This window comes from Heterodontus francisci, chromosome 1 (genome assembly GCF_036365525.1).
Source record: "Heterodontus francisci isolate sHetFra1 chromosome 1, sHetFra1.hap1, whole genome shotgun sequence".
Taxonomy (NCBI): domain Eukaryota; kingdom Metazoa; phylum Chordata; class Chondrichthyes; order Heterodontiformes; family Heterodontidae; genus Heterodontus; species Heterodontus francisci.
Window position 1 is genome coordinate 225192964 of NC_090371.1, and position 288358 is coordinate 225481321.

Consider the following 288358-nt stretch of genomic DNA (forward strand, 5'->3'; position numbering starts at 1 on the left):
TAAAGGTAAGTAATTTCTAACCAGCCTTTTTTGAGAAGGTTACTTATCATGAGGCTATGGATATTATTTATATGGTCTTCAAGAAGGCATTTGATACGGTTCCACACACGAGACTGTTAGCAAAAAATAAAAGTGCACTGAATTGGAGGCAACACTTTGACATTGGTGGGGAATTGGTTAAAAGGTAGGAGACAGAGAATGGGGTTAAGGCTATATACTCCAATTGACAGGATGTGACTGGTGGTGACCCTGAAGGATCTGTACTGGAGTCTCAGCTTTTCTCTATATTTTAACTATATTTATCAAAGACCTAGATGAAGGAATAGAGAGCTGTATATCCAAGTTTGTTGATGACACTAAGTTAGATGGCACAGGAAATAATGTAGATAGGAGCAGAAAAGGGACATTGATAGATTAAGTGACTGGGCAGAATTGTGGCAGATAGAGTTCAATGCGAGGACGTATGAGGTCATTCCTTAACACTAAATGTAAACAAACCGCTGATCATTTAACTTCCCTTCCTGGCCCTCACATTAGTTGATATTGTTAACAGTTCCTTCTTCTCGGGTACCATAGTCCTCCCCTTCAAATTTGATGCCATCACCCCTTTCCTGAAAAAACACATCCTTCACCCTTCTGTCCTTGCATAGAACTACCACATCTCCAATAAAAAACAAAAAAAATACTGGAAATCATCAGCAGCATCTGTGGAGAGAGAAACAGAGTTAATATTTCAGGTCGATGATCTTTCATCAGAACTGGAAAAAGTTCAAAATGTAATAGGGTTTAAGCAAGTGAAAGGGGGGGAGGGTGGGAAAAAGAACAAAAGGGAAGATCTGTGATGGGGTGGAAGACAGAAGAGATTAAATTATAAAAGATTTGGTGGTGCAAGGCCAAAAGGGGTGGTAATGGAACAAGAAAAGACACAAAAAGTGTGTCAAGAGGGCATGGGAATAGCAGAATGATGAATAGCTGCCATCTGAAAGCAGAAACAAGGGGAAAACAAGACTAATACTGAAACCTGCAAAGTAAAGGAAACAAAATAGTCTGAGATTATGGTCTGAAATTGTTTAACTCAATGTTGAGTCCAGAAGGCTGTAAAGTGCCCAGTTGAAAGATGTGGTGCTGTTGCTCGAGCTTATGTTGAGCTTCATTGGAACATTGCAGGAGACTGAGGACTGAGAGGTCAGCATGAGAGCAAAGTAGAGAATTAAAATGGCAGGGAACAGACTGAAAGCAGATATTCCACAAAGAAGTCAACCAATCTTTCTTTGGCCTCCCCAGTATAGACCAGACCACACTGTGAGCAGTGAATACAGTACACTAAATTGACAGAAGTACATGTCAATTGCTGTTTCACCTGGAAAGAGTGTTTGGGGCCTTGGATGGTGAGCAGAAAGGAGGTAAAAGGGCAGTTGCGTCTCCTGTGCTGGCATGGAAAGGTGCCGTGGTAAGGGGATGGTGTGTTGGAGGTAATTGAGGAGTGGACCAGGGTGTCGCAGAGGGAATGGTCCCTTTGGAAGGCTGAAAGGGGAGAGGAGGGGAAGATGAGATTGGTGGCAACATCACATTGGAGGTGATAGAAATGGCGGAGGATGAACAGCAAATTGGAGTAGGGCAAATAAGATTAGAGAAATGAATGGGTGGCTCAACGACTGGTGTGGTAAAAATGGGTTCCGGTTTGTGAGGCACTGGCACCTGTACTACTGGGGAAAAGTGGGGATTGTACCATTGGGACGGTCTACAACTGAACCATGCTGGGACTGGTGTTCTAGCGAGTCACGTAACAAGGGAAGTAAAGAGGGTTTTAAACTAAATAGTGGAGACAAGGGATCAAATTTGGGAAGATGTGGTAAATCAAAGAGTAGAGACAAGGCAAGAGAGAAAGGTATTAATATGGAAAAAGATAAACAGACCATGACAGGAAGGGACAGTGATTACAAATCTAAGAGTAAATCAGCAGACAAGGCTAGAGGTTACAAAAATAATAAAAGGACAAAACTAAAGGCTCTATATCTGAATGCACGTAGCATTCGAAACAAAACAGATGAACAGATAGTGCAAATAGAAATAAATGAGTACGATCTGATAGCCATCACAGAGACATGGCTGCAGGGTGGCAGAGATTGGGACCTGAATATTGAAGGGTACATGACATTTAGGAAGGACAGGAAACTAGGAAAAGGTGGAGGGGTTGCTCTGTTAATTAATGATGGTATTAGCACAAGAAAGAGGGATGACCTAAGTTCAGGAAACCAGGATGTAAAAGCAGTTTCAGTCAAGATGAGAAATGATAAAGGCAAGAAGTCACTTGTGGGAGTGGTGTACAGGCCCCCTAACAGTAACCACATGGTAGGATGGGGTAGAAAGGAAGAAATAATGGGTGCTTATCAGAAAGGTACAATGATAATCATGGGGGATTTTAATCTATATAGAGATTGGAAAAATCAGATGTGCAAAGGTAGCCTAGATGAGGAGTTCACAGAATGTTTCAGGATAGTTTCTGAGAACAGCACTTTCTGAAGCCAACCAGAGAGCAGGCTATACTAGACCTGGTATTGCGCAACGAGATAGGATTAATTAATGACCTCATCATGAAGGTGCCCCGAGGCAGCAGTGATCATAATATGATTGAATTTTACATTCAATATGAGGGAGAGAAGAGTGGGTCTAAAACTAGTATTTTAAACTTAAGTAAGGGCATGAAAGCAGAGCTAACTAAAGTGAACTGGCAAAATAGGTTAAGGGATAGGTCAATAGAGATGCAGTGGCAGACATTTAAGGGGAAATTTCAGAATACACAGAATAGATACATTCCAATGAGAAAGAAAAATTCCAATGGGAGGACCCACTGTGGTTAACTAAAAAAGTTAAAGATAGTATCAAACTTAAAGAAAAAGCACATAATTGCACAAAGATGGATGGCAGGTCAGAAGATTGGACAGAATATAAAAAGCAGCAAAGAGCAACTAAATGATTAATAAGGAAGGAAAAATTAGAGTACAAGCAAAAGCTGGCGAGAAATATAAAAACAGATAGTAAGAGTTTCTATAGATATTTTAAAAAGAAAAGAGTTAACAAAATCAGCGTTGGTCCTATAGAAAGTGAGTCTGGGGAATTAATAAGCGAAAGTAAGGAGTTGGCAGATGAACTGAACAGGTATTTTGCAGCGGTCTTCACTATAGAGGTTACAAGTGACATCCCAGAAATAGCTGTAAGTCAGGAAATAGAAGGGAGGGAGGAACTCAAGAAAATTACAATCACTAGGGAAGTGGTACTGAGCAAATTGTTGGAGCTGCAGGCTGACAAGTCCCCAGGTCTTAAAAGAAGTGGCTAGTGAGATAGTTTATGCATTGGTTTTGATTTTCCAAAATTCCCTAGATTCGGGGAAGGTTCCATTAGATTGGAAAATAGCCAATGTAAGTCCTTTATTCAAAAAGGGAGAGAGATAGAAAACAGGAAACTACAGGCCAATTAGCTTAACATCTGTCATAGGGAAAATGTTAGAAGCTATTATTAAGGATATTTTGGCAGGGCACTTAAAAAAATTCAAGGTAATCAGGCAGAGTCAACATAGTTTTGGGAAAGGGAAATCATGTTTCACCAATTTATTGGAGTTCTTTGAGGAAGTAACAGGTGCTGTGGATAAAGGGAAACCAGTGTATGCACTATACTTAGATTTCCAGGAGGCATTTGATAAGGTGCCACATCAAAGGTTATTGAGGAAAATAAAAGTTCATGGTGTAGGGGGTAACATTTTGGCATGGATAGAAGATTGGCTAGCTAACAGGAAACAGAGAGTAGGCATAAATGGGTCACTTTCTGTTTGGCAAGATGTAGCAGTGCTGGGCCTCAACTTTTTACAATTTATATAAATGACTTGGATGAAGGGACCAAAGGTATGGTAGCTAAATTTACTGATGACACAAAGATAGGTAGGAAAGTAAGTTGTGAAGAGGACATAAGGAGGCTACGAACTGATATAGATAGGTTAATTGAGTGGGCAAAAATCTGGCAAATGGAGTACAATGTGGGAAAACGTGAAAATGTCCATTTTGGCTGGAAGAATAAAAAAGAAGCATATTATCTAAATGGTGAGAGATTGCAAAGCTCTGAGATGCAGAGGGATATCCGTGTCCTAGTGCATGAATTGCAAAAGTTTAGTCTGCAGGTACAGCAAGTCATTAGGAAAGCTAATAGAATGTTATCATTTATTGGGAGGGGAATTGAAAACATAGGAGCAGGAGCAGGCCATTCAGCCCATCGAGCCTACTCCGCCATTCAATACGATCATGGCTGATCATCCACTTCAATGCCTTTTTCCCACACTATCCCCATATCCCTTTATGTCATTGGTATTTAGAAATCTGTCAATCTCTACTTTAAACATACTCAATGACTCAGCTTCCACAACCCTCTGGGGTAGACAATTCCAAAGATTCACAACCCTCTGAGTAAAGAAATTTCTCCTCATCTTTGTCCTAAGTGGCTTCCTCCTTATTTTGAAAATGTGTCCCCTGGTTCTCGAGTCCCCAACCAGGGGAAACATCTTAGCTGCATCTACCCTGTCTATCCCTTTCTGTATTTTGTAGGTTTCAATGAGATCACATCTCATTGTTCGAAACTCTAGAGAATAAAGGCCCAGTTTCCGCAATCTGTGTACATAGGACAGTCTCACCATCCTAGGAACAAGTCTGGTGAACCTTTGTTGCACTCTCTCTATAGCAATAATATCATTCCTAAGGTAAGGGGACCAAAACTGCACACAGTACTCCAGGTGCGGTCTAACCAAGGTTCTATACAATTGAAGCAAGACTTCACGACTCCTGTACTCAAATCCTCTTGCGATAAAGGCTAACATACCATTAGCCTTCTGAATTGCTTGCTGAAACTGCATGTTAGCTCTCAGTGACTTATTGACGAGGACACCCAGGTCCCTTTGTACATCTACACTTTCTAATCTCTTACTATTTAAGAATTACTGTGCACATCTATTCTTCCTACCAAAATGGATAACCTCACATTTTTCCACATTATACTCCATCTAGCGCATTCTTGCCCACTCATTAAGTCTGTCCTAATCCCCTTGAAGCCACTTTGCATCTTCCTCACAACACACATTCCACCTAGTTTTGTGTCATCTGCAGACTTGGAAATTTACATTTGGTCCCCACATCGAAATCATTGATATATATTGTGAACAGCTGGTGCCCAAGTACTGAACCTTGCGGCACCCCACTAGACACAGCCCGGCAACGCAAGAATGACACGTTTATTCCTACTCTCTGTTTTCTGCCTGTTAACCAATCCTTAATCCACATAGGTATATTACCTCCTATCGCATGTGCTTTAATTTTGCTAACCAACCTCTTGTGGGGGACTTCATCAAAAGCCATCTGAAAATCCAAGTATACTACGTCCACTGACTCCCCTTTATCAATTCTGTTAGTAACATCCTCAAAAAACAAATACAAAAGTAGGGATGTTATGCTTCAGCTATACAGGGCGTTGATGAGATCACATCTGGAGTACTGTGTACTAGACTAATACCTGGAATGGGCGGGTTGTCTTATGAGGAAAGGTTGGATAGGCTAGGCTTATATCCACTGGAGTTTAGAAGAGTAAGAGGTGACTTGATTGAAACATATAAGATTCTGAGGGGTCTTGACAGGGTCGATGTGGAAAGGATGCTTCCTGTTGTGGGAGAATCTAGAACTAGATGTCAATCTTTAAAAATAACGGGTCGCGCACTTAAGACAGAGATGAGGAGACTTTTTTTTCTCAGAGGGTCGTGAGTCTTTGGAAGTCTCTTCCTCAAAAGGCAGTGGAAACAGAGTCTTTGAATATTTTTAAGGCAGAGGTAGATAGATTCTTGATGAGCAAGAGGGTGAAAGGTTATTGGGGTAAGCGGGAATGTGGAGTTGAGGTTACAGTCAGATCAGCCATGATCTTATTGAATGGCGGAGCAGGCTCGAGGAGCCAAGTGGCCCTCTTCTGCTCCTAATTCATATATTCGTATGGTCCATTGAAAATGGAAGCTGGTGGGATGGAAGGTGAGGACAAAGGGAACCCTATCATTCTGGGAGGGAGTCAAAAAGGTGAGAGCAGAAGTGCGGGAAATAGAATGAACATGGCTGAGGGTCCTGTCATCCACAGTGTGGGGGGGGGGGGGGCCTCGGTTGAGGAAAAAGGAAGACATATCAGAAGCCCTGGTATGGAAGGTTGTATCATCAGAACAGAGGGAGACAGAGAGACTCGGAGAATAAAATGAAGTCCTTACAGGAAGCAAGGTGTGAAAGTTAATGGGTTTCTAATGAATATTCATTCATAGCCTATCCCCAGAAATGGAGACAGAGAAGCCTAGGAAGGGAAGAGTTGGAGATGAACCATGTGAAGGTGAGAGATGAATCAAAATTGGAAGCAAAGTTGATGAAGTTTTCCACTTCAGGGCGAGAGCAGGAAATGGCACTGATACAATCGTCAATGTGCCAGTAAAAAGAGGTGTGGGAGGGGACCTGAGTAGGACTGGAACAAGGAATGTTGCACATTTCCTACAAAAAGGCAGGCATGGCTAGGACCCATGCGGGTACCCATAGCAACACCTTTTATTTGGAGGAAGTGAGTGAAGGTCAAGGAGAAGTTGTTCAATGCAACAACAAGTTCGGCCAGATGGAGGAGGGTGGTGGTGGACGGGGACTGGTTGGGCCTCCGTCCAACCTTGATTTCCTCTCTAAAGTCCTTGAACGTATTGGAGCCTCTGAAGTTTGAGTCCACCATTCCTGCAACTCCATGTTTAAATCCCTCCAATCAGGTTTCCGCCCCTGCCACAGCACTGGAATGGCCCTTATCAAAGTCACAAATGACATCCTTTGTGACTGTGACCATGGTAAACCTTCCCTCCTCATCCTTCTTGACCTGTTTGCAGTGTTTGACACAGCTGATCACACAATCCTCCTCCAATGCCTCTCTTGCATTGTCCAACTGGGTGTGACTGCCCTTGTCTCGTTCCATTCTTATCTATCCAGTTACAGCCAGAGAATCAACTGCAATGCCTTCTCTTTCCTTGCTCCTGCACTGTTACCTCTGCAGTTCCCCAAAGATCTATCCTTGGTCCCCTCCTATTTCTCATCTACATGTTGCCCCTCTGCAACATCATCCAAAAGCACCATGTCAGATTCCACTCATATGCTGAAAACATCCAGCTCTATCTGGCCACTGCCTTTCTCGATCCCTCTGCTGCCTCTGATATAGAAACGATCATAGCTGATTATCCAAACTCAGTACCCTGTTCCCGCTTTCTCCCCGTATCACTTGATCCTTTTAGCTCTAAGAACTATATCTAACTCTTTCTTGAATATATTTAATGATTTGTCCTCAACTGCTTTCCGTGGTAGAGAATATGTCAAGCTGCTTGTCCAACATCCAGTATTGGATGAGAAGAAATTTCCTCACATTAAATATTGGGAAGACTGAAACTATTGTCTTCGTTCCCCGCCACAAACTGTGTTCCCTAGTCACCGACTCCATCCCCCTCTCTGACCACTCACAACTTTGCCATCCTATTTGACCCGAGATGAGCTTCTAACCACATATCTGCTCCATCACCAGGGCCACCTACTACTGCATGCGTGACATCACCCATCTCTGCCCCTGCCTTAATTCATCTGCTGTTGAAACCTTCATCCATGCCTCTAGACTTGACTGTTCCAATGTTCTCTTGGTCAGCCTTTCATTTTCCACCCTCCATACACTTGAGGTCTTCCAAAACTCTGCTGTCCATGTCCTAACTTGCACCAAGTCCCGTTAGCCCTGATTTTAGAATTCTCATTCTTGTTTTCAAATCACTCCATGGCCTCACCCCCCCCCCTTTCTCTGTAATATCCTGCTGCTCCACAACTCTCCAACATGTCCATGCCCTTCAATACTGTTCTCTACCCCAACCCCGATTTTAATCACTCCACCATTGGCGGTTGTGCTTTCAGCTACCTCGGTTCTGGGCTCTGGAATTCCCTCCCTCAGCTTCTCTATCTCCCACTCCTCCTTTAAGATGCTTGTTAAAATCTATCTCTTTCCCTAAGCTTTTAATCACCTGTCCCAATACTTCTTTATATGGCTTTAATTCTGTTTGATAATGCTCCTGTGAAAAGCCTTGGGACGTTTTACTATGTTAGAGACAATATATAAATGCAAGTTGATGTTGTCGTTTGTCATCCATTTTGGATCTAAGAAAAAGATAGGTCAGAATATTTTCTAAATGGTGAAAAGCTAGAAACTGTGGATCCACAGAGTGATTTAAAGGTACATGCACAGAAGTCATTAAAAACTAGTAGACAGGTGCAATAAATAAATTAGAAGGCTAATTTATTTTTCCAAAAATATATTACATAACAGTTCAAATTTGACAATGCATAAAGATCAGTTTATTTCAATACAGTATGAGATGCCTCACTACACTTGCCATTAAAGATACATTTACAATGTACATTTACAATTCATGTCAAACATTCTCTGGCGCGTACAGTATACTATGGCCTTTATCTCAAGGATGCTACAATACAAAGGGGTGGAGGTTATGCTATACTTGACTAGAGATTTGGCTAGACTTCATCTGGAGTAGGGTTGTCCAATATATGGTCCATGGGCCAGAATCCGGCCCGTCAAAGGTTTCCATCCGGCCCGCCAAAGATGAGACATTTCCGTTGGAAATTTGCCATTGGCTTCTTTCGGCCTGCCAAAGCTTTCTGTGACTGACAACAATTACAGCTCCTGGTGGAGATGGTGACATGGTGGAGATGCCTCACTGTGCATGTCCTCCTTTACCAAGATGGTGAGCACACTTCAGTACCATATGTTCTGGCTCCTTTAGTAAGATGGCAGCGCCCAGGCTGAGCTGCATGTCTGCAGGTGCTTCCCCCCCGCACCCCCCCCCAACTCCATTTCCAGTGTGGCCTTCCTGGCTTGATCTCTGGCCCCAGGTCCAGCACTGGCTCTGTCTGCATACGGAGCCAGTCTGGCCTCGGGCCCCGAGCTCTTCATCTCTGCCATCATCACAGAGGAGGATCCGCCTGAGGATGTGGCAGGGCCCAGGCCCGGGCCCTGGGGGCAGGGTGCTGGGTTAACCGGTGGGGGGGGGGGGTGGGGGGGGGGGTGTGACACAGAGGGGAGGGATGGTCACAGATGAAGAGGGGGAGAGAGAGAGAGAGAGAGAAGCACACAGAGAGCGAAACACACACAGAGACAGTGAGAGACAGAGAGAGACAAAAACTCACAGAAACAGAGAAAAAAAGACAGGGACAGAGAGAGAGACAGCGACACAGACAGAGAGAGAGAGAGACAGCAACACAGACAGAGATACATAGGGAGGCACAGAGACAGAGAGATGCAGAGATAGAGAGACAGAGAGATAGAGACACGCAGAGACCGACAGAGACAGAGACACAGAGAGAGAGAGAGAGAGACAGAGAGAGAGAGCAAGAGAGGGGGAGGAGGAAGAGAGAGCGATCAAGATCATTCCTAACAGATCGACATCTATCTGGAATATTCCACATTGCTACATCAAGCGTGGGGTAGACATTGTCTACTTCTGCAAGCAAAAATAATGCCAGGTATCTCAATAAATCAGTGTACAACATAGTGATGAGAAAGTAAGTTAATAAATTAGTCTTCTCATTTAACGCTTGTTTACAAAAATGCACATTTTTGTGGTTTTGATTAAGTAAATTTGCTCACCGGCCCCCTATTTAGGACAAAAATTATAATGCGGCCCTTCACGCAAAAAGTTTGAACGCCCCTGATCTAGAGTGACACTGGCACTAATTTAAATTATAAACAAAGATTGCATAGACTAAGCTTGCATTCACTCAAGCCTAGAAGATTAAGGGTGGTTGAATTGAGGTGTTTGAGATGATCTAAGCATTTGATAAGGTAAATCATGAGAAACTGTTTCCTCTGGTGGGGGAGTCCAAAACAAAACCATAAATTAGAGCTAGGCCATTCAGGATGATGCCGTACTGAGGGAGTACTGCACAGTCGGAGTTGCCATCTTTCAGGTGAGATGTTAAACCAGGGCCCCATCTGCCTACTTGGGTGGATGTAAAAGATGCATTCAATGGCACTATTAGAAGAAGGGCAGGGGTGTTATCCCTTGTGTCCTGGCCAATATTTAGCCCTTAATCAACATTACAAAAACAGATTATCTGGTCATTAACACATTGCTGTTTGTGGGAGCTTGCTGTGCGCAAATTGGCTGCTGCATTTCCTACATTACAACAGTGACTGCACTTCAAAAGTACTTCATTGGCTCTAAAATGCTTTGAAACATCTGGTGGTTATGAAAAGTGCTATATAAATGCAAGTCTTTTTTAATGTCAGGAAGCACTTCTTCACACAAAGCATAGTGGAATTCTGGAAAACTCTTCCCCCGAATAGCTATGGAGGCTAGGTCAATTGAAAATTCAAAAAACTCAGCTTGATAGATTTGGTTAGGCAAGGGCATTACGGAACCAAGGTGGGTAAATGGAGTTAAGATACATGGTCTAATTGAAAGACAGAACAGGCTCAGGGTCTACTCCTGGTCTGATGATACTACGTCAGAGAAATGTAGAAAACAGTAGCTGAAATTTCCTGTTTTTAATGGAGAAAACAGAACTTTATTTCACATCTAACTTTTTCCTAAATTAGTGAAGTCATGAATTTTAACACAAAAGGTGAAAGTAACAGAGAAAACCACAAAAGAAGTGATAGCAGAGACATGTGTAGCGCGTAACACTTTTAGAACATTAAATTAAAAACTACATCAGGTTATAATTTTCCATGGTTATGTGCTGCCTAAACATTTCTGAATTTTACAAAGTAATGCATTTTCTGAATGTCCCCTAGAAAAACAATTCACTGCGAGTGAAGGATGATGGGGTGGTGTGGTGAGGAGTGGGAGAATCAAGAGCTGCCCATGAAGGTATCCCCAACTGCACTGAAACCACCTCTGCTGCTGATCATCCAGAGTATTTTCCACTGGATTCTCCTATTCTTTCCCTGCCCCAACAGTCTCTGATCCTCATTTCTCCCAGTCCCTGCACTCTCTGCACCTGTTCTCTCTCTGTCCCTGTACTCTTTGCTCCTGTTCCCTCCCTGCCTCTGCACTCTCTGCCTCTGCACTCTCTGGTCATGCTCCCCATGTCTCTGCGCACACTGGCCATGCTCTCCCCTTGTCTCTGCACTCTCTCCTTCAGCTCTCTCCCTGTCCCTGCACTCTCTGCTCCTGCTCTCTCTCTGTTTCTGCACTCTCTGGCCATGCCCCCTCCCTGTCTCTGCGCACACTGAGCATGCCCCCTCCCTGTCTCTGCGCACACTGGCCATGCTCCCTCCCTGTCTCTGCACTTTCTGTCTCTGCACTCTCTGGTCGCTCTCTCCCTGTGTCTGCGCACACTGGCCATGGCCCCTCCCAGTCTCTGCACTCTTTGGTCACTCTCTCCCTGTCTCTGTACTCTCTGTCTCTGCACTCTCTGGTCACTCTCTCCCTGTGTCTGCGCACACTGGCCATGGCCCCTCCCAGTCTCTGCACTCTCTGGTCACTCTCTCCCTGTCTCTGTACTCTCTGTCTCTGCACTCTCTGGTCACTCTCTCCCTGTGTCTGCGCACACTGGCCATGGCCCCTCCATGTCTCTGCACTTTCTGGTGTCTCTCTCCCTGTCTCTGCACACAATGGGCATGCTCTCCCCTTGTCTCTGCACTCTCTGCTCCTGCTCTCTCCCTGACCATGTGCTCTCTGGTCATGCTCTGTCCCAGTCACTGTGCTCTCTGTTCCTGTTCTCTCCCTCGGCGGGAATTTAATTTGTTGCTGAGGGTGGCAAAGGGGGTGGGCAGATTCATAAGAATGGCTCCAGGGATGAGGAACTTTATTTGTGAAGATAGATTGGAGAAGTTAGGACTGTTTTTCTTGAAGAGAAGGCTGAGAGGTGACTTGATAAAGGTATTCAAAATCATGAGGGGTCTGGACAGAGTAGATAGGGAGAAATTGTTCTCACTCGTGAAAGGATCGAGAATGAGAGGGCACAGATTTAAAGTATTTGGTAAGAGAAGCAAAAGTGACATGAGGAAAAACTTTTTTATGGTGCGAGTGGTTAAGGTCTGGAATGTGCTGCCTGAGAGTGTGGTGGAGGCAGGTTCAATTGAAGCATTCAAAAGGGAATTAGACTGTTATATGAAAAGGAAGAACGTGCAGGGTTATGGGGAGATGGTGGGGGAGTGGCACCAAGTGAATTGTTCTTTCGGAGAGCCGGTGCAGACACGATGGGCCGAATGGCCTCCTATGGTGCTGTAACAATTCTGTGATTCTGGGTGGTTGCTTAAACCTGTCCTTTGGTTTGGCATGCCAGTTTCCCGAAGCAAAACTGGCATGCTAAATGTTTGAAAGGTAGCGTCAGGAGCGGAAAGAGGTAACCCACCCACTACATTCAAATGGCCACTTAAGCCCATTAATGAGCTTGTTCTCAGCACTCTTGACAAGGGCATTTGGGGGGATGGGTGAGATTGGGGGATGAGGGGAGGGGGCTGGGACAGACCTCATGCTAATGGGTCTCACAGGTTCACAATGGTGGGGGGTGGTGGTGTTCAGGAAGACTCCACATTCCATTGCCAAAGAAGAAAGGGCATTAGAGGAAATGGGATCAAGCTTTTCTGAGCTTGCTCTGACCAGAGCAGAGGCAGACCCCTAGGCAATGGGGATGAAGAGGTGAGGAAGGAGGAACAGCAGGGCGCCAGACTCTCCAGCTTACACAATCTTCACAAGCACACTCCATTGCTCTGCCAACCCTTGCTTCCCATTGCTCTGCATTTTGCCATCATGAAATGGAAACACACGTCAGCTTTAGTGCAGCAACTTTCCCAGTGCTTTATGGCTTAACAGTTCACTATTATTTACAACAGGAACACCCGAGTGACCCACAAAGTGACATTACTGACGTAGTGGCCAGCGCTCATGGCCACTCCGACAAGGCGCTTCCCCTGTGGCTGAGGATGAGGTGGAGGCAGGCTGCTCCCCCGTGCCTGCCTGGGGCTGAGACGCCCGTGGCAGTCAGCCTTGACCTGAAGGTACTGAGGGGGGGGGAGGGGGGGAGGCATCTCCATAGGTTGCTGCACTAGCAGCACTGCCCAGGCAGCCTCTGTCACAGGGCATGACTCCACAAATGTTTCACACGTCAGAGGGGCAATGGAGGCAGATGATGATGATAGTGCCCCATGAGGGGTGGCCCCCTCATCACCATCTGCCGCCACCTCAATCCTTTCATGGCACCCTTGATTGCTGGAGGGACCAGCTGGGGCGCAGCTGACATCCATTTCATGCCTCGTTGCTCCATTTGTGCCAGTGACTTTGTCAATGCTGCTGAGTCTGACATGCATCCTTGTGCATGTCTGTATGCTGTTCCTGCATCCACTCTGAGTGATGGTGCACACGGATCGTCATGTGGTTGGCCACTTTCTCAATGGAGGAGCTGATGTGCTCAAAGCACTAAGACATTGTGGAGCACATGAGATGAATGGACTCCTCCATTCTTATCCCATGAGTCTGCAGTGCCTCATGTAACTCTGACATGAACATGCATCTCACGCTGGTTCTCCAGGTACGGCCGCCTGTTTCGTGACACTCTAGGCTCTGCATTTCCATCCTGCAGAGCAGGGCTGCACCAGTCCTCCATCCTCCGAGGCGGATCTGGCCACAGCTGACTCTACCTCCCCCGAATCCTCCAGCTCCAATGTGATGTATGCATCACCCTGTGCTGCCATTTCTAATACTGCATGAGGACCCACCGAGGCGCGAGTATCTGTGCTGATGGAAGGTGCGCAGAATAGATGTGACAGTGCAGGCTCCAAGATATCTTCATTCTCTGACTCCTCGGGAACTTGTTGTCTTTGTGTAGCTTCCTGCCCCTCTGTAGCTGGCCCTGTGGGAGACATAAGAGAAGATGGTGATGAGAGATTGGGACAGGCAACAGATACTCTGTTAAAGGCCTGCTACCCAACCCGAACCTGATGGACCCGATGACATGTGTCCGGTTCAGGTCAGGTCGGGTCGCACTTCCTGGTCCGGCATTCAGGCTCGGGACGGGTCAGGCCGGGGCGAACACGCTTTATCACCACCTCCAGTAAGTGGCTCCAATCTGAATTTATTTTTGGACTTTAAAGGTGGTTTTGCTACAGTTATTTTAAGCGTGTGCAGGTAAGGAACAAAGTAAAAAATGGAAAGTAAGTTAACTAATGGTCGGGTCGGGTGGGGCGCAGGAAAAATTGGAAGGACTCGGGCTGGGTTGGGCTCGGGGTCAGATGATGTTCTGTCAGGTTCAGGTCGGGTCTCATTTGCAGGCCCGAGCAGGCCTTTAACTCACGCTGCTAAAAGCAATGAAATAACAGCTTAGGTATTACAGCCCATGGCACGGGAGCATTGCCCTGCATCCCCTGAGCATGGAGATGTTGATATTCTTTTTTATTCTTACTGATGCGGGTGTCACGGGCTAGGCCAGCATTTATTGCCCATCCCTAATTTCTCTTGAGAAGGTGGTGGTGAGCCACCTTCTTGAACCACTGCAGCCCACCTGGTGTGGGTACACCCACAGTGCTGTTAGGGAGAGAGTTCCAGGATTTTGACCCAGCGACAATGAAGAAACGGCGATATAGTTCCAAGTCAGGATGGTGTGTGACTTGGAGGGGAACTTGCAGGTGATGGTGTTCCATGGATCTGCTGCCCTTGCCCTTCTAGGTGGAAGAGATTGCGGATTTGGAAGGTACTGTAGAAGTAGCCTTGGCGAGTGTCTGCAATGCATCTTGTAGATGGTACACACTGCTGCAACTGTGCATCAGTGGTGGAGGGAATGAATGTTTAAGGTGGAGGATGGGGTGCCAATAAAGCAGCTGCTTTGTACTCAATGGTGTTCAGCTTCTTTATTTATTTATTTTATTTAGAGATACAGCACTGAAACAGGCCCTTCGGCCCACCGAGTCTGTGCCGACCAACAACCACCCATTTATACTAACCCTACAGTAATCCCATATGCCCTACCACCTACCTACACTAGGGGCAATTTATAAGAGCCAATTTACCTATCACCTGCAAGTTTTTTTTTTGGTGGGTGTTGATGGAGCTGCACTCATCCAGGCAAGTGGAGGGTATTTGGTGGACAGGCTTTGGTGAGTCAGGAGATGAGTTACTGCAGAATTCCCAGCCTCTGACATGCTCTTGTAGCCACAGTACTTACATGCCTGGTCCTGTTCCGTTTCTGGTCAATGGTAATCCCCAGGATGTTGATTGTGGGGGATTCAGTGATCGTAATGCCATTGAATATCAAGGGGAGATGGTTAGATTCTCTCTTGTTTGAGATCATCATTGTCTGGCACTTGTTGGCGCCTGCACAAGCCTGAATGTTGTCCAGGTCTTGCTGCATATGGACACAGACTGCCTCAGTATCTGAGGAGTTTATTTTTTTATTTTTATTTAGAGATACAGCACTGAAACAGGCCCTTCGGCCGACCAAGTCTGTGCCGACCAACAACCCCCCATTTATACTAACCCTACAGTAATCCCATATTCCCTACCACCTACCTACACTAGGGGCAATTTACAATGGCCAATTTACCTATCAACCTGCAAGTCTTTGGCTGTGGGAGGAAACCGGAGCACCCGGCGAAAACCCACGCTTGCGAATGGTGCTGAACATTGTGCAATCATCAGCGAACATCCCCATCTCTGACCTTATGATGGAGGGAAGATCATTGATGAAGCAGCTGCAGATGGTTGGGCCTAGGACACTACCCAGAGGAACCCCTGCAGTGATGTCCTGGAGCTGAGATGATTGACCCCTGACAACCACAACCATCTTCCTTTGTGCTAGGTATGTTCCCTTCCTGTGTCTGCATTCTCTGATACTCTCTCAGTGCTCTCTCCTTCTGCTGTATCCGTGTCTCTGGGTTGTCTGCTCCTGCTCGCTCACTATCATTGTATTGTCTGTTCCTACTCTGTCGCTGTCTCTGGGCTCTTGCTCTCACTTTGCGCCCTCTGATCCTGCTACCTCCCTGTCTCTGCCCTCTGCTCCTCCTCTCTCACTGTATCTGGCCTTCGTCACTGAACTGTCATTGTAACCAAAGCGGCATCCATAGCAACGCTGGTGTCAATGTCACTTGTTGGAGTGTCAGCACTCACAGTCATTGGCAATGTAACGCAACACGATTCGAGTTTTTCGGGAGCAGAAGTCATATTCAATGCATGCATAAATATAACTAGAAACAAATGTCTCTCCGCAACCTTCGGCGATCTGCTGAGCCAGGCAAAGGATCGGTTGTATTTACAGGTATTTAATAGCTGGATACGGCAGCATTTTGAATTTCACCTAGTCCAGTTCACACGGAAAGCTAAAACCAGTTTCCGTTCTTTTCCCTCATTTCCCTAACGTTTGGACTTAAAACATATTTGAATAAATGTAGATAATTTTTGAAAAGTAGATGTTTATGAATCAAATATTGCTTATAACAGGTTTTATTTCAGAACACATTGATAAATAAAGTGGCTTATTGTATTTCTCAGCAATTTTTAAATTGATGCTCAGCTCGAATTGCTGTTAGATCCCTGGGGGGTTGGATTGATAAATTTATTGGCAAGCGCATCCGCTGCTGCTTCATTTCACAACCACCTACAGTGTTTTTAACATAGGGGGTTCAGAGTAAACATGTTCCCACAAAGAAAAAGGGCGCGACGGCCAAATCTAGAACCCCATGGATGTCAAGGAGCCTACAGGTAAGATAAGGCAGAAAAGGAAAGCTTATGTTTGACACCGAGAACTCAATACTACAGAAAGCCGAGAGGAGTATAGAAAGTGGAGGGGTGAAATCAAAAAGGAAATTAGGAAAGTTAAGAGAGCATGAAAGAATATTGGCAAGCAAAATCAACTTGAACCCAAAAATGTTTTATCAATACATTAAGAGTAAGAGGATAACTAAGGAGAGAGTAGGGCGCATAAGAGACCAAAATGGTAACCGATATGTAGAAGCGGAAGATGTTGATATTGTTCTTGATGACTACTTAGCGTCTGTCTTCACAAAAGAGGGGGGACGATGCAGATATTGTAGTTAAGGAAGAGGGGTGTGAAATATTGGATGTGATAAACATAGGGAAAGAGGAAGTGTTAATGGGATTAGCATCCTTGAAAGTTGATAAATCACCAGGGCCGGATGAAATGTACCCCAGGCTGTTAAAAGAAGCGAGAGAGGAAATAGCGGAAGGTCTGACCATCATTTTCCAGTCCTCACTGGATACAGGTGTGGTGCCGTTTAAACTCTGTTTAAAAAGAGATAGACTGAATAATTACAGGCCAGTCAGTCTAACCTCAGTATTGGGCAAATTATTGGAATCCAATCTGAGAGACAGATAAACTTTCACTTAGATAGATATGGATTAATGAAGGATAGTCAGCATGGATTTGTTAAGAGAAGATATTGTTTGACCAACTTGATCAATTTTTTTGAAGAAGTAACAAGGAAGATAGATGAGGGTAATGCAGTTGATGTGGTTTGCATGAATTTTAGCAAAGCTTTTGACAAGGTTCCACATGGCAGACTGTTTAAAAAAATAAAAGCCTGTGGGATTCATGGAAATGTAGCAAGGTGGATACAAAATTGGCTCAGTGGCAGGAAACAACGGGTAATTGTTGACGGGTATTTTTGTGACTGGAGGGCTGTTTCCAGTGGTGTTCCACAGAGCTCAGTACTGGGTCCCCTGTTATTTGTAGCACATATTAACGATTCGGATGTAAATGTAGGGAACATGATCAAGAAGTTTACAGATGATACAAAGATTGGCTGTGTGGTAGATAGTGAGGAGGACAGCTGGAGGCTGCAGGAAGATATCAATGGACTAGTCAGATGGGCAGAAAAATGACAAATAGTATTTAACCTGGAGAAATGTGAGGTGATGCATTTGGGGAGGTCAAACAAGGGAAAGGAATACACAATTAATTGGAAAATACTGAGAAGTGTAGAAGAAGTGAGGGACCTTGGAGTGAATGTCCACAGATCCCTGAAGGTAGCAGGGCAGGTCGATAAGGTGGTAAAGAAGGCATATGGAATCCTTTCCTTTATTAGCCAAGGTATAGAATATAACAGCAGGGAGGTTATGCTGGAACTGTATAAATCATTAGTTAGGCCACAACTTGAGTACTGTGTACAGTTCTGGTCACCTCATTACAGAAAGGATGTAGTTGCACTGGAGAGGGTACAGAGGAGATTTACGAAGATGTTGCCGGGACTGGAAAAATGCAGCTATGAGGAAAGATTGGATAGGCTGGGGTTGTTCTCCTTGGAACTGAGGAGGCTGAGGGGAGATCTGATTGAAATATACAAAATTTTGAGGGGCCTGGATAGAGTGGAGGTGAAGGGCCTATTCACCTTAGCAGAGAGGTCAGTGATAATAGGAGGCATAAATTTAAAGTGATTGGTAGAAAGATTAGTGGGGAGATGAGCAAATTTTTTTTCACCCAGGGGTCTGGAACTCACTCCCTGAAAGGGTAGTTGAGGCAGAAATCCTCAACTCATTCAAAAGAAGTCGGGATATGCACCTCAAGTGCTGTAATCTGCAAGGCTATGGACCAAATGCTGGAAGGTGGGATTAGACAGGATGGATTGTTTTTCGGTCGGCACAGACACGATGGGTCAAGTGGCCTCTTTCTGTGCTGTAAACGTTCATGATTCTATGACGATTATCCTTTGTACCACTCCACAGTACCATCCTATAGATCAATACTACTGCATGCCTGCAAGAAATTGTAGCCAACTATCAGACCACAGTAGACCATCGCTGTCTCTACATGTGCAAGTTCTTTGCTGCATCCTTGCACCACCACCCCACCTCCCAACCAGGTGTCCTTAAAACAGATGGCAGAAGTTCGCATCTGTTTCTCTGCTGACCCAGATCTTGAAAAGACAGGTCGCCGTGAACATTTCCAAGTGGGTTTGTCAGAGTCTGTAGACATGGTTAATGGGAGCTAAGCCTAGGAATGTTCTCCTTGGCCTGTACACTCTTGGAGGTTGGAAGGGGTTGGGATGAAAGCTGTGCAAGTAAGCCTCTTCCTCTGTGCAGGTACTCCATCTTCTTGCTTGCCACTGACTTCCTCCTCCCTGTAAAGCAAATACAATGGCAGTCAAAGATTCAGCTGGACTAAAATAACAGATTGCCTAACTGAGGAGATTCAACCGAAGGTACCTTCTGCATTAGGCATCTTTCACTGATGTAGCATAGCCAATTAAGAATCAGGCTTAAAGCCAGAAAATGCCTGGCATGAGGTAATGTGACTTCAAGAATAAGTTATGGGGTTTTTAAAAAAAGTTTTCGGGCTTCCCAATGGCTCAATTGGAAAATTCTGGATCATTATGAAACTGAAACTATTAGAGAGGATTCTTCGGGACAGGATTTACTCCCATTTGGAAACAAACAAACTTATTAGCGAGAGACAGCATGGTTTTGTGAAGGGGAGGTTGTGTCTTACTAATTTGATTGAGTTTTTTGAGGCAGTGACGTAGATGATTGATGAGGGAAGGGCGGTGGATGTTGTCTATATGGACTTTAGTAAAGCCTTTGACAAGGTCCCGCATGGCAGACTGGTGCAAAAGGTGAAGTCACACGGGATCAGAGGTGAGCTGGCAAGATGGATACAGAACTGGCTCAGTCACAGAATACAGAGGGTATCAGTGGATGGGTGTTTTTCTGAATGGAGGGATGTGACTAGTGGTGTTCCGCAGGGATCAGTGCTGGACCTTTGCTGTTTGTAGTATATATAAATGATTTGGAGGAAAATGTAGCTGGTCTGATTAGTAAGTTTGTGGACGATACAAAGGTTGGTGGAGTTGCGGATAATGATGAGGATTGTCAGAGGATACAGCAGGATATAGATCGGTTGGAGACTTGGGTGGAGAAATGGCAGATGGAGTTTAATCCGGACAAATGTGAGTAATGCATTTTGGAAGGTCTAATGCAGGTGGGAGGTATACAGTAAATGGCAGAATCCTTAGGAGTATTGACAGGCAGAAAGATCTGGGCGTACAGGTCCACAGGTCACTGAAAGTGGCAACGCAGGTGAATAAGGTAGTCAAGAAGGCATACGGCATGCTTGCCTTCATCGGTCGGGGCATAGAGTATAAAAATTGGCAAGTCATGTTGCAGCTGTACAGAACCTTAGTTAGGCCACGCTTAGAATATTGCGTGCAATTCTGGTCGCCAGAAGGACGTGGAGGCTTTGGAGAGGGTACAGAGGAGGTTTACAGGATGTTGCCTGGTCTGGAGGGCATTAGCTATGAGGAGAGATTGGAAAAACTCGGATTGTTTTCACTGGAACGACGGAGGTGGAAGGGCGACATGATAGAGGTTTACAAAGTTATGAGCGGCATGGACAGAGTGGATAGTCAGAAGCTTTTTCCCAGGGTGGAAGAGTCTGTTACTAGGGGACATAGGTTTAAGGTGCGAGGGGCAAAGTTTAGAGGGGATGTGCGAGGCAAGGTTTTTACACAGAGGTGGTGAGTGCCTGGAACTTGCTGCCAGGGGAGGTGGTGGAAGCAGATACGATAGCGACGTTTAAGAGACATCTTGACAAATATATGAATAGGAAGGGAATAGAGGGATATGGGCCCCGGAAGTGCAGAAGGTGTTAGTTTCGGCAGGCATCAAGATCGGCGCAGGCTTGGAGGGCCGAATGGCCTATTCCTGTGCTGTACTGTTCTTTGTTCTTTGTTCTTTTTTGAATCATACAGTTCAGAAGACTCCAGGTTCAATCTTCAACCTACATTGAGCGATGGTAAGGGTGATACATTTGGGGAGGCTAAGCCCAGACTGGGAGACTCAAAACAAGGGAGGCTGCTTTCATTTTGTGGTTCTTACATTTGATTGGCCTTTGCTAACCATCTAGTTTCCATGACCAATCAGATGCTAAAATGACATACAAAGTGACAATCAACCATTTTAATAATATGGACAAGTTGCAGCATCATAGCATATATGTGGTAATTAAGATTAAAGCTGTACCAGCACTTGCTGAATATACTGCCTATAGCAGGAAAGAGAGTCAGAAAATGCTGGAAAATACTCCGCAGGTCTGGCAGCATCTGTGGAGAGAGAAACCGAATTAACGTTTCAGGTCAATGACCCTTTATCAGAACTAGGAAAAGTTAGAAATGTAGTAGGTTTTAAGCAGGTGAAACGGGGGAAGTGTGGGAAAAAGAACAAAAGTGAACATCTGTGATAGGGTGGAAAGTAGGAGAGATTAAATGACGAAAAAGTAAGTCATGCATTGCCAAAAGGGCAAGAAAAGAAACAAGGAAACAAAAGATGTGTCTAGAGGAGGTGTGAATGCAGAATGATGAGGCCATCCGAAAGCAGAAAACAGAGAAAAACAAGGGTGAGCTGGAAACATGCAAAGAAAAGGAAACTAAATGGGGGCAGAGATTACAGTCTGAAATTGTTAAACTGAATTAAAAGCAAAATACTGCGGATGCTGGAAATCTGAAATAAAAACAAGAAATGCTGGAATCACTCAGCAGGTCTGGCAGCATCTGTGGAAAGAGAAGCAGAGTTAACGTTTCGGGTCAGTTCCAGAAGGAAAAAGAGGAAAGAGAGTTTCAGAAGGAAAAGGAAAAAAGAGAGTTTCCATTACAAAAGGAAAAAGAGAAGAGAGTTTCAGTTACAAAAGGAAAGAGAATTTCAGCTGGAAATAAAGGAAGTGTGATGATACAACAATCATGAACAAGTCTGAAGAGTTGTGAAAAAACAGACTTTGCCTTTTAAAAATGAACCTTTATTTTAAAAAGTGAACAATGTGTCCAAAATGGCCACTGAAAAAGAAAGCTTGGCCTTTGTGTATTCAAACTGTCTGACAAGGACAAAGGACAAATCTTCAAAGCTAAGAGGTGTCAATTGAACCCATCCCACACCCATCCTAAAACAATCCAGAATTGAATGTCTTCTTCTGAAACAAAGAAGGTCCTTGGCCATTGTGCAATCACCATGGGGAAGAGACCAGAGCGTCTCCTACCAGGAGGTGAGAAGTAACACAGCTTTACCTTAAAAAAGACAGCCTAGAGAAACTCCAGAGAGAAAGAGAGAAGACAAAGCAACATCTAGCAGCTTGTATTCCAGTAAATTAGAAGGCATGTGCCCTGCTGTAGAATCCTACATCTACATTAGACTGCAGTGAACGAGAAGTGATCCACTGTCTTTCACTGAACTTTCAATCAAGAGAGAAATCTACAATCATCTCAGGCCTTCACCCAATTTCCAAGAGAATTCAACAGGTTTATCATGCCCTCCCCCAAACTGAAAATGCACTTTCCTTTTTTTCCCTTTCTATCTGTCTCTTGTGTGTGTATGTATGAGCGAATGCATGAGTGGATGCGGTTGCAACAATTTCGGGATAAGGCATATTGGTCAATAGACAATTGATTTTTCTGTTTTTAAACCTACAAGAAAACCTGTCTCTGTCTGTTTATTGGAAAAATAAAATACCAAGGGGTTAAACCCTAATAACAAAACACTTGCTGCAGTCAGGTGGAGAGTTGAAGAATGAGAACCACCCACATTGCACCACATGGCTGTAACAAATGTTAGACTTTATAATTAGAGCACTCGAATATAAAGGGGAGGAAGTTTTGCTATAGCTGTAAAAACTCTGATTACACCACATTTGAAGTACTGTGTACAGTTCTAGGCATCACACCTTAGAAGACTTACATTAATCTTAAAAGAATTGCAGCGTAGATTCACCAGAATGTTACCATGTCTCTAATGGTGAGAGTATAAAGAGGGATTACATAATTTGGATTGTATTCTCTGGAATATAGAAAGTTTGGAGTGATTTGATTGAGGGTTTTAGGATTTTGAAAGGAATTGATATAGTAGATAGACAGAAACTTTTTCCCTGGTGGGGTGTCGAGAACAAGGAGACATAATAATCAATGGTAGGATTCTGAAAAGTGTAGAGGAACAGAGAGACCTTGGTCTGTATGTCTGCAGATCCCTGAACGTAATAGGACAAGTTGATAAGGTGGACAAGAAGGCATACAAGATGCTTTCCTTTATTGGCTGAGGCCTAGATTAGAAGATCAGGGAGGTTATGCTAGAATTGTATAAAACACTAGTTAGACTGCAGCTAGAGTGTTGCATACAGTTCTGGTCACCGCATTACAGCAAGGATGTGATCACACTAGAGAGGGTACATAAGTGATTTCTGAGGATATTGCCAGGAATGGAGAATATTAGCTATGAGGAATGATTGGATAGGCTGGATTTGTTTTCTTTGGAACAGAGTAGGCTAAGGGGAGATTTAATTGAGGTGTATAAAGTTATAAGGGGCCTAGATGGAGTGGACCTATTTCCATTAGCAGAGAGGTCAATACCAGAGGTATAGATTTAAAGTAATTGGTAGAAGGATTAGAAGGGAGTTGAGGAGTATTTTTTTTCACCCAGTGGGTAGTGGAGGTCTGGAACTCACTGCCTGAAAGAGTGGTGGAAATCTAAAAGATTCAGAGCAGGCTTGACATGGTAGATGAGAGGATGTTTCCCCACATGGGGGGAATCTAAAACTAGAGGGCACAGTTTAAAATAAGGAGTCTCCCATTTAAGTCAGAGATGAAGAGGAATTTCTTCTCTCAGAGGGTCATTAATCTTTGGAATTCTCTACATCAGAGAGCGCAGAGGCTGGGTCTTTGAATATATTGAAGGCTGAGTTAGACAGATTTTGATCTACAAGGGAGTCAAGCAAGGATTATGGACAGCAGGCAGGAAAGTGGAGTTAAGGCCACAATCAGATCAGCCATGATCTTATTGAATGGCAGAGCAGGCTTGAGGAGCTGTAACCTACAGGGCTATGGACCAAGAGCCGGAAAGTGGGATTAGACTGGATAGCTCTTTTTCAGCCGGCATGGAAATGATGGGGTAAATGGCCTCCTTCTGTGCCGCAAATCTTTCTATATTTCTATTTATCAGAGCCAGGCCATTCAGGAGAGAAGTTAGGAAACATTTCTTCATGCAAAGAATGGTAGAAGTTTGGAAATTCTTCCACAAAAAGCAGTAGATGCTAGTTCAAGTAATAATTTTAAATTTGAGATTGATACATTTTTGCTAGCCAAGAATATGAAAGGATTATGGAGCCATGGCAGGTGGATGGAGTTAAGACACAGATCAGCCAAGATTTCACTGAACGTTGAAACAGGCTCGATGGGCTGAATGGCCTAATTTTGATCCTATGTTCCTATGAGACTGGAGTAACATATCAAACATGATAAAAGTAGGAGTAATTGTTGTCACATTGCAATTTTGTTTCCAGGACCAGATGCTTCAAGAGATTACAGATCAAAATTGCCTGACTTTCCTTACTACATTGGTGAGAGTCAACATGTATCTGCTGAAAGTACTGGAAATCTAAACTACTTATATCGTGCTGCACCTTGCGCTTCATATCAGCTACCCAAGCAACACTATGTGGGAGAGATTGGCTGGGGATGGTGTTTAGGCCATAAACTGAACAAATCCAATCTCCTAAGTGGCATGCAATTCAAGGTACTAAATTTATAATTATTTAAAACATAAGTGTTAATTCTTATTCATATTTATATTTGTTGGTCAATTTTTGTGTCCATCAAACTTGGGTATGTTAATGCTGAGGAGTGGAACACTTTTCCATGTTTGGTACCTAGCATAAGTATCAAGAATGTACAGATAAACCACAGACAAGAAGCAGAGTAGAACAGCATGTGCACTACCCCAATCTAAATCTCAAAGCAGGATTCCCATCTGCACCAGTTACTTTTTTCATTTCCCAAACCAGCCATTATTTTGTCTTGAAACTGAGATTGCCACCTTGTCCTGAATTATGATGTATACATTGTTTTGTGAACCTGCATCCATTCAGAATTTAGTGGAGATTCAACTCAATTCATGTAGTACTGTTACAACTGACAGAAAGAGGAGGCTTTAATTCTGCCAGTCCGGATTGGATCAAACTTGGGTCCAAAAGATGATAAGCCACTGCAAGTGAATTTCCTTCTGTAACATTAGTGAAAGTGTGGTGGAAATCACATTTACATACTTAAACAAAGTTACAATAGGGTGCAGGGGAAGCTCATAGGAATTTCATAACATTGTGCTAACTCATTGTGGTATCCAGATCTCTCAAAATTTCTAGTATCTTTCATGGATATCAGGAATGAACTGTATGAACAGAAGGTTAAACTGCACTTACAGAAGTATATGTGGAAGATTTTGCTGAGGGTGATTACCAGGCAGTAATCAAATCCAGATGAAGTTATTCTGATAATTGATCATTACCATCCAACCACACAATTACAGCCACTATCCTATGTGCCTCTAAATAGTGCGAGTTTGATTGCCTTTGATGTTGTTCATGGAGAAAACATAAATAAAGCAAACATTTGTGGACCTCTAGTTCCTTTGGCTATTGTCTCCCACAACCTAAATCTTAGATTCACTTTTTTCTTTCTGTTTGCCTTTCTCTATAACTCTCACATATCCTCCTCATTGTAATCTCTGTAGTTTTCTGATTTTTTTCACACTCTGTCCTTCTCTCCAAATCTCTCCTGCACTCTCTCTTCTATAAATCTGCCACTCCCCTTTTTCATACAGTGGGGCTATGTAGGTAATAATCTGCTGGAACAAATGAATGGAATAAAAATCTACTCTAGTAAAGCAGGGGAATGGGACTGACTGGATTGCCCTACAGAGAGCGGGCATGGACTCAATGGGCCTAATGGCCTCCTTCTGTGCCTTAGTGACTCTATGACTCTAGTGTCTCTATCTTTCACTGTATATGCATCTCTCACTATCTCTGCATATATTGCTTTTTTCCTTAATGTTTCCCAGTCTTTTCTTGCCCTCACCTTTTGTGGCGAACTGGAGGATTTTTCTCACCTCGGAGATACAGAAAGTATGTTGTCTCACCAATGGGCACCATGCTACAGGCTGACCTTTCAAGCATCAGATTAATTTTCAAACTTATTTGTTAAAGTATATCTGTAATTCCAAAATGTACTGAAACAAACCTTAGTGATATTGTTTCAATACTTTGTAAATGCACAGTTGTACTATATATTTTGACATAGGTAGAGCAAGACTTATCCTGTGGTAGCATTAGGTGGTGCGGATCTCCATTTCTATTGCTGACAGGCAAGAATGTCCGATGACAGTATTTGTAAAATGTGGAAACCTTGTTCACTGTTATCCTGTAGTCGTGTGCTTTTTCCCTAAGATGTGATGCACATTATATCCACAGTTGAAGAATGAAAGGCTCAGTAAACCTTGCTGTTTCAAACCCAGGTCCTGTAGACCCAATACAACACAGAAATAACTGAGCTCACCCCCTCCTTTCTCCTCTCCTTCCCTATTACTCATCCCATTCTCCTCCCGAATCCCATCATCTCTCAATCCCCTCTTTCTCCCCTCCACATTCTTTTCCCCTCTTTCACCCCTCCCCATCCTTTTTCCCTCCTGCTCTCTTCCCATCCCCATCATAATTCTCTCCCCTTCTCCATTATAGTTCACTCCCTCTGCCCTAACGTCATCCTCTGCTCCCCATCCACCCAGGTTCCCATCCTCTCTCTCCCCCGTGGTCCAGATAGCATACAGGAAGCATAGTATTACAAACCACAGTATAATCAAGTTTTTGCATGATCTGTGATTTAAAAGTAGCTAGGAAACAGCTAAAACATTTAAAAGGGCTAATTTTAAAGAAGTGGGGAACAACTTAAGCAAGTTCTGTACAGTGGCAGGGAGTGGTCAATCATCAAAAAAGAATGAAGGAAGATCACTTGGCCCATGGAGTTTGGGTCTATTGCTATTTTGTTTACTATTTCTTTACTAATACTAATATCTTGAAGTTCCTCATTTTTACTAGACCCTTGGTTTCCTGTTATTTCCAGAAAGTTTTTTGTGTCTTTGACCGTGAAGACAGATACTAAGTATTTGTTTAATGTCTTGGCCATTCCCTTATTCCCCATTATAATTTCTCTTGCCTCTACCTTTAAGAGATCCATATATATTAGTATATATCCATATACTAATCTCTTCCTTTTTATATACCTATGAAAACTTTTACAATCTGTTTTTATGTCCCTGGTGATTTGATCCCCATGGAGACCATCAACAAACCAAAAGAATCAAATCCACCGACTGACCTTAATTTAGGAAACAAAAAAACAAATGGACAAGATTTCACTTTTATAAATTTTGCTTTGACACTCAAACAAAAACCAACATAAATTAAACATGAAGTAACAGTTAAATCATGGTTGAAATATATATATCTTAAAGGTTATGCGTTAATCATCAGATGCACCAAAGATAGTTCTCACAAGTCCTCTGAGCAGTCAGTAAGATAGCAACAAACCGTCACAAAGTTCTGCAAAATCAGGAACATCCTCAGATATTTTTCCAAGTCCTTTACTCCAGGATGCAGATAGGGAAAAATGATGTCCCATTGATAACGAGCGATGCAATCTTCCCTTTAACGGTTCGGTCTTGTCGCCTCTTGAACAAATTCGGCCTCACCCACAACAGTCTTGATGGTGTGGTTTCACTGATAACTCTTTAAGTCACTGAAAACAACTGCCATAAGTCGTATTCACCAATGGTCAGCTCTCAGAGTCCAATCTCCTCAGTCTGCAGCCTGTCTTTTTAAAAACAACTGCCTGCTGTTTCTTTCACACACACAAAGCAGTCCATTTGAGTTCTGCTGAACTGTAATCTGAGCCTTGAATAGCCCTGGTCACACCTCTCTCACATGACTCTGTGACCTGTGCTTTAAACTGAATAGGACCTGTTTGGTTTCCCAGAACTCTGAAGCTTTTAGTTTCATTTTCCAGTAAATGGCTGCCTCAGAAAAAACACAAGTTTTGAATCAAAAGTCGTAACACCTTACAGTTCATTTAGCAAGTCATCGCTTCAGATAATGGCCTGAAGACGTTCCTTCATCGGTCTCGCACTGTGGACTCCATCACACTAGCTAGTTTACTTTTATATCCTATTTTCTATTTATCGATTTCTTGGTCCTCCTTTCCTGAATTCTAAAATCGTCACAGTCCTCAGGCCTACTACACTTTTTGACAACATTATAAGCCTCTTCCTTTAATCTAATACTATCTTTAACTTCTCTTGTTAGCCATGTTTGGATCACTTTTCCCGTGGGGTTTTATTCCTTAAGGGAATGTATAATTGTTGTGAATTAGGTTTTTAAATGTTTGGAATTGACGCTGTACCATCATATTTTTAATCTAGTTCCCCAATTCCAGTTCCCCAATCTACCTTACCTGCATCGTTTGCTTTGTTCACATTTTAGACCCTAGTTTTGGACTTAACTAAATCACTCTCAAATGCAATATAAAATTTTATTATATTATGATCACTCTTCCCCAGAGTTTATTAGTTTATTACAAGTTAATTAATTCACCCTTTCTCATTTCACAATACTAGATCAAAAATAGCTTGTTCCCCAGTTGGCTCAAAGACATACTGATCTAAAAAACTATCTTGTATGCAGTCCATGAACTCATCCTCCAAACTATTACTGCAAATTTGTTTTGCCCAGTCAATATGAAAATTAAAATCCCCCATGATTACTGTATTACCCTTATTACATGTGCATTTAATTTCCTGGATTATACTCTGCCCTACACTATAATTAAGGGGCCTATAAACAACTCCCACCAATCATTTCTACCCCTTACTGTTTCTTAGCTCCACCCAAACCAATTCTACTTGTTGATTTTCCAAATTAAGACCCTTTCTCTCTTCTGTCTTTATCTTATCCTTTGTTATCAAGACTACCTAACACGCCCCCACCTCTCCTTTTCCATTTTGCCTATCTGTACAAGTCAAGTACCTTGAAATATTTAATTCCCAACCTTAATCACTCTGCAACCACGTCTCCATCGTGATTATTAGACATTAATATATCTGATCTATCTATTAATTCATCTATTTTGTTGTAAATGTTTCATGCATTCAAATATTTATTTATTTTTCTATTTTTCCCTGATGTCACTGTGTGTATAGTTGCCTCAAGTGGACAAAATGCAAAATGCAATTTTCAAAACACTACACCACATTTCTGTTCAAGCTCTTGGGGCTGCTCCTGTGGTGCTCCTCACTCTCACAAATCTCACCTGCTGCTCTGCAGTGCTTCTATTTAAATTCTTGGGGCTGCTTCCTTGGTGCTCCTCAGTCTCCTTAGTCTCTCTAGAGTCTAGTTTATTTCTGCCTAGATTTCTCATGTTTGACTGTACTGATGTTACTGAGAAAAGAATTCAACACAGAATCACTGTTACAAGACTGCATTTGACAGTTTATAACATACAGCTCAGGAACAATGGAAGACTGACTCTGAAAACAATGAAAACTGACTTTGAATGAACCTTCCTCTATATCATTCAGGATTATGTGGCATTGTTCATTCAAGTAATAATGCTTTTTATCCCATATAGTTAATGTGTATCTCTGCAAAGATACTTGTTAAATAATACCATTGGAATTCAAATATGAATTCCATCATATATTACAAATGTCTCTTTTGTTTCTGACCTAATGGAAATATTCTCAGGTTCACCAAGCTGTCTCATCTTTGAGAGGTAGATATAACTCCAATAAGTTTGAAATATAGCAAGTATTAGCTCATCCTTCACCAATTTTCTTCATGTTTTTCATTTTTAGCAAGGAGAATTCCGACAGCGTTCTGACGACAAAGTGACTCATCGGTATCAAAATCCATGGTATGTATGTTTGGACACAACATAAACATATCTTATAACTTGCATAAGGCAATCTTAAAACCACATTCCATAGATTTTACCATAATAATTTGAGTTTCACTATTCTCAAGATTACAGGGGCTGAGTTCTATCCACAAGCACATGCGTCTTCTTGGGGAGAGTATCATTTTATTAATGTGTGTGAATCTCTGCATCAACAGGGCCAAATATATTTATCAGTTGTAGCCATATGTTAAGGAATCTACACACTTCTATAAATTTATCTGGTTTTGATATAACACTTCAGAATTGAGAGTTTCACCTTTGTTTCTGAATACATACGAGGAATTCATAGATTATCCACTTTTGGTATTTGCTCCCATTCTGACACTACACCTCTCACATCACACCCACTTTTTGGTGAAATGTTAGAGGGATAAAATTGGTTTACACACATAACGTGAAACAGGCTTGTAGCGATTGGCAGCCGCTTTTTCACTGCGTCCGATTTTCTTTCCATTAAATTTTGCAGAATGATAGTTCAAACTCTTCTTGGAGACTCATTTCCTGGTCTCACTGTCATTTTTATTTGCCTTGAAATTAAAAATCTTAGCAATATTTTTCAAGTCAATGGAAAATAAAAACTGGTGCAGTGTATAACAGGGCACCGATTTGCTATGAGCCTCTGTATCGCTGATACCATAGAGCAGTTTTACCCCAGAGTTCCATGCACGATCTCTTGTGCCTGAATGTGGTAGTTGCTAAATTGAACTTTGTCTGATGTCTTCAGAAGTGCTCTCCATACCTCACTTTGTGCAGGTTTCCAATTTCTCTCCCGTTGAGGTCATTCATCCACAGGGGTTCTGCTGTTCTTACATTATGGGTGCAGCCCTAATTAGTTGTGAGAACCAGGCTTAAATGTGAGTTTTCCTAGTTACATCCATAACACATTGAACTCAAAATTCCAGTCTTTCTAATGGAGGGAACGCCAGAGTTAGAGTATGGCTACCCGACGGGACCCGACGACCTGTGTCGGGTTCGGGTCAGGTTCAGGTTGCTCTTCCAGGTCCGGCATTCGGGCTCGGGTCGGGTCGGGCCAGGTTGGACACACTATCACCACCTCCGGTAAATGGCTGCAATGTTAATGTACTTTTTGGACTAGAAAGGTTGTTTAGTTACAGTTTTTAAAGCTTTTGTAGATAAATAACAAAGTGAAAAATGGAAGCTAGGTTAACTGATGGTCGGGTCAGGTCGGGTCAGGCGTGGGAAAAAATGAAAGGACTCAGGCCGGGTCGGGCTCGGGTCGGATGTGGTTCTGTCGGGCTCGGATTGGATTTCATTTGCAGACCCGAGCCAGCCTTTAGTCAGCGGCACAGCCGCTTACCGACTGGAGACAGAGGACCAATTAAACCAATCAAGTGGTCAATTTACAGCCATTTCCTTCCCCCGACATTTTACATGTGTCAGGACCGGCGGGTAAACCATGGTGGCCTCCCTTCAGATTCCCAGGTGGGGGGAGGGAGGGGGGCACCTTCCTTAATGGCCACTCCATAGCTCATGGAGGAGACCCTGGCAGCAATGGCTGCTGCTAGAGGATTCACCCCTCCGAATCCATTCCTCCGATCACTGGGGCCTGCCTGCCTGGACCCGGCACAGTAAATAAAAAAACTTACCTGGCCTTTGAGGGTGCCTTAACATAAAGGTGCCTCTTCTTCTTCCTGTAGCCTCAGCAGCCTCTATCAATGAGGCTGCCAAGCTACCAACCCTCTGAATGGGCCAGCAGCTCTGAGAGGTGGGCCGGGTCCTCAAATGATGGTCCCAGCGACAGCTTCTTAATTGGCCAGGGTTCTGTCATCCGTATGTGTGGACTAGGCAATTGCTTTCAGACCCAGCAGAGGGGAGAACCTAAGATTTGGGAAAATTCAGGCCTGTATGTCCACATACTCGTCTGCGAAATTTGTTCAATGTATGCCCCCATTTTATAAAAAAAAGCCATATTTTTATTTTGAAAAGCATAATGGATAGAAATCCTATCCTTTCCTCCTTGCAGATATGTTGTTAGTCAGAAAATAAATTGACTGGTTTCCTAGGAGTTTAATGATCACCTTTCCAATGCGTAGCACATCTGAAAACTTAACACTTTTGTTCAACTATTGGTCATTGCTCACATATGAAAAAATAATAAATAATTAAAATTTACATATATCAGATGGGGCTCTGGATATGTGGAAAGAATAAAATGGACACCTTCAGAACCTTAGCGTGCAATCTGACTAATCTATTCTGTCCCTCTAGTTATCCTCTGAAGACATAGTTTAATCTATCTATCTGTCTGTCTAGCTATCTATTCTCACATTTATATATCTGTGTACATAAAATCAGTATTAGAAAAATTACTGTCACGTTTCAAATGTGTTTAATCAAAACCCCACTGTTCAATGTGAATTGTGGATAATATCCCATAGAATAAAGTGGAAACTGCTAATTATCTAACATGCAATGTGATAGTCATGCTACAATTTTGGTGAATATTCTCTAGTTTGAGACTAGATGATCTAATTTTTTTTAATTCAGCTGCTGAAAAAAATACTAACTTGCTCTCTAAATTGTTAGGCAACCACCTCCAGCTGTCCTTGATTGGCAAAGATGTGGCAGAGCTTTTCTGGCATGGCCCCTTAAAAGAATTAGAGATCCCAGAGACTGTCCATGGCATCAAAGGACTGCAGTAATCCCAATATGTGAGACTGAATCGACTACACTTTCTGAAATTCAGGTACATTTTGATTATTACTGCTATGTCAATTTCTTTGCTTGTGCGTATGCTGCTTATAAGCAAATTCTCTGATTTATGGCTTTAATGGAAAAATGAATTGCAGAACTTGATCCCAAAAACTGTGGCAAAAATCCCAGAACATTTTTCAAATAAAAATGGAATTTGGCTTATTTAGTCACCATAAATCAATGGTGCTCCTTATGATTGATGCAGTAAAAGAATTTGCCTGTTATTTGCTGACCAAGTCAATGGTATTGGAACAGCTAAACTGAGGGACAGAGAGAAGTAAAGTGGAGGAGGGGGAGTAGAACAGTGAGACAACTGGTACATTTTTTCTGCTTCTAGTATTGATATTTTAATTGCATACAGATACAACTGGAAACAGATTGCCCACTCGATTCCTTAGTCAAGGAATGCTGCATGATCTAAGGACATAGAATCTAAGGACATTTGTGCCTGAATTCCCAATATTCACTCCTGGTGAATGAGACCTCCTGACAAGAAAATAATTTTGTAAAATTGCTCCCAGTTTGTATACATAGTATATATGGACAATATGCTGATGAGGATTCAGCATTATACTGCAAGTTTAACCTCGTTCTATCAGCAAAGTGGGTGTTCCCAGTATACTTTATATATATACTGTCACGCAGCCATAAAGACGGGGCTAAAATGTGGCGAGTCGAAGAGACTTAGTAGTTGGCAGGAAAAAAGACAGAGGCGCAAGGGGAGAGCCAACTGTGCAACAGCCCCGACAGACAAATCTCTCTGCAGCACCTGTGGAAGAGCCTGTCACTCCAGAATTGGCCTTTATAGCCACTCCAGGCGCTGCTTCACAAACCACTGACCACCTCCAGGCGCGTATCCATTGTCTCTCGAGATAAGGAGGCCCAAAAGAAAAGAAAAGAAAGAATACTGTCACGCCAACGTGCTATGTTGAATGATAATTTTTTAATCCACCAGCTGGAAACTTGAATTTTTTTTTTTGACTGGGACAAGGGGTTGGGATTTCTTTTGTTTGCTACCAGGGACTCACCCAATGAGTCCACTGGCTTTAGCCCCTTTGAATTATTTTATGGACACAAGGTGACAGACTCTGTAAAACTAATCAAGGAGAGGTTTTTATGACACAGGGACAAACCTTCCCTGTTAGACTACATCTCCTTGTTCCGAGAATGGCTCACGAGAGCCTGAGTGGTGGCTCAGGAACACCTAAAAAAACTCCCAGACAGCTATTAAAAGACAGGTGGATAAACATGCCAAGGCCAGAACATTTCAGCCCAGAGACCATGTGTTATTGCCAGTACCAAACAGGGTGAACCATTGAAAGCCCAGTTCAGTGGCCCATACAGAGTAGTAAAGAGAATTAGCAAAATGAATCATATAATGGACACCCTAGACTTCAGGAAAAAGCAAAGGCTGTGCCACATCAATATGTTAAAGCGCTATCATAGCTGGAAAGGGGACAAACAAGCACAGGTCTGTCAGGCAGTCAGGAAAGAAGAGGGTGATCGGGACAGTGATGACGAGTTAGAGGGAGGCTTGGAGAATTCCCAAATCGAACCTCCTACCATGTGGTTAGTTAACACTGTTGTTAGGGCAATTACACACTGTACTCTCCTATTTAAACGCAGAACAGAGAGGAGACCTAACAAGGCTGTTCACAGCATTTAAAGGGATCTGCAGGGACAAACCAGGGTGCACAATCCTAACCCTACACAGTGTGGATGGAGGCAAGACCCCTCCCATAAAACAAAATCCCTATCGCCTATGTCTCAGGAAACAGACCCAGGTTCTGGAGCAAATTCAGTATATGCTGGAGCACAAGCTACTTGAGCCCAGTCCGAGCAGTTGAAGATCTCTAGTTGTGCTTATGCCCAAACCCAATGGCTCAACAAGGCTCTGCATTGATTACAAGAAGGTTAATGTAATGGCCAAGGCTGACTCCTACCCGATTCCACGCCTGGAAGATTGTATTGATAGAGGAGGAAACGCAACCTACATAACCAAGATAGACTTGTTGAAAGGATGCTGACAAGTTCCCTTAACCACCCAAGCTAAAGAGAGCTCGACTTTTGTCACCCCAGGCGGCTTATTCCAATGGCGGATGATGCCTTTTGGATTAAGAAATGCCCCAGCCACCTTCCAAAGGCTGATGAACCAGGCAGTGGCTGGCCTACCCAACTGTGCAATGTACCTGGATAATTTGTTAGAGTACAATGACACTGGGGTGACCACCGAGACCAGTTAGATGCCCTCTTCCGAAGGTTAAAGTCAGCTGACCTCATGGTAAATCTTGCAAAGAGCAAGTTCGCTAAAGCTCAAGTAACCTACCTCGGGCATGTTGTGGGTCGGGGCAAGTGCTGCCCAGAGCAGCAAAGATATAGGTGCTGATAGATTTTCCCGTCTCCGCGACCAAACGGGAAACAATGCAATTTTTGGAGATGTCTGGATTTTACTGCAAGTTCATCTCAAACATCAGCACTATAGCCACCCCACTGACAGACTTGTTACAGAAAAAGCAAAGGTGGTATGGTCAGGGAGGTGTCAAACAGCTTTCGAGAGGCTGAAAGCCATCTTAACCAACGAACCAGTGCTGGCAGTTCCAAACTTTAACAAATCATTTAAAGTGGCAGTGGATGCTCGTGACCTAGGGGTAGGTGTCGTCCTGCTCCAAGATGATGAATTAGGCATTGAGAAACCAGTTGGGCATTTCTCCAAAAAATTAAACAAACATCAAAGGAGATAGTCTACTGTGGAGAAGGAAGCCCTGGGACTGTTGCTGGCTGTCAAGCACTTTGAGGAATATGTTCAAAATGGATATAGAGAGACTGTAGCTTATACCGACCACAATCCTTTGACATTTGTGGAGAAATTCAAAACCTAGAATGCAAGGTTTTTTTTAATGGAACCTGCATCCTTAACACCTAAACATTATCACATTGTAGAGAAAAACAATGTGATAGCTGACGCTTTATCCAGAGTCCGCACAGAATCATCCCAGATGAAAATAAAACTAAACCAGAGCATGGCTGTGATAGTGTGAAACTGATAAGTGAGTGTTTAAGGATGAATGTGTGCGTACAGTTTTTTAAATTTACGATCTTATAGTGAAATGCTCCTGTCCTCACATTTCATTTCACATGGTGTGGAGGTGTCACGCCAACATGCTATGTTGAATGATAATTTTTTAATCCACCGGCTGGAAACATGAATTTATTTCTTTTTAAAGAAATTAAAAAGGAACAGATAAAAGGTGACTTTGCTACCAGCTTAAGATGAGCATCCAATTTGCAACACATTCCTATGTTCCGAGGCCTGTGCGGTAGAGACAAAGTGTCTTTCCCGTCCTAGCAAGAACCAAGTCCTGGGAAATTTAAGGGAACTGCCTGTTCTCATTAGCAAAGCTTCAAGACTATCACTTGAACAATGGGATCCTGGTTGTGTGAAAGGAATCCCCAGACATTGGCTGTTTTAGTTACAAGAAGAAATACACTACCATGCTTGAATCAGTGGGTGACTGTCATGTGACAAGCCCCTCTCATCTGTGTGTTTTAAGCTGGTGTTTCTCTGCAGCAGGCTGACAAGTATCTGGACTCTGACAAGTGCAGACTTAAGTGGGGGTCCCTCCATTCTCCATCTCTCCGTTCCAGCTTGTGAGCTTCGAACTGTGCCTGCTGACTGACCACCTCTGCATACTCTGGCTGCAACCAGAGACCCCTTGGAGGAAATCATCCGCATCACTGTTTCCAAGTAACCCACTGAATCAGCCATCTAGCTCTTTAAACCGGAAGCCTGAGGGCCACTGAATTCAGCTAGAAGCCAGCTGAGTTACCAAACTCCAGACTTTTGTTTTCTATGGACTCTAACTTGACCAATCTACCCTTCCCCATTCTGAAAACCTATTTGTGTGTGTGTAAACATCGTGTGTGTGTGTGTGTATGTGTGAAAGTTGGTGCATAGTTTATTATTTTATTTAGATTGTTTTAAGTATAATAGAGCTAACTTTATTTTTGTTAAACTCAAGATAACCTGTCCGATTGGTTCTTTTTATGATCATAGCAAGTAAATAATCACTCACTGAATTGGCAAGTACATCCACTTTAAAAAAGAATTAAACCTGTTGTGGTCAAACAAGGAGAGAGAAAAGAGGGAAGCCTTTCGACCCCTCCTCACCTGACCATAACGATACTATATATTTAGCATTTATTTGTGATAACAAGGATGTGCGGAGTTCTATCTTGAAAATCGTCCGATTCCTCCCACCATTTCCAAAATTAGTAATACATTATTGAGAAAGCACTAATCTTGAAATGTATTTAGAAAAATATCACACAATAATTGTTTGGTTTTAGTTTCGTGCAGTGGTACTAAGATTTAGGCGATGAAGAAATCACTAAGTGTGAGGTACAAATCAGAGGGGGAATTCTTTTTGGTAACTCCTGTTTTAGTGAAGCTGATCAGTAGTGTAAAATGGGACAGCTCTCCTGAAACAGAAATCTTCAATGGGGAGCCCACTCTAATACTCAGTCTTCTACCAATAAGGCTCTTCAAAGACCCATTTTTCAAGACCTGGGTTCTTTTTTTTAAATAAAAACAGAATGTGCTGGAAATACTCAGCAGTTCAGGCAGCATCTGTGGAGAGAGAAACAGAGTTAACGGTTCAGGTCTGTGACCTTTCATCCGAACTGGCAAAGGTTAGAAAAGAATTAGGTTTTAAGCAAGTGAAGTGGGGTGGGAGGGGGGGGGTGGCGGGGGGAGAGAACAAAGGGAAAGGTGTTTTATAGGGCAAAGGTTAGGAGAAATTAAATGTCCTGGGACAAAGGAAAAGAGTGTGTTAATGCTTGTGGTGAAAAACAAAGCATTAGTCCAGAGAGAGTATGAAGAGCAGAATAATGAGCAGCTCTGACTACATGAAAAAAGGTATATGGTTAAAAAATAAAATAAAATATAAAAAAGGGTGGTCATGCTCTGAAATTATTGAACTCAATGTTCAGTCCGCAAGGCTGTAGAGTGCCTAATCGAAAGATCAGCTAATGCTCCTCAAGCGGGTGTAAGTCCTGCCTCGGGACAATTAAAGCCCGGGGACCTGTAAAATGCAGGACGGATCCCCAGGCTAGGTGGAAGCGGGTGAATTCCCGTCCACCTAAGGTAAATTCCAGCCCCTTAACATGTTTCTTTCTCCACAGATGCTGCCTGATCTGCTGAGTATTTCCAGCACTTTCTGTTTTTATTTCAGATTTCCAGCATCTGCAGTATTTGGCTTTTATTCTTTTTTTTAACCCTTCTAATAACTATGGGATCATCACAACTTGTTTTGAACCAGAGTTCAATTATTTTAAATGATATAAATACAAGTAGTCTTCTATTTAACTCTTCTGGCATTTGTAGGCCAAAGTCTAGGAAAATATAAGAGTCTGGTGACACAAAAGGGACTTGAATGAGGTACCAGAAGGTACCCATGGAACTAAACCCCAGTATGATTCAGCACCTTGAGAAGAGAAAGCTGCATGCATGTGCTGTGTGAAAAAGAAATAGTTTAAAAATAACAACATGTAGATGCAACAAACTTATATACCTGGATCAGTGCAAAAACAATTCCTGTTGAGGCAAAGAATGAAAATGGCAGCCAGTAGTTATTGTGTCTTCTAATGCCTTATTGGAAATACTCATTAATTGCTTGTTAAATGTTAGAATCTATTTCTGAACATCAATATGCAATGACTAAAATTTGTTAATGCTTGAGGGTAATGCAAACCCAAAATCTAAAGTTAGCATAAAAAAGAAAGAAATTTACTTAGAACCTGGATGGAAAGTTCCAACCCTCCTCCTGTTAACTTTATTCATCCGTTGTATGCTATAGTGTGCATTTCTTCGATTAACTTTGCAACTCCAAGTTATTCTACATCATTGCCCTTCATGTTGCCCTTCAACAAACCATTTTTTAAAAAGTATGTACGAAAGTGTCTGTGATTGATTGTAGCATTATTTTGCTCTTTTAATTTTGTAGTTTCACTATTTTTAGGAATAAAATGCATCTTAAAATATTCTTCTTTTTTCCCAGGATGATACTTGTGAAAAAGAAGCTGGCATTCCACTTGACCTTGAAGAGCAACAACCAGTCTCCAATAATCCTTAGTTCAGATAGTCTGGGATTTCCTGTTCATTACTCAACTCATTACTTTGTCCACAACTAGAACTGAAAACCCAGGCGAGTGCCAGGTTCCACAAGCTTAATGACTCAATTGGACATGAGCTTATTGACATATTTTCAATTTCATTCCCTTGAAATCATTGGGATTTAGATATATTGATAGAAGTGGATGGACAATACCTGTTCAGTGATTTACTTGTGTATCATTTTCTACTTAAAATGATCAGAAATTGAATTCCAACAGTGTACATATTTTTCAAACATATTTCTGGCATTGAACAGAAACAATAAAGTTAGGTTTTACCATGAAGTCTTGAGTTCCAGAATCTTCTTTCTTTCTCTCTTTCGTTAAGTTTAACAAATTTATATTAATCGTCATTTGGCAGTACAGAACTTGAGTATTGCTGGAAATAGAGACATGGGACAATTTGCAAGAATACCAATGTAAGGGAAAGCAACAACTGTAAGAGAAGAGAGTACTGATTGGTTGGCAAGACTCTGGATTGGTAGAGACGTTGCCACGGAGAATGCAGTGTGGCGCATTTGCACATACTGGAAGTTACATATATTAATACACAGGGCCCTGTTCTTTGCAGATAGAAAGAATGTGTACACTGTCATGCAGGCCCACACCTGCCAAGAATAAGGCACATTAGTTTTGCCAAATGGACATTAAATTTCAAATTGTTGCTGGGAAGAATAGAAGGCCTGTTACACGGGGTTGCCAGGCCTCTGGTTGGAAAGACATTTTTGCATATTAACAGACAGGGCTTGTAGATAAAGGAGCTACTCCCTGCTCCAATTCAATCCACAAACAGACGTGGTCTGACCAGTTAGTCACATGATTAACTGGCTGTTGCAGAGTTTGAACTGAGAGTTTTAAATTGGAGAGACAGTGTTTGAACTGGCAGAAAGCAGAATGTTCCTGGACTGACGAAGACCTCCTGTCTCTCCTGTCTGCTCCCACCTCTTTCTCATGGAACTCCAAAACCCATTGAAGACACATGAACCCAAAGAGAGAACAGTCTCCGACAGTGAACAAGGTTTAAGAATATTGGGCACCAGTGAAAAGCAAGATCTATCTACAATCAAAAAGTCTACAGTGAGCTTGAAGAACCGTAATAACAACTCTTCAGATATTGCCTCAAACCTTTCCACTTCGTTTTTCTTCTGCTCTTTTCTGTCTCTATTTACATGTGTGTATCGCATATGCATGCTAGCGTGGGGTGTGGCATTTATCCGTAGGCGTTAACCGAATTAGAGTTTAAGTTTAAGTTTCATAAATTTCAACTTTTCTTCTTCAAATCCAAGAAAACCTCTTTCTGTTTGTTTCTTTGCCTTATAATTGGAAAGCGGTGAACAAGGATTCACCAAGGGGGAGCTAAAAAACACGGTGTGTTTAAAAATAAAACCCTGTTACAGTAAGACCAAGTGAAGGCTGAAAGGGAACCCTAGACCTATTTCTCTCCTGGTCGTAACAGAAAGTTAAGTGCTAGCGTCCGGAATTGACCCTAAGACAAACGAGAGAAATTGGAAGTGGGAAGCCAAATTGTTCCCAATCGAAAAAAAAAGCAAGATTTTAATACAGGTTTTCTTGTGGTTGTTTATGATTGAATACTAACATGTCTGCAACTGAAGCTAGTAGCTGTCCAAGCCAGGGTGAAGTAACTTGGGATAAGTTAAAAGAACTGTCTACGGAGGAGTCGAGGAAAATGTCTGAGCAGTGTGGGATCACTGTACATGGCAAGGCTAGGCAGTCTGAACTTCTAAGACCAGTGGCCAACCATTTTTCCCTTGAATCTGAAGAAGCAGAAACAGGGTTAGAAGCAGACACTGACAGGGTACTGCCAGCAAAGATACAATTGGAACAAAGGAAACTTAATTAGAGGAGAGGGAGAAAGAGAAAGACTTCCAGAAGGAACGTGAAGAAAATAAAAGACAGGACAAGGAAAGAGAAAGGCAGGAGAGAGAGAGAGAAGGTAGCTTCCAGAAAGAATGCGAAGAAAGAGAGCTAAGGCAGCTTGAGTTAACTAGGGGGCGACAGAGTAACCCCAGTGAAAGCATGGCCAATGTGGAGGAACATAATTCAGGGCTGGGTACAGAATTGTTAAAACTAGCTCAATTAATTTCAAAATTCAATGAGGAAGATGGGGAAGTGTTTGTTGTGTCCTTCGAGAAACTGGCAAGGCAGCTAAAATGTCCAGCTAAGACTTGGTCTCTTTTACTGCAAAGCAAGCTAAACGGAAAAGCCCATGGGGTTTATTCCCTGTTGCCAGATGAGAGTTCAGCAAATTATGAACTGACCAAAAATGCTATCCTCGGGGCATATGAATTAGTACCCGAAGCCTATCGTCAAAAGTTTAGAACCCTCAAGAAGCAAGCTCATCAAACTTATCTGGAGTTGAAAGAAGTAAGCAGCTGGCTTTTGACCAGTGGCTGAGGGCACTTAAAGTACAGCTCAGCTATGAGAATCTCAGGGAAGTAATTCTGTTAGAGGAATTTAAACACTCTCTCCCACTCTCCATAAAGACCCATGTAGAGAAGCAGTGGGTCCAGGGAGCCCGGCAAGTGGCCATTTTAGTTGATGAGTTTGCTTTAATTTATGTCAGTTTCCCAGGGAAAAGAACCTTTCCTAATCAGCAGCACAAATCCGAAAAGGACAAAGGGTGGGAAGGTGATAGAAGCCCAGACAGTCCTGGGAGAGAAAGGAAAGCAGGAGACACAGGAGGCCCACCTCTAGCCAAAAAGGAAGGTGCTGTGAGCAAGAGTGAGACCCGGAGACCTGTGTGCTTCGATTGTAATAAGGCAGGGCATTTAAAAGCTGACTGCTGGAAACTAAAGGGAAAACCTGTAGGGTTAATCAGGGCACACCCACTCAGTGAAGAAGAGAACCTGATGGAAAGCACAGCAGAACAAGCTGTGGCTTTAACTGCGGTAAGAGTGAGACCCAGGAAGCTTACAGCTGCAAATGCATGAAAATTTAATAGGATTCCTGAAGGTTATCAGGAATTTGTGTTTGAAGGGAAAGCAACCCCATACTCTTTATGTGGGGCAAGCAAGCCCATAGTAATTCTCAGGGACATAGGGGCCACTAGATCCCTTTTACTGGGAAAAGGTCTGACCGTCCCCCCAAAAAGTGCAGTGAACACCAGAATGGTGGTGAATGGTATTGGAGGACAAGGTATGCCTGTACCGGTACACCAGGTGCACCTGAAGTACAACCTAGATTTGGGTCTGGTGACCATAGGGATTGTCTCTAGTTTGCCAGTGGACGGGGTTGACCTGCTCCAAGGTAATGATCTGGCGGGGGTGAAGGTGGTAGCACCCCCCCAGTAGTGAAAGAAAAATCACAGGAGGGCAGAGAGATAGGGCAGTGGCGGGAGATGGACCCCGGCAGTTTCCCTGAATGTGTAGTGGATCAGGCCATGATCAAACCAGCTCCTCAGAGGAGACTGCATTGGCACTGCAGGCAGACGACAATGAGGTCTGCCTGTCCAAGACTTTCTTTGGAAAGTTAGGAGGCCCAGGGAATGAATTAAATGGATTTTCCCCAGCTGAGGCTCAGCAAGCCGACCCAGTATTGCAAGAGTTAGCACAGGCTGCCCAGTCTGAAAGTGAAGCAGCGGGAATCCCTGATTGCTACTATTTAAAGAATGAGCTACTGATGAGGAAATGAAGTTCTCCTCGCAGACCTGAGAGCAAGCAGTGGACAGTAGTTCACCAGTTAGTGGTGCCACAGAGGTACCGGAGAGAAATATTAAGAAGGACCCATGTGACTACAATGGCTGTACATGCTGGTATACGAAAGGCCAAAGCCCGCATAAGACAGCAGTTTGACTGACCATAACTCCACAAAGATGTGGTGGAGTACTGCAAGAGTTGCCACATGTGCGAGGTTGAGGGGAAACCCCAGCCTACAATGAAACCTGCAATCCTAACTCCTATAATAAAAGCAAAATACTGCGGATGCTGGAAATCTGAAACAAAAACAAGAAATGCTGGAATCACTCAGCAGGTCTGGCAGCATCTGTGAAAAATCCTAACTCCTATACTGGTGTTAGGAGGACCCTCCAGCAGAGGGCTGGTGAACTGTAAAGGTCCCCTGCCGAGAACAAAAGAGGACAGGCAGGCAAAAGGTTAGACAGGGAAGGGGAAGAAGTGACCAAGAGGACAGGTTAAAGGAAGTCCGGGAGGAATCCCAGATGAAATCCCCTACTGTCCAGTCAGCCAACCCAAGCACTCCACCAGAGTTGCTAACAGCATTTACAGGAACCTGCAGAGACACAGAAAGACCTCTAGGGGGCACAGAAGCCATGAGGCTGATGCCTCACCGAGTCGAAATGCCACAGGGAATGCAGTAGAGTCTGCACAAATACCTGCTGGCAGGAGTGTCTCAGAGAACAATGGGTAGATTAACAAAGAATCCTCCCCACAGTCAGAGAAAAAGGGAACCACCCATTCAACAAAGAACAGTACAGCACAGGAACAGGCCATTCGGCCCTCCAAGCCTGTGCCAATCTTGATGCCTGCCTAAACTAAAACCTTCTGCACTTCCAGGTACCGTATCCCTCTATTCCCATCCTATTTATGTATTTGTCAAGATGCCTCTTAAACGTTGCTATTGTACCTGCTTCCACCACCTCGCTCGACAGAAAGTTCCAGGCACTCACCACCCTCTGTGTAAAGAACTTGCCTCGCACATCCCCTCTAAACTTTGCCCCTCTCACCTTAAACCTATGTCCCCTAGTAACTGACTCTTCCACCCTGGGAAAAAGCTTCTGACTATCCACTCTGTCCATGCCACTCATAACTTTGTAAACCTCTATCATGTCGCCCCTCCACCTCCGTTGTTCCAGTGAAAACAATCCGAGTTTATCCAACCTCTCCTCATAGCTAATGCCCTCCAGACCAGGCAACATCCTGGTAAACCTCTTCTATACCCTCTCCAAAGCCTCCACGTCCTTCTGGAAGTGTGGCGACCAGAATTGCATGCAATATTCTAAGTGTGGCCTAACTAAAGTTCTGTGCAGCTGCAGCATGACTTGCCAATTTTTATACTCTATGCCCCGACCGATGAAGGCAAGCATGCCATATGCCTTCTTCACTACCTTATTCACCCGTGTTGCCACTTTCAGTGACCTGTGGACCTGTACGCCCAGATCTCTCTGCCTGTCAATACTCTGAAGGGTTCTGCCATTTACTGTATACTTCTCACCTGCATTAGACCTTCCAAAATGCATTTGTCTGGATTAAACTCCATCTGCCATTTCTCCGCCCAAGTCTCCAACCGATCTATATCCTGCTGTATCCTCTGACAATCCTCATCACTATCCGCAACTCCACCAACCTTTGTGTCGTCCGCAAAGTTACTAATCAGACCAGCTACATTTTCCTCCAAATCATTTATATATACTACAAACAGCAAAGGTCCCAGCACTGATCCCTGCGGAACACCATGAGTCACATCCCTCCATTCAGAAAAGCACCCTTCCACTGCTACCCTCTGTCTTCTATGACTGAGCCAGTTCTGTATCTATCTTGCCAGCTCACCTCTGATCCCGTGTGACTTCACCTTTTGTACCAGTCTGCCATGATGGACCTTGTCAAAGGCTTTACTGAAGTCCATATAGATAACATCCACTGCCCTTCCTTCATCTTCATCACTTCCTCAAAAAACTCAATCAAATTAGTGAGACACGACCTCCCCTTCACAAAACCATGCTGCCTCTCGCTAATAAGTTCGTTTGTTTCCAAATGGGTGAGTAAATCCTGTCCCGAAGAATCCTCTCTAATAATTTCCCTACCACTGATGTAAGGCTCACCGGCCTATAAATTCCTGGATTATCCTTGCTACCCTTCTTAAACAAAGGAACAACATTGGCTATTCTCCAGTTATCTGGGACCTCACCAGTAGCCAATGAGGATGCAAAGATTTCTGTCAAGGACCCAGCAATTTCTTCCCTTGCCTCCCTTAGTATTCTGGGGTAGATCCCATCAGGCCCTGGGGACTTATCTACCTTAATGCTTTGCAAGACACCCAACACCTCCTCCTTTTTGATAATGAGATGACTGACGATCTACACTCCCTTCCCTCGGCTCATCATCCACCAATTCCTTCTCTTTGGTGAATACTGATGCAAAGTACTCATTTAGTACCTCGCCCATTTCCTCTGGCTCCACACATAGATTCCCTTCTCTGTCCTTGAGTGGGCCAACCCTTTCCCTAGTTACCCTCTTGCTCTTTATATACGTATAAAAAGCCTTGGGATTATCCTTAATCCTGTTTGCCAATGACTTATCGTGACCCCTTTTAGTCCTCCTGACTCCTTGCTTAAGTTCCTTCCTACTGTCTTTATATTCCTCAAGTGCGTTGTCTGTTCCTAGCCTTCCAACCCTTATGAATGCTTCCTTTTTCTTTATGACTAGGCTCACAATATCCCTCGTTATCCAAGGTTCCCGAAACTTGCCAAATGTATCCTTCTTCCTCGCAGGAACATGCTGGTCCTGGATTCTAATCAACTGACATTTGAAAGACTCCCACATGTCAGATGTTGATTTACCCTCAAACAGCCGCCCCCAATCTAAATTCTTCAGTTCCTGCCTAATATTGTTATAATTAGCCTTCCCCCAATTTAGCACCTTCTCCCGAGGACTACTCTTATCCTTATCCACAAGTACCTTAAAACTTATGGAATTATGGTCACTGTTCCCGAAATGCTCCCCTACTGAAACTTCGACCACTTGGCCGGGCTCATTCCCCAATACCAGGTCCAATATGGCCCCATCCCTAGTTGGACTATCTACATATTGGTTCAAGAAGCCCTCCTGGATGCTCCTTACAAATTCTGCCCCATCCAAGCCCCTAGCACTAAGTGAGTCCCAGTCAATATAGGGGAAGTTAAAATCACCCACCACTACAACCCTGTTACCTTTACATCTTTCCAAAATCTGTCTACATATCTGCTCCTCTACCTCCCGCTGGCTGTTGGGAGGCCTGTAGAAAACCCCCAACATCGTGACTGCACCCTTCCTATTCCTGAGCTCCACCCATATTGCCTCGCTGCATGACCCCACCGAGGTGTCCTCCCGCAGTACAGCTGTGATATTCTCCTTAACAAGTAATTCAACTCCCCCACCCCTTTTACATCCCCCTCTATCCCGCCTGAAGCTTCTAAATCCTGGAACATTTAGCTGCCAATCCTGTCCTTCCCTCAACCAAGTCTCTGTAGTCAAAAGCCTTTACATGACTCAGCAAAGCACTGAATGAGAGTTCAGGATAGACCCGCCCATGACCGACTCTCTTGGAAAAACTCCAAATTGAGGCTAATTAAATCTAATTCCTCCCCCTTGGCAGACCTCAACAGGAACAAAGACCCTAGGCAGTCATGGCAATGGGCAAACTGAAGAAAAACTTTCCCAAAGAACCACATGGTTACTGGGATGCCAAAAAAGGGCAATTGAAGCAGCACTGGCACCAAGAAAAGACAGTTTTAGTAAGTTTTAAGATTCATGAATGAATGGGAATGAATGAGAGAAACGCATGGTTTTCTGTATCTTATATATTTTCTCTCAACCCTTTTCATGAAATGTGCCTTTCCTCAAATAGCATTTCATTCCCCTGGGTGTGGAGGTCTCATGCAGGCTGACACCTGCCAAGAATGAGGCACATTACTTTTGCCACATGGACATTAAATTTCAAATTGTTGCTGGGAAGAAGAGAAGGCCTGTTACAAGGAGTTGCCAGGCCCCTGGTTGGAAAGAAATTTTTGCTTATTAACGGACAGGGCTTGTAGATAAAGGAGCTACTCCCTGCTCCAATTCAATCTACAAACAGACGTGGTCAGACCAGTGAGTCACATGACTAACTGGCTGTTGCAGAGTTTGAACTGAGAGTTTTAAATTGGAGAGACAGTGTTTGAACTGGCAGAAAGCAGAATGCTCCTGGACTGAAGAACTCCTCCTGTCTGTCTGCCTGCTCCCATCTCTTTCGCATGGAACTCCAAAACCCACTGAAGACATATGAGCCCCAAGAGAGAAAAGCCTCCTACAGTGAACAAGGTTTAAGAAGAATACTGGGCCCCAATGAAGAGCAAGATCTACCTGCAATCAAGGACTCTACTGTGAGCTTGAAGAACTGTAACAATAACTCTTCAGATGTTGCCTCAAACCTTTCCACTTCATTTTTCTTCTGCTCTTTTCTGCCTCTATTTGCATGTGTGTACCGCATATGCATGCTAGCATAGGGTATAGCCTGTATCCGTAGGCATTAATTGAATTAGAGTTTAAGTTTAATAAATTTCAACTTTTCTTCTTTAAACCTATGAAAGCCTGTTTGTGCTGGTTTCTTTGCCTTATAATTGGAAAGCGGTGAACAAGGATTCACCAAGGAGGAGCTAAAAAAACAGTGTATTTAAAAATAAAACTCTGTTGCAGTAAGGCCAGGTGAAGGCTGAAAGGGAACACTAGACCTCTTTCTCTCCTGGTCATAACAACACACACTGTGCCTGTTTCAGCTAAACAAAATAAGTGTCAGCAATTTCTTGGTTCATTCCTCAGGGCAATGCCTTGACCAATCAAAGTCAAGCTGCCTGGTTTAAATTTCAAACAAAGCTCGGCAGTTAACTGTCAGTCACCATAAATGGGTGCATTCTCCATGGCAATGTCTCATCCAATCAGAGTTCACATGCCAACCAATCAGCACTCTCCTCTCATACAGTATAAAGTTCTTGCTTTCCCTTACTTTGGTATTCTTGCAGATTGTCATGATGAGTGCAAGACAAAAAATTTTGACAACATGTCTCTATTTTCAGCAATACTCAAATTTATATACTTCAATAGACCCAAAGTCTTCAAGTTTTTTTTTCCATTTGTGGCCTGCTTAAGCGCTTGCAGACCATAAACAAAGTTTAAATCAATTTGTAAGTATCTCAAGCTACAGATATTAACAAATCTTTGCCTTATCATTTAAGATCCATCCATCAATGAGATAACAGCCCTTTACAACCTCCCGGGCCACAATTTAAAACAAAACTAACATAAATAGAAACAAGTTGTCTGAAACTCATGGGTTAGAATGGCCAGTAGTTTGCAGACTCATTGTAGAATATGTTTATATTGTATTGATAATTCAGTATGAAACTGCCACTGAGAAACCATAAATAAGAGGTATCAGAGCATTGTATGTAAAAAGGTCATCAGCTCACTCCCCCACAGACCATGAGCAACGAGCTTGTAGGTATTTAATTTACTGAAGAGTAGTCATTCTACCTAATTGCAAAAGAAATCACTGTGTATAAACTTAAAGAAAAAATATTTTACTAAACCGTCATTATGAACCGATAGTTCAGTAAAATAGTTTTGTTTTTTGATTTCATACATAGGAGGTCTTGCCTCCAAATATTTATCCACCCCTTCACTAAAAAAGCATTTGAGACAGTATCAAATTAATTTTGCTAGGAGTTTGTTTCACACATTCAGTTATGTTGAAGGGGCCTCTTCTAATCTTCTAGTCTTCAGTCTTGCCTACAGTTTATTCATTTCCAACTAGTTTGTAGTACATCATCTATACCTCTTAGCACTTTGAAAACCTGGATTATGCCCACATTGGCTAATTTGCAGAAAAATTCTTGAAACATCTCAAGAAATACTTTCCTGCAAATATGGCATGTTTTGCCAATTTATAATGATATGAATTACTACTTTGCAAGTAGCTAAGGAGTTGACCTCAAAATTCTTTTTGAAGTTGTAGCACACCAGCTGTATAAACACTAATCAGTTTTGATCGCTGTATCAGATTCCCAGACCCCCTGCTTTTTTAACACTGTGCTGAGAAAGCCAGTGTATGATGCAATATTGTAATCATTTGTAGCTATTTTTAAAATTATCTGTCCCTATATTTCTCCCCCATAAGATTACACATGTATTCAGACTATGACTTTGAATAAATTGAGGCAGAGGATCATTTTTATGTCGCATTCTGATTTGTGCAATACAATTCCTGGCATCATTAATAACTCACAAATACAATTATAATAATTGACATTTATAGGATGACCCTCTGAACCTTTGTAACAATTTGTAATTCAGAATATGTTCCTGCTGCAGTTATAATACGCTGCGGCATTGAAAAGTGATTTTTTGGAGTGAATATTAGTTGCAGCAAAGAGCTATAGTATACTTGTATATTTAGTGCAGGGTGATGGACCCATGATGAAAATGTGTAAACAAGCATGCCAGCAAAAAGTATGACAGTTGAACTAAAATCAAATAACTGTGTGCATTACATACTTCAGCTTTTCTCAATCCCTTAATCTGCAACAGACACATTGCTTTCAATAGATTTATAATAAAAAGACTTGCATTAATGTCTCATCTTTATGGTGTTTCTGGTTCCCAGATGTTGGAAAGAATCACACTTTAATTTGGAAAAGGCTGGAGTCAGTCTGGTTTATTACAGTACCATGCTTTGTGCTGTAGAGCCTGATTCTTGTATTACATTTAACCTGACTCACCAGTGCAGCCGTGAATGAGGCCCCCCACTGGAACACTTAAACATAACAACTAGTTTTTAGCTAATTAGTTCCTAACACTTTACAGATAGTGTAACAATATATACATATATAACATCCCTCTTTCTTTAAAACATAATGCCCCGATATCAATAAAACTGTCAATATAAATAAAGAAGATTATCATCTGACTTGTGGAAATAATCTGAAACCCTTTTTAGAGTCTTTTATAGCGTGTATTTATTTTTTTAAAATATTATTCACGGTATCACTTGGGTGGTAAGATGTTGTGCCTCCATCTTATAGATTTGGCATTTGTTGCTCTCAGTGGTGAGTTGGCACGCTGTACAGGCGATGTTGTGTCACTTTCTGGTGATGTTGTTAATGTTGTCTCACTGGATAATGATGTTTCCGGTGTTGTTGATGGTCTTTTCTGTTGTTCCAGCTCAGGTGTAGGTCAAATATGGATTCTGTTCCTTTTCATTTGGTTACCGATTTCGGTCTCAATGATAGATGACCTTGGAGTCTCAACTTCACCAACAGCTTTTGCTGGGCTCCAGGTTTTCATGATTGGATCCTGTACATGTACAGTTTGTTCTTTCAATGGCTCGGGTACGGATTTAGCATACTTGTTGAAGTGTTGCTCTCCTCTTACCTGTGTTTTAGTGAGTTGTTGTCTCACTTCCTCCTGGTCACTTGAAGGATATATTTTGCTTGGCAGAGTTGTCTTATATTTTCTTCCATTTAACAGCTCTGCAGGTGATTTCATGTCAGCCTTGAGAGGTGTGGATTGGAGTGACAATAAGGCCAGGTTTGGGTCTTCCTTCGTCTCTTGGCATTTCACAAGTGTTCTTTTGACCGTCTGGATGTGTCTTTCTATAAATCTGTGTCCCCGTGGGTAGTGTGGTTATGAGGTGATGGTGTTGAACCCATACTGGTCAGTGAATTCCTTAATTTCCCTGGATGTAAATTGGGTGCCATTGTCACATATTAACCTTTCAGGAATCCCTTGCTCAGCGAACAGAACTCGTACTGCTGAGATTATTGTTGTGGCTCTCAAGTCTTTCATCTTCCAGATAAAAGGGAATTTTGAGTAGTAGTCTGCGGCTGTGAGATACCATTCTTGAATATGTGTGAATAAACCGACTCTTATAGTATGCCATAGTCTGGGTGGTACTTCAGTAGCTATCATCTCCTCTTTCTGTTGGGATTTTCTGTACTTCTGGCATACATTGCATGTAGACACCATATTTTCAATATCTTTGTATATGCCTATCCAGTACACAGCTGATTTGGCTCTGAGCTTACACTTCTCCATTCCCATATGGCCTTCATGTATCTTTTGGAGCAGTTCTTCCTGCATTGGGTACAGAGGAGGTTTACCAGGATGTTGCCTGGTCTGGAGGGCATTAGCTATGAGGAGAGGTTGGAAAAGCTCAGATTGTTTTCACTGGAACGACGGAGGTGGAGGGGCGACATGATAGAGGTTTACAAAGTTATGAGCGGCAGGGACAGAGTGGATAGTCAGAAGCTTTTTCCCAGGGTGGAAGAGTCAGTTACTAGGGGACAAAGGTTTAAGATGCGAGGGGCAAAGTTTAGAGGGGATGTGCGAGGCACGTTTTTTACACAGAGGGTGGTGAGTGCCTGGAACTTGCTGCCAGGGGAGGTGGTGGAAGCAGATACTATAGGGACATTTAAGAGACATCATGACAAATATATGAATAGGAAGGAAATAGAAGGATATGGTCCCCAGAAGTGCAGAAGGTGTTAATTTAGGCAGGCATCAAGATCGGCGCAGGCTTGGAGGGCCGAATGGCCTGTTCCTGTGCTGTACTGTTCTTTGTTCTTTTTTTCTTTGTTCTATTGTTTTGGGTATGATTATTCTGGATCCGGCCAGCAGAACACCATCTTCTAGTTTTTTTAAATTCATTTATGGGATTTGGGCGTCGCTGGCCAGGCCAGCATTTATTGCCCATCCCTAATTGCCCTTGAGAAGGTGGTGGTGAGCTGCCTTCTTGAACTGCTGTAGTCCATTTGGGGTAGGTATACCCACAGTGCTGTTAGGAAGGGAGTTCCAGGATTTTGACCTAGCGACAGTAAAGGAACGGCGATATAGTTCCAAGTCAGGATGGTGTGTGACTTGGAGGGGAACTTGCAGGTGGTGGTGTTCCCATGCATTTGCTGCCCTTGTCCTTCTAGTTGGTAGAGGTCGTGGGTTTGGAAGGTGCTGTCTAAGGAGCCTTGATGCGTTGCTGCAGTGCATCCTGTTGATGGTACACACTGCTGCCACTGTGCGTCAGTAGTGGAGGGAGTGAATGTTTGTAGATGGGGTGCCAATCAAGCGGGCTGCTTTGTCCTGGATGGCGTCGAGCTTCTTGAGTGTTGTTGGAGCTGCACCCATCCAGGCAAGTGGAGAGTATTCCATCACACTCCTGACTTGTGCCTTGTAGATGGTGGCTAGGCTTTGGGGAGTCAGGAGGTGAGTTACTCGCCTCAGGATTCCTAGCCTCTGACCTGCTCTTGTAGCCACGGTGTTTATAGGGCTACTCCAGTTCAGGTTCCAGTCAATGGTAGCCCCTAGGATGTTGATCGTGGGGGATTCAATGATGGTAATGCCATTGAATGTCAAGGGGAGATGGTTAGATTCTCTCTTGTTGGAAATGGTCATTGCCTGGCATGTGTGGCGCGAATGTTACTTGCCACTTAGCAGCCCAAGCCTGGATATGGTCCAAGTCTTGCTGCATTTCTACATGGACTGCTTCAGTATTTGAGGAGTCAGAGAGATGTCATCTCTGATAGACCAGTACTGCCATATTACTGGATGTATGTGCTGTATCCTATCAGGCTATCCCTGGATCACTTGCTGAGATAGCATCTGTAACTCCTCGTCTTTGCTGGTCTCATCTCTAATTTGACTCCGTTTCAGTGGTGTTATGTTCACTAGGTTCTCCTGTGGTGACAACTGAGATAGAGTGTCTGCCAGCACCATTTCGCTTCCTGGCTTATATTTCAGAGTGAAATCATAACTCTGAAGCCTCAAGTAACCTCTGCTGTCTTGCTGGTGCTTTACATAGATTTTTCTTGAAGATCTGCTCCACTGTGAACTTCCTCCCACAGAGATATGTGTGGAACTTCTCACATCCATACACGACTGCCAAAAACTCTCTCTCTATGTTGGCATATCTTGTCTCAGCTGATGTCAGAGCTTTGCATGCTGCTGGTGTTGTTGATGGTATTTTCTGTTGTTCCAGCTCAGGTGTAGGTCGAATATGGATTCTGTTCCTTCTCATTTGGTTACCGGTTTCGGTCTCAATGATATATGACCTTGGAATCTCAGCTTCACTAATAGCTTTTGCTGGGCTCCAGGTTTTCATGAGTGGATCCTGTACGTGTACAGTTTGTCCTTTCAATGGCTTGGGTATGGATTTAGCATACTTGTTGAAGTGTTGACATGAAATCACTTGCAGAGCTGTTAATTGGAAGAAAATATAAGACAACTCCACCAAGCAAAACACATCTTTCAAGTGACCATGGCTGCTGGCTTTCCCTCTTGTACCAGGGCTGCTCCCAGTCCTTTTGTGGAAGCATCTACTTGCAGAGTGACAGGTTTCTTTCTGTCATAGGACGACAGACTTGTCTCCTTGAATACTACCTTTTTGAGTTTGTTGAAATTCCTGTCATGTGACTCTGACTGTTGGTACTCTACATCTTCTTTCATCAGCTCACGCAGGTTTTCTGTGTGTTCCAACATGTGCAGAATAAAGGAGCTCGTGTATTGTATCAAACCAAGGAAAATTCTCAACTCTCTCTTATCTCACTCCGTCAGATGTGTACACCATTGCGAAGAACTGGCATTCTGTCACTTTCACAATACATTTGTCTGCATTTATTGTAATCCCAGCTTTCCTGGTTCTCTCTATGGCTTCATGTAGATGGTTGTCATGATCTTTTCCATCTACACCATATATCTGGACATCATCAGCTATGCCAATTTCTCCTTTGCATCCCCTGTATGTCTCCTCTACTTTCTGTTGGAACACATCCTGGCTCACTTTGAAGCCAAAGGGTAGACGCAGGAATTTGTACCATCCAAAGGGTGTGTTGAATGTTGTCAACAGTGAAGATTCTGTGTCTAGCTTCACATTCCGGTAGCCATTTCTGGCATCAAGCTTGCTGAAAACTTTTGCCCCTGCCAGTGCTGGTGTGATTCCTTCCAATGTTGGAATAGGGTAGTGATCCCTCTTTATTGCTTGGTTAAAATCTTTGGGATCTAGGCAAATTCTTAGATGTCCATTTGGCTTCTCTTTCACCATGATGGAATTTACCCAATCTGTAGGCTCTGTGACTCTGGCGATCTCCTTCCTTTCTTCCATTTCTCGGAGCTCCCTTTAAAGCTTTCCTTTTAGTTCGACTGGTTCTTTACGTGGGGAATGAATCACTGGTTTCATCGCTGGGTCAATAGTGATGTGATACTCAAAATCTTCAAAGCATCCAAACATCTCATCAAAACATTCTGGGTACATTTGTACCAGATCCTCTTTGCTTCTGATTGGACGGTGCTTTTCAATGGGTGTACTGTCTTCAACCCTCAGTGTTGCCTCCTTCACCTTATGGTTTACTGAGATAATCTGCAGCTCTTCACAACTGCTCAACCCCAGGATAGCAGGACCATCTGTTTCTGTGACGTAGAACATACAGTTAACATATTTTCCTTTGTGTGTCCCTCTGATTTGGGTTGTTCCTAGCTGTTGAATCTCAGTTCCCCCATATGCTGTTAGCACGACGTTGTTTGGTTTCAGAGCACCTTCCCTTGGATAACCATTTTTCTCCAACTTTTCAGGAAAGATCTTCTGGTATAGTCTGAGTGGGATGATGTTACTTTGTGCTCCAGTATCAATCTTCACCTTCAGATTTATCGTTGTGGGCTTATTTCTCAGCCTCTTTCTGATCTGAATGGTTGAGTGAATTTCTTTTCTCTGGGAACTGTCACATCCAGACATATTGTGCAATTCTATATGGTTCCTATGTCTATCCTGTTCTCAAACCCATTGCCATCTTCCAGGGTATGGATATTTTGGTTTCTTTCACTATTCCTTCATCCTGTTACTCTGCCTGTAATGACTCATCTACCACCTTCTTGCCTTGTTCTGCACATCTTTTCCCAGTGATTGGTCTTTCTGCAAGCTCTGCAGATTGATCCATATGCAGGACATTTGCTTTTATCTGTCAACTCATGTGGTTGTCCACAGTTCCTGCACGTTTTTCTTTCTGTTTGGTGTACAATCTTTAGTTGTTGTTTCACTGCATCGACCCTGATGCCTGTCTCTTGGCTTAGCTGAAGGCTAGTCATTTGGGAGGTCAGAGTCTTCATCTGTCTGCTCGTGGTTTCATGTGCTCTGGCAGTGTCTACAGCCTGCAATATAGTGAGTGTGTCCTGTCCGATTATAGATTTTTGTACTTCAGAATGTGCAGAACCCCAAATGAGCTGATCCATCCGACGTTCATCTGTGTCCTTAAATTTACATTTTTCAATCTTGCTACGACATTGTCAGTAGGCTCACTTAGTTCCTGTCTGAGGCCTTGAAATTCATATCGTTATAACCGATGATTTGATTTTGGCTGGAGATGGGTGCTGAATCTTTCAAAAATTTGGTCTGGGTTTCTGCTGTCCTCTTCACTTCGGTCCCAGATGTTAAATAAATGTAATTCTTTATCTCCAGCCCACAGAAGGATATAGCTGACCCTCTCCTCTTCACTAGTGCCTTTTAGGAATCTATTGAATGCCAAATTGCACTTTTGTTTAAACTTCTCAAATGCTTCTATGACATCATCAGCTCCCCACTTCATGATGGTCTGTAACAGTGCATTCATTCCTGTCCCGGCTGATATTTCGAACTTTTTTTTTAGCATTTTCGCACGAGTCACTCAGTTTTTCTGTCTCTCTCTCTGGCACTAATTTTGGTCACTTTTCTCAATCTGATGTTTTTAAAAATGTTGCAGGTTTACTCACAGACACTTGTTGCCATCATGTTTTGTCTTTATGTTGTTTCTGGTTGCCAGATGTTGGAAAGAATCACACTTTAATTTGGAAAAGGCTGGAGTCAGTCTGGTTTATTACAGTACCATGCTTTGTGCTGCAGAGCCTGATTCTTGTGTTACATTTAACATGACTCACCAGTGCAGCTGTAAATGAGGCCCCCCACTGGAACACTTAAACATAACAACTAGTTCCTAACACTTTACAGATAGTAGAACTATATATATATATATAACAATTAATATAATGCTTCACACAATCTCAGGACATCCCAAAGCACTTTACAGCCAATGAAGTACTTTTTAAAGTGTAGTCACTGTTGTAATGCAGGAAATGCAACAGCCAATTTGCACATAGCAAGTTCCTACAAACAGCAACATGATAATGTCCAGATAATCTGTTTAATGATATTGGTTGAGGTATACATATTGGCCAGAATACCTGGGATAACTCCCCAGCTCTTCTTCAAAATAGTGTCTTTTAAATCCACCTTAGAAAGCTGTTATGGGCAGGTTGTAAGAGGTCCACTTTTCACCTCCCAACTGACCGAAGATAGCAGGAGTAGGAAATGGCACCGATACAGTCATCAGTGTAGAGGAAAAACAGTTGGAGGAGGGGGCCTGAGTAGGACTGGAACAGGGATGTTCGACATATCCCACAAAAAAAAGGCATAACTACGACCCATAAGGGTACCCATGGCAACACCTTTTATTTCAAGGAAGTGAGTGGAATTGAAGGAGAAATTGTTCAATGTGAGAACAAGTTCAGCCAGGCAGAGAGGGTGGTGGTGGATGTGGACTGGTTGGGCCTCTGTTCAAGGAAGAAGTGGAGAGCCCTCAAACTGTCCTGGTGGGGGATGGAGATGTAGAGAGATTGGATGTCCATAGTGAAGAGGAGGCAGTTAGAGCCAGGAAACTGGAAATTGTCAAAGTGACGTAGAGCGTCAGAAGAGTCATGGATGTAGATGGGAAGAGATTGGACTAGGGGAGAAAAGATAGAGTCAAGATAGGAAAGATAAGCTCAGTGGGGCAAGAACAGGCTGAAACAATGGGTCTGCCAGGGCAGTCTTGTTTGTGGATTTTAGGAAGGAGATAGAAGCGGGCTGTCTGGGGTTGGGGGACTATAAGGTTGGAAGCTGTAGAGGGAAGATCTCCGGAGGAGATGAGGTCAGTGACTGTCCTGTGGACAGTAGCTTGGTGGTGGGGTCACGGTTCAACGGGAGGTAGGAAGAAGTGTCTGAGAGTGGGCGCTCAGCCTCTGCAAGGTAGAGGTCGGTACGCCGGACAACAACAGCACCACTCTTGTCAGCAGGTTTGATCACAATGTTGGGGTTAGACCTGAGAGAACGGAGTGCAGCAAGTTCAGAGGGAGACAGGTTAGAGTGAGTGAGGGGAACAGAGAAATTGAGATGGCTGATGTCTCGCGTACAGTTCTCAATGAAAAGATCAAAAGTGGGTAAGAGGCCAGAGGAAGGGGTCCGGGTAGAGGACAATGCTGGAGGCGGGTGAATAGGTCTGCTGGTTGGGGTGAGGACTCCTGGTCAAAGAAGTGAGCCCGGAGGTGAAGGCAACAGAAGAAGAGCTCACCATCATGCCGAGCGTGAAATTCATTGAGGTGGGGGCGTAAGGGGATAAAACTGAGTCCTTTGCTGAGTACAGATCATTCAGCTTCAGAGAGGGGAAGGTCAGAGTGTATAGTGAATACACGGCAAGAGGTCAGATCAGAAGGGATGGGGTCCGAGGGAAGTGAAGGGAAAGAAGACTCTGGAGGGGCATTAGTCACATCAGCTTACGTTCCTTAACACCTGAAAGGAAGAAAACAAGTTTTTGTTAAGGCATCAGATAAGACGAAGGATGAAATGAAACTGCGGAGAAGAACAGCTTTGAGATAAACTGAAGTGGTGCTTCTGGAGGGAGAGGTCCAGTGTGTACATATGGCAGCGCATGGCACTGAGTGTGGATCTCAGGATGTAGCGAGAACAGCAGTCCGAGGAACGTTGTATTTCTCGGAGATACCTGTTGTCCTGGGTTAATTCAAAACGTGAAGGATGAAACTTCAGTTGCAGTCCACGTGGAATAAGTCTGAGCTGGAGACAGTCACTGAGGAAGGAGTTGTGGCTGTGAAAACGAGTTTTGGCAGACACTTTATCAAACACCAGGAGGGAAATAGAAAGCAATGAAGGTGAACAAGGTAAAAGAGACAAATGAAAATTCCTTTGGTGAGAAGAGCAGAACATTTCAAAGTGAACTGCTTATCCTCATTAAGAATTTCTTATGTATGTATGTGTATATATATATATATATATATTATATGTAATATATTGGCCGGCAGCTCTCAGAGGGCGGGACCTCTGCCGCCGGGGTCCTTGATCCCATGGACGGCCTGCCACTGTCCAATTAAGCGTCTAATTGGCATTTGATTCAACGGGCCTCCCATAGAAGAGGCGACGTGGGGTTCTCACCCCCAACACCTAACACGCCCCCCCCCCCATCCCCCCAATCGAGCACCCTTGCCTCACCGGGCCCTGCCTGATCACCCCTGGCGAGGCAACCAAAACTTACCTTTGTTCCGGGCTCTCCGACATCTTCTTCTTCAAGCTGAGCTGTAGTCCCAGCAGTGGCCACCTCTAACTCAAGTGGGTGGAAGTCCCGCCTCACACCAATTAAAGCCTGGTGACCGGCAAAATACGGGTCGGATCCCCAGGTGAGGTGGAAGCGGGTTCGCCACCGACTTTTAAGTTGGTGGCCAGCTCCCTTCTGCCCAGGTTTAAATCCCTGCCATTATGAAACTTAAAGAGAAAACATATAATTGAGCAAAGATGAGTGGCAGGTCAGAAGATTGGACAGAATATAAAAAACAGCAAAGAATGACTAAAAGATTGATCAGGAGGGGAAAAAAATAGAGTACAAGAGAAAGCTAGCGAGAAATATAAAAACAGATAGTAAGAGTTTCTATAGATATTTAAAAAAGAAAAGAGTTAACAAAGTGAGCATTGGTCCTATAGAAATTGAATCTGGGGAATTAATAAGGGAAAATACGGAGATGGCAAATGAATTGAACAGGTATGGTGCATCGGTCTTTACTATAGAGGATACAAGTAACATCCCAGAAATAGCTGTAAATCAGGAAATAGAAGGGAGAGAGGAACTCAAGAAAATTACAATCAAGAGAGAAGCGATACTGAGAAAATTGTTGGAGCTGCAGGCTGACAAGTCCTCGGGTTCTGATAGACTTTATCCTAGGGTCCTAAAAGAAGTAGCTAATGAAATAATTGCTACGTTGGTTTTAATTTTCCATAATTCCCTAGATTCGTGGAAGGTTCCATTGCATTGGAAAATAACAAATGTTTCTCCTTTATTCAAAAAGGGAGGGAGACAGAAAGCAGGAAATACAAGCCAGTTAGCCTAACATCTGTTGTAGGGAAAATGTTAGAAGCTATTATTTTTCATGTTATAGCAGGGCACTTAGAAAAATTCAAGATAATCGGGCAGAGTCAATATGGTTTTGTGAAAGGGAAATCATGCTTAACCAATTTATTGGAGTTCTTTGAAGAAGTAACATGTGCTGTGGATAAAGGGAAACTGGTGGATGTACTGTACTTAGATTTCCAGAAGGCATTTGATAAAGTACCACATCAAAGGCTATTGAGGAAAATAAAAGCTCATGATGTAGGGGGTAACATATTGGCATGGATAGAAGATTGGCCAGCTAACAGGAAACAGAGAGTAGGCGTAAATGGGTCATTTTCTGGTTGGCAAGATGTAATGAGTGGTGTGCAGTCACTGTCAGTGCTGGGGCCTCAACTTTTTACAAGTTATATCAATGACTTGGATGATGGGACTGAAGGTGTGGTTGCTAAATTTGCTGATGACACAAAGATAAATAGGAAAGTAAGTTATTAAGAGGATATAAGGAGGCTACAAAGGGATATAGATACGTTAAGTGAATGGGCAAAGATCTGGCAATGGAGTATAATGTGGGAAAATGTGAAGTTGTTCATTTTGGCAGGAAGAATAAAAAAGAAGCATATTATCTAAATGGTGAGAGATTGCAGAACTCTGAGATGCAGAGGGATCTGGCTGTTCTAGTGCATGAATCGCCAAAGGTTAGTATGCAGGTTCAGCAAGTAATTAAGAAAGCTAATAGAATGTTACTTTTTTTATTGCAAGAGGAATTGAATACAAAAGTAGGGAGGTTATGCTTCAGCTATACAAGGCATTGGTGAGACCACATCTGGAGTACTGTGTACAGTATTGGTCTCCTATTTAGGGATGTAAATGTGTTGGAAGCAGTTCAGAGAAGGTTTACTAGACTAATACCTGGAATGGGCAGGTTGTCTGATGAGGAAAGGTTGGACAGGCTAGGCTTGTATCCGCTGGAGTTTAGAAGGGTAAGAGGTGACTTGATTGAAATTTATAAGATTCTGAGAGGGTCTTGACAGGGTGGATGTGGAAAGGATGTTTCACCTTGTGAGGGAATCTAGAACTAGAGATCTCTATTTAAAAATAAAGGGTTGCCCATTTAAGAGATGAGGAGAAATTTTCTCTGAGAGGGTCGCAAGTCTTTGGAACGCTCTTCCTCAACAGGCAGTGGAAGAGTCTTTAAATAGTTTTAAGGCAGAGGTAAATTGATTTTTGCTAAGCAAGAAGGTGAAAGGTTATCGGGGATTGGCGGGAATGTGGAGTCAAGGTTACAAACAGATCAGCCGTGATCTTACTGAATGGCGGAGCAGGCTTGAGGGGTCGAGTGGTCTACTCCTGCTCCTAATTCGTATGTTTGCATGTCCTCGTCCCTGGAGCCATTCTCATGAATATTTTCTGCACCCTCTCTAATGCCTTCACATCCTTCCTAAAGTGTGATGCCCAGAATTGGACACAATACAACCAGTTGAGGGTGAACCAGGGTTTTATAAAAATTCACCATAACTTCTTTGCTTTTGTACTCTATGCCCATATTTATAAAGCCCAGGATTCCATATGCTTTATTAACCGCTCTCTCAACCTGCCCTGCCACCTTCAATGATTTGTGAACATATATCCCCAGGTGCCTCCACTCCTGCAGCCCATTTAAAATTGTACCCTTTATTTTATATTGCCTCTCTTCATTCTTCCTACCAAAGTGAATCACTTCACAAGTCTCTGCATTAAATCTCATCTGTCACCTGTCTGCCCACTCCGCTAGTCTGTCTAAGTCCTCTTGAAGTTTGTCACGATCCTCCTCACAGTTCAATATATTTGAAAGTTTTGTGTCATCTGCAAATTTTAAAATTGTGTCCTTTACACCAAAGTCTAGCCGACAGCTAAGATGTTGTCAGGGCCCAGAGCCTCTGCTGTATCCAATGTGCTGAGCTGTTTCTTGATATCATGTGGAGTGAATTGAATTGGGTGAAGACTTGCATCTGTGTTGCTGGGGACCTCAAGAAGAGCTCGAGATGAATCATCCACTCGGCACTTCTGGCTGAAGTTGATTGCAAATGCCTCAGCCTTGTCTTTTGCACTGATGTGCTGGGCTCCTCCATCGTTGAGGATGGAGATGTTCATGCAGCCTCTTCCTCCCATTAGTTTTCTCATTTCCACCACCAGTTACAACTGGATGTGGTCGGACTGCAGAGCTTTTATTTGATTCATTGGTTGTGGGATTGCTCAGCTTTATCACATGCTGCTTCCTTTGTTTCGCATGTTTGTAGGCTTGTGTTGTAGCTTCTCCAGGTTAGCACCTCATTTTTAGGTATGCCTGGTGCAGCTCCTGCATGCTCTGCTGCGCTCCTCTTGAACCTGGGTCAGTCCCCCAGCTTCATGGTAATGGTAGAGTGAGCAACATGCTGGGACATGAGGTCATAGATTGTAGTTGAATACAATTCTGCTGCTGTTGATGACGCACAGCACTTCGTGGATGCCCAGTTTTGAGCTGCTAGATCTGTTCTGAATCTATCCCATTTAGCACAGTGGTAATGCCGCACAGCGCTTTGGAAGGTATCCTCATTGTGAAAACAAGACTTCGTCTCCACAAGGATTGTACGGTGATCACTCCTACCAGTTCTGTCATTGACAGTTACACTTGTGACAGGCAGATTGGTGAGGACGAGGTCAGGTGGATTTTTCCTTCGTGTTGGTTCTTTCACCACCTGCCGCAGGCCCAATCTAGCAACTATGTCCTTCAGGGCTCTGTCAGTAGTCGTGCTACCGAGCCACTCTTGGTGATGGACATTGAAGTCCCGCCCCACCCCAAAGTGCATTTTTTGCCCTGCCACCCTCAGTGCCTCTTGCAATTGGTGTTCAGCATGGAGGAGTACTGATTCACCAGTTGAGGGATGGTGTTAAGTGGTAATCAGCAAGAGATTTCCTTGCCCATGTTTGATCTGATGCCATTAGAAATCATAAGATCTGGAGTCAATGTTGAAGGCCCCTAGGGTAGCTCCCTCCTAACTGTATGCCACTGTGCTGCCACCTCTGGTTGATCTGTGCTGACAGTGGAACAGGACATACCCAGGGTTGGTGATGGAGACGTCTGGGATGTTGGCTGTAAGGTATGATTCGATGTGTATGACTATGTCAGGCTGTTACTTGACTGGTCTATGGCTTAATGTTAGTGAGGAGGATTTTGCAGTGTCAAATGGCTGGAAGTGCCTTTGTCACACTGATGCCTAGAACAATGCCAGATGGTCTGTCCTGTTTTATTGTTATTTGACTTTTCCATAGCAGTTTGACATAGCTCATTTCAGAGGGCAGTTCAGAGTCAACCATATTGCTGTGGGTCTGGAGTCACACGCAGGCCAGACAGGGCAAGGATGGCAGATTTCCTTTCCTGGACGGCAGTAGTGATCCAAATGGGTTTTTACAACAATCTAGTAGTTTCATGGGTGCACTATTGACACTAGTTTTTTATTCCAGATTTAATCAATTAATTGAATTTAAATTCCCCCAGCTGCCATGGTGGGATTTGAACTCATGCCTTCAGAGCATTAGTCCAGACCTCTGGATTACCAGCCAAGTAGCATCACCACGATGCTGCTGTTACTGATAATGTGCTGTGTGATGCATAAATTTTTTATTGATGCACATAAAATCTTCATTGAAGCTGATGGCTTAATTCACACCATTATAAATTGCTTTAAAAATTATTGTGATAGTCTAATGACTACTTCTTTGCATTTGTTGTAAAGATATAACATTGTATATAAATGTTTGTGTTTTTATTCTGTTAGACTTGGTTTATATTCAGTATGTTGTAATTTTTTGTTTTAATGGTTTTTGTTGACTACTTATGCAGCATAACACATAACGTAATTGAAAAGCATGGATAGCATTGCAAACATCTCAATTATCACAAGTCAGCACTTCTCAGAAATAATAATCCTCATAAACTGTTAAAGAGTTAAAGAACAATACTTATAAATATTTGCATTTACCTCAGAGATTCCAATTTTTCAATTTAATTGCTTTTGACTGAAACGTTATTGGTAAGGCGCCCACATGCTGTTGTGGAATGTTTCTGGTGTCAATTTCCCTGTAACTCAAATTTACGAAACCAGCTCTTTGACCTTAGCTGTTCAGTCATTCTTCATGGCACATGTATGTCGCATATTTTGAATTCCTACATGCAGTACTTTACATATGTCACTATCAAATTTCACCTGCTATTGTGCTACTCACTTACATATTTTGTATTTCCTGCTCTGCTTCCTCACAACTGCCCCTCCTCGTTTGATATCATTTGTATATGTGACCAATTTGCAATGAGCTTCCGAAAGAAAGACTTGCATTTATGTAACACATTTCACAACCACTGGACGTTCCAATGAGCTTTACAGCCAATTAAGTATTGTTGTAACTGTGTGATGTAGGAAACATAGCAGCTAATTTGCACGCAGCAAGCACCCACAAACAGCAACGTGATAATGGCCAGATTTTTTTTTTTGGTGAGGTAGATTGAAGCATAAATATGGTCCAGGACACTAGGGCTAACTCCCATGCTCTTCTTCAAAATAGCACCATGGGTTTTTTTTACATTCAGCTGAGACAACACACTAGACCTCAGTTTAACATTGCTTCTGAAAGACAGCACCTCCAACAATACATATTCCCTCAGTACTGCACTGGAGTGTTACCCTAGTTTGGTGTACTCAGGGCCTAGAGCAGGACTTGAACCCACAACTTTCTAACTCAGAGATAGGACTGCTCCTAACTGAGCCACAGCTGACAAACTGATGCATTTGAATCTGAACAGTTGATGGAAATTAGTATTAGTAGAATTCCCATTATCAGCCCTGGGGCATTCCATTCAGTACACCTCCCCATTCTGACATAAGTCCTCTAATTGGTGTCTGCTATTTCCTATCTTCCAGTTTCTTATCCATTCTTAAGATTTACCCTGAATATCAACAACTTTGAGTTTAACCAGTAGCCTTTTCTATGGAACTTTTTTGAATGCTTTTGGAAGTCTAGGAATGCAACCTCCTATTTGACCTTCCACAGTCCGCTTGGGCTGTCACTTCCTCAAACAAGCAGAGGAAGTTGGTCATACTTGATCTTCCCTTTGAGAATCCATGTTTATTCCTAGGTTATTATTCCACAGATTATCCTCAACTTAATCCTGATAATCAATGTTACATTTGTCATGCAGACCCACCACCTGCCAAGAATGAGGCATATTAATTTTGTCATATGACCATTGATTTGAAAACTGTTGCTGAATACTAAAATGTCTGCAACTGAAGCCAGTAGCTCCCCAAACCTGGGTGAAGTAACCTGGGATAAGTTAAAAGCACTGTTTATGGAGGAGCTGAGAAAAATGGCTGAGCATTGTGGGATCACTGTACGTGGCAAGGCTAGGAAGTCTGAACTCCTAAGCCTAGTGGCGAACCATTTTTCCCTTGAATCTGAAGAAGCTGAAACAGGGTTAGAAGTAGACCCCGACAGGGTATTGCTAGCAAAGATACAATTGGAAAAAGGAAACTTGAATTGGAAGACAGGGAAAGAGAAAGGGAGAGACAGGAAAAAGAGAGAGAGAGGTAGGAGAGGGAGAAAGAGGGAACCTTCCAGAACAACATGAAGAAAAAGAAAGACAGGAGAAGGAACGAGAGAGAGAGAACATTCTGGAAGGAATGCGAAGAGAGAGAGCTGAAGTGGCTTGGGTTAATTAGGGGGTGACAGAGTAACCCCAGTGGAAGCATGGCCAATATGGAGGAGCGTAACTCAGGGTTGGGTACAGAATTGTTACAACTAGCTCAACTAATCACAAAATTCAATGAGAAAGATGTAGAAGGATTTTTTGTGTCCTTTGAGAAACTGGCAAGGCATCTAAAATGGCCAGCTGAGAACTGGCCTCTTTTATTGCAAAGCAAGCTAACCGGAAAAACCAATGAGGTTTATTCCCTGTTGCCAGATGGCAATTCATCAAATTATGAACTGACAAACAGTGCTATCCTTGGGGCATATGAATTAGTACCCGAAGTCTATCGCCAAAAATTTAGAACCCTCAAGAAGCAAGATAATCAAACTTATCTGGAGTTTGCAAGAAATAAGCAGCTGGCTTTTGACCAGTGGCTGAGGGCTCTTAAAGTCCAGCTCAGCTATGAGAATCTCAGGGAAGTAATTCTGTAGAGGAATTTAAACACTCTCTCCCACTCTCCATAAAGACCCATGTAGAGGAGCAGCGGGTTCAGAGAGCCCGGCAGCGAGGGGGCCGCCACGGAGCCTTGCCACTGGCGGGCGAATCAGGCCCGGCCCTCCTGGCGTCCAGCTCCGTGGTGGGCTGCTGCCGGAACGATCTTCCAGCCCCCTCCCACCACGGATCCTGACATCGGGAGCCCTGTAAAATCCAGCCCAATGTTTCAGATTGATGACCTTTCATCAGAACTTTCATCAGATTGGATCAATTACGGTCCAAAGACAGGAAGTTCTCACAACAAAAAGCAAGTTCAGGCATGAAGGAAAATTACTGAAGGAGAAGAACCATATGAGGTCATGTGGCAAAAGGGATCCAATAGGGGAGAACAAAGGAACTGCTCTTCATGCCAAGCTTAATAACGGTGAAACAAAAAAATTCTGGTGTCTAAAGACTCACACTTAATTCAACAATCAGCAGTCCACAATCATCATTAAGGACAAAATAATACAGAAACCTTCTATTAGCTTTTCCCCATTTGTGAGCAACACAAAGGTCAAGTTAATACTTAAGTGATGTTACTTCCTCAAGGATCAGCTTCATTAAATGCCTTCAAGGAGAGAATGAGATTCTGCAGGAAATCCTTTCAACCCTGTACAATTCATGTTGGCCATTGACTTGATGGTCTTTTTGGATTCATCCATTGTGCCTTGATTTTCTAGTACATCTCATTGGGGACACTAGAGTGTGGGCAATAATAAATTCTCAAAAGTGATTAGCTTCTCCTAGACTGATTTGCTGACTGTAATGAATATCGATTTAAATGAAAAAATTTATGACTATGTAATGAATGCCCAGGTCACGCTTTAATTCATCCAACTTCCAGAGCAGCCATGTTTGACATTTAGTTGCCTTTTTCCAATGCTTGTGACAACTTTTGTTTCATTTCAAGCAATTGTACCACAATTGATCCAATCTGATGAAGATTCTGATAAAAGATCATCAGCCTGAAACATTAACTCTGTTCTCTTTCCACAGATGCTGCCAGACTGCTGAGTATTTCCAGCATTTTCTGTTTGTGTTTCAAATTTCCATCATCTGCAGTATTTTGCTGTTGTATTGATCCAATCAACAGTTGTGAGAATTCCTGTCTTTGTACTGCAGATAATCAGAGGTTGGGAATTGTGCGGTGAGTAACTCACCGCCTGACTCCCCAATGCCTGTTCACCATCTACAAAGCACAAGTCAGGAGTGTGATGGAATACTCTCCACTTGCCTGGATGGGTGCAGCTCCAACAACACTTAAGAAGCTCAACACCATCCAGGACAAAGCAACCTGCTTGATTGACACCTCATCCACCACCTTAAACATTCACTCCCTCCACCACCGGCGCACAGTGGCAGCAGTGTGTACCATTTACAAGATGCACCGCAGCAACTCACCACACCTCCTTCCAAATCCACGACCTCTTCCACCGAGAAGGACAAGGGCAGCAGATGCATGGGAATATCACCATCTGCAAGTTCCCCTCCAAGCCACACACCATCCTAATTTGTAAACGTTTTGCCGTTCCTTCACTGTCGCTGGATCAAAATCCTGGAACTCACTCCTGAACAGCACTGTGGGAGTATCCGCACCAGATGGACTGCAGCGATTCAAGAAGGAGACTCATCACCACCTTCTCAAGGGCAATTAAAGATGGGCAATAAATGCTGGCCTGGCCGTTGACGCCCACATCACATGGAACAAATTTTTAAAAATCCAATCAATTTTTGTTGTGTCGGGTACATATATTTTTCACACTTTACATATATTTTGATTTTATTGTTGCTGGGCTAACTGTCACAAACCTTCTGGCCAGAATTTGGTCTAACTCAGATCTGCTCATTCTGGATCTCTATCTGAACTGCTAGCTTGTTTCCATTGATTAACTTTGTTTTCTAAAGAAACCTCTGTGATCCATCTATCTCTTTGCCTTATGAAGGCATAATGGACAATTTAGTCTTTGAATACCATACCAAGGCTGATAATACTTTCAGAGATTTATTATGAAAGAGTAATGTCAATGCTTTTCTAGTGCAAAAATAAAATTTGAAGTGTCAGTCTCGGCACAGTATTAATACCTGCATCCAGCTCGCCAGCTGGACATGTTGGCCATGTGTATGGATTAGTCCCCGTCCGTGTAGCGGAGCCCAGTCTCCAATCGTCTCGGCCATCCCTGCCATTGGACAAAGACCTTGCTTCACTTGGACTATGCGGTAGTCTGTATGCAAAGGCCACCCCACGTTAAAAGAACCCAAGCACAGGCATCTTCCACTGCCTCAAAATGAACTTCGGGACTCTTATGGACAACTCCAGTAGTGACAGACCTGAATGTCACATAGCCCGAGAACTCTGCCACTACAACATTGATATCGTTGCCCTGAGTGAGACACGGCGGGCAGGAGAAGGCCAGCTCAAGGAACAAGGTGGTGGATTCACCTTCATCTGGAAAGGTAAACCAGAAGAAGAGCTCTGACTCCATGGGGTTGGCTTCGCTATAAAAAATGAACTAGCCGACTGCCTCAGAGAGCCCCCTTGTGGATTAAACGATCGTCTCATGACCCTCCGGCTCACCCTAACCCAGAAGCATGCCACAGTCATCAGCACGTATACCCCGACCCGAGAAGCAACAGGTGAGGCCAAAGAGAAAGTCTAATCCAGCCTTGATCACTTGCTGTCCTGTGTTCCCAAGGAAGACAAGCTGATCCTCCTCGGAAACTTCAATCCTAGGGTTGGGAAGGACACAAACCTTTGGAAAGGTATGATTGGCAAGGAAGGTGTTGGAAGGGCAAACACCAATGGAGTCCTTCTTCTGATGAAATTCCTTGAACACGGCCTGATCATAACAAACACCCTATTTCATCAGAGAGACAAATACAAGACCTCTTGGCAGCATCCTCGCTCCAGGCATTTGCTTCATTATATCATCGTCTGAGCGACGGACTGCAAGGATGTTCGCATCACCCTTGACATTATAGGAGCCGATGACTGCTGGACTGACTATCGCCTAATCTGAGCTGCTATCTCCATAAACCCAATAGTAATACTCTAACCTCTGAATCAGAAGGTCGTGCCTTCAAGTTCCACCACAGAGACTTGAGCACATAATCTAGTCTGACGCTTCAGTGCAGTACTGAGCAAATGCTTCACTGTTTGAGGTGCTGCCTTTCAGATAAGATTTCAGATCAAGGCCTCTTCTGCCTTCTCAGGTGGATGTAAAAGATCCCATGGTACTATTTGAAGAAGAGCAGGGAAGCCTGGCCAATATTTATCCCTCAACCTACATCAGTAAAACACAAAGAAAACACAGATTATCAGGACATTATTACATTGCAGATTATGGGACTCACTGTGTGCAAATTGCCTGCTGCCTTTCCCTACATTACAACAGTACGTCATTAACTATAAAGTGCTTTGCGACATCTGAGATCACAAAAAAGCACTATATAAATGCAAGTATTCTATTCTAACTCCCAAATTCCGAATAGCCCCAACAAGTTGAAAGTCCCAGGTCTGATCACCAGTGTTGGCCGTATTAACTGATTTCAGCTGGGGTCAAAGAAGGGAAAATTGGCCTGGGTTCCCACTCCTGCAGGACATTGTGCAAGAACTGGATTGGGCTGAGCTGTGATGTTTTCACCACCCACCTCCCAACTTTATACAAGTGCACATGCTTACTTCCAAGGCTCATATGAATAGTGGCCAGCTAGCTGACATGTTGGAGGGTGCACAGCCTCAAAAGTGATTTTCACATGGTAAATTTCAGAAACTTATATGAAAGCATCTGATGAGGAACAGGAATCATGTAGAAGAGAGAGAGAGGAATAATCAGTCTCTTTATTAAGGAGCATCCAGAGATCAAACAGTTTAAATTACTAATATCTTTGTCACTTCAAGTCAGAACACAACATTGCCTGCATAATTTTCCTGCCTTCTTACCGAAGGACCTCCATTTTACACCTCAGGAGTGCCACCGAGTGGCTAAATCATTTTAATCTAATTTCCATGTAAACCTGTTTTTTGTTTCCCTCTCCATACTTGCTGCAATTTTTTTCACATCAATCTTAAAATGACTTGAGGTATTAACCATCATCATTATCTTCTGTTATATAATCATTTAGTATAGTACATATAGTTGGCCAGGAATCACATTGAACTGCATCAGTTGGGAAAGGCAGTCTGTGGTTCTTGCCTTAATTATTTTTCTTAAGAAGTTTTAAAATTAGGTTTAACATGCTGATTAAATTTACTAACTTAGGAGTGAAATAGGATGACTCAAACAACAACATTCATCCAAATTCAGTATCCACAAACATCAGTATTTTGATTGCATAGATAATCCTTGTTTCACTAGGTTTTCAACATTTACATCTCCATCATTGAAAATACATTGAGAAAGTTGATATTGTAAGTAGTTGACTCCTTCAGATCCATGCAGATCACATCAATCTCAGTACAAGGTATGATTGTATTATGCAGTGACCTTTACAATTTTTCAGGGGGTAAATTTCACTTGGCTGTTAGGTGCACAATCTCCAGTGAAGAGGGTGAGCAATAACCTCTGTTGCCTTATATCTGCAAGGGAAACAATAAAACTATTAACGTGCTATGACATAGGCTGTCCACTGCATTATGGGTGATGGGCCATGGATACCGGTGACAGCAGATCTTGCACAAAGGAGGTCTGTGAATTGATCATTAATTTAAAAAAATAGGTGCGATCAAGGCTGTTCTCTTCATACCTTTCTCACACAGACAGCCCTTTGATTAGATATCTGATCCAGCAAAATAAAAATGTCTCACCAGCTGCCACAGTATGCCAGATCCCCAATGCTATTAAACAGCTAAGTCCACACTTTTAAAGTACAGTGATCTTACTTTTAAAATTCTTTATCCCCTGCTGTGTTGCACTGTCTGGCTTGGAATGAAAATACAATAAACATTACAATTGCATTCCTAACCCCAGATTACCCATGGGAGATTTGCTGTTATCTGCTAACTTAGGTTTAAACAAAAAATTCAACTCTATTTACTATTTTGGGTTATCCATTTAATTGGTTTGTTAATGAATATTCAGTGCCCTCAATAAGAAGTTATAAGCATCTGGAATGTCCATGAGCCTCGAGCTTCCTTCTCCATATATCCAATTGAACATTGGCCAGTAAGTGCTGCTTGATAGCACTGTCAACAACACCTTCCCTCATTTTGCTGATGATTGAGAGTAGGGCTGATGTAGTGGTAATTGACCAGATTGGATTTGTCCTGCTTTTTGGTGGACAGGACATTTGTGATATCACTTTAACAGTGGTTAAAGGGGCGGCACAGTGACACAGTGGTTAGCACCGCAGCCTCACAGCTCCAGCGACCCGGGTTCAATTCTGGGTACTGCCTGTGTGGAGTTTGCAAGTTCTCCCTGTGTCTGCGTGGGTTTCCTCCGGGTGCTCTGGTTTCCTCCCACATGCCAAAGAGTTGCAGGTTGATAGGTTAATTGGCCATTATAAATTGCCCCTAGTATAGGTAGGTGGTAGGGAAGTACAGGGACAGGTGGGGATGTGGTAAGAATATGGAATTAGTGTAGGGTTAGTGTAAGTGGTGGTTGATGGTCGGCACAGACTCGGTGGGCTGAAGGGCCTGTTTCAGTGCTGTATCTCTAAACTAAAGTACTTCACACATCATCACAGGAAGTGACAACAACCAACAGTTGGAGTCGTGTTAGTCACCTAGTCACATTTGTATGATAGAGCTCTCTTGTAAACTTGTTACTTCACAATAAAGAACCCACTCTTTAACTACCATCAGCTCAAGATTGTTTGGTACCTTGTTGCTGAAGAAAGCAATAACACAATATTGTGGCTGGGGTGGCAGCGATGTGTAGTTGGAGACAACAGAGTGGAGGCAGCAGAACAATTGAAGTAGCAGTACTACAGAGAGGCACAGCAATGGTATTCAACTTGGTCAGCGATCTCGAGCGAGATATCAGTATCTGCGATCTCTCCCGTTGGAGTCCACTGAAGACAGGACAACGTGATACATTGTTGAGGGTCGTGGCAGCGGCACAACACTGTCAGGTTCGACGACCATCCACTGAATTTGGTGATCAGGAGTGTGTGAGTAAATGAAGGGGGTTGTATTTTTCAATAGTGGCCAGCAAGAAAAGGCAGGAATCGGGTGGAATCAGGCTTGGGAAAAGTGAGCAAAGTTGGTTCATGTCAGGGCTGCAGAATGGCACCATCATTGCACGCTTTGTGTTTTCCTGCCATAATCGATTTGTGGGTGGAGTCTCCCTGATCGCAGGCTGCAGGAGCTGCAGGCACTGAGCACAGGGTGTGGCTGAAGTGCAACACTGTAGACGTTGCAGACCTGCAATTTTTTCCCCTTCAGGGAAAGTCTTAAATAAAAGACAAAAGAAAAGGAAGAGTGATTGAGAAGGGAAAGGTCCAGCCAAGGATTCTGGCAGACAAGAAATTTGGTACCATGACTACCAAATACCCGTAAATAAATTCAAAAGCTCCAGATATCCTCCATGAATTCCAACTCTTCAAACAACGCATGGAGTTGTGCTTTTTGGATCTTGCTGTCACAGAGCTTGACAGGCAAGCTTTTAAAATAAAAATCACAATTGGCAATGAAGGGCTCCATCGCATCAACACCTCAGGACTATCTAAAGTAGACCAGAAGAACCCAGCGAGATTCTGGACTACATTAGAGGACCAGCTGAAGGTGAGGATTAATTTTAGAATCCATTTTCTGGAACTGATGGCATACAGACAGCAGCCCAAGGAGACCATCGATCGATCTGTGAGCAGATGCGTGAGAAAGGAAAAGTCTGTGATTTCTTGGAAGTGGAGCTATCCAAAAGGATAATGGAATTGGCCATTGTGTCAACCCAGATAGAAGCATTTCAGAAAGAGCTATTAGACAAAGAAAAAGGGTATGACATCGAAAGTCTCCTGAAAGAAGGCAGGAAGTTCAAGGACATAGCCCCAAGCAATCAACTGCATGGGAACACTAACGTTGGAGTGCAAGTATGTGGTCACCACAAATCTTCTACATTGTCGATACAAACAGTCCAGCAGTTGCAGGGCTACCAGCATGTAACAAGCTTCGAATTGTGACAATCCATGAGATCAGCAGTGTACCAAGGACACACAATCAAAATTTATTACAACTGATGGATCATATCACTGAGAATGTTGCAGGGTGTGTCTGTATTACAGACAATATAGCAGTTATGGGCAGCACAAAAGACGAGCATGACAGGAATCTGCACATCCTAATGCAAACAGCCAGAAAGGAAGGCCTTGTATTCAACAGCAAGAAGTGTGCCATTAAGGTGAGCCACATCTACTTTTTCAGCTCAGTCTACTCTGATGCAAGCATAAGACTGGATCCCAGCAAGGTAGAGGATATTCAGTCAATGCCTATCCACAAAACAAGGAAGACTTACAGAGATGTCTACACAGGAACAGCCTGCTCCACCATTCAATACGATCATGGCTGATCATCCACTTCAATGCCTTTTCCCCACACTATCCCCATATCCCTTTATGTCATTGGTATTTAGAAATCTGTCAATCTCTGCTTTAAACATGCTCAATGACTGAGCTTCCACAGCCCTCTGGGGTAGAGAATTCCAAAGATTCACAACCCTCTGAGTAAAGAAATTTCTCTTCATCCCAGTCCTAAGTGGCTTCCCCCTTATTTTGAAATTATGTCCCCTGGTTCTAGACTCCCCAACTAGGGGAAAAATCTTAGTTGCATCTACCCTGTCTGTCCCTTTAAGTGTTTTGTAGGTTTCAATGAGATCACCTCTCATTCTTCAAAACTCATGAGAATACAGGTCCAGTTTCCGCAAGCTCTCGTCATAGGACAGTCTCGCCGTCCCGGGAACAAGCCTGGTGAACCTTCGTTGCACTCCCTCTATGGCAATAATATCCTTCCTAAGGTAAGGGGACCAAAACTATAGACAGTACTCCAGAAGCGGTCTAACCAAGGTTCTATACAATTGAAGCAAGTCTTTGCTACTCCTGTATTCAAATGCTCTTGCGATATAGGCAAAATTACCATTAGCCTTTCGAATTGCTTGCTGCACCTGCATGTTAGCTTTCAGTGACTTATTGACGAGGACACCCAGGTCTCTTTGTACATCTATGCTTTCTAATTTCTTACCATTTATGAAATACTCTGCACATCTATTCCTCCTACCAAAGTGGACAACTTCACATTTATCCACATTATATTTCATCTGCCATGTTCTTGCCCAATCACCAAGTCTGTCCAAATCCCCTTGAAACAGCTTTGCATCTTCCTCACAACACACATTCCCACCTAGTTTTGTGTCAGCTGCGAACTTGGAAATATTACATTTGGTCCCCACATTCAAATCATTGATATATATTGTGAGCTGGGGCCCAAGTACTGATGCTTATGCTATACCAATAGTCACAGCCTGCAAATGAGAGAATGATCCGTTTATTCCTACTCCGTGTTTTCTGCCTGTTAGCCCGTCCTTAATCCATGCCAGTATATTACCTCCTATCCCATGTGCTTTAATTTTGTTAACCAACCTCCTGTGGGGGACTTTATCAAAAGCCTTCTGAATATCCAAGTATACTAATTCCTCCAGCTCCCCTTTATCAATTCTGTTAGTAGCATTCTCAAAAAACTCCAATAGGTTTGTCAAACATGATTTCCCATTCATAAATCCATGTCGACTATGCGCAATCAGATCATTCTGTGCTGTGTAACTCTATGACGATTATTATCCAAATGGCCATCTATCACATCCTTTAGAATAGATTCTAGCATTTTCCCTACTACTGATGTAAGGCTAACAGGCCTGTAGTTCCCTGTTTTCTCTCTCTCTCCCTTCTTAAATAGTGGGGTGACATTTGCTACCTTCCAATCTGCAGGAATCATTCCAGAATCTATAGAAATTCGGAAGATGATCACCAATGCATCCACTATCTCCATAGCTACCTCTTTCAACACTCTGGGATGTAGAATATCAGGTCCTGAGAACTTATCAACTTTCAGCCCCATTAATTTCTCCAATCCAGCCTTCTTACAAATACTAATTTCCTTCAATTCCTCATTCTCCCTAGTCCCTTGGATCTCTAATTCTGGGAAATTGCTTGTATCTTCATCAGTGAAGACAGACACAAAGTAATCATTTGGCTTCTCTGCCATTTCTCTATTCCCCATTATAAATTCTCCTGACTCTGCCTGTAATGGACCCACATTTGCTTTAGCCAAATATTTCCTTTTTACATAATTTTAGTCTGTTTTTATGTTTTTTGCTGGTTTACATTCATATTCTATTCTCCCTTTCTTTCTCAGTTTCTTGGTCCTCCTTTGCTGTATTCTAAGATCCTTCCAATCCTCAGGTTTACCACTATTTTATTTTTTGAATTTATTTTTATTGAGAGATACAGCACTGAAACAGGCCCTTCGGCCCACCAAGTCTGTGCCGACCAACAACCACCCATTTATACTAACCCTACAGTAATCCCATATTCCCTATCACCTCCCTACACTAGGGGCAATTTACAACGGCCAATTTACCTATCACCTGCAAGTCTTTTGGATGTGGGAGGAAACCGGAGCACCCGGTGAAAACCCACGCAGACACAGGGAGAACTTGCAAACTCCGCACAGGCAGTACCCAGAATCGAACCCGGGTCCCTGGAGCTGTGAGGCTGCGGTGCTAACCACTGCGTCACTGTGCCGCCCTTCTGGCAACTTTATTGGCCTTTTCTTTTAATCTTGTACAGTCCTTAACTTGCTTTGTTACCCACTGTTGACTGCCTTTTCTTTTCGGGCTTTTGTGCTTTGAAGGAATGTATAGTTGCTGTAAACTATGGAATAATTCTTTAAAGACTATCCGTTGCCTATGTACTGTCATACCTTTTAATGTATTTTCCCAATATACCTCAGCCAATTTCCCGTCATATCTTCATAATTTCCTTTGTTCAAACTTAACACCCTGGCTTCAGACTGAATTACCTCACTTTCAAACATAATGTAAAATTCTATCATATCATGGTCACTCATCCCTAAAGGTTCTTTTACAACAAGAGTATTAATTAACCCTTTCTCATTACATAATACAATATCTAAAATAGCCTGTTCTCTAGTCGGTACCTCAACATACTGCTCTAGAAAACCATCCTTAACACACTCCAGAAACTCATCCTCCACAGCATGAGTGCTCATTTGGTTTACCTAGTATATATGCTGATTGAAGGCACCCATGATTACTGTATTATCCATGCTTCTCTAATCTCCTGATTAATACCATGTCCCACACTACCACTATTTTTTGGTGACCTATAAACAACTCCTACTAATGTTTGCTGCCCCTTGCTGTTTCTTAGCTCCACCCAAACAGATTCCACATTTTGTTCTTCCGATCTGAGATCCTCACTTACGAATGTACTGAACCCATCCCTTGTTATCAGTGCAGCACCACCTCCTTTTCCTTTTTGCCTGTCCTTCCTAAATGTCGAATATCCTTGAATATTCAGTTCCTAGTCTTGGCCATCCTGTAGCCACGTTTCCATAATGGCATTTAGATCATACCCATTTACCTCTATGTGTGCCTTTAAATCATCTACCTTGTTGCAAATGCAGTGAGGGGATGCAGTTGAGAAGTGACAGTTGCCTGAGTGAGACAGTGAAGTTGGAAATTTGGTGCACGTGGGAATTCAGTGTAGAGGGGGAAAGAGGGGCTCTTTTCCTATTGTTTTCAGCCTCCAGCAGTTGGTGAGTCTTCTTCCTTTGACTCCAAGGTAGGTGAGTGCAACTTTCCATTACTTCAGCTTGAATTATTAACTACTTGACTAATTAAATAAAAGGTTGCACAGAGATGGCAGGGCCAGTGATGTGCTGTGACTGCAGCATGTGGGAATCTGTGGAATGCACTGCAATCCCAGACAACCATGTCTGGAGTAAGTGTTTGCAGCTTGCATGACTTCGGCTCAGAATTGCTGAGCTGGAGATTGAGGCAGTCACACCCCTTAGAGCAGGGAGGCCATTAGAGATGGCCAATGGTCAGGGACAGGAGGGTGTGACTGTGCGTGAGGCAGGATGAGGGAATCAGCATGTAGTGATGCAGCCTCAAGAGAAGGACTGCAAGGTGGATGAGTGGACTGACCATGGCACCATGGTGAAAGATGCCATTCCAGTGGGGGGAGTGAAGAGGGATGTGGTAGTGATAGGAGACAGAATAGTCTGGGGGATAGATACTGTTCTCTGTAGCCACGAGTGGGAACTCCGACGACTGTGTTGCCTGCCCTGTGCAGGGTTAAGGACATCCCCTCATGGCTGGAGAGGAACCTGGAGTGTGAGGGGGAGGATCCAGTTGTCATGGTCCATGTGTGAACCAATGACATAGGTAGAATCAAAAATGATGTTCTGCTCAGAGAATTTGAGAAGTTAGGGTCCAAACTAAAATGCAGAACATCAAAGGTAATCATCTCCGGATTGTTACCTGAGCCATGTGCAAATTGGCACAGGGTCAAGCAGATTAGAGAACTAAACGTGTGGCTCAGAGTGGTGTGGGAAGAAGGGGTTTTGATTCTTGGGGCACTGGCATCAGTACTCAGGGAAGAGGGAGCTATTCCGTTGGGATGGGCTTCACTTCAACCAGGCTTGAACCTGTGTCCTAGCCAATCGCATAACTAGGGTTGTGGACAGGGCTTTAAACTAACGAGGGTGATGGGGTCGGGTGGAGGGGGGAAGGGTTTGGGTAAGGGGAAATTTAGAAATCCAAAGAGAGAGGTCAGGTCTTCGGAGCAGGATAGTGATGTGGGTAACTCCCAACAGAATGAGACAGGAAGGGACAGAGTGTTTAATAAAAATTGTACATTGGCATGTGCAGGGAATAGAGGTAAAAAATGAAATTAAGTTCCTTTATCTGACTGCATGAAGCATCTGTAATAAGATAGATGAACTAGTGGCATGAATAGAGGTAAATGATCTAGATCTAATTGCCATTATCGAGACATGGGTACAAGGAGATCAAGGTTGGGAAATGAATATTGCAGGGTACACAATATGTCAGAAAGACAGACAGAATAGCAAAGGAGGAGGGGTAGCCCTGATAGTGAAGGATGGCATAAGGACATTAATAAGAAGGGATCTGGCCTCAGAAGATCATGAAGTAGAATCAGTTTGGGTGGAAATTAGGAATAGCAGGAGCCAGAAAACACTGGTGGGTGTAGTTTACAGGCCCCCTAACAGTAGTTATATTATTGGACAGAACATTAAATGGGAAATTATTGGAGCATGTGAAAAAGGTAATGTATTAATTGTGGGGGACTTTAATATAGACTGGAACAATCAAATTGGCAACAGTGATCCAGAAGATGAATTTGTAGAATGCTTTCATGACAGTTTCTTGGAGCAATGCATTGTAGAACTGACGAGGGATAAAGCTATCTTAGATCTCGTATTGTGTAATGAAGCAGGGTTAATAAGCAATGTCATAGTAAAAGATCCACTGGGAAATAGTGATCACAATACCATTGAAATAAGTTTGAAAGTGCCACATTTCGATCACAAACAAGAATCTTAAACTTAAACAAAGCCAATTATGAAGGTATGAAGGGAGAAATGGCTAAGGTTAATTGGGTAAATAGACTGGAAGGTATGGTGGTAAATGAACAGTGGGAAACATTAAAAAAAATTCAAAGGGTTCAACTAAAGTACATTCCTTTCAAAAAGAAAAACTCGTCAAGAAAAACCCATCCATGGTTCACTCAGGAAGTTAAGGAGAGTATTAGATTAAAGAAGAGGCTTACAATATTGCAAAAAATAGTAGCAAGTCTGAGGATTGGGAGTGTTTTAGAAAGCAGCAAACGGCCACCAAGAATTTGATAAAAAGGGAAAAAATAGAATGAGTGTAAACTAGCCAGCAATATAAAAACAGATTGTAAGAGCTTTTATAAGTACATAAAAAGGAGGAGAGTAGCTAAAGTAGACATTGGTCCCTTAAAGGCAGAGGCAGAGACAGGAGAAATCATCATGGGGAATGAGGAAATGGCAGAGACATTGAACAAATATTTTGTGTCTGTCTTCACAGTAGAAGACACAAGTTCCATACCAGAAATAGAGAGTAACCTCGGGGCTAAAAAGAGTGAGGAAATTAAGGATATTGATCTCAGCCAAGAAAAAGTATTGGAGAAACTTGAGGGACTAAAATCTGACAAGTCCCCAGGAACCAGATGGCCTACATCCTAGGGTTCTAAAAGAGATAACTGCAGAAATAGTGGATGCACTGGCTATGATTTTTCAGAATTCCTTAGATTCAGGAACAGTCCCATCAGATTGGGAGTTGGCAAATGTTATGCCGCTTTTCAAGAAAGGAGGTAGAAAGAAAACAGGAAACTACAGGCCAGTTATTGGGAAGATGTTGGAAACTATTATTAAAGAAGTCTTAACATTGCACTTGGAAAAGCATAGTATGATTAGAACAAGTCAGCATAGTTTTACTAAAGGAACATCTGTTTGATAAATTTATTAGAGTTTTTTGAGGATGTAACTAGTAGCGTAGACAAAAGGGAACCAGTAGATGTTGTATACCTGGATTTTCAAAAGGCATTTGATAAGGTACCACATAAAAGATTAATAGGCAAGATAAGTGCTCTTGGTTTTGGGGGTAATATATTTAGCGTGGATAGAGGATTGGTTAACAAACAGGAAGCAGAGAGTGGGCATAAATGGGGTATTTTCAAGTTGGCAGGCAGTGAATAGTGGGGTGCTGCAAAGATCAGCAATTTACACTCTATATTAACGACTTGGATGAAGAGGCAGAGAGTAATGTATCTAAGTTTGCTGATGATACAAAGCTCGGTGGAAAGGTAGGCTGCGGGGAGGATGTAGAGAGGCTGCAAAGATATAGACAGGTTAGGTGAATGGGCAACAAGATGGCAAATGGAATATAATGTAGGGAAGTGTGAAGTTGTTCACTTTGGTTGTAAAAATAGAAAAGCAGAATATTTTTTAAAAGGTGCGAAACTGGTAAGTGTTGATGTTCAGAGAGACTTGGGGGTACTCGTACAAGGAATGCACAAAGTTAACATGCAGGTGCAGCAGGCTATTAGGAAGGCAAATGGAATGTTGACCTTTTTTGCAAGGGAATTGGAGTACAGGAATAAAGAAGTGTTACTAAAACTGGACAGGGCTTTGGTGAGACCACACCTGGAATACTGTGTGCAGTTTTGGTCTCCACATTTAAGAAAGGATATACTTGCACTGGAGGCAGTGCAGCGAAGATTTACTAAATTGGTCCCTGGGATGAGGGGGTTGACCTATGATGAGAGGCTGAGTAAATTGGGCTTATATTCTCTGGAGTTTAGAAGAATGAGAGGCGATCTAATTAAGGAATACAAGATTCTGAAGGGCTTGATAGGGTAGAAACTGAAAGATTGTTCCCGTTGGTCAGGGAATCTAGAACACGGGGACACAGTCTCAGGATAAGGGGTCAATCATTCAGGACTGAGATGAGGAGAAATTACTTCACTCAAAGGGTTGTGAATCTTTGGAATTCTCAACTCCGGAGGATTGTGGATGCTTCATCACTGAATATATTTAAGGCTGGAATAGATAGATTTTTGGTCTTTTGGGGAATCAAGGGATATGGGGAGCGGGTAGGAAAGTGGAATTGAAGCCCAAGATCAGCCATGATCAAATTGAATGCTTGATCGGCCATATGGTCTACTTCTGCTCCTATTTCTTGTGTTCTTGTGAATGCTGCGTGCATTCAGGTAGAATACCCTTAACCTTGTCTTCTTCACATTATTCTGCATTCTATGCCTAGTTGCTGCTTGCCTTTATTTCGTCTGCCTTCTAATGTCACTTGCTACTTTTCTACCTCCTGTTACCAGTTTTACTTCCTTCCAATTTGAGCTACCCCTCAGGTTCCATTCCCCTGACAAGCTAGTTAAACCCTCCCCAATAGCACCAGCAAATCTTCCTGCAAGGCTATTGGTTCCTGTCCTGTTTAGGTGTAGCCCATCCATCTTGTACAGGTCCCACGTGCCCCAGAACCAGTCACAATGCCTCAGAAATCTGATGCTCTCCCTTCTACAGTGGTTCTTCAGCCACATGTTCAATCGCTCACTTCTCCTATTCCTATGCTCACTAGTACATGGCACTGGGAATAATCCTGAGATAATTGCTCTTGTGGCCCTGCTTTTTAATATCCTTCCTAACTCCCTAAAATCTGCTTTCAGGACCTCATCCCTCTTCCTACCTATGTCATTAGTACCAATGTGGACCACAATCTCTGGCTGTTCACCCTCCCCCAAAAGGATGTCCTTCAATTGCTCCATGACATCCTTGACCCTGGCACCAGGGAGGCAACATACCAAACTGGAGTCACATTCACTACCACAGAAACACCTGTCTGATCCCCTGACTATTGAATCCCCTATCACTATTGCTCTTCCACTCTTCTTCCTCCTCCCCTGTGCATCTGAGCCACCCATGGTGCCATGGACCTTTCACTGGCTGCACTCCCCTGAGGAACCATTTCCCTCACCAGTATCCAAAATGGAAAACCGATTAGCAAACAAGATAGACTCAGGGAACTCCTGCACTGCCTGCCTGGATCTCTTAGACTGTCTGCTGGTCACCCATTCCCTCTCTGCCTGCATGCTCCTAACCTGCGGTGTGATCACCTCCCTAAAAGTGCTATCAATGTAGTCCTCCACCTTGCGAATGCACAACAGTGACTCCAGCCACCGCTCGAGTTCTGAAACCTGGAGCTCAAGCCTCTGCAGCTAGTGACAATACCTGCAGATGTGTTCATCTAGGACACATGATGCGTCCATGACTTCTCACATACTGCAGGATGTACATTCCACTTGGCCCGAGCTGACCTGCCAGACTGTAACTTTAAAAACTATTTATTGCCATTAGAATAAGTAGAATAACTTAACAGTTACTCACCAATCAACTTCTTCCCCTGTACCAAAGAAAGAGCCAGCTACTGGAGGCTGAAAAAGGTAGAAAAAGAAAGAAAGGAGCACCTCCCTCACTGAACTCCCTCACTCACCAAACTCCCACTTTACACTCTGTGCACGCAAAGCAGAACTCAGTGCAGACCAAACTGCACTGAGGAAGCCCTGCTTTTATACTTTCTGAGAAACAACTGATTCAAGCTTCTGAAAAACAGTTCAAGCCAGCTCCCAAGTAACTAGCTGCAGCTGCTCCCTGAGAGTTTGCATACCCCTGTTTTAATGCTGGAATAAAACTTAGCTTCTCTTAACTTAAGGAGTCATTTTTAGTTAAGTGCTAAATTGAAGAAAAAAACTAGACTTTAGATAGAAATTAACCCTTAAAACTCCTTCTCACCAGACTAACCAGACTCAGCAGCTTTCAGTGCAGACTTTACAATAAAGAACTCACTCTTTAATTATCATTCAGCTTAAGATTGTTTGGTACCTTATTGCTGAAGAAAGCAATAACACAACAGGACATACCTGGGCAATTTTCCACTTTATCAGGTAGATGCCAGTGTTGCAGTTGTACTTGAACAGCTCGGCTCGAGGCACAGCTAGTTCTGGAGCACAAGTCTTCAACACTACAGCCAGGATGTTGTCAGGACTCATGGCCTTTGCTGTATCCAGTGTGCCCAGCTGCTTCATATCATGTGGAGTGAACGGAATTGGATGAAGTGATAAGATAGTGAGGGCCTCGGAAGAGCCAGAGATGGATCATCCACTTGGCACTTCTGACTAAAGATGGTTGTGAATGCTTCAGTCTTGTCTTTTGCACTGACATGCTGGGCATCGTTGAAAATGGGGGATGTTCATCGAGCTTTCTCCTCCGGTTTTTTTTAATTGACCACTACCAGTCACAACTGGATATGGCAAGATGGCAGAGTTTTGATCCGATCCATATACCATGGGAACACTTTAGCTCTGCCTAGACCATGCTACTTTCGCTGTTTAGCATGCATCTAGTCCTGTGTTGTAGCTTCACCAGGTTGGCACTTCATTTATAGGTATGCCTGGTGCTTCTACTAGCATGTTCTCCTACACTCCTCATTGAACCAGGGTTGATCCCCTGGATTGTTGGTAATGGCAGAATGAGGGACATGTTGCACCATGAGGCTACAGATTGTGGTTGAATACAATTCTGCTGCTGTTGATGGGCTACAGTGCCTCATGGATGCCCAGTTTTGAACTGCTAGATCTGTTTTTGATCTATCCCATTTAGCACAGTGGTTGTGCCACACAACACAGTGAACAGTGTCGTCAGTGTGAAGATGGGACTTCTTCTCCAAAAGGACTGTGCAGTGGTCACTCCTACCAATATTGTCACTCACAGATGGATCTGCAACAGGTAGATTGGGAGGATATTGGCAAGTAAGGTTTTTCCTCATGTTCATTCCCTCACCACCTGCCACAGACCCAGTCTGGCACCTATGTCCTTTAGCACTCAGCCAGGTCAGTTCACTTGTGGTGCTGGACATTGAAGTCCCCCACCCAGAGTATGTTCTGTGCCTTTGTTACCATCAGTGCTTCTTCCAAGTGGCATTCAAGATGCATAAGAACAGATTTATAATCTGAAGGAGGGCGGTAGATCATAATCAGCAGGAGGTTTCCTTGCCTTGACCTGATGCCATGAGACTTCATGTGGTCCCGAGCCATTGCTGAGGACTCCCAGGTCTACTCCCTGCAGACTGTGTCACCATCTGTGGTGGCTCTGTCTTGCTAGTGGGACAGAGCATATTTAAGGATAGTGATGGAGGAGACTGGGATGTTGGTTGATAGTCATACTCATGGAATCGTAAATACATCAGGTTATTGCTTGACTTCTACCTCCACCATTTCTGCCACCTCGAGTGTGACGCCACCACCAAACACATCTTCCCCTCCCTCCCCTGCCAGTATTTCGAAGGGACCATTACCCCCCCGCACCCCCACAACACCCTGGTCCACTCCTTAATCACCCCCTACACCCCCTTCCGTTCCCACGACACCTGTCCATGCCAGCACAAGAGATGCAACACTTCACCCTTTTACCTCCTCTCTCCTCACTGTCCAAGGCCCCAAATACTCCTTCCAGGTGAAACAGTGATTTACTTGTACTTCCTTCAATTTAGTATACTGTACTGGCTGGTCGCGATGGGATGACAGTGTTGTCCTATGATGAGAGGCTGAGTAAATTGGACCTGTACTCTCTGGAATGTCGAAGAATGAGAGGTCATCTCATTCAAACATACAAGATTCTGAATGGACTTGACAGAGTTGATGCTGAGGAGGTTGTTTACCCTGGCTGGGGAATCTAGAACACAGTCTCACAATAAGGGGTTGATCATTTAGGACTGAGATTAGGACAAATTTCTTCACTGAGAAGGTTGGGGATCTTTGGAATTGTCTACCCCAGAGGGTTGTTGATACTCCATCGTTGAGGCTGGGGTAGACAGATTTTTGATCACTCGAGGATTCAAGGGATATAGTGAGTAGACAGTAAAGTGGAGTTGAGGCAGAAGATGAACCATGGTTGTACTGAATAGCGGAGCAGGCACAGGCGCAATATAGTCTATTTCTGCTCATATTTCTTATGTTCTTATGTGGTCTCCGCTACAATGGGGAGACCAAAGGCGGATTTGGTGACTGCTTTGTGGTACACCTCCATGCAGTCTGCAAGTGTAACCCAGAACTTCTAGTTGCCAGTCATTTTAATTCTCCACCTTGCTTCCATTCTGACCTTTCTGTCCATGGCTTCCTGCAGTGTTCCAAAGAAGTTTAACATAAACTCAAGGATCAGCACTGCATCTTTTGATTAGGCACTTTACAGCCTCTGGTCTCAACATTAAGTTGAAAAATTTTGGATTGTATCCTCTTCACTAATTTTGTTTCCTTTTTCTTCACTGGTTTTGTTTTTTCTTTCTTAGTTTTTTTTTGCTTTGAGATGGCAGTGGTTCATCATTCTGCCATCCACACCTCCTCTAGACATATCTTTTGTTTTGTTACTTGTCCCATTACCACTTCTTTTGGCCTTGCACCATGAACCCTTTGTCATTTAATCTCTCCTGTCTCCACCCTATTACCGACCTTCCCTTTCGTTCTTTATCCCACCCTCCCCGCTTCACTTGCTCAAAACCCTAACTTTTCCCAGTTCTGAGGAAAGGTCATTGACCTGAAATTGTTTCTCTCTCCACAGATGCTGCCAGACCTGCTAAGTATTTCCAGCACTTTCTATTTTTAGTTTAGTTTAGTTTAGTTTAGAGATACAGCACTGAATCAGGCCCTTCGGCCCACCGAGTCTGTGCCGACCATGAACCACCCATTTATACTAATCCCACACTAATCCCATATTCCTACCACATCCCTATTATTCCTATTATTGTTGCTTGACTAATCTGTGGAACAGCTGTCCCAACTTTGATACAAATCCCCAGATATTAGTTAAAAAGTACTTTGCAGGGTTGATTGGGCTGGGTGTGCCTTTGTGGTATCTGAACCCAATGCCTAGGTGAAAGCAGAGTGGGCAATACCCATCCAGTTTTTAAAAATTCTTTTACTTCATTGCAGCTGCAGAAATGCCGTGGCAAATGGAGAGTCAAAGACTAGAGAGTCGGAAATCTGAAAGTGCCGCTGTAAGTGACTTGGAGAAAAGAGTTTTTTCACCAAAGGTGGACACAGAAGGAAGTGGGGTTGGGAGGGGGAATGAGAGTGGAGGGGGAATGAGAGTGGAGAGGGATACAAGAAAGTTTTCAGAGATGGCCTTGCCTGTGATTGACACAATGGGAGCAGAGGTCTTGTGAGATGGTAAGGCCGAGGGGATTGCCCGTGAATATGGGTAGTGTCAATAAAACCTGCTATGCCAAAGGGAGGTTTTTTAATTCATTGACTGGAAACCTACATTAAACTTTTAATGAAGCAAAAAGAGCTGGAATCCTCCAGTTAACTCTTAAAAAAGCTGGCAGCCAAGATGGCCACTGCAATTTGCATTTGAATACCTTGCACATTCCAAGGCATCTAATGAGCCTGTACCCAAAACAATGGCTTGCTCTATTGAACATCTTGAGATTTCTTTTATTAGCAAGACATTCAAAGCCATCCTGGGACATTAACATTGAAAGGGTGAAGGGGAGAGATTGAAATTCCTAAACTTGAATCGCATTAGAAGGCACCAGAGAATACGCTGAGACATATGTGATCATCTGTCTATCTCTGTGAAAGCTGGGAGGTTCCCTTGGACAAAGCAGACACGCCAGTGACCCAGACTGTGCAGAAACCAGGAGTGCTCTCTCTCTCTCTCTCTCCATGGGGTATACAAAGCCTAGCTGCCGGTTGCTAGATCCAAGACAAAGACACCCTGGAAAGAAAGCCACCTACAATTTTGCCTCTAAGAAAACCTGAACCAGATGGGCCAGCCACAAAGTGCACTTCTACCAGCCAAAGACTTCAAGAACACAACTTCAGCTGGAAGACGACGGAATCACCCAACTCTGCTGACAGTGTATTAATTTCTATTTGTTCTGGAGTCTAATCCAAACACAAATCTACTCCTCATCACTCTTTAATCTATTTGTATGTGTGTGTGATTCTCACATAGGTGTGTGTGCATGAATGTGTAGCATATTTTAATTATTTTATTTAGTTTGGGTTTAGATTGTTAAGTATAATAAACTCACCTTTTTCTAGTTTAAACTCAAGAAAACCTGTTCAAGTGGTGCTTTTACAATCACAACAAAGGTAAAAAGGTAAAACACTCACTGAAGTGGTAAGCACATCCACTGCTTAAAAAGGAATAAACCCTGTTGTGGTCAAATAAGAGGAAGAACAAGAGGGGAGCCTTGTGACCCCTCCTGACCTGGCTGTAACAGTAGGCAAGTTTATATAGAAAGAGAAATTAAGGGAGATTAGGTGGGGGGAGGGGGGGGGGTTGGGTGGGGGGTGGCAGTGAACTCAGTGGAGAAAGGACATGATGAGACGAGATGGAGGCTGCAATCACCAAGGATGAGAAGTTGCTTGGTGCACTGACTGAGGGAGCAAAGCAGTGCAGCTATCATGGTGAGGAACTAAGAGTTTTCAAATGAGGATTTTAAATGAGAGGTGTGAGGGATGGAACAAGGTGAGATGCTCAAAGGAGGTGCCAGAGGGGGGTGGGGAATGTAAAGGAGGCAGACTAGTGAGATTTGGTGATGAGGGTCACATTATCACAATAGCAGTTTGGGCAGTGTTTGAAGGTATAGCCAGGAGGGGAAGCTTCATTAAGGGGGATGGTGCCATCAACAGTCAGTCATGTTTCCATCTAGGCCACAATTGTCAATGCAATTATCCGTAATAAGCTCATGAACAGTACGGGCCTTGTTCACAAGTGAACCGACAGTTTGGAGAGAGATGCAGAGAGAAGCAGTGAGAGCAGATCCGCTGGTGGAGTCCAGGGTCAGTACTGAGGCTGGGGGCTGAGGGGTGGGGGTGGGGGGCGAATGGGAAAGGAAGGAGAATGGCAAGATTAGCCTCAGTGGTTGTGCTGGGCAGGAAGGTCAATGAGACAGTAGGATGGGGCAGTTGAGGCTGCTGCTTGTAAGAAGGCAGCAACAATCACCTTGATGGGCTCTTTGGAGGATGACAAGAGAAGCACTGAGGGAAGCTGTACGCTTATCCAAGCCTAGGATAGCAGCAGGAAAGTAAGAAGGTTGAGCAATGAAAAGTTGGGGTAGGGATTTGTGCAGGCAGAGTATCTGAGAGCAGAGAAATGTAAGGAAGCATGATGACAGGACAGAGGAGCCTAGGAGAGGTAAAGAGAAAAGAAGAAAAAATGGAAAAAGATGGGCTTCAGTCTGGAGCAGCAGCCAAAACACCCAGGCAAATAGACAGAGGGAAACTGAACTTACATAGGCATGGTTACATAGAAAAGATTATGATAGATAAGTCCTGGTAATGAGAGAGTGAATGGAGAGGGGTTAATAGGAGGGAGTCCAAAGTTAAAATCAGAGGTTCCATGTGGGATAAAGTGGACATGGATAATATGGAGTCAGCTTGGAGGTTGAGTGAATCTAGAAGCTATTGGAAAGGTGGAGTATTGAGGGGACACACTGCTGGAAGTACTTCCATGCAAATGAAGAACAAGGAGGTGTGAATCGATTGTGGGGCAGGTAAACCTTGGTGAACTTGGAGATTGCTATAAGATTCAGAAGTGGTGGAGAAATTGACTTTAGCCCAGAAGAGTGAAATTCTGCCCAGGACCAAACACTAGCAAAATAAAGCTGAAAAACCAGTAGGATTGTCATAGACTCAAATGTAAACTGGACTAAGTTATTTTAAAATTTAAGCAACTGAATAGCAGATCATGTCACAGCAACCAAGACCAATTAGGGGGACATTGGGCCAGTCTGTAGGCCAAGATATTGTCCAGAATTTTTATAGCTGCTGTCTGGAAGGCTCACAAAAATGTATCAAGTAGAACCTTGGTTGGTAATGCACCTTCCAGGTGAAACAGCAATTTATTTGTATTCTTTCAATTCAGTATAATGTATTCACAGCTCATGATATGGGTTCCTCTATACTGGGGAGATCAAATACAGACTGGGTGACTGCTTTGTGGAACACCTCTGTTCAGTCCACAAGCATGACCCTGCACTTCCAGTTGCCTGTCATTTTAATTCTCCACCTTGACCTTTCTATCCCTGGCCTGCTGTAGTGTTCTACTGAAGCTCAATGCAAGCTCAAGGATTAGTACCTCATATTTCGACTGAGCACTTTACAGCCTTCCGGACTCAATACTGAGTTCAACAATTTTAGATTGTAACATCTGCCCCCATTTTGTTTCCTTTTTCTTTGCTGGTTTGTTTTTTTTTCTCTCTTGTCTCTCTCCTATTTCCTTTACTTTTGCTTTCAGATGGCAGCATTATGTGATCCTGCCACTTACACCACCTTTAAACACATATTTTGTTTCTTTACTTGCCCCATTACCACTTCTTCTGACCTTGCACCTTACACTTTTTTTGCCCTCCACCCTACTTTAACCCTTCCTTTCATTCTTTTTCCCCTCCTCCCCCATTTCACTTGCTCAAAACCTATTACACCTCTAACTTTTCCCAGTTCTGATGCAAGGTCGCAAACCTGAAATGTTAACTGTTTCTCTCTCCACAGACACTGCCAGACCTGAGTATTTCCAGTAGTTTCTGTTTTATATGAGTGCCTTGATCAGGCTGTGCATCATATGATGGTACCAAATACGAAAGTCAACAGGGTCCCACATTCAGGAAATAGCAAAAGGATGCACAGCAGTATAGTACATTCAACAGGAATTTTAGAATTCAGCAGGCAACCCATCAGGAGCCAGATATTTCCCAGACAAAAGGAGTCTATCTTTTGAATCTTATTTGCTCAAATCAGTCTGAGAGCTGGGGGTGGGGGATGGTGTTGGGAGTGCCAGGTGGTTGGCAGTAGGGGTGGTATAGAAGTTTACAAATTCTTCAATAATCTCCAGTTATTTTCTATGGTTGTAATTGCTTAAAGTAGAATACCCTGGCTTAGGATGTATGGAAATTTCCTGGCTTGTCAACCTGCTCATAATATTTTGATCATGTGTCCTCCTCTGGTCTGGATCAATTGCATTTTCTAACTGGCACTATTGGTTTGGTAAGCTATTAATTTACTATTCTTCTGAGATTAATGCATTTTTAGAATTCTTCACATTAAATCATGCAGTTATCCAATTAAAAACATCACTCTTGGTTTTAATTAGAAACACAGAAATGAAGCTTGGATGCAACCAGTAACAAGGCCATGAGGTTTATTCCCTTCCTTACCTCAGCACAACGTATGCCAGCCAAGAGCGACGTCTCAATTCATTCCATCTTCGCTGCCTTCGGAGAATACTTGGCATCAGGTGGCAGGACTATATCTCCAACACAGAAGTCCTTGAAGCGGCCAACACCCCCAGCTTATACACACTACTGAGTCAGCGGCGCTTGAGATGGCTTGGCCATGTGAGCCGCATGGAAGATGGCAGGATCCCCAAAGACACATTGTACAGCGAGCTCGCCACTGGTATCAGACCCACTGGCCGTCCATGTCTCCGCTATAAAGACGTCTGCAAACGCGACATGAAATCGTGTGACATTGATCACAAGTCGTGGGAGTCAGTTGCCAGCATTCGCCAGAGCTGGCGGGCAGCCATAAAGACAGGGCTAAATTGTGGCGAGTCGAAGAGACTTAGTAGTTGGCAGCAAAAAAGACAGAGGCGCAAGGGGAGAGCCAACTGTGCAACAGCCCCGACAAACAAATTTCTTTGCAGCACCTGTGGAAGAGCCTGTCACTCCAGAATTGGCCTTTATAGCCACTCCAGGCGCTGCTTCACAAACCACTGACCACCTCCAGGCGCGTATCCATTGTCTCTTGAGATAAGGAGGCCCAAAAGAAAGAAAGAAAAAGAAAGAAACCTCAGCACAGTCTAATTTGAAGCCATTCTGAACCACATTAGATTGCAGTACACCAAGAGTTAATTTTAATTACTTCAACATAAATAAAACTACGACATCCAGCCTTGAAAGAGCTTTAATTTGCTTCAAACACTTGGAGGATTGAAAGCATCGTCTTCAGCCAGAGACAAACTCTATACACTTGTCAATGACTCCATTCCACTCCCTGGGAACTGGCTCGGGCTAAATCAGACTGTTGCATTTGATGATGCTCCAATCCCATTTGCTCTCCATCATAAAGTTCACCCAATTCCATCACTATAACATTGCCCAACACTGCCCTGACCTCTACCACTGAAACTATCATTCATGCTATTGTCACCTCCATATTAGAGTACAATACTCTCCTACCCAGTGGCCATTTTCCACCCTGCATAAACTTCAGCTTACTAAAGCTCTGCTCTCCATGTCTACTAAGTCCTGCTCACCCATCATGCCTGTTCGCACTAACTCCTGTTCTCCCAGCATGTCACATTTAAAATCCTCATTCTTGTGTTAAATCCCTCCCTAGTCTCACCCTTGCCCAGCTCCAACCTCCTCCAACCTTGCACATCAGACACCACTCACCCCATCCACTTGCCACACTACTTCTCCTCTAACTCTGGCTTCTTATGCACTCACCAATTTATTTTATGCTGTGCCTTCAGTCATTTACTTGCATCTTGTCTTTTAAGATTATCCTCAATGCCCACCTTCATAACCACTGGCTTAGTGTCTGTTTTTCCTGATGCCTCTGAAGCACCGTGCAACATTTTTCTACATTAAATTCAAGTAACAGTGTAGTGGAGTACCTTTCCTCGCAGGTCACCTATTGCAAGATCTTCTCATTGCTTGGCTTTTTAGGTGTCAGCTGTGGCTCAGTGGATAGCACTCTCATCTTTGAGTCAGGAAAGTTGTGGGTTCAAGTCCCAATCCAGGATTTGGGCATAAAAATCAATGCTGACACAACAGTGCAGTGCTACGCTGCCAGAAGTGCTGCCCTTTGAATGAGACAACCAAGGGCCCATCTTTCCTCTCAGATGGATGTAAAAGTTTCCATAACACTATTTTGAAGAGGAGCAAGGGAGTTATCCCCTGTCTCCTGGGCATTTATTCTTCAATCAATATCACAAAAAACAGATTAGCTGGTCATTATCACATTGGTGTCTATGGGAGCTTGCTGTGCACAAATTGGTGGCTGTATTTCCTACACTGGACCCAATGACGACACTTCAAAAGTACTTCATTGGCTGTAAAACACTTTGGGATGTCGTGAAAGATGCTATGTAAATGCAAATTTTCCTTTCACCGTGTTTGTCGTGCTAAAGACAAAAGTCAACGAGAAGTCTTACAAAGAGCAAGGAAGGTCCAACTAGTCTTGATTGTTACTGAACTATTTAGATCTGTATACTGTTGTGTTGCAAACATTCGTTCTATGTATTTTCTTGGGTAGCTTTTAACTCTCAACCATCAACCCACTGATGTATATTTCCATAAATGCTGACAGCTTTACAGTAGCTAGCTCAATGCCATTCCATGTGTAACCGAGACACAAATATCAGCAAGGGATTCAATTAAAGGTGGCAGGGAAGGCAATGAAGAGACAGAGCCTTGTGCTCACCTTCTGTTCACAGATGTGCTTTAGCATAGGACTCTCTGGAGTGCAAGCAGGAATACAACCCTGGCTGTTAGCCAGGGTTGTTGAGGCTAACTGCAGTATTGTAGAAGTCGGGATCTGAGCAAGCTTGAATCAGACTTCATGGTCTATATGGTTCAATATCCTACCAGGAGATTGTGTTCATGAGGAAAAGTGATATTCTTATGGTTGGTAGTGCACAAATCATTTATTTGGATTTTGTAATAATTAGTAAGTCAGTGCTAGCTGCTCTTGGCAGGAAATAAAAATGGGGAGCTGCTTATCCAAGGGTCAACTGTACTGTACATGAAATTGCTTCATTTCAGGTTTTGGTCCCCGTATTTTACAAATGGCATTGAAGGCAGTTCAAAAGAGATTCACTAAGCTGATTCCTGGGATGAAGAGGTTGACTTATCAAGAACGGCTAAACAGGTTAGGCCTTTATTCATTAGAGTTTAGAAGAATGAGGGGTGATGTTATTGAACCATATAAGATTCTGATGGGGCTTGACAGGGTAGATGTTGAGAGGATGTTTCCACTATGGGGGAATCTCAAACTAGGGGACATAGTTGCAGAATAAGGGGACACTCATTTAAAACTGAGATGCGAAGGAATTTCTTCTCTTAGAGGGTAGTGAATGTCTGGAATTCTCTACCCCAGAGAGTTGTGCAGGCTAGATCACTGAAAGTATTTAAAGAGGAGGTAGATAGATTTTTGAAATATCGGGGAGTTGAGGGCTATGAGGAGCTGGCACGAAAGAGGAGTTGAGGTCTGGGGCAGATCAGCCATGATCTTATTGAATGGCGGGGCAGGCTTGATGGGCCTACTCCTGCACCTATTTCTTATGTTCTTATTAGGTATCTGATTAAATTACATGTTCAGTCTCACTGCTTAAAAGGGGAAGAAAATACCCCATGGATTAACAAGAATTAGTGGAACTAGAAGACAATTGGCATTTAAAAAAATATACCGTCCTTCGCATCCTCATGGCTGATCATCTAAATCAGTAAACTGTTCCTGTTTTCGCCCCATAGACCCAAGAGCTATATCTAACTCCTTCTTGAAAACATAAAATGTTTTGGCCTCAACTGCTTACTGTGGTAGAGAATTCCACAGGTTCACCACTTGCTGGGTGAAGAAATTTCTCCTCATCTCAGTCCTGAAAGGTTTACCCCATATCCTGAGACTATGACCCCTGGTTCTGGACTCCCCCACCATCGGGAACATCCTTCCTGCATCTACCCTGTCAAGTCCTGTTAGAATTTTATAGGTTTCTATGAGATCCCCCCTCACTCTTCTGAACTCCAGCGAATATAATCCTAACTGACTCAATCTCTCCTCATACGTCAGTCCTGTCATGCCAGGAATCAGTCTGGTAAACCTTCGCTGCACTCCCTCTATAGCAAGAGCATCCTTCCTCAGATAAGGAGACCAAAACTGCACACAATATTCCAGGTGTGGCCTCACCAAGGCCCTGTATAATTACAGCAAGACATCCCTGCTTCTGTACTCAAATCCTCCCGCTATGAAGGCCAACATACTATTTGCCTTTATTACTGCCTGTTGGACCTGCATGCTTACCTTCAGTGACTGGTGTACGAGAACACCCAGGTCTCGCTGCATATTCCCCTATCTCAGTTTATAGCCCTTCAGATAATAATCTGCCTTCCTGTTTTTGCTACCAAAGTGGATAACCTCACATTTATCCACATTATACTGCATCTGCCATGCATTAGCCCACTCACTCAACTTGTCCAAATCACCCTGAAGCCTCTCTGCATCTTCCTCACAACTCACCTTCCCACCCAGTTTGTGTCATCTGCAAATTTGGAGATATTACATTTAGTTCCCTCATCTAAATCATTAATATATATTGTGAATAGCTGGGGTCCTAGCACCAATCCCTGCAGTACCCCACTAGTCACTGCCTGCCATTTGGAAGAAGACCCATTTATCCCTTCTCTTTAGAACATAGAATATAGAACAGTACAGCACAGTACAGGCCCTTCGGCCCACGATGTTGTGCCGAACCTTTATACTACCCCCAATCTCATGCGCTTTAATTTTGCACGCTAATCTCTTATGTGGGACTTTGTCGAAAGCCTTCTGAAAGTCCAAATAAACCACATCCACTGGCTCCCCCTCATCAACTCTACTAGTTACATCCTCAAAGAATTCTAGTAGATTTGTCAAGCATGATTTCCCTCTCATAAATCCATGCTGACTCTGTCCGATTCTACTGTTCTCCAAGTGCTCTGCTATAAAATCTTTGAGAACGGACTCTAGCATTTTCCCCACTACTGACATCAGGCTGACTGATCTATAATTCCCTGCTTTCTCTCTACCTCCCTTTTTAAATAGTGGGGTTACATTAGCTACCCTCCAATCTGTAGGAACTGTTCCAGAGTCTATAGAATCTTGGAAGATGACCACCAATGCATCTACTATTTCTAGGGCCACTTCCTTAAGTACTCTGGGATGCATACCATCAGGCCCTGGGGATTTATCGGCCTTTGATCTCATCAATTTCCCCAGCACCATTTCTCTACTAATACTGATTTCCTTCAGTTCCTCTCTCTCACTAAGCCCTGTGTTCCCCAACATTTCTGGTATGATAATTATGTCCTCCTTTGTGACATGTGGCTTCTCTGTAAAGATCTTCCCCAGGTCACTTAGGTATCTGTTGTTTATTAAGCGTAAAGCACATGACTTCCAGTAAAGTTGTTTTTAAACAACATCTCAGCGTCCTTTCAATGAACTGTCAACAACAAAGCAAAGTGCAGCTTCGATGAAATCTTCAGCCTTCCAATGAAACCATCTCCCCAATTTAAATGAGTCCTCAAAAACGAACTCCAAATATATAGAAGCACTTTCATAAAACCTCCATCCTTGGGAGGAATGAAATGCCATTTTTAAATGCATTTCATTACAGAGTGAAAGAAGATTTAAAAAATAAAACACATTTTCACACTCATACTCATTCACTCTTTACCTGTACCTAATACAGTTCTGCTTTGTACCATCTTTGCACTCATATAACTCAAAGCAAGGTTAAATTCTAAATAAAGCATCTACAATCACATTTTGTTACCCCACAAGTGAAAGGGCTGCAATAGTAAACCCCATCAGAATAGTCTGGAATTCTGGTTTTTAAATTTTTTCACAAAGGCTAGGGGGTAATGATCAATATACACCAGTGTCTCTCTGTAGTCGGACATAGACTTCAAAATACTTAAGAGCTAGTAATAAGCCCAGGGTTTCTTTTTTCCCTGTTGAATATCTTTTTTGGCGTTGATTTAGCTTTTTGGAAAAGTATCCCACTGGCCTTTCTATGCCTGATGTCTTGTAACAGGACTGCACCAACCCCCCAGGTCACTAGCATCAATTGCTACCTTGAAGGGCTTAGTGAAATTTCGAGCAGCCAACACTGGTTCATTAATCAAAATGGCTTTCAACCTCTCAAAAGATGCTTGGCACGCCCCTGACCACACTACCTTAGTTTTCTTTTTTGTAGCAAAAGTGGAGCAGCTTTTGTGCTAAAATTTGGTAGAAACCCCACATCCCCAAAAACCCTTGTGATTTCTCGCTTAGTCTTAGGGGTACAGAACTCCACAAATGCTTGAACTTTCGCTGTTCTTGGCTGCACTTTTCCTTGCCCTACTATATGCCCGAGGTAGGTTACTCTCACTTTTGCAAATTTACTTTTGGCAAGCTTTATCACTAAATCAGCCAATTGTAATTTTCTAAACAGAGCTTCTAGTTATTCTAAGTGATCCTTCCAAGTGTCACTGTATACAGTACATCATCAAGATAAACTACACAGTTAGGAACTCTGGCTGCCACTTGGTTCATTAGTCTCTGAAAAGTTGCTGGGGCATTTTGTATCCTGAATGGCATCACTCGTCACTGGAAAAGACTGTCTGGTATGACAAAGGCTGATATTTCTTTAGCTCAGGGTGTTAAAGGAACCTGCCAGTATCCCTTTAACAAATCTATTTTTGTAAGAAATGTGGCACTGCCCACTCTGTCAATACAGTCTTCCAAGTGAGGTATTGGGTCGGAGTCTGCCTTTGTTATTGCATTAACTTTTCTGTAGTCTATGCAGAATCTAGTTGAACCATCAGGTTTAGGCTCCATCACCACTGGGCAACTCCAGCTGCTTTAACTGGGTTCAGTTAGGTGGTTTCCCAGCATGTATTAGATTTCTCCTTTTACCTGGGCCTGTTTCTCTGGCTTTAAGCAACTTGGATGCTGTTTTATAAGAAAGGATTCCCTGACAGGTGAGGTCTGGAGAATAGCCAATGTTGTTCCTTTGTTTACGAAGGGTAGCAAGGATAATCCAGAAAATTACAGGTTGGTGAACCTTACGTCAGTGGTAGGGAAATTATTGGGAGAGGATTCTTCGGGACAGGATTTACTCCCATTTGGAAACAAATGGACTTATTAGCGAGAGGCAGCATGGTTTTGTGAAGGGGAGGTTTTGTCTCACTAACTTGATCGACTTTATTGAGGAAGTGACGAAGATGATTGATGAAGTAAGGGCAGTGGATGTTGCCTACATGGACTTCAGTAAAGCCTTTGACAAGGTCCCTCATGGCAGACTGGTACAAAAGGTGAAGTCACATGGGATCAGAGGTGAGCTGGCAAGATGGATACAGAACTGGTTTGGTCATAGAAGACAGAGGGTAGCAGTGGAAGGGTGCTTTTCTGAATGGAGGGATGTGACTAGTGGTGTTCCGCAGGGTTCAGTGTTGGGTCCTTTGCTGTTTGTCGTATATATAAATGATTTGGAGAAAAATGTAGCTGGTCTGATTAGTAAGTTTGTGGATGCCACAAAGGTTGGTGGAGTTGCGGATAGTGATGAGGATTGTCAGAGGATACAGCAGAATATAGATCGGTTGAAGACTTGGGTGGAGAAATGGCAGATGGAGTTTATTCCGGACAAATGTGAGGTAATGCATTTTGGAAGGTCTAATGCAGGTGGGAGGTATACAGTAAATGGCAGAACCCTTAGGAGTATTGACAGGCAGAGAGATCTGGACATTCAGGTCCACAGAAAGTGACAACGCAGGTGGATAAGGTAGTCAAGAAGGCATACGGCATGCTTGCCTTCATCGGTCGGGGCACAGAGTATAAAAATTGGCAAGTCAAGCTGCAGCTGTACAGAACCTTAGTTAGGCTACACTTGGAATATTGAGTACAATTCTGGTCGCCACACTACCGGAAGGATGTGGAGGCTTTGGAGAGGGTATAGAAGAGGTTTACCAGGAAGTTGCCTGGTCTGGAGGGTATTAGCTATGAGAAGAGGTTGGATAAACTCGAATTGTTTTCACTGGAATGACAGAGGTGGCGGGGCGATCTGATAGAGGTTTACAAAGTTATGAGTGGCATGGACAGAGTGGATAGTCAGAAGCTTTTTCCCAGGATGGAAGAGTCTGTTACTAGGGGACATAGGTTTAAGGTGCGAGGGGCAAAGTTTAGAGGGGATGTGCGAGGCAAGATTTTTACACAGTGGATGGTGAGTGCCTGGAACTTGCTGCTGGGGGAGGTGGTGGAAGCAGGTATAATAGCAACGTTTAAGAGGCATCTTGACAAATATATGAATAGGATGGGAATAGAGGGATATGGACCCCGGAAGTGCAGAATGTTTTAGTTTCGACAGGCATCAAGATCGGCACAGCCTTGGAGGGCCAAATGGCCTGTTCCTGTGCTGTACTGTTCTTTGACATCCACATCATGTGTGGCTAAGGTTGTATATCCTGGCTTGTCTCTACAGCCTCCTTTAAATGCTGTGAGTAGCCTTGTTAGGTCTTCTTGTTGTTCTGCATTTAAATATGAATGCATAGTGTCCAATTTCCCTCATAATTCAGTATTAGCTAACTGGATAGTTGGAGGTTCAATTTGAGAATTGTCTAGGTCTCCTTCTACCTCATTTTCACTGTCCCTTTCATCCTTCACTGTCCCTAATACCTGACATACCTGTGCTTGCTTATCCTCCTCCCGGCGATGATATTGTTTCAACATATTGATATGACACAGCCAATTTGTTTTCCAGCGATCTGGGTGTCAATCAAATAATTTCCTTTTCCGAATCCTTTTGACCACATTATATGGACCATTTTATATGGACAACTGAAGCGTGCTTTCAATGGTTCACCCTGTAAAAGCAATAATACTAACACCTCATCCCCTGGTTGAAATGTTTGCACGCCTTGGCAAATGTCTTGGCATGCTTGTCTGCCTATTTCTTCATGGTTGTTTGGGAAGCTTTCAGGTGATCCTGACCCACTTTGCAGGCTCTCATAAACCGTTCCCAGAACACAGATACATAATCTAGCACAGAAGATTCGTCACTCTGTTCCAAAAACTTTTCTTTAATTAGTTTTGGAGGAACCTCTTACCTCATGTCCATAAACTAATTCAAAAGGACTAAAACCAGTAGACTCATTAGGTGAATCCCTCGTGGAAAACAAAAGAAATTCTAGCCCTTTATTGCAATCATGGGGATATTCATGAGAGTATGCCCTGATGATCGTTTTGAGAGTATTATGACAAGGTGAGAAGGGGCTTAGGGGTTCCCTCTCAGCCTTTGCCTGGTTTAACTGTAACAGGGTTTATTTTTAGAAACACCATGATTTGAGAGAGAGAGAGAGAGAGAGAGAGAGAGAGACAGAGAGAGAGAGAGACAGAGAGAGACAGAGACAGAGACAGAGACAGAGAGAGAGAGAGAGAGAGAGAGAGAGAGAGAGACAGAGAGAGACAGAGAGAGAGACAGAGAGAGAGAGACAGAGAGACAGAGAGAGACAGAGAGACAGAGAGAGACAGAGAGAGAGACAGAGACAGAGAGAGAGAGAGAGAGAGAGAGAGAGAGAGAGAGAGAGAGAGAGAGAGAGAGAGAGAGAGATAGAGAGATATTCAGTTGCAAACTGCCATCTCAATTCAAACTTTCCTGTGTCTCATGCAAAGCCTGGACCAGCTGGTTAGTCATGTGAGCAGCTGGTTTAACCACTTCTGTCTCTGTGGATTGTATCATCTTAGCAGTCCCTGAAATGTGCTTCCTTACACCTTCAATGTCTGGTGATCAAAATCCATTTGGGTTAAATGGACCAGGCACCGTCTCTTCTTATGCAAATGTACTCCAGTCAAAGGTCTGGTGATTGCTTTAACAAGTCCTTTCTTCACTCCAGCAACAGGTTAAAATCAATGTTCATATGACAAAACGAATATGCCTCATTCTTGGCAGTTAGGGGTCTACATAACAAGGGTCTGATGGCACCTTTCTAAAGCCCCTTGTGTCTGTGGGTGGTATGCTGAAGACTCTTTTTATTTGTTCCTGGGATGTGGGCGTCGCTGGCATTTATTGCCCATCCCTAATTTCCCTTGAAAAGGTAGTGGTGAACTGCCTTCTGGAACCGCTGCAGTCCACGTGGGGTAGGTACACCTACAGTGCTGTAAGGAAGGGAGTTCCAGGACTTTGACCCAGTGACAGTAAAGGAACAGCAATATAGTTCCAAGTCAGGATGGTGTGTGGCTTGGAGAGGAACTTGCAGGTGGTGGTGTTCCCATACACCTGCTGCCCTTGTCCTTCTAGACAGTAGAGGTCGTGGGTTTGGAAGGTGTTGTGTAAGGAACATAGGTGTGTTGCTGCAGCACATCTCATAGATGGTACACACTGCTGCCACTCTGCGTCTGTGGTGGAGGGAGTGAATGTTTGTGGATGGGGTGCCAATCAAGCGGGTTGCTTTGCCTGGATGGCTTCGAGCGTTGTTGGAGCTGCACCAATCCAGGCAATTCCATCACACTCCCGACTTGTGCCTTGTAGATGGTGGACAGGCTTTGGGGAGTCAGAAGGGGAGTTACTCACTGCAGGTTTCCTAGCCTCTGCCTGACCTGCTCTTGTAGTCACGGTATTTATATGGCTACTCCAGTTCAGTTTCTGGTCAATGGTAACCCTCAGGACGTTGATAGTGGGGGATTCAGCAATTGTAATGCCATTGAAAGTCAAGGGAAGATGGTCATTGCCTGGCACTTGTGTGGCATGATTGCTACTTATCAGGCCAAGCCTGTATATTGTCTAGGTCTTGCTGCAATTCTATACGGACTGCTTCAGTATCTAAGAAGTCACTAATGGTGCTGAACATTGTGCAATCAGTAAACAACCCCACTTCCGACATTATGATTGAAGGAAGGTCATTGATGAATGTGCTGAAGATGGTCGAGCCTAAGACACTACCCTGAGGAACTCCTGCAGTGATATCCTGGAGCTCAGATGATTGACCTCCAAAAACCACAACCATCTTTCTTTGCGCAAGGTACGACTCCAACCAGCGGAGTGCTTTCCCCGATTCCCATAGATTCCAGTTTTTCCAAGACTTCTTTATGCCATACTCGGTCAAATGCTGCCTTGATGTCAAGGGCAGTCACTCTCACCTCACCTCGAGTTCAGCTCTTTTGTCCATGTTTGGACCAGGGCTGTAATGAGGTCAGGAGCTGAGCGGCCCTGGCGGAACCCAAACTGAGTGTCAGGAAGCAGGTTATTGCTAAGCAAGTGCTGCTTGATAGCACTGTCGACGACACCTTCAATCACTTTACTGATAATTGAGAGTAGACTGATGGGGCTATAATTGGCCAGGTTGGACTTGTCCTGCTTTTTGTGTACAGGACATAACTGGGCAATTTTCCACATTGCCAGGCAGATGCCAGTGTTGTAACTGTACTGGAACAGCTTGGCTAGGGGTGCAACAAGTTCTGGAGTACACGTCTTCAGTACTATTGCCGGTACTATTACTGTGTCATACCCAAATTACCCATAACTCCCTGAAAAATTTCAGACATAAAATTGGAATTTTGATCAGAATGAATCTCGATCGGTAATCCATTTCTAGTGAAGAACTGGGTTAACTTCTCTACCACTACTTTAGCTGAAATGGTTTTCAAGGGAATGGCCTCTGCGAACCGAGTAGTCATATCCATGATTGCGAGTATATATTGGTGTCCCGCTTTTGTTTTCGGTCAAGGTCCTACAGCGTCTACTAACACCCTACTAAAATGGTTCTCCAAAAACTGGTATGAGAATTAGAGGTGCCGGTTTTATGGTAGGTTGTGCTTTTCCCACAATCTGGCATATTTTACAAAACTGTACCAACGTCCTTCTAAAGACCTGGCCAGTAAAAATGTTGACCTATACGTGTTTGGGTGTTCCAGATCCCCATATGTCCCACTATAGGAATTTCATGCTCTATCCTCAATATTTCCAGGTGATACTTGAGCGGTACTACTAGCTGGTGAACAACTGTCCATTCTTCATCTGCAGGTCTGTGAGGAGGTCTCTACTTCCTCATCAGAATCCCATTTTTAATATAGTGGCCTTCTGGAGCTCCCTTTGCTTCAGCTTCAGTTAGAGCTGATTGTGCCACTTTATTTAACGCTGGATCAGCTTGCTGAGCCTTGATCAGAGAAGGCTTACCGAACATTCCCTTTGGATTATCCAAATCCCCAAAGATTCAGATATTCAGCTAATTTGACCTCTGACAATGGAACTTGTTTAGCCATTGCTCGGGTCACTACACATGAAGGAAAAATACCTGGAACCTTTTCCTACAACTGTTCCCTTTGACTTCACTTGATCTTTCCATGACTACTGGAGAAGCTACTACCTTCACTCGGGCCAAATCATTCCCCAGGAGTAGGTCAAATCCGTCTACTGGCAAACTATCTACAACTCCTATTGTTACTTTTCCAGACATTAGGTCACACTCCAGGTACACCCGATACAATGGTATGGGTATATACTCACTACCAATACCATTCACTTAAACCTTGGCATTCAGTGCACTCTCTGGTGGAAAAGTTATGCCTTTTCCCCAGAAAGAGAATTTGGGTGACTCCTGTATCCCCAAGTATAACTATAGGTTTACCTGCCTCACTTGAGCAATAAGGAATTACTTTACCTTTTGACAAAAATTCCCTTTAACTATCAGGTACCTTATTCTCATCCCCCGCACTCACAGTGTTTTTTGTACTTGGCCTTACAGCTGCAGTCAGAGCTACAACCTGATTTGTCGTACTCTCGATCAGTGCCACTTTCTTTACATTGGCTGTGTGTACCCCAATATGTCCCATAGGGTTACCCCGCAACTTCCAGCATTCTGCACGGTGTCCCACCTTGTGACAATGGAAACACTTAGGCTTGCAGACCTCACTTCCACTCTCAGCATCTTCCTTTCTGGCCTGAGGAGGAGAACCCGGGGCGTTCCCAGCTGTCCCTTTTTGTCCCCAGGTACTTTCCTTCCTTTCACCCTTCCCGGTTTGTGGGGTGACAGACGAAGGGTTTGGGCTTGTAATCATCAGTGATTTCCACTACCTTTCTGGCTGTTGAAATGCTCCGGTTAGTTACGTGGGTTCTTAGTAATGGAGGATATGAATTTTTAAGTTCTTCCAGGAGTATTAGTTCTCTAAGGGTCTCATACATAGCCTCTACCTTTACTGCCTGCATCCAATGATCAAACCTAATTTGGTTTACGCTCTATATAAGTCATGCCCAGGCTGTCTCCGGAGGTTCTGAAGTTTCTGCCTGTATGCTTCAGGGACCAACTCATAAGCAGTAAGAATAGCTTTTTTGCCATCTCAATCTGCAGAAGCCTCCTAAGAAAGCATGGCATAGACTTCATGAGCTCTGCCCATCAACCTGCCTTGCATAAGCAGTATCCACTTTTCCTTCAGCCACTTCATCTGCAGGCTATCTTTTCAAAATAAATGAAAAAATGCCTCCACATGCCTTTCCTCAAACTTCAGGAGGGCTTGTACAAATTTAAACAGATCTCCACTGGGTCCTGGGCTGGTGTCAGATCTTTCCCCCACCAAAATTTTCACTGGAGTAGAGACCAACCCTTCCTCTTAGTTCCATCTTTTAAAATTTGAATTCCCTTCCTTCTCGTTCACTTTCTCTTTGAAATTCTACTTCCAGTCTTTTCATCGTCAATTCTCTTTCCTGTTCAAGCTTAAGTTTTTCCAGTTTTATTTCTTTTTCTTTGTCAAGTTCAAGCTGCCTCATCTGTAACTGGATTTTAGCTAATTCAACTGCACTATCATCTGGTTCACCTTTTCCTTCTTCCAATTTCAAATGCTGTGCTGTTAGCTCAATTATGTCTGCTTTCTTAGATCTTGGTTTTACCTCTGATGCCTACAGTTCTGCCAAATCCTTTAGCCTCGCCTTGGTTAGGTTTCTCAAATCACTCAGGGATGCAGCCTCCTTTCCCAGAGAGGTCGTAGCAACTGCCTAAGACATTCTGGTAGTATAGACTTCAATGCACAAGAAACCTGTTTTGTTTTTAAACATTTCCTCTTTTCCATATTATTACTCCACTTACAATTGCACGCTGTCAGCATCGGGTGATCCCGCACAGAGCCGACAGTTATATGTTATGACTAAGATGGGATGAGAGCACTGTCTTTTCTAGTCCCACTTTACGGCAGGTCACAACATATATTTTAAAATGCTTACCCAGTTACCTATTTGGTCAAAATATTCTCTCCTCTTTATCCCAGAATAAAATAGACCAACCAGGTTTCTTTCACAAAATTATCAGTTTATCAAACAAGACTTATCCAGTAACAAAGTAAAGCATCAACACAGATTGAAATACGAAAGTTTCCTTTTTAAACTCCAAACACCCCCCACCCCCACCCCCCCCCCCCCCCCCCCCCACCACCCCAACACACACACACACACACAAAAAAACAGAAATCCTCTCTGCAGAGATCTATTACAAAAAAGGAAAAAAAGAATTCTTTGGCCAAATACTTGCTAATTCTTGAAGGGAAAAAAAAGTAGATTATGGAAGGATGTCAGTTGTCCCTTTGGTCTGGCATTTTGGTAAACGGTGACAGGTCACTGGGATCTTTTTAGAAGCAATTCATTCTGGAGATGTCGAGAAATCATCTGGTAGGTTTCCAGGAGACATGTGGCATCAGGGGTTTCAGCCAACACACATTTGAATCATAGGGTTTTTCAGCTTCTCAGGAGAGATGCAGAATCAAGGATGTGGCTCTCCCATAGTGGACTGTTGTGAGGTTTCTTCAAGGAGGTAAAGAATGACGTGAGCTGGGCATTTCCTTTTTCCTCGGCAGGTAAAACCAACAGTCTTCAAAACAGTTCACATCCCAAGTGACTTGAAAACAATATTCAAACCCCAAACAGCAAGTCAACCTCTTGACCTCCATAAACCTTGACATGTGGCTTCTCTGTAAACAACTTCCCAGGTCACCAAGGTTTCTGTTGTTAGGCTGAAAGCACATGACTTCCAGCAAAGTTGTTATTAAACAACACCTCAGTGTCCTTTCAATGAGCTGTCAACAACAAAGTCCATCTTCTATGAAATCTTCAGCCTTCCAATGAATCCATCTCCACAATTTAAATGAGTCCTAAAAAACAACTATAGAAGCACCGTCATCACAACAGGGACTTCAACAGCATACCCTCTGGTCACTGACAGCAACTTCTGCATTTCCACATTTAGCTGTGCATGTATGGATTCCAGTGTTGATAGTTTCATTGTCATTGCTGCTGCAAGATCCGGGTTAACAAGTTAATCTGTTTAGTGGTGTTGGTTGAGGAATAATGTGAGCCAGGACATTGGGAGAACTCTACTCTTTTAAATATGCCATGGGATCTCAGACAAGGCCACAGTTTATTGTTTCATTTGAAGGACAGCACTTCCAACAATGCAGCACTCCCTGATGTGTCAGCTCAGATTATGTGCTCAAATCTTGAAGCGCATCTAAATCCCACAAACTTCAGGGGTCAGTGCACTATCAATTGAGCCAAGCTGATATCTGGAGTTAATAGAAGGAAAGTCCTTTATTCATTCATGGGATGTGAATGGCACAAGCAAGGCCACCATTTGTTGCCTATGCCTAATTGCCCTTGAGAAGATGGTGGTAAACTGCCTTCTTGAACGGCTGCAATCCATGTGGTGACGGTACACCCACAGTGCTGTTAGGAAGGGAATTCCAGGATTTTGACCGAGTGACAGCAAAAGAATGACTATGTACTTCTACAGCATTGTGCGATGGAACTGGCAGGTAGTGGTACTGCCATGTGTCTGCTGCTTTTGTTCTTCTAGGTGGTAGAAGTCACGGGTTTGGAAGGTGCCAATCAAGCAGGCAGCTTTGTCCTGGACGGTGTCAAGCTTTTTGAGTGTAGTTGGAGCTGCACCCATCTAGGCAAGTAGAATGTAATCCATCACACTCCTGACTTGCACCTTGCAGCTGGTGGACAGCCTTTGGGGAGTCAGGTGATGACTTATTCACCACAGGATTCCTAGTCTCTGACATGCTGTTGTAGCCATGGTATTTATATGGCTACTACAGTTCAGTTTCTGGTCATTGGTAATGCCCAGGATGTTGATAGTGGGGGATTCAGCAATCATGATGCCATCAAATGTCAAGGGGACATGGTTAGATTCTCCCGTTTGAGATAATCATTGCCTGGCACTTGTGTGGTGCGAATGAATATTGTCCAGGTCTTGCTGCATTTCTACACAGACTGCTTCAGTATCTGAGGAGTCATGAATGACGCAATCGAGCAAAGAACAGTACAGCACAAGAACAGGCCATTCGGCCCTCCAAGCCTGCGCCGATCTTGAACCTGCCTAAACTAACACCTTCTGCACTTCCGGGGCCCATATCCCTCTATTCCCTTCCTATTCATATATCTGTCAAGATGTCTCTTAAACGTCGCAATCGTATCTGCTTCCACCACCTCCCCTGGCAACAAGTTCCAGGCACTCACCACCCGAGTGTAAAAAAAACGTGCCTCGCACATCCCCTCTAAACTTTGCCCCTCGCACCTTAAACCTATGTCCCCTAGTAACTGACTCTTCCACCCTGGGAAAAAGCTTCTGACTATCCACTCTGTCCATGCCGCTCATAACTTTGTAAACCTCTATCATGTCACCCCTCCACCTCCGTCGTTCCAGTGAAAACAATCCGAGTTTTTCCAACCTCTCCTCATAGCTAATGCCCTCCAGACCAGGCAACATCCTGGTAAACCTCCTCTGTACCCTCTCCAAAGCCTCCACATCCTTCTGGTAGTGTGGCGACCAGAATTGTACAGCTGCAACATGACTTGCCAATTTTTATACTCTATGCCCCGACCGATGAAGGCAAGCATGCCGTATGCCTTCTTGACTACCTTATCCACCTGCGTTGCCATTTTGTGACCTGTGGACCTATACGCCCAGATCTCTCTGCCTGTCAATACTCCGAAGGGTTCTGCCACCTGCATTAGACCTTCCAAAATGCATTACCTCACATTTGTCCGGATTAAACTCCATCTGCCATTTCTCCACCCAAGTCTCCAACCGATCTATATCCTGCTGTATCCTGACAATCCTCAGCATTAACCGCAACGCCACCAACCAACCTTTGTGTCGTCCGCAAACTTACTAATCAGACCAGCTACCTTTTCCTCCAAATCATTTATATATACTACAAACAGCAAATGGCCCAGCACTGATCCCTGCGGAACACCACTAGTCACATCCCTCCATTCAGAATAACACCCATCCACTGATACCCTCTGCCTTCTATGACTGAGCCAGTTCTGCACCCGTCTTGCCAGCTCACCTCTGATCCTGTGTGACTTCACCTTTTGTACCAGTCTGCCATGCGAGACCTTTTGACCATAAGATTGAAGGAAGGTCATTGATGAAGCAGCTGAAGATGGTTAGGCCTAGGACACTACCCTGAGGAACTCCTGCAGTGATGTCTTGGAGGGGAGATGATTGACCAACAACCACAATCACCTTCCTTTGCGCTCGGCGTGACTCCAACCAGTGGAGTGTTTTCTCCTTGATTCCCATAGACTCCAGTTTTGCTTGGGCTCCTTGATGCCATACTCGGTCAAATGCTGGTTTGATGTCAAGGGCAGTCACACTCACCTCACGTTCAGCTCTGTTGTCTATATTTCAACCAAGGTTGTAATGAGGTCAGGAGCTGAGTGGCCCTGGCAATGACTGTGAAAAACATGAGCTGCTCACATCGAACCTAACTCTGCCTAAAGATTTCAAAGAAGTAACTTTGACTGTCCTTATCCATCTTAAATAGGGTAACTAACTGGATTGAATACAATCCCATCATTTAAAAATTAATCATTTCCCTGTTAGCCTTGGGTTTTCAGAAGTAAACTGAATATAGTACTCCAGAAATGGAGAGGAAATCTTTTATAGCCCAAGTATGAAGCTTGGCTTCATACAGAAATATTCCTTGCAATATCCCAAAACCCCATTTCCCTTTCCAATGACAACCTCATTACTTGAGCACTTTTAATGAGTTGCTATTAACCCAAGTGTCTCCTGTGTAGCATGAAGAGGGCTGGGGTTATCCCACAAAAGACATCTTTAAAAATCATCAAAAGGTGTAGAAACAAGTTGTGGGTGCACCTGGGTGAGTTGTACCATGTAGTGTGGTGTTGACATAAAAAGCATGACTCATAAAGTAAGCTGAAATGCACAGGAAAGGCATGCCATACAGAAGGCTCAATATATTACTGATCTATTAAAAAATACACAAGTATATAATCCAATGGTTTATTGCACATAAAAAGATCAGAAATGATACTGAATATTTACACGAAAATATCTACAAATCTACTCTTCCTGACATTCTATTCAATCCTCGCACCTCTGAACTGAATAGATAACAATGTAGTGCATAGTATAATATTTGCTGCACTTGAGAAGTCCATTGCATTGCATTTTACTCTGAAACCTCATTCTGTAGAATATATTTTTGTAATAACTTTTTCTGAAAATTACACAGAAGCCCATAGTTCAGAACTGTTAGCCTTAAATTTCCTACAATGCAAAAATGCTACATAAAACAAATTGACAGGAAATTTTAAGAAGCTGAGAAAATTACACAAGTTTAACTCCAGTTTAAAAATAAAAGTGATGAATCTGACAGTAGTAAAATACTGAAGTCAGACATCAAATTTCTTTTATGCATCACAAAATGGCACAATGTTGTGCATGTTCAGAGTTCAACACGTGGCTTTCAGAATAAATTGCAAACCAACGGGCTTGGATTTATGTATATGATTTCATGTGTCTGAAGGAGATGGTTAGTTTAAGATTATTTTAACAACACTGAAATGGACAATAATGACAAATAAAAGATACCTGTGTCAGCTACATCTACAACTCAAGAGTCACATTCAAGAACAATCATTTCTCATGCAGAAGAGTGTTTTCAAAATTCAATATACACAAACTTTACTCGGTAGTACAACAGAAAAGCTACTTACACAAAAATTATGCCAAGCATAATTAAAACTTGCTTTTCATTAACATGCCAGTTATCAATTTAGGAATTTGTTTTGATAGCAAAATTCAAAACCGGACACATTTAGACAGGCAAGACATTAGAAACATAAAATGAACTAGAGGTTTGGATTCCTGTCAGTCAACTGAGGTAGTTTTAACAAGAAACAGTTCAGAAATTGCCAGCAAGTTTAAACTCCCACTTAAAATAGAAACATACTTGAGTTTAAAAAAAAATAAAAGCTTATGAAAATCTTTAGGTTTCTCAATTTTTCCACATTTAAAACTGGTTTATTGAGATTAAGCTTTAACAATGTGTAGAAAAGCCCACTTAATGTGCTGAATGGCAGGTACTTAAAGCAAGAACACCTTAATATACAGAGTAATAGAGTGAAATTACAGCATTAGTTTCACTTTCACTCAAAGGACGCAGCAGGAGAGAGAATGCGCAAGAAAGAGCACTCTTCCTGGATCTGGCAAAAATCTAAGTAGAGAAGCACAGAAACGAAATATTGCTGAAGCACTGTAACCTGCTTCAGTAAGAACAATCGAAGAGGGGGAAAAAACTGCTCACATCCACTCTTACAGGATTTGCTTGCAGATAAACAGACTGACTGAACAATGAGAACACCATGACCTGCTCTAACTATAGTACAGTTTTAAAAGGGACAATCAAGGCACTGGTACATGAGTGCAATCTTTGAGTAAGCACACTTACTATTTTAACTTGTTAGCTTTGCACTCTCTTTGCTCTAAAGCTATACTGAGAGATTATTGACAACTGAAAGCTAACCTTCAGATTGAATGTTTATCTTTAAAAACATTAACAGTATTATTCAGGATAAATGTACCTTACTCAATAGTTGCCATTCTGCATCAATTGATCCAACAGTGGATTTATGCAGCAAATGGCGAAGGTGGATGGGTATCGCAAATAAAAATGGGGATTAAAAAACATTAAAAATATAAAATTTATGAGAGTGAATGTAGCGCCATTTACCCCTACAATATTTAATCCTCCAAGTAATCTGACAAGAGCTTCTGAAGTTTGATTTACATAGGTTTGAACTTAATCTTTCAATGCATAGAGGACATTCAAGGAACAGCAAAATACAGAGCAAATAAGGCAGCCCAATAAAAACGATGAATGTGCCACAAGAAATATCTTGGCAATGTCACAACATTATAGATCAATTTTGATATTTCCAGTCAAATTCCACCCTTGCTCCCAATCTACTGCAAAAGACAGTGAGCTGACACATCGGATCTGTTTAAATGAGAGATTTTGGAAACAGTGTCAGCTGCAACTCAAGTGTGTAGCTACAGCTAAATGAATTAGGCCCAATATTTTAAGTAAGCTCCAGAGTAACTCAGGAACATATCTTTTTGTTCATATTAAAAAATTAAACAAAGTTCATTTTAAATTTGATTTACATTGTTGAGTTCTATCAAGGGCACTGATGTAATATTTCGTCACAAATTGAATAATTCAGTATTTAACTCCTTTAAGTGCATAATTAGGAAAAAAATAACTTGGAGGTTTATTCAAAGAGGCCTTAATACTTCCAATGGGTTTGGGAGTTGCCTTCAAAGAGTTGATCATATTAAAATCTAAAACAGGAAAAAAAATGCATTGGCTACCTCATTTCAAAATAGAATGTACTGGAACAGTGATTGGCAGAATGATGAGATTTAGCTCCATGACTCAATGCAGACAAAATGCTTTTCATCTGAGACCAGCCATTAAACAGCAAGGAATCAAAGCACGTGGTTACTGGTCAGCGAGCTCAAGCAGTAATAAACGTTAATTCCATCCAGTAGCCAAATCCTGATCTTAATCTTAGAGTCAGGCAGCTGAAACCTCACCCTGGCTTCACGTCTGTGCTGCTGTATGTTCTATTTTGGGATGGCATGATCCATGAATTTCATTTTCCATTGCAGCTACAGTGGGTTTTCAAAATAGTGGGCCTGCTGCAGAAGTAACAAAAGTGGGATCAAGGGGCATATTCAAACTATGAAGTACAATGTCATGCATGCTGGGTAACACATTTCTCACTGTCTTTATGCACACAAGTAATTTTTGTGTAGCAAAATGAGTAATGCAAATATCCAAAATTAAATTAATTCAGTTCATAACAGTTTCGCTATTCACTGCAATAGAGGTTTCAGAGTGTTAGGTATCTAGAATAAATTAAGGACTTAAGAGGAGTTAGGATATATCAAAATAAGTCCATTTTGAAGTTTGTTAGACATTAGGAAATGTTAGAAATGCAGCTGCATTCATTGGTAACGTATAATGGTTTGTGGCAAGAAAAGAAAATCAAATGGTATGATGTCCTCAAACAGTGACACACTCGACAATTCCAGTTTCAATATCATTTTGAAGTTTAAGGAAAAACCTAAAAGGTTAAAGTCTCCATTTTCTCCCAAATAATTAACAACGTACTTGCTTTATCTCAGAAATATCATTGTATTCCGGTATGGTGTTTACTTACTGGAATGTTATCATTTAGTTTTAAAACTTGCTACATTTCTGGTTTCCAGAGGCTCATCAAAAATCCCCCGATTTTCCACAACATTTTGGCTGAAGGAAAAACTGAAGTACAGCATCAGCTCTTAATCTCACTGAATTAAGCTAATTGAAAGTTCCTCACAGCAAGACAAGCATCAACCTTCAGATATTTTCATATTGGATTTCACAATTTCTTCCCACTTCATAATTCTAGTACATAAAATATGATCCTCTCTAATTATGTGGCAATTATACACTTAAAATTCTGCATTTACAGAAGCCCTGCCCACAATTTGTTCAGAATTAAGATACTCAAAAGTGAAACTATATGTTTGCCTTTTTTTGTAAAGTACCAAACCCTAAGCAGATGATTTTCCTTTTAGTGGTGGGAGGAAGGAGGAGGGACTGTGAAATTTCTCCAGCCATGATGAAAAAAGTCAACCTGTGTAGAAGATAGGAAACCCTAGTCTCTTGTGCTGCAATTAATGGCAGAACGATTATTTCCAAGGTCTTCTGGGCATTATTTCACAAAGGTAACTCATCACTGAGTGCACTATCCAGTTTTACAGAAATACTATAGGCTTGAGTATGCTGGAAAACCTTTTCCTTATGGTACATGTCCTATCCACTGGGTGAAGTATCAGCATATCCTGAGATAGTCACCAAATGAATTATTTGTGTCTTTCAATTGGAACATTCCCCCAGTTGATTTTTGAAATGTACGCTTGTTATTAGATAGATTTTTGATAAAGCAGCCTCTAAGCGATTCTTACTAACTGAGATTCTACCATACGCATTTACACATCAAGCAGGAATATAGCTCCTCCCCCTCCCCCCAAAAAGCTCCTCCCCTGCTCACTCCACAGCTCCAATTTTCATTATTCCTGTCATTCAACATCTCAGACTTCTCCACTAAAGTCAGTCTAGGAATTTTTTGGCATGGCTCTGTTGTGACATCTTATTATCTATTAAATCAAAAGGGGGCAGTGTTTCTTTTTGTACGAAGCTGATGTCCCAAAATTAGGCCCAATTCTCCATATGTTGCGTAAAAGAACGTTAACTTGCATAAGTTTAGAAATCATTGTAAACAATGCTCATTTAAAGACAGCCCGTAAAAGTTTTTAAAAATATAATTCTACCTACTTTGTCCCTTTAAATCCAAATAGACAACTGAACTCAAAAAAATCTCACGTCAAACCATTCGTACAAAGTAAACTACTAAATCCGACAGCAATTTTTTGCTGTGCTTTTTTTGCAGGATTGTACAGTATCCTAATGATTCAGAAATGTAAAATCAATTGATGTAATTGCAAATTCTTTTGAATAGGAATGCTATGTATAATTCTTGTAATACTCAAATACGCACCAATTAAGGCAACCGTTGGAGACTAAAAGTCAAAAACACCACAGAAGCAAGCATTCAATATAGCATGAGAGCCTGGTCTGTTTTTTTTTTATATAAAAGAGAGGTCGGTTTCATATGAAATACATGCTTTAGTTGCAACCACTTTTAGTGTTTGATATGTTTGGAGGACTTCAATAAGTTTGGTTAAAAAAACAAATCTGAAGCAACGGTCATTAAAATTCCTCACAGATAGATGGATATGTATTCCAGAAATTTTCTGAAAGATAATGGAACATTTGCAGTTTATAGGATTTCATAGAAGATCACTGAATGCACACTGTAGCACTATCTGGTCATCATGAAGTTTTCCAACTCAGTGGTATCCAATGCTCAGTTTGATTTTTTTGTCCCTTCTTGACAAAGGCTGCTCTGAGGTTTTAGCTTATAAGAGTATCTGGGCAACATATGGAGAATGAGTACTTGCCACAGCAGCCAACAGAGGCAAGTCATTTGATTCAATCCTGTAAAAGAAAAGGAGACCTGCTAAATTGCCATAAGCAACATTCAGTATATAAAAATCTCTGCTACAAGCCAGAAAGAAAATGTAGCATTTCATAGAAAGTATAGCAATTAGTGTGTGCTTGGTGCTTCCTGGGATGACATCTCAAATAATAGCTTCAAGTGACAATTATACTCAAGCTACCTCGGAGGGTCAATTTCCCCAAACTCAGCTGGTTTGTGTAAGGAAAGCGATGAAATGACATGTCCCAGGTGTACTATTTGGTCTGAAGTACAAAGATGACCTTTGCAGGACTGCAGGCATCCTTGTGGGCAGACAGGTTCTAACTAAGTTAGGCAACGGGAGGCTGGATTAATACGCAGTGCAAACCTGACCAGAAAACCATACCATATTCCATTCTCATGCACCGCATTTAGGTGCACATATTTGGAACAGTTTTAATTGAATTATTTTGCTGGACTCAGGTCATAGTTGGCCTTCCTCCCAAATTTGTGAAGGAATATATTAATCTTTCTCAGGGAAAGAGTTTTTGAGACCAGTTATGCTCATTATGGACCTAAAAAATATAACTAGATGTGTATATTAAAAACAAAGTTATAGGAACTAAATTCTCCCATCAATGTTAACCCTGAAAACAAACCTATTACAACACAGCAGTTCCAATAATTTTAGCATAAGGAAGCATCACACTATAAAGTTCAAACACTGATGGGCAGCAACTTGTGAAGCAATGGCTGACACAGTAAGGCAATTTTTTTTTTGTTACACGAAAATAGCTAAGTACTAGAATCTGACAATAATAAACAGTAATTTAGAAAAACAAATATTTGTCAGATGTTCTTTTAAAAAGAGCAAATATGGTACAATAGGAAAAAAACACTTTCATTAAGATACACAATTTACAGAAATACAAAATTCAGGAATAGAATCTGAATGTTCACAAATTATGGTGCCATTACTTTCACTGAAGTTTAATTTATTGAAAACTATTTAGCAAAGACACAATATGTTTGAAGGCAAGCAGTATAATATACAGATTAACTCAAAGGTTCTGATTTACCCTAGCACCACTCCCAGTTCTTTTACATGCACTCTCGTGTGGCCTTTCAAGTATTCTGACAACATCTTGCTTTTAAAGTACAGCTCTTGAAGTCTATCCTCCAGATGGATTACACACTGCAATAAAAAGAAACAGATGTCAGAAATTGCTTCAACTATTCCAAAACAAAATGCTGTGAAATTCATCTAAACAGAGTTCCCCATGGAACAGTTTTGAATAAAATCTGTATATTCATAAAAAGGTAAATAAACACATTTTTTTTAAAAAAAGTCAACCGTGTGGAAAGTTGCAACACAGACTAACAAGTAAGGAGAAAATACTTGGCTCTCATATCCACAGTCTTTACATGAGGCACTTAAATAATTGGCACAAACAGGCTGGGCAGGCATTAAGGCACCACTGATGGTGCTGTGCAAATGAGGTACAAATAAGAGGGGCAAAACTGAGATACAAGCTCAAAAAAAACCCAAATGTTTTCATAACTTGTTCCAACCTCTTAATTTACAATGCTTGAAAACTTGTAGTACCTTTTCATACTGAAAATGTAAATAGTTTTTGGGTAACCACTTATTGATTGTTACATTTTCCACAATAATCAGTTGCATCTGCTGCACACCTCCAAAAAATTCACTTACATACAGCAGAAATTGTACACTCAGCATTTATCACAGGCTCTGCCCTTTTGCCTCCTGATAAGTCATTTCATGTTCAACAAAGGGTAGCACAGTAGCACAAGCTGTAGTGGTAATGCAGTCCGGACAAATTGCAACACATTAGTTATAAATACTGTACTTACATAATCAGGTGGGAGCTGTAGTTTGTAGAGCTGAAGAATGGACTGGAGGAGAGAGGACACAAGGTTAGAGACCAACACCTCTTTACCCAGCTTGTTGTCCATCATCTTCCTCTGGCTTGTAGCTACAAGGACTGACCACTTATCGGTGTCTGCAATAATACAGACAGATTCTGCAATGGGCTCATCTAAAACAGGATGCTAAAGCAGAAAAGGGGAAAAAGTTCATAAAATAGCATTTAACATTTTGATCTTGATAAACGATTGCTTTAAAACAAATGTAAATGATTAAAAATCAAGCAGGTACTAAAAATTTCAGGTTTTCAGCCCTGGAACTTCAAATAACTGATTTTGATTAGCTACTAGAATATTGGCAGAAATGAGAGCCAACAGGAAGCGGTGCTACCAAAACTTTATTTCTTCACTGCCCCACATTGTTCTGCAAGATCAGCTAATCTGCTAGCTGAAAGCCCCTTGCACAGATAGATCTACAAATTACTCCAGCGCCCTGGACTTAAAGACAGCTGATTAAAAATGTTCCTAATGCCAACTGACTACCTCCTGCATATACACAACTATTGGTGAGAACTACAGGCAGTAGATGCTCATATCCAAAGACCCTGCTGCTACCCTCTGTAGCACTCTTGACAAAACAGACAACTTTAAAGTTAACAGACTGTCTTGCATTGAGCTAACCATATATTGAACACTACGTCAACTCCTACAATAATCATCTGGCAATTACCATCTGGTGTTGAATTCAGTATGTTTTAAACATGCCAGCTCTGTACTGATGTTGAAGTGAGAAGTAAGCAGATTTGCTAAGAAGATAGCTGAAAGGAGGTGTGTTTCCACTGTTCGTAGCTGGGGAATCACTGGATCGCAATGGGCAGCATTTTTTAAGCTAGATCTTAATAGTCCTGCGGCATATCAAGTAGCTGGAGTAAGTGGGGAGAGTTTTGGGGCCACAAATCAGCTGTTCCAGCACCAGCTGATTTTGCTGGCAGGGAAGATGGTTGAAGAGAAGTGATGAAGTCAGATGGGGAAAAGCAGCACATTCGAAATACTGCAGTTAGCAATGTAATTTGGGAAATTTTATCTGCCCATGGGCCTGTTCCATTATGGTGCTTAATTGAGATGCCGCTATATATGATTTTTCCAACATACATTTGCCACTTCCCCTGCTATATATGCTTTGTTTTAAAAGATAGCCTTTGGCCCTAACTATTTCTGATCCATTATTTTACTTATTAGCAGAGAATGTAGGTGCAACATTTGAAAATGCCCATATTTAAGTCTCAAATTTATTTGTATATTTTGATGCAAGCAATCTCTTCCTTCCAGAAATCTTATATGGCAGGCTAATAAACAATATATTGTCAGAAGATTGTAAAAAAGTATTTGCCAGTTCATATGACATCTAACAAAAGATTTACCTGCACAGCGTGAGCTAAATCAGTCATTAAACATTGCTTCAGCTTCTCATCAGAGCTAGTTCCATGTAAGACAAAGTCTGGGACATACTGAGAACAGTATCCACCAAACAAGGATTTTCCAAAGTTACTGATACTTGGCTTGCTGCTCATTTTGATCCTATAAAGCAACCAGGGGAAGTAGTTGTATTTTAAAAATAGATATTTTGTACATATAGACATGCATGTGCACAGCATCAGACATATACATAAAGCTATCCTTATGCAGAAACAGCCTTGCTCAACATTTAAATTGCTTGTTTTGCAGCACCCATAATTTTGAATTCAGATTGTCTTCTTTGGGTATTTTTATACAATTCTTCCCCTCCTCTGAAAGTTATGCCCGAGTGGTGATTACTCATCCGCGAGTTCTATTAACATGCGCAGATTTTTCAATCATATAGGACGTCACAGTCCAATTGTATCCACTCCTCATCCAATGTCCACATATGCACTTTCAAGCAGGAACAACTAAGAACAAAAGAAGAACAGTACAGCACAGGAACAGGCCATTCGGCCCTCCAAGCCTGCACCGATCTTGATGCCTGCCTAAACTAAAACCTTCGGCACTTCCAGGTTCCGTATCCCTCTATTCCCATCCTATTCATGTATTTGTCAAGATGCCTCTTAAACGTCTCTATGGTACCTGCTTCCACCACCTCCCCTGGCAACAAGTTCCAGGCACTCACCACCCTCTGTGTAAAGAACTTGCCTCGAACATCCCCTCTAAACTTTGCCCCTCTCACCTTAAACCTATGTCCCCGAGTAACTGACTTTTCCACCCTGGGAAAAAGCTTCTGACTATCCACTCTGTCCATGCCGCTCAACTTTGTAAACCTCTATCATGTCGCCCCTCCACCTCCGTCGTTCCAGTGAAAACAATCCGAGTTTATCCAACCTCTCCTCATAGCGAATGCCCTCCAGACCAGGCAACATCCTGGTAAACCTCTTCTGTACCCTCTCCAAAGCCTCCACATCCTTCTGGTAGTGTGGCAACCAGAATTGCACGCAATATTTTAAGCGTGGCCTAATTGATCAGCAATGGCAGATTTTCCTTTCCTTAGGTACCAATGGACTAATTATTGCACCTGAATTGTTGCTGCAGCAGAGATCAGCTATCTAAGAGACTGGGAGTCAAATCTGGGCCCTTCTCATTTGCAGGGTTTAGTAGCATACAAGGCAATACCTTGAATCACAAGATGCTTTGATGATTTGTTTCATCAATAACAAGTTTAAGTTACAATCAAAGTAAGAGAGGATATAACGAGGGATACAAGAAGGGATAAGCAGACAGAGGAGATCCAATGAGTAGAGTTAAGAAAAGGATTTAAAACTGTAATGGAAGTTGTGTATAGGTCCCTGGTAGCAGCTATGATGTGGTAGAGGTCATGAGTTTGGAAGGTGCTGTCAAAGGAGCCTTGGTGAGTTGCTACAGTGTATCTTGTAGATGGTACACACTGCTGCCACTGTGCATCAGCGGTGGAGACAGAGAATGTTAATGGTGGTGAATGGAATGCCAATCAAGTGGGCTGCTTTGTCCTGGGTGATGTCAAACTTCTTGAATGCTGTTGGAGCTGCACTCATCCAGGCAGGTGGAGAGTATTCCATCACACTCCTGACTTGTACCTTGTAGATGGTGCACAGGCTTTGGGGAGTCAGGTGGTGCTCCTGTAGCGACAATACTTATATAGCTGGTCCAGTTCAGTTTCTGGTCAATGGTAACCTCCAGGATGTTGATAATGGGGCATTCACTGATGGTAATGCCATTGAATGTCAAGGGAAGATGGTTGGATTCTCTCTTGATGGATATGGTCATTGCCTGGCACAAACATAACTTGCTGCTAATCAGCCCAAGCTTGGATGTTATCCAGGTCTTGCTGCATCTGAACACAGACTGCTTCAGTATCTGGGGAGTCGCAAATGATACTGAACACTGCAATCATCAGCAAACATCCTCACTTCTGACCTTATGATGGAGGGAAGATCATTGATGAAGCAGCTGAAGATGGTTGGGCCTAGGACACTACCCTGAGGAACATCCGCAGTGATGTCCTGGGACTGAATGATTGACCTCCAACAACCACAGCCATCTTCCTATGTGCTAGGTATGACTCCAACCAGGGGAGAGTTTTCTCCCATTCCCATTGACTCCAGTTTTGCTAGGGTTCCTTGATGCCACGCTTGGTCAAATGCTGCCTTGATGTCAAGGGCAATCACTCTCACCTCCCCTCTGGAGTTCAACACTTTTGTCTATGTTTGGACTAAGGCTGTAATGAGATCAGGAGCTGAGTGGCTCTGATGGAACCCAAACTGAACATCAGTGAGCAGGTTATTGCTGAGCAAGTGCTGTGTGATAGTACTGTCGATGACACCTTCCATCCCTTTGCTGACCATCAAGAGTAGACTGATGGGGCTGTAATTGGCCAGGTTGGGAGGTGGGGGTGATGTCTATTTTGACTTCCAGAGACATTTGATAAAGTCCCTCATACAAGAATTAACCAAAAGTTGAAGCTCACGGATTGGCAACACATTACTGTCAGAGTTAGGAAATTGACTGAGCAGCAGCAGACTGTATGGGCAGTGGACAATGGGCAGATACTCAAATTGGCAGGATGTGACTCGTGGTGTCCCACAGGGATACATTGGAGCCTTTCAAGATATTAAGAGGAACAGATAGGGTAGATAGAGAGAAACTATTTTCACTGGAAGGGGAGTCTAGGACTAGTGAACATAGCCTAAAAATTACAGCCAAGCCTTTCAAGAACCAAGTTAGGAAACACTTCTAAATGCTAAAGGTAGCAGAAGTTTGTAACTCTCCTCAATCAACTGATGCTAGGTCAATTGCTAAGTTTAAATAGGAGTCAACAGATTTCTGTTAACTATAAGTATTAGAGATATGGGTAAAAGTGGGTATATGGAGTTGGGTAATAAATCAGCAATGACTTCACTGAATGACGAACAGATTCAAGTGACTAAATAGTCAACTCCTATTTCCATATTCCCAACGTCTCCAAATTCTCTCCATTTCTCTCCTGAAATTACAGCTATGACTCCTTGGGCATTGGCAGTTCTTTGCTGCTCACTCAAGTGTGCATTCCTTAACTGTCAGCCAGGACAGTATGGATCAAGTTATTTAGTTTGGGGAAGGGGTGGCTAAAAGTGGCCACAATCACAAGCAAGCCTGATCTAGTCAGATTAGTTAACTCACTACGGACTAACAATCTTCCTGGACTGTATGGATCTACTGCACAAATAATACATCTATTCATAACTATTACAGACCTAAAATACGGCCTGTTAAGGGGAAATTTTTTTCCTGCCAAATTTTTGTAACCATGCTTTTATACAGATATTCTTGCCTTGGTGTTGGAAGTTCAAACTCCTCCATGCCATCTTGTCTCTCATTAAAACACACAGGTCCTTGTGTAAGTGAATTGTGGGTCACATCCTCATCATCACTATCTCCTAGAGCACTGTCAGAACTTTCATTCCTGGGAATGTCACCATCTATCCTTGGGGCAACTTTCTTCCCAGAATCCTCATCTTCCCCACAGGAAATGTCAGCAGAGGCTCTGCCCCCATACTCCTGATTGCCCAATTCTGATTCATGAGGAGTTATTTCCATACCATCACAGCACAAAGTCATTGTTTCAGTGTTCTCTGTGCTGCGTTCTCCACTTGAGAATCCGGAGGATTTGACAGTTTCCTTTGCAATGGTGATGCTAGCAACCTCGTTGGTTAGCTCATCTACTGTGCTTGCTTCAATGCCATTGTCCTCAGTGAAATAATCAAAGATACCTGCACTTCCTTCACAGGAAGGAATTCTCACATAACAATGGTTCTGCTTTGCCTGCACGCTTTCTACAATCTCAGTCATCTCTGGTTGGTCCTCAGCAGGTTGATCTACTCCATCTGTTTCTGATAAGCCAATGCCTTTCTGCATTTGATTATTGTTGTTATTGTTTTCTCCATCTTGGTGGTCCCTGAAGCCCTCTAGTTTTCCTTCCATTTCCTTCCTTCTAGTTTCAATATCTGAATCAGGTGATAGTGAACACCCAATATGAAACAGCACTCTGTCCTGCAAGTGTGGGCTCCTTTGAGGAAGCCGATCTGGCCACTTCAAGCCAGACAGGGCAGTGGATGCTGGAGAGGTTTTCACTGGAGGACTGCTTGCCAACTTTGCTGCAGTAGGTGATGTAGAATGAGAAGATCCTTCAATTAATCCGACTGCCTCATGCCCAAGCATTTGTATCCCTGTGTTAGACAATGCAACCCCTTTCACAGTCACCACTGCCTCTTTTTTGTTTTCCTGAACCAACACACTCACTTCTCTGCAGCAAGAGTTAATACCATCAAACTTGGTTCCATTCACAACTGAGGGAGATTCACTGCACTGCCCACAAGTCCACCTGTCACAGGTATCAGATTCAGTCTTTCCAATGCTGACGGTCTTGGGTTTGAAATCTACTTGTGTCAGTTTATCTATAATTGTGATGTTTCCTTTCCCAGCATTTGTTGGAGATCGAACTGGAATCACGAGAGCAGGGTCACCCTTATGAACAGTGACCACTACATATTCAGATTCTTCCACTTCTCCCTTCTCCAATGCAGTGGAGATCTTGGTTCCTGCTTTGATGTTCTCACCTTCCTGTACTTTCCCCTTGCACATTAGCTGGTTTTCTTGAAGATCTGAGCACCTTATAAAGTAACTAAGGACATAAAGTAGACGTTGAACTAGTTCTTTACGCTTCCCGACCACGACAGTCCTGGTGAGCCTCACGGGAGAGCCAATTGCTCCATACAGATCACCTTGAAAGAAAAGCACAGAATTACTAACAGCTACAAATACTAGAACAGAAAATATTCAGATACATTGAAAATATCACACAGCCTTTTGGAAAATAAACCTGCCTTATGTTCTTAAATACCAGGCACTATTCAAAGATGCACGGAGCTCTCCTGGTGTACTAGCCAATGGTTACCTCTCAACAGAACAGAGTAATGGTTCATTTATCTCATTGCTGTTTGTGGGACCTTTCTGTGCATTAATTGGCTGCTGCGTTGTTTATGCAACAGGTGATTACACTTTAAGATAATTCATTATCTGTGAAGTATTTTGGGACGTTGCAAGGATGTGAAAGGCACTATATAAGTGCAAGTTCTTTCTTCAAGGCCACCTGGAAGCATGGAACAAGATGGATTTTTGGCACATCAAATCAGCTTCTTCAATTAGACCACACAATTTGTAACTCCTTATTCCTCAAGTGAGGCAGGTAAACCTAAAGTTATACTTAGGGATACAGTAGCCACCCAAACTCTTTTGCCAGGAAAAGGCATGATTTTTCCACCAGAGAGCGCATTGAATGCAAAGGTTTTAGTGAATGGCATCGGCAGGGAGTACATATCCGTACTTTTGTATCGGGTGACCTAATGCCTGGAACGGTAACTGTACGGGTTTTCCTATAGACGGAGTTGACCTACTCCTGGGAAATGATTTGGCCGAAGCGATGGTAGTAGCTTCTCCAGTAGTCTCGGAAAGATCAAAGGGACAGAACAGTTGCAGGAAAAGTTGACAGGAATTTTTCCTTCATGTGTAATGGCCCGAGCAATGGCTAAACAAGTTTCATTGTTGGAGGTGAAGTTGCCACAACAGAGAGATGGCTGAATATCTGAGACTTTCTTTGGGGAACTTTCTTTGGGGATTTGGATAATCCAAAGGAAATGTTCAGTAAGTCTTCTCTGATCAAGGCTCAGCAAGCTGATCCAGAGTTAAATAAAGTGGCACAATCAGTTCTAACTGAAGCTGAGGCAAAGGGAGTTCTGGAAGGCTACTATACTAAAAATGGGATTCTGATGAGAAAGTGGAGACCTGCGGACGAAGAATGGATGGTTGTTCACCAAATATTGGTACCATCCAAGGTGGTATTAAGGATAGCGCATGAAATTCCTATATTGATACATGTGGGGATTTGGAAGACCCAATCATGCTTAGGTCAACATTTTTACTGGCCAGGTCTTTCCAAGGATGTGGTGCAGTTTTGTAAAACGTGCCATACATGCCAGATTGTGGGAAAACCGCAACCTACCATAAAACTGGCACCTCGAATTCCCATACCGGTTTTTGGCACACAACTAAGTAGGGTGTTCATAGATTGCATAGGACCTTTACCAAAAACAAAAACAGGACACCAGTATCTTCTCACTATCATGGATATGGCTACTCAGTTCCCAGAAGCCATTCCCTTGAGAACAATTTCTTCGTGATAGAGAAGTTAACCCAGTTCTTGACTACATATGACCCATTGAGATTCAGTCAGATCAAGGTTCCAATTTTGGGTCTAAATTTTTTTTAAAGGAAGTTATGGGTAATTTGGGTATAACACAGTTGAACTATTCAAAATACTACCCACAGACACAAGGGGCTTTAGAAAGGTACTATCAGACCCTCAAAATGAAGATCAGGACATACTGTCACAAATATCCCCACGATTGGGACAAAGGACTAGAATTTCTTTTGTTTGCCACTAAGCGATTCACCTAATGAGTCGACCGGATTTAGTCTTTTTGAATTAGTTTATGGACATGAGATTACAGTCCTCTAAAACTAATCAAAGAAAAGTTTTTAGAACAGAGAGACGAATGCTCTGTGTTAGATTATGTATCCGTGCTCTGAGAACAGCTCACAAGAGCCTGCAAAGTGGCTCAGGAACACATGAAAACTTCCCAAACAAACATGACGAAATGGGCAGACAAGCCTGCTACATCCAGGGAGAAGACTCGGAAGGCGGAGTTCCGGACCATTAAGTATATAAAAAAAAAAACTTACCTCGGGGATTCGCGGCCTTCATCCAGAGAGAAGACTCGGAGGGTGGAGTTACGGACTGGTAAGCATAAAAAAAAAAAAAAAAAACTTACCTCTGGTAAAAAAAAACTGAAAATGTGACGTCACAGGAAAGCTGTGACCTGATTGCACTGAATTTCAAAGTAAAACATTGCTAAAAATTGATTAAAACCCTACTTAACTAATTAATAAGTAGAGTAACTAAACCAGAGGGAGGAGATTACTGTATTTAGTTAGCATTTAATATTTATAATAGAAATCTAGCACGAGGGACCATATAGTTAATTGTAACATAATTTAGTAAGGATTTAATAAGTATTTATTTATTTTAAATTAATTTATTAATTAGTGCTAGAAATGTCAGTTAGAGGGGTAAAGTGCTTCACCTGTGAGATGTGGGTGGTCCGTGACGCTTCCAGCGTTCCGGACGACTACATCTGCAGGAAGTGTATCCAGTTGCAGCTCCTCACAGACCGCATGGATCGGTTGGAGCAGCAACTGGATGCACTTAGGAGCATGCAGGTGGCAGAAAGTGTCATAGACAGGAGTTTTAGAGAAGTGGTTACACCCAAAGTGCAGGCAGATAGATGGGTGACCGCTAGAAGGGGCAGGCAGTCAGTGCAGGAATCCCCTGTGGCTATCCCCCTCTCTAACAAGTATACAGTTTTGGATACTGTTGGGGGGGATGGCCTATCAGGGGAAAACAGCAGCAGCAGCCAGAGCAGTGGCACCACGGCTGGCACTGTTGTTCAGCAGGGAGGGACAAAGCGAAGAGCAACAGTTATCGGTGACTCTATAGTTAGGGGCACAAATAGGCGCTTCTGTGGACGTGAAAGAGACTCCAGGATGGTATGTTGCCTCCCTGGTGCTAGGGTCAAGGATGTCTCTGTAGAGGGAAAAATTGTGGCCGCAAATACCTAAGGCATTGTGGGACAAGTTAGTTAGCTTGCAGCCTTGACCATGGTACTGCTTAGCACAGGCAATTAGGCTGACCAAGGAGGGCCCCCCATATCAGTGCATAAGACAGCTGCTCTGTCTAATTGCGGACTACACAAAGCAACTAGGAATGCAGGCCTGATAGAGGTAGAAGGATTCACTGTGAAGACTCAAGGATAGTTGATAAGGGGGGTTTGGTAAACTAGCGGAGATGGTCAGGGGCGTATCATGAGCTATCCCCACAACCACATGATGCATAATTAATAATTTTATTGGTAATGAATGTAATATATGTAATCAATAACCGTTATGATTGGATTATGTCCAGCCGGGATGGGCTGAGTAACTGTATATCTGTTGTGGATTTTCCTTTGTTCAGTGGAGAGGCATCTGGACAGACCAGTGACCTGCTCCCCACTGGTGTAATTCAATAAATTGTTTGACATTGGAGCAGACCTGAGTGTCGAGTGATTCTTCTAGATTCATTCCCACTAACAATTGGCGTAGTCGGCAGGATCAGGTGCAAGTCAGCTCTTCCGTAACCCCGATCCTGAGCCTGAATTAAGAGGACCTAGTCCCAGGATCAAGTGGGCGAAGGGAACAAAAGGGGGAGTTGGCTGGAGCCTGATCCCAAACTTGAGAACAGGATTCGGCGGTCGTTTGATGCCATCAGGAATACCGGGTGAGTATCTTTAAAGCTTATCCCGGGGCCGGGTGGCGTTTCGTGACCGACGAATGCCAAGTTTTTGAACAGGATCTGACCAATGGTCAAACGGTGGTAGGTAGTTCGTTAAGATACGAAGGGCACTGTCGACAAGGGTTTGGAATATATGTATGCGTATAAATATCATAAGCTTGTTGTGCGAAATACTGACAGACTGGTGACCCGACAGTTAGCCAGGAGATGGTCTATTACAAGTTATGCTAGGTTGAAAGCGGACCTCAGAGTAGATTTCGAACGGTTCTAATCCTACCCAAGCCTGGCCAGTGAAAAGATAGAGCTTGAGCGGGGACCAGACGGTTCCCTTACGTGTTATTTGGCAGTTCAGAACAAGAAACTTAACGATATGATGATTAAATCTAATTGGAATCCCCACGACCCTGCCGCAAAACAAAGGGAGTGGTGACAAAAAGAAGAAAATCATTCACTATGTTTATGGCAGAGCGACATAAAAGACTATGTTTTAGAGTAAAAACAAGTTACTGTCTTTGATTCGACTGTGAGAATGTTGGAAGCGTCCACGAATGAATTGAATGTCTGGGATGTACAGCTTGTGTTCTGTAGAACTGACTGTCGTTAACTCTTTGTTGTCTGGCTTTAATGTTGAAAGCATGAGTCTATTAAGTAGTTTGGAATTGAATGAGTGTGAAAAGTGATTGTTGAGTGTGTTCATTTCGATTTAAGATTGTGCATCCAGGAATGGGATATAAAATTGAATTATATTTTAAGTTAAAATTTTATTTTGATTTTAAAAGTTGGTTTTGCAATGGTGAAAAGGCAATGAACAATTTTTTAAGAGATAAGCTTCAGCCTTGAAGGTCTGAAGATGTTTGGCAGAAATCCAATTTGAAGTTTACAACTCCTGCTTTAATTGGAGTTCCAGTTTAAAATCTGTTCTAGTTTTTTTGGAGTTTAAATTAAAGACATGTTTTACTGACTGTTTTAAGTAGCAAATGTCAGGAATTGGATATTGGTTTAAGAGAGAGATGGATAAATAAAGGAGATATAGGAAAGATTCTGTCTGTTTAAAAAGCTGGTGTTAAATCTTTTGTTATAAGAATGTTAAATAACTTTTTCTTTAGTTTTTGGTTTTATTAGTCATTTGAAAAGGCGCCTGAAGAACAAGAAAAATGACGTAATTTACCTATCTTTTAAAAAAGCACGTGCTATTCTGTTCTGTGTGTAGTTAATAAGTCTGAATTAAATTAATACTGTTAAGGTTAACTAACCTGTTAAGTTGAGGAAAACTTTTAAATGTTTATTGACGTGAACCGGAATTTGTAATCATCTGGGTCGTATAAAATCCTTGGACTAGAAATCTCTTACAAAAGATGCTAAAAGTTTGGAAACAATTGGGGTTTAATCTAAAATGCTGTCTTTCCTGATGGAGATGGTTTCCTTTGAAGTTGATAATGTTACTAAAGATTTTGTTGTTTGAAAATCCTAAGGATACCAAAAAAAAACATTTAAAATGGAGTTTAGTTCTTTTCGATAAGGAAAAAAAAAGGGTTACGTAAAGCGACGCAGCTGATAAAGATAGCTGCAGCAAGGTTAATTTATCAAAGAGACAAAGTGCTTGAGAAGGAGAAATAGTTGCAAGCACTTGTCTTTAATAAAAAAAATGCAATATCACCAAGTCTGGGCATAAGAAATTGGAATCAATAAACAAAATTAAATTGATATGAGTGGTTATTTAAAGCATTCAAATAATTAAATTAATCAAATAATTAAAGCATTCATACTGTTATTTGAATTTGGAATAGTCTGAGATGTCGAAAATCCAGGTTCAATTTGGCAAGTTATTGAAGGAATTAAAATGTCATCTAAGGTAAAAAAAAAACAAAACAATATATAGTAATGCCTGGAATCAAATGGAAATGTTTGATTTCTGTTTTAAGGAAATATGAATATTGATTGTAAAGGTTCTCCAGGGCTCAAAATGAAATAGAATTATAATTAATAGGAATTGGCAATCAGATCTGGCTGATGCAAGAGCTAATAAAGGAATTCTGGGGATAAACAAATGGTGAAATTAGAATTCAAACAGCTAAATTAATATAGTATGAAATTTCCAAGAAGTCTAGAATTTTCCAGTGAAAGTCAGGAAAGTGTAGATAAGACTGGCAATTGATAGTTTTCTCTTGGAGATCTGAGTTTTTAAAGAGGGCTACATTTGAAAGTCTGGCCATTTTTGATCTTTTGATAAGATCACCTGACAAACGGGTCTCAAACACGTTTACTGACTTGAGAAACAGCATGGCATGAAATGTTTAATGCAGCCAGTGCAGTGAGACAACTCATAGAAAAAATGACTTTATAATAATCAGTATATATTAAACACCTTAATAATGACAGGAAGGGCAATGAGGTTGCCAGGGGATGTCGTAGCAGGTAGTGAGGAATTAGGATCCGCAAGAGAAAGGGTTCAAAGATTTTTGAAGGAGTTGTGCAGACAACTGCACAAGGTGAGGCAGGAGGTTCTATAGAAACATGGAAGAGGAACAGATGCCTGTTGTGGGAGAGAAAGTAATTAGATTAGATTAGAGATACAGCACTGAAACAGGCCCTTCGGCCCACCGAGTGTGCCGAACATCAACCACCCATTTATACTAATCCTACACTAATCCCATATTCCTACCAAACATCCCCACCTGTCCCTATATTTCCCTACCACCTACCTATACTAGTGACAATTTATAATGGCCAATTTACCTATCAACCTGCAAGTCTTTTGGCTTGTGGGAGGAAACCGGAGCACCCGGAGAAAACCCACGCAGACACAGGGAGAACTTGCAAACTCCACACAGGCAGTACCCGGAATCGAACCCGGGTCCCTGGAGCTGTGAGGCTGCGGTGCTAACCACTGCGCCGCCCTGGTAAAGGGAAGGGCCGATGGAAACATTGGTCCCAACTGAAGGTATATAAAGACAACAGCAAATGATAGACTCCGAAATAAACACCACCTGGTACGCAAAGAGATACCAGGAATGGAAGAATACACTTGAGAATGGACTACTCGGGGGGCTGGGAATAATGGTAGTATTGATAGGCATTTGGAATATTATTAGATGGGCTTCTAACTGGGCAAGGATTGTGGGGAATGAAGCCCGAGCACGACGGGACCATATAGATAATTTCGAAAGAGTAGAGATGATAAGAATATAAATTAACTCCTGGATTCCCCAGGACATGTTCGGTCCCCACAGGTAGACATGTATCCCTCATCAGGGGATAAACAAAGAACAAAGAAAATTACAGCACAGGAACAGGCCCTTCGGCCCTCCAAGCCTACGCCGATCCAAATCCTCTATCTAAACCTGTCGCCTATTTTCTAAGGGTCTGTATCTCAAAGAACAACTCACAAGAACAAGATACTCACAACATGGACAAGTACTAACATCTGGTGGCCACCAGGGCAGTGTGTTTAAATTACAGATATAACCACTAGTGGAGAATGGGAAGGATCTGGACTGCAGTGGCTGTGGGGCCTGATGCTAATATCCGGAGAGGAAGAACAAAGACCCGGTAAAGGATGCACAATGGATTAATGAAAGGAGTATTTACATGGACTATATGAACTATGGGGCATTGCACAACATGTTGGATGGGAAGTGTATAACGGCAAGTAAACCTATTTGAATGCATGGCTTACGGTGAATCCGGGCAAAGATGCAGTATGTGTACGGTGCTCCACAGATGACCGTGCTAACTGTGTGACCAGACAGAAAGGGGAAGGGGTAACTGAGAGCTGTGTCTTTTGAATTGTTTGTGCCCCTCCCATTGGGCAACAGATGATAAGGAAAGTTGAAAGGAACATGGATGTGTGTGGGTACATCGAGCCCAGGGGAAGCGTGGTATGATAATGTAAAACATGAAATTGTGCCTGTGTTGATCAATTTTTCAGGTATCCGGACGCCAGAGTATTGTTCAGAACAGGCTAAGAATATGTATAGTATGTTAGCCACTGTAATAGTGCGACAAGCTGCTGACGCCACAGGGGCCACAAGGATAAGGGGGCGTAACCCATTTCATAGATACTAGAGAAAAAAACATTAAATGATGAAGTAACAGGGATCAATACTGGGACTTCTTTAATCAATTCTTTACATACACAAGCGGTAAACGAGAATGTGGAACAACTCTGGAGGGTTATAAGGGAGCTCATAATTCAAGCTGAGGGGACCCAATCAAACAGGTCTGGGGCAGAGAACAATGGAAATACAATTAGATGGAATAGCAGTGCTGGAGGCCCATGCCAAGACTAATAATCACTTTGGATGCCGTACCCGGCAAGGACAATTGTGCCACACTTATGGGCTGTGGATGGTGGAACAAACGATCAGCTCCAAAGGGGGGAGGTACCAGATTGGATCGACAGGGCGATACCTCCCTCCGATATTATCTGACAGAGATTTTGCAAGGTCGGATTACCAGGGAAATGGAAAGTACTGCGTTTCCACCATCGAAACATCATACTGCTATGGAAGTTGACGCTGTCCCATACCATACCCAGACTTCTGTTTTACCCCTCAACAACCAGTCACTATCGCACTAGCCTGGATAGTTTATATCCAACAGCGGGGGCTGGAAACCATTAATGCAACTGATCAGCTCCACGATCACCTCCAGCATTAGAAAGAGTCAGAGCAAGCCCCAATCTCACACATAGATGAGAAATTGAGTGGATTACGGGACAAAGCAGGTCACTCAGTGAAGCTTTACCATCAGTTAAAAAGAAAGTTAAAAGGTTCTCAAGGAAAATAATGAACAGGAACTTCAAAGTACAAGCTGGCGGGGAAGAGTTTGGTATTGGGGAATGAACGTCAATATTCACCCTTGGATCAGGATAATATCACACGTGTTGGTGGGAGTGCAATTGGTACTGGCTCCCACCGGGAGAATATTGGCTTGCAGATCATGCGGACAATCTACTAAGCGAAAGAAAGCAAAGGCTTTGGTAAAGGAACAACACAGGAGGTTAACCTCAAAGGGACACGATAATTTGGGTCATATCGATTTGATTTAAGTGACTGGGATTCCTGAAATCACGTGACTGGCCAGCACGTAGAGGCTGGGAATACCGGACAGGGTTATAACGGGGATAATAAAGTAGTTATGTCGGTTAACAGGACTAGGGGTAGTCCTTTACCGAAAGGGGGGATTGTAGAGGGAAAAATTGTGGCCGATGCAGCTAAATAAATACACACATATATACAAGATGAAAGTGTAGCCACATATGGTTACAAAATGGGTTATTTACCCAAGGCATTATGGGACAAGTTAGTTAGCTTGCAGCCTTGACCATGGTACTGCTTAGCACAGGCAATTAGGCTGACCAAGGAGGGCCCCCCATATCAGTGCATAAGACAGCTGCTCTGTCTAATTGCGGACTACACAAAGCAACTAGGAATGCAGGCCTGATAGAGGTAGAAGGATTCATTGTGAAGACTCAGGGATAGTTGATAAGGGGGGTTTGGTAAACTAGCGGAGATGGTCAGGGGCGTACCATGAGCTATCCCCACAACCACATGATGCATAATTAATAATTTTATTGGTAATGAATGTAATATATGTAATCAATAACCGTTATGATTGGATTATGTCCAGCCGGGATGGGCTGAGTAACTGTATATCTGTTGTGGATTTTCCTTTGTTCAGTGGAGGGGCATCTGGACAGACCAGTGACCTGCTCCCCGCTGGCGTAACTCAATAAACTGTTTGACATTGGAGCAGACCCGAGTGTCGAGTGACTCTTCTAGATTCCTTCCCGCTAACAGTCTCTGAACGGACAGGGGGGCATTCTGAAAGGGGAGGGTGAACAGCCAGAGATTGTGGTACATATCGGTACCAACGAAATAGGAAGGAAGAGTGACGAGGTCCTGCAGGGGGAGTTTAGGGAGTTAGGTAGAAAGTTAAAAGACAGGACCTCTAGGGTTGTAATCTTGGGATTACTCCCTGTGCCACGTGCCAGTGAGGCTAGAAATAGGAAGATAGTGCAGTTAAACACGTGGCTGAACAGCTGGTGTAGAAGGGAGGGTTTCAGATATCTGGATCATTGGGATCTCTTCAGGGACAGGTGGGACCTGTACAAGAAGGACGGGTTGCATCTAAACTGGAGGGGTACAAATATCCTGGCTGCGAGGTTTGCTAGCGTCACTCGGGAGGGTTTAAACTAGTGTGGCAGGGGGGTGGGAACCAGAGTAGTAGGACAGCAGGTGAAATAAATGAGGGGGAACTAGTAAATAAGGCCAGTAAGACTAAGAGGAAAAGCAGGCAGGGAGATGTTGCAGAGCACAGCAGGACTGGTGGTCTGAAGTGCATTTGTTTCAATGCGAGAAGTATAACAGGTAAGGCAGATGAACTTAGAGCTTGGATTAGTACTTGGAACTATGATGTTGTTGCTATTACAGAGACTTGGTTGAGGGAAGGACAGGACTGGCAGCTAAAGGTTCCGGGATTTAGAAGCTTCAGGCGGGATAGAGGGGGATGTAAAAGGGGTGGGGGATTTGCATTACTGGTTAAGGAGAATATCACAGCTGTACTGCGGGAGGACACCTCGGAGGGGTCATGCAGCGAGACAATGGGTGGAGCTTAGGAATAGGAAGGGTGCAGTCACGATGTTGGGGGTTTACTACAGGCCTTCCAACAGCCAGCGGGAGGTAGAGGAGCAAATATGTAGACAGATTTTGGAAAGATGCAAAGATAACAGGGTTGTAGTGGTGAGTGATTTTAACTTCCCCTATATTGACTGGGACTCACTTAGTGCTAGGGGCTTGAATGGGGCAGAATTTGTAAGGAGCATCCAGGAGGGCTTCTTGAAACAATATGTAGATAGTCCAACTAGGGACGGGGCCGCATTGGACCTGGTATTGGGGAATGAGCCTGGCCAGGTGGTCGAAGTTTCAGTAGGGGTGCATTTCGGGAACAGCGACCATAATTTTTAAGGTACTTGTGGATAAGGATAAGAGTAGTCCTCGGGTGAAGGTGCTAAATTGGGGGAAGGCTAATTCGAACAACATTAGGCAGGAACTGAAGAATTTAGATTGGGGGTGGCTGTTTGAGGGTAAATCAACATCTGACATGTGGGAGTCTTTCAAACGTCAGTTGATTAGAATCCAGGACCAGCATGTTCCTGTGAGGAAGGAGGATAAGTTTGGCAACCTTGGATAACGCAGGATATTGTGAGCCTAGTCAAAAAGAAAATGGAAGCATTCGTAAGGGCTGGAAACAGACCAAGCCCTCGAGGAATATAAAGACAGTAGGAAGGAACTTAAGCAAGGAGTCAGGGGGGCTAAAAGGTGTCATGAAAAGTCATTGGCAAACAGGATTAAGGAAAATCCCAAGGCTTTTTATACGTATATAAAGAGCAAGAGGGTAACCAGGGAAAGGGCTGGCCCACTCAAGGACAAAGGAGGGAATCTATATGTGGAGTCAGAGCAAATGTGCGAGGTACTAAATGTGTACTTTGCATCAGTATTCACCAAAGAGAAGGACTTGGTGGATGATGAGTCTCGGAAAGGGAGTGTAGATAATCTCGATCATGTCGTTATCAAAAAGGGTGGTGGTGTTGGGCATCTTGCAAAACATGAAGGTAGATAAGTCCCCAGGGGCAGATGGGATCTACCCCAGAATACTGAGGGAGGCAAGGGAAGAAATTGCTGAGGCCTTGACAGAAATCTTTGTATCCTCATTGGCTACAGGTGCGGTCCCAGAGGACTGGAGAATAGCCAATGTTGTTCCTTTGTTTAAGAAGGGTAGCAAGGATAATCCGGGAAATTATAGGCCGGTGAGCCTTACGTCAGTGGTAGGGAAATTATTAGAGAGGATTCTTCGGGACAGAATTTACTCCCATTTGGAAACAAACAAACTTATTAGCGAGAGGCAGCATGGTTTTGTGAAGGGGAGGTCATGTCTCACTAACTTGATTGAGTTTTTTTGAGGAAGTGACAAAGATGATTGCTGAAGGAAGGGCAGTGGATGTTGTCTATATGGACTTCAGTAAAGCCTTTGACAAGGTCCCTCATGGCAGACTGGTACAAAAGGTGAAGTCACACGGGATCACAGGTGAGCTGGCAAGATGGATACAGAACTGGCTCGGTCATAGAGGGTAGCAGTGGAAGGGTGCTTTTCTGAATGGAGGGCTGCGACTAGTGGTGTTCCACAGGGATCAGTGCTGGGACCTTTGCTGTTTGTGGTATATATAAATGATTTGGAGGAAAATGTAGCTTGTCTGATTAGTAAGTTTGCGGACGACACAAAGGTTGGTGGAGTTGCGGATAGTGATGAGGATTGTCAGAGGATACAGCAGGATATAGATCGGTTGAAGACTTGGGCGGAGAAATGGCAGATGGAGTTTAATCCAGACAAATGTGAGGTAATGCATTTTGGAAGGTCTAATGCAGGTGGGAGGTATACAGTAAATGGCAGAACCCTTAGGAGTATTGACAGGCAGAGAGATCTGGGCGTACAGGTCCACAGGTCACTGAAAGTGGCAACGCAGGTGGATAAGGTAGTCAAGAAGGCATATGGCATGCTTGCCTTCATCGGTCGGGGCATAGAGTATAAAAATTGGCAAGTCATGTTGCAGCTGTACAGAACCTTAGTTAGGCCACACTTCGAATACTGCGTGCAATTCTGGTCGCCACACTACCAGAAGGACGTGGAGGCTTTGGAGAGGGTACAGAAGAGGTTTACCAGGATGTTGCCTGGTCTGGAGGGCATTAGCTATGAGGAGAGGCTGGATAAACTCGCATTGTTTTCACTGGAACGATGGAGGTGGAGGGGCGACATGATAGAGGTTTACAAAGTTATGAGCGGCATGGACAGAGTGGATAGTCAGAAGCTTTTTCCCAGGGTGGAAGAGTCAGTTACTCGGGAACATAGGTTTAAGGTGCGAGGGGCAAAGTTTAGAGGGGATGTGCGAGGCAAGTTCTTTACACAGAGGGTGGTGAGTGCCTGGAACATGCTGCCCGGGGAGGTGGTGGAAGCAGGTACGATAGCGACGTTTAAGAGGCATCTTGACAAATACATGAATAGGATGGGAATAGAGGGATACGGTCCCCAGAAGTGCAGAAGGTTTTAGTTTAGACAGGCATCAAGATCAGCGCAGGCTTGGAGGGCCGAATGGCCTGTTCCTGTGCTGTACTGTTCTTTCTTTGTTCTTTGACCCGAACATTTCAACCAGGGGATGAGGTGTTAGTATTACTGCCTTTACAGGGTGAACCACTGAAAGCACAGTTCAGTGGCCCATATAAAAGGTGGTCTAGAGAATTGGTAAAGGAAATTATTTGATTGACACCCCAGATCGCCAGAAAAAGAATCAGCTGAGTCACATCAATACGTTGAAACATATCACCGAGAGGAGGAAAGTACAGATATGTCAAGTAGTAAGGACAGGGAAGGATGAAAGGGACAGTGAGGATGAGGCAGAAGGACAGTTAGACAATTCTCAAAATGAAACCCCCTATTATCTTGTTAGCTAACAGAATTGTTAGGGAGATTGGACACTGTGCTTTCATATTTAGATGCAGAATGATGAGAAGACCTAACAAGGCTACTCACAGCATTTAAGAGAGTCTATAGGGACAAGCCAGAATGTACCTCAGCCACACATGTTGTGGATGTAGGGGAATCCTTTCCTATAAAGCAGAATCTTTATCGCTTAAGAGAAACAGGCCCAGGTAAAAGGAGAAATGGTGCATGATAGTGCCTAAACTTGACAGTTTAACTAGATTCTGCATGGACTACAGAAAGGTGAATGCAGTAACAAGGGCAGACTCCTACCCAATTCCTCACTTGAAAGACTGTAGTGACAGAGTGGACAGTGGCACATTTCTTTTAAAAAGAGGGACTTGCTAAAGGGATACTGGCATGTTCCTTTCACACCCCGAGCTGAAGTAATATCGGCCTTTGTCGCACCAGACGGTCTTTTTCATTGCCAAGTAATGCCATTCGGGATAAAAAATGCCCCAGCAACTTTTCAGAGACTAATGAACCAAGTGGTAGCCAGTGATCCTAAATGTGTGGTTTACCTTGATTGATGTGCTGGTATAGAGTGACACTTGGAAGGACTACTTGAAACAACTAAAGCTTTGTTTAGAAAATTACAATCGCCTGATTTAGCGGAAGCGCTTGCCAAAAGTAAATTTGCAAAAGCAAAAGTAACCTACCTCAGGCACATAGTAAAGCGAGGACAAGTGTTGCCAAGAACAGCAAAAGCACAAGTATTGGTGGAGTTCCCTACCCGCAAGTGAGAAATCATGCGGTTTTTGGGGATGTGCGGCTTCTACCGCAAGTTTGTACCAAATAGAAAAACAGGAGCAGAAGTAGGCCATTCGGCCCTTTGGGCCTACTCTGCCTTTCAAAAAAGATAATGGCTGATCGTCTAATTCAGTAACCTGTTTCCACTTTCTCCCCATATCCCTTGATCGCTGCTCCACTGACAGATTTGCTACAAAAAAAAAGTAGCGTAATCAGAGGAGTGCCAAGCATCTTTTGAGAAGTTGAAAGCCATTTTGATTAATGAACCAGTGTTGGCTGCCCCAAATTTCACTAAGGTAGTAATTGATGCTAGTGACCTGGGGTTGCTGCAGTCCTGTTACAAGATGATGAATCGGGCATAGAATGGCCAGTGAGATACTTTTCCAAAAAGCTAAAACACCAAAAAGGTGTTTCAACAGTGGAGAAGAAACCCTAGGTTTATTACTGGCTCTTAGGCATTTTGAGGTCTAAAGTCCGCCACGACTAGAGACACACTGGTATATACTGATCATAACCCCCTAGCCTTTGTGGGAAAAAAAATCAAAAACCAGAATACCAGACTATTTCGCTGGAGTCTACAATTGCAACCTTATCACTTAATGATTACCCACATTGTAGGAAGAAATTATATGATTGTGGATGCTTTGTCTAGGATTTAAATTTGCTTTGAGTTATGCGAGTGCAAAGATGGTACAAAGCAGAACTGTATTAGCTATAGGTGACAGGTGAATGTGAAATGCGTTTTAAATTTTTCTTTCATCTTTTGTTTTTTTTTGTAATGAAACACTTTTAAAAATGGTGTTTCATTCCTCCAAGGATGGAGGTGCTATGACGGAGCTTCTATATTTTTTGTTAAGTTTTTGTTTTGAGGAATCATGTCTTTTAGAATTATGGGCATTGATTTATTTGGGAAACTGAAAAGGATTCCATCGACGCTGAGCTTTGTGTTTTGTTAAAGAAAAACAAAGGTAATCGGAAGGTGTTTTGGACTTGGTTCGAAAAAAAAAACCTTACTGGAAGTCACCTGGATTTCAGTTAAGTACCCAGTGGGGACTTTTTGACCTGCGAAAGATGTTGACAGAGAAGTGACAGGTCAAGATTTATAGGGGTCAGGAGGCTTGACTCGAGATATTGTTTTGCTTTCACTTTGGTCAATTGAGGTATGGTGGACAGCGTTTTGAAAGAGTTAAAAAGTTAACTTGCCAAGGAAAAACCCCAACTCAGCCTTTCCCATCTCTTTGAAAAGCCTCCCAGCTTTTCCATCTCTTGGAAAAGCCCTTAGAAGCGCGTATAAGCAATAGAGAAATGGATGCTGCATTCTTCCTGAAAGGCCTGCCAAACTGATTTTTGACATTGCCTGAAAAGAACTGTTCTAGGAAGATCCCAGTGATAGCTGTCTACATATATTTGGGACACCAAAAAAGAGACATCTGACATCTTCCCCTATCTTCTCTTTTTTCTTAAAGAAATAGCAAATTGGCCAAAATATTTTTGTTTTTTTTCTAACAGAGCTCTACAGAGAAAATCTTTTTTTCAGTTAACCCTTGTGTGCGCACGTGTGTGTGACTGAGTGAGTGAGGGGTAGAGCAGAGAGCGGCTAAGGTAAAAAGGGAACTTTCATACTTCAGTGTGTTTATGCTTTGCTTCTTTATTGATTAAGTCTTGTTTTATAGTAAACTGATAATTTTGTTGTTTATTAAAGAAACCTGGTTGGTGTATTTCATTCTGGGATAAAAAGTAGAGTATATGATTGACTGCATTGGTATCTGGGTAAATATTTTAATATATGTGGTGACCTTTGGAGAAGTGGAACTAGAGAAGACAGTGCACTGCTCCCCCCTTGGGCATAACAAGGGCAAGACTTCAACAGCATGCTCTGTGAATGGTCTGTTTTGCTGATAGTCAAAAACATAATTGTAAAGGCATCCAAATTTTCTGACTGGACAAAAACTTTGCACGCATACATAGCCTTCTGTCCATAAATCAGGTTTAGATTTTAAAAAATAAAGGTTTCAGGACAGCTATCATGCTTCACATTTCCCCCTGTCTCTTACTATTAAATAACCAAGTTTGTACCTCGCGGTTCAACAGTTTTAATTTCAAATTCTCCAACCTACTCCCTCCATTTTCTGTGCCCTGGTTTCAAAGTGGACTGGGCTATTCGTGAGCAACGCCACAGCAGAACAGCTAATAATTCTGTGCCAACAAAGTACTGTGTAGATTGGATTCCTTGTGCCTGATATGAGCCAAGTGTTTGTCATACCATTGCTCCTCAATAGGGGTGTATATCATGATGTGAAGAGTGATTTATTTGAACAGATTTTTGCCATAATTTATACGGCTGAGGTGTTAATGGGAAGCAGTCTAAATATAAGGCGATTATCCACAACATACTCTTTCTCCATTGCAGATCCCTTCCCCTTGAACACAACAGCTGATTATTTTATCATTTGGGAGTCATTTCTAGTTACTTTCTATTGGCAGAGATACATCCAATAAGACTAAGCTATTCAAATGTGAAACATATTTGCGAATGTTACTTACCGAGCTGTGCCCAGAGAGGATTGTATGGATGCGATTTTCCCAATAAATCCACATTCTGTGATGCATGTTTCTCATAAAAAGCCTTTATAGGTGGATGGTCATTTGGCATAACTGTGGGAACCCAGGCTAGGTGATATGTGAGCACAGCTGTTAACAAAGCTGAAAGGAATCTGAATTAGGGGGAAAAGAATAAAAATAAGTTTTGATAATGGTCTGATCACACCAGCAAACAAGGTTCTCTAACACTGGGATAGGTGACCACAGAACAATGATTCATAAAATGGCACCTGGGGTGAAGCGATTGCTACGTTAAGAGACTGAATAAACTGGAGTTATAGCCTCCGGAGATGAGAGTAAGGGAATATTTTTATTTTCGGGAATTTACAGGGTGGCAAAGGAGTGACTTTTTCCTCCAACATTCAACTGCAGAACAATGAGACCATATTGCAAGCGTTACGACTGAGGTTGGAGAAGTGCACTGTCATTCTCTAGTTCCACTTCCCCACAGGTCACAACATATATTTAAATGTTTACCCAGGCACCGATACAGCCAATTGTACACTACTTTTATTTCAGAATAAAATTCACCAACCAGGTTTCTTTAATAAACAAAATTAATTTATAATATAACAAGACTTATTCAGTAAAGATGCAAAGCATTAACACAGATTGAAATATGAAAGTTCCCTTAAATTAGCCACACACACGCGCGCACAGAGGTTAAAGAAAAAAATAAAGTTTTCTCTGCAGAGATCTCATTACAAAGGAGAAAAAATATTTTGGCCAAATATTGGTTAATTCTTGAAGGAAAAGGTGATGATATAGATTAATATCAGTTGTCCCTTCATTCCGGCATCCCAAATACTCGTAGACGGCCGTCACTGGCATCCTTCTGGAGCCTTCAGTGCCCTTCAAGCGACATCAAGGATTAATTTGGCAGGCTCTTCAGGAGAAATGTGGCATCAGGGGTTTCATCTATCAGACACTGGATTCTTAGGGTTTCTCAGAGGTGGAGAAAGGATGAACTGGTGTCTTCTCTCTTAGCAGGCTGACCTAACTGACTCAAAACAATCCAAAACAAGACTAACTCTTGACCACCATAAATCTTGACATGTCACTTCTCCGTAAACTCCGCTTAGTCACCAATTCTCTTGTTGTTTACTTAGCTGAAGACATGCGACTTTCAGTAACTGTTTCTACACCAAGTCCCAAAGTCCTTCCAGTTACCTTTTTCAAAAAAAAGTCCAGCATCTATGTAATCTCTTCAGTACTCCAAAGGAATCCATTTCCACCATTTTAAAACACGAGTCCTCACAAAATATTAAGGTTAGCATTCCAAACATAAAGGTTAGCATTCCATTAGCCGTTTAAAAAAAAAAGAAAAAAGGGGTGGCATAGTGGTTAGCACCGCCGCCTCACAGTTCCAGGGACCTGGGTTCAATTCTGGGTACTGCCTGTGCGGAGTTTGCAAGTTCTCCCTGTGACCGCGTGGGTTTTCGCCGGGTGCTCCAGTTTCCTCCCACTGCCAAAGACTTGCAGGTGATAGGTAAATTGGCCATTGTAAATTGCCCCTAGTGTGGGTAGGTGGTACGGAATATGGGATTACTGTAGGGTTAGTATAAATGGGTGGTTCTTGGTCGGCACAGACTAGGTGGGCCGAAGGGTCTATTTCAGTGCTGTATCTCTAAATAAATAAATTAATTTAAAAATGGAAGTACTTTCATAATTAGAAAAACTTATCTGCACGAAGACTTATGAAATTGCAGAAAGTACTACCCTAGAAAGTTACAGATACAAAGTTAATTGGCAGGTTTAAAAGGGAAGCACTTGCTAGAGAAATAAAGCTTTCAGGGATATACCGAAAAGGGTGGGAATTCGAACTGAAAAGACGAGCACTGCCATGACTAAAGTGTGGGGGGCTAGGTTTGAAAAGGTTAAATGGCCTGCTCCTGTTCAGACAGTTGTGTGCTCTAAATAACTCCTTTACAACAAAAATCCCAACTTAAAAACATTCACTCAAGACAGAACAGTTAAGTATTCTAGTTCATTCCAACAGCGTTGCAAGAAAACCTCCTGATTACCAGCTACCAGCCCTTGTTAACTAATGAATCAGTACTTCTCCAAGTTGACCACCACTTGAAGAAGGATTGAAGGTGGAAAGAGCAAAGAATGTCCTCTGGATAGGGGACTTCAATGTTGGGGTTGACAGCCCCACTACTGACCGAGTTGGCTGAGATCTGAATGACATAGCTGCCTTGTGGCAAGTGGTGAAAGAAACAATACAAGAGAAACATCTTGTTCTCAGATGCACCTGTTCACAACAGTAATGGTAATAAGTTATCACCGCACAGTCCTTTTGGAGATGGCCCCATCTTCACACTGAGGACACCTTCCATCATGTTGTGTGGTATTACCATCATGCTAAATGGGACAGATTCAGAACATATCTAGCAGCTGAAAACTGGGTATCCATGGCGTGCTGTGGGCCATCAGCAGCAGAGTTGTTTTCCACCACAATCGAATCTCATAGCCTAGCATACCCTTCACTCTACCATTACTTTCAAACCCTGGTTCAATGAAGTATGTAGGAGAGAGCATGCCAGAAGCAGCATCAGACATGTTTAAAAATGCAGTGCCAACCTGGTGAACCTACAGCAGAGGACTAAAACAGCAGAAGCAGCAAGCTATAGACAGAGCCAAGTGATCTCTCAACCAATGGATCACATCTGATCAAATCTCTGCAGTCCTGCTATATCCATTTGTGAATGGTGGCGCACAATTAAGCAACTAACAGGAGATGTTGGCTCCATGACCATTCAATGATGGCGGAACCAAGCATGTGAATGCAGAAGACAAGGCTGAAGTATTTGTAATCATTTTCAGCCAAAGTGCTAACTGAATGATCCATCTTGGCCTCCTCCTGAGGACCCTACCATCAGTTTTCAGAAAATTTGATTCACACCATGAGATCAAGGAACAGCCGAGTTCATGGATACTGCAATAGCTATGGGCCCCAACATCATCCTGGCTGTACTGAAGACCTGTGCTCCAGAACTAGTCAGGCCTCTAGCCAAGTTATTCCAGTACAGCTGCACTACTGGCATATGCCTGACAATGTGGAAAATTGCCCAGGATGTCCTGTCCAAAAAAAGTAGGACAAATTCAATCTGCCCAATTACTGCCTGCCTCATCAGTCTACTCTCAATCAAAGTGATCGAATGAGTCATCGATAGTGCCAACAAGCAGCACTCACTCCCCAATAACTTGCTCACTGATGCTCAGTTTGGGTTCTGCCAGGACCACTCGGCTCCAGGCCTCATTACAGCCTTGGTCCAACGTGGACGAAAGAGTTGAATTCCAGGTGAGGTGAGAGTGACTGCCCTTGGCATCAAGGCATCATATGACCGATTGTGGCATCAAGGTGCCCGAGTAAAATTGAAGTCAATGGGAATCAGGGAGAAAACACTGACTGGAGTCATACCTAGCACAAAGGAAATTGGTTCTGATTGTTGGAAGCCATATAAGCCCCAAGATCTAACTGCATGAGTTCCTCAGTACATTGTGATAGGCCCAACCATCTTTAGCTACTTTATCAATGACCTTCCCTCCACCCTTAAGTCAGAACTGGGGGATGTTCACTGATGACTGCAGAGTGTTCAGCGCCATTCTCAACTCCTCAGATATTGAAGCTGTCCATGTCTGCATGCAGAAAGACCTGAACAACATTCAGGCTTGGGCTAAGTGGCAAGCAACATTTGCACCACAAAAGAGGCAGACTATGACCATTTCCAACAAGAGTGCCTAAGCACCTTCCTATGGTATTAAATGGTATTACCATAGTCGAATACCCCACCATCAACATCCTGGGATATCACCATTGACCAGAAACTTAACTGGACTAGCCACAAATACTGTGGCTACAAGAGCAGCTCAGAGGTGGGATACTTTGTGGCGAGTGACTCACCTCTCAACTCCCCAAAACCTTTCGACCATCTATAAGGCCCAAGTCAGGAGCGTGATGGAATATTCTTCACTTGCCTGGATGAGTGCAGCTCCAGTAGCACTCAAGAAGCCTGACACCATCCCAGACAAAAACAATTTGCTTGATCGGCACCCTATCCAGACCACAGTGGCTGGAGTGTGCACCAACAGGATGCACTGCAGCAACTCGCCAAGGCTTCTTCAGCAGCATCTCACAAACCCACAACCTTCATCACCTAGAAGTACAAGGGTAGCAGGCACATGGAGCACCTCCTCCAAGTTCCCATCTAAACTACACACCATCCTGACTTGGAAATATATTGTTGTTCCTTCATCGTCACTGGGTCAAAATCTTGAAACTTCCTACCTAACCAAACGAGAATTACCTTCATCATACAGACTGCAGCAGTTTACCACCACCACCACAATTAGGAATGGGAAATAAATCTGGCCTTGCCAGTGCTGTCCACATCCCAAGAATGCATTTAAAAAATGCTGCTGCTCGAAAAAATCTAAATGCTTCAAATGTGCAGATGGCTGTTCAGTAACTGAGCCAAAGATGTGCTAACATTTTGAATACGACCAATGTTATAACCATATAGGAACAGAGGGCAGAAGTCACCAAAAATGAAGAACACCATAGTGAATTCATCTGGAAGTATTTATCATTGTACATCTGAACTTCTTGAGCACTTTGTGGATTCATTGGCATTACGAGTCTGAAATTTTGAAGTTTACTGAAACATTCTAGAAGGACCATATACATACTGATTCTTTGACATATGCTCTATTAGCGAGGTGAAATCTCTGACAAAGCGACAGCATAACCGATTCTTCTCCGATGGGTTAAACATCATGGTAAGCCACGCGGGCTCGGTGATCCTCGGGACTGTGTAAAGATTGCATATAGTGGTCCTGCAAAGCAAAAAAAAAACACATCGTTTAAAAACATTAGCCATCCCTAAAAGCATTTTCTGGTAACTGAATGGTTACATTTAGCCTGCGCTATCCTTTAGTTAACTGTCATATATTTGCTTTCCACAGTTTTATTTTTGTATTCCAAGTAATGATCCTTTTACAATTTCAAATTTTGTCAAGTTATATTCATTCTTATTTTACACGTGCATAAACTTGTAAATTATGGCCATATACCTTAACAACAAAAAACTGAAGCAGTCAACGTGCCCAGTGCATATTTTTAAATGAGAGTAGGGAGTGAGGCTTAAGCTAAGCAAGAGGCTGAAACAGGGAGCATTGCTCAGGCAGGGGTAGGTCATATTGAGATAGTGGATTTACATAGGGCATGAAAGCAGATCCAGTAGTGCTTGTAAGTCAGTAGAGCAAAAATGAGGGTAGGAAGCAGCCAGATTAGGTTCAAGCAAGGAGCGAATGATGATGTTGGGCTACTGCAGAGTGGGAAGGAGCAGGTAAATCCAGGACCTTGGACTATACAGTAGTGTTAAGGAGCTGGTTTATGTCACTGTACAACTGCATGTACTATGAGGGAGACTGGAACCACTCTGGCTCCTAGCCTAGGAAGAAAAGTTGTTGGAGTAATTGGGAGATGGAACAGGAACACTTCAGGTATTTTCTGAATTGTTAACCTTTTACTGTTTCTGTTTGATCAATTTTAGTTATATAGAGTCGGGAGGGTGCATAACCATTGATGGCTGTATCTTGCTGGAGTGATTTTGCACATTAACAAAATTAGAAAATAACCAGTTAGAGAAAGACAAGGAAGATTTGCTACAGAATGACAGATGATACCCAATGTATAAGCGAGACAAGAAATATAAATACATAGCAGCACATATTTCACTCATTTGCAAATTGCTTCCTAGGACTGTACGTTATACAGTTCATTGGACTACAGGCTACAAGTAATTCTAAAAGCAAATATTCTTTAAGAATACACAAATAACCAGAGAAGACCCTGAAGCGTGGATAGACTTCAGTGAAATAGATTCAAGATAACCATTGCAACACTTTACTAACGAAAAATAGATGGTCCACAGCTCAACAAGTGAGCAAATGAGTGACAGAGACCAGGAAGATCCAAGATTACATGTGTTTAATGGATCCCAGCCAAGGGAATAGTAGGGTTCTCTAATTGGGCTCAGTGTCCTTGAATTAGGAAGAGGAAATTTGACCAGATATATTCCACTTAGAATGAGTCTCAGAGCAGGATGAACTATCCGCAGCTAACTAAGGAAGGTAAGGATGGTATCAAATTGAAAAAGGCATATAATGTTGCGAAGATTAGTGGCAAACCAGAAGATTGGGAAAATTTTTAGAAACCAGCAACAGATGACAAAGAGAGAGAAAATAGATTGAGAGAGTAAACTAGCAAGAAATATAAAAACAGACGGTAAGAGCTTCTACAGTATACAAAAATGGAACAGAGTAGCTAAAGTAAACAAGTCTGCTAGAATTAATGGCCTGCATCCTAGGGTCTTAAAATAAGTGGCTACAGACATAGTGGATGCATTGATTGTAATCTTCCTAGATTCTGGAAAGGTTTCAGCAAATCAGAAAACCACAAATGTGACACCTTTATTTAAAAAGTAGGTTGGGGGGGGGGGGGGGGGTGGGGGGGGTGGAGAAGGAAAGAAAACAGTAAACTATAAGCCAGTTAGCTTAACACCTGTCATTAGGGAAAATCCTGGAATCCATTATTAAGGAAGTGGTAGCAGGACATTTAGAAAATCATAATATTAACATGTTTTATGAAAGGGAAATCACGTTTGACAAATATATTAAAGCTCTTTGAGGATGTCACAAGCAGAGTGGATTTAGGGGAACCAGTAAATGTAGTATGCATTAGATAAGGTGCCACATAAAAGGTTCTGTTGGGGATAATATATTAGCATGGACAGATTGGCATATTGCCAATGAATCCACAAAGTGCTCAAGAGGTTCTGTTACACAGTGACAGAAACATGCAGATAAAATCTCTATGGATGGTGTTCAGTTTTGGTGACTTCTGCCCTCTGTTCCCATATGGTTACATTAGTCATATGCAAAATGTTAACACATCAAGCTGGATTTTGTTGTCCAGCTGCCATGAGTGGCGGCGGGTGCAGAAAATGGCGGCTGCACCGCCGCAATTGTGCAGTGGACGGCCACTTAAAATATTGGCAGTGGCCGCCTCCCTTAATTCACGTGGCAGAGGCAACATTGGCGACGCCATCCATAGTGTCACTTGATGCCAGAACAGGTGCTTTTGCCTTTTTAAAAGGCTGCCAGGCTTGCAAACAGTTCAAAATAATGCAGAGTTGACCCTGTCTCCCCCGCATATCGACAAAATATTGCAGAGTTTCTCCTTTCCCCCCCTTATCCTTATACATGCGGAGTTGATCCCTTCCCCACATACACTAAATAATGCAGAGTTGACCCCGTCTCCGCACCCCCATAGCCACAAAATATTGCATTTCCCCTTCCCCTCCATCTATACTCAGAATGCAGAGTTGACCTTGTCTCTCCCTGCCCCCATAAATCCACAAAATACTGCAGTTTCCCCTCCCTCCTTATCCTTACATACAATTCAGAGTTAACCCTTCCCCACCCCCCCAAACACTACACTAAATAGTGCAGAGTTGACCCCGTCTCCCCCGCCCCCGACCATATCTACAAAATATTGCAGCGTTTCCCTTCCCCTCCTTACACACAATGCAGAGTTGACCCCTTCCTCCCATATCTGCACCCAGAATGCAGCGGAGGCCCCTTCCCCTCCGCGGTGGCACCAGCTTCTGCTGGATGGGAAAGCAGAGATGAGTGTTGCACATCCTGCTGAAGATTGTGAAAGGATGGGAAGATTGTGGCAGAAGACATGGTAATGCATGCAGATTGGTATTTTAAATATTTAAACCAGGGTCCCTTCGCAGAGTGGCCGCCACGGAGCTTTCCTGACACCGGGAAGATAGGCAGGGCAATCCTGGCGTTGGGTTCCGCGGCAGCCGCTGCGATTCTCTGGCCCCCTTCCCATGAAACCCCACGTCGGGCTGAGAACAAAATCCAGCCCATCATCTTTGGCTCAGATTCTGAATAACCATCTGAGAAGTTGAAACATTTAGATTTTTTCTAGCAGCAGCATTTTTAAAAATTCACTCACAGGATGTAGGCAGCAGAGTTATGCTATGCTCTCACTGCTTGTTTCAATTTTGCAATCTCCCCCCTACAGATGTACATGGAGTGGATGTCATGATGTCAGGAACAGACTTGGCTGTCAAATAACCTGTCAACACTCACTGTTGATGCCACAAAGAAATGAAGCCAGAGCGAGAGGGAAAAAAAAAATTTGGCAAACAAATCCCCCAAAAGATCTATATACAGTTCCAACAAACATGGTTCCAATGTCACTTTTTTTTGGTCTTCTCAATTACAAAAAAGTATGCCACACCTGTGCTTGTGGCAACTCAGTTCCAATCTGCCACTACACATCTCAATTTGACGATTACATAATTCTTATTCAACAAGTTATCAAGTTTCTTAATTTTATCAGATATCAAGTGTACAAGTCATTTGACTTGAAATAAAAACAAGAAATGCTGGAATCACTCAGCAGGTCTGGCAGCATCTGTGGAAAGAGAAGCAGAGTTAACGTTTCGGGTCAGTGACCCTTCTTCGGAACTGACAAGTATAAGAAAAGTCACAGATTATAAGCAAGTGAGGTGGGGGTGGGGCAAGAGATAACAAAGGAGAAGGTGTAGATTGGACCAGGCCACATAGCTGACCAAAAGGTCATGGAGCAAAGGCAAACAATATGTTAATGGTGTGTTGAAAGACAAAGCATTAGTACAGATTAGGTGTAAATACACTGAATATTGAACAGCAGCAAGTGCAAACCTGAAAAAAACAGTGGGTAAGCAAACTGAACAAACTAAGATGAAATGAAATAAATGCAAAAAAAGATTGTAAAAAATGTAAAAAAGAATGTAGAAAAAAGGAAGAAAAAATAACTAAGAATGAAAGTAAAATGGGGGGCTGTCATGCTCTGAAATCATTGAACTCAATGTTCAGTCCGGCAGGCTGTAGTGTGCCTAATCGGTAGATGAGATGCTGTTCCTCGAGCTTGCATTGATGTTCACTGGAACACTGCAGCAATCCCAGGACAGAGATGTGAGCATGAGAGCAGGGGGGAGTGTTGAAATGGCAAGCAACCGGAAGCTCAGGGTCCTGCTTGCGGACTGAGCGGAGATGTTCCGCAAAGCGGTCACCCAGTCTGCGCTTGGTCTCCCCAATGTAGAGGAGACCACACTGTGGGCAGCGAATACAGTATACTACATTGAAAGAAGTACAAGTAAATCACTGCTTCACCTGAAAGGAGTGTTTGGGGCCTGGGATAGTGAGGAGAGAGGAGGTAAATGGGCAGGTATTACACCTCCTGCGATTGCAGGGGAAGGTGCCCTGGGACGGGGACGAGGTGGCGGGGGTAATGGAGGAGTGGACCAGGGTGTCGCGGAGGGAACGATCCCTTCGGAATGCTGACAGGGGAAGGGAGGGGGAGATGCGACTGGTAGTGGCAAAAATGGCTGAGGATGATCCTTTGGATGTGGAGGCTGGTGGGATGAAAAGTGAGGACAAGGGGAACCCTGTCACGGTTCTGGGAGGGAGGGGAAGGGGTGAGGGTAGAGGTGCGGGGAATGGGTCGGACACGGTTGAGGGCCCTGTCAACCACAGTGGGGGGAAATCCTCGGTTGAGGAAAAAGGAGGTCATATCAGAAGCACCGTCATGGAAGGTAGCATCATCAGAGCAGATGTGTCGGAGACGGAGAAACTGTGAGAATGGAATGGAGTCCTTACAGGAGGTAGGGTGTGAAGAAGTGTAGTCGAGGTAGCTGTGGGAGTCGGTGGGCTTATAATGGATATTGGTAGACAACCTATCCCCAGAGATGGAGACAGAGAAGTCGGGGAAGGGAAGGGAAGTGTCAGAGATGGACCATGTAAAGGTGAGAGAAGGGTGGAAATTGGAAGCAAAGTTGATAAAGTTTTCTAGTTCGGGGCGGGAACAGGAAACGGCACTGATACAGTCATCAATGTACCGGAAAAAGAGTTGGGGGAGGGGGCCTGAAACAAAGAATGCTCGACATATCCCACAAAAAGACAGACATAACTAGGACCCATGCGGGTACCCATAGCGACACCTTTTACTTGAAGGAAGTGCGTGGAGTTGAAGGAGAAGTTGTTCAATGTGAGAACAAGTTCAGCCAGGCGGAGGAGGGTGGTGGTGGATGGAGACTGGTTGGGCCTCTGTTCCAGGAAGAAGCGGAGAGCCCTCAAACCATCCTGGTGGGGGATGGAGGTGTAGAGCGATTGGACGTCCATAGTGAAGAGACGACGGTTGGGACCAGGAAACTGGAAATTGTCAAAATGACGTAGGGCGTCAGAAGAGTCACGGATGTAGGTGGGAAGAGACTGGACCAGCGGAGAAAAGATAGAGTCTAGATAGGAAGAAATAAATTCAGTGGGGCAGGAGCAGGCTGACACAATGGGTCTGCCGGGACAGTCCCGTTTGTGGATTTTGGGAAGGAGGTAGAAGCGGGCTGTCCGGGGTTGTGGGACTATGAGGTTGGAAGCTGTAGAGGGAAGATCTCCAGAGGAGATGAGGTCAGTGACAGTCCTTTGAACGGTGGCTTGATGTTCGGTGGTGGGGTCATGGTCCAGAGGGAGGTAGGAAGAGGTGTCTGTGAGTTGACGTTGAGCTTCTGCAAGGTAGAGGTCAGTACGCCATACAACAACAGCACCACCCTTGTCTGCAGGTTTGATGACCATGTCGGGGTTAGACCTGAGAGAACGGAGTGCCTCAAGTTCAGAGGGGGACAGGTTAGAGTGAGTGAGGGGGGCAGAGAAATTGAGACGACCAATGTCTCGCCGACAGTTTTCAATGAAGAGATCAAGAGCGGGTAAGAGGCCAGGGGGAGGGGTTCAGGTAGAGGGAGAATGCTGGAGGCGGGTGAATGGGTCTGCTGGTCGGGGGGAGGACTCCTGGTCGAAGAAGTGAGCCCGGAGTCGGAGGCGACGGAAGAAGAGCTCAACGTCATGCCGAGCGCGAAATTCATTGAGGTGGGGGCGTAAGGGGATAAAACTGAGACCTTTGCTGAGTACAGAACGCTCAGCATCAGAGAGGGGGAGGTCAGAGGGTATAGTGAATACACGGCAAGGGGTCAGATCAGAAGGGGTGGGGTCAGAGGGAAGTGAAGCGGAAGGAGGATCTGGAGGGGCATTAGTCCCCATCAGCTGCTGGAGCTTGCGTTAACAACTGAAAGGAAGAAAAAAAGTTTTTTGTCAATGCGTCGGATGAGACGTAAGATGAGATGAAACTGCGGAGTAGAACAGCTTTGAGATAAGGTGAGACGGTGCTGCTGGAGAGAGAGGTCCAGTGTGTGCATGTGGCGGCGCATAGCACTGAGTGTGGATCTCAGGATGTGGCGAGAGTAGCAGTCCGAGGAACGTTGTATTTCTCGGAGATACCTGTGATCCTGGGTGGTTTCAAAGCATGATGGGTGAAACTGTAGTTGGAATCCACGTGGAATAAGTCGGAGCCGGAGACAGTCACTGAGGAAGGAGATGTGGCTGTGAAAACGAATTTTGGTCGATACCTTATCTAACACCAGCAGGGAAATAGAAAGCAATGAAGGTGAACAAGGTAAAAGAGACAAACGAAAATCCCGTCGGAGAGAAGAGCAAAACTTCAAGGTAGGCATTCCTGGAAGAGAAGTGGCAGTGAATTAAACACTAAAATAAAAGCAAAATACTGCGGATGCTGGAAATCTGAAATAAAAACAAGAAATGCTGGAATCACTCAGCAGGTCTGGCAGCATCTGTGGAAAGAGAAGCAGAGTTAACGTTTCGGGTCAGTGACCCTTCTTCGGAACTGACAAGTATAAGAAAAGTCACAGATTATAAGCAAGTGAGGTGGGGGTGGGGCAAGAGATAACAAAGGAGAAGGTGCAGATTGGACCAGGCCACATAGCTGACCAAAAGGTCACGGAGCAAAGGCAAACAATATGTTAATGGTGTGTTGAAAGACAAAGCATTAGTACAGATTAGGTGTAAATACACCTAATTTGACTTGTATTTGTTTGCCATCTCAATACACTAACTCTTCACAATCAAATGATCGCTTCTTCCCCTGAAGTCTTATGCTGGGCCTGGTTCACTCTCTGGTACATCACCCAAGCAGCTAAATAATGTGAACTCAGATAGTGAAAGTGTTAGCAGAAAGCAGAAGCATCACAACAGAATCTTCACCCAATATATACACACATGCACTTATCAGCTAGACAGTTCTCATTTGGGAACCCTGCCTGATTTCTTCCCCCTCTCAAACAGAATACAGCCAGTTGTAATGCTTCTGCCAGTTCCAGGTGAGGTCAGTCAACCAGACCAGGATACCCTTCTGGTTGTAATTTGGTTCGTTGCACCTACACTAATAGATTTACTAGGGGCTGAACCATTATGTTGCAAAATATTTGTTTAATGTGGAACTTCTGTTGCTGATGTCATCCATTACTGGTTGATTATTTACTACACAGTTCTATGAATCAATGAGCAGGATAGTAATAGACTTCAGGAAGACAGACAGATTGGTGAAATGGGCAGATACATGGCAGATGAAATTCAATGCAAAGAAGTGTGAAGTGATTCAATTTGGTATGAAGAATGAGGAGAGGCGGTACAAGAGTAGCAAGACCTAGGGTATGTTTGTACACAATTATTTAATGGAAACAGTACAAGTTGAGAAGACTGTTGGGGAAGCATATGGGATCGTTTGCTTTTTAATAGAGTTGTAGAGTACAAAAGCAATGGAGTTATACTAAACTTTTATAAACACACTGGTTTGGGCCTCAGCTGCAGCAGTTGGTTCAATTCTGGGCACCACACAGGATATCAAGGCCCTAGAGAAGTTGAAGAAATTTACTAACATGGTACCAAGGATGAGGGACTACACTTAAGTGGAGACACCAGAGAGCAATCTCAGCTTCTCTAAAGAGCAGAGCAGGTTAAAGGAAATTTGCTAGATATGTTCAAAATTATAATGGCACGGATTTGTGGTCAGAACCTCATCTTGGGGTCAAATATGAAAACCAAGGTTGCAAACAGTCTGGTTCAGCCTCAGACAGCTGCCAGAGGGCACGATGGAGTGGGTGGATAGGTAACGGAGTTTGTAGCAGGGATCGAAAACAATGGTTTCTGTCTTCCCAATATTTAATTGGGGGAAATTTCTGCTCATCCAGTACTGGATGCTGGATAAGCAGTCTGACAATTTAGAAATAGTGGAGTGGTCGAGAGAGGTGGTGATGAGGCAGAGTTAGTCAGGATATCAAGGCCCTAGAGAAGGTGCAGAAGAGATTTACTAACATGGTACCAAGGATGAGGTACTACACTTAAGTGGGGACACTAGAGAAGCTGGGATTGTTCTCCTTAGTGCAGAGCAGGATATGGGATCATTTGCTTTTTAATAAAGCTGTAGAGTACAAAAGCAATGGAGTTATACTAAACTTTTATAAACACACTGATGAGCCAGAGTTGGGTGCTGCCAACGAACATGTGGAAACTAACGCTGTGCTTTCGGATAATATTGCTGAGGGGCAGCATATAGATGAAAAATAGGAGGGGGCAAAGGATAGATCATTACCAGAGATAATGGTGCGGGAGCAGGAACAGAAGTCATTCCAGGTAATTCTCTGGTTATGGTTAGACAGATAAGAATGGAACCAAAAGAGTGCAGTTCCACCCAGCTGAATGAAGAAGAGGCATTGGAAGAGGATGGTGTGGTTAACAGCGTCAAAGGCTGAAAACAGGTCAATAATAATGAGCAGGGATAGCTTACCTTTGTCACAGTCGCACAGGATGTCATTTACAACATTGATGAGAGCTGTTTTGGTACTGCGGCTGGGACAGAAACCCGATTGAAGGGAATCAAACATAGAATTCTAACAAAGATGGGCGTAGATTTTGAATAACTAATTTTAGGTCAGCTGTAATCTTTGCCACATTTCATCTCCTAGTTCAGAGGAAAGAATTTTAAATTTCTTCTTGGAGGTGCAGGAAAATGGACCAGATGAGAGTCACACTACTTTGGCTTGGGTCAGGGAATGGCTAGACTCCAGTGAATGCCAAGATTAAAATGAAAAAAAAAGTCTACAATTAGCTTTTAACATTACTAATGTTACGGCAATAAATTAATTAATGCAGGAAATTGCAATGCACTAATAAATCTAACCTCAGATTTACAACTCTTTTATAATTAATTTGGTGGTTGGTGGGGGGAGGGGGGGTTGGTGAGAAGGGGTAAATAGTGCCCAATTGCAGATGAATAAAACTACATCAATCCTTTCAAATCTCACCTGAATTCTCCCAGGCCCTCCATTACCTGGCTGATGTAAACCTGTACTCTCAGACTAGATTCTGCAATTTTTCTGCAGGAAATCATTGCCTACCAAAGAAAAAGAAAAAGTTTTAAAGAATACACATTACTTCTGTGTGCTCAAAATGACAGATCTCAGTGCTGATAAATGGAACATTTCTTCCCACTTTAATTATTCAAATATCTGCAAGAGAAATGCAGACAAAGTAAAGCTACTTCACTTTGCACTAACATGGGAGCTCACCACACCTCAAGCTATGAAGGGGGCCCCTATGGTGGCAATTTTCCTATACTCATCAACATAGATTTGCAGAATGTCATGTAATGCTAGTTGTGGCAAACTGTGGGGAGTTATGGGCAGTACCATGTCACAAAGTCATGATTAATGCAGTTGAGACCACCTAAACACATTTTTTGAAGACCTTATAAGAGGGAGAGGGGTTCATTCAATAAATCCAGAATGGATTCAACAGAAATGCATTATACAGATCCCACATACACAATGATCCAGCTTTACTAAAATTAAGTTTATTAACAGGGGAAAAATGAACTTAATATGCAAACTTGGGGTAATCACCAGGCTTGAAAAGACATCTAGCAATAAAATGAAGAGACTGGATAGAAAGAAATTGAGTGCAAAATAGTAAATCACTTGGTACCTTCTCAATTGCACTCTTTAGCTTGTTCAGGTGAGTCTCAAACAGAGGAAAATGTGAGAAAAAGAACTCCTGGAAAATCTTGTTCTCCTCTTCCTTCTCTGGCAAAGAGAAAACAACACTGATGGCAATCTTCTTCCTCCGGACCATCTCAGGGTTTGAAGTATAGTTCTCATCTGCCATACTGAATGTCTCCTCAGCTGACCTTATAATAAGGATACATTGAACACAAATGAATCAAAAGTGGTCACTGGGAAGACATGAATATATGAGCACATGGGTAACATACACCAGTGAGTAGGGACTCCTAAATTTTAGTCCAAAAAAAAGTCCAGAACTAAGCAGACAAGAAAATATTTCATGAGAACAAGGAAAGGCAACATAAAATAAAGGGTACAATTTTGAATGGGGTGCAGGAACAGAGGGACCTGTGGGTATATGTGTACAAATCATTTGAAAGGTGGCCAGACAGGTTGAGAAAGTGGTTAATATGGTATATGAACCCTGGGCTTTTTAAATAAAGACGTGGGTACAAAAGCAAGTAAGTTATGGTGAACCTTCATAAAACACTAGTTCAACTTCAACTGGAGTACTGTGCCCAATTCTGGGCAATACACTTTAGGAACAATGCGAAGGCATTGGAGACGGTGCAGAAAAGATTTAGGAGAATGGTCTGGAGATAAGAGATTTCAGTTACAAGGATAGATTGATGAAGCTGAGGCAATTCTCCTTAGACAAGGTTGAGAGATTTCATGGAGGTATCCAAAATCACGAGGGGGCTGGACAGAGCAGATAGGGAGAAACTGTTCCCATTGACAGAAGGGTCAAAAACCAGATGTCATGAAGGTACTTACATTATTAATATCTTGATGATTTGTGTTAAGAAGATTGTGAAAATTGGTTCATTTGAAGGACTGAGGAGATGCCAGGATATATATATATATTTTTTTTTAAAAGGGTTATTGGAAGGACATTTGGATTTTAAAAAACACTTACTGGAAGAGACAATGAAGTGATAAAATAAACATAAGGAGCCTTGTTGGCTATTGGAGTAGTTTACAGAGAAGTCACAAGTCTAAGTTTATGGTCGTCAGTTTTGGCTTTTTAATTTGGCTTGGACTGTTTGAATGGTCAGTTGGTGTGTAGCATGCCAAGACAGAAGCCACCCAACTCATCCTTTTCCACCAGTTTTGGAAAATCTTCTGAAAATCCAGTGTGATATCTGAAACCACTGATGCAGTAATACTCCCGAAAAGAATGCAAGACTACTTCTACACATCTCCTGAACAGTACTGCTCCAGAAAGATCCCAGTGACAGCTGTCTACATGTACCCGGATGCCCGACCAAATCAACACTTGTGTTGTTCATTAAAGAAATCTGGTTGGCGGTTTTTTTTTTTTTAATTCTGAAACTAATAAAGTATATAATTGGCTGTATTGGTAACTGGGTAAAACAGGAGTAGTGGAACTACAGAAATACAGTGCATTCCTCCAACCTCGGTCATAACACAAAGGACATCAATTTAAGGTAATTGGCAAAAGAACCGGAGGCGACAAGAGAAAAACTTGGTTTTTGTTAAACACAGTAAGTAGTTAAGATCTCGAATGCACAGCCTGAGAGCATCGTGGAGGCAGATTGAATCATGACTTTCAAAAGGAAGAGAAAAAAATTGCAGAGCTACAGGGAAAAGGCAGGGGAATAGGACTAGCTAAGTAGCTCTTAGAGAACTGGTATGGATACGACTGTGCTGTAACCACTCTATGACTTGCTGCTCCAATAACAGCGTGCATTTATATAGCACCTTTAACGTTGTAAAAACATCCTAAAGCACTTCATAGGAGTGGGATCAAACAAAATTTGACACCGAGCCACATAAGATGATACCAGGACAGATGACCAAAAGCTTGATCAAGAGATCGGTTGAAAGAAGCATCGTAAAAAGGAAAGGTAAAGAAGCGGAGAAGTTTAGGGAGGGAATTGCAGAGTGTAAGGCCTAAGTAGCTGAAAGCACAGCCATAGGAGATGAAAATCAGGTATGTGCCAGAGGCCAGAATTGGAAGGGTGCAGAGAAAGAGGAAGGACGAGGTCATGGAGGGATTTGAAAACAAGGCTTGGCATTTTAAAATTGAGGTTTGACTGAAAGTCAAAATAGGTCAGTGAGCACAGGGGAAGTTAGGATAACGCCAGCTGTGTTTTGCTGAGGTCAAGTTTATTGGAGTGGAAAATAGGAGGCCAGCTAGGAATTGAAAACAGTCATGTCTAGAGGGAACAATAAGCTGTGCAATCACAATAGCATTGGTTAGAAATTTGTTTAGAGATACAGTACTGAAACAGGCCCTTCGGCCCACCGAGTCTGTGCTGACCATCAACCACCCATTTATACTAATCCTACACTAATCCCATATTCCTACGACATCCCCACCTGTCCCTATATTTCCCTACCACCTACCTATACTAGGGGTAATTTATAATGGCCAATTAACCTATCAACCTGCAAGTCTTTGGCATGTGGGAGGAAACCGGAGCACCCGGAGGAAACCCACGCAGACACAGGGAGAACTTGCAAACTCCACACAGGCAGTACCCAGAATTGAACCCGGGTTGCTGGAGCTGTTAAGCTGCGGTGCTAACCACTGCGCCACTGTGCCGCCCCTTATCGATCAACTTTCCAAGATATCAAAGTATCGAATCTATTTGTGTTATTGGTTAGATTATTTCATGAACCATGTAGAGTGTGAAAATATTTTCGAATCTCTACTAACAATACTTTGAAGTCCACCTCCCACTGATAGAATATGATTTTTTTTTCCAATTTGCACACAAGTCATTCACTTTCTCTGACTAAGATTGCTGATTTGGTGGCATTTTTACACTGTAGGCCTTCATCATGACACAGTAACCAACTTGATTAGTTTAAAAAATGTTTTAATTTACCACAGAATTAACAGTTTCTTCATTCAAGTATTTTGTTCTTACCTAATTAAGCAACAATATCTTTCAAGGTTACATTACATATTTTACACTTACCACCTAGGAAAAATGCCATTTTCAAGACTGGTAGTCTGACTGCGTAGCCAGCGCCGCTGGAAACTACTGGCACAGCTACTGGAGGAGGAGGAATTTGGAGAAGGGAAAGGTGTAATTAACAGACTGCTTAGGGATGCTGGAAGATGAAACAAAAAAAAAAAAAACTGGTTAGAATGCACCTCAAATATAGAATGCTTCATATAGAGAACCTAACCCACAAATTACATAGCTTAGCTACCAAACCAAGTCCTTTGACAACTGAGCCAGTGCAGCTTCTGAATCAGAAAAAATTAAGTTGGAGATTTAAAATAAGGAGCTACCTCACATCAAAAGTTCTGTAAATGTTAAAACTACTGCAGTTTACTAGCTTCAGCAAATCACAAGATTTTACTGAATGAAAATAAAACTAGTGAAAAGCTCATTTCGTGTCCAATTGAGAACAGTTTAAAAGATATCAATGGGCTAGTAATATTTTGGTTAAGTAGATTTTTATTGACTTCAGATTCATGAGTCTAAAAAGTAAATGAAATACATAAGCAGCATTTAAAAAAAATATACCTGATCGTGCTATGCCACTATCTCCATCTTCATTTTGACCTCTGCTTGGCATATCTACAGGTGTACTATGAGCTGTAAGCAGAAAGCTTCATTAGGATCTTAACATTTTTGTACTAAACATAAACTGTAATTCTCGTCATAATTCACTTCTGTTACCAGCAGTTAAATAGCATGGAAGATAGAATTGTTCAGAACAACATGGATGTAGCATTTGTATTGCAGATAAACAAACCCACAGGCAGCAACATAGTCAAATCTCTAGAACAATGGTCTCGTTTTTGAAACTCATCTACAACACATAAATGTTCTAGGTAGCTCCTTCACAACTTGGATATTTAACCAGAATGCAATCACAAGATATTTCATTACACAAGTGCTATGGCTTATATAATGTATACAGTATGCTTTATTATTGCCCTATCATCTGCAATGAGAATTTCAATCAATATTGATGAAGTCATTTTGTTTTTGAAAACCTTGGTTGCTCATTTGCGCATTTTTCTCTCATCACAGAAAACTGCTTTTTCTGTAAAAAGCAGAGCCATCCACAGAGAACGGAGCAAACCAAATGATTATATTCCTTTTCCTAACTCTTGCTGGAAGTCCATGAGTGCAATCATTGGGTAGCATAACTGGTATCAACTACCATTGCGTGGAAGACCCATACACCAACAGACCAAGCTCACATTTGAAGAGTGGCATGTGGGGAGATAACTAGAGATGGTCATGAACAATGGTGAAAGACATCAAAAGGCAGAGCAAAGTAAATTTCTTTTGCCGATGCATTGTGGTATGACTTCTCAGGCCCTGAGGCAGATCAAAAAAGCAGATTTTAATCATATGACCACATGCTATGATTACTTAATCAAAAAATTTATAACATAAAAGGCAGTTTTCATAAATATTACGATTTTGGGTTTATATGTGTATTTGTGGAAACTAACAATTTACAGTATGGGTCCAAACAAACAAAAGTGCTGAATTCCACAGGTGAGGTGAGAGTGACTGCCCTTGACATTGAAGCAGCATTACAGAGAGTTTGGCATCAAGCAGCCTTAACAAAATTAAAGTTAATGGGAATTGGGGAAAGTTTGCCACTGGTTGAAGTCATACCTAGAATTTGAGGATGGTTGTGGTTGTCAGAGGCCAATCACCTCAGTCCTAGGACATCGCTGCAAAAGAAGGGTAAATAGGCCCCAAGACTTTCTCAAGGGCAATTAGGGATGGGCAATAAATGCTGGCCTTGCCAGCGACACTCAGAGCCCATGAATGAATTTAAAAATGCATTCCCCCTTACAAACTACTGCCCCATTTTGTTTGATAATGTCCCTGAGAAACACCTGGGGTTATTCTGCTACATTAAAAAGGTGCTCCATATATGCATGCTGATCCTGAAAAATAAATGGAAGCATTGGGCGGTGAGAATTCTCAGATACACCGAGTAAAATAGTGATACCAAATTTCTAGTTTGTAGGTTGACAGTATAACTGGAGATTTCAAAGAAGTACATATAAACGGATAAACTCATCACTAATTCCTGGATACATAAATATATTTTTATATAAATGTCACCTTCTTATGCAGTGTTATAGAATATGGGGAGAAGACATGATATGATTTACATCCAATCACTGTTAGCTGTTGAGCAGGTCCAGTGATTTACAATGGCTGGATCAAGTATAATTTCATTGTGAAATTGAGACAAGCATTTCAGAGATCAAATTCCACAATTACAACCACGTGTCTACAAAAAGCACAGTTCATTAAGTTTACTCATGAGTAAAAATTGCAAGTAAGTCATTATCTCTGTCACATACAGGCTGCATATCATACCAATGGCTCATGTGCAATGCTTATTTGATGTTAGGAAAGTATCTTTGAAAATCATTGATTTCATTTATACGCATTTTATGTTCAGTGGTTAATGAGAAAGAGAATTAAGTGCGATGGTACTCAGGATATTAACTGAGCAGTCAGTCATATTTTCAGTCTTAAATCCTTTTCCTGCTTTCCAACCTTGTTATTCTTGTGCAAGAGCATGTTCTATCCCTACTTACTGAGAGGAAGAGAAATTACTTCACTCAAACGGTTGCGAATCTATGGAATTCTCTACACCAGGGTTGTGGATGCTCCATCATTGAATACATTTAAGGCTAGAATAGACAGATTTTTGGTCTCTCAGGGAATCAAAGGATATGGCGAGCAGGCGGGAAGGTGGAGTTGAGGCCCAAGATCAGCCATGATAGTTATGGTCTACTGCTGCTCCGACTTCTTCTGTTCATGTGTTCTACTTGGAAGCATATTGAGGGATGCAAATGCAAGAATTTGACAGTTACATTCTTGCAAAGCTTAAATAATTTGACTGCTTTAATTTAGCTGGTTAACAAATAAAAATTAAAATGAACTCATTCAGAAGCACCAAAATCAAACATTAACTTTCATAAATAATTCAGAGCAGCAGAATAAACAGTACAAGTGCATGGTTGAAAATGATCAATTTATTTATTTAGAGATACAGCACTGAAACAGGCCCTTCGGCCCACCGAGTCTGTGCCAACCAACAACCACCCATTTATACTAATCCTACATTAATCCCATATTCTCTACCACGTCCCCACCATTCTCCTACCACCTACCTACACTCGGGGCAATTTACAATGGCCAATTTACCTATCAACCTGCAAGTCTTTGGCTGTGGGAGGAAACCGGAGCACCCGGCGGAAACCCACGCAGACACAGGGAGAACTTGCAAACTGCGCACAGGCAGTACCCAGAACTGAACCCAGGTCGCTGGAGCTGTGAGGCTGCGGTGCTAACTACTGCGCCGCCCAAAATTTAAGACAGATGTGGAGCAGTACTTCATTGCAAAGAGTGATCAACATCTATAAAGGATTTCCAGGAACAGAGGTCATGAACTTTAAGAAGCCACTGGCTGCATGGAATCATAGAATGGTTACAACACAGGAGGCCGCCATCTGGCTTGTCGTGTTCATGTCAGCTCTCTGCAGGAGCAACTCACCTAGTCCCAGTCCCCGACCTTTTCCACGTAGCCCTGCAAATTTAGTGTTCAGATAATTATCCAATTCTTTGAAGGCCTCGATTGCATCTGCCTCCAACAGACTCTCAGGCAGAGCATTCGAAATCCTAACTACTTGCTGTGTCAAAGAGTTTTTCCCCCAATTCACCACTGCTTCTTTTGCCAATCACCTTAAATCGGTGTCCCCTGGTTCTGGATCCTTCCACCAATGCTAACAGTTTCTCCTATTTACTCTGTCCAGACCCTGAATGATTTTGAACACCCTGATCAAATTTCCTCTTAATCTTCTCCAAAGAGAACAGCCTCAGCTTCTCCAACCTATTCACGTAACTGAAGTTTCCCATTCCTGGAACAATTCTCGTGAATTTTTTCTGTACCGTCTCCAATGCTTCTAAAGAATAGACGCAATACTCCAGTTGAGGCTGAACCAGTGTTTTGTACAGGTTTATTGTAACTTCCTTGCTTTTGTACTCTATGGGCGAGAGAGAGCACGCGAGAGAGAGACTAAGATAAAAGGGAACTTTCATATTTCAATCTGTGCATTAATGCTTTGCTTCATCGTTACTGGTTATGCCTTGCTTTACCATACACTGATAATTTTGTTGTTTAAAGAAAGCTGGTGGGTGTATTTTATTCTGGGATGAAAATAGAGTGGTAACTAGGTAAACTTTTAAATTTATGTTGTGACCTGCTAAACAAGGAAAAACAATGCACTTCTCCCGCCTCAGTCATACAACATGACAATTCAGTTGCCTCAAAACCGTAGTGGTTTCTTCAAACAGATCTTGCTTTCAGTGTCCTGAACAAATTCCATTTCAGCCAGCATTTAAGTTGCCACGTAGATTAGAGTGGTACCATTGATGACTGCGAATTGTGATTTGGTACCAGTACTGTCAAATATTTCTCTTTTGCAATTCTGTCTGTACTCAACAACTGGCATCCACTTCCAGAAACAATCACAGGAGTTAGGCCATTATGAATCTTGTAAATAAGCACTCCAGCAGATTTTCTTTTTAAAAGTATACTCAGTGAACCACCCTAATTGAATAAATAATTAGCATCAGTTAAAGCTTACAAAAGGAAAATAATTACATTTACAGGCACTGGTGAACTCAACTTTTTGGGCTATGCAGAGTTAGTCAACACTGATTTATACAGAGATCATATCTGACTCATATAATTGAATTCTTTGAAGAAAACATGAGTGTGATGGACAAAAGGAATACAATGGATGTGGTTTATTTGGACAAAGTGCCACATAAGAGACCTGAAGATTTCGGTGACAGGATTGAAGGCAAAGTAGTAGCACGGACAGAAAGTACAGAGTAGCAAAAATCTAACCGTGACAATTACTAGTCATCAGCCTTCTCCCAATCAAAATGAAGGAAGGAGACATCAATAATGTCATTAAGCGACACCTAATTACCAATAACCTGCTCAGTTCCGATTCTGCCAGAACAACTTAAGCTCCAAACGTAAATGTAAAAACTGAAAATGTCATGAATCGATGAGAACCCCCTGTAAATTGTGTTCTGTGCATTTGAGTATTAATGTCAACCACTACTTTTGTACATCATGCTTAAGTTTTTACTTCTATGTTCCTGTTGTCAAAATGGAGGAGAGGGGTCAGTCAGGTGGGACAGCAACTTGAAAAGGCTCTAGCTTTAGGACCCAGGAGATTCCTAACCACTTCAAACTGTAACAGTTTGAGGGTACAGCCTGTCTTCATTCCACAGCTGCCTGACACTGCACACCTCTCTCCAAGACACACCCTGCAAAAAGCCAGAAAATTAAAGACACAGACTGCAAACAGCAAAGAAAGTTAAAGACACAGTCTGCATAATTGAAGCAAGAACCTGCCTACTGCTAGCTTCCTCTCCATCTAAGAAAAAGGTGACTTCAGAAAAATTAAGCTACCTCCATTTATAAGTGTGCAAAGAAGAAATTTGTAAAAGATATTTTCAACAGCTCCTCCCCTATTTGGCATTTCTAATTGGTGATCTCCAATTTTGGGACTCTTTGATAAATTAAACTGACACTAGTTTCAACTGAAATTCATGTTAGTTTATAGTTCTATTTAATAAATCTCCTTGCCTTTTTATACCTTTAACCTTTCCCTGAATGTTTGTAAGTGTGCGTGGCGAAATTAAACCCCTTCCCGAGTTTAAGGTTTAAACCCTAATTCTTTGACTTAACAGTGTTGTTGTTGCGACCATTTATTATCAGGGTTTAAGGGAGGGAAAGAAATTTAAATCACTAATTTATTTATGGACAGGTGGTTGGAAAACAGGGAAATTTGTTCTGAGAAAAAAAAATTAACTACCTGTTGGTAACCAACGCCAAAAAATTGTTGCCCTCGACATTAAGGCACCATTCAATCAATTATGGCACTAAGGGGCCCTAGCAAAACTGAAGTCAGTGGAAATCAACTGAAAAACCCCTTTAGCGGCTTCAGGCATACCTGTCATAAAGGAAGATGATTGTGGTTATCTAAGACCAGTCATCACAGCTTCATGAAGACACTACAGGAGTTCTTTGGGAAAGCTTGATCAGTTGATCTATCTTCAACTATTTTATCAATGACTTTCCTTCAGTAAGGTCAGTAGTGGAGTTGTTTGCTGATGATTTCATAGTGTTCAGTTCCATTCACAATGTTTGCTTTCTAGTTCTGATGAAGGGTCACTGACCTGAAATGTTAACTCGGCTTCTCTCTCCACAGGTGTTGCCAGACTTGCTGAGTATTTCCAGCACTTCCTGTTTTTATTTCAGATTTCCCGCATCAGCAGTATTTTGCTTTTATAATAAAGCTTCCAATCCTAGCCGACAGAAGTACCTGGATAACATCCAGGTTTGGTCTGAATGCAGCAGCTAAAATTTGCATCATGTTAAGTGTCAGACCATCACAATCTCTAGCAAGGGAAAGCCCAGTCATCACCCCCTGACCTTTAACAGTAGCACCATCGCTAAGACCCCTACCACCATCCTGGAGACCACCACTAATCAGAAGCAGAATTACACCAGCCACATCAACACCATGGTTGCAATACCAGGACCAGGACAGAGATTGAGCACACTGTCAAGTGGCTCACCTCTTGACCTCAAGCTCTCTACCATCTACAAAGCTCATCAGGAATGTAACGGAATAAATCGCTACTCACCTGGATCAATATAGCCACAACAGCACTCAAGCTCAACACCATTCAGAACTGAGAAAGTTGCTTTACTGACACTCCTGCCACTGGACTCAAGATCCACGCCCTTCACCCCATGGCTGCCGTACGCCCGATCTACAGAATGCACTGCAGCAACTTATTAAGTTTACTTCAATACTCACGCGCACTGAAACCACCCCCCCCACCCCACTCAACTAAATAACCATCAACACTCCCTGTAAAACAGGCAGTTTTTCCCCATGTGTGGTACCTTGAAATTTTGTGCAGCAACTGCACATGTGGTTTTTAAACCTAGAGCAAGGCCTGCTTGGTACCTTCCAGACTGTTGTGGAGCAATGATCACCATCTGAACACTTCCCTCCTGTGACCTGTACCACTGATAACATGAGCAGCAATGCCATGGGGAAATGCTCAGCTCCAAATTCCCCTTCAAGTCACACCACCCTGAAATGAACAGATATTGCGATTTCTTCATTATCACTGAGTCAATATACTAGAATTCCCTAACAAACATTGTAGTGATGGCCTCCAACAAGGACTGCAGCAGTTCAATTAGAAGGCTCATCAATACCTTCAAGGCAATTGAAAAGTGCTGCATTTATTGCCAGAGAACAAATAAATGCTTGATTTTTGATCAACAAGGGAGTCAAGGGTTATGGGGGACAGGCAGGAAAGTGGAGTTAAGGCCACAATCAGATCAGTCATAATCTTATTGAATGGCGGAGCAGGCTCGAGGGGCCAAATGGACTACTACTGCTCCTATTTTTTTCTGTTCTTAAAAACCATGACTGACTGCTGTAAAAGCCATGAATATCAGGGATGAAAGAACATACTACTTAAAAAACTTGGGTTGTGTTCATTAAACCACAGAAGGTTAAGGAGAATGTAACAGGTTTGTAGTTTTGAGGGATCAATAATTAGATGATCATTTCCATTTCAGCAAGAACTCACTTCCCAAAAAAAAAATCAAAGCAGGAAGAAATTTGAGGAAATACTTTCACACAGTTACTCGAATATGAAGTGCAGAACACTGAGTTATTAGAACAAGCAGAGCACTAAAGGAGGAATTCGATAAACTGAAGAGGAAATATGCTGAAGGATACAGGGAAATCGTTATAGATAGCTTCAAATGGTGCCTTCTATGGTGAAACGTGTATTCAACAATTCACTCTAAGTGAACTAATTCATTAAGCCAGCAACAGAAAATGCACTCAACATGCAGAATCATAGTTTTGCAAACTCTGTCAAGTGTTTTACAATTACGTGAAGCTCAGATGTAAGCAGTGCAACTAGTGGATATAAATTCTCTCCCCTCTCCTGTCCCAAATACATACAGAATATGTAATTTGTACATTGGTTAGCCACGCAAGCAATCATTACATAATTGGATATTATGCAAAACTGTGAATCAGAGAATTGTCATTTGGAGGCAAAAACTGAAAATCACATCCTGCTATTAATCAATCCACCAGCTAAAACTACTGTGAACGCACAGCCTAGAAATACACAGGCAGAATTTAACAACTGAAAAGGATTATTCATTTTGCCAATCATTTAAAACATGCTCACAGATGTATCATTCTTGGCAATCTTTTTTGCGCATGAAAAATAGGAACACTCACATCTGGAACTGAATTAATTAAACCAAAGCAAGAATTGAAAAATCTTCTGCCTTTGTATTCCTCTTTAAATCACAACAATATGGGACAATAGCGTGCTTTTGTGTGGTCCACAGCGTGCTCAGCATTCCACACAAACCTGCAAAGAAAGAAGCGCTCCGGATGAGTTGGAGCGGGCCTGGGTCAGGAGGACACAGTAGCAGTTTGCTGCCACAAACCAGTAAACGACCTAATGGTACAAAATGGGGGTTAAAAAAAAAAACAGGTGACTTCAGTTCACACACAAAAAACTGTAATCGAAGGAATTAAAATGCTTGTATCCACCCTTACCCAGGTTACTGCTAGCACGACAGCTACTGCTACCATTCTGACTAGGACAGGGCTTTCCAGTGATGTTTTCTTGGTTGATGTATTCAAAACTATCTTGCAGCCTGCAAAACATTGGTCCAAATAAAATGATGTAGAAAAGAACACAAAGGCATATTTCAGAATATGTTCAGCTATTGATAAAAAGTATTTCTCCTAATGGCACATGGTCACAGATGTATCATATTCCTGGCAATGTCTTTTGCGCATGAAAAATAGGAACATTCTCTGGGAACAGAATTTACTAAACCAGAGCAAGAATTTAAAAACCTTCTGCCTTTGTATTCTGTTTTACATCACAACACTATGGGACAACAACATGCAGAGAGAGCTGGCACAGGCACGATGGGACGAACAGCCTCCTTCTGCGCTCTAACAATTCCGTGTGCATGACTGATCCATCAGGCCAAAAATATATCTGGTTTGATCCACAGTCCATACAGAGTTAGAAATGCCTTCCTTAAATTTTAAGATGATGGGAATAGCTTAAGACAGACTGGTCAGCAACTGATAATCAAAACGAAGAGCACAGAGACAACTTTTTGTCATAAATAGAAAGTATTCTAATTTTAAGGTATCAGTGATTGACAGTTCAAGCTGCTTGAAAGTTTCACCCCCACCCCATTTGGTTACAAGAAAGGCAGTTTTGCCTAAATTTTTTGGACTTATTTTAGAAAGTTTTTAAAAAAATAAACAATTAGAAGTTTTTGAGTTATAACAATTTAATTTAGTCACAAATAGCTTTCAAAATATAAGAATCATAACAGTTACAAAGAAAGAGAAGCTGTCGGATAAATGTGAAGGACTCCGAAGATAATAACCATGATACCGTAATCAATACATCAGAGAGATGCAACTCTCACACTGGAGAGATGGAAACAGTTTGTTGAGCAGGATTCATCTTTGACCGACTGAGTTTTTCAGAAAAGCCCTTCTACTTAGAGAATAGACTTGGATTGAAATCATAATACGGTGCTGTTGGCTGCCAAACAGAAACTACCCATAGCATAGTTCAACGCCAAATTTTGAATTGGCTGAGGATTATGAGGCAAATTGATCCAGCTAAGGAAGAAATAATGGGAGCTTACCAGAAAAGTACAGTGATAATCATGGGGGATTTTAATCTACATATATAGACTGCAAAAATCAGATGGGCAAAGGTAGACTAGATGAGGAGTTCATAGAATGTTTTCCGGATAGTTTCTTAGAACAGCATGTGCTGGAGCCAGAGAGCAGCCTATACTAGATCTGGTATTGTGCAACGAGATGGGATTAATTAATGACCTCAGTGAAGGCGCCCCTAGGTAGCAGTGACCATAATACGATTGAACTTTACATTGTTTGACGGAGACAAGAGTGGGTCCAAAACTAGTATTTTAAACTTAAACAAGGGCAATTATGAGGGCATGAAAGCAGAGCTAGCAAAAATAAACTGGCAAATTAGGGTAAGGGATAAGTCAATAGAGATGCAGTGGCAGACATTTAAGGGGATATTTCAGAACACACAGAATAGATACATTCCGAGAAGAAATTCCAAGGGAGGTCCCACCATCCGTGGTTAATTAAAAAAGTTAAAGATAGTATCAAACTTAAAGAAAACGCATATAACTGTGCAAAGATGGGCAGCAAGTCAGAAGATATACAGAATATTTAAAAAAAAAGCAAAGAACTAAAAGATTAATAAGGAGGGAAAAATTAGAGCACAAGAGGAAGCTAGTTAGAAATATAAAATAGATAGTAAGAGTTTATACAGATATCTAAAAAAAGAAAAGTTAACAAAGTGAGCGTTGGTCCTATAGAAAGTGAGTGAGTCTGGGGAATTAAGGAGATGGCAGATGAATTGAACAGATATATTGCATCAGTCATCACTATAGAGGATACAAGTAACATCTTAGAATTAGCTGTAATTCAGGGGATGGAAGGGAGGGAGGAACTCAAGAAAATTGCAATCACCAGGGAAGTGGCACTGAGCAAGCTGTTGAAGCTGCAGGCTGACAAGTCCCCGGATTCTGATGGACTTCATCCTAGGACCTTAAAAGTGATTAGTGAGATAGTTGTGCATTGGTTTTAATTTTCCAAAATTCCCTAGATTCGGAGAAGGTTCCAATAGATTGGAAAAAAGTAAATGTAACTCCTTTATTCAAAAAGGGAGGGAGACAGAAAGCAGGAGACTACAGGCCAGTTAACTGGTCATAGGGAAGATGTGAGAAGCTATTAAAGACGTTGTGGTAGGACACTTAGAAAAGTTCAAATTAATCAGTCAACATGGTTTTGTGAAAGGGAAATCATGTTAAAACCAATTTATTGGAGTTCTTTGAGGAAGTAACATGTGCTGTGGATAAAGGGGAACCGATGGAAGTACTGTACTTAGATTTCCAGAAAGCATCTGATAAGGTGCCACATCCAAGGTTATTGCAGAAAATAAAAGCTCATGGTGTAGAGGGTAACATATTGGCATGGATGGAAGATTCACTAACTAACAGGGAACAAGAGAGTCGGCATAAATGGGTCACTTTCTGGTTGGCCAATGGTGTACCGCAGGCATCAGTGCTGGGGTTTCAGCTTTTTACAATTTACATAAATGACTTGGATGAAAGGACCGAAGGTATGGTTGCTAAATTTGCTGATGACACAAAGATAGGTAGGAAAATAGGTTGTGAAGTCATAAGGAGGCTAACAAAGGGATAGATAGGTTAAGTAAGTGGGCAAAGATCTGGCAAATGGAGTATAATTTGGGAAATGTGAAACTGTCCATTTTGGCAAGAAGAATAATGGTGAGAAATTGCAGAGCTCCGAGATACGTAGGGATCTGGGTGTCCGAATGCATAAATCACATAAGGTTAGTATGCAGGTACAGCAAGTAATTAGGAAAGCCAATAGGTTATCATTTATTGCAAGGGGAATGGAATACAAAAGTATGGAGGTGATGTTTCAGTTCTAGAGGACATTGGTGAGACCACATCTGGAATACGGTGTACAGTATTGGTCGCCTTATTTAAAGGAAGGATGTAATGCGTTGGAAGCAATTCAGAGAAGGTTTACCAGACTAATATCTGGAATGGGTTGGCTGTCTAATAAGGAAAGGTTAGACAGGATAGGCTTATATCCACTGGATTTAGAAGAATAACAGGTGACTTGATTGAAACATATAAGATCCTGAAGGATCTTGATAGGGTGGATGTGGAAAGGATGTTTCCCCTTGTGGGAGAATCTAGAACTAGGGGTCACTTTTTAAATATAAGGGGTTGCCTATTTAAGACCGAGATGAGGAGAAATTTTTTCTCAGGAGGTTTGAGAGTTTTTGGCACTCTTTCTCAAAAGGCAGTGGAAGCAGAGTCCTTGAATATTTTTAAAGCAGAAGTAGATAGATTCTGTATAAGCAAGGGGGTGAAAGGTCACCAGGGGTAGGCAGGAATGTGGAGTAATCAGTTCAGCCATGAACTTATTGAACAGTGGAGCAGGCTCAAGGGGCTGAGTGGCCTACGCTTTCTCCTAATTTGTATGTTCATTCGTATGTACGTTTGTATGTACTGTTGTAAAGCTGAAAGATATACAATTTTATCAATCACGGTCATCAACACGTCTATCACGAGCTACTGGTAGCCAACGTTGGCCTTTGAGTAGCTCGCATAATGCTCCCGAACACTCACATCATTAATCTTCACAACATCACAACAGGAAGAGGGAAACACGAATGAGTGGGGGGGGGGGAGGCTCCAAACGGCAAGGGCATGGCAGGTGAACTCGAGCAGCGAGCAAATGGAATGAGCAGCAAGCCGGGGGAAGAGGGCAGAGAAAAGAGAGTCTCCATTGACCAGGAGAGAAGGGGCAAAGAGAAGTGGCTATAGGGGGAAAGGCCTTTTGTGCCAAATTGAGCAGTGCCATCTTGATTACCAGCAGCGTTCTGAGACATCGCAAACGTCTCAGTCATTTGCGCACATGCGAGTAGTGCACCACTTAGTGGTGGCGTTGTCAGCAAATGCATTCTTTTCCTTTATCAGAAGTAGCTCTCACTCAGGAAAAGGTTGGCGGCCTGTGTTCCATAACAATTGTAGCAGGTCACAATGAAGCAATCTGGGCACAAATTAAGAGTAACTGAAATGGGAACTGTCTGGTGTAATCAGGGAATTTTAGTGACCGAGACATTCCATTATCTTATGGTGATCCATCCAGCATTAAGGGCAGGATGGCCAAAGGATCTGTAAATATTATGAATAATTGTTTTCTTGTACAACATGTTGGCAACAAAACTAATAGTTGAATACTGGACCTAGTTTTCAGTAATGACCATGATCTGTTATCAGACCTTCATAAGATTCAACATGATGCTACTGAAAATTTAATGTAGATCAGATTTTTAAGAGGGTTAAATTTGGCAAGACAGCAAATGATTTGAGCATGATTGATTGGTAGTTTTACAAGGCAGGAATAAAAGCAACGCTGAAAATACGTGGAAGGTTTTTAAAGCTATCTTTGTGCAAAGGGAAGCCGTGTATGGTCCTAGAGTTGAAAAGGCACATAGAAAAACAAACCAATTTTTGCCTAACAAATTAGACTTAAGCAGAAACACTTCCAGTCTTAAGGAAAATATGCAGGAGAACAAAGATGGGCAACAAAGCCAGCTCAAGGCAACAAAAACAGTTATCTAAGCTGCTAGAAAGGATACTGAAGAGTTCAGAGGTTAGGTGCAATAGTGAAAGCAAGGTCTTTTTCAGTTATCTTTGGAGGCAGAGGACCATCATGGGCTACACAAGGCCACTGAAGGATTCTTCAGAGCACATTCAAGTGGGTTCCCAGGATATGAGCACCCTGCATCAGCCATTGCTACTAAAGATAATGCAGGATCATCAATAAATCATAGGATTGATACCATAATTCGAAGTGTCAAAGTAGCTCCAGATTTAGTCTGGTTACAATTATTGATCTCAAAACGAACCAGATGGCTGGCCTGAGCAGCATTCACCTGAAGGCACTCAAAGAAATAGAGGGTGTGCTTGGTGAGCCACTTAATCATACTGAACAACTTACTGGGGTTTAGAATTGCTCCCAAGGACTGGACAGAGGTCCATTTAGTGCCAATATTTTAAATGCGCAACAAGTCAGAACTAGGAAATTACTAGCCCATTAGTCTTGCATTGATTACAGGGGGCACTAGATCATTAGAGGATGAAGGGATCATTACAGATGCTCAGCAGGATCACCTTGACAGTGATGGGGTTCTTGGGAAATCTCAACATGGTTTCTGGAAAAGATCCTGTCTCACCAACTCAGTTGAATCTTTTGTTCAAGTTACTAAGTTGGTGGATGTTGGAAACCCAGTTGATACTATGTTTCTTGATTTTCAAAAAGCATTTGACAAGGTGTCACAAAAAGTGCATTCCAATAGAAGGTAGTAATTAATTGTAGTGGTTCTGCAGGGGGTCTAATCATTAATTGAGTCCCTCAGGAACTGGTGTTAAGGTTGTAGTTCTTAATTTTTATTTATGATAGAAGAGGACATCAAGGGAAATGTCTGCATGTTTGTGGATGATGCAAAGATACATGTGAGTATAAAAGGACCAGAGATGAGAAAAATAGATTACAAGCTTATCTGATGCGGCAGGGAAATGAGCCTGTATCTGTCATACGCCTTTTAACGTACATAAATGTAGCATAATGCTTTTGGGTAGGGGCAACTCCAAGCACATGCACATCATGCTAAACTTGTATTAAAAAATTCAGAGAGATTCACAAGTCTTAGATGTCTGAACATTAAAACCGTCAATTACCATATGCACTGTGCTGATGTATGTGAAGGAAGGTTTGCAATACTCAATCGTGCCTTTTAAATCAGAGACACTTCAGTAAAACAAATCAGGTTTTGTTTTGTAGGTAAAAAAAAAAAACACACTTTATTCAAAGTAGAGTCACAAGTAGTCGAACCTTACATGTTTGAGCTTCCACCAACATTGCCCATTCTGGCAGAGAAAACTTTACTGATCATCAGCTGCGGGGGAGAGCTGAAGAGAAAAAAAACAATACTTCAGTCACCTTAATATCCGATTTGTTATACAGTCTGCCAGAAATTCACTTCTCATCAACGATGTTGACATTTAAAACTTTACAACTCCATAATTTGTATTTTACCGAAGAATCTCCAGCAACCAATACAAGTCAAATCATCAGAAATGTTCACGCTGATCTGACCAATAAACCTACCATCTCCAGTAATTGTAGTATACTATCAAAATATAGTATGCCATTTCCAGCAGGCACTGTTTTGTTACAAAGGGTATTTGTAATAGAATGGAAATTTCCAATAGAGAGCACAAAAGAATAATCTAGAACACGACGATCACTCAAGTTAATTTTTAAAAAAGGAATGCCTCAGAGTGCATCATAACGAACTGCAGTGTAAAAACAAGAGCATGAAGAGAAATTCAGTGAAATGGCCATTTTAATATCTCAAAAACAAAATTTAAATTGGCTGATCATATTGCTCCATTATTGTAAATGCAGCGTAATACAATTAGAGTGCCTTTCAGGTACATCTCTTACCGTATGTGATGTATTTTCAATGTAGAGCCTTTGTAACTCATTGCAACAGAGCCGAACATCATTTCCCCAAGCATGTTGACATCAGAAGCAGGACGAGAATACTGCAAACAAGAGCCCCCATGGACAATATTGCACATCATTCATGCAGGTTAACAAATGTAGCAGAACCCAGTTTCCAGTAATAATGCTTTTATACCTCATTAGCTCAGATGGAGCCTGTAGCCCAGGAGTGAAGAACCTCTCATTATTTCTTTTTGGCAGTGGATGTAACAGAGTCAGGAAGTGTTTACTCAATGAGTAGTTACTCAAAAAGGAAATTAGAAACAAAAACTTAATAGAAACAAGTATTTAATCAAAGGTAAATTAGGACCATTTTACTTCTGTATACTTAAGGATAAGAGTTAAAGAACAGCAATTGTTTTTCTTCTCATCCTTAAAGGAAGTATTTCAAGTAAATACTCAGGGATGACAAACACACAAATTCAGTAATTTTTATATAGGTTTCTAGGGATTTATTGCGCATCTCTAGTTGTACTGGGAGCGTGGTGGTGGTGGTGATGCTCCCACAATAGTGGGAGGTAGGGAATTCAAGGATATCAATCCAGCGACAATGAAGGAACAGTGGTGATGTGTTCATACAAGCAAAGAAAGGCTTGGAAAGGAAATCCACAGTAACTTACAATAAAAGTTACTGTAGATCACCCATTTTACGAAAACATTGCTGTAAACTGGGCCTACGGTTAATTTACATGGACATTTAAGACCCAAATTAAAGTCACCTCATGGGCTCCATAGTAGTGTTTATTGTACACCATAAAAAGGCTTCTTCACTCCAGTAGGCCACACTTCTTTCCTCCAATAAGTCATACCAAGTTACTCCATCTTACAATCCAGTTCTGAATTTCTACTCAATTTTGTCATCTACAATAGTAACACTTGCCACAAAAGTTCATCATCTTACCTGATACCTAGGCAGTTGCTCTTTTTTAGGAGCACTGAAAGAGGGGGAATTTTGGGTGCAGGTACCACTGCTACCTGTGTGGCAGCATTTTCCATGCAGCTTGGACAGATCATCTGAACTTTTCTAGAAAACAAGACATTAATTCAGTTTCAGGAATCTTCCTTTCATGTATTGTGCATTTTGATGTGTAACTCAATTATTCTGATATAAACTTCAGTATATTTAATATAAAACCTTTCGGGAGACAGAAAGGAATGAGCATACTTTACCTACAAAAGACAACTTGATTTTTTTATGTACAATCTTAATCCTTACAGAACTGCAATTGCATTTCTGAAGCAAAATGATGTCAATCACAATACATTTCATATCAATGTAAAACATGGAACAAGAGTCAACATTTCTTATGGGTTTGAAAGTTTAAAACAAAATGAAGATCTCTGATCCTGGCTACCCACTTTTCATCAAACCATTTCAGTTCTCACTTAGGATCCAGTGATTACTCTCCTTCCCCTACCACACTCCCCGATATAAAGTAGTTTTAAACGTTCTAAGTTTTAAGACAAGTAGAAATCAAGTTTTGTTACAGCCTGAAAGGTCAATATTAGGGTTTGACACCCAAAGCATTATCAGCAAACTGGCATTAAACAGACAGTATGATAGCAAGATTAGCTGGTTTGAGAAATGGGAAAATTTACATTTATACACTATGGAATGTGCTTCTGGATTTAAACACAAGGCCCACCATTGTGCAGAATAGAGATAGCTTTACTTTGCACTTGCCTTTTGTAACTAGATTCAAGATACTCTGCTGACCTAGCTAGAAATCGTTTCTAATCTTCATTGCTAACATCCCCTTGAGAAAATAAAAGTGCACAGAAAACTCAGCAGTATAGTACTACATTAGAAGTTATAAGAAATAGAAAATACTGTGATGTTAGAGAAAGGATCACGACCTGCCTCAGACATCTAGTGAGTAGCATTCACAGAAAGGCCAACAGGATGTGTGACTCAATTAAAGGGAGAAATGAAGATAAAACACCCTACTCAGGCCCCCTTCCCTCACCTTTTTCCAATACATTGATGACTATCAATGCCACTTCCAGCTTTCACCCTGAACTGGCAAACTTCATCAACTTTCCTTCCAATTTTCACCCTTCTCTCCTCTTCACACGGTCCAACTCTGACACTTCCCTTCCTCAACTTCTCCGTCTCCATTTCTGGGGATAGGCTGTCTACTAATATTCATTACAAGCCTTCCGACTCCCACGGCTACCTTCACTTCCTCACACCCTGTTTCCTGTAAGGACTCCATCCCATTCTCCAATTTCTCCATCTCAGACACATCTATTCTGATGATGCAGCCTTCCAAAACGGCGCTTCAGACATGTCTCCCTTATTCCTCAACTGAGGATTTCCCCCACCACGGTAGTTGACAGGGCCCTCAACCACGTCCAACCTATTGCCTGCACTTCTGCCCTCACCCCTTCCCCTCCCTTCCAGAACCGCAACAAGGTTCCCCTTGTCTTCACTTTCCACCCCAGCAGCCTCCACAACCAAGAGGATCATCCTCCGCCATTTCTGTGACCTCCAGCATGATGCCACCACCAAACACATCTTCCCTTTCCCCTCCAGTCAGCATTCCGAAGTGAACGTCCCCTCCGCAACACCCCAGTCCACTCCTCCATCATCCCTGACACCTCACCCCTTTCCACGGCACTTTCCCATGCAATCACATGAGGTATAACACCTGCCCTGTTACCTCCTCTCTCCTCACCGTCCAATGCCCCAAACATTCCTTCCAGGTGAAGCAGCAATTTACTTGTACTTCCTTCAATTTAGTATACTGTATTCGCTGCTTACAATGCGGTTGCCTCTACACTGGGGAGACCAAACGCAGATTGCATGGCTGCTTTGTGGAACACCTCCGCTCAGTCCGAAAGCCTGACCCTGTGCTTGCCATTTCAACACCCGCCCCCAGCTCTCATCCCCACATTTCTGTCTTTGGCCTGCTCCAGTGTTCCAGTGAACAGCAACGCATGCTCAAGGAGCAGCATCTGATCTTTCGATTAGGCACTCTACAGCGTTCCAGACTGAACATTGAATTCAATAACTTCAGAGCATGACTGGTCTTTTTTTTTTTAATTTAATTTTTTTAACCATGTGCCTGCTTTTCATTTTGACAGAGCTCTCATTATTCTGCCATGAACACTCTCTGGACTAATACTTTGTCTTTCACCACAAGCATTAACACACTCTTTGCCCTAGGACAGCTTTGTTACTTAATCTCTCCTGCCCTTTGTCCTATCAAACACCTTCCCCTTGGCTCACTTCCCCACTACCCCCATCCTTCACTTGTTTAAAATCAAATTCTTTTCTAATCTTCGCCAGTTTTGACAAAAGGTCATGGACCTGAAATTTTAACTCTGCTTCTCTCTCTACAGATGCTGCCAGATCTGCTGAGTATTTCCAACAGTTTTTATTTCAGATTTCCAGCATCCGCTGTATATTTTCCTTTTAAGATAAAACATTGATTTGCCCCTATAAATGTGCAGAGTGAGCATTTGTCTTTAGACAAATTTGCTGCTCAATTGTTTTGTATGTTCCAAGCTTTTAAAAGTATAATTATAAATTAATTCCATCAGCAACCTACATCTTGAAGTTAATAGACGAATAGTAATGAAGAATCTGAGATTTATACACAACATTAAAAGGAAATTCATAAAAATTCCTAAAAGCATTAGGTTTCATTATAGAAAGAGGCAAATAAGTATGCTGACTACTGAACCTATCTGGCATTTGCTTCAGAATTAAAGGCAAACATTTTTTTTTAAAAAGCTATGAACCAAGTTTACATACAGAACAAGGCCAACACTTATCAGAATACATGATTCGGCAAAAGCTACACTTTGAATTCCAGCTCAAATCACTGGAACGCACCTTTGGAACCAAAATCTTACAGCAATGAAGGAGGCCATTCTGCCCATTGTGCCTATGCCAACTCTTTGAAAGAGGTATCCAATTACTCCCACACCCCTTGCTCTTTCCTTAGAACAATACTTTTTTTTCCCTTTTCAAATACATATTGAATCTGTTTCAATCACCCTTTCAGGCAATGCATTCGAGATCATAATCACTTTAAAAAAAATCTCACCTCCTCTCTGGTTCTTTTACTCATTATCTTAAACTTGTGTCCTCTGGTAATTGACCCTCCTGCCAGTGGAAACAATTTCTCCTTTTTAACTATTAAAATCCCTCATAATTTTGAACACTTCTATTAAACCCAGCTTTAAACCTCTCTGCTCCAGAACAAATCGGAGTCTCTAATCTCGCCACGTAACTTAAATCCCTCATACTTTCATCATTCTGGTAAATCTTCTTTGCACCCTCTCCAAGGTCTTGACATTCATCCTAAAATGTGATGCCCAGAACTGGACACAACACTCCAGCCAAGGCCTAACCACTGATTTATAAAGGTTTACCATAACCTCATTGCTCATTCCTCTACTAATTAAGCCAAGGATCCTTGTGCTTTAACAGCTTTATCCTGTCACCTTCAAAGATTTGTGTATGCAATCCTCTAGGTGTTTCTGCTCCTGCACCCCCTTTAAAGTTGTAACAGTTGGTTCATATTGCTTTACTTAATTCATCCAACCAAAATGCATTACCTCACATCTCTGCACTTAACGTAATCTGCCAAGTGTCTGCCCATGTTAACAGTCTACGCATGTCCTCTTGAAGTCTATTACCATCCTCCTCACGGTATACTACATTCCCAAGTTTTGGGCCATCTGCAAACCTCAAAATTATGCCCTTTATAAGGAACACAAGAAATAGGAGAAGACGACCATATGGCCCATCGAAACTGCTCTGTCATTCAATACGATCATGGCTGATCTTGGGCTTCAATTCCACTTTCCTGCCCAGTCCCCATATCCCTTGATTCCCTGAAAGACCAAAAATCTATCTATTCTAGCCTTAGATGTATAAAATGATGGAGCATCCACAACCCTCCGGAGTAGATAATTCCAAAAGATTCACAACCCTTTGAGTGAAGTAATTTCTCCTCAGCTCAGTCCTGAATGATTGACCCCTTATCCTGAGATTGTGTCCCCGTGTTCTAGATTCCCTGACCAGCGCGAACAATCTCTCAGCTTCTACCCCATCAGAAACTTGTATGTCTCAATTAGATCGCCTCTCATTCTTCTAAACTCCAGAGAATATAGGCCCAATTTACTCAGCCTCTCATCACAGGACAAGCCCCTCATCCCAGGGACCAATTTAGTAAATCTTCGCTGCACTGCCCCCAGTGCAAGTACATCCTTTCTTAAATGTGGAGACCAAAACTGCACACCGTATTCCAGGTGCAGCCTCACCAAAGCCCTGTACAACTTTAGTAACACTTCTTTATTCCTGTACTCCAATCCCCTTGCAATAAAGGTCAATATGCCATTTGTCTTCCCAATAGCCTGCTGCACCTGCACATTAACTTTGTCTGTTCCTTGTATGGGTACTCCCAAGTCTCTCTGAACATCAACACTTAGCAGTTTCAAACTTTGTAAAAAATATTCTGCTTTTCCACTTCCCTACATTATACTCCATTTGCCATCTTGTTGCCCACTCACTTAACCTGTCAATATCTCTTTGCAGCCTCTCTATATCCTCCCCGCAGCTTACATTTCAACCGAGCTTTGTATCAGCAAACTTAGATACATTACTTAGTTTAGTTTAGAGATACAGCACTGAAACAGGCCCTTCGGCCCACCGAGTCTGTGCCGACCATCAACCACCCATTTATACTAATCCTACACTAATCCCATATTCCTACCACATCCCCACTTGTCCCGATATTTTCCTACCACCTACCTATACTAGTGACAATTTATAATGGCCAATTTACCTACCAACCTGCAAGTCTTTTGGCTTGTGGGAGGAAACCGGAGCACCCGGAGAAAACCGACGCAGACACAGGGAGAACTTGCAAACTCCACACAGGCAGTACTCAGAATTGAACCCGGGTCGCTGGAGCTGTGAGGCTGCGGTGCTAACCACTGCGCCGCCCACATTACTCTCTCTCTTCATCCAAGTCATTAATATAGAGTGTAAATAGTTGAGGCTTCAGCACTGATCCTTGCAGCACCCCACTATTCACTGCCTGCCAACTTGAAAATGCCCCATTCATGCCCACTCTCTGCTTCCTGTGTCAATCAATCCCCCATCTAATACCCAATACCTCCAGCTAATCTATTACCCCAACACCATGAGCCCTCATCTTGCCTATTAATGTTTTATGTGGCACCTTATCGAATGCCTTTTGAAAATCCAGGTATACAACATCTACTGGTTCCCCTTTATCTACCCGACTAGTTACCTCCTCAAAAACTCTAATAAATCTGTCAAACAGGATGCCCCTTTAGAACAAGTCCGCATGGTTTTACTAATCATCCAAGTGCAACGTAAAGACTTATTTAATAATAGTTTCCAGCATCTTCCCAACGACTGATGTTAGGCTAACTGGCCTGTAGTTCCCTGTTTTCTCTCTACCTCCTTTCTTGAAAAGCGACATAACATTTGCCAACTTCCAAACTGATGGGGCCATTCCTGAATCTAAGGAATTCTTAAAAATTATAGCAAGCGCATCCACTATTTCTGAAGCTCTCTCTTTTAGAACCTTAGGATGTAGGCCATCTGGTTCCTGGGGACTTGTCAGATTTTAGTCCCTCAAGTTTCTCCAATACTTTTTCTTGGCTGAGATCAATATCCTTAATTTCCTCACTCTTTTTAGCCCCTAGGTTACTGCCTATTTCTGGTATGGAACTTGTGTCTTCTACTGTGAAGACAGACACAAAATATTTGTTCAATGCCTCTGCCATTTCCTCATTCCCCATGATAATTTCTGCTATCTCTGCCTCTAAGGGACCAATATCTATTTTAGCTACTCTCTTCCTTTTTATGTACTTATAAAAGCTCTTAGAATCTGTTTTTATATTGCTGGCTAGTTACGAATTCTATTTTTTCCCTTTTTATCAACTTTTTGGTGGCCCTTTGCTGCTTTCTAAAACACTCCCAATCCTCAGACTTGCTACTATTTTTTGCAACATTGTAAGCCTCTTCTTTTAGTCTAATACTCTCCTTAACTTCCAGAGTGAACCACTGATGGGGCTTTCTTGACGAGTTTTTGGTTGGAATGTACTTTTGTTGAACCCTTTGAATTGTTTCTTTTAAATGGTTCCCACTGTTCATTTACTGCCATACCTTCCAGTCTATTTACCCAATTAACCTTAGCCTGTTCTCCCCTCATACCTTCGTAATTGGCTTTAAGTTTAGGATTCTTGTTTCTGATTGAAATACATCTCTTTCAAACTTAACATGAAATTCAATGGTATTATGACCAGTATTTCCCATTTTACTATGACATTGCTTATTAACCCTGCTTCATTACACAATATGAGACTTGAGATAGCTTTATCCCTCGTCAGTTCTACAACATATTTTTTCCAAGAAACTGTTAGGAAAGCATTCTACAAATTCATCTTCTGGACCACTATTGCCAATTTGATTGTCCCAGCCTATATGCAGATTAAAGTTCCCCACAATTAATACATTACTTTTTCTACATGCTCCAAAAATTTCCCATTTAACATTCTGTCCAATAATATAACTACTGTTAGGGGCCTGTAAACTGCTCCCACCTGTGTTTTCTGACTCCTGCTATTCCTAATTTCCACCCAAACTGATTCTACTTCATGATCTTCTGAGGCCAGATCCCTCCTTATTAATGTCCTTATGCTATCCTTCACTATCAGGGCTACCCCTCCTCCTTTGCCATTCTGTCTGTCCCTCCGAAATATTGTGTACCCTGGAATATTTATTTCCCAGCCTCATCGCTTTATAACCATGTCTTGGTATTGGCAATTAGATCCAGATCATTTATCTCTATTCGTGCCACTAGTTCAACTATCTTATTCCAGATGTTTCGTGCATTCAGATGAAGGAACTTGAACTTCATATATTTACCTCCATTTCCTGCAATGACCTTGTTTGCCAATGCACAATTTTTGTTGAACTGTCCCTTCCTGTTCCATTCTGGTGGGAGTTACCCACATCACTATCCTGCTCCGATGCCCTGACCTCTCTCTTTGGATTTCTAAATTTCCCTGTACCCAAACCCATTTCCCCTGCCCCCCCCCACCAATATTAGTTTAAAGCCCTATCCACCGCCCTAGTTAGGCGATTAGCCAGTACACTGGTTCCAGCCTATTCAAGTGAAGCCCATCCCAACGGAATAGTTCCCTTTTCCTTGAGTACTGATGCCAGTGCCCCAAGAATTGAAACCTCTTCCCACAGCACTCTTTGAGCCACACATTTACACCCAAGCTCAGGTTATTATTGTACATCAAAAAAGGCAGTGGTCCCAATACCAACCCCAGAAGACACCACTGTATACTTCAAGTCTGAAGAAAGACAGTTGACTATTACTCTCAGTCTCTTAGCCAACTCCACATCCATGCTGCTACTGCCCTTTTAATCCCATGGGCTTCAAAGTTTTGATCTATGTAAGCACTTGACACTTGCTATTTTTAAAAAAACTGGGAAGGAGCTATTGGAGATTCTCAATACGGCTTCTGGAATAAAAATGGCTCTCAAACGTGTTAAATTTTTTGAGAAAGTTATTATGTAGGCGCATGCAGGCATTCCAGTTGACACTGACATTGAGTATTGATTTTCAAAGAAGTTTTTAAACAAGATGCTGCAAAATAAAAGTTACCAAATAATGTTGAGTACTGCAGGTTTGGTGAGCAGATTTTGGGCTGGATAAGGATTAGATTGCATTCCCAGATGGGAAATGGTTGTTGATCATACTGGTTATGCATGAGAACCAACTGCTACAGGAGACCCACAGGAATCATTGGCAGGACTAGTATATTTCACCATCTTCATCACCATTCTGGGTCGAGGCATTGAAGGAATTGCCCGCAAGTTCATGGATGATGCAAAGTTAAAGGAATGAAAGCTTAGATGAGAGAGTCTGCATCTAGCAGGTGATATTTAATATCGGTAAATATATAACATTATGCACATGTGTACACTATCCAGGGTTGTGTGTTGAAGACTGCTAGATAGGAGAAAAATCTGTATGTTGCACTGCATGAATCCTTCAAAATAAAGACCAGTGCTGCAAAAGTAAATAGTGTTAGGTTGTATTGCCAGGATAATTAATGACACATATAGACTATCTTTGTAACAGGCCTTGTTCAGACTTCATTTAGAATTCTATCTCCAGCTTTAGTCTTCTCACATGATGGGTGAGAGGCACCCTGGAAAAAGGCTTAAAGGAAGATCACTATATTAACACCTCGTTTAAAATGCCATCAACTATCACAATAGACCTTGAAAGCTTAGGATTTGTATTTTAGTAAAACAAACTGAGGTGACAATCAGATCAGCCATGATCTTATTGAATGGTGGAGCAGGCTCAAGGGGCCGAATGGCCTACTCATGATCCTAATTCGTATGTATGTTCGTATGGGTTGCATTCCCTTGAGATCAGAAGGTTGAAAGATGATCTCTTTCAGGCTTTTTAAAATGGTAAGTTCCAATCGTGTAGATACAGAGAAGCTGTTTCCATAGTGTGGAAATCCAGAACAAGGGGCCTGGCAAATCAGGCTAAGGGTTAGATCAATAGAGATGCAGTGGCAGACATTTAAAGGGGATATTTCAGAATACACAGAATAGATTTCAAATAGAAAGAAAAATTCTAAAGGTGGGACCCACCATCCGTGGTTAACCAAAAAAGTTAAAGATAGCGACGTGCAGGCCCCTACCTGCCAAGAATGAGGCATATTAATTTTGCCACATGGACATCAAATTTAAAATTGCTGCTGGGAAGAAGCAAAGGCCTGTTACAAGGGGTTGCCAGGCCCTTGGCTAGAAAGACATTTTTGCATATTAACAGACTGTGTGTAGACAAAGGACCATCCCCTGACACACACACTACACAGAGCCAAGACATGGTCAGACCAGTTGGTCACATAACTAACCAGCTGCTGCAAAATTTGAACTGAGTTTTAAATTGGGGAGACGGTGTTTGAGAAAGCAGAATGCTCCGGAACTGAAGACCTCCCTGTCTATCTGCCTGCTCCCTTCTCTTTCGCATGGAATTCCAAAAAAACCCACTGATGACATAGGAACCCCAAGAGAGAAAAGCCTCCTACAATGAACAAGGTTTAAGAAGAAGCCCCAACGAAAAGCAAGATCCAGCTACAATCAGTGAGCTCAAAGACCCGTAACAAAAACTCTTCAGATATTGCCTCAAAATTTTGCACTTTATTTCTTCTGCTCTTTTTTTGTCCCCTTCTGCATGTGCGTATTGCATATGCATGCCAGTGTGGGCGTTAACCGAATTAGAGTTTAAGTTAAATAAAATTTTAAACTCTTTAAACTTAAGAAAACCTGTGTGCGTACTGGTTTCTTTACCTTATAATTGGAAATCGGTGAACAAGGATTCACCAAGGGGGAGCTAAAAAAAAGTGTTTAAAATAAAGCCCTATTACAGCAAGACCAGGTGAAGGCAGAAAGGAAACTGGAGATCTCTTTCTTACCTGGTCGTAACAGTAGCATCAAACTTGAAAAAGCCTATAACTGCGCAACGAAGGGAGGCACATCAGAAGTTTGGCCAGAATATAAAAAACTGCAAAGAATGACTAAAAGATTGATAAGGAAGGTAAAATTAGAGTACGAGAGAAAGTTAACAAGAAATATAAAGACAGATGGTAAGAGTTTCTAAAGATTTTGTTTTTAAAAAGTTAACGAAGTGAGCATTGGTCCAATAGAAAGTGAGTCTGGAGAATTAATAATGGATAATAAAGGAGATGGCAAATGAACTAAACAGGTATTTTGCATCGGTCTTCACTATTGAGGATTCAAAATAACATCTCCGTATTAGCTTTAGTCAGGAAATGGAAGGGAGGGAGGAACTCAAGAAAATTACAATCACCAGGGAAGTGGTACTGAATAAATTGTTGGAGCTGTGGCTGACAAGTCCTCGGGTCCTGATGGACTTCATCCTAGGGTGTTAAAAGTGGCTAGTGAGATAATTGATGCGTTAGTTTTAATTTTCCAAAATTCCCTAGATTCAGGGAAGGTTCCGTTAGATTGGAAACAGAGAATGTAACTCCTTTAATTCAAAGGGAGGGAGACAGAAAGCAGGAAACTACAGGTCAGTTAGCTTAACATCTGTCATAGGGAAAATGTTAGAAGCCATTATTAAAAATGTTATAGCAGAGCATTTAGAAAAATTCAAGGTAGTCAGGCAGAGTCAACATGGTTTTGTGAAAGGGAAATCATGTTTACCCAATTTATTGGAGCTGTGGCAAACAGAGTATAACGTGGGAAAGTGTGAAATTGTCCACTTTGGCAGGAAGAATAAAAAAAGTATATTATCTAAATGGTGAAAGATTACACAACTCCGAGATGCAGAGGGATCTGGGCGTCCTAGTGCATGAATCGCAAAAGGTTAGTATGCGGGTACAGCACACAATTAAGAAAGCTAATAGAACTTTGTTTATTGCAAGGGGCATTAAATACAAAAGTAGGGAGGTTATGCTTCAGCAATACAGGGCATTGGTGAGACCGCATCTGGAGTACTGTGTACAGTACTGGTCTCTTTATTTAAGGAAGGATGTAAATGCATTGGAGGCAGTACAGAGAAGGTTTACTACACTAATACCTGGAATGGACTGGCTGTCTTCCGAGGAAAGATTGGACAGGCTAGGCTTGCATCCACTGGAATTTAGTAGAGTAAAAGGCGACTTGATTGAAACATACAAGATCCTGAGGGGTCTTGACAGGGTAGATGTGGAAAGGATGTTTCCCCATGTGGGAGAATCTAGAACTAGGGGGCACGGTTTAAAAATAAGGGGTCGTCTATTTAAGACAGAGATGAGGAGAAATTTTTTCTCTAAGGGTCGTGAGTCTTTGGAATTCTCTTCCTCAAAAGGCGCTGGAAGCAGAGTCTTTGAATATTTTTAAGGCAGAGGTTGATAGATTCTTGATAAGCAAGGGATTGGAAGGTTATCGGGGGTAACTGGAAATTGGAGTAGTCAGTTCAGCCATGAACTTATTGAATGGTGGAGCAGGCTCAAAGGGTTGCGTGGCCTACTCCTGCTTCTAATTCGTATGTAAGCCTCTGACAGCTCTCGTAGCCACAGTATTTATGTGGCTGCTCCAGTTCAGTTTCTGGTCAATGGTACCACCCCACCCCCCAAGATGTTGATAGTGAAGGATTCAGTGTTAGTTAGATTCTCTCTTGTTGGAGATGGTCATTGCCTGGCACTTGAGATGTAAATGTTACTTGCCACTTATCAGTCCAAGCCTGGATCCTGTCCAGATCTGGCTGCATGCAGGCATGGACTCCTTCCGTATCTGAGGAATCGCGAATGGTGTTGAACATTGAGCAATCGTCAGCGACCATCCCCATTTCTGACCTTATGATGGAGGCAAAGTCATTGAATAAGCAACTGAAGATGGTTCGGCTGAGGACACTACCTTGAGAAACTGCTGCAGTATTGCCCTGGGGCTGAGATGATTGGCCTCCAACAACTACAACCATCTTCCTTTGTGCTAGGTTTGAGTAACCAGTGGAAAGATTTCCTGCTGATTCCCATTGTCTTCAATTTGGCCAGGGATCCTTGATGCCACACTCAGTCAAATGCTGACTTGATATCAAGGGTAATCACTCTCACCTCGATTTCAGCTCTTGTGTACTCACTACTCCAATTGGTCCTCTGAATCTGTTGTACCTTCAACCACCTTGGCCCCATTCTCCAATTTTCTTCCTAAACCACTGCATCTATTCATCTTCATTTCCTCCTTTAAGACTCTCCCTTAAACTCCACTTCTTTGGAAAGCTTTTGGTCACTCTTTTTAAGCTCTTCTTTAGCTTGGCATCAGTTTTTCCATATGATTTAGGAATCTATGTTAAAGGTTTTATATAAATGCAAATTGTTACTGAAGCAGCCTCCCCTTGGACCAGATGAGAAGCCACAAAAGTGAACAGGGGACGCTGATCTGTGATCAGAGGCTTTTTTTTTTTAAAAAGCTATGGATTACTGGATGCATCTTGTATCATCTTGCACTCCTGACTGAAGCAGTAAGTGAGGATAAGGAGAATGACAAGAAACGCAGATAGGCACAGAAAGAAAAAATCAATACAGTGATTACAAAATCTCAAATATGGATGGCTAAAAACCCAGAGCCCAAAATTAAAATTAAGTCCCATCTCCTAAAGAGAGACCCCTTAAAGTGAAAATTCTATTACCAAATCAGCATGGGAACTGCCAGAATCTGATCATATAATATGCACATTACGAATGTGAAAGGTGGGTCATATCTGATTCATCCAGTTGAATTTGTTTTTTTGAAGTTGTCACTGACAAGAGATAAGATTTGGTAATCTAAAAAGGCATCTCATACATGATTTCTGATAAATGCCAGTCACTTCTCTTCAATTAGTCAAAAATTTAAATTCAGAAACAAACAAAACAAAAAATCATTGAACACTCTAGTGTTCCAAGAACCTAAATCATCTGACAAGAGAACAGTAGACTCATCATGAGATACTTTCATTTAATCTGGGCTTCAACATGTGACTGTTTTTCCTAACTAGTTTCCAGTGACAGGAAAAATACTGAAACGTAACACTATTAATAAAAAGATTACAATTGGGTATACAACCATTAGAAATTACATACAGACAAACCTGCTTAATTGCAGCTGCTCAGGTCAAATTTGCAGATTGCAATAAAATGGGAATTTCTAAAAGTGGGAAGCATCAAAAATCTTGTTTTGCCTAAATTTCTTACAAGAAAAATGCTGATCTAGTTCTTAAGCTGTAAAGAATTGCACTTTTTTTGTTTTAAAGACCCCTTTCTAGCTCATAAAATTCAAACATGTCACTATCTTTCGACTGGATAAATCACCAGAGGAGAATGTTTCTGTGACTAGCTTATGATTCAATTCCTTCACTGTTCAAAACATCCACTTGCTTGCATGACAATAAGTTATGACACTGTTGTTGAACCATTTTGAAAAACAATCTGACTTCTACTGGAAATCAGGCACTTTGACCAACAGGTCTACAGAAATGGTTGCTTTGAAATGGAAACGGTAATTAAACGAGTTACAAATTAATGTGATGATTGAACTATAGTTTTCATCTCTTCAAACACTAATTTTGCTTGCAGTTGACAAATTGTGCTGTAGTGCAGATGCAGTAAAAGAAAATCGAGTAGAGAAACCCAAGTGCCAATTTCCTGATTTGTTATAAAGATGGCATAATTAAAGTAACATTTTCTCCAACCAGTAATGAAGGGACGCAACATGTACACGTGCAAACTTGCATAACATAGCCTTTTATAGAAGAACCTGGTATGAAACTCAAAAATAATTAGCAGTCTTTCCTTCAATTATTTAAAACCTCAAATCTCCGTCCCCTGGTTACCAACCCTCCTGCCAGTGGAAACAGTTTTTCCTTTTTATTCTATTAAAGCCCTCAATTTTGAACACTTCCCTATTAAATATAGCCTTAAATGTCTCTGCTCTATGATCTCACCACATAACTGAGGTCCCTCATACCTGCTATCATTCTAGCATCTTTGCTAAGATTTGGAGACATCCTTCCTAAAATACAATGTCCAGAGAATTGGACACAATTGTCCAGCTGAAACTTACCAGTGATTTTGAAAGGCTGAGCATAATGTCCTTACTTTTGTATGCTGTTCCTCCATTTATAAATCCCAGGAAGCACAGAAGTCCTCGAGGTGGCCAGCATACACACCCTACTTAGCCAGCGGCGCTTGAGATGGCTTGGCCATGTGAGCCGCATGGAAGATGGCAGGATCCCCAAAGACACATTGTACAGCGAGCTCGTCACTGGTATCAGACCCACCGGCCGTCCATGTCTCCGCTTTAAAGACGTCTGTAAACGCGACATGAGGTCCTGTGACATTGATCACAAGTCGTGGGAGTCAGTTATCGCCAGAGTTGGCAGGCAGCCATAAAGGCGGGGCTAAAGTGTGGCGAGTCGAAGCGACTTAGCAGTTGGCAGGAAAAAAGACAGAAGCCAACTGTGCAACAGCCCCAACCAATTTTATCTGCAGCACCTGTGGAAGAGTCTGCCACTCTAGAATTGGCCCTTATAGCCACTCCAGGCGCTGCTTCACAAACCACTGACCACCTCCAGGTGCTTACCCCTCATCTCTCGAGACAAGGAGGCCAAAGAAGAAGAAAGCCCAGGAACCCACCTGCATTTTTAACTGCCTTATCAATTTATTCTGCCACCTTCAAAGATTTGTGTATGTGAACCCCGAGGTAATTCTATTCGTGCACTCCATTTAAAGTGATAATGTTTATATTACCTCTGCTTGTTCTTCCTTTCAAAATGCATCATGTCACACTTCTCTTAAATTTTATCTGCTATTTGTCAGCCCATTTCACCAGTCTGTCTATACCCTTCCGAATTCCACTATCATCTTCCTCACCGTTTACTACATTCCCAAGTTCTGTGTCATCTGCAAACTTTGACATTGTGTCCTTTGTAACCTAGTCCAGGTCATTAAATAGACAACAAAAAGAGTAGTGGTTTTTAACACAAACCTTTAAATAAAAGGTATGTGTATCTATGAACAAGTTTCATTGAGAAGGGGAGGGAGATTTTCAATGTTACAAAATGGACATTCTACAAGCTATAATGTCTAGGCTATATGAGGATGCAATCTCAAAAATCTGTCGCTGTACAGGAAAAAGGGTCTTGGATTCAGTTTTCCAATCCCATGAAATTTAACAAAAAACACTGTGGAAGGCCATTTCAGATGTACACACACACCCATACAATAACTTCAAGATAAAGAATAGAGTTAATGCTAAAGCATGTCAATGCTAAAGCATGCCTTTGCAACTTGATCCCATAGCATACACAAATTGCCAAGCAATAATTTGACTGACTATAGCTTTAACTCTACTACAGTGAAGAATTTTAATCATAGCTTTGAAAGTAACTGGCAGGAAGCAGGGAATTTTATTTAATTCAGGGGCTGAAGAATTCATATTTCAAAATTATAGCTCAGAATTCACTGCCAAGAAATACTAACTTGACTCAATCATAAAATGGCAAATATTCCTGCAATTTCATCACTTCTGATGAAAGGTCATTAACATAAAATATTAACACTCACACACACGAGGCTGCTTGACCTGTTGACTATTACCAGCATTTTCTGTTTTTATTTTAGATTTCCAGCATCTGCAGTATTTTGCTTTTGTGTTACTACAATTTTAGACTTCATTTTTGCTCTATGTTTCAACACTAGGTGCAGGTTATCAATAATAGTTACATCAGACTATTTTCTACATTATATATCCAAGTATAAACATAGAAACTCAAGTGACAGGGGATTTAACGTGATGGTGGGGGATGGTGGGGGAAATTGTCTGTCTTATTTGGGAATAATATTCATGAGTGACAAGCTACAGTGACAGAAGGGGCAGAATTAGCCTTCTCTGTGCAAAACAGATTTTTTGGGGGGTTTGGCTAGAAAGTTGGGACAAGAAAGACCCCTTACACTTGGGGGTTACTTATACATCAGTAAATACTCAGTATTTTCTGCTCCATAAAAAGGTATAAACTGAAGATTCTATGACATTCCCAGCATACAATTCTCAAATGCCAACTATAGTTACTCATTCAACCCCATGACAGACTGCTGATAGCTTATGAAGCTGAAGAGTTCAGAAATGTAAGTTGGATGGAACATAGGAGGAGTAGGCCATTCTGCCTATTAAGCCTGCTCTGCTATTCTGCAATTAGATCATGGCTGATCTACATCAATGCCACTTTCCTGCGTTATTCCCATATCCCTTGATGTTATTGGTATCTAGATATCTATTGATTTGTGTCTTGAACATGCTCAATGATTGAGCTTCCACAGCCTTCTGGGTTATACTGTACCCACTTACATTTACAAAAAGCATCTTCCATTCAAAATTGTTTTTATAGCAGATACAGATGTTCAACATTAAAAAAATTTTTTTAAACTGCAGCAGTTACCTGCACTGTGGCACCTTCGACTTTATGCACTGCTTTAGAATCAAACAGAACATGTCTACCTCTCCTTTCACAATCCTGGTAAACAATCAGTCGAATTTGGTTAACTTCAAACTCCACAGGTGTCCAGCTGTAATGGGACAAAGGAGGATGTTAAGAAAAAAAGATATGTATCTACAACATAAAGCAGCTAAACTAAGGGGAGGCACTGAGAAGAGAGACAATGGAATGAGAACTTTGAAATTACCCATAGGAGAAACTTTAAAGATCAATTTTGAGGTACAGAAATTGCAGATTGTAAGCATATTTATGGGGTGGCACAATGCGATTTTATGCCTACCTGCCCTTATTCCCCATTTAGCCAGGATTATCAGGGGAATATTAAGCAACAGAGACATACGAACAGTGAAATGGCATCTTTGTAGGTGGACTCAAGGATGCAATCTCAATACTGCACATTTTTCTACACAAGTCAATTGTAAAAATTTTTTTAACTCAAAATGCACCACATATGCTGCTCTCATCAAGCTTGAACTATCTAAATGATATTGCAGCACTTAGAAGTATGATACTTCACTACAATTTTAATTGGTTAGCTAAATGCTGCCTTGAATTGTATTTGTAAAATCACAACTGCATTTAACAAACAACTAAATAACTACAGTGTTGTAGAACTGCATATTTTATAATGAGTGATTGCTGCTTCAGTGGAATTGAGTTTAAAACCAGTTTGCAACTATTGGAGACAGCACCTTCACCAAAAGCTAGGAGATACACATTCATACCAGCCATTACAAAACTACTTCACTGGTCAATATGCTGTGGATATGGACACCTTAACCACTCAGCCAATTATGCTGTCCCTAGAGGTACTGACTTCTCAGTATACTAAGTACATACTGCCCTGTTTACACAGCTTTGTGTATGCTTCCTGCAAACCTGCCATTTGCAGCTAGGTGGTATAAATACAGCACAAGTAACAGATCTTAAATGTATTTCCAATGGCTGATAATCACATTTTTAAAAAATCTGATCAAAATTATGACAAAGTTTACAACTTGAAATTGGTTCCAATGTGGGAATGTGATCATACACTAGTTAGGGTCAAAGATGTCACATCCATTGTATTATTGCATTAAAACTTACCTGATCAGCATGCTGAGGTAGCAATAGCAAAAATGCCTGAAGTTTCTTCAAATTCCATGAATTTCAACATGATTGCATTTTGTGGAGTTATTTTGATACATTTGTCACATTGCTTTTGTAATTGTTTTTCTGTATTTTTAACTGCCTGACCCAATACCTACAGCCAAGAGAATAGGCATACAACCTGTCAGCAGTGACCCATATACCTCACTCTATTAAAGAGTATAGGCCAGCTAGGTATGATCCTCCTTTCCAATTTTCAGTTCCTGCTGCTGGGGATATGCTGAAGCTTGTTCAAATCAAAACTAAGGATAACAGGACTACAGCTCATGTACTTGACTACTTGCCTATGTAAATTGTGACAAATTTTTAAAAGCAATTCATTGGCTACAAAGTGTTTTAGGGTGTCCTTAGGATGTAAGGAAGGTGATATATAAATTAATTTTTCATAGCATTTAAGCTTAGCACCACTGTACTAATCTCATTTTTTAAATTTAGAAGCATTCCCCCAACTCTTTACAACACTATTTTCTGCCTGTACTGGTGTCTTAGCCGGCATTGCTCCAAAACAAGCCATGAAAGACAAATACTTAAATAAATCAAAACTTGATTTTGTTTTTTTGGAGGTAGCTGAATTACGGGAGTTCAATTTGTCACAAAACCCTGGGCTCTTTATTTATACCTTCCCCCTCAAAAATTACCACCGCTATTTCCTCAGAGATTTTATCTGCTTCCCTGCCCAGCACACCAGAAGCTTCACAATGAGTTAATCCTTTACATTCAAATTGGACAAATACCAAAAACACGTGCACCAACTAAAATCATGCTATTACCAAGAGGCTGTGTTATCGGCTTCTATTGATCCCACTGCTACTACAAATTATTTCATCTATAATTGAGGGATTAACAACTAACAGCAAAAATAAATGTTAAACCTTATTGTGCTACCCAAATGACAAGTAAGTTTTCAAACCAATTCTTTGATTAATTTATGTATTAAAGTTACAGAAGCATGACAGTCACAGCAGCGCGAGTAAAGGAAAATTCGAAAACAAGAGCAAAAGTGTAAATCTATCAAGCAAGTGAATGCATTCATCAGCTGATACAACAATTCAGGCAAAAATCACAGCAAGATGCAGGATAAATTTTAACTATCAATGAACTCTTCACCAACTGATAACTTATTTTGTGCACTAATGCCAGAATTTAATATTTCACTGGTAAATTTGTCCCATGAAGCCTTCTCCAGTACTTTACCTGAAGTGGCTGTGCTTCATCTTCCCACACCTATAGTTAACCACAAGAAACATGTCCTTGAATGCAATGCAGTTATTATTTCAGTTTACAACCATCCCAAAGCACAAGACTGTCAGATGACTTCCTCTGCAAAGCTCCTGCTGCTAATCTGACCGATGGCAACAACTTTTCACAGTCTAGTATGGTACTCCCAATGGAAGGCTACAGTACCAACACGAAATGGCAGAGCACCTCCAGGGTTCTGATACCATAGGACATAAAGCTGTACAGTAAAGTCTTCAACTACAATATGCAGTTACATTCTATTCTTAGGCTACTGATAGCTGCCAAAGTTACTTCACATCGTGACCACTCAAAAACACAGCCTGCATTTTATTTCTTAAACACTGTCATGAGAATGTAGCATCTTCAACTAACTAACTTATTCACCAGTTCCTGAACACAGCTTTTGCTTATGATCAGATTTCACAATGAATATTTCCCTTTTCAGCAGTCTGAGTTTTGTTAGGGTAGGTTTCCAGTGTCACTGGGACTCTTTCACTAACTTCCCCTTGTGCCCATTTTTCACATGCAAGATTGTACAGCGTACTGCTAAGCTTCTCGATCATGATGAGATCAAAACAAAGGTTAACCATTTTCTCACCCAATGACCAGCAGGGATAGGCTGAATAGAATACAAGTGGAAACAGAGGCCAATTATAGTGGCTCAATTATTGCTCCAATACGATAAGATAGTTCTGCATAGACTGGGTATTGAACTTATGACACTCTGGTGTGCATGGCTCAATACCACACCAATCATATGTAAATACTGCATTACTTGGCTGTAAAACACTCAGGTTAACATAGGAGTTGGGGAAGGGGTAGAATATTAAAACAAATTCATCACGTGATCACAACATCCATACAATTCTGTGATCTTGATGAACAAGCAAACACTTTAGAGCCATTTTAATCTGTGAATTTTATGTGAATTTAAATTTCACATTGTCTAACTGTTAAACAACTGCAAAACATGTGCAGCCTATGCAAACAAGATAGGCACCAGACATTTCTTACAAGTGAAAAACTGGCCGAAGTCTCCGATTATTTAGTGCTATTTTTATAATTAATTACTCATTACATACTTGGAAAATCAAACTGCCTTAGTTTATTTATTGCATTACTCAATTATAAAATATTAAGACTTTAAGAGATTACACCAGGTTTTAAACTCCCCCATGTAAAGCATCTGTGATGAACATAATATACAACTGAAACAGTTAATGTCACATTATTGTGACTGCTGGTACTATTCTCTGTCAAAGAAATTAGTCATGCTCGAGGAGCTTTTTTTTTTGAGGGGGGACGGTGGAGGTATCGGTCAGTAACCTGGATAAACACAGACCTACACACATTTCTCGATGGGAAATAGTCCTCATTCTGTTAAAGCCACTGTGGATGCTATTTGTCAGCGAATGTGGCCTAGCCTCCTTTCTCCAGGGTATGTGGAAATATTCACTTGATGGCAATAATGCTCAACATAGCCCAATGTCATTTAAACAACAACTTGTATTTAGATAGCACCTTTAACATAATACAATGTCCCAAGGCACTTCACAGGGACATTATAAAACTAAATATGACACATAAGGGGATATTAAGACAGACGACCAAAAGCTTGGTCAAAGAGGTGTTGTAAAGGAAGAAAGCGAGGTTAAGAGGTTTAGGGAGGGAATTCCAAAGCTTAGGGCAGAGTGATTAAAATCGGGGATGTTCAAGAGGCCAGAATTCAAAGAGCAGAAATATCAGAGGGTTGTAGGGCTGGAGGCAATTACAGAGATAAAGGAGGGGCCAGACCATGGAGGGACCCAGGTGCAGGTCAGCGAGCTGAGGGGTGAATGGCATTTGGAGAGAGTTAGGACATAGATAGCAGAGTTATAGATGACCTCAAGTATACAGAAGGTAGAATGTGGGAGGCCCGCCAGGAGTGTGTTAGAATAGTCAGATCTGGAGGTAACGTTTTTAATTCAAACAATTTAATGCATTTTTCACACTTGTAGCTGGTATCCTCCAGCAACACAAAATCTAGCACTAATCTTTCATTTTTGTCCATCTAGATTTGACAGAACAATGAAAAAAAATTGTTTCAATTTCATACCTGGACAACCCTGACTTTTGCTATTTATGCTTTTTTTTAATAAATCCAAGAAAGTGCAAAACAAAAAAGGTAATTTGATCTTATGGTTATAACCTGAGGAAGGTGAATATTCCCAGAGGATAAACTTAAAAGATACAATTGGAATGTGTAAATCAAGAAAATCTCCCGAAGAACAAGTCTAGATTTGTAATCTTGACTAGTTACATTTTGATATTGAACACCCTTTTCAAAATTAGATTTTTGTAATGCAACTTACCTTACGGAATATAATTAAATATGCTTTTGCCAATATTGATTTAATTTTCACAAAAGGCAGACCAGAAATTTGGAAAAAAAAAAGCACAGTGGAAAATTTCCCTAACAGATTAGCCAAGTATTATTGGGATAAAAATCTATGAACTGCAGAGGTCATTAAAGATTCGATCCAGACCTTTGCCAACAGGAAGAAACATGGTAGTTTGAAGATATTGCCATAGATTCCATAGTACTTGGTAAATCTGCCAAGTGGCAAGCTTCAGAGTGGTAAGGATGATTTTGATTTCAGACTGGACTTTCTTCTTGTTTTGAATGACCTTGCCACCATACAAGCAGTGCTGTATTGCATCACAAATTCATTCAGTGCTACAGGCAATACCAATCATGGTTATAAGGATTCATTTTTAGAATTCAAAGCATCTTAACTTTTCATTACTTTTTTTTTTTAAGAAAGAGAATTAGGAACTGTGGAAGCTTGTTTTTAAAATTTAAGTGGTCAAAAACAACTTTTTTGCTTTCATACATGAAGTCTTTTCCCCCTTCTAAAAATCATGGTCATATCTATAAATTAACTTCTATTATGGCACATCCAGTCTAAAAGCATCCCCATCATATTATGTTACACTGCAGCATGTACTGGGTTGACCCTGATTGAGTTTCTGACCCCATATACTTGCCAAGACCACCTACTGCTACCTCCAGAACATCACTGGTTTATGTCCATGCCTTTTCTCATCTGCTGCTGAAACCCTCATCCATGCTTTGTCATCTCTAGACTCGACTACTCCAATGGTCTCCTGGACAGCACCATCCTGGATTTTAAAATTCCTCACTTTTTTTTTTTCAAATCTTTCCATGGCCTCACCTCTCCCTATTTCTGTAACATCCTCCAGCCCTACAACCCTCCAAGATCTCTGCACATCCAATTCTGGTCTCTTGCGCACTCCCAATTTTCATTGCTACAGCTGCCTAGACCCTTTGCTGTAAAATTTTACTTGACAACACTACCACGAAGTGCCGTGGGATGCTTTACTATATTAAAAGGCACTATATAAATGTTCCTCACCCTACCACATTAGCTCCCACAGCATACTGAAAACTGCATTTACAGCTTCAGAAATGCAAAGGGAAAATTAGGAAAAATCCGAAATTGTTCCTGTACACGAATTTTTGCTGGTTAATGCTTTGAAGTGTCTTGGGACATTTCAAGTGGTTGTTTTAACTCTGGATAATCATTCACCAAGGCAAAATGCCAATGAATGTAAAATGGATAAGTAAGATCATCTGATGGCTCAGGTGATAGTGCAAAACCTACAGTGGATCTGAGCCATATAGGTCAGCAAGGTTCCAGGTTTGAACCCAGTCTGTGCCTAACTAGCGTATTACAGCTCGGGTTGCCATGGGCATTTTGGTTTATCTCAATACCTGTGGGTTAACTGCAACGAATGAAGGGGGAAGGAAGAGAAAAAAAAAAAATCAGGAAATTTTGCTCCAGATTGCTATCCAGTAACTTGTTGGAAAGTCTGCGTTCGGCCGTTGGGCAAGAACAGTAATCAAGCTCGGCAGTAGTGCTCCCAACTCACTGAAAAGCTGCATGAGCTCATACGTGAAGGATGGCCAATTGGACAAGGTACCAGAGACTGCCATACTTCAGCACGAGTCACTAACTTAAGGCAACTGTCCGTCTTTATCAGCAATATTCACAGCACTTCAATAGTGTGCCTGCACACCTCTGCCAATTTCACCCTTCTTTGCTTTTCCATAAACTGAAAAATCCTCATTTCCTCTTTGGTTTTTCTCCTCTAAATAAACACACCCAACTTTCAACTGCTTTCCAACCCTCGATCATATTTTTTTTCTACTGCAACAAAACATGGCTCATATATTTCGTATCTCGTCAAAAAAAGCTGCCTGGTGAAGTTGAGATGGGAGGGGAGATAACAATTTAGTGGTTTGCTCACTTTTCCAAAAGGTACATTTTAGTAGAAATTCATCTCATTGCTGATTTTTTTTTCCCAATAAAATCACTGCATAATTCTTCTAAACAGGACATAAAAAAACCTACAATTACAATTTGCATAAATGGTTTCCTATTACCAGAAACAAAGTAAACGAAGCTTCTGCAGTATCTCTAACCAAGCACTTCATTAGTTAAACCAGTTTTGTGTACAGCACAGTTCTGTCACAAGTTAATAGCTAATCACATCACATGGTGCTTTCTGTGGCTCCTCCAGACATGCTTTTGTGGCTCATCCTGCAAGGTTGTTCAAACATTGGCTACAATAGCCTTTAACTGCTGTCATGTGAGTAGCTGTCATCTGACAGCTCTTAGCAACCTTGCTGATCTCAGCAGGATACACAATACAATATATGAAACTTGTTTATAAAAAAAAATCTACAGTGCTACAGCAAACATGAATCTGCTGAAATGGATTACTGACTCGAGAGTAATCCTTCTAAAATCAAACTGCATTTAAAAAACCCACAACGGTTCAGCAAGGAGCACAAAATAAAAATACATTGGTGTTCTCCAAGTATCAGATATTTATTGGGTCTCTGCATTTGGCAAATATTCTGACCACTTACACTGTACACAACTTGAATTTCACATTCCAGATCTTATGGGAAAGTTAGGATGAGCAGCATAGAGCATACAATAAAAAACAAAATTAAAAAACCCTGCAGACTTCTTGCATTAAGCTGCTACAATAATTAAGAGTAGCTTGGGATTTTTAGGAATAATGCAGTGCTTAATTACTCAAAACAAAAAAAAAAAACTTCAGTGCAAATGGTTAAAAAGTAGCTCCACCAATGAGCTGGGAGATTTATCCTGTGCCACTCCACCATACTTCCCACCAGTCAATAATGGAAAGACTCTTATTTAAGTAGCACCTTATCACATCCGGAAGCATTTCACACTATCAATTGCTTAGAAATGAAGGGACTTAATTCAACAAACTCTGGAGCCATTTCCATCCAACAAGATCTCACAAAAGCAATAAGATACATGGACAGCTAAACTTTGAGGAAAGAATGCTGGCTAACATCACTGAGACACAACCTCCAGTCCATTCCCTCCCCCGGGTCATGGCAGTCATTTTTTAAAATAAGCAATTACGACATACACAGCACTTTTCACACAGTAAAAAGTCGAAAGCAGCTTCACAGGAGCAGTGACAAAATTTGAACACAAACCACATAAAAAGAGATATTAGGAAAGTGACCAAGGGCTCGGTCAAAGAAGTCGGTTTTAAGGAGCAAATAAAAGGGAGAAGAGCTAGAGAGGTTTAGGGAGGAAATGCCAGAGCTTATGATCTAGATGGCTCAAGGCACGATCACCAATGGTGCGGCAACCGAAATCAGGGTTGCGCAAGAGACCAGAATCGAAGGAGTGCAGTGATCTTGGAGAATTGTAGGGCTGGAGGACATCATGGAGATACAGAGGAGCATGACCACAGGAGGATTTGAACATAAAGATGAGAACACAAAATCAAAGGCCGGAAATTTACTTTGGGCAGGAGGTCCCGCCCACCAGCCAAAAAGTCAGAGGCGAGTCTGCCTCTGCTGGGCTTGGGGAGCCACGCTGGGATTTTTCGCTCCCCAGGCCCTTAGTTGGCCTTGGCAGAACTTCCACCTCCTTGAGCAGGCTGGCAGCTCTTAGTCCCAGCAGTGCCACTGGGAGCAGTAGTAACTGCTGGGACTACACCCGGCCATCACAACTCACCCTTCACCTTAATAAAAGCAAAATACTGCGGATGCTGGAAATCTGAAATAAAAACAAGAAATGCTGGAATCACTCAGCAGGTCTGGCAGCATCTGTGGAAAGAGAAGCAGAGCTAACTTTTCAGGTCAGTGACCCTTCATCAGAACTGACAAATATTAGAAAAGTCACAGGTTATAAGCAAGTGAGGTGGGGGTGGGGCAAGAGATAACAAAGGAGGTCTAGATTGGACCAGGCCACATAGCTGACCAAAAGGTCACGGAGCAAAGGCAAACGATATGTTAATGGTGTGTTGAAAGACAAAGCATTAGTACAGATTAGGTGTAAAATACACTGAATATTGAACAGCAGCAAATGCAAACCTGAAAAAAAACAGTGGGTAAGCAAACTGAACAAAGATGAAATAAATACACAAAAAGAGTGTAAAAAAGAATGTTTAAAAAAAGGAAGAATAACTAAAAATGAAAGTAAAATGGGGGGCTGTCATGCTCTGCAATGTTCAGTCCAGCAGGCTGTAGTGTGCCTAATCGGTAAATGAGATGCTGTTCCTCGAGCTTGCGTTGATGTTCACTAGAACACTGCAGCAATCCCAGGACAGAGATGTGAGCATGAGAGCGGTGGGGGGGGGGGGGGGGGGGAAAAGTGTTGAAATGGCAAGCAACCGGAAGCTCAGGGTCCTGCTTGCGGACTGAGCGGAGATGTTCCGCAAAGCGGTCACCCAGTCTGCGCTTGGTCTCCCCAATGTAGAGGAGACCACACTGTGAGCAGCGAATACAGTATACTACACTGAAAGAAGTACAAGTAAATCGCTGCTTCACCTGAAAGGAGTGTTTGGGGCCTGGGATAGTGAGGAGAGAGGAGGTAAATGGGCAGGTATTACACCTCCTGCGATTGCAGGAGAAGGTGCCCTGGGACGGGGACGAGGAGGTGGGGGTAATGGAGGAGTGCACCAGGGTGTCGCGGAGGGAACGATCCCTTCGGAATGCTGACAGGGGAAGGGAGGGGAAGATGCGACTGGTAGTGGCATCATGCTGGAGGTGTGGGAAATGGCGGAGGATGATCCTTTGGATATGGAGGCTGGTGGGATGAAAAGTGAGGACAAGGGGAACCCTGTCACGGTTCTGGGAGGGAGGGGAAGGGGTGAGGGTAGAGGTGCAGGGAATGGGTCAGACACAGTTGAGGGCCCTGTCAACCACAGTGGGGGGAAATCCTCGGTTGAGGAAAAAGGTCATATCAGAAGCACCGTCATGGAAGGTAGCATCATCAGAGCAGATGCGTCGGAGATGGAGAAACTGGGAGAATGGAATGGAGTCCTTACAGGAGGTAGGGTGTGAAGAAGTGTAGTCGAGATAGCTGTGGGAGTCGGTGGGCTTATAATGGATATTAGTAAACAATCTATCCCCAGAGATGGAGACAGAGAAGTCAAGGAAGGGAAGGGAAGTGTCAGAGATGGACCATGTAAAAGGTGAGAGAAGGGTGGAAATTGGAAGCAAAGTTGTTCGGGGGGAATATTCAGTGTATTTACACCTAATCTGTACTAATGTTTTGTCTTTCAACACACCATTAACATATTGTTTGCCTTTGCTCCGTAACCTTTTGGTCAGCTATGTGGCCTGGTCCAATTAGACCTCCTTTGTTATCTCTTGCCCCACCCCCACCTCACTGGCTTATAACCCGTGACTTTTCTAATATTTGTCAGTTCCGATGAAGGGTCACTGACCCGAAACGTTAACTCTGCTGCTCTTTTCACAGATGCTGCCAGACCTGCTGAGTGATTCCAGCATTTCTTGTTTTTATTATCACCCTTCACCTTGTTTGCGAGGAGGATGCAGAGAGGCTTCAGGGTGATTTGGACAAGTTGAGTGAGTGGGCTAATGCCATGGCAGATGCAGTATAATGTGGGTAAATGAGGTTATCCACTTTGGCAGCAAAAACAGGAAGGCAGATTATCTGAACGGCTATAAACTGAGAGGGGGAAAATATGTAGCAAGACCTGGGTGTTCTCGTACACCAGTCGCTGAAGTTAAGCATGCAGGTGCAACAGGTGGTAAAAAAAAAAAAGGCAAATGGTACGTTGGCTTTCATAGTGAGAGGAGCAGGGATGTTTTGCTGCAATTATACAGGGCCTTGGTGAGGCCACACCTGGAATATTGTGTGCAGTTTTGGTCTCCTTATCTGAGGAATGATGTTCTTGCTATAGAGGGAGTGCAGCGAAGGTTTACCAGACTGATTCCTGGGATGGCGGGTCTGACGTATGAGGAGAGATTGAGTCGGTTGGGATTATATATAGGGCGGCACAGTGGCGCAGTGGTTAGCACTGCAGCCTCACAGCTCCAGGGACCCGGGTTCGATTCCGGGTACTGCCTGTGTGGAGTTTGCAAGTTCTCCCTGTGTCTGCGTGGGTTTTCTCCGGGTGCTCCGGTTTCCTCCCACAAGCCAAAAGACTTGCAGGTTGATAGGTAAATTGGCCATTATAAATTGTCACTAGTATAGGTAGGTGGTAGGGAAATATAGGGCTGGGACTGTGAAGGGATGTTTGGTAGGAATATGGGATTAGTGTAGGATTAGTATAAATGGGTGGTTGATGTTCGGCACAGACTCGGTGGGCCGAAGGGCCTGTTTCAGTGCTGTATCTCTAATCTAATCATATTCGCTGGAGTTCAGAAGAGTGAGGGGGGGGAAATCGCATAGAAACCTATAAAATTCGAACAAGACTTGACAGGGTAGATGCAGGAAGGATGTTCCCGATGGTGGGGAAGACCAGAACCAGGGGTCATAGTCGAAGGATACAGGGTAAATCTTTCAGGACTGAGATGAGGAGAAATTTCTTCACCCAGAGTGGTGAGCCTATGGAATTCGCTACCACAGAAAGCAGTTGAGGAAAAAACATTGTATGTTTTCAAGAAAGAATTAGATATAGCTCTTGGGGCAAAAGGAATCAAAGGATATGGGGTGAAAGCGGGAACAGGTTACTGAGTTGGATGATCAGCCATGATCATAATGAATGGCGATGCAGGCTCAAAGGGCTGAATGGCCTCCTCCTTCTCCTATTTTCTACATTTCTAAAACTAAGGTAAGTTTCTGGGGCCTCGCCAGGTGACAATCAGCATTGGTTTAGTTTTAGTTTAGAGATACAGCACTGAAACAGGCCCTTCGGCCCACCGAGTCTGTGCCGACCATCAACCACCCATTTATACTAATCCTACACTAATCCCATATTCCTATCACATCCCCACCTGTCCCTATATATTTCCCTACCACCTACCTATACTAGGGGCAATTTATAATGGCCAATTAACCTATCAACCTGCAAGTCTTTGGCATGTGGGAGGAAACCGGAGCACCCGGAGGAAACCCACGCAGACACAGGGAGAACTTGCAAACTCCGCACAGGCAGTACCCAGAATCGAACCCGGGTCTCTGGAGCTGTGAGGCTGCGGTGCTAACCACTGCGCCGCCCACTGGTTGGGGTGGGGGTGCAGGAGTGTTGTGCAGTGGGAGCGGTTGGGGCCGCCCTTTGTGGGGCACAGGATGCCCATCCAGGAGGTTCTCAACCCCCAGACTGCAAGGAGGCCGCCAGCTTTTACCTGGTGGTGTTCTTGGGGTCTCGGCCATCCGCCAAGAGTAAAATACCTGCGGCAGTGGGAGAAGGTCCTTAAGTGGCAGTTAATTGGCCACTTAAAGGCCATGATTGACCTGGGGCGGGCAGGCCTATTCTCGCCGCACGTAAAATTGCAGCGGGGTCAGGGACAGCACCCCCGCCCCCTCTGCCACCGGCCCACTTGTTGGGGAGCCGTAAAATTCTGGCCAAAGCGCCAGGATCTGTGCTCCAAACAGAGTTGATCCACACTCAAAACAACTCACATTGGCAATTGATTATTGGTGGTTTGTGGGTGCTCATTCGCATTCCACTGTTCAGTTTATTAGACCCCAATGCCACAGAATTTTCCAGTATTAAATGGGCAACTACAGTCTTCCATACAATAAGCCTGTGATCTGAATTATATGGTTAAAAAAAAACTTGCATTATGCCTTTAATGTGGTAAAATGCAAAAGGTCCCAAGGCTCTACATAGAAGCATTGACAAAATTTGGCATGCAAGCAGATATTCGGGCAGATGACCAAAAGTTTGGCCAGAGTTAGATGCTATGGAGCGTCATAAAGGAGAAGAGGCAGAATGTTTTTTTTTGGGGGGGGGGGGGGGGGGGCAGGGGTGGAAATATACCAGAACTTAGGGCCTACACCGCTGAAGACATGGCCACGAATGGTAACAACATCCCGGCAACAGTACTGAAGACTCGTGCTCCGGATCTAGCCGTGCCCCTAGCCAAGCTGTTCCAGTACAGCCATGATGCTGGCATCTACCTGGCAATGTGGAAAATTCTGCAGGTACGCCCTATCCACAAAAAGCAGGACAAATCGAACCTGGTCAATTACTGTCGAAGCAAAGTGATGGAAGGCGGGTCGTAGACAGTGTTATCAAGTGGCATTTGCTCAGCAATAACCTGCTCAGTGACGCTCAGTTTGGGTTCCGCCAGGGCCACTCAGCTCCTGAACGCATTACAGCCTTGGTCCAAATATGGACAAAAGAGCTGAACTCCAGAGCTGAGGTGAGAGCAACTGCCCTCGACATCAAGGCAGCATTTGACCAAACATGGCATCAAGGAGCACTAGCAAAACAGGAGTCAGGGGCAAAACTCTTCACTGGTTGGAGTCACACCTAGCACAAAGGAAGATAGTTGTGGCTGTTGGAGGTCAATCATCTCAGTCCCAGGACATCACTGCAGGAGTGCTTCCGGATAGTTCCCTGGGCCCACCCATCTTCAGCTGCTTCAATGACCTTCCCTCCATCATAAGGTCATAAGTGGGAATGCTCAATGATAGAGAGCAAGTGCGAAAGAGAGATTGAGATTAAAAGCAGCACAGGAACTCGAGGTGCGACATCGCAGGGAAGTCATAAGTTGATTGGTTGGCGAGTATTGTTGTTTTGAGGGAAGTGGTCAGACAGCTTTATCTTTGAAAACTCAGGTAATTCCTCAGTAATTGTAACGTATTATTATAAATGTTTACAAGCAGTAATAGCGCTTATTGGGAGTAGGAGGGTTTATTAATTAAGTAAAATATAAATTAATCACATCATAAAAATGGCAGGCCAGGTGATGTGTTGCGACCGCATGATGTGGGAGCTCCTGGATGCCACTGTGATCTAGGGCAAATGCATCTGTTGTAAGTGTCTCCGGTTGCAGGAACTATGCTTCAGAGTCAGTGAGCTGGAGGCCGAGCTGCAGACACTGCGATACATTAGGGATAGAGAAAGTTACCTGGACACTTTGTACCAGGAGGCAGTCACATCCCTTAGGATCTGGTCTTCTGATTTGGTTCACGGTCAGGGACAGGAGGATGTGACTGAGAGTGAGGCAGGTATGGGGACCCAGAACGTACAAGTGGAGGAGCCTCAGCCGTTGCAATTATTTAACAGGTTTGAGCTTCTTGCAACCTGTATGGATGAAAGCAGGGGCTGCAAAGTGGATGAGCGATCTGACCATGGCACCATGGTACAGGAAGCTATTCAAATGGGGGTGTAAATAGGAATTTAGTGGTAATAGGGGATAGTATAGTCGAGGGACAGACACAGTTCTCTGCAGCTGAGAGCAAGAACCTAGAAGGCTTTGTTACCTGCCCAGTGCCAAGGTTCGGGAAATCTGCTCTGGGCTGCAGAGGAACTTGCAGTGGGAGGGGAAGGAACCAGTGGTCGTGGTCTATGTAGATACCAACGACATAGGTAGAACTAGGAAAGCAGTTCTGCTGGGGGAGTAGGAGCAGCTAGGGTCTAAATTAAAAAGCAGAACCTCAAAAGTAATATTCTCTGGATTATTACCTGAGCCATGAGAAAATTGGCATAGGGTAAACAAGATGAGTGAGTTAAATGTGTGGCTCAAAGATTGGTGTGGGAGAAATAGGTTCGATTCATGGCACCAGTACTGGGTGAAGTGGGACTTGTACCTTTGGGACAGTCTTCATCTGAACCATGCTGGGACCAGTGTTCTGGCAGGTTGTTTAACTGGGGTGGTAGAGAGGGTTTTAAACTAGGGCGAGGGATCAGGATTGAGAAGCTGTGGTAAATTAAGTAGAGAAGGAAAGCCAAGCGAGCAAGGTAGCAATAAGTGAAATGACGACCAGAGTGCAGTTGAAAGGGACAGAGCGTAGAAACCAGCAGATAAGACTAGAGGTTACAAAAATAGTAAAAAAAGACAGAACTAAAGGCTCTGTATCTGAATGTGCCTAGCACTCATAAAAAAGCAGATGAATTGATGGAGCAAATAGCAATAAATAAGCATGACCTGATAGCCATTATAGAGACATGGCTGCAAGATCACAGACAGGGACCTGAATATTCAAGGGTACATGACATTTAAGAAGGACATGAAACTAGGAAAATGCGGAGGCCTAGCTCTATTAATTACATACGACTTTGGCACAATATAGACAGATAACCTTAGTTCTGGAATTCAAGATGTAGAATCAGTTTTGGTAGAAATGAGAAATAATAAAAAAAAGAGATATTAGGAAAGTGACCAAGGGCTCGGTCAAAGAAGTCGGTTTTAAGGAGCAAATAAAAGGGAGAAGAGCTAGAGAGGTTTAGGGAGGAAATGCCAGAGCTTATCTGTGGAAAGAGAAGCAGAGTTAACGTTTCGGGTCAGTGACCCTTCATCGGAACTGACAAATATTAGAAAAGTCACAGGTTATAAGCAAGTGAGGTGGGGGTGGGGCAAGAGATAACAAAGGAGGTCTAGATTGGACCAGGCCACATAGCTGACCAAAAGGTCACGGAGCAAAGGCAAACGATATGTTAATGGTGTGTTGAAAGACAAAGCATTAGTACAGATTAGGTGTAAAATACACTGAATATTGAACAGCAGCAAATGCAAACCTGAAAAAAAAACAGTGGGTAAGCAAACTGAACAAAGATGAAATAAATGCACAAAAAGAGTGTAAAAAAGAATGATTAAAAAAAAAGAAAAAATAACTAAAAATGAAAGTAAAATGGGGGGCTGTCATGCTCTGCAATGTTCAGTCCAGCAGGCTGTAGTGTGCCTAATCGGTAGATGAGATGCTGTTCCTCGAGCTTGCGTTGATGTTCACTAGAACACTGCAGCAATCCCAGGACAGAGATGTGAGCATGAGAGCAGGGGGGAGTGTTGAAATGGCAAGCAACCGGAAGCTCAGGGTCCTGCTTGCAGACTGAGCGGAGATGTTCCGCAAAGCAATCACCCAGTCTGCGCTTGGTCTCCCCAATGTAGAGCAGACCACATTATGAGCAGCGAATACAGTATACTACATTGAAAGAACAACAAGTGAGAGACAGAAGAAGAGAGTGCATGTCCACAGGTCCTTGAAGGTGGCAGGATAGGTAGATAAAGTGAAGGCGGCATATGGAATGCTTTCCTTTATTGGCTGAGGTATAGAATACAAAAGCAGGAATGTAATGCTGGAACTGTATAAAATATTGGTTAGGCTCCAGCTGGAGTATTGCGTACAGTTCTGGTCACATTACAGAAAGGATACAATTGCTCTAGATAGAGTACAGAGGAAATTCACAAGAATGCAAGAATGTTGCCAGTGCTTGAAAGTTGCAGCTATGAGGAAAGATTCGATTGGCTAGGGTTGTTTTCCTTAGAACAGAGGAGTGACTTAATTGAGGTGTACAAAATTATGAGGGGCCTTGATAGAGTAGACAGGAAGGACCAGTTTCCCCTAGCGGAAAAGGTCAATTACCAGGGGGCATAGATTAAGTTGACTGGCAGAAGTATTAGAGGGGACAGGGGGAAAAACCTTTTCAGCCAGAGGGTAGTGGGTGTCTGGAATTCACTGCCCAGATTGGTGGTGAAGGCAGAAACCCTCAATTCATTTAAAAGGTGCCTGGACATGCACTTGAAGTGCTGCAACCTGCAAGACTACAGATCAGGTGCTGGAAGGTGGGATTAGACTGGGCGGCTAATTTTTTCAGACAGCGCAGACACGATGGGCTGAATGGCCTCCTTCTGTGCCGTGATTTTCTATGGTTCTTTTCAAATTTGACAAATTATTTTGCTTACTCTTTCATGCTTTCCCCACCTCAAGACTGATCAATACAGTACCTCAAATAAACATTCTATTAACAGCCTGTGACTCAAAGCACTTTGGATCCTTTCACAATAAAATTGCTTTTAATAATTAATAGCTGTGAATATATATGAAATGCATCTACAGATTATTCCAGAAGGCAAAATGCAAACATTGGGGCAGATTCTGCTGTAGCAGGGCATCTAATAGCATCTGTTAATCAGATTTTCCCTACACTTAACAGCTCAAAACCTGTCCACAAAGTTGCTGAAACTGTGACCTGATAAATGCAGAGTGAGGAAAACAGGGCATCGCAGTCCTGCGTGACTGGAGCAAGCAACAGAATTAAGGATTAGTGAAAAAAAAGCGAAAGCACCAAGAAATGAGAGTGAATTACAGTGTGTGAATTCGATGTCAAATTAGATATGGAAAGAGAAATAGGGAGGGAAAGATTACAAAGAGAAGAAAAAGTAAGATTTCTTTTTAAAAACATTTTTAAATCTGCCCAAAAAATTAAAAACCTGAAGACTCCACATCTGTCTTTGGTCCCTGCCACAAATTCCATTCTCTAGCCACCGACTCCATCCTTCCCCTGGCAACTGAGAGAGGCTGGTTCACAGCCTCGGTGTCATATTTGACCCGGAAATAAGCTTCTGACCACATATCTGCACCATCACTAAAACCGCCTACTTCCACCTCTGTAACGACGCCCGACTCTGCCCCGCTTCAGTTGATCTGCTGCTGAAACTCTCATCCCTGCCTTCATTACCTCTAGGCTGGACTATTTCAATGCATTTCTGGCTGCCTTGCCAAGTTCCAACGTTCACAAACTTGGTCATCCAAAACTCTGCTGCTCGCGTCCTAATTCGCACCAAGTCCCATTCATACATCATCCCTGTGCTTGCTGACCTGCACTGGCTCCCGGTTAAGCTACATCTCAATGGCAACAGCTCTGCAGGTGATTTCATGTCAACCTTGAGGGGTGAAATCTTATTGAAACTTATTTCCTTATCAATCTTTATTCCTTTCCTTGTTTTTAACAAGAGGTGAAACTGAGCCTTTTAACTTCTGCATGACCATGTTTGTGTTTACATTGGATTAACAGACTTGTATAAGTGCGTACAGCCAGTAACATTTCACTGCTGTGATTTTGCAGAGTACCATAAAAGAATTTATTCGAAATGGTATTGCAACAAATTTTGTTGCCAAAATAATGGAGAGGGTAATGGCACTTTCTGCTTATTTATGTGTAAATGATGCAGCAACCTCAGGTGAGGAGCAGGTGAACATGATATGCGAATATTCCAAAGTTTATGCCTCTTGTTTCACATTCCACCATTAGCTTTGCGGAAATGGCATTTGGCTGCCTGCCTCAATTGATATGCATTGAATGTCACGAAGTTGCTGAATTTGCATAGCAACTACAAACTGAACGTGGCACAGATAGTTGTTATACCTACAAGCATAGGTAACTTTGTATCAACCTGATGATTGTTGATGATTGCCAATCAATCTCTCTGGCATTGAAAAACAAGAACTTGAATTTATATCATAATAAAACATCTCTCCCAAGGTGCTTCACAGAAGCATTAGAAAACAAAAATGGACACTGAGCTACATATGGAGATACTGGGGCAGATGATCAAAAGGTTGGTCAGGGGTAGGCTTTGAGCATCTTCGAGGAGGAAAGAGAGATAGTTAAAAGCAAAATACTGCGGATGCTGGAAATCTGAAATAAAAATAAATGCTGGAAATACTCAGCAGGTCTGGCAGCATCTGTGGAGAGAGAAGCAGTGTTAACGTTTCAGGTCAGTGACCCTTCTTCAGAACTGGCAAATATTAGAAATGTAAAAGGTTATAAGCAAGTAAAGTGGGGATGGGGCAAGAGATAACAAAGGAGAAGGTGTAGATAGGACAAGGTCACAGAAAATAACTGACCAGAAGGTCATGGAGCAAAGATACGTTAATGGTGTGCTGAAAGACAAAGCATTAGTACAGAAAGGGCGTTAACGGACTGAAAATTGAACAGCCACAAGTACAAACATGAAAAAAAAGTGGGTAAGCAAACTGAACAAACTAAGATGAAATAAAACAAAAAATATATATAAAAATGAAAAAAAAAGTAAAATGGGGGAGAGATAGTTAATGGGGAGAATTTAGGGAATCTCAGAGCTTAGGGCCTTGGTAGCTGGAGGCACATCCACCAATGGTGGTGTGATTAAAAAAAAATCAAGGATGCTGAAGAGGCCAGAATTACAGGAACGTAGATATCTGATGCTTGTGGGGCCGGAGAGATCAGAGATAGGGAGGAAAAAGGCCATGGAGGTACTTGAAAACAAAATACATCCTCCAAGCGACCAGGGGAAGTGAGACAACAACTCACTGAAGCATAGGTAAGAGGACAGCAACACTTCAACAAGCATGCTAAATACCAACTTGAGCTGTTCAAAGGACAAACTGTATATAGACAGGATCCAATCATGAAAACCTGGAGCCCAGCAAAAGTTGTTCGTGAAGCTGAGATTCCAAGGTCATACATTATTGAGACTGAAACCGATAACCAAATGAGAAGGAACAGAATCCATATTCGACCAACAGCTGAACTGGAAAAACAGAAAAGACCATCAACACCACCAGAAAGATCACAATCCAGCTAGACAACATTGTTATGACCAGGTGAGGAAGGGGTCTCAGGCTCCCCTTTCATCCCTTCTCTGGTTTGACCGCAACAGGGTTTATTCTTTTAACAGTGATTTTAGCTCACCAACTCAATGAGCACGTGCTCCTGTTACTCTAATTACAACTGCAAATGAACCAGACAGGTTTTCTTGGGTTTAAAAGAAAGAAGAAAGATGCAAGTTTATTCACCTCATCACTCTAAACCGGTTAAAATTACTAAAATACGCGACACATCCACGCTCATATTCACACAAAAGGCACGCACGCACACAAATAGATACGGAGGGGAAAAGTAGAGTTGGGAGGTTGAAGTAAAGGCTGTAATAAATGAAATTCAAATACAGAATTTCAATGTCCTTTGTTGAAGTTAAAGTCTTGAAGTTCTTGTTGGGGCCATGTGTAAAATTCAGGCTTGCTTCTCTGGTTCCGGAAGGCCAGAGAGGTTTTATCCGTCCTCTTGGTTATTGCCTATGCGGGTCTATAGATTTGAGGTTTAGCTGTAGCCGGGCCTCCCCTGGGACTTTGCTAGAGAGGGAGACAGAGAGAGAGGTGCATTCTTCTTAGAGTTCAGTTACAGTCTTGTCCCTTTCTTTGAGGCACAATTCACAAATTCAGTGTTACACCAGCAGGTATGTCATATGACCATAGGTTTAAGGTGAGAGGGGCAAAGTTTAGAGGGGATGTGCGAGGCAAGTTCTTTACACAGAGGGTGGTGAGTGCCTGGAACTTGTTGCCGGGAGAGGTGGTGGAAGCAGGTACCATAGAGATGTTTAAGAGGCATCTTGACAAATACATGAATAGGATGGGAATAGAGGGATACGGACCCCGGAAGTGCAGAAGGTTTTAGTTTAGACAGGCATCAAGATCGGTGCAGGCTTGGAGGGCCAAATGGCCTGTTCCTGTGCTGTACTGTTCTTTGTTCTTTGACCACCTCTGTTTGAAAGCAGAAGTTTCTGGAAGGTTGTTTGAAATTCCAAGTTCTTCAGACATATTTGGTGGGGGCTCTTTCAAAATCAAAGGGTGTCGATACCTTTTGATCACCACTATTAACAAAACCATTCTGGTTAATTGAATCAGGGCACACCCCCATTGTTCTAGCTGGACTGGGTAACTTACCTTCGGTCTCAGATGGCCTTTGTCTTCTCATATGCAAATTCTGCGAGGCCATCTTTAGCTGTTCTGCTTTTTAAAAGTTATTTGTAATGTCCAATAAAAGGTCTCAAGCAGAGTTCCATACCACGAAATTAATATTTTTCAATCTGGCACATGGGGTTTTGGTCACATTAACAATGTCACCAGCAAGTAACACATCAGCAATAGCAAGCACAACTTCTACAACACCAGGAGCAACAAGCACAACATCGCCTGTGCGGCGTGCCAACTCACCAATGAGAGCAACAAATGCCAAATCTCAAAGATGGAGGCACAGTATACCACCTAAGCAATACAGTGAATAACTTTAGAAAAGAATACGTGCTATAAGAGACACTAAAACAAGGGTTCAGATTATTTCCAAAAGTCGGTTGATAATCTTTAGTTTAGAAAAAGTTAATGACTGGGACAGTTACATGGATATAGGAGCTTTATGTTTTTAAAGAAAGAGGGATGATATATATTTTTATACCATCTATAAAAGTGCTAAGAACTAAGTATCTAGGAACTAATTGTTATGTTTGAGTGTTCTGGGGGGGGGGGGGGGGGGGAAGTCATGTGATGGTAACAGGACACCAGCCTGGGGCAGTCCTGTACCAGGGAGCATGGAAGCTGCATGGAATAAACTAAGACTCCAGTCTTTCCAAGTCTAAAGTGTGATTATTGCTAACATATGAGAACCTGAAAACAAGCAGGAGACATGATACAGTTAGAAAATAAAATAGAATTAGTCTACAAAGAATTAAAATTCTAATTTCAATATATTTAACTGATTTTATAGTTACATGTGAGGACAAAACAAACATTAATGGTTTACATGGGGGTGATGCAAAATTTCAGCCTGCCACAGAGGCCAGCAGTCCATTAGCAACAAAAGCATCTAGCTGTTTCTCAGAATCTGTGAATGGATCTGGTCAGTTTAGGGCGTTGGCTGCACCCATCTACACATCCCCACCCGCCAGGGGCAGCATTAGAACTGTGCAACCAGTACAATTGAACAGGGACCAGTGTGGACCCACAGATAGAAAAAAAGAATGTAGTTCCTAAACACAACCTTTGCATGAGAACCCACAAGGCCAACACCACCCCTGCACCCCTTCCCAGGGCAAAATACAGCTCAAGAGTCATAAAATGTACAGAAATATCCATGTTGTCAAGGTACCATCACCCTGAATGCCACATCTTAACAAACCTGCAAGATACATCTTCTGAACAGTATATTTATCTTGCTCTGCCCCTTCCAATTACTGGACAGAAATAGCATGCAGTACTTATCAAAACTGGGCTGAGTTAGATGGGAACTTACTTTTAATATAAATTCTAAGTTTTGCATAACTGGGTAAGTTTCAGTACTTAAAAGTAATAGATCATATACGCATGTGTTGAGTTAGCGCATATAAAAAAGTATACAGACAATACATCCCCCTCCCTCCATCCCCCACATTAAAATTACTTCTGAGCAGCTAGGTGCAGACTGTCATGAAAAAAAAAGAGAAGCAAGGTCAAATATCGTGATCAGTTGGTATTGACACAGTTGGGAGTTTGCAGCATTTGCGGGCATAGAGAATGGGTGGTTGCCACTCTTTAGATGTCAGTCATGGCTCAGTGGTATCACTCATTTCTGAGTCAGAAGGCTGTGGGATCAAGCCCCACTTCAGAGACTTCAACACATAATTTTGGCTGATACTCAGTGCAGTACTGGTAATGCAGCATTACCAGAAGTGTCATCTTTCAAATGACATTAAACTAGCCTCTCTGGTGGATGTATGGCACTCTGAAGAGCAGGATAATTCTTCCTTGTGTTCTGGCTAACATTTATCCCTTAAACATCATCAGTAAAACAGATTATGTGGTCATTTATTTCATTGTTGATGTGGGATCATGGCTTTAACTGTAAAATTTCTCACAGACGGAGTGATCAAAGATCAATACAGAGGATTACATGTGCTGAATTAATGCAGATAAGTACATTAAAAAAGGAGTTGGTTTCACACCACTGCCATCATAGATACATTGACACATAAACTGCATGTGAGAGGTAGAAAAGTAAAGGAGATTAAATTCATTCACATCAACCTCTTCTTTCATTTGCCAAACACTTCGGCATATTTGTGCATGCATGCTGGCACAGAAGTAAACTGCAGCTCTAATTTTTTTTTCCCGGAGAGCCAGCCGCTCCAACTAATCTGCACTTGCAAATCTGTGTAGTGAGCCTAAATTATGACATATGCTAAGTACTGCTTGGGAACCGTCTCCATCCCAGTTCAAAAATGGGAACTGTCTTCTGCTCAGAAATGAGCGACACCCATATACACTGATCGCCATGGCACTGCACTTTGAGTTACCACCCAGTGCAGTCTCAGGTCAAATGGGGTCAGGGATGTGGGATATGTAGAGCAGACAACGAGGATTAATCATTCCCCATTTTAAAGCTATTCATTCTGCCCTCATTTTATTTTCCATATAGCTTCCTATATTTATACATTTCAATGGAAAGGGCCTCTTGAGAAAGGTGTAAATAGTCTGGCAGGTACACATGGACAGCTTACATTATAAAAGATGGAAAAAGTAGACAGGAAGCCAGTGCAGACAAACACTAGTTGATCTCCTGTAGTATTGCATAGAGAAATGTCAGAGAATATGGATAATGCAGTTTCTCTTCATCCCCACTTTTTCCTTTTCTTTTGCTCCTCTTAACTCTTCTTGCCTTTCAGATGGGAGGTGGTGGGTTGTATGGTAAGGAAGAGAATCACCAACTGCAGGCTGCATTTAGAGTTGGGCTGGGCTTCAGCAACTCTCTCAACTACCTTCTCAAACATTCAGGCTTCTTGCCACTCCCAAAAATCCCTATCCCTTCACTACACCACCACCCGTCTGCCTCCCTTACTACCACAGTACAGCACAGGATGAATTCCTGTCAATTTCTAGAAGTGGACTCTGGATCTACAAGAGTTCCTTCTGGTGCAGAGCAACTGATTAGTGTTTCGGAAAAAACAGTTCAGATAGGTCCAACATCCATTCTAGAAATCAGCAGGGATTTAAACATCCTGTGCTGTGCCATGATCACTCGACAATGCACCATCTCCAGCAATGCAAGGCTGCATCAGTCAAAGTAAAAGACATTCTTGTGCCATATCCAGATTGCTGCATGAAGGCAGAGGTCCTTGAAACATTTAACTATTTGAGATACACAATCCTACATGTCTGAGCATTTTGAATTTCTCTCAATTTTGCCTCCCAGTTTTTACAACAAATAGGATTGAACTCGGTCATCTTCTACAAAATAAGCTTTATTAGAAATAGGATGGGATGTCACAGAGACAAACTTCTGAAGGGGGCGGTCAGCAACGAAGTTTGGGGACTTCTGCTCTCGACCATACCTTTCTCACATGCCCTTCATTCTAGCTCCAAAGCATGTGATGTGATCTGATCCAAGCACACAGCTATATAAAGCAGTTATGTTACCAGGCATATCTTTTGCTTCTTTGCAATGCACACAATTGAGAATTTGAGAACAATTACCATCTAACATGCAAAGCTAAAGTAATTGTATTCACCACTTGAGAAGCCATAAAGTTTTAATTACTTTAAATTCAATCACAATATTCAGACACTTTAGAATATAGATCAAAAAATATACCTAGATTAGATTTATACTTGCATTTGAATTTCCCATTAGAAAGCAGAACTGAATTCCTTCTGAGACAAAAGAGAAAAGTCGTCAGTTTTAAAAATGTCTTCCAGCAGTCAGCTATATTCCTGTGTTTTCCCTCGAGCAGTCTTTACTACATTCATCCTCGAGCCTAAAACATCCAGTAGTTTATGCTTGTGAATCACTTCAGGGCTCAAGAAACAAAGAAATATCCAAAAAGGCACCAAATTCCAAAGATGAATTATGCTACCACAGGATTTCATCATTGTAGAAAAAACTGTCTTGGATTATAGGATCATAGAATGGTTACAGCACAGGGAGGCCATTTGGCCCATAGTTTCTGCTCTTTGTAAGAGAAGTAAAGCGGGTAACAGGAGGTAAAAAAGTAGCAAGCGACATAAGAAGGCAGGCAAAACAAAGGCATGCATCAACTCGGCTTAGAATGAAGAATGCCAAGATGACAAGGTTAAGGGCAATCTACCTGAATGCACACAGCATGTTTTTTTTTTATACATTCATGGGATGTGGGCGTCGCTAGCTAGGCCAGCATTTATCGCCAATCCCTAATTGCCCTGGAGAAGTTGACTTCTTGAACTGCTGCAGTCTATGTGAGGTAGGTACACCAACAGTGCTGTTAGGAAGGGAGTTCCAGGATTTTGACCCAGTGAAAGAACGGCGATATAGTTCCAAGTCAGGATGGTGTGTGATTTGGAGGGGAACTTGCAGGTGATGGCGTTTCCATGCATTTGCTGCCCTTGTCCTTCTAATTAGTAGAGGTCGCGGGTTTGGAAGGTGCTGTCTAAGAAGCCTTGGTGAGTTGCTGCTGCGCATCTTGTCAATGGTACACACTGCTGCCACTGTGTGTCAGTGGTGGAGGGAGTGAATGTTTGTAGATGGGGTGCCAATCAAGCAGGCTGCTTTGTCCTGGATGATGTCAAGCTTCTTGAGTGTTGTTGGAGCTGCACCCATCCAGGCAAGTGGAGAGTATTCCATCACACTCCTGACTTGTGCCTTGTAGATGGTGGACAGGCTTTGGGGAGTCAGGAGGTGAGTTACTCACCGCAGGATTCCTAGCCTCTGACCTGCTCTTGCAGCCATGGTATTTATATGGCTACTCCAGTTCAGTTTCTGGTCAATGGTAGCCCCTAGGATGTTGATAGTGGGGGATTCAGCGATGTTAATGCCATTGAATGTCATGGGGAGATGGCGAGATTCTCTCTTGTTGGAGATGGTCATTGTCTGGCACTCGTGTGGTGTGAATGTTACTTGCCACTTATAAGCCCAAGCCTGGATATTATCCAGATCTTGTTGCACTTCTACACAGACTGCTTCAGTATCGGAGGAGTCACGAATGGTGCCAACATTGCGCAATCAGCAGCAAACATCCCCACTTCTGACCTTATGATTGAAGGAAGGTCATTGATGAAGCAGCTGAAGATGGTTGGGCCTAGGACACTACCCCGAGGAACTCCTGCAGTGATGTCCTGGAGCTCAGATGATTGACCTCCAACAACCACAACCATCTTCCTTTGCGTTAGGTATGACTCCAACCAGAGAGTTTTCCCTCTGATTCTCACTGACTCCAGTTTTGCTAGGGCTCCTTGATGCCATACTCTGTCAAATGCTGCCTTGCTGTCAAGGGCAGTTGCTCTCACCTCACCTCTTGAGTTCAGCTCTTTTGTCCATGTTTGAACCAAGGCTGTAATGAAGCCAGGAGGAGCTGCGTGGCCCTGGCGGAACCCAAACTAACTGTCACTGAGCAGGATATTGCTAAGCAAGTGCTGCTTGATGGCACTGTTGATGACACCTTCCATCACTTTACTGATGTTTGAGAGTAGACTGATGGGGCAGTAATCTGCCGGGTTGGACTTGTCCTGTACACAAAAAGCAGGACATACATGGGCAATTTTCCACATTGCCAGGTAGATGCCAGTGTTGTAGCTGTACTGCAGCAAGGTAGATGACTTAAAGGCCCAAATAGAGGTAAATGGGTATGATCTAACTGCCATAACAGAAATGTGGCTACAGGGTGACCAAGACTGGAAACTGAGTATTTAAGGATATTCAATCTTTAGGAAGGACAGGCAAAAAGGAAAAGGATGTGGTGTTGCACTGATAATAAAGGCATGGTATCAGTACATTATTAAGGGAGGCTCTCAGATGGGAAGAACAAAATGTGGAATCTGTTTGGCTGGAGCTAACAAACGGCAAGGGGCAGCAAACATTGGTAGTTGTTTTTAAGCCAAACAGAAGAGGTAGTGTGGGACATGGCATTAATCAGGAGATTACAGAAGCATGCAGCATGGGTAATACAGTAATCATGGATGGCTTCAATCTGCATATAGTTTGGGTAAACCTAATGAGCACTAATGCTGTGGAGGACGGGTTTCTGGAGTGTGTTAGGAATGGTTTTCTCGAGCTGTATGTTGAAGAACCAACTAAAGAAAAGGCTATTTTAAATCTAATATTATGTAATGAGAAAGGGCTGATTAATAATAATTTTGTAAAAAAACTTTCAGGGATGAATGACCATAATATGATGGAACTTTACATTATGTTTGAAAGTGAGGTAATTCAATCTGAAGCCAGGGTGTTAAATTTGAACAGAGGAAATTATGAAGGTATGAAATTGACTGAGTTGGATTGGGAAAATACATCAAAAGGTACGGCAGTACATAGACAATGGACAGTCTTTAAAAGAAATATTACATAGTTTACAGCAACTACACCGCAGCCTCACAGCTCCAGCGATCTGGGTTCAATTCTGGCAACTGCCTGTGTGGAGTTTGCAAGTTCTCCCTGTGACCGCATGGTTTCCGCCAGGTGCTCCGGTTTCCTCCCACAGCCAAAGACTTGCAGGTTGATAGGTAAATTGGCCATTGTAAATTGCCCCTAGTATAGGTAGGTGGTAGGAGAATTGAGGGAAGGTGGGGATGTGGTAGGGAATATGAGATTAATGTAGGATTAGTATAAATGGGTGGTTGATGGTCAGCACAGACTCGGTGGGCCGAAGGGCCTGTTTCACTGCTCTCTCGATGACTCTGACTATTCCTTCAAGTCACAAAAACCCCCAAAAGTAAAGGCAGTCAACTGTGGATAACAAAGGAAGTTAAGGACTGTATAAGATTAAAAGAAAAAAACCTATAAAGTTGCCAGAAATAGTAATAAACCGGAGGATTGGGAGAATTTTAGAATACAGCAAAGGTGAACCAAGAAACTGATAAAGGGAGAATAGAATATGAATGTAAGCTAGCAGAAAATATAAAAATGGACTGTAAAAGCTCCTATAGGTATGTAAAAAGGAAACATTTGGCTAAGACAAATGTGGGTCCATTACAAGCAGATTCAGGAGAATTTATAATGGGGAATGGAGAAATGGCAGAAAAGCTAAATGATTACTTTGTGTCTGTCTTCACTGACGATGATACAAGAAATCTCCCAGAATTAGAGATCTAAGGGATTAGGGTGAAAATGAGGAATTAGTATTAGTAAGAAGGCTGCATTGGAGAAATTAATGGGGCTGAAGGCTGATAAGTCCCCAGGACCTGACATTCGACATCCCAGAGTGTTGAAAGAGGTAGCTATGGAGATAGTGGATGCATTGGTGATCATCTTCCAAAATTCTAGAGATTCTGGAGCGGTTCCTGCAGATTGGAAGGTCGCAAATGTCACCCCACTATTCAAAAAGGGAGGTAGAGAACAAAAACAGGGAACTACAGACCTGTTAGCCTTACATCAGTCATAGAAACACAGAAAATAAGAGTAGGCCATTCGGCCCTTTGAGCCTGCTTCGCCATTCATCATGGCTGATCATCCAACTCAGTAACCTGCTCCCGCTCTCCACCCCCCCTTTCCCCCCCCCCCCCAATATCCTTTGATCCCTTTCGCCCCAAAAGCTATTATCCAACTCCTTCTTGAAAACATACAATGTTTTGGCCTCAACTGCTTTCTGTTGTATCGTATTCCACAGGTTCACCACTCTCTGGGTGAAGAAATTTCTCCTCATCTCAGTCCCGAAAGGTTTATCCCGTATCCTTGGACTATGATCCCAGGTTCTGGACTCCCCCACCATCGGGAACATCCTTCCTGCATCGACCCTGTCAAGTCCTGTTAGAATTTTATAGGTTTCTATGAGATCCTCCCTCACTCTTCTGAACTCCAGCAAATATAATCCCAACCGACTCAAACTCCCCTCATACGTCAGTCCCACTATCTCAGGAATCAGTCTGGTAAACCTTCGCTGCACTCCCTCTATAGCAAGAACATCCTTCCTCAGGTAAGGAGACCAAAACTGCACACAATATTCCAGGTGTGGCCTCACCAAGGCCCTGTATAATTGCAGCAAAACATCCCTGCGCCTGTACTCTAATCCTCTCACTGTGAAGGTCAACATACCATTTGCATTTTTTACCGCCTGTTGCACCTACATGCTTACCTTCAGCGACTGGTGTACGAGAACGGTACCCCACTAGTCACCGCCTGGAATTCAGAAAAAGACCAATTTATTCCTACTCTTTGTTTCCTGTCTGCCAACCAATTTTCTATCAATCGCAATATACTACCCCAATCCCATGCGCTTTGACTTTACAAGCTAATCTCTTTTGAGGGACTTTGTTGAAAGCCTTCTGAAAGTCCAAATAAACCACATCCACTGGCTCCCCCTCATCAACTCTACTAGTTACATCCTCAAAGAATTCTAGTAGATTTGTCAAGCACGATTTCCCCTTCGTAAATCCACGCTGACTCTGTCCGATTCTACCACTGTTCTCCAACTGCTCTGCGAGAAAATCTTTTATAATGGACTCTAGAATTTTCCCCACTACTGACATCAGGCTGACTGGTCTATAATTCCGTTTTCTCTCTACCTCCCTTGTTAAAATAGTGGGGTTACATTAGCTGCTCGCCAATCTGTAGGAACTCTTCCAGAGTCTTGGAAGATGACCAATGCATCCACTATTTCTTGGACCACCTCCTTAAGTACTGTGGGATGTAGATTATCAGGCCCTGGGGATTTATCAGCCTTCAATTTCCCCAACACCATTTCTCTACTAATACTGATTTCCTTCAATTCCTCCCTCTCACTAAACCCTGTGCTCCCCAACATTACTGGCATGATATTTGTGTCCTTTGTGAAGACAGAACCAAATGTGTGCATTTAGTTGGTCAGTCGTTTCTTTGTTCCCCATAATAAATTCCCCTGTTTCTGTCTGTAAAGGGACCTACATTTGTCTTCAATCTTTTTCTCTTCACATACCTATAGAAACTTTTACAGTCCGTTTTTATGTTCCCCGCAAGCTTACTCTCACTCTATTTTCCCCTTCTTAATCAATCCCTTGGTCCTCCTTTGCTGAATTTTAAACTGCTTCCAATCCTCATGTCTGTGGTTTTTTCTGGCGAATTTGTATGCCACTTCCTTGGATCTAATGCTTTCGCTAATTTCCCTTGTGTGTCATGATTTGGCTACCTTTCCGGTTTTACTTTTGCACCAGACAGGAATAAACAATTGTTGCAAAACATCTATGCGCCCTTTGAATGTTTTCCATTGCCTATCCACCGTCATCCCTTTAAGTAACGTTTCCCAATCCGTCACAGCCAGCTCGCGCCTCATACCTTCGTAGTTTCCTTTACTAAGGTTCAGGACCCTAGTCTCAGAATCAGCTACGTCACACTCCATCTTGATGAAGAATTCTATCATATTAAGGTCACTCATCCCCAAGCGGTCTCACACAACTAGATTGTCGATTATTCCTCTCTCCTTACACAATACCCAGTCTAGGATGGCCTATTCTCTTGTTGGTTCCTCAATGCATCGGTCCAGAAAACCATTCCGTATGCACTCCATGAATTCCTCCTCTCCGGTATTGTGGCTAATTTGATTTGCCCAATCTATATGCAGATAAAAGTCACCCATAATTACAGAAAAAAAAACTACCGAAGAACGCCATCTTTCTTCTGGACAACTGTCCTGCCCCCAGAGAACCTGGTAACACGAGATGGAAACATCAAATGCGTGTATCTACTGAAAAATAAAATGTCAAACATTCAACCCCTTGACTAAGTCAACATATCGATGTTCAAACACAACATACAGAAGAGAACTGGATGACATGACAACTTGCCTGAAGAAACTCAACATGAAACAGGGAATCTACATATGTTGTCGTGTCTGGCAAGAAGTGATAATCAACTGCATCAAAAGCTCCCGAAGACACAACCTGGGTGCAACAATCAGGACTGAAACCAACAGCAATGACATGGAGGATTTCGAAGGCTTCAGTGAAGAAGAAATATGTGCAAGAGAGAAGAGAGTGTTGCAAACAACAATGGATTTAATGCCCACGATCTAAACACCAGGTCCAGTGACTTAGCAACTTCAAGCGCAGCCAGCCTAATCCTCCTCTATCAATTTTCAGCCCATCAGCTATCTCAACCAGCTCCTCTTTCACTATGACTTCAGCATCCTCAACTTCCCTGGTAAATACAGATACAAAGTACTCATTTAGTACTTCAGCCATGCCTGTGGTTCCATGGGTAGATCCCCTTTCAGGTTCCTAATCGGCCCCATTTTACCACCCTTTTACTATTTATATGCCTATAAAAGACTTTTAAATTCTCTTTTGTTAGCCACGAGCCTCTTCGCATGCTCTCTCTTAGCTTCTCATTTGTTTTTTCACTTTCCCTCTGAACCTTCTATATGCATCCTGGTTCTCAATTGTATTATCCACCCTTTTTCGGTTTCATCTTACTCTTGATCTCTTTCGTTATCCAGGGAGCTCTGGATCTGTTTGCCCTACTTTTCCCCCTCATGGCCTGGATTTTTCTCATTGGCCAGGGAATGGCACTTGGCATTCGCCTCACTAACAACTACCCGCCAGTCTTTTCATGGGTTATAAGCAGAAACTTCCGCAAATCTGCTGTCTTTACCAACACAGTGCCTTCTGCGGGGCATCTGTGGTGTCTGAACAGAGCAAGCAACAGCGAGGCTAGTCAACCAGAATGAAGTATCTTCACTGAGACATGTAGCGCCTAACCAAGGAAGTATAAATTAGATTGAAATATCAAGAAAGTGAAATAAAGATTGGGAAATACAGATGTGATAAAGGGAAAAAGAGATAAAAGGCAGAAAAAGGATTTGAATTTTTTTTTTTTAATACCTGCAACATTAATTTTCCTCTGGGGGACGAGACACCACACTTGTAATTAATTTTTCAGGGCCGGAGAGAGTGTAATGATCTGGCGTTTAGCATGTCTATTATGACTTACTTACTCCTGAAAACACCAGCCCTAACTTTTTTAGCCAGTGGAAAAAGTGGCCAAGCACCCTAAGCTCATGTCCGTGATGTCAGGGTCAAGTCTACCTTGTGGAAGAGCAGGGGACATCTGACAGCAACTTCTGGATTTCCACGTCTAACTAAACATGCGTGAATGCTAGAAGTTGCTGTCAGATTTACCCTCTAATAGAAGGTAGCCTCACCATTATCGTTGCAGTCAAATCCGATCCAATATCTTAGCCACGACGGGAGCAACTGAAAAGAGGCTCAGAGAAACTACATGGAAAGTCACTACAGGCATCTTTTACAGACCAATTAAAATAAGTTACTTTTTAATTTTCTAGTAGCCTCTTTTGTTGGAAATCTTGTAGAATTAGCCCCATGACACGAATAAGCATCACAAGAACATGCTGAGCATGCAGAAATTGGCAGGGGTCATTTTAAAAAACACCATCTGCAACTACTTTCTGGCCCTTGGACCTATTTCAATGCCCAGGGAAAGTCTGTTCCTGCAGGTGATCAGAAAACTGCTGGAGGGCAGGAGAAATAAATTGCAACATACACCAGAAAAAAAAACCCTCTTCAGCTTGGTCCTGAACTCCCAGCTGGTCCACTTGGAGAACAAGCTGGATGAAACCAAAGTGCAGGTTGCATGCCTGCTAATCTGACAGTACAAAACCTAAATCATGCTAAATCCAGAGTTCAGAAACAAAATGCACAGGTCAAAGCCTATATCTCTCAATTGATCTCACAACAACTCACACTTACATAGTGCCTTTAATGTAGTAAAATGTCCCAAGGCACTTCACAGGAGCATTACCAAACAAGAGTAATACTGAGTCACAGAGATATGAAAACTTGGTCAAAGAGTTGGGTTTTAAGGAATATCTTAAAGGAGGAAAGAGGTAGAAAGGTGCAGCAGTTTCAAGAGGGAATTCCAGCAGTTAGGACATAGGCAGCTGCCAGAAGTGCAATGATGGAGTGATTAAAATCAGGGACGGACAAGAGGCCAGAATTGGAGGAGTGCAGAGATCTGTGAGGTTTGTAGGGCTGGAGGTGGTTACAATGACAGGGAGCAGAGAGGCCACATAGAGAACTGAAACAAGGGTGAGAATTTTAAAATTTGAGCTATTTCAGACCAGGTTCCAATATGTCGGTGAGCACAGTTCTGACAAATTCCCTTTTAAAGTTACTGATATTATTGACCCTTATTGCCTCCCTAGACATTCCACTCGAAACATTTACCATCTTACGTGAAAATGTTATATCTGATCATCCATTCACCTATCCTCTTCTGAACTTCATCGGTTGGTCCCCTTAGTCATTCTCAGGGCTATAGTTTTAGTTTCTCAGGATTCAACTTGCCATCATTAAGGATCTTGAACTCCGTAATAAGATCCATTCTCAGTTTTCTTTTCTCTAGCGTGAATAAATTTATTTTCTGTAATTTCCCCTTACAGTTCAGATGTCTGATGCCATATCAGAAGGGTAGCCCTCTGCAGCTCTTTCCTGGTGTCATGTTTTTCCTGTAATAGGATTACCAGACTTGTTCCCACTTGGAGTACAGTGTACAGAATAATGCCCTCTATTAACACAGTCACACATTCTGGGATTTGTGATGTTCTATTCCATGCACTATACTATCTAAGATCTAATTTGTCTCAATTGGTCAGATTTACCATCGACACAAAATGCGCAATGTCAATGATCTGTCCCCCAATACTCCAAATCCGCTCAGTCCGCAAGCAGGACCCTGAGCTTCCGGTTGCTTGCCATTTCAACACTCCCCCCTGCTCTCATGCTCACATCTCTGTCCTGGGATTGCTGCAGTGTTCCAGTGAACATCAACGCAAGCTCGAGGAACAGCATCTCATCTACCGATTAGGCACACTACAGCCTGCCGGACTGAACATTGAGTTCAATAATTTCAGAGCATGACAGCCCCCCATTTTACTTTCATTTTTAGTTATTTTTTCTTCCTTGTTTTTACATTCTTTTTTTACATTTTTTACAATCTTTTTTTGCATTTATTTCATTTCATCTTAGTTTGTTCAGTTTGCTTACCCACTGTTTTTTTCAGGTTTGCACTTGCTGCTGTTCAATATTCAGTGTATTCACACCTAATCTGTACTAATGCTTTGTCTTTCAACACACCATTAACATATTGTTTGCCTTTGCTCCGTGACCTTTTGGTCAGCTATGTGGCCTGGTCCAATCTGCACCTTCTCCTTTGTTATCTCTTGCCCCACCTCCACCTCACTTGCTTATAATCTGTGACTTTTCTAATATTTGTCAGTTCCAAAGAAGGGTCACTGACCCGAAACGTTAACTCTGCTTCTCTTTCCACGGATGCTGCCAGACCTGCTGAGTGATTCCAGCATTTCTTGTTTTTGCTCCAAATCCTTTGTTGTAGATAACACTGGTTTACAATTGGTTACAATGTTTACCTTTTTCCTAGTCTCATTAGCTTGCAATTGTCTACACAGTTTAATTAGTCATTTCTCAGCCTAACTTCCCATTCTCCAATTGTCTCCTTAAACGCCTACACCTTTTGAGATCTTCCTACCCATCTCTGACCAATCTTTTAGTTCTTGCGTTTCTTCAGACATCTGAAAGGTGAAAGGGCTATATAAATGCAAGTCGGATATTAGCCTGCACTCATTTGCAATAACCCCACTTCCCCACCTTGGTATCACTGGCAAATGTCCCACCATTCACCTGCAAGGGGCACCCCACACCACTTTGGCACAGCTCCATTTACAACCACCTTTTGTCACCTTTGATGCAGCTATCCTTACTTCAGCAACTACTAAACTATCCTATGCTTTTCTCTTAATTGATCAACCTCTAATGCAGCACTATATCAAAAGATGGAAAGTCAAGATAAAAACCAGTGTCCATAAAGTTCCCTTAAGCTACAAGTTCCAATATCTCAAAAGAACTGAACTGGTTTGTAAAGCATGATTTTACACTCTATAAAAATCCACAATGACTTGGGGAAAGACAAAAAATTGGTGTGGTGAGACTAAAGCAAATAGAGCTTTGTATTTCATTCACTTGCCATTAAACATTTGAACAAGTTTTCTTTTAAAAAAAGCAAAAATATATTAAAACCCTATGTCTGTAATGTTCTAGATTGCCTGTTGCTCTCAGTTAGCTCTGACACCACAGATAGATCAAATCCTCACTGACACAATGCAGTTTTCCCTCTATCAAAAGGAAAAAATGCTAAGAGATCTCGTATACAACCCGGTCCTGACACTAATCTCTCTGTTCTGACTAAGCAATAGCACAGGAATCAATTTATGGTCTTCAAAAACCAATGGAAGCCTATCTTTTCCGAACAAAAAATTATTTTGCATGGTCCTTGCTGCAGAACAAATGGTGGCTCAGTGTCCTGTAAAGTAGGAAAGGTTTAACAGCATTTAGCCACCTTTCTTTTTAAAACTCAGGGAAGTAATTATATCAAGTAAGAGGAAATATATAGGGACAGGCTTAGATATGCATATTTTGTTAAGGGTTCACTGAGAATTCAAGAGCAGGAAGCCAAACCAATTTTCATCTCCCGAGCCAAAAGGCCAAACATAGCACCCCCAAATGTGATCTTGATTAAAATCAGTTAACTTAGCAAAGACTCAGAATCTAGCCTGATCTATATGGTTTTACACCCAATCACTGAACCAGCTGAGTCATTGGGGGGGGAAATAAAGCCCATTTAAAATTCTAGCTAAAAGAAACCCACTAAAAATAGCAATAAACCGATCACTTAGGTAAAATACCAAAGAGCTTCTGCCAATTGTGGAACTCAGCGCAGTGCAGATCTTCTTTGGCCTCCTTTTCTCGAGAGACAATGCATAAGCACCTGGAGGTGGTCAGTGGTGTGTGGAGCAGCGCCTGGAGTGGCTAGAAAGGCCAATTCTAGAGTGACAGGCTCTTCCACAGGTGCTGCAGAAAAATTGGTTGTCAGGGCTGTTACACAGTTGGCTCTCCCCTTGCGCTTCTGTCTTTTTTCCTGCCAACTGCCAAGTCTCTTCGACTCGCCACACTTTAGCCCCGCCTTTATGGCTGCCCGCCAGCTTTGGCGAACGCTGGCAACTGACTCCCACAACTTGCGGTCAATGTCACAGGACTTCATGTCGCGTTTGCAGAGGTCTTTAAAGCGGAGACATGGACGGCCGGTGGGTCTGATACCAGTGGCGAGCTCGCTGTACAATGTGTCTTTGGGGATCCTGCCATCTTCCATGCGGCTCACATGGCCAAGCCATCTAGAGCGCCGCTGACTCAGTACTGTGTATAAGCTGGGGGTATTGGCCGCCTCGAGGACTTCTGTGTTGGAGATACGGTCCTGCCACCTGATGCCAAGGATTCTCCGGAAGCAGCGAAGATGGAATGAATTGAGACGTTGCTCTTGGCTGACATACGTTGTCCAGGCCTCGCTGCTGTAGAGCAAGGTACTGAGGACACAGGCTTGATACAAGCGGACTTTTGTGTTCCGTGTCAGTGCGCCATTTTCCCACACTCTCTTGGCCAGTCTGGACATAGCAGTGGAAGCCTTTCCCATGTGCTTGTTGATTTCTGCATCAAGAGACAGATTACTTGTGATAGTTGAGGCTCCGTAGGTGAACTCTTGAACCACTTCCAGAGCGCAGTCGCTGATATTGATGGATGGAGCATTTCTGACGTCCTGTCCCATGATGTTAGTTTCCTTGAGGCTGATCGTTAGGCCAAATTCATTGCAGGCAGCCGCAATCCTGTTGATGAGTCTCTGCAGACACTCTTCAGGTGAGATGTTACTGCAGCATCGTCAGCAAAGAGGAGTTCCCTGATGAGGGCCTTCCGTACTCTGGTCTTCGCTCTAAGATGGGCAAGGTTGAACAACTTGCCATCTGATCTTGTGTGGAGGAAAATTCCTTCTTCTGAAGACTTGAACGCATGTGAGAGCAGCAGGGAGAAGAAGATCTCAAACAGTGTAGGTGCGAGAACACAGCCCTGTTTCACGCCACTCAGGATAGGAAAGGGGTCTGATGAGGCACCGCTATGTTGAATTGTGCCCTTCACATGGTCATGGAATGAGGTAATGATACTTAGTAGCTTTGGTGAGCATCCGATCTTTGCTAGTAGTTTGAAGAGACCACTTCCGCTGACGAGGTCAAAGGCTTTTGGTGAGATCTATGAAAGCAACGTAGAGGGGCATCCGTTGTTCATGGCATTTCTCCAGTAGCTGGCGAAGGGAGAACTGCATGTCAATGGTGGATCTCTCTGCTCGAAAGCCACACTGTGCTTCAGGGTAGAAACGCTCAGCCAGCTTCTGGAGCCTGTTTTAAAACAACTCGAGCGAAGACTTTCCCCACTATGCTGAGCAGGGAGATTCCATGGTAGTTGTTGCAGTCACCGTGGTCACCCTTGTTCTTATAGAGGGTGATGATATGGGCATCGCGCATGTCCTGTGGTACTGCTCCCTCATCCCAGCACAGGCAAAGCAGTTCATGGAATGCTGAGAGTATAGCAGGCTTGGCACTCTTGATTATTTCAGGGGTAATGCCGTCCTTCCTAGGGGCTTGCCCACTGGCTAGAGAATCAATGGCATCACGGAGTTCTGATTTTGTTGGCTGTTCGTCCAGCTCATCCATGACTGGCAGAGACTGGGCTGCACTGAGGGCGGTCTCAGTGACATTTTCCCTGGAGTACAGTTCTAGGTAGTGCTCCACCCAGTGGTCCATTTGCTTGCATTGGTCAGTGATCACATCCCCCGATTTAGATTTGAGGGGGGGGCGATCATCCTGATGGTTGGCCCAAAAGCTCTCGATGCCATCATACATTCCTCTGATGTTTCCGGTGTCGGATGCCAGCTGAATACGACTGCATCGGTGTTGCCAGTAGTAATAATTTCTGGATTATTACCTGAGCCATGAGTAAATTGGCATAGGGTAAACAAGATTAGAGTTAAATGCATGGCTCAAAGAATGGTGTGGGAGAAATGGGTCTCAATTCGTGGGGCACTGGCATCAGTACTGGGGAATGTGGGAGCTGTACCATTGGGATGGTCTTCACCTGAACCATGCTGGGACCAGTGTTCTGGCGAGCTGTATAACTAGGGCGGTAGAGAGGGCTTTAAACTAAGTAGTGCAGGCAAGGGATCAAGATTGAGAAAATGTGGTAAATTAAATAGAGAAGGCAAGGCAAGAGAGGAAGGTAGCAATAAGGGAAATGATGATCAGAGCGTAGCAACAAGGGACAGAGTGTAGAAAGCTTAGAGTGCACCAGCAGGTAAGACTAGAGGTTACAAAAGTAGTAAAAAAGACAGAACTAAAGGCTCTGTATCTGAATGTATGTAGCATTTGAAATAAAAGCAGATGAATTGACAGCGCAAATAGTAATAAATACACATGATCTGATAGCCATTATAGAGACATGGCTGCAAGAGGACGAAGACTGGAACCTGAATATTCAAGGATACATGACGTTCACGAAGGAAATGAAGCTGGGAAAAGGTGGAGGGATAGTTCTGTTAATGATTACATTGGCACAATAGAGAGAGATGACCTTAGTTCTGAGGTTCAAGATGTAGAATCAGTTTCAGAAGAGATGAGAAATAGTAAAAAGGTAAGAGGTCACTTGTGGGAGTGGTTTATAGGTCCCCTAACAGTAACCACGCTGTAGGACTGGGTATACAAGATGAAATCATGCAGGCTGTGAGAAAGGTACGACGATAATCGTGGATGATTTTAATCTACATATAGATCAGACGAATCAGATTGGCAAAGGTAGGCTGGTTGATGAGTTCAGAGTGTGTTTTCGGGACAGTTTCTTGGAACAGTATGTTCTAGAGCCAGACAGCAAGCTATACTAGATCTGGTACTATGCAATGAAACAGGATTAATTCATGACCTCATAGTGAAGGTGTCCCTAGGTAGTAGCGATCATAATATGACTGAATTTCACATTCGGTTTGAGGGAGAGAAGGGCGAATCTAAGATTAGGGTTTTACAATTAAATAAGGGCAATTATGAGGGCATGAAGGCAGAGCTGGCAAAAGTAAACTGGCAAATTACATTAAGGGATAGGTCAGTAGAGATGCAGTGGCAGACATTTAGGGAGATATTTCAGAATACTCAGGAAACATTCATTCTCGTGAGAAAGAAAGACTCCAAGGAAGGACACTCTATCCATGGATAACCAAAGAAATTACACATAGTACCAAATTGAAAGAAAAAGTACATAACTCCACAAAGATGAGTGGCAGGTCAGAAGATTGGACAGAATACAAAAAAAGAGCAAAGAATGAGGAAAAGGTTAGTAAGGGAGAAATTAGAGTGAGAGAGAAAGGTAGCTAGAAATATAATGACAGATAGTAACAGTTTCTACAGGTAGTTAAAAAAGGAAGAGAGTAAGTAAAGTGAGCATTGGTCCTCTTGAGAGCGGGTCTGGGGAATAACGAAAACCAAAGAGATGGCTGATGAATTGAACAGATATTTTACATTTGTCTTCACTGAACAGGTTACAAATAAGAACAAATCATAGAGTAATAGAGTTATACAGCATAGAAACAAGCTCTTCGGCCCATTGTGTCCATGCTGGCCATCAAGCACCTATCTATTCTAATCCCACTTTCCAGCACTTGGCCTGTAGCCTTACATGCTATGGCGTTTCAAGTACTCATCTAAATACTTAGAGGGTTCCTGCCTCTACCACCCCTTCAGGTAGTGTGTTCCAGATTCCAACTGCCCTCTGGGTGAAAAGAATTTTCCTCAAATCCCCTTTAACCCTGCCCCTTACCTTAAAGCTATGCCTCTTGGTTATTGACACCTCCGCTAAGGGAAAAGGTTTCTTCCCATCTATGCCCCTCAATTTTGTACACCTCAATCATATTTCCCCTCAGTCTTCTCTGCTCTAAGGAAAACAACCCTAGCCTATCCAGTCTCCCTTCATAGCCGAGATGCCCCTGCCCAGGAAACATCCTGGTAAATCTCCTCTGCACCCTCGCCAGTGCAATCACATCCTTCTTATAATGTGGTGACCAGAACTGTACACAATACTCCAGCTGTGGCCCAACTAGCGTTTTATACAGCTCCATCATAACCTCCCTGCTCTTATATTCTATGCCTCAGCTAATATAGGGAAGTATCCCATATGCCTTCCTAACCACCCTATCGACTTGTGCTGCTGCCTTCACTGATATATGGACAAGTACACCAAGGTCCCTCTGATTATTCCCTTGCCTTGTTAGTCCTCCCAAAATCACCTCACACTTCTCAGGATTAAATTCCATTTGCCACTGCTCTGCCCAGCTTACCAGCCTAACTATATCGCCATGTAATCTAAGGCTTTCCTCCTCACTATCTTTAATCTATACTACAAACAGCAAGGGTCCCAGCACCGATCCCTACAGTACACCACTGGTCACAAGCTTCCAATTGCAAAAACAACCCTCGACCATCACCCTCTGCCTCCTGCCACTAAGCCAATTTTGGATCCAATTTGCCAAATTGCCCTGGATCCCATGGGCTCTTACCTTCTTAATCAATCTCTCACGCGGGACCTTATCAAAAGCCTTACTGAAGTCCATGTAGACTATGGGGCGGCACAGTGGCGCAGTGGTTAGCACCGCAGCCTCACAGCTCCAGGGACCCGGGTTCGATTCCGGGTACTGCCTGTGTGGAGTTTGCAAGTTCTCCCTGTGTCTGCGTGGGTTTGCTCCGGGTGCTCTGGTTTCCTCCCACAAGCCAAAAGACTTGCAGGTTGATAGGTTAATTGGCCATTATAAATTGTCACTAGTATAGGTAGGTGGTAGGGAAATATAGGGACAGGTGGGGATGTTTGGTAGGAATATGGGATTAGTGTAGGATTAGTATAAATGGGTGGTTGATGTTCGGCACAGACGCGGTGGGCCGAAGGGCCTGTTTCAGTGCTGTATCTCTAATCTACATCAACTGCTTTACCCTCATCCACACATCTAGTCACCTCCTCAAAAAATTATATCAAATTTGTTAAACATGATCTCCCCCGACAGTCATGCTGTATATATCCTTGATGAATCCCTGCCTCTCCAAGTGGAGATTAATCCTGTCCTTCAGAATTTTTCCAATAGTTTCCCAACCACTGATGTTAGACTCACTGGCCTGTAATTACCTGGTTTATCCCTGCTATCATTCTTGACTAAATGGTACCACATTCGCTGTCCTCCAGTCCTCTGGCACCTCTCCTGTGGCAAGAGGGGATTTGAAAATTTGTGTCAGAGCCCTTGCTATCTCCTCCCTTGTCTCACATAACACCCTGGGATACATCTCCTGTTGGTCCTACCCTTCACTTTTACAGAAACATGTTGGCCCTGAACTCTCACTATTTCCTTTTTGAATGATCTGATGCAGACTTTCCCACAAATAGCTGCTCCCAGTCCACTTTGGCCAGATCCTGTTCTATCATATTGAAATTGGCCTTCCCTCAATTCAGTTGTTTAAATTTCCAGGCAATCTTTGTCCTTTTCCAAAACTACCTTAAATCTTAAGAGTTATGGTCACCATCCCGAAATGCTTCCCTACTGGCACTTCTACCATTTGTCCGGCTTCATTCCTTAGGATTAGGTTCAGTACCGCCCCTTCTCTTATAGGAGGTGAAAGGGAGGAACATACGATTTAGGAGCAGAAGTAGGCCATTCAGCCCTCGAGCCAATTCCACCATTCAATATGTTCATGGCTGATCTGATTGTAACCTCAACTCCACATTCCTGCCTAACCCCAATAACCTTTCACCCCTTTACTTAGCAAGAATTTATCTACCTCTGCCTTAAAAATATTCAAAGGCTCTGCTTCCACTGCTTTTTGAGGGGAAGTTCCAAAGACTCCTGATCCTCAGAGAAAAAGTTTCTCTTCATCTGTCTTAAATGGGCAGCCCCTTATTTTTAAACAGTGATCCTTGGTTCTAGATTCTCCCACAAGAGGAAACATCCTTTCCACATCCACCCTGTCGAGACCCCGCAGGAACTTACACATTTCAAAGTCACCTCTTACTCTTCTAAACTCCAGCAGATACAAGCCTAGCCTGTCCAACCTTTCCTCACAAGGCAACCCAACTATTCCAGATGTTAGTCTAATAAACTTTCTCTGAACTGCTTACAACGCATTTACATCCTTCTTTAAATAAGCAGACCAATATACTACACGGTACTCCAGATGTGGTCTCACCAATGCCCTGTATAACTGAAGCATAGCCTCCCTACTTTTGTATTGAATTCCCTTTGCAATAAATGATAATATTCTATTAACTTTCCTAAATACTTGCTGTACCTATTGACTAACCTTTTGCAATCCATGCACTAGGACACTCAGATCTCTCTGCATCTCAGAGCTCTGCAATCTCACACCATTTAGATAAAATGCTTCTTTTTTATTCTTCCTGCCAAAAGGACAATTTCACATTTTCCCATGTCATACTCCATTTGCCAGATCTTTACCCATTCACTTTACCCATGTCCCTTTGTAGCCTCATGTCTTCATATAAAAGTAGGGATGGGTGGCACAGTGGTTAGCCCTGCAGCCTCACAGCTCCAGTGACCCGGGTTCAATTCTGGGTACTGCCTGTGTGGAGTTTGCAAGTTCTCCCTGTGCCTGCGTGGGTTTCCTCTGGGTGCTCCAGTTTCCTCCCACATGCCAAAGACTTGCAGGTTGATAGGTTAATTGGCCATTATAAATTGCCCCTAGTATAGGTAGGTGGTAGGGAAATATATAGGGACAGGTGGGGATGTGATAGGAATATGGAATTAGTGTAGGATTAGTATAAATGGGTGGTTGATGGTCGGCACAGACTCGGTGGGCCGAAGGGCCTGTTTAAGTGCTCTATCTCCAAAACTAAAACTAAAACAACTTACTTTCCTACCTATCTTTGTGTCATCAGCAAATTTAGCAAACATACCTTTGGTCCCTTCATCCAAGTCATTTATATAAATTGTAAAAAACATTAAGGCCCCTGCACTGATCCCAGTGGCACACCACTCATTACATCTTGCCAACCAGAAAATGACCCACTTATGCCGACTCTGTTTCCTGTTAGCTAGCCAATCTTCTATCTATGCTAATATGTTACTATACCATGAGCTTTTATTTTCCATAGCAACCTTTGATGTGGCACCTTAGCAAATGCCTTCTGGAAATCTACATTATTCATACTTTATCCATGTTGTTTGTTACTTCTTCAAAGAACTCCAATGAATTAGTTAAACATGATTTCCCTTCACAAAACCAGGTTGACTCTACCTGATTACCTTGAATTTTTCTAAGTGCCCTGCTGGAACATCTTTAATAATAGCTAACATTTTCCCTATGACAGATGTTAAGCTAACTGGCCTGTAATTTCCTGCTTTCTATCTCCCTCCCTTTTTGAACTTATCCACTTTGGCAGGAAGAATAGTAAAGCAGCATATTATTTAAATGGAGATTGCAGAACTCTGAGGTACAGAGGGATGGGAGTGCCCTGGTACATGAATCACAAAAAGGTTGGTCTGCAGATACAGCAAGTGATTTGGAAGGCAAATACAGTGCCATCACTTAACGCAATGGGAATTGAATATAAAAGTAGGGATGTTTTGCTACAGTTGTATAGGGTATTGGTGAAACCACATCTGGAGTACTGTGTACAGTTTTGGTCTCCTTATTTAAGCAAGGATATAAATGCATCAGAGGCAGTTCAGAGAAGGTTCACTTGAATGATACCTGGGATTGAGGAGGGGGTGGGGGGGGGGAAGAAAAAAAAAAAAGTCTGTGGAACTCTCTTCCCTTGAGAGTGGTCATTGAATATTGGTACGGCAGAGGTAGATAAATTCTTGACTAACAAGGGTGTCAAAGGGTATCGGGGGTAGGCCAGAAAGTGGAGTTGAGATCAGCCATGCTCTAATTCAAGCCTGCTCTGCAGTTTAAGGGGCCCAATAGCCTACTCCTGCTCTTAATTTGTATGTTCTTTTGCACATCCCTCAGTCTAGAAACCATTCCCTCCACCCTATCCATTTTCTAATCCCTTTTCTATTATGGAATCCTCTCTTGAACTCAAAACTTTTCTTCATGGCAAATAAAGGTACTACAAAATATGGATCAGAAGGTCCCTTACTCAGTTCTTGATCCATATTGAGCTCTCAACCAAAGCAGAGGTTTAGCCATACCATTAGCTAGCTATCCTTAACTTCCGAAGAGGGAAAGAAAAGTGAGGCAAGGCCTACCCTGACTGCTGTCCAGCAGTATCTGCCAGCATTCACTATCCAAACTCACATTAGTACACCCACTTGGGTTATGTTTGGAGACTATAGCACCCATAGAATTAGAACTTTCAGGAGAGAAGGGAAAAGAAAACTGAAGAAGCCTCAAATCACCCTGAACAAAATTTGATGTTGATTCTGTTGTTTGAAAGGGTAACAGTTTGACCAAATACCCCTCAAAGTTGACTTGCCACATTTAGAAGAGTACAATTAATTTAACCATTCGGACTTCGGCTCAGGGTCTAGGTTGACAGTCCAGTGTAGTACTGAGGGCTTTGTGCATTGTCAGAGGTAATCGCTTTGGTGAAGTGTTAGCTTGAGACCCTATCTGCCTGTTCAGGTGGACATTTTAGATTCAATCTACTTCTCAAAGAGCAGGGAGCTCTCCCAATGTCTTCTTACCCAGTATTCTTCGCTCAGCCAACACCATAAAAAAAATTAAGTGGTCATTCATTTAATCAAATGTTTGGGAGTTCATGCTTTCTGCAAACTAACTGCAGCAATTGCACACAACAGTGACTGTACTTCAAAAGGTCATGCTTGTGAAGCACTTGTCAGATATTTCTCAGATATAAGGCACTATATAAATGACAGTCTCTTATAAGGAATGCTAAATTTAAACTATCATAGGATGCCTGTAAATGTGTCATGTCAGGCTACACATCTAGAAGACAGCCTCTCTGCTGATCATACGAAGCAGGTGGCTCTCAGAACCTGCAGCATTGCCAGCTACCAAGTCCTGATCAAAGCATTCTAAAACAGCATTAGAAAATTCGTTCCTAGCTGAAGGTCCTTCCCCACTGAAAAGAATGAGGTATTCCCATTAATGGGCCAAGAATGCTAACAGACCAGCTTATTTTGGCTGAAAGACTTTCTACTGAAAAAAAAATGAAAACCAAATCCCAAATTAGGAATTGCAACTTCAAATAAATAAAGTTTTGAAATTTAAACTTTTCAAAGCACAGAATTTGAGGTCTTCCTCACAAAAGATTTACATAGGAATATGCCTCACTGGTAATCCTTCCTTTGCATAAGAGCCCTACAGTTCAACCACTGGCATCTGTGTGAATGTAGCATTCACGGTATCTTTAGGTCGTGCTTGAAAGAAATACAGTTTCTAAGTCATTATCTAATGGCAGAACTCCAGGCTGCAGTTGGTTGGCTTGTATTTAATACACAGGATGTGCTTCCATTATGCACTTCTTGCACCAGCTTGTTTCATCCAAGGAGTAAAAACTAGTTTCCATGGAAATTGAATTTAACATACTGCAGATTGTTAGCAATATTACAGCAGTGATATGGATATAGAATCTTGCTAAAACAGAGATAAAAATGTTCATTCTGGGTCATGAACATAGGTCCAATCAACAGCACAGACTAAAAAGACCACTGTTCCTGCATTCCTGCTTTAGAAAATGCCTCAAGTGTCTGCATGATCAGGGCTAGTAGTTTGCTGGGACTAGGTAAATCAAACTGTATTTTTAGTATGTGGGTTTAAAATGATTTTCCAAAATTATTAGTATTTTCATCTAATTCTTTTCCTCAAGAAAACCAAATACCAGTAGCCTTCAGCATGATTAATAGCATTGTGAAGATGAACCACACATGGGACAAAAGTATTGCCGAAAGACCTATGTGTCAGCAATACACACACAATCCTAAAACTACATTTCAGACAACAGTCTCATCATCATCATAGCCTGGTAATGCAATAAATTGGTCTCTAAAGTTTGTTCATGGTACTTCAAATAGTGGGTTCAGAGCCTCCGGTGAAACACCTGTAGAAACCCTATGCTGAAGGAATAGACTTTTGCATGTGAAATAGGAAAATTATCAGAAGACCACTTCATGGCCATGCACCATAGAAGCCAAATAAAAGAAATTGTTCTGTCAAAGGCCAAGAAAAGCTTCTGCGTGCTATTGCTGATGGCAAAAGAAAACATAAAATTGAAGACAGATTAATAATGGTGTTATGACACCACCCAAATAATACATACAAGAACAGATAACATTCTGTACAGAATGTTGAGAAATAAAAGACTTGTTTTATACAGCACCTGTCACAACCTCAGGTTGTCCCAAAGTGCTTTACAGCCAATGAAATAATGTTAACGTGTGGTCACTGTTGCAATGGAGGAGACGTGGCAGACAATTTGTGGCAAAGACCCACAACTAGTAACACGAATAACCAAGTGTTGGATGATGGATTAAATATTGACCAGGACATTGGGGATAACTCCCCTGCTCTTTGAAAATGCGCCATGGGATGCAAGAGAAAGGAGGCAAGGCCTCAGTTTAATGTCTCATCTGAAAGATTGTAGAGTAACAGTTTCAGACATTCCAAACGATGCTGAAGTTCTTAACATGACAAAAGGTCAGATTCTTAACTTATCTTTGAATTGCGCGTTTGGTCCATTATATATAAAAGAAAATGCTGCCATGTTCCAATTCAGTTTACTTATGGTTCATTCACAGAAAGTCACAGATAAAAAGTTTGTATTTCAAATTTTTAGAAAATATTGGTATATGACAAAACTTGGGATGCAATTTGTAAGTTATAAAAAAAACCACAGCAAACATTTTGAATCAAGAATGTGAATCTGTCTATAACCATTCCTACAGATACAGCCATTATAGTTTCCTGCTATTTCTGCTAAGTGTTTTTGAGTGATGAGAGAAGCTAATTTTCTCCAGCTATTTTCCTCAACCCAACTGAGTTTTCCTCTCCTTCCTACTCTGAGACCCAAGCTCAGGTATCTTAAACTGGTATAATTGAGGATGCTTCCACGCTGCTGTTAAAAGTTATACTTGAGGTTGCTTTTTGAACGTCATGTAGCATTCCAGACCTATGCACTGCATAATTCTGAACCATTTCTTGTGACATAATTCCAATAGCATGTGCGCTGAAGCATGAGTAAGGCACAGTATGCTCTTCCCCTTATACAGCAAATGGAATATTGCCAGGCCAGAAACGAGTCCAAGAATACTCAAATTTCAATCCTTAGGTTTGTCTCACCCTTCATTTATGTGCACTGATCAAAAGGAGTGTTTTACATCATTAGCAACTAAAAAAAGAAATCTCACGTATTAAAGACGTTAGGATTCAAGACTCTGGGCACACAACTGAAGTAGAAAAAGTTAAAGAAAAGACGGAGACAAACGAAAGTAAAATGGAAATGGTTTTCAGATTGTTTTTTTTATTTGTTCATGGGGTGTGGGCGTCGCTGGACAGGTCAGCATTTATTGCCCATCCCTAATTGCCCTTGAGAAGGTGGTGGTGAGCTGCCTTCTTGAACCGCTGCAGTCCATTTAGGGTAGGTACACCCACAGTGCTGTTAGGAAGGGAGTTCCAGGATTTTGACCCAGCGACAGTGAAAGAACGGCGATATAGTTTCAAGTCAGGATGGTGTGAGACTTGGAGGGGAACTTGCAGGTGGTGGTGTTCCCATGGATTTGCTGCCCTTGTCCTTCCAGTTGGTAGAGGTCGTGGGTTTGGAAGGTGCTGTCTAAGGAGCCTTGGTGCATTGCTGCAGTGCATCTTGTTGATGGTACACACTGCTGCCACTGTGCGTCAGTAGTGGAGGGAGTGAATGTTTGTGGATGGGGTGCCAATCAAGCAGGCTGCTTTGTCCTGGATGGTGTCAAGCTTCTTGAGTATTGTTGGAGCTGCACCCATCCAGGCAAGTGGAGAGTATTCCATCATACTCCTGACTTGTGCCTTGTAGATGGTGAACAGGCTTTGGGGAGTCAGGAGGTGAGATACTCTCCTCAGGATTCCTAGCCTCTGACCTGCTCTTGTCGCCATGGTATTTATATGGCTACTTCAGTTCAGTTTCTGGTCAATGGTAGCCCCTAGGATGTTGATAGAGGGGGATTCAGCGATGTTAATGCCATTGAATGTCAAGGGGAGATGGTTAGATTCTCTCTTGTTGGAGATGGTCGTTGCCTGGCACTTGTGTGGCATGAACATTACTTGCCACTTATCAGGCCAAGCCTGGATATTGTCCAGGTCTTGCTGCATTGCGACACGGACTGCTTCAGTATCTGAGGAGTCACGAATGGTGCCGAACATCCCCACTTCTGACCTTATGATTGAAGAAAGGTCATTGATGAAGCAGCTGAAGATGGTTGGGCCGAGGACACTACCCTGAGGAACTCCTGCAGGGATGTCCTGGAGATCAGATGATTGACCTCCAACAACCACAACCATCTTCCTTTGCGCTAGGTATGACTCCAGCCAGCAGAGGGTTTTCCCCGATTCCCATTGATCTCAGTTTTGCTAGGGCTCCTTGATGCCATACTCGGTCAAATGCTGCCTTGGTGTCAAGGACAGTCACTCTCACCTCACCTCGAGTTCAGCCCTTTTGTCCATGTTTGAACCAAGGCTGTAATGAGGTCAGGAGCCAAGTGGCCCTGGCAGAACCCAAACTGAGCATCACTGAGCAGGTTATCGCTAAGCAAGTGCCGCTCGATGGCACTGTTGATGACACCTTCCATCACTTTACTGATGATTGAGAGTAGGCTGATGGGGCGGTAATTGGCTGGGTTGGACTTGTCCTGCTTTTTGTGTACAGGACATACCTGGGCAATTTTCCACATTGCCGGGTAGATGCCTGCGTTTTAGCTGTACTGGAACAGCTTGGCTAGGGGCGCGGCAAGTTCAAGAGCACATGTCTTCAGTACTACTGCCGGAATATTGTCAGGGTCCATAGCCTTTGCAGTATCCAGTGCCTTCAGTCGTTTCTTGATATCACGTGGAGTGAATCAAATTGGCTGAAGTCTGGCATCTGTGATGCTGGGGACTTCAGGAGGAGGCCGAGATGGATCATCAACTCGGCACTTCTGGCTGAAATTGTTGCAAATGCTTCAGCCTTATCTATTGCACTGATGTGCTGGGCTCCCCCATCATTGAGGATGGGGATATTTGTGGAGCCACCTCCTCCAGTTAGTTATCTAATTGTTCACAACCATTCACAGCTGGATGTGGCAGGACTGCAGAGCTTAGATCTGAGCCGTTGGTTATGGGATCGCTTAGCTCTGTCTATCGCATGCTGCTTACGCAGTTTGACACGCAGATAGTCCTGTGTTGTAGCTTCACCAGGTTGAAACCTCATTTTAAGGTATGCCTGGTGCTGTTCCTGGCATGCCCTCCTGCACTCTTCACTGAAGCAGGTTGGTCTCCTGGCTTGATGGTAATGGTCGAGTGGGGGATATGCCAGGCCAAGAAGTTACAGATTGTGGTTGAGTACAATTCTGTTACTGCTGATGGCCCACAGCATCTCATGGATGCCCGGTTTTGCATTGCTAGATCTGTTCGAAATCTATCCCATTTAGCACAGTGGTCGTGCCACACAACATGGAGGGTATCCTCAATGTGAAGCTTTTATTGAAAAATTGGCATAAGCCCACAGGCAAATGCAATATATTTAGATTTTTTTTTTTAGATTTAGATATACAGCACTGAAACAGGCCCTTCGGCCCACCGAGTCTGTGCCGACCATCAACCACCCATTTATACTAATCCTACACTAATTCCATATCCCTACCACATCCCCACCTGTCCCTATATTTCCCTACCACCTACCTATACTAGGGGCAATTGCTAATGGCCAATTTACCTATCAACCTGCAAGTCTTTGGCATGTGGGAGGAAACTGGAGCACTCAGAGGAAACCCACGCAGACACAGGAAGAACTTGCAAACTCCACACAGCCAGTACCCAGAATTGAACACGGGTCGCTGGAGCGGTGAGGCTGCGCTGCTAACAACTGCACCGCTGCAGGAAAGCTTTACTACTAGTTCAAGTTTGACTACACAATAGAGCAACTTGTATTTGTGCAGCATCTTTAATGTAATAAAATATCACAAGGTACTTCACGGGCATTTTAAAACAAAATGACACCAAGTCACATAAGGATTTATTAGGGCAGATGGCCAAAAGCTTAGTCAAAGAGTTAAATTTTAAGGAGTTTCTTAAAAGGGGAAAATGAGGTAGAAAGGCAGAATTGTTTTTGGTGGGGGGGGGGGGTGGGGGGGGTGGTGTGGAGGGGGAAACAGGCCTTTTGGCCCATTGTGTCTGTGCCAGCCATCATGGGGTTAGAGATGATTAGAAATAGGAAGGGCAAAGCCATTGAAGATCTGAAAACAAGGATGAGAATTTTAAAATCAAGGTGTTAATCATGTAAATCAGTAAGCACAGGGATGATAGGTGAATGGGATTTTGTGCAGGCAAGGACATGGGCAGCAGAATTTTAAATGACAGTTTTAGAGAGGGTAGAAGTTGGGGAGGTGGCCAGGAGTGCACTAGAATAGTCAAGTCTGGAGTAACGAAGGCATAGATTAGGATTTCAGCAGCAGACTAACTGAGGCAGGGGTGGACTTGGGAACAGGTGATCTTAATAAGGGAGAAGATATATGGTCGAAAGCTCACCACAGGGTCAAATAGGAGGTTGTGGACAGTTCAACTTCAGACAGTTGCCAGGGAGAGGGATGGAGTCAGTGGCGAGGAAGTGGGGTTTGCGGTAGGGACCGAAGACATGGCTTCAGTCTTCTTGATATTTAATTGGAGGAACTTTGTGACCATCCAGTCAGAGAAGTTGACAAGCAGTCTGACAATTTAGAGACATTAGAGAGGTTGAGAGAATCGGTGGTGAGGTAGAGATGGGGGTCATTAACATACATGTGGAAACTGATGTGTTTTTGGATGATGTCGCAAAGGAGCAACATGTAAATAAGAAATAGGAGGGGACCAAGGGTAGATCCTTGATAGAACTAGAAGCTCCATCATAGAATGATTACAGTTGTTGAAAGACAATATTGAAAACTCAAAAGCTAACCTTATGGCAAATTTTCTCCTAGATGATTAAGTATAACTTACAATAATAGATTTCCAATTAATGACAGCATGTACAGTACTACTGTATTTTGTACCCAACATGGTACAATGAATAGAAAACTATAGAGTTTACAAAAAAATTAAATTAGACAGCAAAGGTATCAAGCAGGATACAAGGTTCCTATTACTAATTATCTTAAAATTCAAGTTTGCACTATGGGCATCGAGCTGAGCTATGATGTACCGCAGAGACAAACGTGCTAACATTCAACAACAACCCAACATGAACTATGGCCACACTGACGGGGTGCAGGGGCAGGGAGGCGGGAGAAAAAGAGGGGCCAAGATCCCTCTTGGAACCAAACCACAGTGAGGACTTAATAGTTTCAGGAGAGGAAGATGGAAGTCGACAGGAAATAGTCAAATATCAATTACTGCAAAAGCTGCATGATGATCACAATGCCCCATTATTTTCACAAAAATTGTACTCTCTCAAAAGAGAAGGGAAAAATTAAAAGGCACAGATTTCCAGCATTCAACACACTCTCACAAGGGAGCACAAATCAGAGCCACAGCAAAAGCAAGAAACATTAGCATACAAATAAATATTTTACATTAAACATTTAATGATGAAAGGCCTACCCCAATATAGCCAGAACTGACTTTTTAATAAAACTAGAAATAAAATTTATCCAAGTTCAGTTCACCTGTTGAATGAAAATCAAGTGCAGTTACTGCCTTGAATTACAAATAATACAACTCTCCTGCAATCCCCCATATACTTGCACTTCTCATTATTTACCTATAAAGAGAAGTTTTAAAAAAAACTTCAGAGCACAAAATTCTCAAACCAGCACTACTATTCTTAGGCCAAGTGAATCAACAGGCTCAATTCTGAATCCTTCAAACTGGTCCCTTTAAAATGCTTATCTGGGAACTACGGGTGAACTTGTACCTGGACATTCACTTCAGTGCCCTCAGTCAACCTATGAAACTTGTGACACTGGTGAACCAGCAGGACTATGGCTCCACTTTGCATGGATTATTTAAAATAGTACTTGTTAAGCCACATTAAATGTAATGTGTACAAGTTCTTGGACTCCTATGCGCAATACACATTTCCTCCATCTGTACCTTATGATAGTTACAATTATGTGTTTTCCTAGCAGAACTAAAAACACTCTACAATTGCAGAGCGTTGACACAACCTATCAACATTCACTTTTTTTTTTGTAGAGAAAAACAGTGGATGAAGTATTCTTAAATTCACAAAATACATTTTCTTCAATTCTTGGCAATACTGTCAGAAAATTCAAGGCCTTTTACAGATACTAAGTTGAGCTTTCAGTAAAATTAATTTGTAGAACTCCAAAGAAAAGGGGTAACTGAAGAATTTACAAGCAACATTTTTTAATAGAGTGAACTACAATAGATAATGCTGAAAGTAGAAGACATTTTATTTCAGGATTGGCAGCACAGTCCCAAAATCAGACACCAGGTACAATAGCAGTAAGAAGCACATGTTCAACCCAATTTTTGAAAATTAAAGGTTACCCTTCTGTGTTATCAACAAGCAACATTGTCCAATCTAATTACTACCCATACCCATGACAGCTTGTACTGTTTCACTGTACTATTTCACCACAGAGTTAGAGAAAAGCAATTAATATTTCAGTCCAACGGTGTTATACTACAAAACACAAAACTCAAACTGGTTACCAATCTGCAGAAATGGTGCAGGATATTTATAGTAATGTCTGAACAAATCTATATCATAAAACGATTGTTTATGGTAAACAATACATCAAATACCAACTGAAGAGCGCGCCCTTTCAGTATTAATAAATTGTGATAAATACTTGTAACTATGAATAACAATGTATACCAACAGAGGTTAACAATAAACTAAAAGCAATAAACCAGATCTTATTGATCTTCAAGAAAATTTCACAACCATAAAATAAAACCTTGGAACGCCTCCCGTTTGTGATACCAAATGTTACTGAAACCCCAGCTCTCTCTCTCTCTCTCTCCCTCCAGCCATGTCCCCAAATACCCTGCTCTATCTCCCCTTACAACACATCAGACATTTCACTCGACATTACCTAAAACCCGGACCCTCCTTAGAACTTTTCAAAGGCAACGCCGCATTTGCCCTTTTATTAAACAGCTTCTGCAGCAGGGTCGGAGCCATTTTGTACCATTTTACTGGTACAAAATAAAATCATTCGGCAGCATTGTAGATAAAAGTTAAACAACTCCATCTAGACCCACACTGTCATGTGACTGGTGCTCGGCTTCCAGTCGTAGCGTGCACTCCCATTGGACGTCGCCCGACAGCTACCAACTTTCTGATTGGAGGCGGCCTCGGAACTGCGCTTGTTTATTGGACAGAAACGGACAAACGGGCGCGCATTCATTGGATTGAAACCGAACGCCCCACGCGTCCTACAATCGCAGCCATTGGATACCGGGGCGGCTGAAGCACGCCTTCCACACGTGGCTCCTGAAAGGCGAGAGGCTCGGTCCAGGGTCCAGCTCACTGATTAGCTGTTGAACAGATCATTATGCAGCCCGCAACTGGCACGAGGTGGCAGGCAGTAGTTAAATAAGATGTAGATATAAATAAAAGTGTAGTCAAAGGAAGGATGAGGTCTATTAGGAACCAGAAAGGCGATAATCTTGTGGAGGCTGAGAGCATAACTGAGATACTGAGTACTTCTGTCTTCACTAAAGAAGACGAAGGTGCCAGTGTCACTGTAAAGGAGGTAATGGATGAATTGGATAGGATCAGTTAGAGAAAGTAGTTCAAAGTCAAAAAGAGCTGGTGCAGATGAGATGTAGGGGAGAGATCACACCTACATGATGGACATGCTTTCCAAAATGGGGTTTGGGGAGGGAATCTGCAAGTGGATCCAACTGCTTTACACAAACATCAGTAGCGCAGTGTCTATCAACGGGTGGGAATCTGAAAGTTTCCCGATCAAATCTGGAGTCAGACAGGGCTGTCCTCTGTCCCCGGTCTTGTTTGTTTGCTGTATTGAACCCTTTGCTGAGTCTATTAGGAAGGATGCGAGCATAAGAGGGGTGACAATCCCAGGCAGCGGAGGCACTCAGGTCAAAACCTCCCTGTACATGGATGACGTCGCCGTTTTCTGCTCGGATCCGCTGTCCGTGCGCAGACTGATGAGCATCTGCGACCAGTTCGAACTGGCCTCGGGAGCCAAAGTTAACCACGGCAAGAGCGAGGCCATGTTCTTTGGCAACTGGGCTGACCGATCCTTTGTCCCCTTCACCGTCAGGTCAGATTACCTGAAGGTGCTGGGGATATGGTTCGGAAGGGCCGGGGCGTGCACCAAAACATGGGAGGAGCGAGTAGCCAAGGTACGACAAAAGTTGGGCATGTGGGGGCAGCGATCTCTCTCCATTGTGGGTAATAACCTGGTCATCAGGTGCGAGGCGCTCACGTTGTTGCTCTACGTGGCGCAGGTCTGGCCCATACCCCACTCCTGCGCCGTGGCAGTCACCCGAGCCATTTTCCGCTTCGTCTGGGGATCTAAAATGGACCGGGTCCGGAGGGACACGACGTTCAAATCTCTGGACAAGGGCGGGAAAAATGTACCCAACTTCGCCCTCATCCTGATGACCACCTTCGTGTGCGGCTGCATCAAGCTGTGTGTAGACCCCCAGTACGCAAACTCCAAGTGTCACTACTAATTCGGTGAAAGACGCCCTTTGGTCTGCCCGAAACTTGCTGGTCTTCCAGCGCAAAGAGTTGTCCATGACTGAATGTTGCGGACTGGCACGTTCCAAGGTCCAGGACTATGTGCTGAGGGATGCACTAAAGCTTGGGGCAGCTGCAGCAAAGACTCAATGGGGAAAGACCACAGTGTAAGGTCCCCCCACCAAGCTGAACTGAGGGGCTGGATCCATGGGAAACCCCTCGAACTGTATCGGGAAAATTTTGTGTGCTGTAAAATGTAAAAATGTATATGGCATAACAAATGAAATGGAAGGGTTGTGAGGCAACTCAGAATTGTATTGAAGGAAACTGATCACTTTTGCACTGTCTGTAATTTTTGACTTGGTGCTGTTTGAAACTGGTAATGTATTTTTCACAGATTTTTATGAATAAAGTATATTTTGGAAATTAAAAAAAAGGGAGAAACCATGATCCTGTCCTGGGTATTCTTTGAGTAAAATAGCTATGATCAATCTTCGAGCTTCAGGCCAGGGAGTGCGTAACACCGTTCGGGTGGTGCTGAAGGACAAGGAAAGAGATGCACTGGTTGATCGTACCTTCTTCATCAAGAAAATCCTCATCGATTGTTGTGGATTCCAAGCTATGGACATCTTCTGCCTGCAGGACTTCACCAGCAGTGGATATTTCGACGTGACGTTTAAGAATGTGGCGGGATGCATCAAGTTCCTGAAGGTGTTCAAGGAGAAAGGGAACCTGGCGCTGCTGTCCATCCTCAAAGCGGAGCCACTCTTCATGCTGCCGTCACAACGTGACCGGGTGGTGACAATTCACCTCTATAATCCCAATGTTCCTGTCGTGGATGTACTCCCCTTTCTCGCCAGATACGTTGAGGTGGCCGGCAGCAGCACTGATATCAAGGATCCATTTGGGATTTGGACCAGCAAGCGGCAGGTCAAGGTGACCTTGAAGGTCGATGCCAATGGAGCCATTATCCACCCTCCCTCCAGCTTCGCTATCGGGGGAAGTCGAGGCTTCTTGGTCTATGCTGGGCAGCCCAGAGTTTGTCGCACTTGTGGTAAATCTGGTCATGTGGCAGCTAACTGCAGCACGGTTGTCTGCAAGAACTGCAAGAAGGAAGGCCATCAGACCAAGGACTGTAAGCAGAGTAAGTGTTGCAACTTGTGTGGTGTGGCAGGCCAGCTCAACAAAACCTGCCCCAAACGCTGCCTCAGTTATGCTCAGGCGGCAAGGTCCAAGAAAAGGCCGGGAGAAGGAACGACGAATGCATCTGGTGCTGGAAAGGAGATAAGCAACCCTCTCCGCAGCGAGGAACATCTACCTGAGAAGGAGAAGAAAGGGGGGGCAGCTGAAACCAGCGACCCAGCACCTACCCTGTGCCCGGAAACCCCTCCTCCACAGACAGAATCAATGGAGGAGGAGGCAACAGATGGACAAACAGGCCAGTGGCAGTGGTACAAAGGAAAACCACAAAGAAAAAATCTCCAAAAGCGGAACAGGCCACCACCCAAACCAGTGGCAAGAGGAGGCTACTGTCTGAGGCAGACTACAGCAGCTCCTCCTCACTGGACGAGGAAGTGCCGGAACGACGGCACCTTCAAAAGAGGTGGCAGAACTCAAAGGAGCTGGAAGATAAAGCCCCCCAGTCCCCGGGCACTGGAAGCTGTGATGGGCCCAGTGCGCCACAAACCCAAAGTGCAAAACCTAGCAACATGCCCAGCGCATCCCAGCTCCGGGACACCGAGTGCAACGACACGTCTGGCGCACTCCAGCTCTGGGAAGCTGGGAGCAGTGATGTTTTCGAGGAAGAACAGAGGGGAACAGCAGAGGACAGCCCAATCCTTGCTGCCTACAAGACCCCCACCGCCCCCCCCCCCCCCACCACCAATGTCACCCCAGCAGAACAAACCCTGCACGAGAAACCAGGATGGATTTTTGAGCCCAGTGATTGTAAAACAGCTTGCATACACTATGGGTATGCAGGAACATCCTGAAGGACTGGGACTAGCAAGGACAAATGGTATGGGAAGCAACAACTAACTTTAAAAAATGGGTATAAGGATTGCTTCAATTAATGTGCGTAGCATTAAATCCACTACACGATGTGTTTCAACCTTGGATTACCTCGCCAAGGTCAAAGCCGACCTACTGTTTCTGCAGGAGTGTGGAATACCACACCTCAGCACCTACAGGCAGTGATCGCGGTGGTAGTCCAACGGGCCATCAATCTGGTCAGTGGGTAATGATTGCCGTTCCTCCGGCCTGGTATTCTGCTGCGGGGAGGTAACTTCACCATCTCCGAAGTTAAGGAGGTGGTGGGCGGTCGCCTCCTCGTAGCAGATGTAACGTACAACAATGCTCCGCTCCGGTTGATCAACGTGTACGCCCCGGTTCAATGCAGCGAGCGGCTAACCGCCTTCCAGCAGCTCCCACTGCTGTTGGCGACATCCAGGCCGGTCATTCCAGGCGGTGACTTTAACTGCATCATCGATGCAGCTGGACGATCCGGCAGAGACGACAGCAAACTGGACACTACGTCCAGATTCCTAATAGAAACAGTAAAAGATGCCAAACTGAACGACATCTTCAGCAAACCTGCAGACGGAGAGCAGCGTAGATACACATGGTCAAGAATGGATGGGTCTGCCCATTCCAGGATTGACTTCCTGTTTGTGTCCCGTGCTGTCACGGTCAGATCCACCAACGTCAAGCCGGTGTTCTTCTCCGACCATTGCCTCTTACTGGCTGAATGTCACTTACAGGATGACCAGCGGGTTGGCAGGGGGACATGGAAGCTCAATGCTACACTGCTAACCCCAGAGAATGTTGAGGAACTCAAAAGGGATTACAAAGGTTGGAGGACTGTGAAACCACTCTTTGAGTCTCCAGTTCACTGGTGGGAGGCGATCAAGGAGAACATCAAGAGGTTCTTTATCTTCAAAGGTGTTCAGCGGGCGAGAGAGCGACAAAGAGAAATGTCCCGACTCCAGAAAAGTATGCAAAATCTGCTCCGGCTGCAGTCAATGGGGGTCGAGGTCAAGGAGGACCTCCATGAGGTGAAGAGTCAGCAGGCCTTGCTCTTTGCCACGGAGGCCTCCAAGACCATCTTCCGGTCCAGAGACCGCTCCATTGAGCAGGATGAGACGTGCTCCAGTTACTTCTTCCAAAAGGTACACAGAGAGAGCTCTGTGATCAGAAGCCTGAAGGAAGAGGATGGCTCGGTAAGGTCTTCGCAGTCCGACATACTAAGGATCAGCAAATCCTTTTATGCTGGGCTGTATGACGCAAAGCCCACAGACAGCAAAGCCTCCCAGTCCTTCCTGTCATCTATCACAGATTTCTTAGATGACAGCATGAGGGAGAGACTGGACAAGCCACTAACTCTGGACGAGCTGACGAAGGCCGTCAAGTCCTTCGAGACGTAAAACTCCCTGAAGCGATGGTTTACCAGTTGAGTTGTATTCGGCCCTGTGGGACTGGGTCGGCACAGACCTGTTGGAAGTATACGAGAGTATGCTGCTGGCCGGCAGCATGTCAGAATCCATGAGGAAAGGCATCATCACCCTCATTTACAAGCGGAAGGGGAGAGGGCAGAAATCAGAAATTGGCGGCCCATCTCACTGCTTAATGTTGACTACAAGATTCTGTCCAAAGTCATAGCCAGTCGAGTCAATTCTGCTCTGGAGTTGCTGATTCACCCTGATCAGACTTGTACTGTACCCAGCAGGAAGATCTCTGATAGTCTCGCGCTACTCAGGGATACGATCGCCTATGTATGGGACAGGAGGGTGGACACCTGCCTCATCAGCCTGGACCAGGAGAAAGCTTTCGACAGGATATCGCACACCTACATGATGGATGTGCTTTCCAAAATGGGGTTTGGGGAGGGAATTGGCAATTGTGTCAAACTGCTCTGCACAAACATCAGTAACACAGTCTCAATCAATGGGTGGGAATCAGAAAGTTTCCCGATCCAATCTGGAGTCAGACAGGGCTGTCCTCTCTTCCCTGTCTTGTTTGTTTGCTGTATTGAACCCTTTTGCTGAGTCTATTAGGAAGGATGCGAGCATAAGAGGAGTGACAATCCCAGGCAGTGGAGGCACTCAGGTTAAAACCTCCATGTACATGGATGACGTCGCCGTCTTCTGCTCAGACCCGCTGTCTGTGCGCAGACTGATGAGCATCTGTGACCGGTTCGAACTGGCCTCGGGAGCCAAAGTTAACCATGGCAAGAGCAAGGCCATGTTCTTTGGGAACTGGGCTAACCGATCCTTTGTCCCCTTCACCGTTAGATCAGACTATCTAAAGGTGCTGGGGATATGGTTCGGAAGGGCCGGGGCACACACCAAAACCTGGAAGGAGCGAGTAGCCAGGGTACAACATAAGCTGAGCACGTGGGAGCAGTGATTTACATAGAACATAGAACATAGAACATACAGCACAGAACAGGCCCTTCGGCCCACAATGTTGTGCCGATCCTTTGTCCTCTGTCAAGGACAATTTAATCTATACCCCATCATTCTCCTTTATCCATATACCTATCCAAAAGCCTTTTGAAAGTCCCTAAAGTTTCTGACTCAACAACTTCCCCGGGCAAGGCATTCCATGCCTCGACCACTCTCTGGGTAAAGAACCTTCCCCTGACATCCCCCTTATATCTCCCACCCTTCACCTTAAATTTATGACCCCTTGTAACGCTTTGCTCCACCCGGGGAAAAAGTTTCTGACTGTCTACCCTATCTATTCCCCTGATCATCTTATAAACCTCTATCATGTCACCCCTCATCCTTCTCCTTTCTAATGAGAAGAGGCCTAGAATGTTCAGCCTTTCCTCGTAAGACTTATTCTCCATTCCAGGCAACATCCTGGTAAATCTCCTCTGCACCCTCTCCAAGGCTTCCACATCCTTCCTAAAATGAGGCGACCAGAACTGCACACAGTACTCCAAATGAGGCCTTACCAAGGTCCTGTACAGCTGCATCATCACCTCACGGCTCTTAAATTCAATCCCTCTGCTAATGAACGCTAACACCCCATATGCCTTCTTCACAGCCCTATCCACTTGAGTTGCAACTTTCAATGATCTATGCACATAGACCCCAAGGTCTCTCTGCTCCTCCACATGCCCAAGAACCCTACCGTTAACCCAGTATTTTGCATTCATGTTTGTCCTTCCAAAATGGACGACCTCACACTTTTCAGGGTTAAACTCCATCTGCCACTTTTCAGCCCAGCACTGCAACCTATCCAAGTCCCTTTGCAGACGACAATAGCCCTCCTCGGTATCCACAACTCCACCAACCTTTGTATCATCTGCAAATTTACTGACCCACCCTTCGACTTCCTCATCCAAGTCGTTAATAAAAATCACAAACAGGAGAGGACCCAGAACTGATCCCTGCGGCACGCCACTGGTAACTGGGCTCCAGGCTGAGTATTTACCATCTAAGACCACTCTCTGCCTTCTATCAGTTAGCCAATTCTTAATCCAACTGGCCACATTCCCCACTATCCCATGCCTCCTGACTTTCTCCATAAGTCTACCATGGGGGACCTTATCAAATGCCTTACTAAAATCCATGTACACCACATCCACTGGTTTACCCTCATCCACTTGCTTGGTCACCTGCTCAAAGAATTCAATCAGGCTTGTGAGGCAAGACCTACCCCTCACAAAACCGTGCTGACTGTCCCGAATCAAGCAGTGTCTTTCCAGATGCTCAGAAATCCTATCCCTCAGCACCTTTTCCATCAACTTGCCTACCACCGAAGTAAGACTAACTGGCCTGTAATTCCCAGGGTTGTTCCTATTCCCTTTCTTGAACAGGGGCACAACATTTGCCACCCTCCAATCACCTGGTACCACCCCCGTCAGCAGAGAAGATGAAAAGATCATTGCCAGCGGCTCTGCAATTTCATCCCTTGCTTCCCATAACATCCTTGGATATACCCCGTCAGGCCCGGGAGACTTGTCTATCTTCAAGTTATTCAAAAACCCCAACACATCTTCCCTCCTAACGAGCACTTCCTCGAGCTTACCAGTCTGTTTCACACCGTCCTCTTCAGTAATACACCCCTTCTCATTCGTAAATACCGAAGAGAAGTACTCATTCAAAACCTCACTTATCTCTTCCGGCTCAACACACAGTCTCCCGCTATTGTCCTTGACCGGACCTATGGTCCCCCTAGTCATCCTCATATTTCTGACATACGCGTAAAAGGCCTTGGGGTTTTCTTTTATCCTACCCGCCAAGCATTTTTCATGCCCTCTCTTAGCTCTCCTAATCCCTTTCTTCAGATCCTTTCTGGCCATCTTGTATCCCTCCAGAGCTATGCCTGTGCCCTTTTTCCTCAACTTTATATACGCCTCCTTCTTCTTCCTAACAAGACTCTCAACCTCTCTTGTCAACCACGGTTCCCTCACATGACCATCCCTTCCCTGTCTGACAGGGACATGCTTATCAATGGCCCCTACTATCTGCTCCTTGAAAAAGTTCCACATTTCGACCGTGCCCTTCCCTGCCAGCATATGCTCCCAACTTATGCTCCTCAGTTCCTGCCTGACAGCATCATATCTACCCTTCCCCCAATTGTAAACCTTGCCCTGTTGCACATACCTATTCTTCTCCATTACCACAGTGAATGCTACAGAATTGTGATCACTATCTCCAAAGTGCTCGCCCACCAACAGCTCTATCACTTGCCCTGGTTCATTACCTAGTACCAAATCCAATATTGCCTCCCCTCTGGTCGGGCAGTCTACATACTGAGTCAGAAAAGCTTCCTGGACATACTGCACAAACACTACCCCATCCAAACTATTCGATCTAAAGAGTTGCCAATCAATATTTGGGAAGTTGAAATCCCCCATAATTACTACCCTGTGACTTCTGCTCCTTTCCAAAATCTGTTTCCCAATCTGCTCTTCCACCTCCCTGCTGCTATTGGGGGGCCTATAGAAAACTCCCATCAAGGTGACTGCTCCTTTCCTGTTCCTGACCTCAACCCACAGTGCCTCAGTCGGCAGATCCTCCTCGAAAATTCTTTCAGCAGTTGTTACACTATTTCTAACTAACAATGCCACCCCCCCACCTCTTTTACCACCATTCCTAATCTTATGAAAACATCTATAACCAGGTACCTCCAAAAACCATTCCTCCCCCTCACCTATCCACGTTTCAGTGATGGCCACAACATCGTAGTCCCAAGTGCCCATCCACGCCTTCAATTCACTCACCTTATTCCTGATGCTTCTTGCGTTGAAGTATACGCACTTTAACCCTTCTCCGTGCCCATCTGTCCTCTGTGACAGTGCTACCTTCCCCAATACCTCACTACACTCTTTGTCTTTCTGAGTGGACCCACTGGTCCCTGGATTACAAGTCCGGTTCCCATCCCCCTCCCAAACTAGTTTAAACCCTCCCGAACAGTACTAGCAAACCTCCCTCCCAGGATATTGGTGCCCCTCTGGTTCAGATGCAGCCCGTCCTGTTTGAACAGGTCCCATCTTCCCCAGAATGCAGTCCAATTATCCAAGAACTGGAAGCCCTCCCTCCTACACCATTCCTGCAGCCACGTGTTCAGCTGTGCTCTCTCCCTATTCCTAGCCTCACTATCACGTGGCGCCGGCAACAAACCAGAGATAACAACTCTGTCCGTCCGAGCTTTCAGCTTCCAGCCTAACTCCCTAAACTCACTTCTAACATCTGTGCCACCCTTCCTTCCTACGTCGTTGGTGCCAATGTGCACCACGACCTCTGGCTGCTCCCCCTCCCCTTTAAGGATCCTGAAGACGCGATCACAAACATCACGGACCCTGGCACCAGGGAGGCAACAAACCATCCGTGCGTCTCGCCTGCGCCCACAGAACCGCCTGTCCGTACTCCTCACCATCGAGTCCCCGATGACTAGTGCTCTCCCATTCTCCCTCCTTCCCTTCTGAGCCACAGTGCAGGACCCCGTGCCAGAGGCCCGGTCACTGCAGCCTGCCCCCGATAGGCCGTCCCCCCCAACAGTATCTAAAACTGTATACTTGTTGTTGAGGGGAACGACCACAGGAGATCCCTGCACTGACCTCTTCCCACCTCTAACTGTTACCCAGCTGCCTTTGATTTGTGGAGTAACGACCTCCGTGTAGCTTCTATCTATCAACCCCTCAGCTTCCCGAATGATCCTCAGTTCATCCAGCTCCAGCTCCAATTCCCTAACACGGTCTGATAGGAGCTGGAGACGGATGCACTTCCAGCAGGTGAAGTCGGCAGGGCCACCGGAGGTTTCCCTCACCTCGAACATTCTGCAGGAGGAGCACTGCACTACACTGGCTGCCATTTCTTTTATTCAATTACCCCTTAGTTAAGTACAACTATAGATATTAACAAAAACAGTAAATAGCTTACCTGCTCAGTCCTTTTTGGTTAGAGGAGGAGGGTAAAAAGGGTCTTATTATTAGGTTAGAGGAGGAGGATGGGTGGGAGACACTACATGTGTAGTGGCTCGGGTTTACTCAGCTCCGCACCTTTAAGGAAAATACCTACCCAGGAGTCCTCGCTGCCGACCAGCTTCCGGTTCCTCCGGCGCCAAAAGAAACTCAAAGACAAGGAAAACAGTAAGTAAAACAGTAAGTACTTACTTTTAAAACACAGCTCCTGATGCCTTCACTCACCCAACGAAGAGTCGCTACCTTCTCCTGCTGCTCCGCCGGGAAATGAGGCCGAGTCCACGGAGCTCCGCACCTTTAAGGAAAATACCTACCCAGGAGTCCTCGCTGCCGACCAGCTTCCGGTTCCTCCGGCGCCAAAAGAAACTCAAAGACAAGGAAAACAGTAAGTAAAACAGTAAGTACTTACTTTTAAAACACAGCTCCTGATGCCTTCACTCACCCACCGAAGAGTCGCTACCTTCTCCTGCTGCTCCGCCGGGAAATGAGGCCGAGTCCACGGAGCTCCGCACCTTTAAGGAAAATACCTACCCAGGAGTCCTCGCTGCCGACCAGCTTCCGGTTCCTCCGGCGCCAAAAGATTTCTCTCCATTATGGTTAAGAACCTGGTCATCAGGTGCGAGGCACTCACGTTGTTGCTCTGCGTGGCGCAGGTCTGGCCAATACCCCACTCCTGCACTGTGGCGGTCACCCGAGCCATTTTCCGCTTCATCTGGGGATCCAAAATAGACCGGGTCCGGAGGGACACGATGTTCAAACCTCTGGGTAAGGGCGGAAAAATGTACCCAACTTCGCCCTCATCCTGATGACTACCTCGTGTGTGGCTGCACCAAGCTGTGTGTAGACCTCCAGTACGCAAACTCCAAGTGTCACTATGTGCTGAGGTTCTATCTGTCCCCGGTGTTGCGAAGGATGGGCCTGGTCACATTGTCGCGGAACGCTCCATCCTGTTGGACTGTGCCATACCACCTATCCTTGGTGGAAAAGTTTCTGCGGGAAAACACCTTTTGACCACCAATCCATCAGGCAGTGGTCTGCACGGAATGTCCTCAAGGCCCTACGGGAAAAGGAGATGGTGGTTCCCCAAGAGGACTGCCGAAGTCATTTGGCGGAATGCCTCATCACCAGAACTTTCAAACAAGCACCAAGATGTAGCTTGGCTGGTGGTAAGAAGAGCCCTCCCCGTCAGATCCTTCCTGCACGCCCGAAGTCTCACCCCCTCCGCACAATGCCCTCGAGGTGGCTGTGGTGAGGAAGAGACGATTGCCCATCTCTTTCTGGAATGTGTCTTTGCAAAGCAGGTGTGGAAAGAGATGCAGTGGTTTTTGTCGAGGTTTATCCCAAGCAGCTCTGTAACACAGGAGTCTGTGCTCTACTGGCTGTTCCCAGGGACGCACACCAAGATAAACATCAACTGCTGCTGGAGGACTATCAATTCGGTGAAAGACACCCTTTAGTCTGCCTGAAACTTGCTGGTTTTCCAGCGCAAAGAGGTGTCCACGACTGAGTGTTGCAGACTGGCACATTCCAAGGTCCAGGACTACGTGCTGAGAGACGCAATAAAACTTGGGGCAGCTGCGGCAAAGGCTCAATGGGGAAAGACCACTGCGTAAGGTTCCCCCCATCAAGGTGAACTAAGGGGCTGGATCCATGGAAAACCCCTCAGGCTGTATCCAGAAAATATTTGTTTGCTGCAAAAAGTACATGGCTGGTAAAGTGAAATGGAAGGGTTGTGAGGCAACTCACTCCTGTATTGAAGGAAACTGATCTCCTTTGCACTCTTTGTATTGTTGACTGGGTACTGTTTTGAACTGTTTTGTAATGTATTTTTTACAGTTTTTTACAAATAAAGTATATTTTGGAAATAAAATAAGAGGCTCTGGAATGTAGAACCCCAGTATGCAAACACCAAGTGTCATTACATACTGAGGTTCTATCTGTCCCCGGCGTTGTGAAGGATGGGTCTGGCCACGTTGCCACGGAACGATCCATTCAGTTGGACCATGCCATACCAGCTATCCTCTGTATAAAAGTTTGTGCAGAAAAACACTTTTGACCACAAATCCATCAGGCAGTGGTCTGCACGGAATATCCTCCAGGCCCTGTGGGAAAAGGAGATGGTGGATCCTGTCGATGGTTCCCCAAGCAAACTGTCAAAGCCATTAGGCAGAATGGCTCATCGCCAGGACTTTCAAACAAGCACCAAGAGGTAGCTTGGCTGGTGCTGAGAAGGGCCCTCCCCGTCAGATTCTTCCTGAGCCCTCGGAGTCTCACTGCCTCCGCACGTTGCCCTCGAGGTGGCTGTGGTGGGGAAGAGACTTTGCCCACCTCCTTCTGGAATGTGCCTTTGCAAAGCAGGTGTGGAAAGAGATGCAGTGGTTTTTGTCAAGGTTCATTCCGAGCAGCTCCATAAAGCAGGACTCAGTGCTCTATGGGCTGCTCCCAGGGACACACACTGAAATAAACATCAACTGTTGCTGGAGGACTATCAATGCAGTGAAAGATGCTCTTTGGTTTGCCCGAAACTTGCTGGTTTTCCAGTGCAAAGAGTTGTCCACGACTGAGTGTTGCAGACTGGCACGGTCCAGGACTACATACTGAGGGACACACTAAAGCTTGGGGCAGCCGCTGCAAAGGCTCAATGGGGAAAGGCCATTGTGTAAGGTCCTCCCGCCATAGTATAACAAGGGCTGGAACCTGTGTAAAACCCCACAGGCTGTATGCATCAAGAATGTTTTTGCTATGTAATGCAAGTGTACATTGCATATAAAATGGAATGGCAAGAGCTGTGAGGCACCTCATGTTCCATATCGAAGGAATATGTTGTTTTTGCAAATTTTTATGAATAAAGTATATTTTTGGAAAAAAAAGAGGCTCTGGCCGAGACTCCCAATCCTCCTTAGATATGGGAGCGGTGCCAGAAGACTATAGGATTGCAAATATTGAAAAAGGGGAGAGGGGTAAACCTTGCAACTATATGCTGGTCAGCCTAATGTCTGTTGTGGAGAAGCTTTGGGTGACAATTCTGGACAAAATTAATTAGCATTGGGAAAATATGGGTTAATAAGTTAAAGCCAGCACGGATTTGTTCAAGGTAAATCTTGTTTGACTAATTTTATTGGGTTCTTTGATGAAGTAGCAGGATTGATGAGGGTAGTGACATTGATGTGTTTATGGACATTCAAAAGGCATTTGACAAAGTACAAAGTCGTAGACTTATTACCAAAATTGAAGCAGATGGCATTAAAGGGGCAGTAGCTGAGCATTTATGATTTGGCTAAGGGGTAGAAAGCAGATTAATGGTAAACAGTTGTTTTCAGACTGGAGAGAAGTGTGCAGTAGTGGCCCCCAGGGCACTGCTGCTCTTTTTGATATCTGTATTAGTGACCTGAACTTGGGTATACAGGGCATAATTTCAAAGTCTTCAGATGACACAAAACTTGTCAATGGAGTTAAATAGTGAGGAGGATAGTATCAGACTGACATACACAGACTAGTGAAATGGGCAGACACATGGCAGATGAAATTTAATACAAATATGAAGCGATACAATTTGGTTGGCAGAATGAGGACAGGTGATATAAACTAAATGGTACAATTTTAAAGGGGGTCCAGGAGCAGACAAACCTTGGGATTTGTACATACACAGGTGGCAGGACAAGATGAGAAGGCTGTAAAAAAGGTACACAGGATTTATTTTTAGATTTTTTTAGATTTAGATTTAGAGATACAGCACTGAAACAGGCCCTTCGGCCCACCAAGTTTGTGCCGACCATCAACCACCCATTTATACTAATCCTACACTAATCCCATATTCCTACCACATCCCCACCTGTTCCTATATTCCCCTACCACCTACCTATACTAGTGACAATTTATAATGACCAATTTACCTATCAACCTGCAAGTCTTTTGCCTGTGGGAGGAAACCGGAGCACCCGGAGAAAACCCACGCAGACACAGGGAGAACTTGCAAACTCCACACAGGCGGTACCCAGAATTGAACCCGGGTCGCTGGAGCTGTGAGGCTGCGGTGCTAACCACTGCGCCACTGATTCTTGGCTGTATTTGTCGTCGGCTGTCCCTCGATTCGAGGATGACGTCTACCCAAGGTCACATGTTTCTGCCATGGGTTGTCAGGTGACTGAACAGGCCAATTCTCAAACTGCAGATCTATGGGCACATGAGGCTGTACGTTCAACGAGGTGATGGGATCCAGAGTGCAGGATTTGAAGTGAACTGGGAGAAGCTTCTTATAGGAAAGTCTACATCAGACCAGTGGGAGTCATTTAGAAGGGAAATTGTGAGAGTTCAGGTGCAGCATGTTCCTGCAAAGGTGAAGGTCGGACCAACAGGTTAGGGGAACCCTGGATGTCAAGGGATATAGAGGATTGGATAAGGAAAAAAAAGGTGGCGTATAGCAGATTCAGAGCGCTGAAAACAGTGGAGGCCCTAGAGGAGTATAGAAAGTGTAGGGGAGTACTTAAGAAGTAATTAGGAGAGCGAAGAAGGGCATGAAAAATCACTGGCAGACAAGATAAAGGAAAATCCTAAGGTGTTTTATAAGTTTGTTAGGGGCAAGAGGATAACCAGGGAAAAAGTGGGGCCCATTAGGGATCAAAGAGGCAATCTGTGTGTGGAGCCGGAGGACATAGGTGAGGCTTTGAATGATTATTATTCATTTGTGTTCACTATGGAGAAGGACGATGTAGGTGTAGTGATCAGGGAGGGGGATTGTGATATACTTGATCAAATTAGCATTGAAAAGGAGTAAGTATTAGCTGTATTAGTGGGCTTAAAAGTGGATAAATCCCCAGAACCAGGTGAGATGTATCCCAGGCTGTTATGTGAGGCAGGGGAGGAGATAGCAGGGGCTCTGACACAAATTTTCAGATTCTATCTGGCCACAGGAGAGGTACCAGAGGACTGGAGGACAGTGAATGTGGTACCATTATTCAAGGAGGTTAGTGGGGATAAATCAGGTAATTACAGGCTGGTGAGTCTAACATCAGTGGTAGAGAAATTATTGGAAAAAATTCTGAGAGACAGGATTAATCTCCACTTGGAGAGGCAGGGATTAATCAGGGATAGTCAGCATGGCTTTGTCAGGGGGAGATCGTGTCTAACTAACTTGATTGAATTTTTCAACGTGGAGATGAGGGTAAAGCAGTTGATGTAGTCTACATGGACTTCAGTAAGGCTTTTGATAAGGTCCCGCATGGGAGATTAGTTAAGAAAGTAAAGGCCCACGGGATCCTGGGTAATTTGGCAAATTGGATTCAAAATTGGCTTAGTGGCAGGAGGCAAAGGGTGATTGTAGAGGGTTGTTTCTGCGAGTGGAAGCCTGTGACCATTGGTGTCCTGCAGGGATCGGTGCTGGGACCCTTACTGTTTGTAGTGTACATTAATGATTTAGATGTGAATATAGGAGGTATGATCAGTAAGTTCGCAAACGACACGAAAATTGGTGGTGTTGTAAATAGTGAGGAGGAAAGCCTTAGATTACAGGATGATATAGATGGGCTGGTAAGATGGGTGGAGCAGTGGCAAATATAGTTTAATCCTGAGAAGTGTGAGGTGATGCACTTTGGGAGGTCTAACAAGGCAATGGAATATAAAATGGATGGTAGGACCCGAGGGAGTACAGAGGGTCAGAGGGACCTTGGGGTGCTTGTCCATAGATCACTGAAGGCAGCAGCACAGGTAGATAAGGTGCTGAGGAAGGCATACGGAATACTTGCCTTTATTAGCCGAGGCATAAAATATAAGAGCAGGGAGGTTATGATGGAGCTGTATAAAACGCTGGTTAGGCCACAGTTGGAGTACTGTGTACAGTTCTGGTCGCCACACTATAGGAAGGATGTGATTGAAATGGAGAGGGTGCAGAGGAGATTCACCAGGATGTTGCCTGGGCTGGAGCATTTCAGTTATGAAGACAGACTAGAAAGGCTGGGGTTGTTTTCCTTCGAGTGGAGAAAGCTGAGGGGGAACCTGATTGAGGGATACAAAATTATGAGGGGCATTGATAGGATAGATAGGAAGAAACTTTTTCCCTTAGTGGAGAGGTCAATAACTAGGGGGCATAGATTTAAGGTAAGGGGCAGGAGGTTTAGAGGGGAGTTGATTAGATTAGATTAGATTAGAGATACAGCACTGAAACAGGCCCTTCGGCCCACCGAGTCTGTGCCGAACATCAACCACCCATTTATACTAATCCTACACTAATCCCATATTCCTACCAAACATCCCCACCTGTCCCTATATTGCCCTACCACCTCCCTATACTAGTGACAATTTTATAATGGCCAATTTACCTATCAGCCTGCAAGTCTTTTGGCTTGTGGGAGGAAACCGGAGCACCCGGAGAAAACCCACGCAGACACAGGGAGAACTTGCAAACTCCACACAGGCAGTACCCGGAATCGAACCCGGGTCCCTGGAGCTGTGAGGCTGCGGTGCTAACCACTGCGCCACTGTGCCTTTTCACCCGCCCAGCGGGTGGTTGGAATCTGGAACACACTGCCTGAAGGGGTGGTAGAGGCAGGAACACTCACGACATTCAAGAAATATTTAAATGAGCACTTGAAACGTCATAACATACAAGGCTACGGGCCAAGTGCGGGGAAATGGGATTAGTTAGGACGGGTGCTTGATGGTCGGCGCAGGCACGTTGATCCGAAGGGCCTGTTTCTGTGCTGTAAAACTCTATGACTCTAGGATTTGCTTCCTTTTCTTTCTCTGCTGCTGCTCTGCCTCATCATTAAGGCATTTGGACTCAAAGCATGATGCAGCTTGTTGGACAAGTTGTTGCCATTTTGAACGACTGGTAGCACGTTCCTCCCAGTCATCAATGTCAATGTTGCTGCACTTCAAAGAGAGCTTCAGAGTGTCTTTGAAGCGTTTTCTTTGTCCTCCCCTGGAACGCTGACTATTTGAGAGTTGAGAAAATAGGACCTGAAGGGGGAGACAGTTTTCGGCCATCTGGGGGACACAGCATCCAGTCCATCGAAGTTAGTTTTGCAGGAGTTTTGCCTGAATGCTTGTGGAGCTGGCTTCAAGAAGGACACTAGTGTTTATTTGAAGGTACTCCCATTGAATCCAGAGAATGTGGCGGAGGCATTGCTGATGGAATATCTCTAGTGCTCTTATGTGTTACTGATACACGGTCCAGGTCTCACTATAGTATAGAAGTGTGGTGACAACAACTGCTCTGTACACTAGGACTTCAATAAAGGCATCGGGTACAAAAGAAAGGAAGTTGTGCCAAACCTTTATAAAACACCGTTCAGGCCCCAGCTGGAGCATTGTGTCCAATTGTGGGCACTGCACACTAAGATGAATGTCAAAGCCTTGGTGAGGGTGCAGAGGAGATGCTACCAAGGTGAAAGACTTCAGTTATGTGGAAGACCGAGAGAAACTGGGTTGTTCTCCTTATAGCAGAGAAGGTTGAGGGGCGATTTCATAGAAGTGTTCAATATCATGAAGGGTTTTGATAAAGTAAATAAAGATAACTGTTTCCAGTGCGATGAAGGCTTAATAACCAGAGAATACAGATTTTAGATAACTTTCAGAGACAATATGAGGGAAAAAAATGCAGCGAGTTCTTATGGTTTTCAATGCTCTGCCGGAAACAGCAGTGGAAGCAGATTCAATAATAACGTTCAAAAGGGAATTTTATAAATACTTAGTGGGAAAATTTGCAGGACTATGGGGAAAAAGCAGGAAAGTGAAACTAATTGGATAGCTCTTTTAGCATAGGCTGAATGGGTTCTTTCTGTGCTATATCATTATTTGATTCTGGAGAGCAGACAGGGCCTCAGTTCAACACCTTATCTTAAAGATGGCACCTTGGACATTGCAGCATTCGTTCAGAACTGCACTGAATTGTCAGCCTAGATTTATATGCTTTCATCTCTGGAGAAGGGCTTCAACACACAACTTTCTGACTCAAGAGGCCAGAGTGCTATACTGTGCTGACATCTAAAATTCAACTTGTCCAAAAACCAACCGCTCCTATACAGTCCCTCAGGACTTTCTGCTCACCTATCATTTCCACCATTGCCTATATGGATTATATTTTGTTGTCCAGTGCATTGTACCTAAAATTCTCACTCTCATCTATAATTCTAATGGTCCCAGCCCTCTCCATTCTGTAGTCTCCACCAGCTTTAATTACCTACCCAAATACTCAAGTCCTCACTGACTCCAACCTCCCGAGACACCTTTAAAAACCCACTCAAAATTGATCTCTTCAACCAAGCTTTTGGTCACACGCCTATGCTCTCCTGGCTTGGCATTCACTTCCTGGGACCTGAATATCCAAGGGTACATGACATTCAGGAAGGACAGGAAACTGGGAAAAGGTGGTGGGGTAGCTCTGCAGTACTGGAGTGAGAGATGACCTTACTTTTAAAGATCAAGATGAGAATTAGTTTGGGTGGAACTAAGAAATGGCAAGGGGCAAAAAACATTGGTTGGAGTTGTTTATAGGCCACCAAACAGCAGTAGTAATGTAAATCACAGTATAAATCAGGAAATTAGAGGCGCATGTAACAAGGATGTTACAGTAATCATGGAGGGGTTTCAATCTACACATAGGCTGGGTAAACTTTCCAAATATTAATGTTGTGGAGGACGAATTCTTGGAATGTATGCGAGACGGTTTTCTAGAGTACATTGAGGAACAACTAGGCAACGGGCTATTTTATAGATCTAGTATTGTGCAACGAAAAAGGGCTAATTAATAATCTTGTTGTAAAGGAGCCTTGAGGAAAGAGTGACTATAATATGATAGAATTTTACATTAAGTTTGAAAGTGATGTAGTTCAATCTGAAACTAAGGTCTTAAGTCTGAGCAAAGAAATTGTTATGGCAGAGGAGGAGTCTGGGGGTTCCCTTTCAGCCTTTGCCTGGTTTAACCATAACAGGGTTTAATTTTTTCAAACCAACATTGTGTTTTAGCTCCCCCTTAGTGAAACTTTGTTCACCGCTTTCCAATTGTAAGGCAAATAAATCAATTCAGACAGGTTTTCTTGGATTTTAAACAAGAAAGGTATAAGTTTATTAATCTTAAACTCTAATTCGGTTACTGACTACGAATATGCAACGTGACCACACTAGCATGCTGACGCGATAATCACACACAAATAGAAACAGAAAAGTAGAAAAGAATAAAGGGGAAAAGTTAGAGCCATAGATGTGTTTCTATTTTACTGTCCTTTGAGTTTGCTGTGAAGCCTTTGGTTGCCGGTCAGACCTGCAATTTGTTGGGGCCCAGTGCATGCTTCAACTTGTTTCGAAGTTGGAGTCTTTTCTCTCTTGAGGTTTATGTATCTTCCATGGGTCCAGTGGCTTGGGAGAAAAAGAGAGAGGGGGAGGCTTCCTTGCTCCAGGTCAAACTGTCCTGTGGCTAGTTCAAAAAACCCTGGACCAGCCAGTTAGTCATGTGACCAGCTGGTTTAACCAGTCCTGGCTCCGTGGACTGTATCCTCTTAGAAGGGCCTGGAATGCACTTCCTTGCTTTCAATGTCTGGTGATCAAAATTCATTTGGGTTAGTTGAAGCAGGGAATAGTCCTTTGTCTCCACAAGCACTCTGTTAGTATGCAAATGTTTTTCCAGCCAAGTGTCTGGTGTTTTTTTTAAACAAGGCCTTTCTTCACTCCAGAAACAGTTTAAAAACAATGTTCATATGACAAAATTAATATGCCTCATTCTTGGCAGGTGGGGGTCTGCATGACAAAACTATGAAAGTATGAGGGGCAAATTGGCTATGGTGGATCAGGAAACTACGTTAAAAGGTATGACGGTAGACAGGCAATGGCTAACATTTAAAGAGCTAATACATATTTTACAACAAAAATACATTCCTTGCTGGGTTTTTGTGCATTAAAGGAAACTATTTCAACTGCGGCTAACGAAAGAAATCAGGATTGTATTAGTGCAAAGGAAGAGGCATATAAAGTTGCCAAAAACAATTGTAAGCCTGAAGATTGGGAACATTTCAGAATTCTGCAAAGGAGGACCAAGAAAAAGATTAAGGGAAAACAGAATATGAGAGTTAACCTGCAAGAAACATAAAAACGGACTGTAAAAGCTTCTATAGGTATGTAAAAAGGAAAAGATTAGCAAAGACAAATGTGAGTCCATTACAAGCAGTCAGGAGAATTTATACTGGGGAATAGGAAAATAGCAGAGAAACTAAACAAATACTTTGTGACTGTTTTCACAAAGGAAAAATACTAAAAACTTCCCAGAAATAATAGAGAATCAAGGGACTATTGTAAACGAGGAACTGCAAAATAATATTAGTTTTTAAAAAAGTACTAAAGAAATTAATGGGACTTAAAGTAGATAAATCCCCTGGGCCTGATGATCTACATCCCAGAGTGTTAGAAGAGGTTGCCTGCAGAGATAGTAGATGCATTGGTGGTCATCTTTCAAAATTCTATAGACTCTGGAATGGTTCCAGCAGTTTGGAAGGTGGCAAATGTAACCCCACTATTTAAGAAAGGAGGGTGAGAGAAAATGGGAAGCTACAGATCTGTTAACCGAACATTAGTTGTAAAAAAAAAGCTAGAATCTATAGTAAAGGATGTGATAACAGGACATTTAGAAAATAATGGTAGGATTGGGCAGAATCAACATGGATTTATGAAAGGGAAATCATGTTCAACAAACCTGTTGGGAGTTTTTTTAGGATGTAACTAGCAGAATAGATAAAGAGGAGCCAATGAATGTGGTATATTCAGATTTTCAGAAAGCTTTTGATAAGCTCCCACATAAGAGGTTAGTAAACAAAATTAGAGCACATGGGATTGGGGGAATATACTGACATGGATTGAGAATTGAGACAGAAAACAGAGAGTAGAAATAAATGGGTCATTTTCAGATTGGCAGGCTGTAACTTGTGGGGTACAAGGATCAGTGCTTGGGCCCCAACTATTCACAAACTATATCAATGATTTGGATGTGATGATTAAATGTAATATTTCCAAGTTTGCAGATGATACAAAACTAGGTGGAAGCATGAGTTGTGAGGAGGATGCAAAGACGCTTCAAGGGGATTGAGAGGCTAAGCAAGTGGGCAAAAATTTGGCAGATGGAATACAATGTGTAAAAATGTGAGGTTATCCACTTTGGTAGGAAAAACAGAAATACAGAGTATTTCTTAAAAATGGCAAGGGGCTAGGAATTGTTGAATTTCAAAAGGATTTGGGTGTCCTTGTTCACGAGTCACTGAAAGATAACATGCAGGTACAGCAAGCAATTAAGGAGGCAACTGGTGTATTTGCCTCCATACAAGAGGATTTGAGTATAGGAGTAAAGATGTCTTACTGCAATTATACAGAGCCATAGTGAGACCGCATATGGAATATTTGGTGCAGTTTTGGTCTCCTTGCCTAAAAGATAGATTTGCTCTGGAGGGAGTGTAACAAAGGTTCACCAAACTAATTCCTGGGATGAAGGGATTGTCTTATGAAGAAAGATTAAATTGACTGTGCCTTTTTTCTCTCGAGCTTTGAAGAATGAGGTGATCTCAGTCAAACATACAAAGTTCTTACGTGTCTCGACAGGGTTTTTGCAGGAAGGATGTTTCCCTGGCTGGGGAGTCCAGAACCAGGGGGGGCATAGTCTCAGAATAAGGGGCAGGCCATTTATGACTGAGATGAGGAGGAATTTCTTCATTCAGAGGGTAGTGAATCTTTGGAGCTCTCTGCCCCAAAGGGCTATGGAGGCTCAGTCATTGAGTATCTTCAAGACTGAGATCGATGGATTTATACATATTAAAAACATCAAGGGTTATAAGGATAGTGCAGGGAAATGGTGTTGAAGTAGATCAGCCATGATCTCATTGAATGGTGGAGCGGGCTTGAAGGCTGAATTGCCTACTCCTGCTCCTACTTCTTGTGTTCTTTTTTACCTTTTTATGAAGCATTTTGGCCATTCTTCTTCAATTGTCCTTTCCTGTATATCAATGCAATGCATGTCCAAAATACTTCAACAGCATGATGGTTCAGAGAAACAACTTCCACTGCCTACAGTCCAGCTCTGGTAAGAGGTGATACAGGAAAGTCAAAGTGACTAAAATTAATTCTAGGCTAGCTCATCTGAAGGCCTATGTTCATTATGTTACCAATCCCATTAAGGAACATTAGCTTTTTTAAAAAGAGAAAGTCGAAGTCCTGGTTATTACTGAAAAAATTACACAAGATGTCACGTTTTAAACAAAAAAGTATACTGTACAAGAGTTAAACAAAGCAAAACACTACTAACAATATTACAATTTGGAAACACTTATACATCACACAGTCCTTATATATGACAAAATCCTTTGCCGTTAAAAGTCCCAAACTCCTCTCGGTTGCAGTGGGTTGGATCTCCCAGACTTTTCAAAAATCAATTATTTTCTTCGCTCCCTTCTCCAAGTACTACCACTCTGAACGTCCGTGGGTAATGTGATTCCTCGTGATCCTGTGGGCCCTTCATTCCTCTGTAAGCTTCGACTCTCAACAGGTTCAAATCTCCACAGCCTTTTGCTGTATATCTCCAGAGAGAAGGCATTCTCTCTCTCTCTCTCTCTCCTGCTACTGCTGATGGGTTCCCTTCTTAAAGCCTCCTTGAGGCCATAGTTCACTCTTCGCAGCTGCTTTCCTCCAGAAAGTGTGTTAAATTTATTTAATCCTAGAATTCAATAGTTTATTATTCTTCTGCAAATGCAAAGACTAATTTCACAAAGATACTCAGCCTTTCCATTGTCCCCAGGGTTACACCTGCCTGTTCGTTTGCATGTTCTCAATGACAAGACTCCTTGTTTTACAACCCAAAAGTCTGGGACGTCGAAACCCATTGTTCTTCAGATGTTAGTGCTGTAGTCTCTGTTCTTCAGAAAACAGTCTTTGATTTGTTCCCTCTGTTGTCCTGGTAACCTTTTGCAAAGTGTAGGTGAGGTCAGCTGACCACCTGTACTCCATCTTGAACTTTTAAAAACCACAATCTAAGACATAATCATGTTACCAAGTCCAGCATTCATAACAATTATCTAATGTTCTGGCTAAGAACTGTATTTCTCTGATGTGCTCTCCATTTGAGACATTTTCTGTTTTTAGTCATAGCTAATGAATAGCTTAGCATGCAGCAAGTCAGTAGATGCTCTACTGATTCCCTACATTAAATCTTTTCAACAGCCACTTTAAAGTAAAGTTCACTTCCTGTGAAGAACATGCAGTTAATTATTCTACTATATTTTAGTTTGCACCTTGCTATTTAATTCTAATTTTTCATACTTGTGTTTCGTTTACAGTCATTCTAATAGTTAAGCAAATAGAAATGTGGTTCTCTAAAGGAAATTGACTGTGACTAAAGGGTTTGAAGAAAACAATGGATCCAATGATCAAAACTTTGCTTTCCGAAAGTAACTCAAAAACATTCATATATTCTGTATATTAAGAAAAATGCTTTTTCTAGTCATGGTCAAGATAGGTTAAGTATGTAAAGTTACAAAAACAAAACACAACCACCAATCAAAGTTGATACAAATGCATTGTAAATACATAAAGCAGACTGCTGTGCATTTTATAAACAAGTTGTTATGGCTGTCCATGAGTAAAGAAATAAAAGCTGATTAATTTGATTTAAAATATAAACACCAAAGGATGATTTAAAATCGACAGATAACTCATTTCATAACATCTTTAACAGATCAAAATGACTCAAAATGCTTTGCAGAGGTGACAACTGAACACAGAGCAGTGACAGCTGAAGGATTAGCGGAGGTGACCAAAGGCATGCTCGAACAATTGAGTTTTAAGTAGACCTTTGAAGGAGGGGAGAAGAGGTAACAAGTTGGAGGTGTTCAGGAAGATTGTTCCAGAGTGCAGAGCTGTAGGCTTTGTAATCCAAGCTAGAGTAGTGTAGAATAAAAAAAGAGACCAGAACTGCCAGACGGAAGACATAGGATTCAAGGAGGCTCCATTTGTAGGGAACAGCAAGGCTATCATGGGACTTTTAGATGCAAGCAAAGATTTTGATTTCAATGCTTTGGAGGTTGATAGTGATAGGGATAGGGATGATAGGAAAGCAGGAATTGGTGCAGCATAGAATGTGGGATTGTAATTTAGGAGTTAGAAATTATGAACAATTGAATTCAGGAGGTCAGCAAGGAGAATTTTGGAGTACTAAAACCTGGAGGTGACAAAAGCATGGATAAAGTTTCAATGATGGTAGAAGTGAGGTAAGCCTAGAGGCAAGCGAAGGAAATGTCCAATTTTGATGGTGGCTCGGTTGTGGATTTTGAAGCTCAGCTCGGGGTTTAATTGGACACTGAGGAAACTAACATTTGGTTTCACGATGTGGAGGTAGGAAGGGAGAACATAGGGAGATGAGCGAGAATCATGAGATTGGGTGTGGGATTTTTGGTGGAAGCTAAACAGGATTGCTTCAGCCTTGCTGCTGTTTATTTAAAATAAGGCGTTCATTAACATCTTGATATTGGATAGGCAGCAAATGGTCGAAGGTGGTGGCAGAGGTGAGCTAGGTATCAGTAGCATACATATGAAAGCCAAATCATCACTTCACAGATGTCTGTGATCCATGGCAGATTTAGTGACTGTTCTGCAGGCAAGTATGGCAGTTATTCAATGTTCAGCATAGCCTTACAAATGGCCAGGAGTGTAGTGAACAGTTAATGCTTTTCTGGTGTTCGCTTAAAGGAATGCTAACCTAGATGCTCGGAAAATTTACTGCTTTTCCTTCACTGATGCTTTGTGATCTCAATGTCCACCGCAACAAGCAAATAGGGCATCTGAAATGCAGCACTTGTCAAAGGAGCCTTGGTGAGTTGCTGCAGTGTATCTTGTATCTGGTACACACTGCTGCAACTGTGTGTTGGTGGTGGACAGAATGTTGAAGGTGGTGGATGGCGTGCCGAACAAGCAAGCTGCTTTGTCCTGGATGGTGTCGAGCTTGTTGAGTGTTGTTGGAGCTGCACTCATCCAGGCAAGTGGCGAGTATTCCATCACACTCCTGACTTGTGCCTTTTTGATGGACAGCCTTTGGGGGAGTCAGGTGGTGAGTTATTTGCCGCAGCATTCCCAGCCTCCAACCTGCTCTTGTAGCCACAGTACTTATGTGGCTGGTCCAGTTCAATTTCTGGTCAATAATAACGCCCCAGAATGTTGATAGTGGGGAATACAGTGATGGTAATGTCAAGGGAAGATGGTTGGATTCTCTCTTGTTGGAGATGGTCATTGCCTAGCACTTGTGTGGCACAAACATAACTGCCATATTTCAGCCCAAGCCTGAATGTTATCCAGGTCTTGCTGCATATAGACACCAACTACTTCAGTATCTCAGTCGTTGCGAATGGAGCTGAACGTCCCCACTTCTGAACTTATGATGAGGGAAGGGAAGGTCATTGATGAAGCAGCTGAAGATGGTTGGGCCTAGGACAGTACCAAGGAACTTGACCTCCAACAACCATAACCATCTTCCTGGGTGCTAGGTATGACTCCAACCAGTGGACAGTTTTCCCCCTGATTCCCATTGACTCCAATTTTGCTATGGCTTCTTGATGCTACACAAACACTGCCTTGATGTCAAGGGCAGTCACTCTCACCTCACCTCTGGAGTTCAGCTCTTTTGTCCATGTTTGAACCAAGGCTGTAATGAGGTCAGGAGCTGAGTGGCACTGGCAGAACCCAAGCGGAGTGTCACTGAACAGGCTTTTGCTGAGTAAGTGCAGCTTGATAGCACCGTCAATGACCCCTTCCATCACTTTGCTGATGACTGAGAGTGGACTGATGTGGTGGTAATTAGTCAGGTTGGATTCGTCCTGCTTTTTGTGTACAGGACATACCTGGGCAATTTTCCACATTTCCAGGTAGATGTCAGTGTTGCAGTTGTACTGGAACAGCTTGGCTCGGGGCACAGCCAGTTCTGGAGCACGAATTCAATACCATTGCTGAAATATTGTCAGGGATTATAGCCTTTGAAGTAACCAGTGCCTTCAGCTGTTTCTTGATATTACGTGGAGTGAATCGAATTGAATTGGCTAAAACTAGCATTGGTGATGCTGGGGACCTCAGGCATTTCTATAGAATCTGCTTCGACCACTCTTTCAGGTAGTGCATTCCAGATCGAAACAACCCTCTCTGTGAAAAAGTTCTCTATACTTTCCCCTCTAGTTTTTCTGCTATTTTTAATCTATGACCTCTATTAGCGACTCAATTGCCAGAAGAAATAGTTTCTCCTTACTTGCTCTATCAAAACCTCACAATTTTGAACACCTCTATTAGGTGTCCCCCTAACCTTCTCTGCTTTAAAGGAAGACAACCTCAGCTTCCCAATCTCTCCACATAACTGGTACCATTCCACCCAACCTACTGTGTACTCTTCCCAAGGCCTTGACATCCTTCCTAAAGTGTGGTGCCCAGAATTGTACACAATACCCCAGCTGAGTGCTAACCAAGAAAGGTGTAAATATTTAGCATGACTTCCTTGTTTTTATAATCAGTGCCCTTATTTACAAAGCCAAGTATCTCATGCACTTTCTGAACCACCTTATCAACTTGCCCTGCCATTTTCAAAAGATTTTTGAATATGTACCCCAGGTCGCTCTGCTCATGCAACCCCCCCCCAAAAATTGTACCATATACCCCTCAGCCTCCTCTGTTCCAAAGGAACCAACCCTAGTCTATCCAATCTATCCTCATAGCTAAAATTCTCCATTCCTGACAACATCCGCGTAGAACTTCTCTGTACCCTCTCTAATGCAATTACATCCTTCCTGTAATGCAGTGACCAGACTCTAAGCAGTACTCTGGCTTCAGTCTAACCAGTGTTTTATCCAGTTAGAACATAGAACAGTACAGCACAGTACAGGCCCTTCGGCCCACGATGTTGTGCCGAACCTTTAACCTACTCTAAGATCAAACTAACTACCCACCCTTCATTCTACTATCATCCATGTACCTATCCAAGAGTCACTTAAATGCCCCTAATGTATCTGCTTCAACTACCACCGCTGGCAGCGCATTCCATGCACCCACCACTCTCTGTGTAAAGAACCTACCTCTGACATCTTCCCGAAACCTTCCTCCAATCACCTTAAAATTATGCCCCCTGGTGATAGCCCTTTCCACCCTGGGAAAAAGTCTCTGACAATCCACTCTATCTATGCCTCTCATCATCTTGTACCCCTCTATCAAGTCACCTCTCATCCTTCTTCGCTCCAATGAGAAAAGCCCTAGCTCCCTCAATCTTTCTTCGTAGGATATGCCCTCCAGTCCAGGCAGCATCCTGTTAAATCTCCTCTGCACCCTCTCTAAAGCTTCCACATCCTTCCTATAACGAGGCGACCAGAACTGAACACAATATTCCAAGTGTGGTCAAACCAGGGCCTTATAGAGCTGCAGCATAACCTCGCGGCTCTTAAACTCAATCCCCCTGTTAATGAAAGCCAACACACCATACACCTTCTTAACAACCCTATCAACTTGGGTGGCAACTTTGAGCAATCTTATGGACATGGACCCCAAGATCCCTCTGTTCCTCCACACTACCAAGAATCCTGTCTTTAAGCCTGTATTCCGCATTCAAATTCGACCTTCCAAAATGAATCACTTCACACTTTTCCAGGTTGAACTCCATCTGCCACTTCTCAGCCCAGCTCTGCATCCTGTCAATGTCCCGTTGCAACCTACAACAGCCTTCCACACTATCCACAACTCCAGCAACCTTCGTGTCATCGGCAAACTTGCTAACCCAGCCTTCCACTTCCTCATCCAAGTCATTTATAAAAATCACAAAGAGCAGAGGTCCCAGAACAGATCCTTGTGGAACACCACTGGTCACCGAGCTCCATGCCGAATACTTTCCATCTACTACCAGTTCTAGCATAATCTCCCTACTCTTATACGCTAAGCTTTAGCCAGTAAAGGCAAGTATCCTGTAAGCCTTCTTACCACCTTTTTTATCTACCTGTCCTGCTACCTTCAGAGATCTGTGGACATGCACTCCAAGGGCCCTCTGTTCCTCTACACTTCTCAGATCCTACCATTTATTGTCTATTCCCTTGCCTCATTTGTTCTCCCCAATTGCATTACCTAACACTTCTCTGTATTGAATTGCATTTGCTGCTTTTCTGCCCACCTGATATCTTCTTGCAGTCAACAGCTTTCTTCCTCACTATCAACCACATGGCCAATTTTTGTATCACCTGCAAATTTCTTTATCAGGCGCCCTATATTCAAGTCTAAATTGTTAATATATACCATAAACAGCAAGGGACCCACTACTAAGACCTGCAGAACCCCACTGGAAACAGCCTTCCAGTCACAATAACACCAGTCAACCATAACCCTTTGCTTCCTGCCACTGAGCCAATTTTGGATCCAACATGCTACTTTTCCTTGGATCCCATGGGCTTTTACTTTTCTGATTAGTCTGCCATCTGGGACCTTGTCAAAAGCCTAGCTAAAATCTATGTAGATGAGATCAAATGTGCTGCCCTCATCGACCTTCCTTGTTCCCTTCTCAAAAAATCCAATCAAGTTAATCAGACATGACCTTCCCTTAACAAATTCACACTGTCCTTGATTAATCAGTGCCTTTCTAAATGACGATTTATACTGTCTCAGAATTTTTTTTACAATAATTTTCCCCACCAAGGTTAAGCTGACCAGCTATCCCTTCCTTTTTAAACAACAGTACAATATTAGCAGTATAAAGCATGTAGCCAGAGAGGATTGGGAAATGATGGTCAGAGGTTCTACTATTTCTTCCCTGAGCAACTTGGGATACATTTCATCCAGGCCTGGTGATTTATCCACTTTCAAGGATGCTAATAAACAACTTAATATTTCCTATGTTTATGGGGGGGCTGTGGGGGCACCTCCAAAGGCTGCTGCATCAGCATCACTGCAGGGGCAGCCTCTGTCCACAGACTGTAACTCTACAGATGCTTCATCCGTCACCACCTCAGCCCTTTCATGGCACCCTTGATAGCTAGAGGGAACCACTAGCAGGCATCCACTCCAGCTTTGTTGCACCATTGACCAGTCAGTGCTACAGGCTGCGGCATGCATTCCATGCATGTCAGTGCATTGTTCCTGCATCCAGTGATGCTGCATATGGCTCTCCATGAGGTTGGCTAGTCGCAATGGAGGAGCTGAAAGCACAGAGACATTGTAAAGTACATGAGATGAATGGACTCCTCCAGACCTCAGGTAACTCCATCACATGGGCATACATCTCATGCTGATTCGCCAGATAGAGCCACCTGTTTCATGACCTCCCCCAGGCTCTGCATCTCCACGTTGCTGAGCAGGGCTGCGCTTGTCCTCCATAGCCAACTCTGCCTCCCCTGTATCCTCCTGCTCTGAAGTGATGTGTGCTTCATCCCGTACCACTGTCTCTAATAACACACAGTTACCCACAGAGGTGCAAGTATCTGTGCTGGTGGAAGGTGCACAAGAAAGAAGTGACAGTGAAGGCTCCGAGGTGTCTTCCCTCTGACTCCTCCAGAACAGGTTGGCGGTGTCTTGACTCCTCCCCATCTACAGCTGGCCCTGTGAGAGGTGTAATAGAAGGTGGTTATGAAAAATGATCAGCAGAATCAACAGATGCTTCAGCTGCACGAAATAATGAGATGACAGATTATACATTGACAGCTTGTTGCACGAGGAGGATTACCATGCATCCTCTGAACCTGGGGATGTTGAGATCTTTTCACCCTGTCTACGGTGGACTCCAATTTCTCTGTCTCCAATGTCATGGCGGCTTGCCACTCTGGCCAGATCAAGGGCCAGCTCCTCGTAATGCATCAGTGACGTGAGCAGGAGAACCCCAGCATCCAAGCGTGCCCTCTCTTCTCCCTGGCATTGTTCTCCCATGTGGCCTGCGAGGTGAAAAAAGATACTGTTAGGACAATGCCTCTCTCCCTCACCACTTGCAGCTTTTTATTTGCATAGGATGTTGCAGACCTCCCTGTAGCTCCATTACCTTTGTCGGCCCCATTGAGTTTGGATGGTAAAATAGGTTTGAAACTTTTGCCTATCAATAGCAGATACAGAAATGAAAGAAACCAATTGCTGTGCTGGTGCTGATACTGCTGCAAGGTAACATTCCCGTCGGGTGCAAAGTTTGGGTGGCAAAGGGTAAATGGCCAAAACCATTGTATGTGACTAAGGGCTAAGTGTAGAGAACAGGGCTTTTAAAAAAAACAAACCTTAGCTACGTCAGCTTTTAAAAGCAAAATTTGATCAATTTCAGTCAATATACGAACTAGGAGTAGGCTATTTGAAGTCTTGAGCCTGCTCCACCATTCTGTAAGACCGTGGCAGATCTGTTTGTGGATGCAACTCCACTTTCCTGCCTACCCCCGATTCTCTGACTCCTTTGTTTGTCAAGAATCTGTCTATCTATGCCTTAAAAGCATTCAATGACCCTGCCTCCACCGTTCTCTGGGGAAGATAGTTCCACAGACTCACGACCCTTTGAGAAAAAAATTCTCATCCCTGTCTTAAATGGGTGACCCCTTATTTTTAAACTGCGCCCCTTAGTTTTAGTCTCTCCCACAAGAGGAAACATCCTTTCAACATCCACCCTGTTAAGTCCCCTCAGGATCTTTTATGTTTCAATAAGATCACCTCTCATCCTTCTAAACTCCAATGAATACAGACCCAATTTGGCCAGCCTTTCCTCACAAGACAACCCACTCATCGCAGGAATCAGCTGTGTGAATATTCTCTGAATTGCTTCCAATGCAATTATATCCTTTCTTAAGTAAGGAGACCAAAACTATACACGATACTTTAGATGTGGTCTCATCAATGCCCTGTACAACTGTAGCAAAACATTTCTGCTTTTATATTCCATTCCCCTTGCAATAAACAACAACATTGCATTTGCCTTCTTAAACAATTGCTGTACCTGCATACTAACTTTTTGTGTACTAGGACACCCTTTGCAACTCAAGAGTTCTGCAATCTCTCTCCATTTAAACAATATGTTGCTTTTCTATTTTTCCAACCAAAGTGGACAAGTTCACACTTCCCCACATTATACTCCATCTGTCAAATCTTTGCCCACTCACTTAACCTATCTATATCTATTTGCAGACTCCTTGTGTCCTCTTCACAACTTACTCTCAGACATATCTTTGTGTCATCAGCAAATTTAGCAACCATACATTCTGTCCCTTCATCCAAATCATTGACACAGTTTGTGAATAGTTGAGGCCCCAGCACTGATCCCTGTGGCACTACACCAGTTACAGCTTGCCAACGTGAAAATGACCCACTCTCGGTTTCCTGTCAGTTAACCAATCCTCTATCTATGCTAATATGTTACACACACCACCCCCTGCCATACCATGGGCTCTTATTTTGTTTAGTAACCTTTGATGTGGCACTTTGTTAAATGCCTTCTGGAAACCTAAGTACACTACACCCACAGGTTCCCCTTTGTCCATGTTGCTTGTTACTTCCTCAAAGAACTCTAATAAATTAATCAAACACGATTTACTTTCACAAAACCATGTTGACTCTGTCTGATTGCATTGAGATTTTTTAAATGACCTGCTATAACCTCCTTCATAAATACATTGCAGCATTTTCCCTATGATAAATGTTCAGCTAACTGGCCTGTAGCTTCCTGCTTTGTCTTAATAATATGGAGTGGGTGAAAAGTTAATTTAAAGTAAGGACTTGGTCAAAAGGCACTTGAAATACTGATGTTAAAACTCTTGTATTGTTTTAAACAGGCACTGAAAGCCATCCATAGCAATAACAGTACTAATCTGGGACAGAAACAACTCTATTCCAGGAATTCCTTTCCCAAATTCGTCACTTGGAAGACAGGAAGCTAAATAAGGTGCATTTTTTCCCCCTCAGATGCAAGAAAATGTATTTACGTTTTAAAACAATTGTACTGCAAGCTTAAATTTATCGTAGTCTATCAAAATAAATGTCTTGTTGGTTTAAAGCTTTTTTGTAACTTATACATAAGTGAAAACATTTAAAGAAAATGAAAAACAAAGCATACAATTTTTTTAAAGCTGTGCCTATGACTTTTCTCCAGAGTTGTTTCCAGCAGCGTCTCGGGGATTCATCTTTAAGTCCTGGAAACTGAGGAGCAATCCTACCGTCTGGATTCTATAAATTAGATGCACCAGTGACCTTTACTTAAATTGGTGCCAGTCTTAAAACTTTTACAAACTAGGGATTTGCAGAGCCATGTTAAACTAATTGCAAGTAAAGTTTCAACTTATTTTGTAAAACCCACTAAACATTTTAAACTTAAACTGAACGTTAATCAACGTATCAGTCACCACCCAGTGAAATACTTATTTCCAAAATACGCTGTGGAGGGCGGATATCCGGTTGGCTAGAAGCGGAAGTTGCCCGTGCATTTGTTCCCCTTGGTGTGCGTGTGTGAAATAGGCCGGCATGGCGAATCCTTCTCCGAAAGCGAAGCCGTCCAACGCGGCTAATCCGCGGCTCTACCTAGACATCGGCATCGCGGGAGAGACAGGTAGGGCGGATCGCGCTGCAAGCTTAGAACGCGGGCCCGGATCGGCGTGTTCCACCCAGTCGCTGGCTTGCGCCCCTGCCTTTTCACTCTTAGTCTTTCAAGCAAAAATCGTTCAATAAAAACGAGAAATGCTGGAACCACTCAGCAGGTCTGGCAATATCTGTGGAAAGAGAAGCAGAGTTAACGTTTCGGGTCAGTGACCCTTCTTCGGAATTAGCAAATATTGGAAATGTCAAAGGTTATAAGCAAGTGAGGTGGGGGTGGGGCAAGAGATAACGAAGGAGAAAGTGTAGATTGGACAAGGCCACATAGCTGACCAAAAGGTCATGGAGCAAAGGCAAATAATATGTTAATAGTGTGATGAAAGACAAAGCATTAGTACAGATAGGGTGTTAACTGACTGAAGGTTGAACAGCAGTGTTTTTTTGTTTTTTCATGTTTGTACTTGCTGCTGTTCAACCTTCAGTCAGTTAACACCCTATCTGTACTAATGCTTTGTCTTTCATCACACTATTAACATATTATTTGCCTTTGCTCCATCACCTTTTGGTCAGCTATGTGGCCTTGTCCAATCTACACCTCCTTTGTTATCTCTTGCCCCACCCCCTCCTCACTTGCTTGTAACCGTTGACATTTCCAATATTTGCTAGTTCCGAAGAAGGGTCACTGACCCGAAACATTAACTCTGCTTCTCTTTCCACAGATGCTGCCAGACCTGCTGACAGGTTCCAGCATTTCTCGTTTTTATTTCAGATTTCCAGCATCTGCAGTATTTTGCTTTTAAGCAAAAATCGTTCTTGTTTCACTGATCTTATGCTGTGAAGCTTCGAGAAGAATCTTAACCATGGAAGTTTCGGGAATCATCAGTGAAGTCAGACACAAACAGACTGCGGTTTGTTTCGCATGTTGCTTTTAATCACTTGCTTATACCTAATTTATTCAACAAAGACATTTTCCCAGTGGCAGGACAGTTTGCGTGGTTATGGTAAGAAGGAATTGAGTATTTTAACAAGAACCATGATGCCTCCCTGTTTTCACCTGCACATTTTTTTCCCCAGTGAAATGTGAATAATGCTTTTGTCATACTGATTGATGGTATATATGAGTCAGTTATATTAGGCTGCTTCGCTGCCTCAGTGAGTTTATCCGCACAACCACACAGTTCAAGAAGGTAATAAATACAAAAAGTGCTGGAAATACATCTGTGGAAAGAGAAGCAGAGTTAACGTTTCAGCTTAGTGACCTTTCTTCAGAACTCAAGTCCAAAAAGGTCGCAGGTGTAATCGTCAGTGTATGCTGAATAGCAGATTTCACTTAGAGTGACGGTGGAAATGCTATAATTGGCTTCATTGCATTTAATTTGGTAGGAAGGAGGAGGGGTTTTGATAGTTTCCACTGCCAGGAGGACACAGATTTAAGATAATGGGCAAAAGAGCCAGAGGTGAGATGAGACTTTTTTTCTGCGGTGAGTTACGAAGATCTGGAATGCACTGCTTGAAAGGGTGGTGGAAGCGGATTCAGGGGTTACTTCCAAAAGAGGATGTATATTTGAAACAGAAAAAGCATTAACATGGCTGTGGGGAAAAATTGGAAATGGAACTATTTGGATAGCTCTTTTAAATGTAGGCCAAATGGCCTCGTGTGCTGTATGATTCGAGCTGCCATCCTCATTCCTGATCACTACCCGTGTATGCAAACAGTTTGCATTTTTCCAATGCTCTTAACATGCAAGAAGATGTCTCGAGCGTGAGGGCAAACAAATGGATGTGGAACAGGAGGAGAAAAAGTACTAAGGGGTTGCAGTTGTCAATCAAAAGGCATACCAAAGAGTTCTAAAGTTTAAAAACTGGGAGGGTGATCAGCTGGAGGGATCTCTCCAATGAGTTCCAGAAGGCAGGAGTGACGAGGGCAACGCTGGGTGAAGACAGATTGAGCTTGGTTGCAATATTGCTATGGAATAGTCTGACGAGGCTCACACACTAAATAACAATTTGGGAGAGGTACTGGTATTCTACCATCAAAAATCTCCCAAATAAACTTCTATCTCTTCGGTGCTACTACTTTATATAGAATACACTGCAGCCATGTGTTTTGTCCAGCTGAAGCATAGTTCCCAAGCAGCATGTTACTGTGATTTTTTAAAAATTCATTCATGGGATGTGGGCGTCACTGGCCAATTCCAGCATTTATTGCCCATCCCTAATTGCCCTTGAGAAGGTGGTGATGAGCTGCCTTCTTGAACCGCTGCAGTCCGTGTGAGGTAAGTACACCCACAGTGCTTTTAGGAAGGGAGTTCCAGGATTTTGACCCAGCCACAGTGAAGGAACGACGATATAGTTCCAAGTCAGGATGGTGTGTGACTTGGACAGGAACTTGCAGGTGGTGATGTTCCCATGCATCTGCTGCTCTTGTCCTTCGAGGTGGTAGAGGTCGCGGGTTTGGAAGGTGCTGTCTAAGGAGCCTTGGTGCGTTGCTGCAGTGCATCTGAGGGTAAAGCAGTGGATGTGGTGTATATGGATTTCAGTAAGGCGTTTGATAAGGTTCCCCACGGTAGGCTATTGCAGAAAATACGGAAGTATGGGGTTGAAGGTGATTTAGAGCTTTGGATCAGAAATTGGCTAGCTGAAAGAAGACAGAGGGTGGTGGTTGATGGCAAATGTTTATCCTGGAGTTTAGTTACTAGTGGTGTACCGCAAGGATCTGTTTTGGGGCCACTGCTGTTTGTCATTTTTATAAATGACCTGGAAGAGGGTGTAGAAGGGTGGGTTAGTAAATTTGCGAATGACACGAAGGTAGGTGGAGATATGGATAGTGCCGAAGGATGTTGTGGGGTACAGAGGGACATAGATAGGCTGCAGAGCTGGGCTGAGAGATGGCAAATGGAGTTTAATGCGGAAAAGTGTGAGGTGATTCACTTCGGAAGGAGTAACAGGAATGCAGAGTACTGGGCTAATGGGAAGATTCTTGGTAGTGTAGATGAGCAGAGAGATCTTGGTGTCCAGGTACATAAATCCCTGAAAGTTGCTACCCAGGTTAATAGGGCTGTTAAGAAGGCATATGGTGTGTTAGCTTTTATTAGTAGGGGGATCGAGTTTCGGAGCCACGAGGTCATGCAGCTGTACAAAACTCTGGTGAGACCGCACCTGGAGTATTGCGTGCAGTTCTGGTCACCGCATTATAGGAAGGATGTGGAAGCTTTGGAAAGGGTGCAGAGGAGATTTACTAGGATGTTGCCTGGTATGGAGGGAAGGTCTTACGAGGAAAGGCTGAGGGACTTGAGGTTGTTTTCGTTGGAGAGAAGGAGGAGGAGAGGTGACTTAATAGAGACATATAAGATAATCAGAGGGTTAGATAGGGTGGATAGTGAGAGTCTTTTTCCTCGGATGGTGATGGCAAACATGAGGGGACATAGCTTTAAGTTGAGGGGTGATAGATATAGGACAGATGTTAGAGGTAGTTTCTTTACTCAGAGAGTAGTAGGGGCGTGGAACGCCCTGCCTGCAACAGTAGTAGACTCTCCAACTTTAAGGGCATTTAAGTGGTCATTGGATAGACATATGGATGAAAATGGAATAGTGTAGGTCAGATGGTTTCACAGGTCGGTGCAACATTGAGGGCCGAAGGGCCTGTACTGCGCTGTAATGTTCTAATTCTAATTCATCTTGTAGATGGTACACACTGCTGCCACTGTGTGTCGGTGGTGGAGGGAGTGAATGTTTGTAGATGGGGTGCCAATCAAGCGGGCTGCTTTGTCCTGGATGGTGTCGAGCTTCTTGAGTGTTGTTGGAGCTGCACCCATCCAGGCAAGTGGAGAGTATTCCATCACGTTCCTGACTTGTGCCTTGTAGATGGTGGACAGGCTTTGGGGAGGCAGGAGGTGATTTACTCGCCGCAGGATTCCTAGCCTCTGACATGCTCTTGTAGCGATGGTATTTAATTGGCTACTCCAATTCAGTTTCTGGTCAATGGTAGCCCCTAGGATGTTGATAGTGGGGGATTCAGCGATGGTAATGCCATTGAATGTCACAGGGGGATGGTTAGATTCTCTCTTGTTGGAGATGGTCATTGTCCGGCACTTGTGTGGCGCAAATGTTACTTGCCACTTATCAGCCCAAGCCTGGATATTGTTCAGGTCTTGCTGCATTTCTACACGGACTGCTTCAGTATTTGAGGAGTCGCGAATGGTGCTGAACATTGTGCAATCATCAGCAAACATCCCCATTTCTGACCTTATGATAGAAGGAAGGTCACTAATGAAGCAGCTGAAGATGGTTGGGCCTAGGTCACTACTCTGAGGAACTCCTGCAGTGAAGTCCTGGAGCTCAGATGTTTGACCTCCAACAACCACAGCCATCTTACTTTGCGCTAGGTATGACTCCAACCAGTGGAGAGTTTCCCCCCTGATTCCCATTGACTCCAGTTTTGCTGGGGCTCCTTGATGCCATACTTGGTCAAATGCTGCCTTGCTGTCAAGGGCAGTCACTCTCACCTCTCCTCTTGAGTTCAGCTCTTTTGTCCATGTTTGAACCAAGGCTGTAATGAGGTCAGGAGCTGAGTGGCCCTGGCGGAACCCAAACTGAGCATCACTGAGCAGGTTAGTGCTAAGCAAGTGCTGCTTGATGGCACTGTTGATGATCCCTTCCATCACTTCACTGATGATTGAGAGTAGACTGATGGGGCGGTAATTGGCCGTGTTGGACTTGTCCTGCTTTTTGTGTACAGGACATACCTGGGCACTTTTCCACATTGCCGGGTAGATGCCAGTGTTGTAGCTATACTGGAACAGCTTGGCTAGGGGTGCGTCAAGTTCTGGAGCACAGGTCTTCAGTACTATTGCCGGAATATTGTCAGGACCCATAGCCTTTGCAGTATCCAGTGCCTTCAGTCGTTTCTTGATATCACGTGGAGTGAATCGAATTGGCTGAAGTCTGGCATCTGTAATGCTGGGGACTTCAGGAGGAGGCCAAGATGGATCATCAACTCGGCACTTCTGGCTGAAGATTGTTGCAAATGCTTCAGCCTTATCTTTCGCACTGATGTGCTGGGCTCCCCCATCATTGAGGATGGGGATATTTGTGGAGCCACCTCCTCCAGTTAGCTATTTAATTGTCCACCACCTTTCACGACTGGATGTGGCAGGACTGCAGAGCTTAGATCTGAGCCGTTGGTTATGGGATCGCTTAGTTCTGTCTGTTGCATGCTGCTTATGCACGTTTGGCATGCAAGTAGTCCTGGGTAGTAGCTTCACCAGGTTGACACCTCATTTTGAGGTTTGCCTGGTGCTGCTCCTGGCATGCCCTCCTGCACTCTTCATTGAACCAGAGTTGGTCTCCTGGCTTGATGGTAATGGTAGAGTGAGGGATATGCCGGTCCATGAGGTTACAGATTGTGGTTGAGTACAATTCTGCTGCTGCTGATGGCCCACAGCGCCTCATGGATGCCCAGTTTTGCATTGCTAGATGTGTTCAAAATCTATCCCATATAGCACGGCGGTAGTGCCGCACAACACGATGGAGGGTATCCTCAATGTGAAGGCGGGACTTCGTCTCCACAAGGACTGTGCGGTGGTCACTCCTATCAATACTGTCATGGACAGAAGCATTTGCGGCAGGCAGATTGGTGAGGACAAGGTCAAGTATGTTTTTCCCTCGTGTTGGTTCCCCCATTGCCTGCCGCAGACCCAGTCCAGCAGCTATGTCCTTTAGTACTCGGCCAGCTCGGTCAGTAGTGGTGCTACCGCGTCACTCTTGGTGATGGACATTGAAGTCCTCCACCCAGAGTACATTTTGTGCCCTTGCCACCCTCAGTGCTTCCTCCAAGTGGTGTTCAACATGGAGGAGTACTGATTCATCAGCTGAGGGAGGGCAGTAGGTGGTAATCAGTAGGAGGTTACCTTGCCCATGTTTGACCTGATGCCATCCGGAGTCGATGTTGAGGACTCCCAGGGCAACTCCCTCCCTATTGTAGACCACTGTCCCGCCACCTCAAGGATAGTGATTGCGGTGTCTGGGGCATTGTCTGTCAGGTATGATTCTGTGAGTATGACTATGTCAGGCTGTTGCTTGACTAGTCTTTGGGACAGCTCTCCCAACTTTGGCACAAGCCCCCCAGATGTTAGTAAGGAGGACTTTGCAGGGTCAACAGGGCTGGGTTTGCCGTTGTCGTTTCCGGTGCCGAGGTCGATGCCGGGTGGTCCGTCTGGTTTCATTCCTTTTTTTTTTATTGACTTTGTTGCGGTTAGATACAACTGAGTGGCTTGCTAGGCTATTTCAGTGGGCATGTAAGAGTCAACCCACATTGGTCTGGAGTTACATGTAGGCCAGACCAGGTAAGGATAGATTTCCTTCCCTAAAGGACATTAGTGAACCAGATGGGTTTTTACAACAATCGACAATGGTTTCATGGCCATCATTAGACTAGCTTTTTTAATTCCAGATTTATTAATTGAATTCAAATTCCACCTTTCTGCTGTGGTATGATTTGAACCCATGTCCCCAGAGCAATACCCCGGGTCTCTGGGTTACTAGGACAGTGACTGTGATGACTGCATTGAAAGCATTATCATGTCTGTCACACCAGCTGATTAGTAGATATGTGAAGGTGGATTGAGAATTGATTTACATTTAAAGATTGCATTATCAGTAGAAATAAGAGTACATAACATTTTACTAGTTGGCTGCAGCTTCTATTATGGACTAACTTTTTCAGTTAATTACACGCTGAACACTGGAAACATGAACTTTTTAATATGCTATATAAATGTCCATTGCTGTGGTACAGCAGCTGCTAAAAAGGGGAAAAAAATCAGCTAATGGTCTCGAGCCCTTTTCTTGGAATAATGACCTGTTCTTTTATACAATTCAACTCTCAAATATTCAGAGAAAGTGAAATTGCCTTTCACACTGGCAAAACATTATTTTAAAGAGCCACAGAATTTTTAAACAATTTTTCAAATGGAATAGTTTTTATGTATCTAGAATCTTAATAAAAGTTCTTACATTCCTGATTAAATGTGCATGGAGTGTTTCACGGAACAATGTGTTAACATCATTCAAAATGCATGCTGACTCATTCAGATTACATTGTGTCAGAAAATAGTTGCCAATCAACAAACTGAAGGTCAAAAGGAAAATTTATTTGGGTTCTCCTGGTGAAAAATGGAAGGGTGCATACATCAGGATAGGAGGAGGGGCAGCCATGATTTTCTTGAATGACATAGGAACATAGTAAGTCGAAAAAGGAATCGGCCATTCAATAATATCGCTGATCTACCTCAACTCCACCTTCCCACGCTACCCCCATATCCCTTAAATCCCTTAGTATCCAAAAATCTATTGATCTCTATCTTGAATATACTCAATGACTGAGTATCCACAGTTCTCTGGGGTAGAAAATTCCAAAGATTCACAACCCTTTGAGTGAAGAAATTTTGCTTCATCTCAGTTCTAAGGTTGCCCCCTGATTCTGAGACTATAACCCCCTAGTTCTAGTCTCCTCAGCCGGGGGGACGGCCTCCAAGATTCTACCCGGTCCGCCCCTTAAGAATTTTTTATGTTTCAATTAAATTATCTCTTATTCTAAATTCCAGTGAATATAGTCCCAGTCTACCCAATCTCTGCTTATAGGACAATTCTTTCATCCCAGGAATCAGTCCAGTGATTTTGTTTTTTGCATTTGCCCTAAGATAAGAGCCTGCTTTAGGTAAGGAAACCAAAACAATACACAGTACTCTAGGTGTGTTCTCAACAAGGCGCTATATAATTATGCAAAGACTTTGTCACTCTTCTACTCCGATTCCTTTGTAATAAAGGCTAACATACAATTTGTCTTGCTGTACCTGCATGTTAATTTTCTGTGCTTCGTATACAAGGCCACCCAGATCCATTTCCCAGTCCCATTTAAAAAAAATATTCCACTTTTCTGTTTTTCTCTACCAAAGTGCTTAACTTCACAATTCCCCACATTTTATTACATCATTCTTGCCCACTCACTCAAGCTGTCTATATCCTTTTGCAGCTTCTTTGTACCTTCCTTATAGCTTACTTTCCGACCTAACTTTGTATCGTAAGCAAACTTGGATACATTACATGCAGACTCTTCATCTAAGTCATTGATATAGTCAGTAAATAGCTGAGGCCCAAGCACTGATCCTTGAGGTACTCCACTCATTACAGCCTGCCAAACAGAAAATGACCCGTTTATTACTGCTCTCTGTTTTCTGTCCGTTAGCCAATTCTCAATGCATGCTAATGTATTACTCCCAATCCCATGAGCGCTAATTTTTTGTAATAGCATCATGTGGCACCTCATTAAAGATAGAAGTCCCCCGTGATTACTGTATTATCGCTGTGAGGCAAGAGTGACTGCCCTTGACATCAACGCAGCATTTGACCGAGCATGTCCTCAATTGAACCTGCCTCCACCAGACTCTCAGGCAGTGCATTCCAGAACTTAACCACTCTGCGTGAAAAAGTTTTTCCCTCATGTCATTTTGCTTCTCTTACCAAATACTTTAAATCTGTGCCCTCTTGCTCTCGATACTTTCACAGTTTCTCTCTACCTACTCTGTCTAGACTCCTCATGATTTCGAATAACTCTACCAAATCACCTCTCAGCCTTCTCTTTCCCAAGGAAAACAGTCCTAACTTCTCCAATCTATCTTCATAACTGCAGTTCCTCATTCTCGTGAATCTTTTCTGTACTCTCTCCAATGCCCTCACATCTTTCCTAAAGTGCGGCGCCCAGAGCTGGATGCAATATTCCAGCTGAGGCCGAACTAGTGTCTTCTAAAAGTTCAACATAACTTCCTTGCTCTTGTACTCTATGCCTCTATTAATAAAGCCCAGGATACTGTATGCTTTATTAGCCGCGCTCTCAACCTGTCCTTCCACCTTCAATGACAATGCACATATACACCCAGTCCCTCTGCTCCTGCACACCCATTAGAATTGTACCCTTTGTTTTATATTGTCTCTTCACGTTCTTCCTCCCAAAATGAATCCGTTCTCATTTATCTGCATTGAATTTCATCTGCCACCTATCTGCCCATACCCCCAACTTGTCTATGTCCTTTTGGAGTTCTACACTATCCTCCTCACAGTTCACAATGCTTCCAAGTTTCATATCATCTGCAGACTTTGAAAATTGTGCCCTGAACAGCAAGGTCTAGGTCATTAACATATATCAGGAAAAGCAAGGATCCCAATACTGACCCCTGGGGAACTCCACTTCAAATCTTCCTCCAGCCCGAAAATCATCCATTAACCACTACTGTTTGTTTCCTGTTAGTCAACCAATTTCGTATCCATGTTGATACCGTCCCTTTTGTTCCTTGAGCTGTAAATTTGCTCACAAGTCTGTTGTGGGGCACTGTATCAAACGCCTTTTGAAAGTCCATGTACACCATATCAACAGCATTGCCGTCATCAACCCTCTCTGTTACCTCCTCAAAAGACTCCAGCAAGTTAGTTAAACATGATTTTCCCTTAAGAAATCCATGTTGGCTTTCCTTAATGAACTCTCATTTGTCCATGTGACTATTAATTTTGCCCCAAATTATTTTTTCTGGAAGTTTCCCCACCACCAAAGTTAGACTGACTGGCTTGTAGTTGCTGGGCTTATCTTTACACCCCTATTTGAACAAGGGTGTAACGTTTGCAATTCTCCAGTCTTCTGGCACCACCCCCGAGTCTAAGGAAGACTGAAAAATTATGGCCAATGCCTCCACAATTTCCATCCTCACTTCACTCAGTATCCTTGGATGCATCACATCCAGTCCTGGTGCTTTATCCACTTTAAGTACAGACAGCTTATCTAATACTTCCTCCTTATCAATTTTAAACCCTTCTAGTGTCTGAATTACCTTCTCTTTCACCATTGCCTGGGTTGCATCTTTCTTGGTAAAGACAGATGCAAAGTATTCATTTAATACCTCAGCTTTGCCCTCTGCCTCCATGTGTAAATCCCCTTTATGGTCCTTAATTTGCCTCTCTCTTCCTTTTACCACCTTTTTACTATTTATATATCTATCAAAAACTTTTCAATTCCCTTCAATGCTAGCTGCCAGTCTCTTTTCATGCTCTCTTTGCTTCTCTTACTTGCTTTTTCATTTTCCCTCTGGACCTTCTATATTCAGCCTGGTTCTCAATATTTTCTACCTGGCATCTGTCATAGCACACTTTTTCTTCTTTATCTTAATCTCTACCTCTTTTGTCATCCAGAGAGCTCTGGATTTGTTTACCTTACCTTTTCCCTTTGAGAGAATATACCTTGACTGTGCCCGAATGGTAGCCCATTGTTCAGCTACTGGTTTTCCTGCCAACTTTTGACTCCAACTTATTTGCCCCAGCTCCATTCTTATTCCTTGAAGTTGGCTTCCCCCCCAGTTAATTATTCTTACTCTGGATTGTTCTTTGTCCTTTTCCATAGTCAGCCTAAACCTTATGATACAATGATCACTATCCCATAAATGCCCTTCTATTGATACTTGATCCACTTGGCCCACCTCATTCCCAAGAACCAGGTCTAGCAGTGCCTCCTTTCTCATTGGACTAGCAATATACTGCTGTAGAAAATTTTCCTGAACACACTCTAGGAACTCTTGCCCCTCACTGCCCTTTACACTACTACTATCCCAGTCTGTGTTTGGGTAATTAAAGTTCATCCATTGTAACTACCCTATAAGTTTTGCACCTCTGTAATTTCCTTGCAAATTTGTTCCACCATGTCCTTCCCACGAGTTGGTGGCCTATAGACAACACCAAGCAATGTAACTGCACCTTTTTCATTCCTTAGCTCTAGCCAAACTGATTCCGTCCTCGACCCCTCTGGAACAGCCTTTTTCTTCAGCACTGCAATGCTTTCCTTAATCAATACTGTCACCCCTCCCACTTTTTTCCTTTTCCTATCTTTCTTGAACACCTTGTATCCAGGAATATTTAACACCCAGGCCTGCCTTTCTTTGAACCAGGTCTCTGTTATAGCCACAACATCATATTTCCACATGGCAATCTGCGCCTGTACCTCACCAGTCTTATTAACCACACTCCTTGCATTCACATACATGCACATTAATCCTGATTTAGACTTTATTACTTTTTCTCCCTTTGATCCTACCTAATAACTTACTATTCCCTACTCTAGTGCTGTCTATCTCCCCCAGTATTTTGTGCACCTTGGTATTCCTCTCTGATATTTGCTCCTAGTTCCCACACTCATGACAAGTTACCAGTTTTGCCTCCCTCCAATCTGAGCTCCCTTTCAGGTTCCCATCCCCTGTCAATCTAGTTTAAACCTGCCCCAACAGCACTAGCAGATCTCCCTACTAAAATGCAACCTGTCAATGTTGTAGAGGTCCCAGAACTGATCCCAATGCCTCATAAATCTGATGCTTTCTCTCCTACACCAGTTCTCCAGCCACATATTAAATCGCTCAATTCTGCTATTCCTGTGCACACTCACATGTGGGACTGGGAGTAATCCTGAGATTACTGCTTTTGAGATCCTGCTTGTTAATCTTTCTAACTCCCGAAAATCTGCTTTCAGGACCTCATCCCCCTTCCTACCTATGTCATTGGTGCTAACGTGGAGCACGACCTCTAGCTGTTCACCCTCCCCCAGAAGAATGACCTGTATTCATTCCATGACAACCTTGACCCTGGCACCAGGGAGGCAACACACCATCCTGGAGTCAGTGTCTATGCCACAGAAATGCCTGTCTGTTCCCCTAACTAACGAATCCCCTATCACTACTGCTCTTCCACTCTCTGCCAGTGGCAACGGTGTGTGCCTTGTAGATGGTTGTGGTTTTTGGAGGTCAATCATCTTAGTCCCAGGACATTACTGTAGCAGTTCCACCGTAGGCCCAACCATCTCCAGTTGCTTCATCAATGACCTTCCCTGCATCATAAGGTCAGAAGTGAGGATGTTCGCTGATGATTCAGCATCATTCGTGACTCCTCAGTTACTGCAACAATCCATGTCCAGGTGCAACAAGACCTGGACAACATCCAGGCTTTGGCTGATGTGTTGCACGAACGCTACTTGCCACTTAAGTGCCAGGCTATGACCATCTCAAACAAGAGATAATCTAATTATCTCCCCTTGGCATTACTGTCACTAAATCCCCCACTCTCAACGTCCTGGAGGTTACTGTTGACCAGATACTGAACTGGACCACCACATAAATACTGTGGCTACAAGAGCAGGTCACAGGCTGGGAATTCTGCAGCAAGTAACTCCCCTCCTGACTCCCCAAAGCCTGTTCACCATCTACAAGGCACAAGTCAGGAATGTGATGGAATACTCTCCACTTGCCTGGATGTCTGCAGCTCCAACAACACTCAAGAAGCTCAGCAGCATCCAGGACAAAGCAGCCCACTTGATGGGCACCCCATCCACCACCTTCAGCATTCATGCCCTTCACCACCGATGCACAGTGGCAGCAGTGTGTACCGTCTACAAGCTGCACTGCAGCCACTCACCAAGGCTCCTTAGACAGCACCTTCCAAACCCGCGACCTCTACCACCTAGAAGGACAAGGACAGCAGATGCAGGGGAATACCGCCACCTGCAAGTTCCCTTCCAAGCCACACACCATCCTAACTTGAAACTATATCGCCGTTCCTTCACTGGTTCAAAATCATGAAACTCGCTTCCTAACAGCACTGTTGGTGTACCGACACCCCAGGGGTTCAAGAGGCAGCTCACCACCACCTTCTAAAGGGCAATTAGGGATGGACAATAAATGATGGTCTAGCCAGTCTAGCTACATCTCATGAACGAATATTTAAAAAATTACCCTTGTTACGTGCACCTCTAATTTCCTGATTTATATTCTGCCTGATGCTGCAACTACTGTTCAGGGGCCTATAAACTACTCCCACCTTTTTTATTTATTCATTCACAGGATGTGGATATCACAAATAAGGCCAGCATTTATAGATCATCCATAATTGCCCTTGAGAAGGTGATAGTGAGCCGCCGCCTTGAATACAACTGAGTAGTTTGCTAGGCCATTTCAGAGATCAGTTAAGAGTCAGCCACATTGCTGTGGGGCTGGGATCGCATATAGGCCAGACCAATTAAGGATGTCAGATTTCCTTCCCTTATTGTTTCTTGGGTCCATCCAAACTGATTCTACATTATGATATTCCGGGCTGAAATGCTTTCTCTCTGCTGTCTTTATCCCATCCTTTATTATCAGGGCTACCTCCTGCTCCTTTTCCATTTTGCCTATCTCTTCAAAAGCAAGTATTCTGGATATATTTAGTTCCCAACCTTGGTCACTCTGCAATCACGGGCTGGATTTTGCCATGGTGGTGGAGGCGGCTGTGCCAGCAGATCTGTGCTGCAGTGAAGTGTGCAGTTGTCCGATGTACTGCCACCTCTGCACAATTTTTCTGGAGGTGGCTTCCCTGGGAGGATGGCCACCTGATAGCAGTGGGCAGACAATTAGTCCAATTAATGGTCCACTTGGGGCAGGTTGAAGACGCCACTGGAATTTCTCAGTGTTGGGCTGGTCCTCTGCTGAGTTGGGTGGCTGGCGGCAGCTTGGAGACGGCCTCCTGCTGGATGTCCAACGTGGCTTTATCTTACTGGCCCCATGAAATGCCCACAGAAGTGTAAAGGCTGCAGCCTCAGCCATGACTCTCCTTGTGGAAGGGTTCCCTTCCACACCGATGGTCCTACGAGCTATGTGTCCTCCACATTTTAACATATTAATAAGGCTTCTGAGGATGCCTGCATTTTGAGGTGCTCTCGTGCTCCCCTACTGCTCAGTATTATCCACCTTTGCCAATGGGGCTGCTGTTGATCCATTGGTGCGGACCTTCCTATTGAGTCTCCTGCCTCGGGAACCCGCCCACCAACTTTAATTGGAAGGTGTTCACTAATTGTCTACCTCCCAGAAAATTCCAATTCTGGGCATGCCTCTGACTGTGCGGGGTCCTGACAATGTTAGGAAATTCAGTCCCACGTCTCCGTAATGGCTGTTAGATCAAGCCCATTCATTTCTATCTGTGCTATTAACTCATCTATTTTGTTGCGAATGCTTTGTGCACTCGTGCCTTTTTGTACTTTTCCCCTGATGTCACCGATGCTAATCTCTCTGTCCCTTCCTAACCCACTCTGCTTACTTTTACTCAAATTGCTACTGTGCTCTATAGCCTTGACATTTCTCTAACTGCTTTTGAATTTACCCTTTCCTAAATCTTCCCCCCCCCCCCCCCAAACCCCGCTCGACTTTATTAGTTTATAGCCCTGCTTACTGCCCTAGTTATTCGATTTGTCAGGACACTGGTTCCAGTCCGGTTTAAGTGAAGCCCATCCCAATGGAACAGCTCCCTTTTCCCCCAGTGCTGGTGCAAGAAACAGAGCACCTGCCTTCCACACCACTCTTTCAGCCGTGCATTTAACCTCCAAATCTGTTTATCAGTTTATCTGTTAATGTCAGTTAATGTATGGCTCAGGTAAGAACCCAGAAATGATTACCTCTGGGGTTCTGTGATTTCATTTAGACCATAGCTTCTGAAACTCTCTCAGCAGTACCTTATTCCTAGTTGTACTTATGTCGTTGGTTCCTGCGTGGACTATGACAACTGGATCCTCCCCCCTCTCCAAGTTCTTCTCCAACCGTGAGATGTCCTGAACTCTGGTTCAGGGTTCACCTGAACCCAGGGGTCATAAGTTTAAGGTGAGGGGCGGGAGGTTTAAGGGGGATTTGAGGAAGAACTTTTTTACCCAGAGGGTGGTGATGATGGTCTGGGAGGGTGGTAGAGGCAGGTTGCCTCACATCCTTGAAAAAGTACCTGGATGAGCACTTGGCACGTCATAACATTAAAGGCTATGGGCCAAGTGCTGGGAAATGGGATTAGGTAGACAGATCAGGTGTTATAATGCATCAGTGCAGACTCGATGGGCCGAAGGGCCTCTTCTGCACTGTATTATTATTCTGGTACCAGGCAGGCAACACAACCTTTGGAACTCCCGGTCATGGCTACAGAGAACAGTATCTATCCCTTGACCATACTGTCTCCTACCACTGCTACTTTCCTTTTCACAGCCCTCCCGCCCCCACTTGAGTTCCCTCCTGTACTATAGTGCTGTGAACAGTTTGCTGTCTACCCTACAGACTTTGCCAGTTCTGAAGAAGGGTCACTGACCTGAAACGTTAACTCTGCTTCTTTCTCCACAGATGCTGCCAGACCTGCTGAGTATTTCCAGCGTTTCTTGTTTTTACTACAGATTTTGCCCTCATCCAGACAGACAGCAGGAACCTGGTACTTGTTGGATGAGGGCAATGGCTGAAGCTCATCCAGCACTGTACCTGAGGTTTCTTACCTGCCTCCTCAGAGTCGCACCCTCTTGTCTCTGACCATTAACCAGACCTGCACCACGACCTAACTTAAAGGGTGTGATTACCTCCCCCTCCTTGATGTCCTGCAATGTCTGCATTTTGGACTTCAGCTGAACAATTCTGAGCTGAAATCACTCGAACTGCAGATACTTGCTGCATATGTGGTTGTCCGCGATCGCAGTACTTTCTATAAACTTCCACATGCTGCAGTTGCACCACACAACCTGTACTGCTATCCCTTTATAACCTTGTTTCATTTATTTAATTACTTAAGTTAAAATAAAATTAAGATTAGAGGCTTTTTAAGTTCCTCCTGTTCTGCACTTTTACTCAGCTCTCCTCTTTGTTTCTGTTTATCAGCCCCTTTATTTTATTATTTAACTTAACTCTTACTATTATTTATGTCAGGCTTTAATTGATCGAAGATTCAGAACCCTTTAAATGTTGTTATCCTCTATTTAGTTAATTTTAATTTTATCCCCGTAGATCTGATTTGTAATATAATTGTTGAACTAATCAATTCTACACTTGACTTAGTTGTAAAATGAATTTATTTATTTAGTGATACAGCACTGAAACAGGCCCTTCGGCCCACCGAGTTTATGCCGACCAACAACCACCCATTTATACTAACCCTACAGTAATCCCATATTCCCTACCACCTACCTATACTAGGGGCAATTTACAACGGCCAATTTACCTATCAACCTGCAATTCTTTGGCTGTGGGAGGAAACCGGAGCAACCGGCGGAAACTCACGCGGTCACAGGGAGAACTTGCAAACTTTGCACAGACAGTACCCAGAATCGAATCCGGGTCCCTGGAGCTGTGAGGCTGCGGTGCTAACCACTGCGCCGCCCATGAGTTAACTGTAGTTTCCTGGTTGCATCACTCCTTTCATGTCACTTTTTCAGGTTTAGGATTTTTAAAAATTCTTCCTTCCACTACAGGGAGATTGCTCCTCTCTGCTCCTCTGGTGCTTTATTCATTCTTCCGTCACAGGGAGATTGCTCCTCTCCGCTCCTCGGGTGCTTTATTCATTCTTCCGTCACAGGGAGATTGCTCCTCTCCGCTCCTCTGGTGCTTTATTCCTTCTTCCATCACAGGGAGATTGCTCCTCTCTGCTCCTCTGGTGCTTTATCCATCCGTCACAGTGAGATTGCTCCTCTCCGCTCCTCTGG

The 288358-nt window shown here is 43.0% G+C and overlaps 3 protein-coding genes and 1 long non-coding RNA gene across 7 annotated transcripts in view; 2 read left to right on the forward strand and 2 right to left on the reverse strand.

Annotated features, from left to right (window-relative positions):
- The first annotated feature begins 16201 nt into the window (after window positions 1-16201).
- On the forward strand, window positions 16202-38970 carry LOC137356342 (protein SPMIP2). The gene is made up of 5 exons (XM_068022259.1): window positions 16202-16337; window positions 24348-24580; window positions 29741-29799; window positions 32392-32551; window positions 38616-38970. The coding sequence occupies exons 1-5, from the start codon at window positions 16277-16279 to the stop codon at window positions 38688-38690; spliced, it is 588 nt and encodes a 195-aa protein (XP_067878360.1). The 5' UTR covers window positions 16202-16276; the 3' UTR covers window positions 38691-38970.
- A 67584-nt stretch (window positions 38971-106554) lies between these two features.
- Window positions 106555-239438, reverse strand: LOC137375168 (folliculin-interacting protein 2-like). Of its 4 annotated transcripts, none has more exons than XM_068041913.1 (18): window positions 239239-239438; window positions 186685-186811; window positions 170580-170702; window positions 169619-169719; window positions 169009-169080; window positions 163046-163146; window positions 162855-162944; window positions 154887-154958; window positions 154329-154464; window positions 151304-151505; window positions 150625-150713; window positions 141044-141190; window positions 136295-136464; window positions 118352-119801; window positions 114957-115113; window positions 113524-113721; window positions 112728-112843; window positions 106555-111668 (listed from the first exon to the last, which is right to left on the reverse strand). In XM_068041913.1, the coding sequence occupies exons 1-18, from the start codon at window positions 239325-239327 to the stop codon at window positions 111590-111592; spliced, it is 3519 nt and encodes a 1172-aa protein (XP_067898014.1). In that variant the 5' UTR covers window positions 239328-239438; the 3' UTR covers window positions 106555-111589. The 4 variants fall into 4 exon arrangements, with proteins under 4 accessions (XP_067898014.1, XP_067898023.1, XP_067898031.1 ...); XM_068041922.1 differs by lacking the exon at window positions 239239-239438 and adding an exon at window positions 203825-203925; XM_068041930.1 differs by lacking the exon at window positions 162855-162944.
- A 22072-nt stretch (window positions 239439-261510) lies between these two features.
- Window positions 261511-271681, reverse strand: LOC137375189 (uncharacterized). Its single transcript, XR_010975945.1, has 3 exons — window positions 271334-271681; window positions 268982-269186; window positions 261511-268857 (listed from the first exon to the last, which is right to left on the reverse strand). It is a non-coding gene; the product is annotated as an uncharacterized lncRNA (long non-coding RNA).
- The window catches only part of ppid (peptidylprolyl isomerase D), a 96860-nt gene continuing 80180 nt past the window's right edge, over window positions 271679-288358 (forward strand). The window contains exon 1 of the mRNA XM_068041952.1: window positions 271679-271822. Within this exon, the coding sequence (XP_067898053.1) occupies window positions 271738-271822 (85 nt within the window). The 5' untranslated portion in view covers window positions 271679-271737. The remainder of the gene's footprint in view (window positions 271823-288358) is intronic.

Excerpts from the sequence above, each read along its gene's own strand:
- LOC137356342 (XM_068022259.1), top strand. The coding sequence starts at position 16,277 with ATGTCTCTCCGCAACCTTCGGCGATCTGCTGAGCCAGGCAAAGGATCG. Across the intron at positions 24,581-29,740 it reads TAAGTGGCATGCAATTCAAG|CAAGGAGAATTCCGACAGCG; the intron begins GTACTAAATTTA and ends TTTCATTTTTAG. Across the intron at positions 32,552-38,615 it reads CTACACTTTCTGAAATTCAG|GATGATACTTGTGAAAAAGA; the intron begins GTACATTTTGAT and ends CTTTTTTCCCAG.
- LOC137375168 (XM_068041913.1), bottom strand. The coding sequence starts at position 239,327 with ATGGCTCCGACCCTGCTGCAGAAGCTGTTTAATAAAAGGGCAAATGCG. Across the intron at positions 150,714-151,303 it reads TAAAGAGTGCAATTGAGAAG|GCAATGATTTCCTGCAGAAA; the intron begins GTACCAAGTGAT and ends TTTCTTTGGTAG. Across the intron at positions 119,802-136,294 it reads TCCTCTCTGGGCACAGCTCG|GTGATCTGTATGGAGCAATT; the intron begins GTAAGTAACATT and ends TTTTCTTTCAAG.